General features: G+C 37.8%; 3 protein-coding genes and 1 pseudogene across 8 annotated transcripts; 2 read left to right on the forward strand and 2 right to left on the reverse strand.

Moving 5' to 3' along the window:
• Positions 1-7,454: 7,454 nt before the first annotated feature.
• On the forward strand, positions 7,455-78,870 carry CLTC (clathrin heavy chain). 4 transcript variants are annotated; one of them, XM_055399796.2, is made up of 33 exons: positions 7,455-7,708; positions 32,040-32,247; positions 35,525-35,793; positions 36,330-36,491; positions 38,659-38,772; positions 39,141-39,314; positions 42,622-42,819; positions 43,524-43,724; positions 46,027-46,179; positions 46,767-46,889; positions 47,722-47,859; positions 48,107-48,271; positions 48,391-48,571; positions 49,957-50,120; positions 53,807-53,932; positions 54,542-54,684; positions 57,061-57,295; positions 59,517-59,639; positions 61,451-61,596; positions 61,829-62,012; positions 62,206-62,398; positions 62,845-63,002; positions 63,209-63,373; positions 63,500-63,607; positions 63,702-63,869; positions 64,024-64,173; positions 64,263-64,394; positions 64,499-64,609; positions 65,574-65,744; positions 66,103-66,324; positions 67,570-67,590; positions 71,222-71,297; positions 78,695-78,870. In XM_055399796.2, exons 1-33 carry the CDS (start codon positions 7,667-7,669, stop codon positions 78,727-78,729), a joined length of 4,959 nt encoding a protein of 1,652 aa, XP_055255771.1. In that variant the 5' UTR covers positions 7,455-7,666; the 3' UTR covers positions 78,730-78,870. The 4 variants fall into 4 exon arrangements, with proteins under 4 accessions (XP_055255771.1, XP_055255781.1, XP_055255754.1 ...); XM_055399779.2 differs by lacking the exon at positions 78,695-78,870 and adding an exon at positions 73,341-74,382 and having other exon boundaries at positions 7,472-7,708; XM_055399806.2 differs by lacking the exon at positions 67,570-67,590 and having other exon boundaries at positions 7,471-7,708.
• Positions 78,773-87,729, reverse strand: PTRH2 (peptidyl-tRNA hydrolase 2). 2 transcript variants are annotated; one of them, XM_055399853.2, is made up of 2 exons: positions 87,575-87,729; positions 78,773-79,401 (listed from the first exon to the last, which is right to left on the reverse strand). In XM_055399853.2, exon 2 carries the CDS (start codon positions 79,399-79,401, stop codon positions 78,862-78,864), a length of 540 nt encoding a protein of 179 aa, XP_055255828.1. In that variant the 5' UTR covers positions 87,575-87,729; the 3' UTR covers positions 78,773-78,861. The 2 variants fall into 2 exon arrangements, with proteins under 2 accessions (XP_055255828.1, XP_055255820.2); XM_055399845.2 differs by lacking the exon at positions 87,575-87,729 and adding an exon at positions 86,531-86,700.
• Positions 87,730-87,747: 18 nt separating this feature from the next.
• Positions 87,748-208,382, forward strand: VMP1 (vacuole membrane protein 1). 2 transcript variants are annotated; one of them, XM_055399830.2, is made up of 12 exons: positions 87,748-87,956; positions 104,931-105,032; positions 109,065-109,200; positions 110,331-110,421; positions 111,748-111,858; positions 134,515-134,682; positions 144,197-144,328; positions 175,632-175,712; positions 179,538-179,654; positions 186,307-186,368; positions 205,266-205,368; positions 206,438-208,382. In XM_055399830.2, exons 2-12 carry the CDS (start codon positions 104,957-104,959, stop codon positions 206,579-206,581), a joined length of 1,221 nt encoding a protein of 406 aa, XP_055255805.1. In that variant the 5' UTR covers positions 87,748-87,956; positions 104,931-104,956; the 3' UTR covers positions 206,582-208,382. The 2 variants fall into 2 exon arrangements, with proteins under 2 accessions (XP_055255805.1, XP_055255797.1); XM_055399822.2 differs by having other exon boundaries at positions 87,748-87,952.
• Positions 97,087-97,178, reverse strand: LOC148774641 (U2 spliceosomal RNA; annotated as a pseudogene).
• Positions 208,383-219,911: the final 11,529 nt, after the last annotated feature.

The following is a 219,911-nucleotide window of genomic DNA, read 5'->3' on the forward strand; positions in this document are numbered from 1 at the left end:
ATGTTATCTTTATTCTCCTAAAGATTTTCAAAGTAATCTGCATTACTTTAAAGGAAACCTGAAAATACAAATAATACAAAACTCTAATGAAGCTTTGAAGATTTTTCAAATAATTATTTTACTTGTCCAGATAAAATCTAACATTTCTTAACCTAGTTTGCCTTTGTCCTCAGCTAAATCATAAGAAATAAGATGGGATGACCCAGAATATAACGTAACACCCAATGTGGTGCTTTTTGGTATTTTTTGGTATGATATTTGTTTATTTTTTATATTTTTTTGATATTTATAAATGATGTGCTAACTCCAGGTGTGATTACTCAGAAGGTAAGTTGGCCTGGGCTTCAAATTAAATAGGTAGTACAGTGGATAAATGCTATAGTAGCTTAAGAAGTAAGGCAAATAGATTTTAAGGTGTATTTTAAAGTCAGGGTTGGACTTGGGACTAGAACAAAAAAGGAGACAGAATTTGTGTGGTTGGAGAGAGGACTAAGGGATAAACAATGGAAAGATTATCAGTGTCACCTTGAGAAGGGCTCTTTTGAAGGGTTTTGAGGTTTCCAGTTCTGTAACTTGGATTAAGATTAGAAAGGTCATATGAATGATAATTTGAGTGCTATTCATTCTTACAGATATGAAAATTCGAAAGTCAGCTTGGACTGGAATTTTCTTTTTACAGCGTGCAGCACTTATAGACTGCTATTTTGTGGTCATTTGCTACTCCATCAAGTTTCCGTTCAAGAAATGGAATTTTTAAGGCCTCTGCAGTAATGAGTATAATCTCATCTCTACATCTGATCTGATGGCTTAGCCTGATAGTCCCCAAAAATGGAGACATGAAGCACTGTTCATCTGGTTAGTTTTTATTCTCACCCCGTGGAAAGCTTTATTTGAGTGACCAACTTTATATATTGATTGACCTGACCCAAAGAGACCTTTTTCATGCCTTTTGGTGCTAATAGCACTGGCTTAGAAGAGATAAAAATTAAATCAGTAAATATGATGTAGGAAAAAAATTGAAGTTGTATATTTTTTATTACTGGAGTATTACAGAATGAATAGTAATTATATGGTTGTATACTGTACAACATTAAACTCAGTTATTTGGAGTTTGAGCAACAAAGAAAAGGAAGTAAACAGGTTTTGGGTGTATTTTACCTAGTGCACTTTTATCACCATGACACATCGAGGTTTAAGGCATTTGAAAAAAACTAATTTCTAATGTGTTCTAAATTTGGTACATATTCACACTACATTTGCAAGAGTTATATGTATCACTTCATAGTGATGAGCCTGAGTTCTTTAAGATTTAGAATTGATTTCCCCACATAAAAAATGATTTTTAAAACCTTTTCAGGGACTTCCCTGGTGGTCCAGTGGCTAAGACTCTGCGCTTCCAATGCAGGGGGCTCAGGTTTGATTCCTGGTCAGGGAACAAGATATCACATGCTACAAGTAAAGATCTTGTATGCCTCAACTGAAAAAAAGATCTCACGTGCTGCAACTAAGACCCAGTGCAGCCAAATAGATAAAACCTTTTCAAAAGATTGTAACATTTAAAAAAAAATATTTTTGACTGTGTTGGGTCTTCATTGCTGCATGAGCTTTTCCCTAGTTGCAGCAAGCAGGGGCTACTCTAGTTGTGGTGTGCGGGGTTCTCATTGCGGTGGCTCTTGTGCATGGGCTCAGGAAGTAGTTGCAGTTCCCTAGTTCTAGAGCACAGGCTCAATAGTTGTGGCTCATGGGCTTAGTTTCTCCATGGCATGTGGGATCCTCCATGTCTTCTGCATTAGCAGGTAGATTCTCTATCACGGAGCCACCAGAGAAGCCCCTTAACATTATTTTTCATTGTTATCTACTGAAGTGTTTGGTAACCAAATAAATCCTGTTTCCTTGACTTTTCCTTGACTTTGAGTTAGCCAAAACTTTACCAAATGTCAGTCCTTAATATTCTCCTCTGAGGATGAATTTATTATAATACCATAACAAGGCTACAAGGCTGGAAAATGTCAGTTTTCATGCCAATCCCAAAAAAGGGCAATGTCAAAGAATGTTCAAACTACAATACAATTGCGTTCATTCACATGCTAGGAAGGTAATGCTCAAAATCCTTCAAGCTCGGCTTCAACAGTACATGAACCAAGAACTTCCAGATGTATAAATTGGATTTAGAAAAGGCACAGGAACTAGTTGTCAAATTTCCAGCATCTGTCGGATCACAGACAAAGCAAGAGAATTCCAGAAAAACATCTTCTTCATTGACTACACTAAAGCCTTTGACTCTGCTTTAGTGTGTTAGTGCTATGTCCAACTCTTTGTGACCCCACGGACTATAGCCTGCCAGGCTTTTTTATCCATGGAATTCTCCGGGCAAGAATACTACAGTGGGTAACCGTTCCTTTCTCCAGGGGGTCTTCTCAACCCAGGGATCAAACCCAGGTCTCCTGCATTTGCAGGCAGATTTTTTACCATCTGAGCTTGTGTGGATACCAGATTACTTATCTCCTGAGAAACCTGTATGCAGGTCAAGAAGCAACAGTTAGAACTGGACATGGAACAACAGACTGGCTCAAAATTGGGAAAGGAGTACTTCAAAGCTGTGTATTGTCACCCTGCTTCTTTAACTTCTATGCAGAGTACATCATGTGAAATGCCAGGCTGGATGAATCACATTGCAACGAAACATATCAACAACCTCAGATATTAAGATGATACCACTCTAATAAGAAGAACTAAAGAGCCTCTTGATGAAAGAAGAGAGTGGAAAAGCTGGCTTAAAACTCAACATTCTGACATTGGGTCCCACCACTTCATGGCAAACAGATGGGAAAAAAGTGGAAACAGTGACAGATTTTATTTTCTTGTGCTCCAAAATCACTGCAGATGGTGACTGCAGCCATGAAATTTTAAAAGACCTTGCTCCTTGGAAGAAAAGCTATGACAAACCTAGATAGCATATTAAAAAGCAGAGACATCACTTTGCCTACAAAGGTTTGTATAGTCAAAGCTATGTTTTTTTCCAGTTGTCATGTATGGTTGTGAGAGTTAGACCATAAAGAAGGCTGAGTCCTGAAGTATTGATGCTTTCGAATTGTTGTGCTGGAGAAGATTCTTGAGAGCCCCTTGGACAGCAAGGAGAATAAGCCAGTCAATCCTAAAGGAAATCAACTCTGAGTATTCATTAGAAGGATTGATGCTGAAGCTCCAATACTTTGGCCACCTGATGCAAAAAGTCGATTCACTGGAATTGGCTCTGATGCTGGGAAAGATTGAGGGCAGGAGAAGGTGACAGAGGATGAGACAGTTGGATGACATCACCAATGCAATGGGCATGAGTTTGAACAAACTCTTAGAGATCGTGAAGGACAGGGAATCCTGGCATGATGCAGTCTATTGGGTTGCAGAGTCAGACACGACTTAGTGACTTGAGCAGCAACAGCAGGGCTGCATAGTGCATTGCTACTTGTAGAACTATCCCTGGAGTGTAACAGAATTTTAAAATTGGTAGGAGATCATGTTTGTGGGTCATGCCCTGCTTTGGAAACAGTAACTCCAGGAGGTGAAAGGACACAGTTGTATATATTTAGAACAGGCTGGGGTAGGGAGCCCATAACAATCATTCCCACCCCTTCATTCTGTATTCTCAAGCTTCTTTTTGACTTTTGTTTTTCCACGTGAAAGGGAGGTTATGACACAGTATCTGACTTTGTTGATCAGTAGTGTTGGTACTATTCTGGGTTTTTCTGTCCCCAAAGCTCTGTGTATCACTATATTTGAACGAACTTTTCTGAGCTTTTTAAGGTAATGTTCTGAGCTACTTCATTCCTCTGCTGGAATCTGATTTAACCTTTAGAAAACTTGGGAGGGGCTTAAAATATGCTAGATTCCAGATTGTATTCCCACAGGGCTAGACTTGACTGTTTACTTGGAACATGGTTGATCCTGATGCAGAATAGGTTCACTTCAGATATTATTGCCATCCATGATACTTTATAAAACTTGTCTACATAAATCAGGTTTAGGACAGGCCTGGGCAGTGAGTGATAACTGAGTATATGTTAAGGACCGTTTTATACTAAAATGATACCATGAAAATTTTTGTCTTGCTTTATAAATGTTGTTTTGAGTGAACTTTACCTATAATCGGTGACATGTTCAGGATCAGAATAAAGGGGGCACTGATACCCGAGTCACTTATTGGCCTTTGATATGCTCTTTAATCCTTCTGGGATTCATGGCAGTAGTCCTAGGGGGCTGAGATGTTTCTCAAAGTGGCTGTTTAAATGGCAAAACCATTTATCTTACTTAGGTAATGCTAAAGTATATCCTTCTTGATTTCATTAAAATCTGAATTTAAAATATTTGGTACAGTTGCTGCTGCTGCTGCTAAATCGCTTCAGTCGTGTCTGACTCTGTGCAACCCCATAGACGGCAGCCCACCAGGCTCCCCCGTCCCTGGGATTCTCCAGGTACAGTGGGTTAAGTTTAAACTTCTGCTTCAAAATTAATCTCTTAATGTCTGAGAAATGCCTTTACTTTGTGGCTTTTGCAATGCAGTTAGTTCACGCTATTTTTAAAAGGTCAAGTTAAAAGCTATGGGCCTTAAATCCACCATTGCTTGAAGGTGAAAAACTACAGAGCAATCTCCAATGAAGGTTTTCTGATGTGTCATTCTCACTGATATATATATATATATATATATATATATGTATGTATGTATGTATGTATAACACAGGTCCTGGCATAATATTCAGGAGACAAAGTTTTCTTGTGTAGGTTTTGAGAAACTGGCACTCCTCAAAATAGCAGATGAGCAATGCAGTTTTTGTTATTGGCATTGGTATAACTCAAAGCAAGTACCTACTACTGAATATTCTGCTAAAAATACCTTCAAATTCAAAAGAATTACTATTTTATTAACATTGCTACCTTACTAAAACATTGGATTTCTGAAACCAAAAGCCATGATGACAATAACATTTATAGTCTTATTAAAAGACTTTGTCATAGTTCGATAACCTTATAAATCAGATAACAAATGCTGATGTTTTCCCCCTCCTATCTTCTCTAACTTAAGGTAGTGCCTGAAAACAAAGCCATTTAGTTACTGCTCAGGTAACCGTTAACAGTGACTCAGCCTCTAGGGCTCATAAACAAAGTATTGATAACCTTTTGTCCTGCTTCTACACATTAACAAGAACAGTGTACTACCATAAAAAGCTCTCTCATTACCTCAGCCAAAAATCATTAGCCTTTAAAAGGCACAGATTTGGGTTTTGGTGTTTTTTTTTTTTAAGTTTATCATCTAGTACATTTTTTTCTCTTGAAAAATTCTAGATTTACTATCCCAGGCTAATTTATACATTTATTTATAGATTTACTGAAGGATGGAGTTGGTATACTGTAAATGACTGTGAAAACAAGGCATTCATTTCTCTGCGTGATGACACAGCAGTCACTTTAACAATCTCAGTGCACTTTTGGTTACATATTCCACACCAAATATCCAAGCTAAAATCCATGGCTTTGTGGATTCTAACCGTATATTTAAAATTAGAGGTCTGTCTGAAAATGCAAGACTCTTAATAATAAAATTTTGGTCGCCAGTTCATATTATAGCTAATTTGTATCCCGGATTCTGAGACTGGAAATAAGTTGATTAAAGCTACTGCTTTAACTGTATAATAGAGCAGCAATACCTTTAGATCTTTAATTTAGAATTTGCATACTTCCAAAAAAGATTCAAAGCAGCTTGTGTTAAACTGGTTATTAGAAAGGTCATTTCAAATGCTGCAGAATACAGAACATCTTCAAGTATTTAGTTTAACAAAACATAATGAAATTTTGCCAAGCATAAATATTAACTCTGATGACAAGGTGGTGGGGCTTTTCTTTGCAGAATAGTCTGTCTGCTATTGTAACTGCCAGAGATCCTTCTCTCATCCTCAGTATGTGAGATATACTTTTCGGAAAACATTAAAAGCAACTTAAATGATTAAGCAAATTTCTCTAAGTAAAACTGCTTGACACACAAAATTACTGTCTACCTTATAATAGGGGTTTTATGTTTAACTGAAAAGGGCACTAAAAACACTTAAGGTGTACTTGAATAGTTCCTGAAGATCCTTCTGGAAAAACCATTACATCTCTTTTAAAATGAAAGGCACAGAACGAAAATTCTTTTATGCTTTATTGTATTTGTGCTGTTATGAAGTATCATTATAACTTACACTTTAGCAACAAAGTACTGGGAAGGTTATTAACCGATAGTGAATACCGTAGACACCTTAACGCAGTGAGAAGACACGATGCTTCAGCTTTGAGGTACTTGCATTCCCAAACACTGCCAACTTACACTGTTGAGGTGGTCCCACTGAAACACACCGCTAATAGTTAATCTCTTCCTCCAAGAGCGTATCTTAGCCACACGGAGGAAAAACCCAACTGTAACCTAAATCTTTGAGGCTCATTATTTGACATGGCTGAAAAAAAATCCTCCTGCTACAACTTCAGTCCTATTCTTGAGCGTGTTTAGGACACTCAAAATCTCCAGCAAATTACTAGGCTACACTCATAAACACGTCTGCCACAATGTCCGGAGAAACGTTAAGAAAGGCCATCACAAGGCCTATTTGAGATACCTCATCAATGGCCTTCACCGCCCTTTGAGTCAGTTGTTTAACATCCGAAGACTATTAGCTCTGCTAGAATCCAAGCGTCAGCTTCTCCAACCGTCAGAAGGGCAGAGAGGATTTTAAACCTCATTTCAATGCCCCCTCTTTGGGATGTAACCACCACCCACCCACCCACCACACGGAACCAGGCGGGGGAGGAGGGCAGCAGCCTACTGCCAAGAGGGCTCTGCAGGGAGGCCGTTTCCCTGAGTCACGGGGAGGGCGGGAGGCTGGGCCCATCTGCCCACGCCACGTCCTCTTCGTAAGGGACTCGATTTAAACAGATAGGGCGCACAGGGGAAGGCAGCAGCACCGCCATTCCTCAAGGCGGCCCAACAGCCACCTCATTCCCAGGAGACGCCGCACTTCCCCAGAACGCGCTCTGCATTCTGTCAGCGACCAGCAGACCTTTCCGACCAGCGTCACGTGCACCCGGAAGTACGTGGGTGGGACCTAAAGCGTCCACGGAAATGACGTTGGTCGCCCCTAGTCGCATGATGTGGCAAAATGCAAAAAAAGGTGGTGGAGGGGGAGGGAAAAGCAGGCGGCTGGGGAAAGTGATGAGGCAAAAAAGTAGTCCCTTCGAGGCCTTTATTTATTGCAGTGTCGCAGCCGTCAGCGAGTTCCTCGGCGCACTGCGCCCCGAATTCCTGCGCCCCGCGGCACCGCGGCACTCCGTGGAGGGGTACATAAGACGGAGGGGGGGTGAAGTGACTGGGGCGGAGTTCTGTTGCCCGGATCCCTCCGCAGGGCTCAGCCGTTTCCGGAGTCTGCGCTGCGCCCGGTTCCGCCATTGCGGCTCTCCCAGACCCTGGAGCCTCCGCCCCCGACCTGAGCTCTTTCGTCTGCCTGCCAGTTTCCTGCGTCCCCGGAGACTCTCCTGCGGAGCCCAGCCTCCCCCCTCCCCCTTCTCCTCCTCTCCTTGGAGAGCCCGGGCAGCCACTGCCCCGCAGCCCCAGTGACAGGAGGAGACCATACCCCCCGACAGCGCCATGGCCCAGATTCTGCCAATTCGTTTTCAGGAGCATCTTCAGGTGCGGTGGGCCGGGGCTGATGAGGGCCGTGGAGACAAGGGAGGTCGGAAGGAAGAAGCGGGAGTCTGAGTCCAAGCCAAAAAGAGTAGAATCGGAGTGGGGGGGTATCGGTTCCTGAGGTAGACGGAGGACGGGGCACTATCTCGGAAAGCTTAAAGGGTTAAATGATTGATGTGGGGCTTGGGTGGCAAGGAAGCGAGTCGAGATCCATAGGGGAGCGAGGCCACGCTAGGTTTGAAGGCCTCTCTGTCTTCGCTTCCTGGATGGCGAGGACTGCGCATGATAAACCTTCCATCCCCCGGTTTTATTCAGTTCATTCATTTGAGTTCATGGAGCCGGGGACCGGGGCAGTTTTGCGGTGGTAGTGATCTCCCGCGTTTCTTCCGGAGTAGGAATTCTCTTCTCCCAAGCCAGCGCAGGGCTGTCACTTCTCATTGCTCTCTCTCTCTTTCCCTTTTCCCCCCATCGTGCTTGCACCTAGGAGTTGTGGCGCGGGTGGGTTGGGGAGGAGCAAGCTTTTTTTCTTCCTCCCTCTGCGCCTCTCAGGGAAAGGCACTTTCCCCGGGGGTGGGGGAACGACAGTAGCTCCTCTCTTGCCTTGCCCAAGGCAGTAGGAACAGGGAAGGTCACTGAAGGAAAAGGAGGAGGATAGAAAGGGGGAATGTATTTATCAGGGTGGTGTCAATTTCAGAGTGCGTGGAGGGGTCAAGGTTCTTAGGGGGACTCAGTCTTTTTTCACTTTCTTGATTTCTCTGCGAGTGGTGCAGCTTTTATCCCCTCTTTGGTTCTAGAAAAGAGAAAGGAGTTGTCCAGAGGTTATCGTGGGGTCTGCCGGAGGTTAGCAGGTAGTTGGTTAGCGTGAGTACCTCCCTTAGGATTGCAAGGAATTGAATGAACCCTGGGGATACAGCACACTTGCCCTGAGATATGCAGGATTATTTGGTCTGTAATTGGCTGCCTCTAGTAGGTTCTAGAGTTCTTCCCCTGGTGCAGTATCCTGTAGGCAACAGACTGTCTTATCTGGCAGCTTGCCCATGGCGGGCCCAGGCAGGTGATCATTGGAGGACTTGACTGAATTAAGTCGTCTTTTGAGCTTCTGATTTTCCTGGTTCACCAATCCTTGTTTTACTTTGGCTAAAATAAATTTATCCATAAAGTATGTTCTTTCTAGTTGCCTTCTTAAAGAGTCCTGCCTCTCCCCGCAATCATTTGAAGGACTAATTCGTAATAAGAGATGCCAGTGGTTTGACATGACACTAATACTAGTGACCTACTAGACAATTTATCACGGAGTGCTATTTACTTTCTGCCATTGTTATAACGTATATAAAGTCTTCTTGCTATTAGGTTTAATATTCTGGCTGTCAACATAATTTCGTTTTTTACAGGTTATCACCTTTGCTTGCATCAGCGAGACTTCTTTTCCTTTGTTTCGAAATATAATGTGTAATCTTTACTCAAAAAAATGAGTTAAGTAATGTACTTTAATTCAGTAATTTTTGGTTTTCAGATAACTCATCCGATGCAATAGAACACTGTTTTACAAAAGGTCAAAAAACATTAAGTGACAGAATGGCCCCAGAAATTATTGTTCATGCTCCATCCAAATTTTTATTGCTGTGGTTACTACTGTTGAATGTGAAGGGTTAGGAAAATAATGTTTTTGAGTATGAAGGGAAAACACACCCTTGTCCTCACATTGAACTGCTTTTGGAATATAATCTTCCTGCAGACAAAAATATGTAAAATCATACTCAAGAAAAGCAGTTAACAATTGCTGTTTGCTTTACAAAACAGACATATCCCACTAGTAAATCTTGTTTCTTTACTAGTGGTAGTTTGAGCAATAATTTTTTCATTTCTATTAATGAAGAAACAAGATTGTTGAATAATTCCAAAGGTTGGACTCCAACCTTGTTGCTGATTGAAGACATTTAATATGGGTCTCCTTTCTAAGTAGTTCATAGTTTTTGCAAATACTTGAGTGAACCATCTTCTCAAATACTTTGAAGAGGTGAGTGTAAAGTGGCTATGCAAATATACTTAAAGAATTCAGTCTTTTAAGTTTACGGAGTAGTATATATATACCATGCCTAAGCTTAGGCTTGCTATGGTGACTATATACTAAGGATTATTTTAATTGGCATCTTAGGTTTTTTACCTCTGAGCCCCTGCCAGTTTGCTAAGTAGCAAAAACTTTCTGAAACACTTAAGATAATAATTGGGAACAAGAATTGAGGAACTTGAGTGTAGCATTAACCTGTGAAAGCTTCAAAGGGTGAACTTGTATTTATTTTTATACCATCTAACTACTTGGACCAACTGAAGGGTCTGTCATCAAGGGTTTAGAACTACATCAAATGAACATTAATATTTTAAGTTACGAAGTTTTTTTTTTTTTTCTAAGATGTTTAGGCCCATAGCAGTGAACAGATGAGTGCCTATTTGAACAAGATTTTGTTAGAATTGCAGGTTCTGAAAAGAATCCTAGGCTGTGTATAGAGTTGCCTGCAGTTATCATTTCTTAGCTCATTTAGTATCTTATGCTGATTGACACATTCTGCTGTATTCCCAGGTTCTTTGGGTCTGAATTAAAAATCTCCCAACCCTGTTCTTTTCCCTTTGATCCATAAATGCAGGCATGGAATGTGTTGTGAATTCAGTGGTGGGGGTTCTTGGTAATGGTTATTTTGATTTGCAAAGAGAAAGCAGTGCTGAGTTATTGGGATATGTTATATGCTTAACTGTACCACCTGGAAGAGTCATTGCCTAGAATTATGTGGCAGTCTACTCTAGGAATAGCTTCCACGTTTAAGATGTATCAGGTTTTTCAGTATTTTCCTAATGGCCAATTTACTCAGCTTTTAAAGGGGTGTGGCTAATTGTAGGGAATGTGCTTTCAGTGTTTAGGAAATAATTTAAGACTTGAAATGCTATGTGTGTGTAGAATCACAGTCATTTTCATTTTGGTGTGGAGTGAAGTATATGATTTCAAGGACCTTAACCTATAATATTTGAATTATATTTAACAAGATGTTTTCCTGTCACTGTTACTATGTGGCTTTAACTTTTTGAAAGTTACTCTGTTTCTTCCATGATGAAAATTTATACTAGCTACAAAGGCATATTGAGCACTTGAACTGTTACTATTATGACCGAGGGACTAAATTTTTACTTTTACTTCTTTTCAGTTAGTGTAAATGTCAGTAGCTACATGAAGCTATTAACAGGACATTGGACTGCACAATTGCAGGCAATACTGATGTGCTTTGTAAGAGTGAAGATTTATTTGGTCACCCATATTTATACGTCTAGAACGTTTAAAAATATTTACTTGACTGCGTTGGGTTCTCGTAGAATGCGGGCTTAGTTGCCCTGCAGCATGTGGAATCTTGGTTCCTGGGCCAGGGATTGAACCCATGTCGCCTGCATTGGAAGGCGGATTCTTAACTACGGGAGTCCCAGGGAAGTCCCTAGGACATTGTGTTAGCTAACACTTAATAATACAGAGTGTTGTTGTATACTGTCTCTTTTGGGAAGTGGTGATGATGGACAGTGACTAGTGAATGGAAGGAGCAGCACTTGTAAGAGTTTTGTTGTGTCCTGTGAATGTGGAGGGTGCTTCCAAGTCTTCACTTAATATCTTAAACAGCTGGAGAAAGTGAGACTCAAACTAGTGCCGAAAGGAACACTGCAGAGTGAGATTTAAATCTAGGTCTTCTGACACTTAAATATTTCAAAGAAAAACAGTGATTGGCGTTAAGATGAGAAGTTATGCAGTATCCTGGTGTGCTTTTTTTTTGTTCTGTTGGACTTTGCTCTGAGAAGTGACTTCTCTACTGCTTTAATGTGAGGTTAATGATGTGGTATAGCAGACAGAGCAGGGGTTTGGAGGGTGTTGAGATCAGGCCATCTAATAGAAAAACACAAGCCATATCTGATTTTCCATATTAACAGTAAAAAACAGGTAAAATTAATTTTGATGTTTTAATTCAGTGGACCCCAAATGTTATTATTTCAGTGTGTAATCAGTATAAATCTTTCAGGTGAGATATTTTATATTCCTTTTTTGGAGGTGCTGAATTTTCAAAATCTGATAGGTGTTTTATACTTAGAGCACATCTTAGCATTCATAAAGTTATAGTTGGAAAAACAGGTTTGCATATATAGGTTGTTCCAAACATAAGTTTGCCATAATTGATTATCTGTTACTGTTTAATTTTAACTAACTTAATATTGAAAAATAAATTGAGTCACAATGACCACATTTCAGGTGCTCAGAACTGCATGTGGCTTGTGGAATATGGCTGGAGTATTAGAGAAGGCAGGTTAAGACTCGCCTCTTGCTCCTTTTTCTCTGTAAAATAGGTGTACTACCTCACAGAGTTATCGTGAAGGTCTGTCTATCACGTATGTGAAAGTACTTGGTGTATCACTTGAAGGGTATTAATTGTTAGCTATATGATCTTTGTCCAGTATATTTTATTCAGATACCTCTCAGCCAGTGACACATATTTGTAGACTTAAGACCTAGATTTTTATGGTTTATAAATATTTGGTACTCAACCTGAAATTTGGAGAAGCCTGGTAGGCTACAGTCCACGGGGTCACAAAGAGTCGGACACGACTGAGCGATGGAACGGACGGAAGGACAAAGTGGTGAACAAACTGACTGCAGCTTGCATTGACTAGTTAGCAAAGGCTGTTCACATGTAATTGTAACCATGGTTGTTACTGAATGTTTGATACAGTGCAGGATTTAATACAAATAGTCGTGTGACACAAAATTGATTCTGCTCTGAAACTACCCAAAAGAAAGAAATTTGTACATTAATCATTTATTATATCCCATGAGTGCTCACATGTGCCATTGGTACATCTTTAATTAGTGTCCCTTGGTCAGATAGATGAGCCTCCTAATAAACCACATCTGATAAAATGCCCACCTGGAATGCCAGTCAGGCCTTTGTTAGTGTTGTTTATTTGTCCTTATATAAAATGATAGGGCAGAAAAGTGTGTTCGCTTAGATAGGAAATGAGATCTTAGTCCTTCATATTAGAAAGAGACTATTTTAAAAAATTTATTTACATAGCCGTGCTTAAGCTACTTCATAAAATCAAATTGTAAGCCATAGCAAAGTTTACAGCTCTAGATGTCTTTTTTTTCCCCTCCACCCTTCTTGGCCAAGCACCTGAGGCTAATGCTCTTAACTCAAGGGGGTGGCAGAAGGCCTGGATCTGAATGTATTATGCAAAACCCATCTGTCGGGCTTAGATTTTTGTCCCTTCTTTTGTGTTACAAAAGACATAATTTAAGATAGAGGGTGTAACTTTAATTGTCCTGAAATCTACAAGATCAAAAATTGACCATTAGAGTTATTTGAACACCTCCGAAACTGCAATACTTTGGCCACCTCATGCGACGAGTTGACTCACTGGAGAAGACTCTGATGCTGGGAAAGGTTGGGGGCGGGAGGAGAAGGGGACGACAGAGAATGAGATGGCTGGATGGCATCACCAACTCTGTGGACATGTGTTTGAGTGAACTCCGGGAGTTGGTGATGGACAGGGAGGCCTGGAGTGCTGTGATTCATGGGGTCGCGGAGAGTCGGACACGACTGAGCGACTGAACTGACTGACTGACAGTTCCTGTGTGTCAGGAACTCTGCTAAATATTTGACATTCGTGATCTCATTTGATTAGCAAGAACATCCCTTCAGTTAGGTAGGGTTAGCCTTATTTTGCAGATGGGGAAAATAGAAGTTCATAGCAGTTACCCTATAGAGTCGCACACAGCTGGTGAGTGGTACTTTAGCATTTGCTCTTTCATTGTGGCCTGTTGCCTCACTTGGTGACTGATCTGTGTGCTTTGTATATGTGCTGTGGTGGTCTTTGTATCCATTCTACTAGTAGGTTGTGTTTAGGTCAGTAGTTTTTATATTATTAGAAAGGTAGGGGCCAGGTGAACCAGCATCTGATTTTCTGTGCCTTTAAACAGTTATTTAGCTGAGGTTTTTAAAGGGCTTTACCCAGGTTCCTGGTAAACAGTTGTGCAGAACGATTGGGTTCCAGTTAACTTGTAGTATCCAAGAATTATCTACATCCCTTTCATAAGGATGAACTTCTCAAATTTCTCTTTCTTTGCTTAATGACTGGAGAGTGAATATGTTCCAGTCTGAAGCCACTTGTGAAAGCAGGAAACTTCTGCTTTACTATATTATTCATGTTTTTGTGTTTATTCTAGTGTAAAACTAGAATGGAACTCAGGGAAGGCTGTTGTGCTTGGGGAGGAGGGAAGGGGAAAGTGGGAGTAGAGCATGCTTGTTCAGTCTGAATAGCATAACCATAGATGGGAAAGGGGTTAGAGATTTGCAGGATTGGGCTTTGGAGGCAGAACTGCCAGTAATATTAATACTTCCTGTTCTGAATCATTGGGTAAATAAGGGCTTTTCTTTAAGGTCTGAAGTACAGCAGATTTTATTATTTATTTATTTATGGCCGTGCCTTGAAGCATGTGGGATCTTTAGTTCCCCTACCTATAAAGAAACCTGAGCACTGAAGAATCGATGCTTTTGAACTGTGGTGTTGGAGAAGACTCTTGAGAGTCCCTTGGACTGCAAGGAGATCCAACCAGTCAGTCCTTAAGAAAATCCACCCTGATGCTGAAGCTGAAACTCTAATACTTTGGCCACCTGATGTGAAGAACTGATTCATTGAAAAAGACCCTGATGCTGGGAAAGATTGAAGGTGGGAGGAGCAGGGGACGATAGAAGATGAGATGGTTGGATGGCATCACTGACTTAATGGACATGAATTTGAGTAAATTCTGAGAGTTGGTGATAGACTGGAGAAGTTGGAGAAGCCTGGCATGCTGCAGTCCATAGGGTAGCAACACATGGAGTCAGATACGACTGAGTGACTGAACTGAACCTGTGCAGGGATCAAACCTGTGCCTCCTGCAGTGGAAGCTTGGGTCTTAACTACTGGACTGCCAGGGAAGTCCCCTGAAGTACAGCAGATTTTAAAGCCTATTTTTGAAAGAGTAGGAACTAGGTCCTTTGAAACCATTTTGTCACGTTAAAATTTTTTGATTATGCAATATACCATTGTGGAAAATGTCTCAGATGTTTAATCCAAGCTCTATCTTCTTAGCTTTCCTCAACTTTCTCATTTATTAAATAATTAAAATAATACTTTTTGGCAGTTGTTAAGTTAGACTATAGTATGTGTTTCTATTTATATCATGATACTTAGCCCATACAGATACTCAAATATTCATCCTTAGCCCTTATGCTGGAGGGCCTCTTCATCCAGTAGAGTTGAACGTATATGCTATGCGAGAGGGAAAAAAATGCCCATTTAGTGAGTTATTGAAGTCGGGCTCTTGGAGTTATACCAGACTCTCCTCCTCCCTTGTTTTCTTCATCCAGTCGGTTTCTGAAGTAGGGAAGGAAGAATTGGAGGTCCTGGGGGTTTAATGACCCTTGGTATCATGTGAAATGAAAAATGAGAATTGGATTGAGAGTTGCTTTCATCTCTTTCTGACCAGCTGCTCATCTGAGAAAGAGGGATTAAAAACGACTATTGTGGACAGAGGGAAGCAAAAGACTATCCGCATATGCTCAGCTTGACAAACTGACTTTGGGTAGATGTCATTATTTGAAAGGTGAATAATTAGGGAAGACAACTTGAGGCATAAGATGGTTTACAAAATCCATCTCTTTCCCAGTTCTCTATAATACTTTACATTCTCTCCTACTGAACTGTGTATATCTATGGCAGGTTTCTTTTTTAAACCATAAAATAGTCCTCTGGAAAGAGTGTCCTTATATAAACAGTCTTACTAAGTACTCATATTACTGAGTCCTTTCACAGTTGCTTCTGTTTGAATTGAATACAACACCATTCAGTGAAGGCTACCATGGACTTGAAATCAGCTGCATTGGTAAGAGGTAACACCTAGTAATTATTCTTCTCTGTATTGCCTCACAATTAAAACTGTCTGATGTTGTAAGCAAACATTTTAAATACTGCTTGGAAACCAGTCCATTAAGGAAATGTTTCTGGAGATTATAATCCAAAAAGAAGTGTAAAACAACTCCTGATACATAAATTAGAGGCATGTTATAAATTTCCCATGATTGCACCATAGTGAATTTTTTAAAAGCACTGTGATGGAATGGAGATGACTTTTCTACTGCTAATGAAGGCTCTGTTGTGAAATATGCATTTGAAGAGTTTAAAATGGTTTCTGAAATGTGAAGAGGAGAAAGTCTTTTCCAAGTTACTTTATACTTTTAAATGTCTATAAACTTAAGTCAAATGACTGCTTGAATTATATATTAAGCACATCTAAAATTAAAATTAACCATTTAAAAATGAACAATATAGTGGTATTTAGTACGTTCACAATATTTTGCAGTTATCTCCTGTATCTAGTTCCAAAGAATTTCATTAAACCAAAAGGAAATCTCATATCCATTAAGCTGTCTCCTTCCTCCCATCCCCCAAAACCATTATTATGCTTTGTCTCCGAATTTATCTATAAATGGAATCTTACAGTCTGTGATGTTTTGTGTCTGACCTCCTTTGCTCAGCACACTATATGAGGTTTAGCCATATGTATTGGCCATATGTATAAGCACTTCATTCTTTTATGGCTGAATGATACTCCTTTGAATGGATATACCATGTTTTTTTCATTTCATCAACTGATGAACATGTGTTCTTTCTACCTATTTGTTGACTGTTGTGAATGGTGCTGCTATGAACATTAATGTACAAGTTTTTGTTTGAATACCTATATTTAGTTCTTTTGAATATATACTGAGGAGTGGAATTGTTGGGTCATATCGTAACTCTGCACTCTGCAGTGTAGGAGACCAGGGTTTGATCCCTGAGTCAGGAAGATCCCCTGGAGAAGGAAATGGCAACCCACTCCAGTATTCCTGCCTGGAGAATCCCATGGACAGAGGAGCCTGGTGGGCTACAGTCCATGGGGTCAGAAAGAGTCGAGTATGACCAAGTGACTAACACTGTGATAAACTCTGTATTTTAACTTTTTGAGGGACCACCCAACTTTTTCACAGCGGTTATACCATTTTACATCCGCATCAGCCATGTATGAGAGTTCTAGTATTTCCACATTCTCTCCAACAGTTATCAAAAGGTTTTTTGGATGACCAGGGAAGAGTGCATGGGAAAATGAATACCCTGTTTGGTGTTTTTATTTTTGTGTGTTCTCTCCCAATCTTTGTAGTTCTGCCCTCCATTAAATTGTGTGTCCTGTTTTAGATTGCATTTCCAATTCTTCTGAGATAATACCTGTAACCACCACCTAGAACCACTTATAGCTTTGGTAGCATTCAGTTGTTTTGTGCCAGCAAATGGCACAAAAGAAATGGCATTTATACAGGAAAGGACAAAACCCTGGGGAGTCACATCTGTCTGTAAGATTTGGGGTATAAAAACTTCCCTGTATTTCCCTGCAGCTTGGTTAGAATTAATATGTGATATTTCATCAAATTTTTGGGTTATTATTTTAAGAATGAGTCATATATAAGGTTTGAAATTTTCCAATTAGCTGGCTACAAGCAGGAAAAATTCTTTGAGTCTCCTGATAGTTTACCAAAGCTAGTAGTCTTAACAGTTCCTGTCTGCGACTGTGGTTCCTTCCTGAAAGTATCACTTAAACAGTTCGGAGTGAGTGACCAGAGTTTAAAAAAAAAACTTCTCCTGAGAATGATTGCTTCAGAGATTTACATGGAGTAGAAACAAATGTATATGTGAAGTATGGAGTCCACAGGGGCACTTTATTTGTTGCTTAAAATGTGTGAAGTACATAGAAAACAGTGGCTGCTATACTGTTGATGAAAGAACTAAAGGAATGCTGTGTTTTCAGCATTCTTAAAATTTCCTATAGAAAACAGCAATTGCAGCTTTTGACGTTGTGCTAGTTTCCTGGAAAGGCTCAGCAGTTACTTCTGTCAGCATTTTCTTCACTGTGATTAGTGCTGGTGAAGGTAGAGGATGTTTGGAACTTTTAAAGGAAGTCATGCTGAGTGAAATCCTTGGGTAGGAAGTTAACCAGATCTTCAAGCACTTAAAAATATCAGTATTGGGTGACATCCAAGTATCAAAAGGACTAAAATTGTTGACTTCTTTACTCTGTAGCAGTAAAGTAAATAAAGACTTAAGTCTTTATCAAGGTACAAGATTCAGGGACTTCCTTCTCTGTCTAGTGGTTAAGACTGCGCTTCCACTGCAGGGGTGAGGGTTCCATCTTTGGTGGGGAAACTAGGATCCTGCTAGCCACATGGTGCACCTCCCCCTCCCCCCAAAAGATGCATGATTCATTTACAGAAAATGTAACTGAAGTAGGATTATATGGAGAGCAGGCACAAAAACTGCCTTGTCTGAAATACAGTATCTGTACATCCTTCCTTTACATTCTGTTAAGACGAAACAAAGAGGAAGGAACCGGAAAGTGTAAAGCCAAGCACTAATAGTGAAACATAATCCATAATAATGCTGTCATAAACACAAAATTGAATATATTTTGATCTTCAGCTGATTCAGCTGGTAAATGAGTTGTGTTCTGAGCTTACTAGTCATTCATTAGGAAGCAGACTCTCCGGGTGTGCTTATAAAGAAGCCTGTTTCCAGTAAATGTTCCTGTCTGATCAGATGTAGGAAGTACTGGATGAAATTAGTAGACTCAAAGCAAATTTGTTATTCTTTAAATTGTATGATATTTGTAGGCACAGACTCAATTGTGATTGATTGCTTAGACAGACGTTGTGCTGATGGAGAGTAGCTAGTCAAAGAATTGGACATTGAAAAAGTAGTCTGGTTTTAGTCGGTTGAATTGTCTCATGGCAGAATTTTCTACCCTTTTTAATACATGTGTACTATTGGATTAATACAGACATAGTCCATTTGGTTCCTTTAACCATGTTTTCATAGTTAGATTACTAATGTATTCTAATAGATGCTGACTCACCATCAGTGGATTTCCTGGTTTCCTTGATTCGTGAAGGTTTTCTAAGCTTTCTTTAGTAACAAGAATTTTGAAAAAAAGCGATTCCCACATTGGCCTTCACTATGTGATGTTAGTAGCATGACATCAGAGCCAATCTGTTTTAGAATAGTTTGTCATGATACTATGGTCCCAGAGTTAAATAACTGTAAAAGGATAGAAATCTCTAAAACAAATTCTTATGCGCCCCCATGCTATTCTAAGAGCTTGTGTGCTTAGTCTCTCAGTCGTGTCTAACTCTTTGCTACCCCACCGGGCTTCTCTTTCTCTGTTCATGGGGATTCTCCAGGCAAGGATACTGGATGGGTTGCCATGCCCCCCCTTCAGGAGATCTTCCGGACCCAGGGATCAAACCCAGGTCTCCTGCATTGCAGGCGGATTCTTTACCGTCTGAGCCACCAAGGAAGCTCTAAGAGCTTGCCATTTATTAAATTGCTTAGACCTTTTATGCAGCACCTAATCAGCTCCCCCTCATACAGGGATAGACGCTTTCTCTTTTCTATTTGCCACATGGACAGTTAAATCAAGTATAGTTTCAAAACCAAGACCGGAAAATCAAAGCTTAAAATGTTAAAAACTGATGAGCATTTAACTTAGATTTCTGAATCTAATATTGCTGAAGTTAAAAAAAAGTTTTTTTGACCACATTTCTTTGATTTTAATACAGTCTCTTTCAGAGTCAACAGTTTTTAAATTGAGGATTCATCTTACAGTTGTACTCTTTCCCCAAAAGCTTTTTGACATTGATGAGCATCTTAGAAATTGAGGCAGTGGTGTTTTATCAGACAGAGGTGGGCGTTTCTTTTCCCCTGTTCTCTGAAGAAATTACATCAGCCCTTTTAACCTGGGCCTTAGCTATTTGAATGTTTAGTGCTTTCTTGAAAGAAGTACCCAGAGTGAGGTGGGCTCTTACTTGGACTTGTGGTAGCATTGAACTTTGTAAACTTTTTTCCTTACACCTCCTATAGCTACCTGGGCTCTGAACCTGAAAGTTGTAATTTTTTTCTGCTTCTCCTTGTCTTGTCTGAAATCCTTATCTAAGGTGAGTGTGTCTTTTTGCCAGCTGTCCTTTATATTTTGCCAGAGTTTAAAAGAAGTTCTCCCTTTCTCCTTGTTGGACTCGCAAGAAAAACTTCTGAAAACAGTGTTCTCCAGTAGAACTGTGCAGTAATAGAAATATTCTACATTCTTTGCTTTCCACTGTGGTAGTTGAGTACTTGAAATGAGATCAGTGTGACTGAGAAACTGAATTTTAAATTTTATTTACTAAGCAAAAGTAATGGCTACATGTGACCGTATTGGACAGTGTAGGAAACCTCTCAGTTCTAATTGGGCAGATGTTATTCAGCTCCTTTACAGAGCAAAATCAAACCAGATGAATGGTTTGATTTTCATCTCTGCCTTTTGAGATTGTATTCTTCCTTCCTGCTCTACAGGTAGACTGTCCAATAAAGTCTAATCCTTATAGCTTCAATTTAATTTTCAAGTTCTGTAACCTATAAGAGCAGAGATTCATCCCTTTCTTAAAACTTCAGAAAATAATAACTGCACATTTTCATAATACTGGTAAGAGCATATACCCAGTCATCTAGGTTTTTAATGCTATTTTGCTGTATTTGTTTTAATTAAACATTTAAAAAAATTTAGGCTGTTCTAATGTTTCATAAATATTCCAGTGTGCATCTTTAGAAAATAAGAAAAGCTTTTTATAATCACAGTATCATTATAACATCCTAATAGTTAACCATTCCTCAGTGGTCTGAAAACCAGTCCATATTCGGATTTCCCTTATTGTCCCTAAATGTTCCGTTCCGTTCCTTCACTCAGTCGTGTCCGACTCTTTGCGACCCCGTGGACTGTAGCCTACCAGGCTTCTCCGTCCATGGGATTCTCCAGGCAAGAATACTGGAGTGGGTTACCGTTTCCCTCTCCAGGGGATCTTCCCGACCCAGGGATCGAACCCGGGTCTCCCACATTGGAGGCAGACGCTTTAACCTCTGAGCCACCAGGGAAGCCCCTAAATGTTAATTTGGTTTGTTTAAAGCAGGATCCAGGCAAGATCTGTATGTTGCCTTCAGTTATGACTCTTGTAAGAAACATTCTAATTCTTACAGAGTTTGAGATTTACAGAAAAGTTGAAGAATGGTTCAGAGATTCTTTGTACACTTTACCCAGATTTGTCAGTTCTTAATTTTTTTTTGCTACATTTGATTTATCCTCTTTCAGTACATTTTTTTTTTTATTGAACTGTTTGAAAGTGGTTTGCAGATATGATGCCTCTGCCACTACATACTCTAGTATGTGTTTAACAAGAATAACGAAGTGGTCTTTACAGCCATACTGCAGTGATTGAGGTGAAGAATTTGACAGACTACTGTTATTTCAGGCTCAATTAAGATTTCATCAGTTGTTCCAGTAATGTTCTTTGTAAGAAAATTCAGGATCATGAATTGCATTGAGTTGTCCTGTCTCTTTTTAAAAAAATAAGGTCAGTTTTTTCATGGCATGTTCCTTGGTTTGTGTTTGTCTGATGTGTCTTCATGATTGAATTCAGGTTGTGTACTTTTGTCAGGAATACTACAGGAGTGATGTCTTCTTTGTAATGCTTCACATTGGGAAGCGCATGCTGTCATTTTGACTCATTGCTATTTATGTTAACTTTTATCACAACCCTTTCATGAGGGTTGGATCTAACAGTGTTCTTCACCATAAATCTCCTTTTCCCTTTGTAATAAGTGTTTTGTGGGGAGGTATTTTGAGACATTGCAAATACTTGTTGTTTCTCAAATTTTCATCTGTTTTTGTATCCATTGATGATTTTTGTCTGAATCAATTATTGTGTTGATCGCAAAATACTGACTTTTAAAGAATTCCATCAGTCTTTTACCATTTTTAAGTTAGCTTTCTTCTGCAAGGAACAACTTCTCCTTTTTTATTTATATTAGTGCAGAATCCTGGGTTTCATAAATCCTTTAATCTATAAGTATCCTGAAAAGTAATTAGCCATATACAGTTAGTAAAGAAATGTTGTCCTTTTGTGTAAGAATATTTGAGCCTTTAGAACTATTGAGAGGCAGAAATGGCAGAGGCTTTCATTCTTTAAGAAAGTTTTTTTTTATTTGAGGAGCTATGGTTTAGTTGGGTAAATGGATCTGAAATAGTGGGGCATGGGCAGATTAAGAAAAATTGGGAAATTTTGGTTTTGGAAATGTATCGGGGGCTGGGGGGCAGTGTGTGCGTGTCTCTCTGACCCAGGTAGCTTCAACCCTTGGACGCACTAAGGGAGAAAGTGCTTTCCACTTCACCTGTTTCTTAGCCTTGAGCTCTTTAGGGTAAAGAGAATTATTGCTCCCAACCTTACGCCTTCTGTTTGCATTAGCTTTCCTGGCTTGCTCCCTAAACAAAGGTTTAGGAGATATATTTGCGAAGTTTGCTAGAAAGCTTCAACAGTACTGTTCCATGTGCCCCTAAAAATAATAATTGAAATAAAATGGAGTTACTTGGCATGGGTATGTTACATGATTCCATGTTACATGATTTTGAAGATTCTGGTCTTTACCTGACTTTTCGTTGGGTAAATTAAAGAGCAGAATTGGAAATTTTAAAGAGTAATTTCCCTTTCTCAGAAGAAAAAACAAACGAACATGGAGTGTCTACTAAGTTGAGTATAGAGAGACTAGTAATCTTTTTATCAGTAGTTCGAAGAAATTCACACCCGAGTTTTAGCCAATTTCTAGCACAGCTGAATTAAGCAGATAAAATGCAAATTCAAAAAAAGCTAATCTTGAGTTGGCCAGAGTACTCTTGTGTTAAATGTACTAGTATCTATTGAGGCTTTACTGTGTTCTGAAAGCACGTCAGTTAAATCCTCACAATTGTGGGAAATATACTATCATCTCAGATGTTTCAGGTAAAGAAATGGTAGATACACAGAGATAACTGATTTCAGTCAGTCAGTTCAGTCGCTGAGTCGTTTCCAACTCCTTGCGACCCCATGAATCACAGCACGCCAGGCCTCCCTGTCCATCACCAACCCCTGGAGTTCACTCAGACTCATGTCCGTCGAGTCGGTGATGCCATCCAGCCATCTCATTCTCTGTCGTCCCCTTCTCCTCCCACCCCCAATCCCTCCCAGCATCAGAGTCTTTGCCAGTGAGTCAACTCGTCGCATGAGGTGGCCAAAGTATTGGAGTTTCAGCTTTAGCATCAGTCCTTCCAGTGAACACCCAGGATTGATCTCCTTTAGAATGGACTGGTTGGATCTCCTTGCAGTCCAAGGGACTCTCAAGAGTCTTCTCCAGCACCACAGTTCAAAAGCATCAATTCTTCGGCGATCAGCTTTCTTCACAGTCCAACTATCACATCCATACATGACCACGGGAAAAACCATAGCCTTGACTAGACGGACCTTGGTTGGCAAAGTAATGTCTCTGCTTTTTAATATGCTGTCTAGGTTGGTCATAACTTTCCTTCCAAGGAGTAAGCGTCTTTTAATTTCCTGGCTGCAGTCAGCATGTGCAGTGATTTTTGGAGCCCAAAAAATTAAAGTCTGACACTATTTCCACTGTTTTATTTCCCATGAAGTGATGGGACCAGATGCCATGATCTTTGTTTTCTGAATGTTGAGCTTCAAGCCAACCTTTTCACTCTCCTCTTTCACTTTCATCAAGAGGCCTTTGAGTTCCTCTTCCCTTTCTGCCATAAGGGTGGTGTCATCTGCATATCTGAGGTTATTGATATTTCTCCCAGCAATCTTGATTCCAGCTTGTGCTTCTTCCAGCCCAGCGTTCCTCATGATGTACTCTGCATATAAGTTAAATAAGCAAGGTGACTGATTTACCTTTGGTCATTTATGTGGCAAAACTAGGGCTAAACTGAGACGTTTTTTCTCTTATGATGAATCCACAGAACTGGTTCTGGATGGCATTTGTAGTTTATAATCAGAGTTATACATTTGTACAGTAATTGTCTATTTGAATGAAGAACCTTCTGTGTTCTCTGGATTGTGGGGAATCTGAAATACTGTTTCTCACTACAAAACTAAGAATGCAGTGTCTTTTTTTCCCCTTGGCATGTTAATCCAAATTGGGGGGACAGGGGAAAAGGGAAAGGAAACAATTCTGTATCATTTGTAAAATATAATTCCAGGGCACTGCAGAGTTTTGGGTGTGCTGATTAACAGTGTGTCTGTTTACAGTCAACCCTCCTCTCCTTGTCTGTGGTTTCCCATACATATAAAGGACTTAACCGGCATCTGTGGAGTTTTGATGTCTGCTAGGGCACCTGGAACCAATCCCCAGTGGGTGACTAGGGATGGATGACTACTTATTTTTTAGCATCTGAACTAGGTTTAAGTGTCAAGTCTTACAGTAGTGCCACTTACGGACTAGTATGCAGAATCTAGCCTGGAAACTAAACAAATTGCAAAGTTTGGGTGACTTTCTTTAAAAAGGGAGCAGTTGATAGTCGTGTGCTTTTGTGTATGTGCCATTAGTGTTGTTTTTTTTTAAGGGAGACTAGTATTTCTTTTTAAGGGAAACTGGAAATATATGTATATATATTTTTAATCTGTGCATAGGATGTCTAAGATGTAAAAGTATCCCTAATTGCTGGTGGGAGAGAGGTATTACTGGAAACATGGAGTGAATGACTTTTAATAGTAGTTATACCCTTTTGTATAGGATGAATTCTTTGTCATATGCATGTCACAACTATTCAAAAAGAAAACAGTCCATTTTTTTAGACTGAAGGGTATTGACTCCATATTCTTATTTTATAAATAATAGTTATAAAATAATAAAAATTATTTGAAGTTTTAAAAAGATACTGTTATAGAAACTTCCAAGTATATCTCAGAATATTCCCAGCTTCAACAGTTGAGAGTCCCTTGGATACCACGGAGATCAAACGAGTGGCTCCTAAAGGAAATGAACCCTGAATGTTTATTGGAAGGACTGAAGCTGAGGCTCCAATAGAGTTAAGCCACGTGATGGAAGAGCTGACTCATTGGGAAAGACCCTGATGCTGGGAAAGATTCATGGCAGAAGGAGAAGGGGGTGACAGAAGACATGATGGTTGGATGGCATCACTGACTCAATGGATAGGAATTTGAGCAAACTCCAGGAAATAGTGAAGGACAGAAGGGAAGCCTGGCATGCTGCAGTCCATGGGATCACAAAGAGTCCAACACACTTCAGTGACGGAACAGCAAACAACTTCAAAAATAGTGATATTTTGCCAACTGAGAGGATAAAAAATGGGACAGAGTTTGGGTATTATTGTGTACTCTGAAAACAGCTGCAAGTATGAAGACGCTTAGTATGTTCTCTGAATTTATTAATGGTTTGTTCCACAATCTGTGATTCAGTTTCTGTGGTATATAGCTCATAGACCGTTCAGTTCAGTTGCTCAGTTGTGTTCGACTCTTCATGACCCAATGAATCGCAGCACGCCAGGCCTCCCTGTCCATCACAAACTCCCGGAGTTTACTCAAACTCATGTTTATCGAGTTGGTGATGCCATCCAACCATCTCACCCTCTGTTGTCCCCTTCTCCTGCCCTCGATCTTTCCCAGCATCAGGGTCTTTTCAAATGAGTCAGCTCTCTGCATCAGGTGGCCAAAGTATTGGAGTTTCAGCTTCAACATCTGTCCCTCCAGTGAACACCCAGGACTGATCTCCTTTAGGATGGACTGGTTGGATCTCCTTGCTGTCCAAGGGACTCTCAAGAGTCTTCTCCAGCACCACAGTTCAAAAGCATCGATTCTTCGGTGATCAGCTTTCTTTATAGTCCAACTCTCACACCCATGCATGACTACTGGAAAAACCATAGCCTTGACTAGACAGACCTTTGTTCGCAAAGTAATGTCTCTGCTTTTTAATATGCTATCTAGGTTGGTCATAACTTTCCTTCCAAGGAGCAAGCATCTATTAATTTCATGGCTGCAATCACCATCCACAGTGATTGTGGAGCCCAGAAAAATAGTCAGCCACTCTTTCCACTGTTTCCCCATCTATTTGCTGTGAAGTGATGGGACCAGATGCCATGATCTTAGTTTTCTGAATGGTGAGCTTTAAGCCAAATTTTTCACTCTCTTCTTTCACTTTCATCACCATTAGACCTTTATAACTGACTAGAATATTTTATGGCTAGTATATGCTGTTTTGAAAATGAAACCTGTTTAAAAACATTATAGTGTTTTGGATTTTGTTCTTTGTCTGCACTGTGCAGCTTGAGGGACCCTAGTTCCCGGATAAGGGATCAAACCTGGGCTTGCAGCAGTGCAAGTGTGGAGTCCTAGTCATTGGACCTCCAGGAATTCCCTTTGTTGTATTTTAAAGTTTTAATCTACACAAATATTAGACACAGATATCTAGTATGATAACCCTTTTATGTGACCCCATTTTGAGAGTGCATCTAAGCCAGAATTGTTTGGGGATGTTTTCCTTTTTAATATATGCTTGGAAAATTTGGAAAGAATCGGTGAGTGTTCTGGGCATTCTCACTGAGAAGGAAAAATTCTTACTGACTTTATTTGAAGAGGAGGGAGAAAAAGTAACTTTCTGTTAACTGATTGGAATAGGTCACTTATCCTAACAACTGGGAGAGGCTTTTTCGGAAGGAGCAGTTTCCTATTTAGTTGTGTAAATGGGCGTTACTTAAGTATGCTTCTTAAAATGTTTAAATGTGTAGATTGGTAAGGATTTGCCACCTATTATTCAATTTTTTTTAATAAAGTGTAAATCTTTCATATGGAGTACATTGTTGATAGGGTTAAAAAATATATATACACAGCTTTCTTGGTAGAATGTGTTTAATGAGAAAAAAAAGTAAAAGTACTACATAGATTGAGGAGAAGTATCAGGAAGTGCCCCCACTTTGCACCAAATCTGCTTTTTCCGCAAATAAAACAGCTCTGAGGCTGAAGGTCTCTGCTGACTTTTGAAGACATTTCTTGCTGCATTTATCTGGAGATCTGGTAAAGAATAAAAAACACATGTTTCTTAACTTACCATTTTCCCTCCTCTTTATTATCTCATAGTGTTTTCTTTTATAGTTGTTGTCTACCTACCTCTTATGTGGAGGGATAAAAAGGAATCTCTTAGAATCATTTAGTTCAGTGTGTTTGTGGTTTGCATCCTTGTTTTAATTGTACTGTTTGACTAGCACTGTTTATTTTTACTTTCTCAGACACTGTAGGATTTAAGTTGTGATAGCTGAGACTCAAAATTGCCTTTTTTAATGCTTGGTAGTAACTTCAGTTCGGAGAAGGAAATGGCAACCCACTCCAGTGTTCTTGCCTGGAGAAATCCCAGGGACGGGGGAGCCTGGTGGGCTGCCGTCTATGGGGTCACACAGAGTCGGACACGACTGAAGTGACTTAGCAGCAGTAACTTCAGTTCAGTTCAGTTGCTCAGTCCTAACTTAGAAGCCTAGAATTCTTTTAAAGAGTAGTTTAGAAGATAACTTGTTGCTTTTATGTATATGGTTCTGGGAGCTCTAGAATCTACTGAAATATTTTTTTAATTATTGTAAAGGTAACTCTCATTCAATATTACAGTAATCCAGGCCTGTGCCCCAACCAGTAGTGCTGATGAAGCCGAAATTGAACGGTTCTATGAAGACTTACAAGACCTTTTAGAACTAACACCCAAAAAAGATGTCCTTTTCATCATAGGGGACTGGAATGCAAAAGTAGGAAGTCAAGAAACACCTGGAGTAACAGGCAAATTTGGCCTTGGAGCACGGAATGAAGCAGGGCAAAGGCTAATAGACTTTTGTCAAGAGAATGCACTGGTCATAGCAAACACCCTCTTCCAACAACACAAGAGAAGACTCTACACATGGACATCACCAGATGGTCAACACTGAAATCAGATTGATTATATTCTTTGCAGCCAAAGATGGAGAAACTCTATACAGTTAGCAAAAAGACGACCAGGAGCTGACTGTGGCTCAGATCATGAACTCCTTATTGCCAGATTCAGACTTAAATTGAAGAAAGTAGGGAAAACCACTAGACCATTCAGATATGACCTAAATCAAATCCCTTATGATTATACAGTGGAAGTGAGAAATAGATTTAAGGGTCTGATAGATAAGAGTGCCTGATGAACTCTGGACGGAGGTTCGTGACATTGTACAGGAGACAGGGACCAAGACCATCCCCATGGAAAAGAAATGCAAAAAGCCAAAATGGCTGTCTGAGGAGGCCTTACAAATAGCTGTGAAAAGAAGAGAAGCGAAAAGCAAAGGAGAAAAAGAAAGATATAAGCATCTGAATGCAGAGTTCCAAAGAATAGCAAGGAGAGATAAGAAAGCCTTCCTCTGTGATCCATGCAAAGAAACAGAGGAAAACAACAGAATGGGAAAGACAAGAGATCTCTTCAAGAAAATTAGAGATTCCAAGGGAACATTTCATGCAAAGATGGGCTCGATAAAGGACAGAAATGGTATGGACCTAACAGAAGCAGAAGATATTAAGAAGAGGTGGCAAGAATACACAGAAGAACTGTACAAAAAAGATCTTTACGACCAAGATAGTCATGATAACGTGATCACTGACCTAGAGCCAGACATCTTGGAATGTGAAGTCAAGTGGGCCTTAGAAAGCATCACTACAAACAAAGCTAGTGGAGGTGATGGAATTCCAGTTGAGCTATTTCAAATCTTGAAAGATGATGCTGTGAAAGTGCTGCACTCAATATGCCAGCAAATTTGCAAACTCAGCAGTGGCCACAGGACTGGAAAAGGTCAGTCTTCATTCCAGTCCCAAAGAAAGGGAATGCCAAAGAATGCTCAAACTACTGCACAGTTGCACTCATCTCACACACTAGTAAAGTCATGCTCAAACTCCAAGCCAGGCTTCAGCAATATGTGAACCGTGAACTCCCAGATGTTCAAGCAGGTTTTAGAAAAGGCAGAGGCACCAGAGATCAAATTGCCAACATACGCTGGATCATGGAGAAAGCAAGAGAGTTCCAGAAAAACATCTATTTCTGCTTCATTGACTATGCCAAAGCCTTTGACTGTGTGGATCACAATAAACTGTGGAAAATTCTGAAAGAGATGGGAATCCCAGACCACCTGACCTGCCTCATGAGAAACCTGTATGCAGGTCAGGAAGCAACAGTCAGAACTGTACATGGAACAACAGACTGGTTCCAGATAGGAAAAGGAGTACGTCAAGGCTGTATATTGTCACCTTGCTTATTTAACTTGTATGCAGAGTACATCATGAGGAACGCTGGGCTGGAAGAAGCACAAGCTGGAATCAAGATTGCTGGGAGAAATATCAATAACCTCAGATATGCAGATGACACCACCCTTATGGCAGAAAGTGAAGAGGAACTCAAAGGCCTCTTGATGAAAGTGAAAGAGGAGAGTGAAAAGGTTGGCTTGAAGCTCAACATTCAGAAAACAAAGATCATGGCATCTGGTCCCATCACTTCATGGGAAATAGATGGAAAAACAGTGGAGACAGTGTCAGACTTTATTTTTTTGGGCTCCAAAATCACTGCAGATGCTGATTGCAGCCATGAAATTAAAAGATGCTTACTCCTTGGAAGGAAAGTTATGACCAACCTTGATAGTATATTAAAAAGCAGAGACATCACTTTGCCAACAAAGGTCCGTCTAGTCAAGGCTATGGTTTTTCCTGTGGTCATATATGGATGTGAGAGTTGGACTGTGAAGAAAGCTGATCACCGAAGAATTGATACTTTTGACCTGTGGTGTTGGGGAAGACTCTTGAGAGTCCCTTGGACTGCAAGGAGATCCAACCAGTCCATTCTAAAGGAGATCAATCCTGGGTGTTCATTGGAAGGACTGATGCCAAAGCTGAAGCTGCAATACTTTGGCCACCTCATGCAAAGAGTTGACTCACTGGAAAATACTCTGATGCTGGGAAAGGTTGGGGGCGGGAGGAGAAGGGGACGACCGAGAATGAGATGGCTGGATGGCATCACCGACTCTGGACCTGAGTTTGAGTGAACTCCGGGAGTTGGTGATGGACAGGGAGGCCTGGCGTGCTGTGATTCATGGGGTCGCGGAGAGTCGGACACGTTGAGCGACTGAACTGAACTCTCAATTAAACTTGAGCCTGAGGACTGGTCTACTCAGAAATAGAAATGTATCTACCTCTTAATGAAATTAGACAGCCGGGTTTGCACAAGGCATCCCTTAACCCCCCACAAGTTCCCTTCTTGGGTTGTTGAGGACCACTTCTTTATCTTCTTCCATTAGTTCTGAAACTGAATGTCACTAAAATTTAAAGTTAGGAAGAAATGAAAATTAGTAATTCATAAAGTTTTGTTGTAACCAAACTCACTTATAAGTTACACATCTCACAGCTTGTATACTTGCCTTGCACTACAGCGTATACTTGAGCTTGTACAACTAGTTAATCTTCTACTTTATTACCATGTTTGTGTTAATAGTTGGACAATTGCTTGGTTACTTACCCTAGTATTCAGTGACAAAGTTACTGTAACTATACTTTATCATTGTACCTGCAGTCATTGATGTGTAAGAGGGAAGTGAAATTACAACGTAGTCTCTTAACCTTACATTGTATTCTTTTGAAATCCTGGACTGGTTATAGTTGAGCTCTGTTAGCAGAAGAGTTTGACAGAATAATTTATGTAAAAGACAGTTAACTTTATGGCTTCCCAGGTGACTCAGCAGTAAAGAATCCACCTGCCAATGAAAGAGACATGGGGTCAGTCCCTGGGTCAGGAAGATCCCCTGGAGTAGGAAATGGCAACCCTCTCCAGTATCTTGCCTGGAAAATTCCTTGGACAGAGGAGGAGCCTGGTGGGCTACAGTCCATGGGGTCACACAGTTGGACAGGACTGAGTGACTGAGCATGCATGCACAGTTACCTTGGCTCAGCTGGTCCAGAAGAGAGTAGTGACAGTGATTTTTCTTTTCCTCTGCTTTTAAATTTTTGTTTGTATTTTGTTTCATGTGAATTTGTTACCTGTTGAAGGAAAAAAATAAAACCCTCAAGCTGGTCAAAGCTAAGAAAGCCTTCAGGTAGCCTTTGAGTGGTGGTGTATTATACTACATTTAATCACCTAGAGAAATGACCCATTCTGGTAGAAATCTCCTTCTCCTCTTGTTCTCACTTTCATATTTAACTAGTTTTCAAAGACGTGTCATCTTTAGATCTTGTATATTTGCTTAGCAAAATAATAGCTTCTGCATACACAAAGCAAATCTGATTCCAGTATTTTCCTTGTTAAAATCCTTAAGTAGTTTCCTTAGGATCAATTCAGGATTCTTACTGGGGTACATCTAGCTTATCAGTCTAGCCCATACTTGTGTTTGTAATCTTAATTCTCCAAAAGCCTTTCATACACAATCTCTATTCCCAGTGTTACAAGAACACTTAGAATTCCCTTAGCAGACCACGGTTCTTTTTTTTTTTTAGTTATTTATTTAGCTATTTTGAGTCTTAGTAGCAGCATATGGACTTAGTTGCCCCACAGCATGTGGGATCTTAGTTCTCCGACCAGGAATCTAACCAGCATCCCCTGCATCGGAAGGCAGATTCTTAACCAGTGGGCCACCAGGGAAGCCGCAGCAGACCACACTTTCTCATCTCTAGGCCTTAATATGTGCTCACCCTTCTGTGGTGCGCTGTCCAGTCTGCTTCCTTTGAACACATTCACTCCCTGGCCTGTAGGCTTCCTTTGACTGGATCTCTCTTATGTATCTTTGTTTTGGCACTTTTTGCTAAGTATTGTAACTTACTTGTTTGCTCTGGCTGATCCAAGTTCCTTTAGACCAAGAACCCTGTGAAATTTTTAACTCTCATTTTATACTATAATTTATCAATAATTTTCAGTTTCCTGAAGTCCAGTACATATGATCAAGTAACTGCTAAATGCTAAAGGGGATTAGAGAGGACAGATCCAGTAGTTGAGAGATCCCAAGCCAAGAAATATTGATTACCTCAGGTTCCTTGACCCATAAAGGCTACCTCTCAGATGTAACTCTTCCCTTTATATCTATCTGTTCTTCCTCTTAGTTGTAACCAGATGGTTATACCTCTCAAGTTACAACTGCAGGATTATAACAAAACAATTGAATGCCATACTTGTTGGAAGAGAGAAGGTCTATTATATTAATTGCCTTATTTGAATCCGTGTAATGGAGTTGTCAGTGTTGACCTTGAAGTAGTAATGGTTAAATGAAGATTTGTAATGATGACAACACATGAATATCAAGTCTTTCTAGTTCACTTTGTAGCATGATTTATTAATATTTTCTGTTTTTTTCTTCCCTCAGCTCCAGAACCTGGGTATAAACCCAGCAAACATTGGCTTCAGTACCTTGACTATGGAGTCAGACAAATTCATCTGCATTAGAGAGAAAGTAGGAGAGCAGGCCCAGGTGGTAATTATTGATATGAATGACCCAAGTAATCCAATTCGAAGACCAATTTCAGCAGACAGCGCCATCATGAATCCAGCCAGCAAAGTAATTGCACTAAAAGGTATAAACAGATTGTGTTTTTTTTTCTTAAAACTTTTCCTATAGGAATTTATTCAGATTCAGTAATTAGAATCTGTTTTTCTTAGTATATTGTTTGGTTAAATAGATCTGCAAAGTGAAAGCTGTTACTGTGTTTGATTTTTTTTAACTGTTTAATGACTTACTTGGCATAATTCTGTGCTGTCTTAATTCTACTCATAAATATACTTGGAAAATTTTAAGATTTAGATTAAATGAATTTAAGCTTTATACCTGTGGTCTGGTGAGATTATATTGAAAACATAACCCCATTTACAGAAGACAGAACAAATTAGTGATTTGTTTTCTGGAGTAAAATATACTTTACTAATACTAGCAACTAAACATTGCAGAATTTTGTTATGGTGATAAACTTGCTCTTCATTCTGTGTCTTTTATATGTCAGGTTTGTGTTACATTTAAATTAGCAAATTCTAAAACTGGCTTCGGAGAAGGCAGTGGCAAGCCACTCCAGTACTCTTGCCTAGAAAATCCCATGGATGGAGGAGCCTGGTAGGCTGCAGTCCGTGGGGTCGCTAAGGGTCAGACACGACTGAGCGACTTCACTTTCACTTTTCACTTTCACACATTGGAGAAGGAAATGGCAACCCACTCCAGTGTTCTTGCCTGGAGAATCCCAGGGAAGGGGGAGCCTGGTGGGCTTCCATCTATGGGGTCACACAGAGTCAGACACGACTGAAGTGACTTAGCAGCAGCAGCAGCAAAACTGGCTTGAACTTATACTAATTTTTAAGAGTGTGTGTGTATATGTAGGTGAGTATTAACTTTTTGGAATCAATGGTGTTAGTTTATTCAGACTAACTTTTTAATTGTCATAGTAGGGAACTAACTCTACAACCTGTCAGTCCAAACAGAGTTCAGAGACCCTCATACTTTCTGGGAGTCTTACGTTAATTTTTTTCCTTTGAACTTTAGACTGAGAGTAGAATTGACTATTTAAAACAGACTCTTAAGAGGGCTAGGTAACAAACTGTCTGAACCTGAAAGAGACATTTAATTGCCTGTTTTTTGGTTTGTTGCTTTTCTTCTTGGTAGTAGGAGGAAGTGTTCAGATTCTTGGTAATTTCTTGGTAAATTTGTGGGTGACTTGTTCCAGGTGCTGAAGTATCTAAATAGACTTGTTTTTTCCACATGATTTATATTTTGTGTTTAGTAGTAACACTATTTCGGAGAAGGCACTGGCAACCCACTGCAGTACTCTTGCCTGGAAAATCCCATGGATGGAGGAGCCTGGTAGGCTGCAGTCCATGGGGTCGCTGAGTTGGAAACGCCTGAGCAACTTCACTTTCACTTTTCACTCTCATGCATTGGAGAAGGAAATGGCAACCCACTCCAGTGTTCTTGCCTGGAGAATCCCAGGGACGGGGGAGCCTGGTGGGCTTCCGTCTATGGGGTCACACAGAGTCGGATACGACTGACGTGACTGAGCAGCAGCAGCAGCAGCAGTAACGCTATTTGGAAATTAAATTGGTTGGGCGAGGGGTGGAGTGGAAAACATTCAAATAAGTCACTGTTACATCTCCAAGATAGAAGTTGATCTCTGGGAAAGATGGTCCAGATTTTACCTGGGATACTTGTTTTGTGGCAGTACATATTTAAGGTAGTAAGTTCCCTTCAGCCTCCTTAAAGAATTTAAATTCAACTGCTTAACAGCTCTCATCCCTCTATTAAAAGGCCATCGTTTTACTTTTCTCATAATTCTTTTCTATTTTTAATGTTATTGTTATTTTATCACATTTCTTAATGCTTTCTTATGTGTGCAGATGGTGAGTTTTCTTAAATTAGATTGTATTAGTTATTGTCCTGTTCTATAAAAAGAATAAATTGAAAAAGTTTTCAGAGCCCCATACAGTAATACCATTATAGATTTGTGCCTATGTGTCTGCACTACACAGTTAAGCTGTCAACCCTTGCCCTCCTCCCCAAAACACCCCCTGTATATATGCTCCGACCTCTTTCACGTAAAGAATAAAACATGTAATTAACTAGGGGTTGGGGAAGAAACAAAGGAAAGTTAAGTCATTCCCAAATATGGCTTCCTTCTGAATCCTGTTTCAAATCCCTTGGTTTCTTTTTATAAACAGGACCATAACTCTCACAATTGTTCAAGTCTGGTTGTGGTTTACATATTGTGTGGGATGGGGATAACATTCTTCATTTTATGGAAGAAGTTTTTACCCATGTAGTAATTAAGGAGGGTTGTGGTACAAAGCTGTATGTTTTGTGTCCTGTCCCATCCCTCTCTCCACCCCCACTCCTTTAGTAGCTTATAATTTTTGTTCTGCAGGAGCCAAATTCTCTGAGGCTCAGGAATGGAGTTTTCCTTGGTCTCTAAGGGCTAATATGAATTAGACAGCCTAGTGTTAGCTGTGGGCATTGATCTCTATTAACTTAAACCTGGTGTGCTGTGATTCATGGGGTCACAAAGAGTCGGTCACGACTGAGCGACTGAACTGAACTGAACTTAAACCAAATCACTTTTTGGATTGTGATGGGTCTCAAATTTTAAGTGTAAACCTTTGCATCTGACTCAGTGAACTCTTTAACACGCACAGCACATTTCATCCTCTTTTACTAAATGTTTGCTGTTTTAACTGGTTGAAGCTTGAATTTTGTTCTTACCTTTCATATATTAACATCTGAACCATCCTCCTCTGTCTTCCTCTCCTTTTCTGTCGCACCTCTACTTTCCCTTTGTGTCTTGAACCAATACAGAGTAGCATGCACCTCTCTCATGTGTTAGTGGTACAAAGTAGAGTTGAAGTAGATCCTCTTCCAAAGAAGTTTCCACAAGATATATTTGAATGGGGAATGGCTGCCTTTTAAAAAGTAGACGTTTTCCCCATGTGCTTGAATCAGATTTTTTTTTTTCCTGTGTACCAACCATTAAGTTTATGGGTAAGCATTCTTAATTAAGTATGAAGGTTACAACTTATTTTTCATCATTAAGGGAGCTGTTCATTTTTAGTTGGGATTTAAAACTCTTTGGAAGTCATACTATCTGTGTTTATTAGAGGTGATAGTTTTTGCTTCACCTTTAGGTGTAGATTGCTCAGTCTCAGCTCTTCAGTGGTTGCAGCTCTGTCAGTATGACTTCTGTAGATGTTATTAGTTTCACACTAGGACCATTTTGTTTGGAAGTTACAGATTTTGCTGCAGAGATTGTCGATCTAGCTAGATACTAATTTATCCTGAGCTTTGCTTTCTTAGTGATTCATAATTCTGACTTTTGTTTTTAGCTGGGAAAACTCTGCAGATATTTAACATTGAAATGAAAAGTAAAATGAAGGCCCATACCATGACTGATGACGTCACCTTCTGGAAATGGATCTCTTTGAATACGGTTGCTCTTGTTACGGATAATGCAGTTTATCATTGGAGTATGGAAGGAGAGTCGCAGCCGGTGAAAATGTTTGATCGCCACTCTAGCCTCGCAGGGTGCCAGATTATCAATTATCGAACTGATGCAAAGCAAAAGTGGTTACTTCTGACTGGCATATCTGCACAGGTACCATTTTTCTAGTTTTTAATAAAGAAAAGGTCTCGAGAATTTATGTGCTTGAAATGTAGTTTATTTTGAAATTGGATCTTCTTTGCCAGTCTGACTTTTTTTTCCCCTTTTATTAAAAAAAAGAAATAAAAGTTGCTGATTTAATGCCCTTAAATACTGTCATACAGCTTGGAGTACTCTTAGCAAGGTGTTTTTAGGTCTTCTCTGCCGGTTGAGGGAATGAGTTTGAGTGATTTGGGATTTACTGTGGATATTTACTGCAGAATGAGTACTTCTGTACCTTTCTTTTTTTAAAAAAAGATAGCGTAAAGAGATGGTTGTTTGTGAGGCACATTTTAAACATTCATGTTAAGCTTTAATAGAATGTTTGCAACTAAATTTTAAATTAAGAAGTATCAAATCTACATTGAGAGAAAAGGAATTGTAAATCCTTCTAAAGATGATGAAGTGTTTTAATTATTTCACTGATTATTGTATCTGGAAGTTACTGGTTCGTTGGGACCCCAAACTTTATTCTGCTTGATCTTTTGTAGCAAAATCGTGTGGTTGGAGCTATGCAGTTATATTCTGTAGATAGGAAAGTGTCTCAGCCCATTGAGGGACACGCAGCTAGCTTCGCACAATTTAAGATGGAAGGCAATGCAGAAGAGTCAACGTTGTTTTGTTTTGCAGTACGGGGTCAAGCGGGAGGGAAGGTAAGTTTTGCCTTTGGAAATGGTTTTAATGAGAATTTGCCTTTTGTCTTTCTGTTACTAATTAATTTGCTATCTGCTTTCAAAATAGTCTTCTCCTCTCTCGTTAATTTGTTTTTAACGTTCAGATTTGTGGTGACTTAATTTCTTTAAATTCTGTTTCTGGTGATACTTGTCTAAAGTGAATGTTTCTTAAGCAACTTGTTTGTATTTGCTGTTTATAGATTTTATTTCATTGCCTTTACCAAAGGCTTTCCTGTGCATTAAGAATCACTAGGGTGGTTAAAATGTACATTTGTGTGCCTTCCATCTGGAGAGTCTGATTCAGTAAATGGAGCTCATAATGTGCATTTTAAATGCTGTAGATGACTAGATAGAGTGGACCACAATTTCAGTGCCATTGCCTTAAATCAGAGCTTCTCAACCCTGACTGTATGTTGAAATCACTTGGACAAGTTGAAGTGCTTTGTAGGGTTCTTAGTTGCAGACAGCAGAAACAGGGTATGGTTGATTAGGGCATAGATTTTAATATTGAAAGTACAGTGGGTAGTTTGCATTAGCTAAGAAGGTTTAGAACCAAGCTGGGAGAATTAGGAGGAATGAGGGAGAGTGGGCAGCAGCCAGAAGCCCTGGCACAGAGCTCTGAGGCCCTGCTGCTGCTGCGATTGCTGCTGGATGCCCGCTTGGCATGACTGCCCCTGAAGACGTGGTCTGACTGCTCTTCTCATTGCCATAGCAGGCTCTCTGAAGGCTTAATATATTTTCCATGCTAAGTCATCTTAAAAAACCAAGATAGAGATTGCTTAAAATACAGCACTCAGTTATCTGTAATCTGGGCGGGAACACATGTACAGAGGTAGAGTTCTCCCTAAAAGTTCCGAGTAATAATCCCTGAACAGAGGAATGTTCCTACCAGCCTCTCAATAGGCCAAGGATAGAAAATACAATTTAGATATTTAGATCTGAATTGTTGAATTTTAAACAAAAAACCATAGACATTAGAAATTAGATGCACTAATTAAGACATAAGGCTGTGACATTTTTTGAAAAGTCCTCCTAAGAAAAAACCTTGTATTTTTGTAGTATCAGAAAATCAGTTTATAGGTTCTTGAGCCTACTTGATATATTGTGCTATATATTTCATAGTTGGCCATGGTTCTTTTAAGGGAAGACAATTTTTTCAGTATGTCTAGTCATCCTAATTAAGGATGAGACCCTGTAACTTTCATATGGTTATATATCTTGGAAACCGAGTTAAATTTTAAGTCCATTCCTCACATGACTAACCAAATATATAGTACTCTTCCATTGACGTTATTTGCTCTCTCTTGCCATTGCTCGCTGATGTACAGCATCAGATATTTTAAACCAGAATGTTCTCATCCAGATTTCTGAGGTGTATGTGATTAGAGTGACTACTCACGTTGGGTGTATACTTATCTGTACTTAGAGTAGGTGTGGGCAGAGAAGAATTTAATAACTTCAGTTAGATTTCTATTTGGAAAATTTAATTATAATCAAAAGCCATGAGAATGCCTTTTTGTGGGTATTGTTTTACCATTCTTAATTTAAGGTAGATTGAGATGTGGTTGAGCTATTCAACTGACTTTTTAAAATTTTTATCTTGACGTAATACATATTATTCATGGGAAACTGCAAAGATAGTATAGAGAGATCCCATGCTCTTTTCCTAGTTTACCTTAATGGTTACGTCTCACATAGCTATTTAGTACATTTGACAAACCAGAAATTGACATTGGTACAATTATATAATTGTGTCATTTTGTCATGTATAGATTCAAGATACATACTATTCCATTACCACAAAGATTGCCTTCTTGCTACCCCTCTATAGTCACAACCACTTACTGCTAGCTCGCCATCTCTAACCCCTGAAAAATCACTAATTTACTCTTCATTTCTGGAATTTTGTTCTCTTCAAGAATGCTTTATAAATAGAATCATATAGTATGTGATCTTATGAAGAGTAGCCATTTTGTGTGTTTCCACTGTGTCTGAAAGTTCATTTTATTACAAGAAGTGTTCCATGGTATGGTTGTTACCATATAGTTTAATGTTCACCTATTAGGACATTTGGTTGTTTTCACAAATAAAGCTGCTATGGTCCTTTTTAGCAGTTGATCATAAGTTTTACTTTCCTTTTGAACAGTTACATATCATTGAAGTTGGCACACCCCCGACAGGGAACCAACCATTTCCAAAGAAGGCAGTGGATGTTTTCTTTCCTCCAGAAGCACAAAATGACTTTCCTGTTGCAATGCAGGTATTTTAAGCAAAACAAAGGAACTTAAAATTTGTCCTCTAAACACGAGAAATTAAAAAAATAATACTGACGGTATAATTTACTGCCTTTACTCAGAAATAGTGAAACTTTGTAAATACTCTTTTATGTAATATATAAATTGGGTTATCCCAGGTTCTTCAAAATTATGTTTTCTCTTTTATATAGTTTATTAATATCCTTGTGTTTTATGTAAGAGCTTGGGACATTGCATATTTGAATCTGCAATAAAAATGAAGAAACCATAAATACTAAATTTTTCATAAAAACCTTGTCAAAATCCTAGAATTTTACCATCTCTAAAATGGAGTGGGACTAAATTTTCTGAAGTTTTTATTTTCTTTATACAGATCAGTGAAAAGCATGATGTAGTATTCTTGATTACGAAGTATGGTTACATCCACCTCTATGACCTTGAGACTGGTACCTGCATCTACATGAATAGAATCAGTGGAGAAACGATCTTTGTCACTGCACCTCATGAAGCCACAGCTGGAATAATTGGAGTAAACAGAAAGGGACAGGTAAGGACACCTTGAAAATCAAATTAGGTAATAAAAGAAAATAGCACTTACTACAGTTAGCCTTTTTCCAAAAAGTAAATGATAATTTTGGATGTCAGAAAATAATGTATATCTGAAAATACAGATGCATATATATATTATATACTACTGTATACAGTCTCTCTTTCACACTGTCTCAGAGAGAGGAACTGTTTGGCATACAGTATAGCCACCTAAGGATCGTGTTTGTGTCTCCTTATCAAGAGAAGTGACTCTTCATGCAAAGAAATAGTGTGACATCTGACAGATTGTATACTTTTTTTTGGCTGCACCCCAGGGCTTGTGGGATCTTAGTTGCTTAACCAGAGATTGGACCCAGGCCCAAGTAGTGGTGAGTCCTAGGGCTGGACCACCAGGGGATTCCCAGACTGTATACTTTTTATAGGGTTTTTCTTCCTGTAATCTGTAAAATTCAGTATCAACTACAAGGAAAAGAATTCTTCCTATGTCTTTTTTCTCACCTCTTTAATTATTACTGAATGTTTAATGTGGGAAGGTGATACGTTACAGTAACTATGATAGGTTCAGTGGGGTACTTGAAAAGTTACCCAATTAGCTGTTCTGACTTGTAACATTTGACAAACCTCCTCACACCACCTAACCCAACTGATTTTTTTTTCCTGTGTTTTAGTGCTTTAATGTAATTTAAAATATTATACCTGGAAATATCTTTTTTCCCTAAAAAAAAAAAAAGGTTAAATGTTATTGACCTTTCCTTCTGTTTGTTTTCCTCCAAATTAGTGTTTTTCTTCAATAGTAAAGAAAGCAGATAGTTTTTTTTTTCCCTCCTTTATTGATTTTCAGAATATAGTGTGTATCTGAAGAAAGAAATACTGTAGAAAAGGGATTCTCTCCCTACTTATCCATCCTCTCCATCGGTTCCACACCTGCTTAGGTGCTTCTGCTTTATGTCCCTAGATCTTAGGGAGCCCTCCCCGTGGCACTTATCACAATGAGTTACAGTTGCTTGTGTAACTACTTCGTCACTGTTCTTCCTTAGGAAAGGGGCTTTTGTTTAATTGTATTTCTGCACTAGTCAGTGTCTGGCAAAAAGCCACTTTAAAAATTCAGTAGCATTCATTCATTGGAATGAATGTGTCTTTTGGTGAGCTAGATTACTGATAATTTAATAATCATGAAGTTGTTAAGCCAAAGATAATTGTTTTAACTAAAATATCCTGAAAATTTTACCATTATATATTTAATATTCATAACTTTGATTGTTGATTGTTTCCCTTCCCTTCTCTCCACAAGTTTTCTTTGCCAACTGCTTTGAATAAGATGAATGTTCACAATAACCTATAGGGCTCAGGGCTTTACTCCTTTGATCAGAGCCAACTATAGCTGGACCCGACCCAATGCCCTGGAGGACTGAGTATGGTTTCTTTTGGTTGCAAAATTAAAAGTGATCAAGATGACAGTCTGAACTTGGTAGAACTGAATGCTTCAGAAGATACAAGAACCTTCTTTTTCCCCTGTATGTCTTAAGTACTGGTTTCTGGAACTCTGCTAATACAATCTAAAAATGGATAAAGATGAAACTATGGATTTGGTATTTGGGGAAGATTACAGAAAGTACAGCTGGAAGTGGGTTTGTTCATCTTCCTTATTTTTCCTAGGAAGTCGTATTAAAGATGTCATTAGGGGGAATAGAAGTAGTTTATAAGCTGGGTGTATACCCAGCTCTGGTGTTGGGCAGAGGAACGGATGCCTGGTGAAGGACTCCTTTTCTCTTTGGCAACTGACAGGAATTCAGCTTTTAAGCAAATAGATTGGCATTCTGTGACAGTGACTTCCTAGGGGGCCTGAGGGGAGGTGATTAACTGTTCTTCTTTACTGGTGCCACGTTTATTAAGCATCTACTGTATACCTCGCGATATGTAAGGTGTGTAAGGATGCAGTGGTCCTTGTCCTTCTTGAATATATAATCTGAACTCTGGGAATGTAAATGTAATTAAAATTATTGAAAAATCAGAGTTAAGAGGAATGTATCTTAAACTTCTTCCAGGTGAGCCCATGCCATATTAAGAATGGATGGTAGCAAAGCAATTAGAGTTTGGACTGTATGAGATAGGGAGTTATTTATATTACAAGACAGCTCTATTTTCAGTTCAGTTCAGTTGCTCAGTCGTGTCCGACTCTCCGCGACCCCATGAATCACAGTACGCCAAGCCTCCCTGTCCATCACCAACTCCCGGAGTTCACTCAAACTCATGTCCATCGAGTCGGTGATGCCATCCAGCCATCTCATTCTCTGTCGTCCTTTCCTCCTCCTGCCCCCAATCCCTCCCAGCATCAGAGTCTTTTCCAGTGAGTCAACTCTTCGCATGAGGTGGCCAAAGTATTGGACTTTCAGCTTTAGCATCAGTCCTTCCAATGAACAGCCAGGACTGATCTCCTTTAGGATGGATCTCCTTGCAGTCCAAGGTACTCTCAAGAGTCTTCTCCAACACCACAGTTCAAAAGCATCAATTCCTCGGCGCTCAGCTTTCTTCACAGTTCAACTCTCACATCCATACATGACCACTGGAAAAACCATAGCCTTGACTAGACGGACCTTGGATGGCAAAGTAATGTCTCTGCTTTTTAATATGCTCTCTAGGTTGGTCACAGCTTTTCTTCCAAGGAGTAAGCGTCTTTTAATTTCATGGCTGCAGTCACCATCTGCAGTGATTTTGCAGCCCAAAAAAATAAAGTCTGATACTGTTTCCCCATCTATTTCCCATGAAGTGATGGGACCAGATGCCATGATCTTAGTTTTCTGAATGTTGAGCTTTAAGCCAACTTTTTCACTCTCCTCTTTCACTTTCATCAAGAGGCTTTTTAGTTCCTCTTCACTTTCTGCCATAAGGGTGATGTCATCTGCATATCTGAGGTTATTGATATTTCTCCCAGCAATCTTGATTCCAGCTTGTGCTTCTTCCAGCCCAGCGTTTCTCATGATGTACTCTGCATATAAGGTAAATAAGCAGGGTGACAATATACAGCCTTGATGTACTCCTTTTCCTATTTGGAACCCGTCTGTTGTTCCATGTGCAGTTCTGTTTGTTCCTGACTTGCATATAGGTTTCTTTAGGAACCCCCAATTGGTTTAGCAGCACCCCTTAGTCTTCTCTTTTCTGCCCTCTTTTTTTTTTTTAGTGGCAGCAAGAAAGCAGCCATCACAGTTTTATTACTTTGTCATTCAGTAGTCATCAGCATTAAACATATTTAGTATCTGATGCTTGTGTGAATGCATTGCAACTGTTCATTAGATCTTAAATTGCAGGTTCTCTCAGTATGTGTGGAAGAAGAAAACATAATCCCTTATATCACCAATGTCCTACAAAATCCTGATTTGGCTCTGAGAATGGCTGTACGTAACAACTTAGCTGGTGCTGAAGAACTCTTTGCCCGGAAATTTAATGCTCTTTTTGCCCAGGGAAATTACTCAGAGGCAGCAAAGGTGGCCGCTAATGCACCAAAGGTAAGTAGTTATGAAAATGAAAATTGCCATGTTTGGATTGATGCCAGTGTGCTCTAATACTGTTACAAGTGGAACCGGCTTCCCACAAAGAAGTGAGTCATTTTTTAGGATATGTTTTCCAGTAGAATGAGTTACTTCTAGATTTACTTTTCTGTGCTCTAGATTTGGTTAACTTTTTAAAACTCAGACTGTTAGAATGATGTGTAGATCTTACAGGCTCTGATTTACATAGATGTAATAATATTTACTTAGTTGGATCTTATGATAGCTATTGATTTTATATCTTAAAGATTAAACAGATCTTGTACAATTCATGATACGAAGAAGAGTTGTCTGAACTTGACCTGAATTTATCCTTATCAGTTTTGTATTGTGTTGGACTGAATTAATACCTTACTCCCTGTCTGGTAATGAAATTTTTACTTAACCTAATGTGAACCTGGAATAATAGTTGTAACTATCCTCCTACACATTAGCATTATGTTTAGGTTGATATGTTTCTGATTCAGAATAATCTCATAACATGGAACCAGAAGTGTGACAGACAGTGCCTGAATCTTTACCATTCAATATGTTAAAAAGTTGAGATTTGGTTTCAGTAGATGGAATCATGCCTTTAAAATTGACTTAACAGATCCATGGAGTTATTAGTGTGATATTGAATCATCTTTAAAAGGAGTCTTTAACATTTCTGTTTCTTAAAGGGAATTCTTCGTACCCCAGACACCATCCGTCGATTCCAGAGTGTTCCAGCTCAGCCAGGTCAAACTTCACCCCTACTTCAGTACTTTGGAATCCTTTTGGACCAGGGCCAGCTAAACAAATATGAATCCTTAGAACTGTGTAGGCCTGTACTTCAGCAGGGGCGGAAACAGCTTTTGGAGAAATGGTTAAAAGAAGATAAGGTATATTAACTTACGTTAACATATTTTCACTTTGATTAAATACCACGTTAGCAAGTTAAAAACACAGGCTGTGCCAGGACATCTCCATCCATGATTCATTGTTTGTAGGAATGGTGAAAGAATAGACACTGCATGAGAGGCATAGATGTGTTTTCTTTTGAAAATGGGTTATTTTTGTGGCATGTTGAGGGTAGCATATCTTTATTTTAAAAGGGAATCCAGGATTACTTGCTTGGTGGTTAAGCTTAGCATGAGACACTTTGCATGTTCGTATTTGTCAATACGTATAAACTCATGGGGACCTAAGAATGTACTCCTATCTCCCACATCCCACACTTGGGGTACCCGGTAGTTTCAACCATACAGCATTGTGTCTTCTTTTAGATCTTCCCAAGTATCAAAATGGTGGTATCTGATGCTAGTAACCGGTTTAGGTGTGGAAGGGAAATACGTTATACACAGCGTTGAACTGGTTAACAAGACAGCAGGACTGTCTGATTAGCAGTAATATAGATTCCCAAACATTTCACAGAATGTTAACTGGCGTTGCTGCTGCTGCTAAGTCACTTCAGTCGTGTCCGACTCTGTGTGACCCCATAGACGGAAGCCCACCAGGTTACATGAAAAATATTTAACTTATTAGTTTCTTGAAGTTATTTAAATATGAATATTTGAAAACTGTTGTTAACCAGCTTTCTTTACTGTGGGATTTCTGTATCCCTTTTATATTCCCTTAGTAGTTATGAGTTTCTTCTCACATAGAGCATCTAATAGTATTATGTTTTATGTGTATATTATGGAAAATGTCGCCTTTGTAAGACAACTAATGAGTTTAAACAACCCATTAGTGACGTTATTGCTTTCATAAAGAAAGTGAAAGTGAAGTCACTCAGTCGTGTCCGACTCTTTGTGACCCCGTGGACTGTTGCCTACCAGGCGCCTCCGTCCGTGGGATTCTCCAGGCAAGAGTACTGGAGTGGGTTGCCATTTCCTTCTCCAGGGATCTTCCCAACCCAGGGATCAAACCTGGGTCTCCCGCATTGGAGGCAGACGCTTTAACCTCTGAGCCACCAGGGAAGCCTATGGTATTGCTTTCATACCACTATAGAAAGCCTCGTGTCTTAGGTCAGTGTCAAGAACTGAGGTGGTACTATTTTATAGCACTCTGGGTTGTAAATAACTTTTAATGTTAGACCTTTCAGCTTTAGTGTATGTTGGTAGTATTTCTACAATACTAATGCTAAGTCCTTGTTTCTTGACCCAGCTTCTGGCAGTCTTAGAGGATACTGGAGGATAGAACTTCAGAATTGGGATGCTTGGACAGGAGTCTGCTGAAGAATAGTTACTAGCCACATAGTACTTGAGGTCCGTCCTAATTGTTTAAGATCAGGGAGGATGATAACAACCAAGGTAACCGAGTTGACCAGTATAACAATGTAAGAGCTTTTTGGGTATCATTAGCTATTTTGGTGAATGGTCATGTAGGATTCATTTGTGGTAAAAAGGACACTGGTCAACTCTTCATTAGTATATTCATTTGAGGGTATAGACTCTGATAGAACGTCTCATTATTGAATATCAGTGATAAGCGCTATTCTTTTGACATACTCATAAAATAGAAAGTCAACTCTAGTGTGTAAAGCAAAGCTCCTTTAGAGATGCAGTTTTCCTGATTGAGCAGCTTGGGCAGATTGAATGGCACAGAGGAATGTGTCTGCATGTATACCACCTTAAAATTCTAAGATTTTTATCTTTTTGACTTTGTGAAATTAGTTTCCTGCTTTACAACTTTAAATGCAAAAGTCAAGAAGATAATGAAGCTTGGGTCCTACAGATTATTCCCTAATTTTAAAGTGGTCTTTATGGTAAACCTCAGCTGGCTTTTGAATATCAGATTTTCATTTGATAGCAGTACATTAGGAGCTGGATAATTCTTGTAAAATTGAGACCATCTGGGACTGATACCTGAATATTCTTAATAGTGAGAAGCCCAAGATTCTGCTTCTTAAATATTTGTACACCTAACAAGATAGTTGGTAGAATCTGTACATGTGAAGTCTTGGTGGGTTTTTATCCTTAAGTAGAATATAGAATGTGTGGAGAATTCTACTGAGATTCTGCTCTGAATATAAAATCAGAAGTCTTTATAACAATAACTCCTGCATATGTATAATACATTTTGGGACAACTGGGTAACTAAATGCCTGTCATATTAGTTATTATTTATAGTGGCAGTAGTAACAACTGCTTATTTATAAACTAGCTCATGGGTTGCTAAACAGTCTTTCTCCCCTCTGGACAGCTGGAATGCTCTGAAGAACTGGGAGACCTTGTGAAATCTGTGGACCCAACACTGGCACTCAGTGTGTACTTACGGGCTAACGTTCCCAATAAAGTCATTCAGTGCTTTGCAGAAACAGGTCAAGTCCAGAAGATTGTTTTATATGCTAAAAAAGTGAGTTCAGTGAAACAAATTCTGAATATAAATTCATTAAAACATTAAGAGAAATTATCCTATAGTCACTCTCAGTTTTAATAGTAAACTTCCTTTAATTTTTATGATTACTTGGGAAAGTATAAAGTACTAGTATGGTTCTCATTTACAGAATCACTTTTCAAAAATGGAGACAGTTACTCTTGCATGGCATTTAGAATTTAAACTGCTAGGGCATGTTTAACTTATTAGAACAAATTTTTTCATGTTCAATGAGACTGAATAAGCTGATTATAAAAATTTATAGCTATTTGTTCAAATATATTATCACCAAGATCAAATTGTCTATATAAACCAAGATCAAATTGAGCATCTGTTAAAACTGAATTTGTACTTTCACCAGTAGTTCTGTAGTAAGATTCTATTGTAGAAGAAGCATTTATTTCCCATGGGGGTGAGGGGGACGCCCATTGCTTTTGGTTTGTTTTTGTTCTGTGATTTCTTCTGTCTTTTAAAGTTCATTATTGGAGTATAGTTGCAGAAAAGCCTTTAAATAATGTAAAAGTGGAACTCTGCAGCAGGGCTCTTACATTTTTGTCTGTTTTTAGGTTGGATATACTCCAGACTGGATCTTTCTGCTGAGAAATGTTATGCGTATCAGTCCAGATCAGGGGCAGCAGTTTGCTCAAATGTTAGTTCAGGATGAAGAACCTCTTGCTGATATCACCCAGGTGAACAATTTAAAATGTATCTTGTAGAAGTTAATTTATGTAGAGAATGGGGGCTGGGGGGTGGGATCTGAGTTTAAACAACCTGGAGAAGAACAGGTTAACTTTTTTATTTGTAGAACTTAGAACTGTGTTTATTTATTTATGTGTATAAATTTCACCTATGTTACCCAAGAAAAGCAAGTTGTAGAAGAATGGACAATAAGATACCATCTATATATATATATAGCTTTAAAACATGAAAAACAAATCCCACCTCATTTAGAGTGATACATGTATTAAAATATGAAAAATATAAGTATAATAAAACATAAAGGCTAGTCTCTGCCACTTGGTGAAGGGAGAGAGAAAATGCATATATGAAGTGGGAATCAAGTACTCTTTCATTTTTATGCTTTTGTGTATTTTAAACAGTTCATCAGGGACTTCCCTGGTGGTCCAGTGGTTAGGAGTCATGCTTCCACTGCACGAGGTACAGATTCAGTCCCTGGTCAGGGAACTAAAGTCTGGCATGCCATGTGGTATGGCATGCACGTGTGCATTAATCAATCAGTCATCAAAATTTTAAATTTTGTAGTTTATATTCTGCTGCTATATAGTATCTTGAAATATTTTATGGTGGTTTTTACTAGCACTAAAGTAACTACAGAAGATAAAACTTATGAGGTTATGTTATCTAAATAATATTCTTTAAATTTGGGATTTGGTCTGGTAGTGTTTTATATAGGAAGAAAGAGACAATGTTTAATTTCCTTTCACTTACCTATATTGTCAACAGTATCATAAAGTAGTTTTTAAGCATCTTAAAACAATTTCCCTTACATCTTTTTTGCAGATTGTCGATGTGTTTATGGAATACAATCTAATTCAGCAGTGTACTGCATTCTTGCTTGATGCCCTGAAGAATAATCGCCCATCTGAAGGTCCTTTACAGACGAGGTTGCTTGAGATGAACCTTATGCATGCACCTCAGGTACATGTTTTCATGCATTTTATAGCAACATCACTGTTTTTCTGCAGCTGTTATTCAGAGCTTCTTAGATTAAGTTGTTTGAAGCTACTGAGATGCCCATTCCTCATTTTAGAAAATTTGGCTAAAATTCTCTTTGTACTTTCTCTTCTTTGTCAGTCCAGTATTGGATCTTTAGGTGTAATCTGGATTTGGAGTTACTGATATAGTTGGAGTGGTAAGATAAACTCATCCTTTTATGGTTTTCTAGGTCGCAGATGCTATTCTAGGCAATCAGATGTTCACGCATTATGACCGGGCTCATATTGCTCAACTGTGTGAAAAGGCTGGCCTCCTACAGCGTGCATTAGAACACTTCACTGACTTATATGATATAAAGCGTGCAGTCGTTCACACCCATCTTCTTAACCCTGAGGTATTTCAGTGTCTTACCTATTAGTTACCATTAATTGGTATACCGAAAATATGTTTGTGTAACCGAATGATCCATTAGATTTAATATTATTTCATTTACTTATTTATTTTGTCCTCTAGTGGTTAGTGAATTACTTTGGGTCCTTATCGGTGGAAGACTCCCTAGAGTGCCTCAGGGCCATGCTGTCTGCCAATATTCGTCAGAACCTACAGATCTGTGTACAAGTGGCTTCTAAGTATCATGAACAACTGTCCACTCAGTCTCTGATTGAACTTTTTGAATCTTTCAAGAGTTTTGAAGGTAATTAAAAGTTAGAGTTGTTTTAAATGACTTAAGATAGCCAAAAGGGTTGTAGGTCATGGGTTATTAATGGTCATAGGCTATTGAAAATTCTTTCTACAAGCTTATTTTGATGGAATATTTTAAGTTTTATTGTCAATAAATATAGTCAGGCATCGTCTGTGTCAGGTTCTAGGGACATGAAGTGAATAAGACTGTGTGGATATATTATAGGTCAGTTAAAGGCAGAATCTTAACATACAGATATATGTAATAATAGCTTTGTCATATTTGAATAAGATGAAAATACTAATGATCGGGTATATAATGATCATGTTTATATTGTCTGACTTTTGTAATGGCAAATCATTCTAGCTGAGGAGATTTTGTGACTTGTCCCTGTAGCAGGTTTTCTTAATCTCAGTGCTATAGACATTTTGGGGCTGGATGATTTGTTGAGTTGGAGGGTATGTTGTTGTATGCCTGCAGGATATTTGGCAGCATTGCTGGCTTCAGTTCAGTAAATGCCAGAAACATCAGCTCCACCAGTTGTGACCACTGAAAATGTCTCCTGGGAAGAAAACCATTTCGTCCACAGTTGAAAAGCACTGTTGTACTGAGTACTAATGTGATCACTGTCAGTGGCTTTTAGGTTCATTAGCTAAACATCTGGTCTCTGCTTAACTTTTCCTCCCTCTTTTTGTTGGACTACTCAAGACGGAATAAGAGATTTCTACATAATTTTCTTAATTTTTTCAGTTCTTATGTTAACTATGTACTACATTTATACTGTTCATTCAGTACGTAATCACCAGCCACATGTGGCTGTGTAAATAAAAGTATTAAAATTGAATGCAATTAAAACTTTAGTTCTTCAGTCACACTAGCAAGGTTTCGGGTGCTCAGTAGCCACATCTGGTTATTGGCTGCTGTGTTAGATAGTGCTGATCTTAATAGAGTATTTGCATCACTGCAGAAAATCCTGTTGGACAGCACTGCATTAAATTCTTTTTAAGCTACTTTTGTGTGTTTTCTATTAACTGCATATATAAAAGCACCTGCTGTAGTGAACTTCATCCAAAATTTCTCATTTGGAATATGCTGTGATAATTAGTTTTGATACTAGTTAGCTGTCTCCTATTTCTCAACTACCATTAGTAGAAACATTGAGTTTTCTGTTCTGTAGGGATTAAAGTATAAATCCATTTATTGAACTGATTAGTGGATTATTTAATATTGAGCTTTTTGAGCAACTAATTTTTATTTGGGAGTGGAGTGTTTTGTGTGCTTGTTTTTTTAAGTTTGGTATAGTTGACATAATGTTTTTTAATTGCTTAAGTATTTTTTCAGGTCTGTTGTTCCCAAAGGTACACCTGTGCTTAATTTCGATTATTTCTTGCTTTAAGGTCTTTTTTATTTTCTGGGATCCATTGTTAACTTTAGTCAAGACCCAGATGTGCACTTTAAATATATTCAGGCAGCTTGCAAGACTGGGCAGATCAAAGAAGTAGAAAGAATCTGCAGAGAAAGCAACTGCTATGATCCTGAGCGAGTCAAGAATTTTCTCAAGGTAGGTGGTTTTGAGTAGTGTATTTTCTGGTTGGCTTGAAAATCAGCAGTCCTGCAAGGGTTTGCTCATAGTTTCAAAATTTTTTTTTCCCTAAAAGTGAAATTCTTAGAATCTCAAAATTGTGTACTGAATGATTTCTTCCAAATTTCATACTCTGTGGTTTCCTTTGAAATAAGGAAATTGGTAAGTAATATTTAAGAATGACCATCTGTTTAAGTGAAGAGAAAAGAAATCACTATCTTTAAGGAATTTCCTTTCTTTCACTTTAATTTTAGAAGAAAATTTTTGTTAAGTGATTGTAGACAGTGTTATTTTAGAATATCGCTTAGACACTTTTTGAATATTAAGGTCAGCTTGTCCTCAGTATTCTTTTAAGGGGCCTGTGTATGCAAAGGGTTCCCCACTGTGTAAAGGAAATAGGTTTTTCTCTGTCATCAATTAACCTGATTCTAGAAATTAAATATTAATCATGCACAATTTATAAACTGAAGGCACAGTCAAAGAGAAAAACTACAGCTTTGTGAGACACAAATTTGGTTATGGAGAAGTAGAACTGCCTGTGTTGGAGTGCAGAATAATAGTTTAAAGATTCTTAGGTCTTTAAGGCATACCTAGCAGCAAGGGCAGTTTATTTTATTTAATGTTTAGCTTTGTCATACCTACTAATTACTTTGTGGGGAAAATAAGACTTTAACATTGGCAGTCATTTATAAAAATTAGGAAATTATAGAACATTCAGATCCCCATATATATATATATATACGTTCAGTTCAGTTGCTCAGTCATGTCTGACTCTTTGCGACTCTACGGGCTGCAGCACACCAGGCTTCCCTGTATATTACTAACTCCCGGAGCTTGCTCAAACTCATGTCCATCGAGTTGGTGATGCCATCCAACCATCTCATCCTCTGTCGTCCCCTTCTGCCTTCAGTCTTTCCCAGTGTCAGGGTCTTTTCCAGTGAGTAAGCTCTTCGCATCAGGTGACCAAAGTATTGGAGCTTCAGCTTCATCATCAGTCCTTCCAATGAACACTCAGGACTGATCTCCCTTAGAATGGATTGGTTTGACCTCCTTGCAGTCCAAGGGACTCTCAAGAGTCTTCTCCAACACCGCAGTTCAAAAGCATCAACTTTACACTTACATTAAAAATATGTTAAATGATTTCAAAGATTGTATATAAAGTTCTTAAGTATTTTTTCTTTTGGAAGAATTTTAGGTTGAAACTAAAACCAAAATGTTCATTTTGTAAGTTAGTAGGAAAAACAGGCTTTTCTTACTCCTACAGTGATCATTTTTAGATAATCTATAGTTGTATTAACTGATTCTTCTTTTGAAGAACTTGATACCTAGATTAAATAGTTAAATCTTTACGAGTTTTAGTGTAATGATGTAAAATGCTGAAGTTGCCTTATATTTTAGATTAAAAAATAGAGTGATAGAATATGAGTTCTCCTTTAAAGTAGCCCATAAGCAGGATGAAATTCTGTCATTAGCGTTATTTGACTTGTACCCTAAACTTGTGGAACTCTCATCTTGCATAGAAAACATAAAACTGTTCTTCAGACCCATGCCTCTTGCTACTTTTGATCTTATTTTCCATCTTTTTTCTTTTCCTGGTTTTGTTTCAACCTCACTGGCCTGCTTGCTATTCCTGTAATTCCCCAAAACCTCTCCTGTCCCAGGGCGTTTGCTTGCCCTTTGCCATTTCCCTCACAGACCTTCCTGACCTGCTTCTGTAGCTTCTTAGAGATTTCTAACCAAATGTCCTGAGGAAGGAGGTCTCAGATTACCCTCCTCCCATCTAAAATAAAACCTGCCTGTCCTCACTACCCCCTTATCTTGTTCTCTTTTCCTTATTAACACTTAATATTGTCTCTTCCCACCAGGATGTAAGTCTCTTTGGGGAATGCTTACTTTGTCCCCTGATATATCTCCAAACTTTGTATTTAAGAAAACCTGAATTTGTTTATGTATTTGCCATTTTGATCCTAACGTCTCTAATGGTATCTAAGGAGCAACCTTTAAGTAAAATTTTAAAATGTTAAAAGCATTATTTTTATATATGAAATCATGTGCAAATTTAGACAATTGAGAAAGTATCCCAATTTTTCTACTTTTTTCAAATTTAAATTTTCTTTGCCAATACAAATAAGTTATCTTTCACAGCAGAAATCTTAAACACTCATGCATGAGACTAGAATATCTAAGTAATCTTGGATTACTTGCCAAGTATGTTTTATCCCTAAGTGGTAAAATACAGTAGGTAATACTTTATATGTGTAGTAAACAAGATAATGATTAAGTGTGTTGATGTTTGTTTTGTAGGAGAAACTTGCCCTATTAAAAAATCTTCTGCATAGGTAGATCAAACACTAATGATTGTAGCAGCTGTTAGTACAGAGTTTCCATGGTGCTAAAGGACTTTTCTTGATGTAAAAAATCTGCAGCTGGACTTCCACTTCAGATTTACAGCCATTTTGATTTTTTTATTACTATTTTACAGGATTTCTTACAACTCCAAGGTTTAGTGTTTCCTGAACACTTTGTAGACCAATCTTCAAATTATTTATAATTGGGTGGCTTATATGTGCTAGACTTAGGAATTTTATTCTTACCTTGCAAATAATGTTCTTAGTGGCTGTCGTTGAGGAAAGTCCTGTCCTGCTTAGTTCTCCTTTAGTAGACTGTCATAGAGGAATCATTTATTGAGAAATGTTTCACTGTGTGTAAATGAATTCCTGATGGAAACTGTTGTTTTTTGTGCTGTACCTTATGTCTATGGAATGTAACAGGACATGTATCAGGTAAATGCCCAGTACAGGTATCACCTACCTGTCTATAACATCTGTGTCAGTCTGTAAGTAGGATTATAGCTTGGTATTTGTAATGGTAAAAGCAGTTGTCGATCTAAAGATGATTTAAATGCTTTTTTTTTTTTTGTAAACCTTTTTTTTTTAAATAGCAACATGTGGTGTATTTAAATTCATGGCCGTCACCATCATGCTGCTCCTTGTAGGATTTATTATAACAGTATTAGAAGCTGGCCATATAGATTGGAATGGGGAGGGGTGTTCTTAAAAAGTCATCAGTTTGAAACAAATGAGAGCCATATATGCCTAATTTTGACAATGTGAGTATAGCTCTTAAAGCAACTACAAATTCAGTTGTTGCTGTTAATGAAAGTCCCGGTGTGATGATTTTATATCCTGAGTGCTGCTGGAGGCTTATAAATCTTGTTACTCTTTTGATGTAAAGGGTGTATGTGGGAAGGACCCAGTATTTTGCTATGACTCTGGCTGCAGTCCATGGGGTCGCGAAGAGTCGGACACGACTGAGCGACTTCCCTTTCATTTTTCACTTTCACGCATTGGAGAAGGAAATGGCAACCCACTCCAGTGTTCTTGCCTGGAGAATCCCAGAGACAGGGCATCCTGGTGGGCTGCCGTCTGTGGGGTTGCACAGAGTCGGACACGACTGAAGTGACTTAGCAGCAGCAGCAGCTGGATATTACTTCATAAACATTCATGGAAACTGAGTTGGACGCTCTCCAACTATTGGGACATTTCTTTCTTTAAAAGAAGAACCAATTTTATGTGAGCCTTTCCCACAAGTGTGGAACCGATTCTCATTTTACACTGATAACCTCACAGAAGAATAAAATTAAGGTTTCTTTTTTTCCCCTCCAGGAAGCGAAGCTAACAGATCAGTTACCACTTATCATTGTGTGCGATCGATTTGACTTTGTCCATGATTTGGTGCTCTATTTATATAGAAATAATCTTCAGAAATATATAGAAATATATGTACAGAAGGTAAGTAAAACTTAGATAACTTGAAAATATAATCTTACAGATTTTACTTCTCACACTGGACATCTTCATCCTTTTGAAACCCTGTGCACAGTAAGAGTGGTGTGCTACAATGGCTTTCAATTTTTTTTTCCATAGCAGAATCCTTTCTTGGATTAAAATTTTACATGCATTCCAAGTATGTAAAACAGAACAGAACTGCAGTAGTTGAAAAGTTGAATGGCCTACGTCCTACTCATCTGATAGTCCCTGATGTAGAGGCCTTAGCCTCCAAAGTACAGTATTAAAACCATCTTAAATAAAGACATTAGAAACTTTGCATTCTCACTCCAGAAATAGAAGGGCAGTTTTGCTATGATGGAGGTCTTTTACCAGATAATATTTTCAGTCATTCTGTTCCTTTCGCTTCTTTGGACTTATTCCTCCTTAGGAGTAACCAAGGCAGACTTCCTACTAAATTCCTTTGTCTAGTTTCAAATTTAGAATCCGTTTATTACTGACTTTTAAAGCAGATTGAAGAGGAAAATGTGGGGGGTTTTGTTTTTTTCTAAGAACTCTTTTCAGTTTTCTTTCTTAGTAACATAATGACATTCTTTTTTTTTTAAACCATAGGTGAATCCAAGTCGACTGCCTGTGGTTATTGGGGGATTACTTGATGTTGATTGCTCTGAAGATGTCATTAAAAACTTGATTCTTGTTGTAAGAGGTCAATTCTCTACTGATGAGCTTGTTGCTGAGGTTGAAAAAAGAAACAGGTGTAGTACTGTTTTCATCTTCACAAGTAGGATAAATTATTAGTCTCTCCTAGCATGGTATTAAATAGAAGTATAACCTGTCAGTTGCCTAAAACTCCTCAGTACGCATGGATCTTAATTCCCTAGAGATACCTAATTTAGAAGTGATAAGCTAGCTGTAACTTGCTGTATACAGCTGTCATTAACAGGTAGAAGAATATCTGTTAATCTAGTCATTTACCTTTTTCTGATTTAATTGGAGGATAATTTCTTTACAGTATTGTGGTGGTTTTCCCATACACTGACATGAATCACCCATGGGTGCACATGTGTCTCCCCTTCCTGAAGCCCCCTCCCAACTCCCTCCCCACCTTATCCCTCAGGGTTGTCCCAGAGCACCAGCTTTCAGTGCCCTGCTTCATGCATTGAACTTGCACTGGACATCTATTTTACATATGGTAATATACATGCTTCAGTGCTGTTCTCTCAGATCATCCCACCCTTGCATTTTCCCACAGAGTCCAAAAGTCTGTTCTTTACATCTTGTGTCTCTTTTGCTGCCTTGCATATGGCATCTTTACCGTCTTTCTAAATTCCATATATATGCATTAGTATGCTGTATTGGTATTTCTGACTTATTTCACTCTGTATAATAGGCTCCAGTTTCATCTACCTCATTAGAACTGACTCAAATGAATTCTTTTTTAGAGCTGAGTAATATTCCATTGTGCATATGTACCACAACTTCCTTATCCATTCGTTTGCACATGGACATCTAGGTTGATTCCATGTCCTAGCTATGGTAAACAGTGCTTCAGTGAACATTGGAGTGCATGCGTCTGTTTCAGTTCTGGTTTCTTTGACGTGTATGCCCAGCAGTGGGATGGCTGGGTCATATGGCAGTTCTATTTCCAGTTTTTTAAGGAATCTCCACACTGTTCTCCATAGTGGCTGTAGCAGTTTGCATTTCTACGAGCAGTGTAAGAGGGTTCCCTTTTCTCCACACCCTCTCCAGCATTTATTGTTTGTAGATTTTTTGATGGTGGCCATTCTGACCAATGTGAGATGATGTATCACTGTGGTTTTGATTTGCATTTCTCTAGTAATGAGCGTTCACCTTCTTTTTGCATGTTTATAATTACATTAAGTCAAACCACATAGCTATGTGTTTTTAATGTAAACTATGTAAAAAGCCTCCTTGTAGATACGATACCTAGTAACTAATTCCTCTCTGGTAAAAATTATCAAGTATGACAAGAGAAAAGCATTCCCTGTGTAACTCTGGGTTAAACTTGTTTTTCAGTTGAACCTTGATATGAGTTAGGAATTTCCAATAGAAGAGAACATAGTATGAGTGCTTCTGATACTTATATCATGAAGTCTTTTTTTAGCCAGGACATTTTGTGTTCACAAAGTGCTGTCGTAGTAAATGTGGTTAGTGGGAAGTAATGGGGTTAAGTAGGAAGTTCCTCTAGCAATGAAACCATCTCAAGAATAGGGTTTAATTTTAACCTGAGTTGGTACTAGTGTTCTACTAATGGTAATCACTGAATTTATATCTAAATGTTTCAGAAAATGTTTGAAAAATTCTGCACTGAAGGACAATAGAGATGTAGAATATAATACTGATTTTTATTTTTTTAAAGCTTGAGACTAATTTAAAGTGATTATGGTTGTATAGTTGCTAAGTTGTAGCCAACTCTTTTGTGACACCATGGACTATAGCCTACCAGGCGCCCATTTCCGTGGATTTCTTGTAACTATTTAACATGTTATTTAAACCATGGTAAGAGTGTTGGTCATCTGGACCATTGGAACATAAGCTATAACTTAGCAAAATCATGGCCCTTGGTGGAGTGATTGATTTTTATGACTGCTAGAATTTTAAAGCTAGAGCTTCTAAAGTGACCAGATTTTGTTCCCAGGATGTGTTTATGGTACTGCTTCTTTTGGCTGTATATGTCGCATGTTAATTGTGGTAAAATTAAAAGGAACCTCAGATAATCTGGCTTGTTTTCTCCTACCATATCTCTGTCCTACTCCTAAACAACATTACTCAAAAGTCCAGCCATTTGCCCCGTATAAAAAAGAATAATCTGTGAATCTGTAGTCTCTTCTCTGTATCCTTTCTAGATAATGTAGCAGATAGGTCTGGGAGCGTATGAAAGATAGTCTTATATACCTTCTGTGTAACATTGGACAAATCCTTTAACCATCTCTGAGTCTTAATTTCTCAGTTTCTGATAGGAATGTTGAGAATTCAAAATAGGGTATGGAAAAGCACTTTATAGACCATAAGGTACTTACATAGCATGTCAAGAGTGTGCTATTTATAATATAGTATGTGTATATGTGGGTTTTTTGTGTGTTTCTTTTCCTGTTTTATTTTTTTACTAGATTGAAACTGCTTCTGCCTTGGCTGGAGGCCAGAATTCATGAGGGCTGTGAAGAGCCTGCTACTCACAATGCATTAGCCAAAATCTACATAGACAGTAATAACAATCCAGAGAGGTTTCTTCGGGAAAATCCTTACTATGACAGTCGTGTTGTTGGAAAGTATTGTGAGAAGAGAGATCCGCATCTGGCCTGTGTTGCTTATGAGCGTGGCCAGTGTGATCTGGAGCTTATCAATGTGAGTACTGCCGGCTGAATGCATATGGAGAAGGCAGCATTTTTAAAACCTGTTATATAATGTTAGACTAGTGAATTTTGAGTTTCAGAGTGGTTTAAGGTAATATGGAGCATTTTTGGAAGATTCATGCTTTTTTTAAAAAGCTTTGCTGATAATTATGAACTTAAACTGGGCAAAGTAGTTGATTAAGTTTATATTCACCCATTGACATTTACGCCCCCTGGTTTTATTACAGATGTTCTCATAGACTCATATGTACATACACATGTATATATCTTTACATGTACGTGTATATGTATAGGCACATCTAAACTTTTAACCTTATGAGAATAAATTGCATACCTCATGGACTTATAACCCTTCAGTGTGTATTTCCTAGGAATAAGGGTATTCTCTTTCATGACCACATTATGGATAGCAACCTCAGTCAATCTGACACTGGTAGAATACTGTTAAAAATCTGTTTCATTCTGATTTTGTCAATTGACCTGAGAATGTCTTTTAAAAGAAAATTTTCCCGTTAGTCTAGGATTACATACTGCTTGTACGTGTCATATCTTTCATGTCTCTTTTAACCTGAAACAGTTCTTCAGCCTTTCTTTGTCTTTTATTGACAGACATAATTGTAAAAATATTCTTTTTCTCTTTTTTTTTAATTGAAGGTAAAATTCACATAACCTTAGCCATTTGAAAGTGAATAATTCAGTGACAGTTAGTACATTTACTGTGTTGTGTAATCACTATATCTCTGTTGTTCAAAGTTCTTTTTCCAAGTTTTATCACCACACAAGGAAATCCAGTACTCACTAAGCAGTTGCTCCACATTCCCCGCCTCCTTCCAGCCCCTGACAACCTCCAAACTGCCTTCTGTCTCTCTGGATTCACCTATTCTGTATATTTCTTATTAGTGAAAAATCTCTTAAAAAAATATAATGTTCTTCACTTTGAATTTTTCTTATCGTTCCTCCTGATTAGATTTAGATTGTATGTTTCCATCCAAAATGCATTACTTAAGTGATGTTTTTCTTATGCTGTAACATGCAAAAGCACCTGATGTCCTTTAGTCCTTCATTTTGGGGGTCACTTTTTATCAAGTTGTCAGCTTCTCCATTGTAGAAATAAATTTCCCCTTAAGTAGTCTGTGAGGTGACAGTTAAGACCATGCGAGTATCCTACTATATGTGTGTGTGTGTGTACAGTTAAGACCATGTGAGTATCCTACTGTGTGTGTGTGTAGACAGTCAAGACCATGTGAGTATCCTACTGTGTCTGTGTGTGTCTGTTTCCCTTGCAGGTATTAAGTCTGTGAGGAGACAGTTAAGACCATGCGAGTATCCTATTTGTGTGTGTCCCCAACCCCAATTTTGAATCTGTTAATTCTTACTAAGCTAGTCTTAATGTGTTGGTTGCAAAATGACAATTTTCCAACTTCATCACTTTCTCCACATTTATCAGTCACCATGCATATTTTCATGTACTTAAGAGTTCTGTGTGTTAATGATCCATGGTTTTGATTTTCAAATTATCCCCGTTTTGGCTGATAGAAATCCCATCAGCCTGCCTCTCATGGCTTTGTGTCATGATCTCATTGCTCTTGAGCACATCTTGTTTCCTGGCCCAGCAGGTTATACCATGCTCATTTTGTACCGTTTGCTGCCGTGGATCATTCATTTTTTTGAAGAACTTTGATTTTGTTCAGTGGGGAGTGCCATTAGAAACCCAGATCTAGACTCTAGGGTGTATTTCCTTCTAGGGTCTTTGAGTGATCAGAGCTGGGAAGAATATATCTGTGAACATACAAATTCATATACGTATGAACATATGTATGCATATACACATAGGAAAATGAACACTGAAAGAAAGCTCTGAAGGTGGACTAGCCTTACCAGATGTTAAAGCACATTACAAAATCTCTGTAATTAAAAATTGCATCCTGGTGCATGAATACACAGGTCAGTAGAGTAAGATATAAAGTCCAAATATAGATCCACCATCAGGGTGCTTTTAAAAGCCTTCAAAAATTAATAACTTTTTTCTGTTACTTGAATTTTAATAAGAAAAATATGGTTGTGACTTATTAAGATTACATGTAGAAGTAATGGATTTTTTTTTTTGGTATAAAACAGTAAATAGGATATAATGATAGGATATAACCTTTTAAAGTCAGTCTATAGAAAACATTTTTGTTTACCTTGAAATTAATCTTTAATTTCTCATTTAGGTCTGCAATGAGAATTCCCTGTTCAAAAGTCTTTCTCGCTATCTGGTACGGCGGAAGGACCCAGAATTGTGGGGTAGTGTGCTGCTGGAAAGCAATCCTTACAGGAGACCCCTCATCGATCAGGTAAAATTTGCAAATGCATTCAAGGCTCATCTTTTTAAATATAAATAAAACCTTTTCCCTCATCATACACCAAATATACTCAAATGGATCATATTTAACTGTGAGAGATGGCAGTAAAAAATAGAAGAAAATAAAGATTATACTAAAATATATATATAAAAATGTTAACAAAAATGAAGTATATATTCTGCAAGAAAATATGTCCCCAAGGAGAGAATATAATTACATAAGACTCCCTCAACTCATCATAGCTAAAAGGATAGCAGTAAATTAAACATTTAATAAAATTAATAAGAATTACTGTTACAAATACATAAGAAGTAACTAAATTGATTGGAAACATTCAAGACAAGGGTAAATCAGCGAAGGATAAAGACTGGTGAATGATCTAGTAGAAAAATGTTAAGTCCTGGCGTACTGTGATTCATGGGGTCGCAAAGAGTCAGACACGACTGAGCGACTGAACTGAACTGAACTGAAGTCTCAATAGTAAGCAAAGAAGATGCGAGTTTATAGCTATATAAATAATTGAAAACATTTTTTAAAACCTTAAAAATTGAAGGTTGTTAATAAAGAGGAGAATGAAAAGGTTGGCTTGAAGCTCAACATTCAGAAAACGAAGATCATGGCATCTGATCCCATCACTTCATGGGAAATAGATGGGGAAACAGTGGAAACAGTGTCAGACTTTATTTTTTTGGGCTCCAAAATCACTGCAGATGCTGACTGCAGCCATGAAATTAAAAGACGCTTACTCCTTGGAAGGAAAGTTATGACCAACCTAGATAGCGTATTAAAAAGCAGAGACATTACTTTGCCAACCAGGGTCCGTCTAGTCAAGGCTGTGGTTTTTCCCGTGGTTATGTAAGGATGTGAGAGTTGGACTGTGAAGAAAGCTGATTGCTGAAGAATTGATGCTTTTGAACTGTGGTGCTGGAGAAGACTCTTGGAGAGTCCCTTGGACTGCAAGGAGATCCAACCAGTCCATTCTAAAGGAGATCAATCCTGGGTGTTCATTGGAAGGACTGATGCTAAAGCTGAAACTGCAATACTTTGGCCACCTCATGCAACGAGTTGACTCACTGGAAAAGAGTCTGATGCTGGGAGGGATTGGGGGTGGGAGGAGAAGGGGACGACAGAGAATGAGATGGCTGGATGGCATCACCGACTCTGTGGACATGAGTTTGAGTGAACTCCGGGAGTTGGTGATGGACAGGGAGGCCTGGCGTGCTGTGATTCATGGGGTTGCAAAGAGTCGGACACGACTGAGCGACTGAACTGAACTGAATAATGGCTTTTAAATTATTAATAGAAGTATGAATATGGAAGAGAGTAAATTGAAGAATATTAATTTCTCATTTCTCTCCTAGGAAGCATTTCTAAGGAAAATTCCCAAATTGATACAAAACTTCCTAGAGCAAATACTCATTGCTGCATCTGGGAACCAAAGAAATAGCCATAAATAGAATTACTGAGTATATAATGCCATGTGTATATGGTTGAACTTTATGTGACCATTAAAGTGATAATGAGGAATGGTTATTAGGGATAATTTTTAATCAGGGAAAAGATAGAAATTATACAAGTAGGATGATTCCCCTTACCCGCCCCCTCCACAACAAAAAAATTGGAAGTACACATTACAGATATGTGTGGACTTAACGTAGAAGGATCTTTGGGTGGTAAATTAAAGGTATTTTACCTCATTCCTTCTTCTCGACCGGTTTCATTTTCTACTGAGAGGCCAGCTTATTCTTATTAGATATCATCAAAACCACCTGGACTCAGTACTTTTTGTATATCCTCTGCAGGTTGTACAGACAGCCTTGTCTGAAACTCAGGACCCTGAGGAAGTGTCAGTAACTGTCAAGGCCTTTATGACTGCAGACCTTCCTAATGAACTCATTGAACTGCTGGAGAAAATTGTCCTTGATAACTCTGTATTCAGTGAACACAGGTATGCTCTGAGAGGGGTTTCCTGGCTCTTTATTGTCAGTCTCTAATTATGGCCTGTCAGTTTGGGAAAGGAACAAAGAGGCAAATGTTAGAGAATGTTGTCTTAATTCTCACTTTTCTAATACCCTCTTGTGACCCTCTCTCCTGAGACGAGATACTTAGTAGCTACAGTGTTTATCTGTTATGACTAATGAGCTTTTCATATATTGCATTCAAATCTTTCTTTCTTAAAGGAACCTGCAAAACCTCCTCATCCTCACTGCAATCAAGGCTGACCGTACCCGTGTTATGGAGTACATTAACCGCCTGGATAATTATGATGCCCCAGATATTGCCAACATTGCCATCAGCAATGAGCTCTTTGAAGAAGCATTTGCCATTTTCCGGAAATTTGATGTCAATACCTCAGCAGTGCAGGTAAACCTTCACATTAGCCGAGCTGATTTCCTAAGTGTAACCTTCTCTTTGTTCAGTGTATGCATTGTCCTCTGAGAAAGGGCATAATTTATTGCTGTGGTAATAGAAGAGCAATAAAATCCTAACCGTTTAAATGTAATTGCTACGTGGTAAGATTCATTGTTCTATAACTGATGAAGAATTGGTTACCTAGGTCTTGATCGAACATATTGGAAACTTGGATCGGGCATATGAGTTTGCTGAACGCTGCAATGAACCGGCAGTCTGGAGTCAACTCGCAAAAGCCCAGTTGCAGAAAGGAATGGTGAAAGAAGCCATTGATTCTTATATCAAAGCAGATGATCCTTCATCCTACATGGAAGTTGTTCAGGCCGCCAATACTAGTGGTATGACTTCTCACCTTTATGTGTTTGTCAGAAAATGTGCCTAAGCTAAGCATTAAGTTTACGTCCGTTCTGCATTGTGTTGGAGCTAGAGACTGTCCGGTGGTTTGCCCTCTTTATTAGTGCAGATAAAGAGAGGCTGTGTTTTATGAACTTAAAATCTCTATGGGGAAGTTTAATTTTCTGTTTTGAAGTCTTACTAAATTCTGATATAGTTCTAATCTGATAACTTTAAGGAGAAGAGGGATTCAGCTCTTCATTTGGTCAGTAACAATACAGAGGCATTAATAGAAGTTTCACTATTTTGATACCTTTCACAGTTTACATTTGTTATTTTCTATTCTGTTTCTTTGAAAAGGAAATTAATAGCAGTTCTCATTTACTTCAGTGAGAAGATAGATGTTGATATGTTAGTGTTTGGATTTATTCATTTGTTTTTCTGTACCTAGGAAACTGGGAAGAGCTGGTAAAGTACTTGCAGATGGCCCGCAAGAAGGCTCGTGAGTCCTATGTGGAGACAGAATTGATCTTTGCACTGGCTAAAACAAACCGCCTAGCAGAGTTGGAAGAGTTCATCAATGGGCCAAATAATGCTCATATCCAACAAGTGAGTTTCTTGTTCAGATTTTTTTTTAAGGAGTGTAAAAATAGTTGGGTGACTTTACTAGCTTATTAGGATCAACACATGACAACTGAAAGTTTCTAAGGAAAAATCTTACTGGGAGAATGTTGTTTCTTCATATTAAACTGAGTCCTGACTTTGGAAAGAAGACTGAGTTTCGGCTTACTGAAAATGGTTTGTGTTTTTTTCAGGTTGGTGACCGTTGTTATGATGAAAAAATGTATGATGCTGCTAAGTTGTTGTACAATAATGTTTCCAATTTTGGACGCTTGGCATCCACTCTGGTTCACCTGGGTGAATATCAGGCAGCTGTTGATGGAGCTAGGAAAGCCAACAGTACTCGAACATGGAAAGAGGTAATCTAAATGACAGTTTGATTGATGAATTAAGATGCTATTTAGGAATATTCTTTAAACTGATTAATTGAATTAACCAGCCATGTTACACTTGAATTCACATAATTGAAATTTTTTAAATTGTAGGTCTGCTTTGCCTGTGTAGATGGGAAGGAGTTCCGTCTTGCTCAGATGTGTGGGCTTCATATTGTAGTACATGCAGACGAGTTGGAGGAGCTTATCAACTACTATCAGGTAATGCATTGAAGTCTTTTACGTTAAATTCTATGTTACTGAGATCTTTTGCCACTGATATTCTCATCTTTAATTGCATTTTTCTCTTATTTAGGATCGTGGGTATTTTGAAGAGCTGATAACCATGTTGGAAGCAGCACTGGGACTTGAGCGAGCTCACATGGGGATGTTCACCGAATTAGCTATTCTTTATTCTAAGTTTAAGCCACAGAAAATGAGGGAGCACCTGGAGTTGTTCTGGTCCAGAGTGAATATTCCTAAGGTAACTAACCTTTCATTGTAAGGCAACTCTATAGCTAAAACTAATACTTCAGTTTTCATTTAAAAAAAAAAAAAAAAATTTTTTTTTTTTTTTTTTTTGCTACTAACTAGAATTAAAGACCCATATCTAAAGCAATTGAATCTTCCTTGTGCAGGTGCTAAGAGCTGCAGAACAAGCCCATCTTTGGGCAGAATTGGTGTTTTTGTATGACAAATACGAAGAATATGATAATGCTATAATTACCATGATGAATCATCCGACTGATGCTTGGAAAGAAGGGCAGTTCAAAGACATCATTACCAAGGTGTGTATCTTCTTTAGAAGATAGTCTTTAGAAGGAAATAGCTCATGAGGAAATAACTCTACCTCATCTATGGATTTTTGCTGTCTTAGGTTGCCAATGTGGAGCTATACTACAGAGCAATACAGTTCTACTTAGAATTCAAGCCACTATTGTTAAATGATTTGCTGATGGTGCTGTCTCCACGGTTGGATCATACTCGTGCAGTCAATTATTTCAGCAAGGTAATAATTTTTAAAACCTCAAAAATTCATAGCAAGAAACTAAGATGTTCTTGGGTAACTTTGTTAGCAATGTACTACATTTGTAACACACCCTTATTTTAAAGGTTAAACAGCTACCACTGGTGAAACCGTATTTGCGTTCAGTTCAGAACCACAACAACAAATCTGTGAATGAATCACTGAACAACCTGTTTATTACAGAAGAAGATTATCAGGTAAAATATTTTGGTTCTTACACGTATTCTCAAAATTCACAAAATTTATTTTTTTCTGAAAAATCTCAAAATTTACAATTCACAAAATAGTAAAGTTGGTATGTTTTGCAGTTAAGCCTATCATCCCTTAGGACTGTAAACAGTAGGTACTTGCATGCCTTGGATCTAAATTTAGTCAGGTTTTCAGGATTGATAAATATGATGTCTCCTAATCAAATGCCAAGTTTGCAGAGTCTAAGTTAATGCTTTAGAAAAATACTATGGTTACTTCATCCATAAACATCTAGATTGTAGACTGATTTGAAAAAGTTTTTGGTCTCTTAAACTAGTTCCTAAACCTTATATGGTATTAACTCTTTTATTCACTGTATTTCTTGCCTAATAGCTTATCAGTACCTGCCTTTTAGTAAACTTTCCTTTGTGAAGAATTTTGCAAAAACGTAAAAGTTAAGGTTAAGCTAAGTTGCCTTTTTTTTCTCTTCTTGTCAACATGGTTTTCTTTCAGATGCAGATCCCATGCTGATCTCTATGACTGAATACCATGTTGAATTATATCAGGAGTTTCCCTAGGGCATAAAATCTTACCCTCCAAATTACAAATCTTTGCAGTTTCATAACCATTCAAGTTAGTCCTTGATACTGAAAACCTTGGAAAAAATTGTTCCCTTAGAAATTTTATAGTGCCTTCAAGGACCTTATTGTTAAACGGTTAGATTGAGGAATGTTGATACTTGTTCATAGTACAGCTTTATGGTTTGATTCTTAAATCTAGGCTGTTTTAATTACAATAATGGATGATTGATCAAGTTGTATTAAACACATTTATCATGCAAGATACTGATCACATTACATACAGTCAGTCATATACAGTAACGGCTCGTTGATCAGGAAGGATGGAAAATAAAATTTAAACTAAAATGAAATACTGGTTTGGCATTTCAGTGGCTTTGTTTTATTTTTTAAGGCTCTGAGAACATCGATAGATGCGTATGACAACTTTGACAATATCTCACTTGCTCAGCGTTTGGAAAAGCATGAACTCATTGAGTTCAGAAGAATTGCTGCTTACCTCTTCAAAGGCAATAATCGCTGGAAACAGAGTGTAGAGCTGTGCAAGAAAGATAGCCTGTATAAGGTGAAGAAAGATGGTGGGGTGGGCCTATTAAGCCAAGTACTAGATGATCTGTGTGAGTCCTAAGATGGTATATTAGAAGTGATTATGGTCTATAAAAGTATTAGTCTTTGCAAATACGGAATTGCCTTTAAGCTCCCAGTTGAGGAGTTGATAATTATGTCACTTCTTAATGTTGGAGGCTCTCATATGCTTATGTCAGATCTCTCTGTTAAGAATGCTTTCCTCTGTCTTCCTTTTTCTTTCAGGAAATCCTTAATTTAAATGATATAACTGGGAGTTTTTTTTCCCTGTTTTGTTTAGTTTACCAGTTCATCATATTTGAATTTAATGTTTGACTTTCTTCCTTTCCTTTAAATAGGATGCAATGCAGTATGCCTCTGAATCTAAAGATACTGAATTGGCTGAAGAGCTCCTACAGTGGTTTTTGCAGGAAGAAAAAAGAGAGTGCTTTGGAGCGTGTCTCTTTACTTGTTACGATCTTTTAAGGCCAGATGTTGTCCTGGAAACTGCGTGGAGGCACAATATCATGGATTTTGCCATGCCCTATTTCATCCAAGTCATGAAGGAATACTTGACAAAGGTAATGGCACCTCTGAGAACTAATTATCTTGAGGATATGTAAAATTCCATGTATAGACTTTTTGTTTTCAAATGTTTTCTGTAGTATAAATAATTTAGTTGATCATAAAATATTCCTATTCTCCAGTAATTTTTAATACCTGACAAATGGCATTGAATGGAAAGGTAACTCAGACATATCTTGGCAGAATGTTTACACTCAGAATACCACAGAATGTATTTCTGAAGGGCAGATAGTATTATGTCCATATTGTATAGGTTTTTGTTTTTCTTTGTTAACATTTGATAGAAACATTTTTTGTCCAAATAATGTCTTCCTCAAATCAATTCTTGTAACTCAGATGACCATTACTTAGTAGTGTAGATTCCCTTCTCTTTGGTTGGTTCTTGACTTTAATACGTATGCCTGTTTCCCATGGGAAAGCTAAATCTGTATTCTTAATGTCCTGTTAATTTTCTCAATATTTTGATAGTTTAACCCCTTATTAAAAAATATTACAGGAGGTTAACAGCTAATGACACATTTCCTAAAAGTGCATTAAACAAGCTGGGGGTATAATCATCTTATAAAATTAACTTATTCTTCTTAGTATCTGTTTTTGATGTTAGGATGTTTTTACCCTGTCCTGCTGTGGAGCATTTTAAAATGGTCCTAAAGGATCCATTTTGTCAAAGCAAAACATGCTTATTAAAGTCAGTTTCTCATCTGATCTTTTCAGCATGTCTGAGTTAAAGGCGGGTGTCGGGGTGGGATGTGCTCTACTAACAACCCCCAGTATAACTGAGTATTTCCTTGGGCTACCATCTAATTAGATATCATTGTGTTAAGTTACAGGTTTTTTGAGAATTAACATTTTTCTGTGTAGAAACTGCTTAAATCCAGTGTAAGAGGAAAAGGAAAGTTGCCTTATCTTAGCCAGAGATGAGAGTAGCTTCTTATGCATAATGCCAACTTGTGAGACCTGGCTCTAAGCTGCTGTTAACCGAAGTGCTGTAAATTTTACTAGCGATTAAACTGCTTTCTTTCACACTTGACTCTAGCATAAATTCTTCTGCAATAAACTCTGAAGTTAAAAAAAAAAATTCTGAGTTTTGCTTCCAGTATGCCCTTTATTTTCACTTCTCTCATACCTTTTTTTAGTGGTTAGATGTTTCTCCCCTAAACCTTTGTTGCTGATTCTACCTTTTTATGCTCAATATGGAATTTGATTTTTTTCTAAGCTGCACCTTCTGAATTCCTTTGCAGGTTGATGCAATAAAGGAAAAGGTGAAAGTTGATTCTTTTCCATCTTTAAGTCTGGAGGACTAAGTCTAAGGAATTTGCATGATTTTTTTTCCTTCCTTTTCTACACTGCTGCTTCTGCTTTTTTCCCCCAATAAATTTTCACTAAAGCCTCTGCAAGTCCCTTAAAATATAACTATAATAGAGCTCTAGGACATTAGTAGATGTTTGCTACTAATCGGCTAATAGGCTTTAGGAAGGGCAGGAGGCTAATCAGTAGTTGGTTCACAGTCTCTCTTAAATATATTATTAAAAACTGAGCATGTTGAGTTTCCATATTAATTCCAAAGTTTCAGGAAATTTCTCTTCCCTGTCAGGGTATCTGGACCATAATAGGATTTTCTTAATACTCTAAGTAAATTTAAACAGCCTCTGGTATTATTTTGTGAGTGTGCCTGACAGTTGTTGAATTTAAATATGTATATATATGCCCTAAAGGCTTTTTGGGGTTTTTTGGTTTGGGTTTTTTTTTTTTTTTTGGTATTGAAGGACTGTGATCCAGTTTCTGATCTCTTGATTCTTACTAATTTTTTGCTGAAAGTAGATACAAGAGATACTAGCTGCTTCCGAAGAGACTTTCCTCATGTTTCTCCAGGTGTCCAGTTCTTATGGTGCTAGTTCATTTTCAAGAGGAATCAAACCTTTTTAAATCATCAGATTAGCTTGCTATAATTGTTGCTAAGCAACATGGATTATTTCTGTAAAATATGAAACTGTATTCTGTTTCTATAACAAGGTACATCTCTGAAGCTACAAATTTGCTGTTACTCATCCCTTTGGCTTGTCCAAAGTCAAATTTAGGCACCTTTTGGTTGCTGCTTCCTTCATTGGCTTGTCTCCGTCCCAGTATAAATGAAACAAACTTATAAACTTATGTCTGGTATCAAATTGTGGTGAGAAAAGGGTGGGAAGGTAAAGGACAGTTAAAACAATTTAAAATAATTTGGAGTGGGGGGACAGTGCCTTGGAATTACGTTGAACCAAACCGGAGTCACCATTGGAACTTAGGGCAAACCTGAGTAAAATGCATTGTGTGTGAGGCCCTTCAGCAGCTAGTAGGCAAGGCAGTTAGAAAGCGTGTGTGTGAAAAATAGGTAATTGAACTGCAGTGTTATGCGTTGTTTTAAATCAAGCATGTACAATAGTCATTGCAATTACATCATACTACTTTCGAAACTCTTAAAGCATTGCTGTGGGCTGTGTGTGTTTCTTGAGAGCCTGTATAGCAACAGTCATCTTCAGATCTCACTTCTTGCTTCAGTACTTTTGCCTCTTTTTCATGCACACATACACCAAAATAACTGACTGCATGTTAACTTTTCCTCTGCAGCATATTGCAGTCTTTGTGGAAAAGCCTTTTACATTATCGTGAATTTTCAATAGTACAGATGGAACTGAACTCAGTGACAGGTTTACCTGTAATTTTTCTTTTTTAATCCAAGGATCAGAAACTTTTGTTACAGCTCTTAACAAAAGCTTGTGTTCATGAAAGCCTTCTCTGCTTTTCTGTTTGGAGGAGTCCAAATTGGGTCATTGGAAACAGTAATTGGATATTGCTGAGCCAGAGGCTGTCCCGTGAAATAGAAAAATCACATTTTTGCTTAGCACGATGCTCCTCCTTCACAGTTGCTACTTTTTGTTTTGTCTTTATGCCCAACCTGCCTATGTCTGTGCCTAGGCATTATGACATTGCTAGCTCTTCTAAATCTTTAACATACTTCTGTCTTCAACATCCGACTCAGACATTAACTTTTAAACACATGTTCACTTTAGAATCTTTTTCCTGAAAGTCTGGCAATGTATTATGCAGTGGATTTTTTTGTTGTTTGATTTTTCTTCTTAGAAGTTATTAATGTACACTCATCCATGTACTTTTTAAAAGTAACTTCTTTAGCTCACTCTTGGATACTTAGCAAAACCCCATCTGACTGTCCTTGGTTTGACAGATTGTACTTTAGATTAGAGAGCTTTCGTGATTTTTGTTTTTAAGTTTGGGTGCCAAACAGTGTTTCTTGTGGTACTTATACTCCATAGTAGACTTTAATAGTGGGGTAATTTTAACAGATGAGCCCTTAGGTTATAAAATTTTAAAAATGAAATACAGAAGCAAACTAATAACCCATCTTCCTAGGGTAGAAAAATCACGTTTTATCTGAAGGTGTCTAGAGTCTGACTCATATCACTTTTCTCACATTTTGCTCCCTGACAAATTAGGGTGGATTAGACCCACATTTAAGATACTCACTATAAAACAATTAAAATACATGTAAAATACTGTCCTAACCCTAATGGCCTGTGTAGGATTGAAACACTGTTTTTTAAATAGTTGCAAGTAGAAACTAGGTACTGCTTTAACCTTTCTGGGACCAAGTCTTTAAAACCTTTTCACTGAAGTCCTGCATGTCTTTTTTTGTGAGTGATTTTCAATATTTGCCTTTTTGAAGGACATGCAGTGAACACGCATAAAAAAGTTCTATCCTGCACTCTGCCTCCCCATCTCAGCACCCTTAGGACTTTGAAACCCTCTAGTAATAGGTAACATTGAGATTTGAAATTTAGTTTTACATCAAGTGTAATGATACACCAACAAGAAGACTATATAGTCTAAAAGACAGACACAGCACAATTTAAAAGGCAAATGGAAGTGGTATGGTGGAGACTTCCTAGTCTGGGTCCTGCTGCCATCCTCCCTAGTCCTTCACAGAATTCCAGATTCAAATCGTGCTAATCCTAGAAGGAGCTTTGTAGATTTTCTCATTCAGCCGACTCACTATTATAGACAAGGAAATTTGAGGGTCACCGCAATGGTTTGCCAAGGTCACGCAACTAGTTAGGGAAGGATCTATGTATTCCAGCTCTTTTCTTTCACTAATATTTTTGGACTCCTCTAGAGTATTATTTCTGTCTGATACTATCCACTTTTATTTAGAATAGCTAGTATATAACAGTCATTTATGTCTTGGGCTTAATTAAAAGCTAAACATTTATTTCTCAGAGAAGTTGGGGAAAAATCAGACATTCTTTGGTTACTTAGAAAACAGAGCATTAACACATGCAGCCTGTCTTTATATAAAAAATATTAAATATGGAGCCACTTGAATCTTAAACTTCAGCCCACACATAATCAATATTGACAGAAGCTGTGCACAGTTGGCAAAAAAGATAGTTGGTTCTGCAAACCTACTTATCTAGTCACAAGACTTATTTCACTTTTTTGAATACCATTTCCTTTGGGGAAGGAAGTCTTGCCCAGTCATGAGTTCATCATTGTTATCTTTAATAGGGCTAAAACTTCATCAGAGAAAGTGGTTCCTTCTGGTTATCCCCCTCCCTCAGGCTGGCTGCATCCTAGCATGCCCAGTTTTAGCCTGGCGTGAGCTTTTATGGCATTTATAAATCCCTCCTTCCTGAGGGTTTATAATGACAGTGCTAAAAATCACCTTGACTGAAGTATGAACATTGCCATTGAATTTGAAGGGGCCTGAGAATGTTCTTTCTACTCTAGTCTGTTTTATTTTGACAAAATTTAACATACTAAGGCTTTTCCACTTTCTGCCATAAATCTAGGTTTATAATACTTTTGAGGTTCTAATTACCGTTACCTGTTTTTCTCCAGGTGGATAAATTAGATGCTTCAGAATCACTGAGAAAAGAGGAAGAACAAGCTACGGAGACACAACCTATTGTTTATGGTAATCTCTTTCTCTGCTTAACCTCAGAAATATAGTAGACAAACAGTTCATTCTAAAGTGCAAAAGGCTCAGTAAGTTAAGGCGTAAGTCTCTACTGTCATTTTTTTTCTGAAAACAACCTTAGAGCAGGCATTGACCTTATTCACTAAGATAATTTTAAATGCAAAAATAATCTCAAAAAACAGTTACTTGAGATCAGAACCTGATTTATCTATTGCCTGATCATGAGTTATTGCCTATTCATGAGTTACTAACAAAGAATTATTGGTGAACTCAATTTTCAAAAGTGGGGAAGGTAAAAGAACATGCAATAGTCATCTTAAGTATGCTTTACAGAAGTAGTACATCTCTTTAAATTCTGACTGAGACAGATAACTGAATAGTTTTCATTTGAAGATTTTCCAGAGAGGATCTTCAGACTCCCTGAATATTTAAGGCAATTTAATGTTTGAACGTGCCTTTCTGAAATCTTTCCCCTTTCCGTTTCTCTCTCGGTGAACAGAGTGATTTGAGCAGTGAATGTGGAGGGTGTAGGTTATAGCACTTGAACCAAGTGGTGTTGGGAGGAAGGTATACAATTACAACTATTGTATCTCAACCTGCTAAAGGAAATGATAGTAAACAAATCTATTGTGGCATTATCTCCATTTTTTACTTTACATAAAAAGGACTTTGGGAATTTAGAGGACAGGGTAGTTTTGATAAAGTTGGAGAACATAAAGTAGATTCTTAGAGATGGGAGCAAGATGTTTGACATATTTGTGATAAGAAACAAGGTCGAAACAGGGTGGGTGTAGTAACTGGGGGAAGCTACCGAATTTGGCTTCTCATCAGGGTGTTTAAATGGATAGTCCTTGTAAGCAGTTGAAAGGGATTGAGCCAGAGACAGCTGTTCACAGTGCCACCTTCTCACCCTTCCACCCCCCGTACCACACACCCACATACCTGCACACACACCGGTCTTGGCCAGCTGGCTATGGAGAAGAATGATGTTAGAACTACTTTGGCACTTTATCAGGCAACCCCCTCCTGCCCCCCATTGTCTCGAAGTTCTCTGCTCTTTATTAGAGATTTGCACACTCATGGGGTTTTTCCTTATTGTTCTTGTTTTCTCATGATTCCATTGTGATACGAAGAAACTGAGAAGCTTAATGAAAAAATAACATGCTTATGTTGTTTAGGAAAAAAAAAAGTGGGGTTGAAATTTCTAGGTCGATGTCAATATCAAAGTTAGAAGTGGTTTTTTAACAAACTGCTGGTTCCTAAAGAGTTCATTCACTGAAGACAGTTTGGGTTTTTATTCATCAAAGGAGAGACATTAGGTCACTTGTGGGAGAAATACTACTCCGGATTTTCATTAGAGAGGGAGATGAAGAGTACTTTTTTTGCAGGAGGTAGGGAGAGGTGTTAGGTATGTTCTTCTATTTAGCCAGTTTCTCCACAGGTCAGTTCCTCTATTTAACTTCATGAGAGTGTTAGCTTAGTATTTGAAAGAGGTTGTATCCTCTAATGTCTTTCACACCAAATGCATATTTGAATATGTCTTAACTTTTTCTTTTTGGTACTGGATACTTGATTTTGTTACCATTTAGACACATCTAAATCAAGAGTTTAAACCTTAACTTTAAAAGTTCAGTTGTGTTAAAAATGTATCTTAAAAAATTGTTTTCCTGTGCTAATTATATTGTCACCAGATAAAATGTGCAAACACCATGTGGTGGTGATAGGCTTATTGCTGAATGTCTTCCCTAAGCATGTTGAGCAGGCATGTGCATATTGCTTTAAATGACATATGAAGTAACAGAATTACTTTTACAGTTCTGGCCCTTGGCCCTGCATGGTTTTTGTTGGCTTTTTAGGCAGGGCCCTTCCTAGGCTGACTGCCATGCTGAAATTGAGACAGTCAGTCAGAAGTGCCCCCCACCAGTTCATTTGAAGTTGTGGTTCTGCTGCTGGAGTCGGGGAGTCGGGGTGTGATCATCCTGCAGCACTAACAGTCTCTCCCGCCTCCTCGCCCCCCGCTCCCTTCTGTTCTCTCTGTAGGTCAGCCCCAGCTGATGCTGACAGCAGGACCCAGTGTCGCAGTCCCTCCCCAGGCACCTTTTGGCTATGGTTACACTGCACCACCCTATGGGCAGCCACAGCCTGGTTTTGGGTACAGCATGTGAGACGGAACGCTGATCCTGTAGTCGCCTTTTTTCGTACCGAAACATCGTCTCTACCCGCTTCTCAGTTCATAACAGGGGAAAACAGGCACATGTTCTTGTAACATTTATTTCATGAAGGACTACTTTTTGTTTCTAACTATAAACTCGGATCACCTATGTTTAAAGCTTATTTCACATTCCGCATCATTTTAGAATTTGTTTTCAAAGGGGAATAGTTTCAATGTTTTATTCACTTGGGCTTTTCTTCTTCCCCCCCATTCTTTGAAGAACTGCTTAACACTCAATCTATTGTGAAGAACCTGATTTGCACTCTGTAGTGTTTAAAGAAAAAAAAAAACTCTAATATTGAATCTCTTAAATTTAGTGTATGTAAACAGCTTACAGTATGTATTGTCTAAATGCATTTAAATCTCTTTTATTCAAAGAAAAGCTAAAGCAAAAATACTGGTATACGACCATGCAAGACTGTCAATGCCAACAAAGACAACACTAACGAGCATATCCTCCATGGGATTGCAGTGCTCTCCAAATTGTTTGAAAAATGCATTACGGACAACTTGCCTGACTTTTAAATGAGCATAAAAGGCCCTCTAACCTATGCAGGTTTCCTCATTACGCATATAGAAAACGCTAGTGTGTTTTTGCTCACTTCATATGTAACAGGTGCCCTTACGTTGTGCTGTATCCTGTGCTTTTTCTGTGGGACCATTCCATTCAGGAGCAAAGAGCACCATGATTCCAGTCTGTGTGTATTTACTAACCCTTCCCTGAGGTTTGTGTATGTTGGATATTGTGGTGTTTTAGATCACTGAGTGTACAGAAGAAAGAATTCAAACAAAATATTGCTGTTCTTCAGTTTTGTTTGTGGAATTTGAAATTACTCAAATTTAAAATAAATTACTGGACTGTGGAAATAACATGGAGAATGGCAGTTTTACTTAAATCTCTCTGAAACCACAGAAGCATTTCTTACTGGATACTAAGGTGGTATAGGGAGAAGCAGGGTAAGGGTTGGAACATGGGACAGCACTGCATCACACTGTGTGCATTCCAATAGTTCATGAGGTCCATGCAGTGGCCAGAAAAAGCCCTCAGTGCTGATGTGGGCCACCTCCATCATTTTAACCAGGCAGCACTTCAGCTGTTTATCTAAGCATTTCATTCAGATGAAGAGATTCATGGAGGTTAAATTATATTAACTTGAAATAAGAATGTATAAGCACATAGTCAACATGCTGTTCTTCACCATGAATTGTAAAGGCCTTCAAATTAATATTTTAAGTTGATTTTTTAAATCAGTGTTTGAATTCAAGTTTTTTTGCGTATGACTGAGAATGTTACCCTAAGTTCATTTCACAGTTAATTCTCAGTAGAACTAGAGAGCCCCCACCTAGCTTTGTATTACTCTAAAGTTAAGTCATTGACCATAAACTCCACAGAAATACTTTTTTAAAACTTAGAACTCCTGTCTTCCTCCCCCCATCACCTATATTCCTATAGGAAATTACAGTATTAATTGGAAAAATCCCTTTTCGTTTTTTGGTTTGTCTCAGGGACCATCTTGCTGCTCAGATCCTGGGCATACTGGTGTTTCTCGTGGGTCTCTGCCCTCTTTCCTCATGTTTATCAACATCAAGAGGGAGAATAGTAATGGTCCCTGTGAGCTCCTTCTCAGAATCAAGATTTGTTCTCCTAGACATACTCTGAATCAACTGGTTTTTATCAACGGAATGATTTTCTCTTTTCCCTTCCCTAATAGAAACAAGTTGCAATTCTTCAGTAAAGGTTTTCTTACAGCATAGTTAAGAATTTAAAAAAAAAGAACTTTATTTTAACCTGGTGCTATGTCTGTGATACCCAGTTGCCACTTAAACCATCTGTAATAATGGGCTATAGTAGAAAGAGAAACTGCAGCAGTGTATTACTTAGGCTTAAACTGAGAGCAAGCTGAACTTCTGAGCTTGTTCCCTCACGTGTATGCTAACACCATGAATACTTTTCAGGATTATTTGGAGACGTGTTTTAATCACAAAACGGATAGCTCAATACTGGGCAGTAGTATTGAGTGTTGTACAAGAAGAGACAGAATGAATTAGTAATAAACTGTAAGGGATTTCGGTAACTTTCCTCTGAATAGGATGATGGTCTGACGGAACTAAAAATAAGAATTGCCACTCTAAAAGTAACTAAAATCGAAGGGAAGAATGGGAAGGAGATTAATAGAAGACTTTCGAGGTAAACATGTTTCCAGTGATCCTCCTCCCTAGTATCCAAATGTAGACATTATACAAAAAAAAAAGGTGGTAATTGTTGGCAGCATTTCAACACAGACGTTGGTACGATAGCAAGAGGCTGGGCTCCACGTCAGGCTGCTGTGAATTTCTGTGAGTTGCTTTAGTCTTGCTGATGTCTCACGTAGTGGTTCTCAAACTTGGGATCTGTCTATACTCACAATTATGCACGTTTTTTTTGAAGATGTAAAGCTATTTTTATTCATAGATGACCTAATCTTGTATGAAGAAAATCCTAAGCAATGTTTTTATAAAAGTAACTCTTTAAAAAGCTTGTTTAGCAAGGTCTCAAAATTAAAAGAGCAATAAAAGCAACATGAAATTTTGCAAAACAAGAATGGAAGAGAATTAACTAGTGATAAATTTAACAAAAGGTAACTACAAAATCATGCTGAAAGAAAGATTAAAACAAATGGAGAGAGAAAATACATTCATGATGCAGAACTTGTAAGATGCCAGTTTTCACCAAATATACCTACAAAGTTGATGTAATTTCTGTCAGTATCATAGAAGGCTCCCTGCCATAAATTCACATAAATATGAAAGTGAAAAAGCCTAGAATAACCAGCTCGATTTTGAAAAAGAATAAAAGATTTTAAACTCCCTGATTTAAAAGTTTACTATAAAGTAACCATATTCAAATTATTGACGATCCCAAAGAGCACTAATTTATGTGGGATTGTATCTATTCCTACTTACTTATTATTAATAGTTAAAACAACTTTTAAAAACTGTTAACCCATTTAAATGATAGTAATAAGCATTGCATGTTAACATAAGCAATAATCACGTGAACATATTTTCCCAAACAAAAGTCAAGAATGAATGGCATTGTACTATTTTTTACAAGTCTCTAAAGTTTGTCTGAACAGACTCTTCTGTATTCAAAAACTTGGCTTCATACAGCTATTTAGTTAGGAAAGGAAAAAAGAGTATTATTTTGGCCACATAGCATGTGGGATCTTAGTGCCTTGACCAGGGATTGAACCTGTGTCTCCTGTACTGGAAGGCAGATTTAATAACCTTTCCAGACACTTGTGATTAGTTGAAATGTGGACTCTGAAACCATGAAAATGAATCTTTTGTAGTTTATATCTACTGAAAATCTAGATGTCGATAACTAGAGTCTGTCAGTTCTTGCAAGTAAAAATGTTTGATGACAAAAGCAGCTAGTTCAGCTCAGGACTTAGCAACACAGGTCTTTATTTTCCTTAAGATGATAGTTATAATTCAGTGTTCACCAGAAGTGTTTGATGTTGCATAGAATATTAAGACAAACAGTCAAGGGTCAAATTTAATAATTTTTTTACTGCTTCATCAAGGGTATTAAACTTTTTAATTAAATGTAGGGCAGTGCAAACTGCAATGACTCCATGTAACAGATAGGTGCCCCTGTCATGATTTGTGAAAGGTGCCAGCAGTATTACCCACCGTTGCTTTTGTATCATGACTGCAAATGTCAAAACAATGGAAAAGAATGAGTATCAGGAAAATTGTTTTGACCCTTTGCAGATGTCTTTAGAGAACCCAGGGTTCTCTGCTTTGTGACCCATGAAATAAAATTATGAACCTTACAAAATAAATAGCAAAGTACAGGTGAACTAGAAAACATGTTTTCAGAACTACCAGTGTTTGTATACTATTCATCCTAGTAGATATGCCATGATTGACCTCAATTACGTTGTCAGCCAGGGCAGACGGTCCTGTTGGGGATTACTGTCTTTGAACCTGGAATAATCAATCTGAGGCAAGCCTCAGAAATTACCTGAAGTGGAATCATACATTTAGGGTTGAGTTCTCTTCAACTCAGTTACATGCTGTTGCATCACTTTGGAAACCAGTATAAACATTCTGTTTAGAAACAGTTGCTACTGTGGCATCATTCACAGTTGCAGTTTCTTCTGTGCCGTCAGACACCAGTGTCAAAGACTGACCTCTGAGCCTGGCTGCAGTAGCCTTTAGTGTCCTGCCCAGACGCCACTGACCGTAGCTTGTGGTTGTGCTACATCGCTGCTTATGTTGAAGTTAACAACTAACTAATGCTAATTGTTGAAGTTAACCATGGTGAATTGCAATCAGTATGTGCCTGTTACCAAAATTCTCCTTGACATCGAAGTTCTTAGGAATATACTGAATTTAGAAATACTGTCAGAATCCCCCCCAAAGAGAGCTTTCAGGACAAATGGCTTTTTGCAAAAAAGATCAGGAAGCTATGTGGCTCTTGGGAGCTGGGAACCATCACATTCTGGGCAGCTGAATGTATAAAGATCAAAAGGGAGATAAGGTGCCTTTAAATAGCTGAATTGTCCAGTTCCTTAAGTTCTAGGAGCGACTGAACTGAACTGAAAGAAAATACTGGGATGTTATGATGATAATTAATAGTCACTTCACAGTTAACCATAAATTTCTATGTGGGCCCATAACCACCTTCAAGGTCCATGCAAGTCACTTCACAAGTTTCAGTGCCTTCATTGTTAGGAAAGGGGTGAACTGAAGCGATGTAGAACCACTGCTGAGAAATTTTAGCCAGTGTGGGTGAGGGAATGAACGTGAAACACGGCACAGGTGGGTTAGACCAGTGCTGTAAAAACCTCAACTTTGAGAAAAATCCACAAGGTTAGATTTTAAACTCATTGTAGCTGGCTATACCATTATCTATAGATAAAATATTCAAAAACTGAGGTAAGGAAAAACAAACTGCAGTTTATATCTAAAGTGGGGATACCCTAGAACCCCTGATCCTCCAAGGAGGACAGCAACATAGTCTTGGAAGAAGAGCTAGTAACACACAACAGGGCCTAATCACTCGTAGGAAGTGCTGTTTCCCACCTCTAGTCCAATTTTACTGTGGTCTGTGCCTCTCATCTTAAACATTTCTTGTTTCAGCACTCATCACTTGAATCACCAGGACTATTAACCAAACTTTTTTTTTTTTTAGCCCAAGATAACTCTGTAACCAGGCCAAGTACATGACAGAAGAACACGTGAATGGAATTTCATCTCAAGAATACTTAGCTGGGGGAAGAAATTCAGCTTTTATTGTTAGAATTTGACAGTTTCAAACACTTGTGGTGGTGGGACCACCATCATCATACAAAATTCCACCTAGTAAAGTTTTAGGTGACCGGTGACCTTGTCAATTAGGTCTGCTGGTCCTGGTCCAATTCCTAAAACAGTTCGAGAGCCTGGTGCAATCTGAGTACGTCCTGCATCTTGGATTAAACTTACAGTCAGTCCCAGCACTTTTGCATGGGTCAATAATTCAACCAGAGTTTCTTCATCAGGAGCTTTGACCACCACTTTGGGCTGGCCACAGTATTCCCACTCTTTGAGTAACTCAGGGTTTCTCCTTTGAATTTGCTTGTAGGCAGAAACAGCAGCATGAGAGCACTGGGCAGCCACCTTCCCTTTTCCCATCTTTAAGTCATTTCGAACCACAAGAATCATTTTGTACTCCCCACTCTCTCCGAGGATACTTGCTTCCGTTTCAGTGTCAGCATTTGTCTCCCTCACTGAGCTCTTGGGGAGCATCCCAAAGCGCACTCGGAGGCCCCAGCCCAGGCACACGCCACAGGCAACTCCGGCAGCCAAGCTAAGTGCACCAGGATTAGTCAAATACTCCATAACCAGGGATCTGGAGATCATCTGAAAGGAAAAGAAAGCGGTCATTATCAAGGGAGGGAAAGTTTATCAGATACAACACCCTGACAGTATATAAGCAGCAGTACTTTAATTCATCCAGAAAAAAGGCAAAATGTTTTGGATCTTGGGCAGGTACTGTTTTTTCTCCCCTGGGTACTATACTAGAAAAAATTCAAGAATACAGGCAAAGCAGTTTAGGTCATTTTGAATCTCAATGTGAGGAGTACATCTCTCAGATATAACAACTCTGCTCCTCAGTTTTTGCTACATCTTGTGGAAAAAGGAAATATTCTGTTTTACCAAAATGCCTAAAGTATCTAGAATAACCAAGAGTAACTCATTCTTTTCTGAAATATAGTGCTTATTCACTACTGTCTTCAATAATGCAGTAGTTCTCAGTGTACCAACCCCTCAGGGAAGTTCCTGGTTGTCATAGCAATGGGCCTGGAGTGAGGTGGGCTGCTGAAGTCTGCCGACCCTGGCCTCACACATGAATACTGGTGCTGCCCCTGGACATTACTGTAGGTGAAAACCCCAGTGTCAGCTTGCATATGAATGCAAAGTACTTTGCATAGTTTTTTTTTTTACTTTGCATAGTTTTAATACACACTGAATTCTCCAGTAGTACAACCATCACGAGAAACAAAGGAAGATGATCCTTCATCCTTTATTACTTTACAAATTCCTATTACCCCAGCAAAGCTGTTCATGGTATCTGAATCATCAATAAAGCATTTACATAAGTCTACATTTGAGGCTGTTGGATTCAATATACTTCAATGTATAGGTATAAACAGTCATCAGTTTCTTCCAGTGGAATACACGGTATCTAAGCATTTATGAAGTACCTCATGTTTGTAGAACTTACAAGGGGGCCCTTGGAATTCTACAGTGTGTAATCTGCATGGCACAGATAGCAGTCCTGGAAATTCATACTTTATCATAAATTTAAAAAAAAAATCCTGATTTAAGTTAAAATTAGGACGTTGAAATTATACTGTAGGCAAAGTGCAATGTTATCAAATATTTTAAAGTGAAGACTGTATAGGGATGTTAAACTCTATTTATTTGGCTGCTTTGGGTTTTAGTTGCATCATGTGGGATCTTGGGTTGTGCACGTGGGCTTAGTTGCCCCACGGCATGTGGGGTCTTAGTTCCTTGACCAGGTATTGAACCCACGTCCCCTGCACTGCAAGGTCGATTATTAACCACTGGACCACCAGGGAAATCCTAATTTTTGAGACCTAATTCACACACCATAAAATTCACCTTTTTAAAGTGTACAATTCAGTGTTTTTAACATATCTACAATATTGTGCAACCATTGCCACTTAATTTTAGAACACTTTCATTGCCCCCCAAAGAAACCCCTGTAACCGTGAGCAGTCACATATATACTGAATTTAGCAGTAGTACAACCATCATAAAAAACAAAGAAAGATGATCCTTCATCCTTTATTACTTGAGAAATTACCCCAGCAAAGCTGTTCACGGTGTCTGAATCATCAATGAAGCATTGATGTATTCATTGATGATGAATAATGATGAATAATATACTGTACCTCCCAGCTGATTTTCTGCAGCAGTACTTAGCAGCCTGAGTTTAGGTAAAAACACAGAAGGGATAACTTCATATTTCACAGAGAAAGTAGAAGCCGAAAGACTAAAACCACCTAATCACTGCCTCCAAACATATAACTAAATCTGCCGCACTCATATCCTTCATCTTCCCTTCTATAACAGATGGCTGGATTTATCCAAGTTTGAATTCTACTAAGAGTAAGCACCGAGACACAAGGGCATAAGGGAAGCTGGGGTGAGAGCAAGAATGTTTGAAATGATAGGCCATGAGAAAGGTAAGGACAGGAAGGTGACAGAGGATTCCACATGCTATTAAGGATAGGTATGATGGAAGTGAGCTGGAAAGGCAGTTGGCTGAGGTTAGAGAGAGATGTCTGGGGTTTTGAGTTTGGAAATAGAACATTAAGGTGATACAAAGTCCAGAGTGTAGCTACAGGAATAGGTATGTGCAGTACAGTCAAAAGGGTATCATTAAGCGCATCTGCTTTCTTAATTCTTTTATTTTTATGCCTCCTTCATCTCACAGATATTAACTGGTCTTGCTCCAGAATCTAGGGGAATAAAGGAGAAACAGTTTCCCTTCATGCACAGAGCTTACATTCTGGTAGTGGTTTAGAGATGACCCAATGCTAATTTTGAATTTCTTTCTTATTTTTTTAAAAAAATTTTGGCCACGCCATGTGGTAGGCAGGAATCTTAGTTACCCAATCAAGGATCGAAGCTGTGCCCCCTGCAGTTGAAGCGTGATGTCTTTAACAGCTGACTGCCAGGGAAGTCCCTCTTTCATTTTATTTTAGTAAGACTTCATGTTGTCATAACTCAAAGCTTCAGTGGTATTTTGAAGGTATTGTGTTCTTTGATCCACATAACTGTAAGAGATCAGCATTCTTTCTCTATATATAGAGAAGTTTAAAAAAAACAACAAAAAACACGAATATCTGCTGGCTTCCTTTGTGCCAGACACATACCTTGTTAGACTCGGAGTTTAGTGATGAACAATACTGGCCACTGACAGTTGCTAGATAAGTGGAGAAGACAATTACATGTCTGGCAAATGTTATGGAAAGATGTTAGGGGAGAATAGAAAGTGCTTTAGCTCAGTTTAGGTTAGGGAAGGTCACCTTGAGGAAATATTTAAAATGCAACAAAGGAGCAATAAGAAGACAGAACAAACACCAAGTAGAAAAGTCAGAGGAGAGAAACACGGTGCGCAAGTGCCAGCCCAACGACGGAAGGGGAGAGCGGCAGAGAAAAAAGTGAGGAAGGGCAGGACGCAGGTTGCAGGAGGCCTCGTAAGCCACGTTGAGCAGCCTGGAATTCTAGGGACGCTGAGACACTGCTGCAGGGAAATGATTTTTGTTTTCTAAAAGATCACCTGGGACTTTGGTATAAAGAGAGAATTAGAAGCTGGCAAGAATAGATACAGGGGATTGATTAGGAGACTGCTGTAATGTAATAATAGTAACAGTAACTGCTAAATATTTTGTTACATATTAGGTATTGACATTCCACATGAACTTCTTCAGTGTTCCCAACAATGAAGTCCTTTAAGCAAATATATAATTATTATCCCCATTTTTCAGATGTGAAAATTGGCACACAGAATATGTCACTCACCCAAGTTCAAAAAGCTAGGAAGTGGTAGCCTAACTCCAGAGCCTGTGTTCTTAGCACTACTCTACGCTGCCTTTCCCAGCAGTCTAGATGAGATGACAGTCAGACAGGAGTGGTGACATGAGGAAGGAAAGAAGGGGCTGAAGCACACCTGTATGAATTGGTGATTCACTGGAAGTCTGGTGATAAAAGAAAGGGAGAAGTTTAGAACAACTCCTGGATTTGAAGGAATGGAGACTGGGGGTATACTCTTTACTGATGAAAAGAGCAGGTTTGAAAGAGACACTGAAATGTTTTAAATATATTACATCAGATTTGACCAAAAGACATCCTGGTTGAGATGTCCAGGAAAAAGAAAAAGACATGTCATTTTAGAGGTCAGAAAGTAAGCGTAGGCTAGAAACGCATGTTTAAAAGAACATACTGACTGAGGAGAAGGCGATGGCACCCCACTCCAGTACTTTTGCCTGGAGAATCCCATGGACGGAGGAGCCTGGTGGGCCGCAGTCCATGGGGTCGCTAGGAGTCGACACAACTGAAGCGACTTAGCAGCAGCAGCAACAGCAACATATTTACCGAAGGCTGATAAGCAGATAAGGTCACTGAGTCAAGTATACAGAGGGATGAAAGGAACCCCGAGGAAACAAGTATTCAGGGATAAAGGAGAATGACAAAGAGGGACAAAGAGGGTCACAAATGCTCAGGTCTTCAGCACCTAGTTTCAGTCCTCTTTCACAACTGTGCCCAAAATGGTGACAGGGCTCTACTGACATAGCACTTTATGGCTCTAGATGCCTTGGCAGACACACACACACACACACACAAGAATTTTTAAAAAATTCTTATCAGAACCCACATTGTCTCATAATGCATCTATCATTTAGTTACTATATGATGCTTACAGATTAGCAGAACTTCTTTATGATAATCTAACCGCCAGACTACAAATGGAAGAAATATTCAATTACATAAAAATACATATATACAAACTTCTATGTCAAAGAATTAGAAGGATTTTCTGCACCAATTACTAGGTTGCAAAATAACCAAATATTCCACATACCAGACTCAGGTACTATCTGGAGAAAGGCACTAAACACAGAGGACCTATTGTGTGCTGAACAGCAAGCTAAAACCCTTTACTTCCAGTATTGTTGCTCTGAAAATAAGACGATAATACCAGCCTCTCTTTAAAAAATAAAGATCAGAGAAGTTGCTTATCCACAGCAACAAAACTAGTAAGAGCAGGATAAAATATACTCATCTAAAAGGTCACGATGCAGATTCTCATTCTCTCACCTTTATTTAAAAACAGATCTACCAATAAGAGTCACCATAAATAGAAAGCAGAAAAAGTTTCAGAAAGAACCAATTTGTTTATTGCTTCTGTCCCTAATCTTATGAAGTCCCTAATTCCAAAATGCTGAGCTTAATGCTAACATCTCTGTTCTTTTAATCCATCAGCCTGATCAGATCATCATCTAACCCTTGTAAAAGGTGTTTCAGGCTGTCCCCCTTTCTGCATATCTATTATGAACATTTATCAATAAACCCACTGCTTGAAACTAAGGTAAACAACTATTTTCAGCCTCATCTCTATTGTCCCAGACAACGATGGCACTGCAAAAGGAACACATCCTGTAAGACCCTCCTCTTGGTGCCTTCCAATGGCCAGATTAAACCCCTCTCACCAATGCTTGTGATTCTATTACCTCCTGAACCATGCTCCACCCGCTAATCCTGTTCCACTGACTACTGCCCGTTGGCCTTTTCCAACCTAAAAATCCATCCTCTTGGACCCTTAAACCACTGCCTCACTTCTCCTCTTCCCTTCATCTTTAAACTTCTTCAGTTACCTGCCCGCCTTTCCCATTCGATTGAAACTGCTAAAGAATCAGACACTATCTAGCTGCCGCTTTTTAGGCCTCATCTTGAGCTTTCTGCACCACTCACTGATAACTTTTCTTTAAACCCTCTTCCCTTGAAGTCTAACACAGCGTTCACCCTATTATCATCCTACCTTTCTGATACCTTTTCCCCATTATCTATAGTCTCTTTCTGTTTGCCGCTGATGTATGTGTTAGCCAAGCTTACACATTTCGCCCTCTTTTCAGTCTCTACCTATGTTGTCCTATATAGCAACTATTAGCCAAATGCAGGTATTTAAACTTAATTAAAACTAAATAAAAATTCAGTTTTTAAGTTACATATGGCCACATTTCAAATGCTCAATAGCTCAACAACTTAGAAGTGGCTAGGGAGCTTACCTGATGGTCCAGTGGACCACAAGCATGTAGACCCCAGACCAGCTGGACCTGAAGGCTGATGATGCTGACTCCCACTTAACCTCACTACCCACCCATCAGAAGAATGTCCATGAGCTGGTCATGCTCTCTTTGAACAATTACTATAAAACTTCTCCATCTTACCCAAGTGGGGACACATGGTTTTGAGGGCCTTCTGTGGCCCTCTTTGCCTGGCAAAGCAATAAAGCTATTCTTTTCTACTTAAAGAGAGTCCACCTTTCAATGTAGGGGACACGGGTTTGATCCCTGATTAGGGAACGAAGATCCCACATACAGCTAAATAATTTTTTTAAGTGGCTAAGCTCCACTCTGAGTTAGCGAGATATTGAACGTTTCCATGACTGCAGAAAGTTCTATTTGACAGGGCTGGTTTATATATCCTCTTTCTATTCAATCGATCAATATTTTCTGAGAGTCTGTGGTGCACAGTTTTGGACCCTGGAGACAGAGCTCTAAACAAAACAAAATCCTGCTCTTCATGGAGCTAACATTCCAGTAGGAGGAGATACACAATAAATAAATAGTTTGTAAAATGAACAATCTCACTTATTCCTGAAACAATAGATGCTGATGATTCCTACAGCCTCTCTTGGGCTCCACACTTGAACTTCCAGTTTCTGCTAGATTTTACCACTTAGATGTCTATGAAGTGGTCTAGACTGTGTCCTATATTGAACTCAATATTATTCCATCCCTCTCAAACTTCCTGTAATCTCCATATTCTTCATTTCGTCCCTGTACATCTGCCATTAAAATTAATTATACTTATAAAGCACAAATCTGATTTGTAATTTCTCTGCTCAAAAATCACTGGATAAGCATCTAAGGAATAAGGAAACCGAGTCCTCCTAAAACTGAGTCCCCTTATCAAGTGTATGATTAATCTCTCTAACCAAAACTTTATTCTCTCTCTTGTCCACTGTGACCATAATCCTGCATGCTGCTACTGCTGCTAAGTCGCTTCAGTCATGTCCGACTCTGTGCAACCCCATAGACGGCAGCCCACCAGGCTCCGCCATCCCTGGGATTCTCCAGGCAAGAACACTGGAGTGGGTTGCCATTTCCTTCTCCAATGAATGAAAGTGAAAAGTGAAGTCGCTCAGTCGCGTCCAATTCCTAGCGACCCCATGGACTTCAGCCTACCAGGCTCCTCCATCCATGGGATTTTCCAGGCAAGAGTACTGGAGTGGGTTGCCATTTCCTTCTCCATAATCCTGCATAACTGACACTAATCAACCAGAGCGGATGACTAAATTGCTATTGTCAATACACTGTCAATATAGTAAAATTGTAGATACGACGTACAACTCAGGTTGTTTCTCAGTGTCAAGATGAGTTAACAGACCCTCCCTCATGCCATGTCCCACCTGGCCAGAGAAGAATTATAAATCAGAGACATCCTGACTCCTGAAACTATAATTATGAAAAAAATCACAGAGTTCAATAGAAACCAACAAAACATTGTAAAGCAATTATCCTCCAATTAAAAAAATAGTCAAAGAAATGTCATAAAATGATTAGTTCCAGCCTCTTTGTTCTTCCCCTTAAAAAAAAAAAACCCTAACTAAACACCCAGTTGGAGTGGATTTGAGGCTTGTCTCCCAGTCCCTTGCTTGCTGCTGCTAAGTCACTTCAGTCGTGTCCGACTCTGCGCGACTCCATAGACTGCAGCCCTCCAGGTTCCGCCGTCGCTGGGATTCTCCAGGCAAGAACACTGGAGTGGGTTGCCATTTCCTTCTCCAATGCATGAAAGTGAAATGTGAAAGTGAAGTCGCTCCGTCGTGTCTGACTCCTCGCGACTCCATGGACTGCAGCCTACCAGGCTCCTCCGTCCATGGGATTTTCCAGGCAAGAGTACTGGAGTGGGGTGCCATTGCCTTCTCCAAGTCCCTTGCTTAGAGCCCTGCAATAAACTCTGATTTCTTCACCACAACCGAGTGTCAACAGACAGGTTTTCGTTACGTGTTGCACAAGTGGATTCAAGTTCGGTGGGGTAACAATAAAATATAAATCCCTCAGCAGAAATTCAAAAAATAAACAATTTGGTTTCAACCTACTTCATCCTTCTAACCTAATCTACTACATAGCCTACTATTCAGTCACACCAAATTACCAGGTGTTTTCAAGCAGCAATCTCTCCCTGAAATAATTCTCTCCACTTAAAACACAAAAACGTCCTGGAGCAATTACACATAACCACTGTAGCGCATATTCGCGACATTTAGTACAGTGCCTGGGGTAAAATGTTCAAGGATTATAGACTGCTTTATGTTCGTGTGACACAGCGGGGCAACTTTTCCATCATATTCTTAGAAGACTTTTCTTTCCTAGCAGCACCGGGCAACTTGCTACCCTGTGCGTGTTCAATACTCAGCAGAGTGTGAGGCCTGCTCGGTATTTTTCTCACACTCGGAGCGAGGGCATCCATGCTGCCCGAATGGAGCCCTTGACTGGGAACTAAAATTTTGGGTCCTTCCCCTCCCCAGCAGCTAAGTCCTTTCTTTCAAAAGACTACTGGCCAAACCGGAAGAGCGGCTCCAGGGGCCACTCGGGTGGAAGACAGTTTAGAAAGGAGATGAGAGTGGGGGGGTGATTTTTATAGAATGAAATAGTAATAAACACTCCAACTGGAGAGTGAAGAAGAACATCCCTCTCCCTGGGAGAGGCCCACCTACCTAGCGCACCTCTCCCCCGCCTCACTGGCGCCTCCGCGTTTTTCAGCTCTGGGTACCGAACACGCCGCTCTCACGCGAGTTACGTCTTCCGGGGTATTTCGACAAGTTCCGGATCAAGAACGGCGACGAGAACAGTCATTCTTCCTCTGGCCCCGCCCACAGGTCCTAACCCAGACCCGAACTGAAATCCCGCGACGACCCGCTGAGGTGGCCCAAAGGAGAGGGGAACGTTTTTCTTTTGGAGGCCGTCTCCCGCGGGGGGAAACGGACCGGAAGTGACGCGAGCGAGTTCCGGTTGGCCGGAGCCCAGCGGCGGGTGTGAGTGGGTCGGGAGTCGCTTCCAGGATCCCGAGATCCGAGAAGCCGGAGTCAGAGCGGGTAGGTAAGCGAGCGCGGGGAACTGGGGACGGACGCCTGAGATGATCCTCGGAGCTCGACTTCTTCTGCGCCCAGACGGTGCAGATCTAGGGCACCGTGATTCGACTGCCAGCAGTGTTGTAGAGAGCTGCTGACTGTCTCAGTCTGACAATATCTAAATTATTTGGGACACCTCCCGGTGGTTGACCACTGGTGAGCTGAACCCATGCACTGAACTCCCGACCATTCCCCTCATCGCGGTGGGCTTGGAAGCCGTCCTGAGCTTCTGTAGAGTACACAGCCCCTCTTCGTCTCTGGGAGTCCGGAACCTTAGAGTACATGAAGAAGATCTCCCCTGCTGATGACCAAGCTGTTTCTCAGGATTTGTCAGTGGGGTTCTCGTTCTCCCAACCACTAGCCCCTGCTTCTATCATCTATCCATTTCTGAACAAAATTCAGACGTGTGAGTGCCTTCTAAAGCGTTGGTGGCCAAGGGAATGGGGCCTCCCTCCGTAGATCTCTGGCAGAGGACCTTCACGTTATTTCCCACTTCCATGAGGAATAGCGTTCTCTGCCTTTTCCAAATCTCTGACCGCCTGTATTTCTTCACAGTGGGGGTATTTGCATGAAGGTTAGCTACATCTCTAATAAACTTCCAGGAAGCCATATGTGACCCTATGTCACACTGCTTGAGAGTTATTTGTGACCTCCAGTAAGTTTTGCACTGTTATTTTTTGTTTTCCTGAAAATTCATGCGAAAAAATCTCATAATATGTAGGCTGTGGCACTGATACCTGTCTTGACAACATAGCTCCTTTTCCTAACTTTACTGTCTTTCACCTCTCCTTTTGAGCTTGTCAGAAATTTTGTAGACAGATTGCACTGATCCTTTGGAAGAGTTTGTACAAGTATTTCTAATGTTGTAGAGAATTTAATGTTCTGACCGCTTCAGTTCAGTTCTTACTACCTGTTAATTGTATTGTCATCAGCCCTGATTTTAGTTGTGTATTCTTAGCGTAAATGGTAATAGTAAGAAACTGTTATTTACTAGGCAACATTCTATGCATATGGATGATGTTTTTATTGACCTTTGGAAGTGGGTCCCAGACATATGAGGCCAGTTTATATAGGTGTGAAATGACTGTACAGTAGAGAGTTTTATATCATACTTCTTTGCCCATATTATTTTAAAACGTTAGAGCATTTTTTTCCTTTGAGGAATATATCCTACCTGATTAGCATAATTTAATTCCTGTGATTCACATTCCAGAATAACTAAATTTCTGAAATAATGATTTAATGTGCCTTTTAGCAATTTAATACCATATAACTAGTTTAATCAGTTTGTTTTTATTTACATATTTTTCTTCTTTTTGAGTTAGAAAATTTTTTCACAGTTGTCTGAAATCAGGCGACAAGATTTTTGAGATGTGGAATTATATAAATAAGATGTTAGCATTTTTAACAGCTGGTAAATTTGCTTTTTTGACTTCAAACTGCTGAACCTGGTCTTATATTCTTTGTGTTCAGTCCAGTTATTCAGGGATTGATTAACCAGATTTTCTCACTTTCCAACTTCTTCCTGAGTTTGGCTTGAATTACCACTTTTTAGGATTACGAAGATCATTAAACTTTAAATCAGAAAACCTACAGTGGAGTCTGGGCGCCAACACTTCTTGAGCGTAGGTTGGCAAGTTACCTAACTTTCTAAACTGACCTGAATTGTGTTGATTAAAATGCTGCTTACTTCATAGGATTGTCACAATGATTAAGTGAGATAGTAAATGTGAAATCACTATATAAATGTCAATATAGTGATACTGTTATTTTACTCTGAAAGCAGGAAATGTATCAATGGAGAATACTGTTAACTTTGATCATTTCAAAATTTGATGTTTTGTATTATCTCATGTGACGAGTTGACTCACTGGAAAAGACTCTGATGCTGGGAAAGGTTGGGGGCGGGAGGAGAAGGGGACGACAGAGAATGAGATGGCTGGATGGCATCGCCGACTCTGTGGACATGAGTTTGAGTGTACTCCGGGAGTTGGTGATGGACAGGGAGGCCTGGCGTGCTGTGATTCATGGGGTCGCGGAGAGTCGGACATGACTGAGTGACTGAAATGAACTGATTATTAAGTATGTTTCTTCTCTGAAAATTTTATCACAAACTTTTCTGAGATGATCTTTGCCCTCCTTTTGAACTCAATAAAAGCTAGCCAGGAGTAGTTGAAACTGTAATCTACTGTATTAGTCACCTTGGTTAATAAGTAGGTGACTTGAAAATGAGTTTAGTTTTGCATTTGGGAGTTTAAGTTTGATCTTTTTTGGCCATAAGGTACTGTCACTTAAGAATTTACAAGTGTAGAGGAAGTTGAACTTTTGGGTGCTTACATGTAGTTAACTAAAGCCTTACGTTATTTCACTGAAACTTATTGAAAGCAATATTTAGAATGAGATGCAACCTCTGTGAACACATGCTTGGATTCTTCTCACTTAACAGAGGTGAACATTAGGACCCAGAAAGAATCAGTAATTGGCTTGCCTGAGGTCATATGGCTTAGGTAGTGCCAGAACCTGAACTGGAAATGAGGTCCCAAGTGTTCTTTCTTTCTGCTGAGGTTGTCTCCAGGCATCTTTATTTGGTTTGGCAGTATTTCCTGGCGTGCACGAAAATGGTTTCTTATGTACTAAAGGGATCTATATATGTCAATACATTTTTTTCCCCTTTTTAGCTGATTTAGTCTTGTAAATTCTAGGAAAACAAAAACTGTGCTTGGCAAGATTTGCAGTGGAGTGGCATAAAGATAGGAAAAATTTAGTTCTGTTCTTCAGAATAGTTACTCTTGAGTTCATGCTTCACTACTATCAGATATCAAGGTGTCTTCTTTCTGGCAAGTGGAAAAGACAGAAGATCTTTGTAACACATGTCTATACTTGAGTGAGTGTTCTTGCTAATGAGTAGGAGGAAGCTGTATTAATTTCTTTGCTCCTGATAAAAAACAATTTCCCCAAGCTGTTAATAATTTCAGTGTAATTATTTCATTCTGGGTAAAGAGCCACTATAGAAGAGTTAATTTTTCTGTCCTGTTAAGACTCTTTTTGCTTCCGTTGATTTCACAAAACTTATGTGTCTCTTAATTATAATTTAAAGAGTTTGTCAGTATTCCAGAAATGAAAAAATCTTTTCAGTAGGTCATTGTGGTATTTTCCCTTATTCTTGAGGATCATTAATAGAACCTTGGTCTTTATAGATTTTCCTGGAAGGACAATATAAATGGTGTTAAGAGCCTAGGCTATGAATTTAGATGGCCTTCGTTCAAATTCCACATCTACTACTGGGTAACCCTTGGGCTAGTTACTTAACCTTTTATTATCTCAGTTTCCACCTAGATATTTGAAGTTAGTACATACCTTTATTGTTAGGGTTAAGTGAGTAAGGTTTAAGTAAAGCGTTTAGAAAAGCGCTGCCATATAGTTAACCACAGTTGTTATGTCATTGTGTGGTCTACTGAGCAGTTGCTAAGAATGTTTTTCCAACCCTCTTTGGAAAGCATATCTTTGTTGCTGCTTACTTGATTATTTTACCTCATTATTAATGAAGTTTCAATAAATATATACATGTATTATTCACATTTCATGAATATTTTACAACATATGCAGGATTCTTAACCAAATGAGTTGTTCTTGTAGGGCATTACCTCAACATTTTTGTATTATTAACAGTTTACATTATATGTGTACGCCATAACACAGAATTTGAGAATTGAAATTTGGGGGTTTGATGCTTAACAGTGTCTTCTAGCACTTACTTTCTTTGCATGAGAAGATCATTTTGCAGTATCTCTTGTCATATCTGTCCATTCATCCAGTCAATGAACAAACACCTTGTCTTAAGCCTTTTACCAAATTCTGGGGAAAACGGTGGGAAACAAAAACTAATAGATATTTTAGTCAGGAACCCTATAGAGAAAAAAAATACAAAAATGAAAGAATAAGCACAGGGTAATAAATGTTATGAAGGAAACAAACAAGGATTTGTGAGAGAGTTAATGTGGATATGTGCTTGTTTAAGACTCTAGCACGCTACACCAAGAATATAGTGACATGAGATGGGGTAGGAAACATTTGGGGTCCAGATTATGTAGAGGTTTGTAGGCTATGGAAATGAGTTTGGATTTGATTTTTAGGGTAATTAGCAAGTGTTTCTACAGTTTCAAGTAGGAGAGGAGTATGATTTATAAGCAGTTTACTCTTGCTTGTATGTGAAGGATGAATTGAAGTGGGCAATGGAAATGGAGAGAGACATCGAGTCCATTGCAATAGTCCAAGTGAGAGATGAAAATGACCTGGATCAGAGCGGAGGCAAGAAAATGGAGAGCACAGTGGGTGGACACTAAATATATATGGAGTAGGACTTGGTCTTGGATGTGAGGGGTAAGGAATTGAGAAGAATCAGGGATGACTGTTCTTCTGGATTTAGTAACTGGGTGGATGGTTATGCTAAATACTGGGAGAGGAAAGGTTTGGGAAGGACCAGGTTTGTTACAAGAAGCGGGGTGTGGAGGGAGAAGAAAGTACATGTTAAATTTGAGGTGATTAGGATTCGTCCAAGTACTGCCATTAGGTATACAAATCTAGAGGTCAGGATGAGAAACACAAATTTCAGTACAAAGGAATGCATGTAAAGAGTGATATAGTAGGTTATGAAATTGTTGGGTTACAGGATGGTCACAAATTCTTTTCATCATTATACGCATACCCCTCAGCAATATGATTTTTACTTCTAGAGTCTGTTATTCCACCCCTTGTCTGTGTACTTGACTATGTGATTTACTCTGGGTAAAGGGACATCAGGAAGTATGACCACAAGGAGAGGCTTGAAAACATAGAGGCCGGTCTTCTCCTAATGTTCTGTTGAACCCGGAGCCCACCATGTGAAAAAGGGCCCAGGCTAACCTGCTGGGGTGTGGACGACCTGTTGGAACATCCAGCTTAGACCAGCCCAACTCAAGAGCCAAGCTAGCTCAGACCAGAACTGCCCACCCTAACTCAGACCAGAACCATGAAAAATAGTAAATGATTTTTTTTTTTTTAAGTTGCTTAAGTTTTGGAGCTCAGTTGTTTAAGCTCCTACAAAAGTCAGTGGATATACAACATTGTAAATCAACTATACGCCAGTAAAACATTTTTTAAGACCATAGTGGATGCAAATGATACCTCACTACAATCTTGGTGTTTTTGTGTGTGTATTTGAATTTATTTGCTTATTTTGGCTGTGCTGATCCTTTTTGCTGTGCATGGGCCTTCCCTAGCTGCAGGGTGTAGAGGCTTCTCTTGTGGAGCACGGACTCTTGATGAGTGGGCTTCAGTAGTTGTGGTATGGGGGCTTAGTTGCTCTGCAGCATGTGGGGTCTTCCCGTACCATGCATCAAACCCTCCATTGGCAGGCAGATTCTTAACCACTGGACCACCAGAAAAGTCCCTTGATTTTTTGATTATCAGTAAGGTCAGGTATGTTATGAAATACCTGTTAGGAAATACCTCTTCATGCCTTTTGCCTGTTTCAGTTTTGCAGCGTTATTTTTTGTCTTTTTCTTAAAAATTTAAAATTCTGTGTATACTCTGGCTCCTAGTTCTTTTCAGTTATATGTTCCTCTGGTTTGTTGTCTCATTAAGATACCTTGTGATGAATTTTAAGTTTAATTTCAAGTTGTCCAGTTTATCAGTCATTTTCTTTATGGTTAGCTCTTTTGTGTGTGTCAGGAAATCCTTCCCTACCCCAAGGCAGAAAGGAATTTATGTTTTCTTGTACAAGTTTTGATTCTTGACTTTTAAATCTTCAGAGTCCATTTGGAATTGAATTTTGTACATGGTTCAAAGTGGAATCCAGATTTTCTTTTCTTTTATGGATAATCAATTTGAATAGTCTCTCCTTTTCCCACTAATCTGTCTTGGCATTTCTGTCATGTAGAGTTCCAAATATACAAGAATCTTTTTTAAAAATTTTATGTGTTTGTTTATTCATTTGTTTTTGGTTGTGCTGGGTCTTGGTTGCTGCACGGGCTTAGTCTAGTTGCGGTGAATGGGGGCTACTCTTCATTGCGGTGCGTGGGCTTCTCATTGCAGTGGCTTCCCTTGTTGTGGAGCACGGGCTCTAGGCTCATGGGCTTCAGTAGTTGTGGCTTCTGGGCCCTAGAGTGTAGGCCTGGTAGTTGTCGCGCATGGGCTTAGGTGCTCCTCTGCACGTGAAATCTTCCCAGACCAGGGATTGAACCCATGTCCCCTGCATTGGCAGGCGGATTCTCATCTGCTGTACCACCAGGAAAGTCCAACAAGAATCTTTTGAGAAGCCATCTTTTCTGTTTCTTGGTCAGTTTGTCTGTCTCCATGCTTGTAAAGCACATCTTCATTATTTATTATTCTAATGTATGTATAGAAAGATAGATATAGTCTGGATATAAGAACTTTGTCATATATATGTATTGTAAGTATTTTCTCTAATTCTGTGGCTGAGCTTTTTTTTTTCTTTAACAGTGTGTTTCAGAGAGCAAAAGTTTTTAAACTTGATGAAGTCCAGTTTATACATTTTTTTTCTTATGGTTCATGCTTTTTAAATCCTAAGAAATATCTATCTACCCCAAGATTGCCAATTTTTTTTTAAGAAGCTTTATAGTTTTAGTTCTTATGTTTAGATCTGTGATCCAATTCAAATAAGTTGATCATATGAGAATAAGGGTCAGTGTTCATTCTTTTATAAGAATATTCAGTTGAGTGGATGTTCCTTTCACCATTAAATTGCCTTGTACTTTTGTTGAAAATTAATTGACCCTATGTATGTGGGTCTGTTTCTGTATTCTCTACTCTGTTCTGTTAATTTACGCCTATCCTTTTGCTAAAGCCACACTGTCATGAATACTGTAGCTTTATAGTAAAGCAAGTCTTAAAATCAGTAAGCACAAGTCTTCCACTTTTGTTGTTTATCCAAATTGTTTTAGCTAAATTCTGTGCACGTCTATATAATTTTGAATCCATTTGTCACTTTGGATTTTTTAAAAAATCTGTTTAAGTTTTTGTTTGAGATTGCATTGAAGCTATACATCAGTTTGAGGGAAATTGACATAGTAACAATATTGAGTCTTCCTAATGGTGAGCATGATACATGTTTTCCCATTTATTTAGATCCTCCATGATTTCTTTTTAAAGCCTTTTTAGAATAGATCTTGTGCGTATTTTGTCAAACTTACCTCTAAGTATTTCAGATGCTATTGTATATGCACTTCTTAAAAATATAACTTTCTGTTTATTCCAAGTATATAATATTGATTTTGACCTTTTCTCCTGTGACTTTGCTAAATTCACTTATTAATTCCAGTAGTTTTGAGCATTTTTCAGTGTTCTCTTATTTTGACCCAAGTTATTTAGAATTGTGTGCATTAGCTACAAAATATGTACAAATCTTATATTTTTGTTGCTAAAGTTTGACATAATTTCTGGGTTGAAAATGTGGCCTATGATGCCCATTGTTTAGAATTTTTTGTGACTTCTTAGCTTAATAATCATAAATGGTTTATGAAAAAAATCTATATTTTCTAATTGTCATATGCTGAATCTGTACATATCTCCCCCCATATTTTATTTCTTAATTTTGTGGTTAAAATCTTCTATCTTACCGAATATTTTGTTCTTGTTTTTTCGTTTGTTTGAAATATCAGTAATTAATAGTTGTTTTAAAACTTTCCAATATAATGTTGGATTTATTCATACCTCTGTGTATCTTTAACCTATTTTTTATGTTATAAATTTTGGTGCTATATTCTTTTAGGTGAATTCAAAGCTAGAATTGTTATATCTTCTTGATGAGTTGACCCTATTATCATTATGTTCTCTTTCCCTAATAATGACTTTTGCCATTTGTCTTATTTTCAACCTTTCTCTATCCTACTTTTAAAACCACGGAATTTTTAAAAATGTAATTTGCAGGGATTTTGCTGATAGTCCTCTTTCCACTGCAGGGGGTGAGGATTCAATCCCTGGTTGGGGAACTAAGATCCTGCATGCCTTGAAGCATGGCCAAAAAAAAAAATTGCAATATGTTTTCCAAGTGATGAGTTTACTCTGTTCATGTTTATTTTGATTATTTACATATTGGACTATTTGGACTTGCTGCTATCAAGTATTGTTTTGAACACATTCTAAAGTGTTCAACTTTAGAACAGTTTAATCTTTTCTCTTTCTGATTTATATACCATTGCCCAAATTTTACAATGTTTATAAATCACAAATTTTAGAATTTTCTGGATTAAAGCCTTCATTTTGATATAAATAATCTGAAGCATGTACCCTTGTCATTTGAAGATATTCTGTGACTTAACTTTTCATATTAATGACTTGTATAGAGCAGCTTATGTTCCTCAGGTATTTAGGGGCAATAAAATAGTGAGGTCTATTAAGCAGTCTGAATGTAAAGTTTTGTCAGAGAAATATACAAACAGTAATAACCTACAAATGAGTCAGTTTGAATAATGACAAACAATAGAGCTTAGTGTTCTCTTAATTCTAATAATGGGGAACATTTATAAATGCTAGGACAAGCTAAACCTTTGAGACTTTTTTTTTTTTTTTTGGTCTTTTTTTTTTTGCCCTGAGACTCCAGAATTCATTGGTGAGAATTGAAAAATACTGTCATTTGACTATTTTTTGTAGTAGAAGAAACATTGAATTTGGGCTTGAGAAAGTGAGGTCGAACTCTTACCTTGTCATTTATAGGCTGCTGAGTTGCTCTTTGGGGCCCTTGGAGCCCTCAATTTCTCATTTGTAGAAGGCAAGTGTAAAAATGACTGTTTCCTACAAAATGTTGTTAGTATCATATTAGCTACTCTTTATGCAACCTGTATATCACTGTACAGAAGTAGTTATTATAGAAATCCAAAACCCTGGCCTTGGTCTGAGTAGGATTCATAGGCTACTAGAACAGGAAGAAAATTATGGCAGTCTCTTACTCTGTGTGCCTAATAATGGGATGAGCAAAGGGAGAGTCAGGGTGCGCAATGGCTGAAGGCCTCTCAGTTAGTGGAGTCTCCCAAATCTCGACTGTTAAGTCCTTTTATTATCTTAATTCTTGACCTTACTCTTACTCTCCATCTTTTTGGTGAAAATGTTTTGCTGAGATTTCATTGGTTATAAAAAACTAAATGAACATTTAGAAATACTACACTTGAACTTAGCCAAAAGGCCGAGAAGCGATAACATTTAGAAATAGATTGAGAGAAAGTGAAAAATGGGATTTTTCGGTTGTAATTTTACAAGTTATGCATTTTGCCTATGAAGATAAAATCGTGTTTTTACACCCAAAACCTATCAGACTTGCAAAAAGGGAGTTCCTGAAGTGTCTTTCAGGTTGTATTTTTTTTTTAACTTGGATTTTTACATAAAATTTAATTAAAAATTAGACCTCGAGCAGTAGCCTTTTTCAACAATTAGAAGACTTTGATGAGTTGTATATACTTTACATTTCGCTTCATTAAGTTGAGGGATATTTTAGGCCAGAAAAATATACTTATAACCTGCTAACCCATTATTAGGAGATTTATTGAAATTCTGAATACTTTTAAATTGTTAACTAACTTGGGATTTTAATTTTTTTAATTTCCCCAAACTTTAGAAAGTTCAAAAAGATTCAAGGAATATTTTTCATATATTCTCATTCAAATTATGAATTTTCAGAGAGCAGATTGTTGGACTGTCACTACCATATGATGGATACTCTCTGGCTCAGAGCCAGATGATCTGATAATCACTCTGATACTGTGCATGGTGTTGGAATTATCTTTGCGTTTCTGCTCCTGTACAAACAGAAAGCTGTGTCAGAACCTCACTGGTCAAGATGTATTACTCTTCACTTACTATATTTATTTATTACGTTTCTAAGAAGAAATTGCAGTTTCTTAATCTCTTTTTAGGGAAGTTACAACTATTATGGAATAGTTATAGAATAGTTATGGAATAGTTATATTCTGTGACTGAATATACTAAATAATCCAACCAAGGACACACAGTCTAAAAGCAAAAAAGTTTACCAGAAGATGTAATATTCTTAAGTTGGCTGTCTTTGTGTGCCTTGTATGAAAAACACTAGTTTTATTGAGAAAGCTGACTTAATATTTTTGTGAGAAAGTAGAATCATGTAGATAGATGGTTTTCTTAAAAGGAAGTTTGTTCATTTTATTTTGGAATTCAGTGACGAAGAAAATTCACTACTCTATTTTCTTTTTATTTTCATCTTGGTAAATTCTCCAATAAGTCTTGTGTCATTCAGTAAGTTGTATTTTCATGACATCCTCCAGTGTTTTTTGTGTCACTTTAGGGAACTCGCGGTAATTTAGTTTTACATTGTTTTTGTATTACAAGTGTAGCTAATGTTTAAAATGAATGGAGCATTGTAGTCTTAGTACACTGGATGTACAGCCTACAAAGAACCTTTGTGAGCTGATTTTAGCAGTTTTCTGAGCACTTCTGCCAGAAACAAAAAACCCCACATATTTTAATATCAACCTTAGGTTTTAAGTGTGTTTCAGCTGTATTTAAAATCTGCTAGTTACAGCCTTTTAAAGCATTTCTGTATCTAGATATATTTTCACAGTGAAAATTATTTGATGTTTGAGTTAATCTGCTTTCGTATTTTTGTCTTCTCATCCCATCCATAGGCCTGTCGAGTTTATTTCAACAATTTTATTCTTAGAAACAAAACTAACTTCGATGCATGCTACTCGAATTGATATGATAACAGTCTCTGTGCAAGCCTGCACTGAATGTCAGGAATACGTCTATGTGCTAGGTTCCTTTTTGAGGAGATTTCAGTCTTTTAAACAGGCTAGTAATTGGGTTTATTCCCACATCCAGGGATCTGACTGACAATATTTAGTAACAGATTTTCAGAATTTGTGCTACTTCATTAAACTGTAAAGTGGCTCTCCTTACAAATGTTTATTTCATCTTTCCCTCGATATATTGGCTAGAGCTTTTTTGTTGCTGTTCAGCCACCCAGTCTTGTCCTACTCTTTGCGACCCCATGGACTGCAGCACGTCAGGCCTCTGTCCCTCATCATCTCCCGAAGTTTGCCAAAGTTCATGTCCATTGCATCAGTGATGCCATACAGCTATCTTATCCTCTGATGCCCTCTTCTCCTCTGCCCTCAATCTTTCCCAGCATCAGGGACTTTTCCAGTGAGTCAGCTGTTCGCATCAGATGACCAAAATACGGGAGTCTCAACTTCATCTACAGTCCTTTCAACAAGTATTCAGAGTTTATTTCCCTAAAGATTGACTGGGTTGGTCTCCTTGCTGTCCAAGGGACTCTCAGGAGACCTCTCCAGCACCATAGTTCAAAGGCATCAATTATTCGGCCCTCCTCCTTCTTTACCGTCCAGCTCTCACAACTGTACGTGACCACTGGGAAGACCACAGCCTTGACTATACATACGGACCTTTGTTGGCAAGAGTATTGTCTCTGCTTTTCAACACACTGTCTAGGTTTGTCATAGTTTTCTTGCCAAGAAGCAAACGTCTTCTTTTTTATCCTATAATGATTTTTAACAGATTGTCCTTTTGGTACTTTTCAAAGTGGTTGCATTGATGAAAAATAATTCATTTTTATTATCTAGCATAACAAACCAAGATCTTTCTGTCCATGCTTCTGTAAAAATCAGTTGTGCAGGCTCTTGAATAGTATAGAAATATGGAAAACAAGTGCCTGTAAATGAATACTTGGGCAGTATTGACTGTGGTTGTTTTGGAAAATTGAGACATTCCTGGAAAGGGTGTAGAGAAGCTAACATTAAGTGCCTGCTGTGTGCCAGCCAGACTCTGTGCAGGAAAATTATATATAATTTTTCTTAAAGTAGAGAAAATAAATGAGAGTCCCCAGAGCAACACGAAGAACATTTAAGGATGACATGAAAATAGGAATGGGGATATTTTACAAATAAACTCAAATGCAAAAGCTTAAATTACTTACCCAAGGTTATGCAACTAGTAAGTGATGCTGATAGGATTTTTTTTTAGCTCCAAGGAAATAAAACTACTTTCAGGTGGGAAGTAGAACAGAATTAGAATAGCATGGATGCATTCAGTCTTGAAGTGTGGAGTACAGGTGAAATGCTGCTTGCCCTGATTTGGCCTCAGATCAATTGAGACATATTGGCAGCTTTGGGGCACCGAGTTAATGTTCTCAGTTCTGGAGGCTGGAAGTCCAAAATTAAGGTGCTAGCTCTCTTCTTGGCTGGTACATGGCTGTCTTCTTTCTGTGTCCTCACATGACATTTCCTTTGTATGCATACAGAGAGGTCTCTGGTGTCTCTTTTCTCCTCTTCTAAGGACACCAGATCTATCTGATTAGGGTCCCACCCTTAGGACCTCATTTAACCTTAATTGCCTGCTTAAAAGCCCAAACTACAATATAAATACAGTCACTTTGGGGATTAGAACTTCAGCATATAAGGGAGCTGCTGCTGCTGAGTCACTTCAGTCGTGTCTGACTCTGTGTGACCCCATAGATGGAAGCCCACCAGGCTCCCCCGTCCCTGGGATTCTCCAGGCAAGAACACTGGAGTGGGTTGCCATTTCCTTCTCCGATGTGTAAAAGTGAAAAGTGAAAGTGAAGTCGCTCAGTCGTGTCCAACCCATAGCGACCCCACGGACTGCAGCCTACCAGGCTCCTCCATCCATGGGATTTTCTAGGCAAGAGTATTGGAGTGGCTTGCCATTGCCTTCTCCGTTAGCCTTGAAACTTCAGACAGATTAATAGTTCTAGGCTTCAGCGACCTAAACCAGCAAATTCAGAATAACTATGTATTGACCTATATGATCGTGAGGCTTCAAAAAGAGGATATTACAAGCTCTCGGCCCTAACCTAAACCGAAATATTGAGAGTAACTACATATTAACCTATGTGGTTGTGAGGCTTCAACAAAAGTATACACCAAGCTCCCGGTGCAAACGTTGACCCCCACCAGGACCAGCCGCCCCCAGCAATCACCTGGCTGCCAAGCTGGGGCTCTCACGCCCTGAGCCTTGTCGCTGAACTGCACTGTGTTTCTCCTCCTCCGTGCGTCCATCGTCATTCTCCATGGCGATCCGCAGGTGGTACTGGGGGCTCGATTCAATCTCTCCGGCCAACTGGGCAGCACGCAGCTCCCGCTGACGGAATTCTTCTGAATTGTCCTTCTCGGAGGTACAATTCAGTCCATAACTAGTATATTCTCTTCTTCTGTAAATGTGTAATTCTGTCCTTATGCAATTGAGTAATTATGGCGTAAGAAATATATATTTGGTCTTTGTCCCAATTCCAGGCACAAAGCTCCCAAATCCCTTGTAGTTTTCCTGAGTGATGTAAGTGAAAGGAGCACCTTTTATTCTAATGAGGCAACTTTTGTTGGGCCTGTTGTTCCCTCCAGGGTGGGGACTAGTCACCAAAAAAACCTAGACGTGATTAGAGGATTTGAACTTTCAGCCTTGTCTCCCAAACTGTAGTAGGGGAGTGGGGCTAGAGGTTGGCAAAAGTTTTTAAAAAACTGTTTTTTAAACTGTGAATTTATTTTGTTTGTAAAGAAGTAGACAAATTAAAATAACTTAGTCTCTTATGTTATTTCTTACAAAATTCCAGACTTTTTTTCTAGAGAATTTTTTGAGTAGGAAATGTTAGTGGACTGTTTTCTTTTTTAGCATATTGTGTAAGAACACATTATTTGCTCAAATAAAAGTTCCTCTTGAAATGTCTTGTAAAACGTCTTTGAGTGGTTGCATAATATCATTGTTATTAAGTAAGAACTTAAACAGACCCAAGTTGTTTTGAATAAAACTTTGTCTCTCAAAGATCATACCATGGGAAAGAGTAAGACTGGGGGAATGAGTTATTGATATTTTGTAGGGGGAAAGGTTTTAGAGTGTTTCCTTCATAGCACATAAGCTCTTTTGTGCCTTCTTACATCTTTGCATCACAGATTAATTAAATGTTCTTTATTGTGATCATCTCGAAAATGAATTGCCTGCAGAATTTGGCTGAATATGAGTTTGCAGTTTTAAGTATTTACAGAACTTATGTAAGAATGATTAGAAGATGGAGAATCTTTAACTTCATGTTGAATGATTGGAAGATGGAAAATCTTTAACTTCTTTATTATATGGTTCATTTAAGATATATTCAGTTAATTTTATTAATAAAACCAGAAAGCATGATTTGTGGAATAGATTTGTATTTTGTAAACCTATTGTGATGCTTTGATCATACAGATTTTCACAAATTACCTTCATTTTTTTTTTGTAATTGCTTGTCTTTTGAAAATATCATCACAGAAGTATGGCTTAAGTTTGCAGAATCAAGTTTCAGCTTCTATGACTACTATGAATGTATTGCCCTCTGAGCTCCCATACTTTATCCTATACTTTCTGTCTCCTTATTGACGGGGGAGTTTATAATTTCCTCAGTTCTGTCTTGTTGCAACAAAAATTTGAAGCAACTGGACGGACCAGCATTACAGCCCTTGGACGGACGAACCAGTGTTACAGCTCTGTGTTACAGCTCAGTTTTATTTACAAAGCAAAGGAAAATACACCCTTGAGGCGTGAGGGCATGCTGACCCAAAAGACACGAAGAGAAGGGAGGCCCCGGCCCAATATTGGCTCCTCTTTTTATATGTTTTTTTCTCCTCCTCCTGGGCCTGCCCTATGTAAGTTGGGCTAGCCTGGAGTGCTGTTTGTTTTACCTGAGGTCCTCACGCCGGTTTTCCGACCTTCCTTTGTTCTGTTTTCACAAGCTTTTCCCTTCTTTGTCTTTTAGCCACCACCATTTTGGACTCCTTTTTCCTATTCTAACTACCTAACATTATCATTGTTGTAACTGGTATATATTGAGTGCCTATAAAAGATGAGACAATATTAGTATTTTATGTACATTATTTTATTTAATCTTCAGAGTACCCTTTGAAGAAACTGATATATAGAGAGATGTAAAAACTTGCCAAAGCTTAAAATAAATACTGGGAAGTTTGGATTTGAATCCAGTTCTGTTAGATTCCAAAACCTGTTTTCTTTCTGCTAAGTTATTTACTGTATATCTTTTTCATTGTTTTATGTTATAATTGAAGTCTTGTGTTTATCTGTTTTCCTTACCAGACTATGACCTGCTGGAGGGTAAGGATCTTCTGTTACTCACATTTGTGTCCTCAGTGGCCATTACTGACCCCAGAACGTTTATGCTGAGTGTTGAATGAAAGGCACTGATGTAACTTAGGTGGTAGCCATGAGGCTTGTGCTGTGAAATACTTTCTCTCATATAGACAGTTGCTAGGTTTACTGCTTCATATACCTACCCTTTTGGTGTATTGCCATTTATGGTTATATGCACACTAGCATGCCCAAACATACACTCCTTCATTGTCATCAATCCTGTGGACATGAGGAATTTTGTTCTCCTTTTGCAGATCCAAAGAATCAAGATCTAGAAAAAAATGAGACTTACTTAAAATCACGCAACTGCATTGCATTTTATTGCTCAGTCGTATCCGACTCTTTGCGACCCCAGGGACTCTAGCCCACCAGGCTCCTCCATCCATGGAATTTTCTAGGCAAGAGTACTGGAGTGGGTTGCCATTTTCTTTTCCAGGGGATCTTCCCAAATGAGACTTACTTGAAATCACGCAACTAGTTAGTAGCAAATCTGGATTTTAGACTCACAGTCCTCTCCTCCAGGCTCTCCATCTGTGCTCAGGGAAACCTATGCTTTATTTCCTGATATGTTAATTTGTTTATTGAAAAATGAAGGCAACAAAAAAAAGGTGTCCAGAAATGGATTGTGTCTAAAAGAAGAAACCTTCTGTTGGAATAATGAATGTAGGCTTTTTCTTCAGCCTTTATAGTCTTACATTTGTTTTCCTTTATGAAGCCTAAAGTATGGTTGGAATTTTAGTCAAGGGATAAAACAGTTCTAACTAACAAACTATAGGAAGATTGAACCCAGGACCACATCATATTCTCATCAGCTGAGTCTAAATCTAGCAGGACTCACGGCACATGCAGAGGACTCTGCACTGAGACTCTGAAGTGATACACATTTGAGTAGCAAGATTTGCTTTACTAGCACCTGAAAGAGTGATACAGGCACAGGTAATCTGATGATTTTGTGTAGAATAGTCACATCAGCACAGTTTATATGTTGTAATATAGAGATTTTAAGTAAAAAGTTTACATCTGTACTTGTAATGTGAAGTGTGATGTAACGAGTGCATTTAAATACTTACTCATTCTTGGCTGCCTCAGGCCTCAGTAGAGGCACGCAGGCTCAGTAGTTAGGCAGGGTGTGTGGGATCTTAGTCCCTGACCAGGGACCGGAACCATGTCCCCTGCATTGGAAGGCGGATTCTTAACCACTGCACCACCAGGCAAGTCCCTAAAGAGTACATTTAACTCATCTTAAACATTTAAAATGTTCACATTCTGTGCCTGTACATTTTTTTTCTTTCAGTAGAATTACTTGCTAAATATAATTAATCTTGGGTCTGTTGTCAACATTTTTAACATGTTTGATAATGTAATCCTTTTTTAAAGTAATGCCAAAGGACTGAAAGATCAGTAAAATTTGAGTAGATAGTGTGTATGGTATTAATGAATTAGAAAGACTTTAGACCTTATAAGTTATCTGTTTGAAGGTGCTAGTATTTTATAACCTTCTGTGGACAGATTGCCTCCAAATTTTAATCTGGAAAAGCACTGGGATAGCTGTTTGGAAAAGGATTCCAACAACATGGCTTTTATATTTTTAATACTTATACTAGACTTTTATACAGATTATTAAATCTTGATTATAACAGAGAAAATTAAGGTGTCAACACATTGAGATAGCATATGGGGATTCCGACCATGTTGTTTCTGTATTCAGTTTCATTCAGCCAAAGATGCAAAGCAGGAATATGTAACAGCACTGGATTTTATTTTGTTTTATTAGCTCCTCAAGAGTTATTGATCTATGAAATGGCAGAGAATGGAAAAAATTGTGACCAGAGACGTGTAGCAATGAACAAGGAACAATATAATGGCAACTTCACAGGTAAAGGGTGGTGGTTTGGAGGGAGAAGATCTGTGGGTTTAAATGATATCCTTTTCATTGGAATAAAAGTCAAATATATCTAATATGTATTATCTTTTGTTAATAAAATAATATATAGTAATATAAAATACATAAAATTCTTGTAAATCTTATAGAAGATTATCTTTTGTTTCATTTTCCTAGTCAATTGTGGATGTATAAGGGCCTATAGGGTGGTTTTTCCCAGTGATAGCAGAAGAAGGTTGGCCATAGTCACATCAGCAGTGTTCTAGATACAAAATTATTGCTTTTTAATCTTATGGTGTGGTAAATATTTATTTGACTTTGTTTGCCGTTCAGTTGTATCATGCTATTTTGTAACCTTAGAAATAGATTATAAATTTATTTATTATGCTAATTGTAATTTTTATAATTATCCAAAAAATCAGAATGTGATTATTGTGGATTTCTTTTTAAATTTTAGTTTGAGACAAATAAATTTGTATTAATTGAATTAGGAATTTGTGATAAATTTCAGTGTATTTGACTCTTATCTGTACATTTATGCTAAAAATTACAGTTATCATTTATATAGATGATTTAAGGAAGAACTTTCCTTTATGTGTTTAAAAGAAAGTGAAAGGTTTTCTTTTTCTGTTAATTGTAATGATTTTCTTTTTAACTTGATCATCTGACATCTCAAACACATTGCAAATAATATTAGTACTTCAGCAGGGTTATAATTATATCATAGAAGTCTTCTACTGGAAGGACTGCAAGCTTTCTGAAGTAGTAGTTCCCATCTGTTCATTTTGATCACTGCATTGCTTTGCAGAATGTGTTTGCAGCACTTAACTGACTTTTGGGTTACTTTGGTTGTCAATAAATTTTGTATCGTTTCACCATGAGTCTCAGGATTCAGAGATAGGCATTGCATGTATCATAGTCTTGTCCCATTCGGAGCTTTCACATGTCATTTTTTCATTCCTTTCAGCAAGCACATACATTTGTATATTCTGCTATTGCCTACACCTTTGGAATTTAAAATTAATGTGAGAATGACACACTTACTGTCTGTACCATGGTGTACATTTGTTTGGGATTTTTAACTTACTAATTTCTAGAGATCGTACATGAAGAACTTACTCTTTTTTCTTTTTTTGTTTGTTTATTTTGGGCTGCATGAGGACTTCGTTGCTGCGTGTGGGCTTACTCTTCATGGCAGCACACAGGCTCCTTATTGCTGTGGTTTCTCTTGTTGCGGGGCACAGGCTCTAAAGCACAGGCTCAGTAGTTGGGGCCCACGTGGTTCCTTGCTCCACAGCATGTGGGATCTTCCCAGACCACGGCTTGAACCAGAGTCTCCTGCTTTGGCAGGTGGATTCTTATCCACTGAACCACCAGGGAAGTCCCAAGAACTTATTCTTTATTATGGCTGCTTAGTGTTCTATTATTCAGGTATAACATATTTTAATCACTCCTCCATCTTATTAAAGCAAATAACACTGCACTGAATAAACTTGTACAAAAGTCTTTTCTCCTTACACCTAATCATTCTCCTAAGTAGAATTATTGAGTGACAGTTCAGTTCAGTTCAGTCGCTCAGTCGTGTCCTACTCTTTGCGACCCCATTGACTGCAGCACGCCAGGCCTCCCTGCCCATCACCAACTCCTGGAGTTTACCCAAACTCATCTCCATCGAGTCAGTGATGCCATCCAACCATTCTTATCCTCTGTCATCCCATTCTCCTCCCGCCTTCAATCTTTCCCACCATCAGGGCCTTTTCCAGTGAGTCAGCTCTTCAGTGGCCAAAGTATTGGAATTTCAGCTTCAACATCAGTCCTTCCAGTGAAGACTCAGGACTGATCTCCTTTGTGATGGACTGGTTGGATCTCCTTGCAGTCCAAGGGACTCTCAAGAGTCTTCTCCAACACCACAGTTCAAAAGCCTCAATTTTTCAGTGCTCAGCTTTCTCTATAGCTCAACACTCACATCCATACCTGACTTCTGGAAAAACCATAGACTTGACTTCATGGACCTTTGTTGGCAAAGTAATGTCTAAATTGGTCATAACTTTGCTTTTTAATATGCTGTCTAGGTTGGTCATAACTTTGCTTCCAAGGAGCAACCGTCTTTTAATTTTATGGCTGCAGTCACCATCTGCAGTGATTTTGGAGCCTCCAGAAATAAAGTCAGCCACTGTTTCTACTGTTTCCCCATCTATTTGGCATGAAGTGATGGGACCAGATGCCATGATCTTAGTTTTCTGAATGTTGAGCTTCAAGCCAACTTTTTCACTCTCCTCTTTCACTTTCATCAAGAGGCTCTTTAGTTCTTCTTCACTTTCTGCCATAAGGGTGGTGTCATCTGCATATGTGAGGTTATTGATATTTCTCCTGGCAGTCTTGATTCCAGCTTGTGCTTCATCCAGCCCGGCATTTCACATGATGTGCTCTGCATAAAAGTTAAATAAGCAGGATGACAATATACAGCCTTGACGTACTCCTTTTCCTATTTGGAACCAGTCTGTTGTTCCATGTCCAGTTCTAACTTGCTTCTTGACCCGCATACAGATTTCTCAAGAGGTGGGTCAGGTGGTCTGGTATTCCCATCTCTTGAAGAATTTTCCACAGTTTATTGTGATCCACACAGTCAAAGGCTTTGGCATAGTTAATAAAGCAGAAACGGATTTTTTCTGGAACTTGCTTGCTTTTTCGATGATCTAGCAGATGTTGGCAATTTGATCTCTGGTTCCTCTGCCTTTTCTAAAACCAGCTTGAACATCTGGAAGTTTATGATTCATGTATTGTTGAAGCCTAGCTTGGAGAGTTTTGAGCATTGCTTTGCTAGCATGTGAGATGAGTGCAATTGTGTAGTAGTTTGAGCATGCTTTGGCATTGCCTTTCTTAGGGATTGGAATGAAGACTAACCTTTTCCAGTCCTGTGGCCACTGCTGAGTTTTCCAAATTTGCTGGCATATTGAGTGCAGCACTTTCACAGCATCATATTTTAGGATTTGAAATAGCTCAACTGGAGAGTACATGCATTTATGATTTTGAGAGATGATGCCAAGAGATTTACTATTATTTACAATAATAAGTAACCTTAATTGCACATATATATACATGTATTAACTCATTTAATCTTTAACAAGACCCTAAAAAGTAAGTACTGTTTTTATCTTTATTTTAGAGAAGAGGAAACTGAGGCACAGAAAGGTTAACTAGCTTTGACCGGTAGGTGGTAGAGCCAAGGTTTGCTGTCCCTTCACAAAGTTTTTTTAGAGCAGAACCTGCTGGTCTTCCCTGATAGCTCAGATGGTAAAGAATCTACTTGTAATGCAGGAGACCCGGATTCAGTCCCTGAGTTGGGAAGATCCCCTGGAGAAGACAATGGCAACCCACTCCAGTATTCTTGCCTGAAGCATTCCATGGACATAAGAGCTTAGCAGGCTATAGTCCATGGGTTCGCAGAGAGTCGGATATGACTAAGTGACTAACACTACTACTACTAGTTGGCCTTCACATTTTGAGCTCTAAATCACTTTGTTCAATGATATGATGCTAAATTGCCCTTTATAAAAAGTGGAATAATTTAGTATTCCAGTAATGTATGGGCTTCCCAGGTGGCTCAGGTGATAAAGTGTCTGCCTGCAATGCCGGAGACCCGGGTTCGATCCCTGGGTCAGGAAAATCCCCTGGAGAAGGAAATGGCAACCCACTCCAGTACTCTTGCCTAGAAAATTCTGTGGATGGAGGAACCTGGTAGGCTACAGTCCATAGGGTCACAACGAGTCAGACACGACTGAGTGACTTCACTTTCACTTTCAGCAATGTATAAGAGAAACTTGTGTCCTGACTCTAAAATAATTCCAAAAATAATGGTAAGGGTAGAACAGCAGGACATAGCCTAGACTTGGCACAGTGTGAATCAGGTTGTTTGCTTTTGAGGTTTCTATGCAGTCCTTCAAACGTGGGATGGGAAGATAGGTGAGTTTGAGAGTGACTGTGAAACGTAGCATCCTATTTTAACTTCTGCACTAATTTTTTCAGACCCCTCTTCAGTGAATGAAAAGAAGAGGAGGGATCGAGAAGAAAGACAGAATATTGTCCTGTGGAGACAGCCACTCATTACCTTGCAGTATTTTTCTCTGGAAACCCTAGTAATCTTGAAGGAATGGACCTCAAAGTAAGGAGTCTTCCATTAACTTTTATATAAACTGTTTTTACTAATTCTTGAAGTCTTCAGCAATCTCCTATTCCTGTCACCTGCTCTATCAAAATGGATTAATTGAATTTAGAATGTTATAGGAACATATTTATTTTCCTTTTTATGTGGAGTTTGAAGAAAAATAGGTTAGGGAAACTTACTGCTATTTGTTCACTGGATTATTACAGTTGACAATTGTTTCCTGTTGAATCCTTTATGCAAAGAAAAACCCTAAAAATGAAGAGTTTTTTCTTCTGGCTTTACCTTCAGGAGAAATCAGGCCTGTGTACGTTAGATACACTGATCTTTTAGCAGGTCAAGGTTCAGGATACGTGGCACTACTGATAGTTTCAGCCAGTGAAAAGGACTCTGCCATGGAAATTGTGTTCTGTCTTTAAATTTAGTACTTGTCAGCCCTGTTTCTGGTATCATAAACTTTCAATTGCCTTAATCATTTTCTGGTTTACCTTTCCAAGATATCTACAATAATACCTTACATTTTTATTGTACTGTGGTTTATAAAGTATTTTGTAACACTTTTTAGTTCATTTGATTCTTCTAGCAGTTCTGCGAAGAAGGTAAAATAAGTATATGATCATTATGATTTTAAAAACAAGGAACAGAGTCAGATTGGTTGAGTGTCTTACTCCAAGTGCAATACTTCAGAGACTCTGATCCAAGGCCTCTGACTAAAGGCTAATGCCCTATCCAGTATATACTTTTTCAAATTCATTTCTGGTTGGAGGATAATGGCTTTACAGTGTCGTGTTGGCTTCTGCCATACGACAGCATGAATCAGCCAGAAGTTACATATATCCTCTTCGTCCTGTCCCAATTAGAGGGTGGCGTATATACAAGCAATTTGGGGGTATGGGGAGGGCTGCAGTGGGGTTTCTAGTAAGAAATTAGATTCTGTACCCAGGCATCTTGTTTATTCTCTTCTGTACATCAAGAGACTATAGTCTTTAAGAACAAAAGAGCTCAGTCCACCAAAAACCACTTGTAAACCTGAGCTAAAAAACTTTATTGTTTAAGTGAGAAATGTCTTGAGAGTGATAAATCCTAAAAAGGAGACTGTGATGTATCTCATTTTTTGTTTTGTTTTTAAGATTATGGCATCGTCAAAGCATTGTGGTGTCTTTTTTACTGCTGCTTGCTGTGCTTACAGCTGCGTATTATGTTGAAGGAGCACATCAGCAGGTAAGAGGTTCAACGCTATTCCTGTTCCTTCCCGAATCCCAGGCAGTTTCAGAATGGAACTGTTTGGGGTTTTGTTGATTTTTAAAAAAAAATTATCTCATAAATGGTATCTTAATGTCTTATTTTTAAGGCCAAATATTAAAAATATTCTTGGGGTAGTTCATGGCTGCTCAGTATTTATATTTGGTATATATCATTCCTTTTTACCTTTAAGGATTTAAATGTAACTTTCCAGGCAATGTTAGTCAAAGCAGCATGGATACCTTAATCACTACCAAAGTCTTCATATTTTCTGTACTGTGACCTATCAAAGCTCATACACTCATCCTAGATTGAAAGTTCGGTTTTATATGTATAAAGTGGGGGGAAGTTTGCTTGCCTGTTGTCTCTAAGTACAGCATAAATGAAGGGAAAATAGAACATTTTGTTAATAACTTTTGTTAAAATAGCAAAATGTTCATGTATTTTGATAGGAAATAGTTCTAAAATGGTACCAGTTCCCATGTTAGAGCAGTTTACCTCTATATTCATCAAAATGCCAATGGTGATTCTCTTTGGTGGGGTGGAGATTATAGGCGATAGTTGTTTTTTACTTTATGTATCTCTACTTGTCTGTAATAAACATATATTGCTTGTAAAATTAGGAAACAATAAATGGCATTAAAAGGAGGGAGTGAAGCAGTTTGCTTCTAATCAGAGAAGTTTTAATACATATAAATGCTGGTTTTAAATATATTTTAAAGAAATCTGTGTGTGCTATTAAGAATTTCCAGGGAACCGGCTTGATGGATTTACTGTCCAGTATGAGCATCTAAACTCTGGAAATCTTCCAAGTCTGTATCCCAGTGGGCTGCAGTTTGCTTTTGCTTGTAAAGCATCTTGGTCTTTAATATATAAAAATAATTTTATGTACATTTTTTACTAGGATCAACAAGAATATGTTCTGGTTCCAAATATTATTTAAATAGCCACCCGTCTCTTACTACTGTATATTATCATGCTTTTTTAAACAAAATTTGTGGAACTTTTAAGTGTCTTTAAAATTTTTATTCTCATAATTATCAGCAATTTGCATATTTCCTACAAATGTCTTTGAAATAGTAAGACATTTAAAACGTTAGAAATGAGCTTTATTACAATCACATGATTTTTTCTTTTTTTGTCATCTCTGCTACCACGTTAGAGGAATTAGGTCTCTTTTAGGAGCCTTGAATCTTAATACTTTCTTCCTATTGGAAACTTAGTTTTTGTTTCTTTTTTTTAACTGTAGTTGATAAATATATTTCTGCTTAAGAATTCTATCACCTTATCTCTTTTGTTTTTCAGTATGTGCAACGTATAGAGAAACAGTTTCTTTTGTATGCCTACTGGATAGGCTTAGGAATTTTGTCTTCTGTTGGGCTTGGAACAGGGCTGCACACCTTTCTGCTTTATCTGGTAAGATTAAGTTTTAATAATCGAGGTTGAAAGAGATTATGTTTTAATTTGTGCTCATACTTCAGAAGTTAAAATTCTAAGGTTTTTATTTGAATATCTTTGTGTTTTATATGTATTCTAATCCTCCAATCAGTGCTTTAGGTTTGATTCAGAACTCTGTTTTGGTTTTCCTTTTGAGTTGAGAATTTAAAGAGAGAAGGGGAAAAGCCTTAGGCAAATGAGATTTACTTATATTAATTCAGCCAGGAAATGTTTTTTGTGTCATGATTTCGGAATAGTGGTTCTCTTGTTTATGCAGTTACATTGTAATAGTTGAAGTTATTTAGTTGTACGAAATTCCATGTAAGGGTTAGAATTGACTTGAACAGTAACTTTCTCTGTTAACAGCAAATGAGAAATGGTGTCTTCCCTCACATCCTTAGATAACCATGTACACAACTGGGTGGTTATTTTGGTATTCTTATTGAATGCATTTAATGAAGTATTATGTGTGTAGAACTGATGCTTTTTTAAACTCTTTTATATCAAAATATAAAATGTACCCTTCCTAAAAAAAATATTTTTTTTTACTTAGTTGAAATTAGAGAAATGAAAGAGAGGTTTTTGCTTTGGACGCTGGCAAATATAATGAAATAATGGCAGAGCTAGGACTAGGGGGTGACAGGAGTGACATCGAGGGCACAGAATTTATATAGTTACTTTCAGGGTCATAGAAATGCGGGGCTTGTGAGTGAAGGCCTCATTGAATTTGTACCCTGGATGTCTCTCTTGTTTCACTCTCTTCCTGTCTCTGAATAATATATTGAAAACAATTTCATATCTGAAAACAGATTGCTCTTGATGGAGAAAACAGGTGAAAAGTTGTCATAGCAGTTTGCTGAATAGAGTTCAGCAGTGCAAACACTTCCAATCTCTATGCTTCAATGAATTCATTTCTGAAGCAGGTATGACAAATACTAGGAAATGAGTATTCAGAAGGCTGCTTAACTAATGGTCTGAAGAATAAGGATTAATCTATAATACATAAGTTCTGTGAGTTTGTGGGAATTTTAAAACATGGAATTTTAGAATTCTGTTCATGACTGCTTGTTGATTTTAACCCAGATAGAAACACAAATCCTGGATAAGTGATTATATCAGTGTTTCTTCAATTATTCTAGAAATATAATGCTATATTAGAGGTTGCTGCAGAGGAGGAAAGAAGAAAATACCAGTTGCCTTTCTATTCTTTTCTAGACCTGTCCTCTTAGATTCCTTGGGAAGACCAGATTAAGGAACTCATTAGTTGCATCTGATTAATTTGGAAGTATTTAAAAAGCAACCCAGCTAGCAGATTCTATGAATCTTAAAAAGGATTCTAATGAACCTTATAAATCCCATAATAAGAATAAGAAAAATTTGAAACTTAGAAGTTTCACGTTTTCTGTTTCTTTTCATATCCTTTAGAAACTTTTATAAAATGGCATTTATAAACTGTCTTGTTGTGAAAACGTTATTATTTTAGTTCCATTGATTCATGTAACCAGTAAAGGATTTAAAACATACAAATAAGCGTTTATTACAAAATGTACTTGAGTGAAAAGTAAAATCTTTGTTTCCATAAACGAAGTAGTTATTTCTGCCCTTGATCAGAGTGCAGGGTTAAGGGACTGTAGTTAGATTTTTCATAAGTTTAGAAGGAATTCTTCAAAAACTATTTGAAAGAAAGTATCACTCTCTCATTACTCTCAATGCCATGTATATTATTACTAGTTAAGCCAATGTGGAGATAAAGTCAAGGAACATCTGAAACTGTGTTGCGTTATACATGAAAACCATATAAAAACATTGTGGCATCATCATTGCTGGTAATACACTGGCATCCAGATGGATCAGACCATGTTTTTCAGCATTAGATTAATTTGATTTTTGTTTGTTATTTGTTAGTAGTATTTAGAGTTATTTTTAAGTGCCCTAAAAGCAAAATAAGCAGATCTGCATTTTTGTTGTTCAGTCACTCAGTCATGTCTGACTCTTTCCAATTCCATGAATGGGAGCACACCAGGCTTCCCTTTCTTCATTATATCCCGGAGTTTGGTCAGACTCATGTCCATTAAGTTAGTGATGCCATCCAACTATCTCATCCTCTGTCGCCCCCTTCTCCTCTTGCCCTCAACCTTCCACAGCATCAGGGTCTTTTCCAATGAGAAAGCTCTTCACATCATGTGGCTGAAGTATTGAAACTTCTGCTTTAGTATTAGTCATTCCAATGAATAATCAGGGTTTATTTCCCTTAGGATGGACTGGTAGAATCTCCTTGCAGTCCAAGGGACTCTCAAGAGTCTTCTCCAGCACCACAGTCCAAAAGCATCAATTCTTCAGTGCTCAACCTTCTTTATGGTCCAGCTCACATCCATACATGACTACTGGAAAAACCATAGCTTTTACTATATGGACCTTTGTTGGCAAAGTGATGTCTCTGCTTTTTAATATGCTGTCTAGGTTTGTCATAGCTTTTCTTCCAAGGAGCCAACGTCTTTTAATTTCATGGCTGCAGTCACTGTCCACAGTGATTTTGGAGCCCAAGTAAAGAAAGTCTGTGACTATTTCCATTGTTTCCCCGTCTGTTTGCCATGAAGTGATGGGACTGGATGCCATGATCTTCGTTTTTTGAATGCTGAGTTTTAAGCCAGAGTTTTCACTCTCCTCTTTCACTTTCACCAAGGGCTCTTTAGTTCCTCTTCACTTTCTGCTATTAGGATGGGGTCATCTGCATATATGAGGTTGTTGATATGTCTCCCAGCAATCTTGATTCCAGCTTGTGCTTCACCCAGCCTGGAATTTCTCATGATGTACTCTGCATAGAGGTAAAATTAAGCAGGGTGACAATATACAGCCTTGTCCCAGTTTTGAACCAGTCCGTTGTTCCGTGTACAGTTCTGTTACTTCTTGACCTGCGTACAGGTTTCTCAAGAGGCAGGTAAGGTGGGCTGGTATTCCCATCTCTAAGAATTTTCCACAGTTTGTTATGATCCACACAGTTAAGGCTTTGGCTGTGATCCACACAGTCAAAGGCTTTAGCATATTCAGTGAAGCAGAAGATGTTTTTCTGGAATTCCCTTGCTTTTTCTATGATCTAACAGATGTTGGCAATTGGATCTCTGGCCTCTCTGCCTTTCCTAAATCCAGTTTCTACATCTGGAAGTTCTTGGTTCATGTACTGTTGAAGCTTAGCTTGAAAAGTTTTGAGCATTACCTTGCTAGCATGTGAAATAAGCAATTATGTGGTAGTTTGAACATTTTTTAGCATTGCCTTTCTTTGGGATTGGAATGAAAACTGACCTTTTCCAATCCTGTGGCCACTGTTGCGTTTTCCAAATTTGCTGGCATATTGAGTGCAACACTTCAGCGGCATTATCTTTTAGAATTTTGAATAGCTCAGCTGGAATTCCATCATTTCCACTAGCTTTGTTCATAGTAAAGCTGCCTAAGTTCCACTTCACTTCACACTCCAGGATATCTGGAGTGACCACACCGTCATGGTTAATCTTGATCATTAAGACCGTTTTTGTACAGTTGAATAATATTGATGAATTACTAGCTAAAGCCAATTGTTTTTATTAGAGTTCACTCTGTGTTTTATGTAGTTTTATAGGTTTTGGCAGGAGCTTAATGTTCTACATTCTCCATTACAGTATCACAGAATAGTTTCACTCTCCTAAAAATACCCTATGGTATACCTGTCTTACCCTTCTCATTCTCCCTACTCACAGACCCTAAGAAAACACTAATCTTTTACTCTCTCTGTAAGTTTTGATTTTGTTCATATAGTTGGGATTATACAGTATGAGTCTTTTTCTGTTTGACTTCTTTCACTTAGCAATATGGATGTAAAGTTCTTCCATTGTCTTCATGGCTTGATACCTCAGTTCTTTATTTTTTGGGAGGTCATGCCCCACTTCATGTGGGATCTTAATTCCCCAACCAAGGATCAAACCCACACCCACTGCATTGGCAGCACAAAGTCCCCTGGATCACCAGGAAGTGCCAATATCTCATTTTTTTATTCCCAAATAATATTCCATTTCCTGGATGTACCACCACAGTTTGTTTATCCATTCATGTATTGAAGATCATCATGGTTATTTCCAGGTTATAGCAATTATGACTAAAGCTGCTATAAGTATTCATGTGCAGGGTTTTGGATATATATATAAGAATTCAGCTCATTTGGGTAAATACCTAGGGAAATGATCTGTAGATCATGTATATTAATTGGTGATACATAGGAAAGTAATCAGCTTTTGTATATTAACCTTGTATTCTGCAACCTAGTTTCAGGATTTTGCTGTTGATTCTTTAGGATTTTCTGTGTAAGATAATCATGTCATCTGCAAATAGTTTTGTTTTTTCCTTCTCACTCTGTGTACCCTTTCATTTTCCCCCCTTGTCTTTTATTGCATTAGCTCCATCTGATGTTGAATTGGAGTGGTGACAGGGGCATCCCCTTGTTCCCAACCTTAGTGAAGAAGCCTCTGGTTTCTCACCATAAAGTTACATATCATGTTAGCTACAGGTTTTTGTAGGTGTTCTTTATCAAGTTGATGAAACTCACTTCTGTTCCTAGTTTGTTGTGAGTTGTGTGTGTGTTTGAGAGGTGTGTGTTTTTTTTTTTTTAATCATGAATCAGTGTGGATTTGGTCCGAAGAACACTTTTTTAGATAGTAGTGATCAAAAATGGATGAAAAGTCAATATAGCAAACAAATTCAGAATGAGAAGTCTTGAAGGGCAATATATTAATGTTAAAAAGAAATATAAAGAGATACCCAGAATATGCCATTTCCATTTGACCAGATTATCTTTAGTTCTTAAATGTGTTAGTTCTTAAACACAGAATTCCTTCCAGAATTCCTTAGGTATAGTAGAGAAAATGAAGAAAAACAAGTATTTGGAAAAAATAATTTTCCAAGAAGTCAAGCAAAAGGAAAATAAAAGATGTCACTGGTTTTTGTTTGTTTTTAATTACCTGATTGGGATGAAAGTCAGATTCCAAGAAGTTAACTACAGCTGTTTCTACTACTGCTACCAAAAATGGCAAACATTGTCGTCATTATTGTCATCAGAGCGATACTAACTGAAGTCAATTCTGTTGTTTTTTTTATCCATATTTGGTATTCATTTTTGTGAGGAGATGTTGCATCCTCATCCTGTTGAACTCCAGCCAGGTGATTTGCTTTCATCAATGAAGTGTGAGCATAACTGATGGATCTCGCTTCCTGATGGAAGCTTCAAGGTTTGTCGTGCTGTGTTTCACCTGGAGCCCAAGTCTCTGACTACAGTGAGCAGATTCACCTTGCTAGCCTCTGATGGATATATAGAGTAAGGGAGATAGAAACTTAGTTGTCTTAAGCTACTGAGATTTGTGGGCTATTTGTTATTTTAACCTATTCTGACCAATAGACTAACATTTATTGAATGTTTACCACATGCTAGACTCTGTGCTCAGCTCTTTACCTGAATTATTTCATGTAGTCCTTCCAAGAGCCAAGGTAGTCAATAAACAATAGTGTAGCAAATGTGTAGTAAAAAAAAATGTCACCAGTAAGTACAGACTATGCATTTGTGAACTTTGGCAGTTATGTAGAAAAATAGCCAGGAAACTGGAGGCAAAGCAGTATCAAATAAAAGTTTAAGAATTTGATCTCATTATTTAAAAAGCTATTCAAAATAATCTATGGTTAGATTTTTAACATTTTCTTGTTGGTGATGGTTGACATTTTTTTTCCTTATAGATCATCATTCCTTTTGTTTTATTTCTGTGAAATGTGATTATATCTGGAAAGTCCTAATTACATCTTTCATTTATAATCCTCACTTAAGGAGATGTGATGTTCACGTTGTCATGCCATACATTTTTATTCTGATGAAATAGGCACTCTTTCCATGTACCCATATAACTCTTCAGTCAAGAAAACAATTGACTATATTAGGAGAGAAGTTTGGTCAGAAATATGACCCTTCTTTTGACAATAGTTTACAGCGAGGGACTTCCCGGGCGGTCTAGTGGTTAGGCTCTGTCCTCCCGGTGCAGGGGGTAAGGGTTCAGTCCCTGGTTAGGGACCTAAGATCCCACATGCTTCTTAGCCAAAAAGAAAAACATAAAACAGAAGCAATATGGTAACAAATTCAATAGAGATTTTAAAAACAGTCCACATGAAAAACTTAAAGAAGATAATAATTTATAGTAAAATAGGTGAAAAAGAAACTGAGTTTAACAGAGAGAAAAAATTTAGTTTATTCTCGATCATTGTTCTCTTTACTGGAAATTATGATTTTAAAGTGAAATAGGAAAATTTTTCCTGCATAGACAAAATTTCTCAATTAGGTTCTTCCAGTATGGAAGTTACCTCTTTTGGAAGTAATCATTTAGTTAATTATAACTCACTGTTTAACTAAATGGTGAGCTAAAAATGTTACTCTATTTCCTAAAATATTATTTACCTACATATCTGCCTTTAAAATGGAAAAGTTTTCTTGATTTTTAAGTTTATCATTCAGCAATTTCATTTATAATTTTTAGTTACAATAGAAAGTTATAACTTAATTCAGATGTTCTAGAAATTCTCATCATTTCGTTAAACATTAGAAGTAAGACTAGTTGCTTGATTAAATTTAAATCTTAAAATTAATGAAAATCAGCCAGGAAAAATGACTTGTTTGGTCTACTGTCAAATTTTGTAAATTGATTTGGGAGCAGTAGAAATCTTGAGGTTTGCCGAGAACAGGTATGTAACCACAAAGGAAAAGTTAGATACTGTTTATGCAGAAATAGTGATTGTTAAACAGAGAGGAAGAGATTGAAGGGAAAAATGAATAGATTCCTTCTCAAGGCTCATGGGAAATTGGTTGGGCCTCTAGGTTAGTTGAGGGGCATCCCAGGTGGCACTCACATTAAAGAATCCACCTGCCTGTGCAGGAGACGTAAGAGACATGGGTTCGATTCTTGGGTCGGGAAGATCCCGTGGAGGAAGGTGTGGAAACCTACACCAGTAATCTTGCCTGGAAAATCCTATGGACAGTGGAGCCTGGTGGGCTACGGTCCACAGGGTTGCGCAGAGTTGGACACAACTGAAACAGCTTAGCATGGTACAGCTCGGCGGGGTTAGTTGGTTCGTTCCATTAATTCTAATAGTCAACAAATGGGCTTCAGGAGGTCTTTTAATTTCCTGAACACTGTACTTGTTATATATCTTCACAACTGTGCATCTTTCTGGGAGAAAGGACCTCTAGTGTTAGATTCTCCGGACTCTGTAGCCTATGCAAGGGTAAAGAACCACTCTCCTAGGACTGTTTTTCTATCTATGGCTATATTAGTTTGCCACTAGGTGGCATTGCTAATACAACCAATATACTGTCCTGTGTTTGCAGGTTCTATTCTGGGTAAATATGAAACCCTCAAATAGATTAGAGGCGTATTCTATTTTTTTCTGTATTTATGGCTGCATAATACCAGTTAATGCATGTGAATGAAAATAAGTTTTCTTAATAATTTTACACACTCATTACTTAGTTAAGCAGGTATTAGTTAGACTTTCTTTTCATTGTCATATATGTTTACATGCAGAACATACTCCCATGGCATGCCCAGCTTCAAGTACAATGCCTTAATTCTTTTTCTTTATTATTTAAAAATATGCGAGTCATGGAGGGTGATTTTGTATAGGACTAACATATTCCTATCATGGGAGGTAAGTAATAGGGCATAGTCAGAGCTGGGTTTCAATATTACTAACTCTGTGATATTTTGCAAATATCTTAATTTTTTAAGCCTCCGTTTATTCAACTGTAAATGGGAGTGATAATAGTAGTACCTGTCTCATAAGGCTTTTTGGAGGAGTAAATGAAATAAGACACATATACTTTTCAGTTCAGTGGTTAGTATATATAAGGTGCTCAATGAATGTTAAGTGACCATCATCATCATTATTATTGTTATTATTATCATTAGTCGTACTCTGTTTTTATTTTTAAAACACTCCTTTTCAGACATGCTTTGGAACTGGTCAAGTATATGCGCTGATAAACCTGCCGGCTTGGCTTTGGAGCCCTGAGAGGCCACAATTTAAATGTAAGGATGAACATCATACAAATCAGCCCATACAGAGGCTGAAGTTCAGGTGTAAATTTTAAGTCTGGAGGAAAATAAAGTCATCCTCGGTGTTACATTATATTAAAAAGAATAATAAGTCAGACACTCAGTCCAAAGTAATCAGATATCTGAGGAAACAATATAATTTGGTCAAAACAAGAAATAATAGAAATAGATCCACAGGGTATCTATTTAATAAGGTTAGTAGGCGTGTACCTTAATCCAAAATCAGTTTGTTTCAAAGAGTAAAAAAAAACAAGTTAGAATATTTTACCAGAGGTTGAAAACTTTAAAGAAGAGCAAGTGGAAAGTTTGAATTAAAAGAATAGTATCTGAAATTAAGAACTCAGTTAATGGACTTCAACAGACCACAGCTAAGACAGGATTAATTGACCAGAGAAAAGTATATAGAACAGAAAAGGAGAGATGGAGGAAAAAAACATACTGTTTTCACAGGAACTTTAGTAACACTGATTTGTCATAGCTTTTGTTGAAAAACATCAGCTGACAGTGGGCTATCTTTAGATGGCTAAAAGAAAATAACTGCCAACAGATGATACTCAAATGTGACATGTGAACAGTATTAAATAAAGCTTTTTCAGAAAAACAGACACAGTTTACCACTAGCAAACATGCTTTAAAGGAAATAGTAAAAAGTGTTCTTTGAATGAATGGAAGGAAAGTAATTCTACAATGAAGCACAGAGATTTGGGCATGAATAAAGATTAAGAAAAGGGTGTATATATAAAAGTAGGTGCTCATGATCAGTCACTAAGTCGTGTCCAGCTCTTTGCGATCCCATGGACTGTAGCTTGCCAGGCCTCCCTGTCCATGGGATTTCCCAGGCAAGAATACTTGAGTAGGTTGCCATTTCCTTCTCCAGGGGATCTTCCTGACCCAGTGATTGAACTCACTACCTGTGCCTGAAACAATTCATTAAGATACTTGCATTACATACTTTTATCATTTGCTCTTTTTAGATTTGTATAGCCATTTTGCATAAGTACACCTATCGTAATGACTGTTTCATGAAGTTGATGTCTATTTCATGAGCTGGTTTTGCCTGGCAAGTAGCGCAAGTTTACTGATTTCATTCATTTACTTTCCTCATATTTTTAATAAGTAATATGTGTGTGTGTGCCTGCACATGTGTGCACGCGCACAGCTCAGAACCTCGGTCGTGCCCGACTCTTTGCGACCCCATGGGCTGTAGCTCACCAGGCTCCTTTGTCTATGGCATTTTCCAGGCAAGAATACTGGCGTGGGTTGCCATTTCCTGCTCCCAGGAATCTTCCTGACCCAGGAACTGAACCTGCATATCTTGCGTCTGCTTCATAGGCAGGTGGATTCTTTACAACTAGCACCACCTGGGAAGCCCCTTTTATAAGTATATCAGAAGCCAGAAGAGCTTCTGTGGCGCGTAGATTTTTCTAAGATCAATCTTCTAAGCCCTCTTCTCTTAGATACTAATTTCCAGAAATCCATTAACAAATTTATTTTAGTCTTAGCATGTATGTAGCAAGTTTCCTTTCAGGTAATTCAGACCTTGAGTGCTTATTTACTAGTGGAAATAATGCCCAGAGTAAAAACAGCTTAATAAAGTGAAGGTGACTGCTGTTAACTTCTTTGATGTATCTCCGTGTTTGAATGTGTCAGAATTTTCACCTTAATAATGATTTGGCCCAAGGGACGACGACAGCCCAGGAGCAGCACTTTTGCTGTAAAGGGGCCAAATAGTAAATGTTTTAGGCATTGGAGGCCATGCAATCCCTTTTGTAACTCCTCTGATCTGTCATGGTAATAAGAAAGCACCCAGGGACAGTATATAGGAATGAATGTGACCGTTTTCCAGTCAATCTTTATTCAAAAATACAAATAGCAGAGTGGGTTTAATTGCCAACCCTGGCTCTAGTTCATGGGATAACGATAGTACACCAGAAGAAGCATATTGAACTTGAGAGCCTTAGTGAACTAACCACTCTCTAAGGATTTTTACGTGACATGTTATGCATTTGATTTCTCCATTTGCCAAAAAAGGATTTCTTCTCTCTTCCAAGTCATAACAGTAGACTTAACATGATGTTTTGGAAGAAAATATAGTTGTGCAAGTGCTTGAGTGGTCTGGAAGACCATAAAGGGGTTAAAAAAAAAAAAGCAACTTTTACTGAAGAGAAAAGTGAAAGAATTTCTTCCGGTCGAGCTGCCTGATGACAACAAAATTTAGTTCTAATCTCATGTTTGAAACCATTGATGTGTGCAGAACCAGTCTGTTGTACAAATACAACCTTTACAACACTGCAGTCATTTTGAGAAATAAATAATTTTTGAATTACATTTAGATTGTTACAAATAATTGGGAGAAGTGATAAGGTAATTTCAGAAGCCACATTAGAATTATTTCCCATTACCAGAATATATGATTCGTAATTTTGTAAACAACCAGGTTAAAAGCAGGAACATTGGAACTTGAAGATGAGAAATACATCTCAGACATGTTCCTTAAATGCATGTACATTATTATTCCTAAAGTTGTAAAACAAGGTGATTTAACAACTGCCAGGTGGCTCAGTGGTAAAGGGTCCACCTGCCAATGTAGGAGACCCAGGTTCAATCCCTGGGTTGGGAAGATTCCCTGGAGTAGGAAACAGCAACCTACTTCAGTGTTCTTACCTGGGAACTGCCGTGGACAGAGGGGTCTGGCAGGCTCCAGGCAATGGAGTCGCAAAAGAGTTGGACACGAGTTAGAGACAAACAGCAACAACAAACTGCGTATGCTATTAATGATTATAAAATGATTCTGTTTAACAATAACGAAGAGAATGAGTCCTTCAGCAAGAATCTACAAATCATGTGTACACAGACGGTTTTGACACTAGATGGAGCAGTTTCCTGGAGAAAGGTTTACCAAGCCCTATGTTCCTTTCAAAACAAACCCAGCTCTTAGACAAAGAATTCTGAGAACAAAAACTATCAACAATCACCTTAAAATTTTTAAAGACTGTCAAATATTGAGCTTTAAGTAGAAGGCTGAATGTGTATTGTACAAAATGCCTTTTCTCTTTGGTATCTATTTTAACCATTGAATTCCCTCACCTTTGGGAATCAAAATGGGAGGGATTTTTACATTAAAACTGCCTTATTTAGATGGCAATCAGTACATAGAAAAGTTTGGAAGCTGTTTAGTTACATTGTAAAGTAGATCAGATTTTATAAAAAGATATACCATCAGGGCATTGTCATCTGAATGGTATTTATGAGTCAGTGGTGTTAAAAGACCATTTTCGATTAAGAATATCATTTTATAGATAAGGATTGGTAGTTTAAATACATTGCATCTAAAAATCAGTGAATGTCAAGAGTGTTTTAAGTACCATGAGAAACCATGGCCATAAAACTGTAAGTTTAGAAGGTGGTTATCAGATATGGTAATAAGATATAAATGAATAAAGAATTCTACTTAAAAACATAAACAAAGACCATTTTAATTAAAAAAAAGTTGGGCTCTTTGTTATATAGTAAATACAAGGAAAGTAAGTAGTGAGATATTTGCCCTTGTATAAAATTCAAAAGTCTGCTTTTGCCTTAAAGTTTAGTGTTATTTCATTGCTAAAATGTGGTAAAAATTGTACATTTTGAAAAGTCCAACATCTTGATTACTCTCAAATGATTATAGAACTTCTCTATCTGTAGCACCCTGTTTTCTTTAGTGAATAAGTACTTCATAGTTTGTATATAGTACTTTATAGTACTCTTTTATATGTATACATATAAAGCCTTTCTTATACTTTTTGACTCTTGGCTATTTATTGCCTAAAGAAAATGTTATTTGAAAAACTGCATGGATATGGGTTGAAGTGAAATAGTGAAGCAGTTTCAGTAAGAGAACTATTGTAGTAATCGTTTAATGCCATGAGCTGGAGTAATTCTTTTAAAAATTGTTAGCTAACCTCTTCACATTTTTTCCTGCTTGACTTCTGATGATTGCTCCTTAGCTTACCTGTCTATCCCTCTGTAAGTCAAAAAAGGGAAGAAATTGCCAAAAGGAAAGTTCTAGTGTGACCTAATACTGCTCTGTATAGGTATAATGACTCTGGCTATAAGTATGCAGTGACTCAGGGCTCTTGCGGGAAGACCATCAGGCCCTTCTTAGAAAAGATCTGTTTGCCCTTTTTTTGATGAGGGCATGATTAGCTCTTCTCCTCGTCTTTCCCCAAGGAATGATTCATATATTAACTCTTAAGAGTATCACCACATCAAAAGTAGAAACCAGGATCTCCAGGACAGGGCTGGGTTTTCACCAAACCCAGAAGGATATGCACAGACTGACTGACTTCCTGCCCTGAAGTCACTATCTATTAATGTGTGCTTAAATGAAAGTTAGTAAAATTCAGTTTACCTGAAATCTGTTCTTTTGGATTTATATTTGAGACAATTTATAACCTTTTTAAAAGTTCTCTTTATAAATATGTGGTCCTTTCCTCCTGAATATTCAATCAACTTTATGATCAAAATTGTTTAGGTTTAGAGAAGAAAAGTGAAACATATCTTTACTTATGGATAGATTTAATATGATAAAAATGACTTTGAAGACAGATCCTTATAACCTAGAGTCTGAACTATAGAGTTTACACATTTTCATTTTGGTTATTTTATACTTATCAAAACACTTTTACTACATAACTTCATTATGTTACTCTGTTACATTATTATCATTATTATTAATCAGGCTTTTCATCAAATGAGGGATGTGAGATAGAAGTCTGAGTTCATCTAGTTAAGTTACTAACAGATTTTTAGAAAACTAAAATCCACATTAACTAATGGCCGAATTACTGCTTCTTTACACGCTCTAGCATCTTTTATAGGGAGAGCTTAATTTGTAAACTCTTCTTCATAGAAAAAAACCCCACAAACACTAGTTAAACTTCTCAGTGTCCCATTTGGAATCAACAGTTTTCTGTTCTAGCCTTCTAGAGTTATTTGTTGTACACCATAACCTTAGGTAAGCTGTTTTCTGACTACGATGAGAAAAGCAGTGATTAAAAGAATTTGAAGAGTAGAATTCCTGTTCGTAAAAGCATTTCTAAACTCCCCTGAAAGTTGGACTTAAAGAAAACAAAGGTTTTGCAAGTCATACAGACAACCATTTGTCATCTCTTTTCATTTATTTATCACCCAGATATTACTAATGAATCACATTCCAGACTAACCACTGACTCCTTTTGTTCCTCAGTGAAGGAGTGTGGCAAACAAATGTTTTCCCAGTGAATCAGCACAAAATTCTTGATTTTATTACCTTTGCCCTAAACTTTCCAGACAAAACTAATTGGAAATTTTGCCTTTGGGATCACACTTGACTTCTGTGTATGGATGATGGATTAGGCTATGAATTGACATTACAGATGTTATACAAACAACTCCAGTCTTTAGGAATGTTTTATCAGTTCTGAGGGAGCTGCCTGGAGTGGAAGAATGTCTGTCTGTCTGCTCATCTTCCTTAAAAACACTTATGCATATGCATACTACACTCTTTGGCGGGGGCAGCCCCCGAGCTGTGCAGCATGTGGGAACTTAGTTCTCCAACCAGGGATCAAATCCAGACCTCCTACATTGGAATCTCTGAGTCTTAACTACTGGCCCTCCAGGGAAGTCCCCATACCACACTAGTATTGTGATATCATAGTTGTCATCTTGGTTGATAAAAAAGCTTGGCTAAATTAGGCTTACAATTAATACGATCATTTTAGGTTTTCACTTTTTCAAAAATGTCTCTGGAAAAAAGGGCCCCCAAAGGAACCAGACAAAGTTAAAAATCCAGAAAACACTTGTCTTTAAATGAAGCAACAATACATAGACTAGTTTTTGTCATTTACTGATTTGTGTTTGTGGCACCAGGACTGCTTTCTCAGGACTTATATAGGTACTGCTTTATCAGACCAGCTTAGGATATTTTTGAGTGTTATAATTTCAGGAATGATCATTTTACCTCTAGGATAATTTTTTTTTAATTCTAAATTTCTATTAATTTGATAGAGCTAATAGTATATTTACTGTTCCTGAAATAAAGTAAATTATAGAAGTGTAACTTTTAAAATTTATCTTAAAAGAATGTTTTAAGTTAAAATACTTTTCCTGCCAATAGCTGTATCTGCTCTTGTTAGAAATCCTATCTCCTCCCCAACCCCCCACCCACCCCCAAGCTAACTATGGTCTTACTCTCACCCAGACATCCTCTGGCCTGGCCAAGCACTACATCTTTTTATCCTGGACAGAGCAAAATTATTCCACTATCAAAACTTTGGAAAATATAGTGTAATACAGCTCATGAGACTAAGATATATGAGGCTTTGAACTGAAGCAAAACCAGATGTTCAATATATCACGAGCTGAACTGTCTTGTTGAGTTGACTTCACTTAGAATGACTATGTTAAAGTAACCACCCACCCCAAAAAAGGACCCTAAAAACCTGTCACTCTGATGAGAGTGTAACTTTTCGTCCCAATCATAAAATTTGACCTTCGGATCATTAAAGGGAACTTCATTGGCAGTAATTTGGAATTCTGAGAGGCAGTTAGTGAATGTTACTAGTGACCTGGTTGCTAGCTAGGAAATTTATAGAGTTTCCTGTGCTGGGGAATAACGGCCTGTGCTGTATATAGCTGTTTAACTACCACTGCATAGATTTAAGGACACTGGCCTTAAATAGAAAAATTAACTTTTGAGGACTATCATTTGCTACTTTTCCTTAAGAAGTGCTTCTTGTATTACCTTGTCACATGGTACATTCTTTTAAATGTGCAGAGACTCACTTTATACCACAGTGTATGATCTCTCTTGGTGACTTTCATGTATACTTGAAAAGAATATACATTTGGCTATTTTGGGGTATAGTGTTCCATGTTGTTCAAGTTTCTGTATTCATTCTGGTTTTCAGTTTGTTTATTCTATCAACGAAAAAGAGAAGGGTGTTGAAATTTCAACTCTAATTGTAGATATGTTTTTACTTCTCATTTTAGTTCTGTTAGTTTTTGCTTTATACATTTTGACATGCATTATTAAGTGCATACACGTTTAGGATTTTTCTGTCTTCCTGAGAACTAGCCTTTTTATCATTATGAAATGTCCTTATTCATCTCTAGTAAAATAATATACCCTCTCCTGAAATCTACTTCGTCTCTTATTAATGTAGAATACTCCATCTTTTGTATGATTATTTTTACACAGTTTATCTTTTTTCATCCCTTTACTTTTGGATCTGGATATTTTAAATGGGCTTTTTGTAGAGAGCATATACTGAGGTCTTGCTTTTTAATTCAGTCTGACACTCTCTGCGTTTTCTTTTGTATATTTGGCACGTTTGCAACTAATCTAGTTGTCAATATGGTTGGATTTAAGTTTGCCCTTAAACTGCTGGTCCCCACCTGTTTTTTCTTCTTTTCTTACCTTCTTTTGAAATGAGTATTAGTTTTAGGATATATAATATAACCACACTATAATATTATACTCCCTCTTCTCCCTCCCGTACTTTATGCTGTTGTTGTCTTATATTTCCTGTCTTACATATGCTGCAGTCCATGAGGTTGCAAGGAGCCAGAGATGACTGAGCGACAGAACTGGCTTATATTTTACTTCTACATATGTCATATGTGTGTGTGCTTGTGTGCTCAGTCATGTCTGACTCTGTGATCCTGTGGACTGTAGCCCACCAGGCTCCTCTCTCCATGGGATTTTCCAGGCAAGAATACTGGAGTGAGTTGCCATTTCCTCCTCCAGGGGATCTTCCCCACCCAGGGATCGAACTCATGTCTCCTCATCTCTTGCCTTGGCAGTCAGATTCTTTACAGCTCAGCCACCTGGGAAGTCTGACATATGTCATGGTTTTTGCTTTAAGCAACTAGTTATTTTTTTAGAGATTTTAAAATGAGGAAAAATGGTGTTCTCTCTTTGCAGTGCTTTTCACTCCTTTGTGTACATTGAAGTTTACATCTGCTATTACTTTTCTTCTGAGAACTTCCTTTAATATTTATTGTAGTGCAGATCTCCTGGAACAAATTCTTTTGGCTTTTGTCTATCTCAAAATGTTATTATTTCATCTTTATTTTTGAAATATATTTTTCCTTAATTCTAGATTCACAGATTTTTTTTTTCCCTTTCAGCACTTTAGAGAAGTAATTCTATTGGTTTTTGGTTTGTTTCTGATGAGAAACCCTACCTGTATTTCCCTGTAGATGACTCAGTCATACCTTGGAGATATTGTAGCTTTGGTTCCAGAGCATGAGCGAATATGGTGATAAAGCAAGTCACAAATTTTTTGGTTTCTCAGTGCATCTAAAAGTTATGTTTACTATATATTATACTCTATTACATGCCTAAAAAATATATACATATATTAATTAAATAATAATGCTGTGGGAAAAATGGAGCCAATAAATTTGCTTGACACAAGATTGCCACAGACCTTTCATTTGTAAAGATCACGATATCTGCAAAGTGCAGTGAAGCAAGACTGCCTATATAATGTGTTATTTTTACCCCTCTGCTTTTAAGATTTTCTTGATATTGCTGAATTATAGAATTTGATTATGATGTGATTATGATGATTTTCAGCAATTTGATTGTGTTTTATTTTATGTTGATCCTGACTGAGGTTTGTTGAATTTCTTAAACCTGTGAGTTGATGGATTGATATTTTTCATCAGACCTTGGAAATATTTGGCCACCCCTTCACCAACATGCATGCATGCACACAACACACACACTTTCCCCGCTTTTTCTGGAATTCCAGTTACATATATATTAGACTGTTTGGTATTATTCCATGGGTTACTGAGGTTCACTTCTCCATAGCCTTTACTCTCTGTATCTTCTGGTTCACATATTTTCTGTTGCCTTGTCTTCAAGTTCTCTAATATTTGTCCTGTGGTATCTAATCTGTTGACCGTCAAGTGAATTTTTCTATTCAGATATTACATTTTCAGCTCTAGAAGTACCATTTTATTATTTTTATACTTGTATTGCTTCCCGTGTTGTGTTTATGTTTTCCTTTGAATCAGGGATCAGCAAACTATTTCTGTAAATGTCCAGAGAATAAGTGTTTTAGACTTCATAGACCACAGCGTCTAGGTCAGAGCTGCTCATTGTTACCATTGTAGCCCAGAATTAGCCAGAGATGATATGTATAGCCATGTATACTTGGTTACCTTCTTTGAAACTGTAAAACTGGTAGTAGACTGAATTTGGCCCCTGGGCTAAAATTTGCACATTATTGCTTTAAATCTTTGAACATATTGGGTTGGCCAGAAAGTTCATTTTAATTTTTCCATAACATAACAGAGAAACCCACTGTTTCTGGGTTTTGGCCCACCTAATATTTTTTAAGACCTTGTCTGCTAATTCCATTATATCTGACATTTCTGGGTCTGTTTCTATTGACTAGTGTTTCTTCAGGTTATGGGTCATATTTTCCAAACTTTCACATATCTAGCTATTTCAAATGTGGTATTAAGTTGTTGATTATTTGGATTTTGTCATCATCCTTTACAGAGTATCAATTTTTTTGTTTTGGAGGGCACTAAGTTACAAGTCGGAGAAGGCAATGGCAACCCACTCAAGTACTCTTGCCTGGAAAATCCAATGGACAGAGGAGCCTGGTAGGCTGCAGTCCATGGGGTCGCTAGGAGTCGGACACGACTGAAGCGACGTGGCAGCGGCAGGCAGCAGGCTCTTACCAAGGTCATCCCTGAATGCTAAGTCTTGCCACTCTAGCTCAGTGAAGTTCAGGTGTTTCCCAGCCCTGGGTGAAGTCTTGGAATTGTTCAGCTTCTTTTCTCGCTAATTGTACTTTGCCTGGCCTTACAGAATCTCATCATAGCAAGCAATGCAGCTTTGAATGCTAGAGTCTCAAGGAGGCCCCCATACACAAATGGAGAGTCTTTTCTCTGCATTAAGTATTCAGCCCCACAGATTTCAACCACTCAGCAACCCCCAAACTCAAATTTTCTTCTCAGTGCAGCAGTACTACCATGCTTTTCTTAAGGTCTTCCTCTTTGGACCACAGATTTTATTATTTTTATTCTTTATTTTACTTTTGGGCTGCACAGGGTGTTCGTTGCTTTGTGCGGGCTTTCTCGTTGTGGTGAGCAGCGGCTACTCTCTAGTTGCGTCACGCAGCTTCTCGTTGCAGTAGCTTCTCTTGCTGAGCAGCAGAGGCTCTGGGCACGCAGGCTTTAGTAGTTGCAGCACTCAGGCTCAGTAGTTGGCATACAGGCCTAGCTGCTCTGTGGCCATGTAGAATATTCCTGGATCAGGAATCGAACCTGTGTCCCCTGCATTGGCAGGCCAGTTCCTATCCACTGCACCTCCAGGGAAGTCCCATGGACTATGGATTTTTAAAAAATGGTCTGTTTTATTTGGCTGCCTCAGGTCTTAGTTGTGGCATACAGGATCTTTTTGTTGTGGTGGGGGGGACTTCAGAGCATACAGGCTCAGTAGTTGCAGCGCCCAGGTTTAGTTGCTCTGCAGCATGTGGCATCTTAGTTCCTCAATCAGGGATCGAACATAGGACCCTGGCATTGGAAGCTCAGCGTCCTAACCACTGGACCACCAGGGAAGTCCCCTGGACTGTGGATTTTGCTGCAGACACACAGTGTGTCTACACGTGGAAAGCCAGAGTCATCACAGGGGCTTCTGCATTTGTATCCCTTTTCTCAGCAGTCAAGAAATACCGTACTGCCTGTGGTACAATGTCTGAAAAGAATTGTTCCATGTATTTTGTAAGGTTTCCAGTTGTTTCGTGTAGGAGTAAACATCTGTTCCATTCACTTCATGATATAAGGCAGAAAACCCTCAGCCACAGGCCAGAATCTCTAGCCCATGCATATCAATACTTGCCTACTCACAGGAGAGCTGGAACCTCCTGCTCAGTACATAATATTACTTTTATGTTTTGCAGTGAATCTTTCCAGGTAGCCTTTGCTGCTTATACTGTAGCTTTTTGTCTTTATTCGTCGTTTCTTCATTTAATATGGCTTAAGTGTGATTCTTTTATGTTTGATAACATTGTAGTAAATTGCAGGTTTTAGAAAATCGACTTAAAAGGTAATTTAATATGTGTAAACTGTTAAAATTCTCTTAATCAAAATGATCGTCTTTTGGTTTTTGTGTTTGGATTCTTCATGTAAACTAATATTTATTTCAATTGAGTTTATTATATTTAGGAACTATTAACCTGTAATGTTAAAAAGAAATTTTGAGGCTTGCTATCACTTAACATAGCTTAAACTAAAATGTCGAGGTACAGGCTAAATGGACTCTTGAATAAGCAACAGACCAGAAGCTGAGTTATTCATGTTCATTTTGTCTGGGAACTACCACATCTGCCACTGAGGCTGAGTAATCATGACTTATTAGTGTGGTTGTGGAAAGTATATATCAGTTTAATTGTGTGAACCGTCCTTTCTTTAGGGAAAATATTTTCATCAGATTGCTAAAAATTTTCCCTTTTTAGAATCACTTAAAATTAAAACTGTGAATAAGTCTTTTGTTGAATGACCTGTTTAATTGGTTGGGGTGCATATTTTATTTATATTTCTGAAATAGAAATGTTTTTTTCCTTCCTCTGTATCCCAGAAATCTCATTATTTTAGTGTCTAAGCTCATGTTTTGTTTTCCTAGAGTTCATTTCTAGCTGATAGTTGTGTAGGGATATCATGAGCAAACTCTTGAACTTCTTTTGTTTTGCCTTAAGTAGTATCACATTTCTCTTTTGTGTTTTCAAACAGTAAGTGTAAAGTTAACAGGTTTTTTTAAAGTTGCATCTGATGTTTAAGTGTACAACAAGAAATTTCTCACTAATTATTCAGTTCCTCTGAATTCTACAAACTTTAGTTTGTGTGTGTGTGTGTGTGTGTGTGCGCGCGTGCGTGTGTGTAGGATCACAAAATAATTCTTTTTTCTGTAACTATGAAATATCTTTTATGCACATAATAATATTCAGAGAAACAGCTGTAGATTTCATGATTAATCAAAGCTTCTCAAAAAAAAATACCATTCCTTTTTAAAAGATTCTAGAATTATTTTTAAACTTATTATTACTGTTTATAGTTTTCTGTTAATTAAAACTCAAGAAAAAGAGGAACAGACTAAAAATTCACATAGGTTTCTTTTTGGCTCAGAGGAAAACTTTATAGTTAATTGATTCAGTGCCAAGTGTAGGCCTTCTTTTTATAGATTTTTATTTGAACACAAAGTGCCACTGCATTGGGGGAAATGGAGCTTAGATTTATGAATATCTTTCTTTTTCATATTACATGCAACAAAAAAGTTTGCTTAATATCACCTTTTGTTTTGATAGCAACAGGAGTTCTTTAATGTTTTATTCCCAATGCTGCATCTTATTCAGTTTGTCTTTGGACCACAGATTCTTTTACCATGTGGTTTAGAAAGACTTTTTAAAATCCAAAGATCTCTTACTGTATGTGTGTCTATATATACGTCCATGTGTGTGTGTGTGTACAATTTTTTCTACAAATACAGTTTTTCTTTATAACAGTGAATGGCTTATACTTTCTGAGGGCTTACTATATGCCCAGCACTAAGTCAAGTATCGGAGAAGGCAATGGCAAGCCACTCCAGTACTCTTGCCTAGAAAATCCCATGGACAGAGGAGCCTGGTGGGCTACAGTCCATGGGGTCGCTACTAGTCGGACAAGACTGAGCGACTTCACTTTCACTTTTCACTTTCACGCATTGGAGAAGGAAATGGCAACCCACTCCAGTGTTCTTGCCTGGAGAATCCCAGGGATGGCGGAGCCTGGTGGGCTGCCGTCTATGGGGTCGCACAGAGTTGGACACGACTGAAGCGACTTAGCAGCAGCAGCAGCAGCAAGTCAAGTATATTTATATACATTGACTAATTGAAACCTCACAGTATCCCCAGAATGTAGGTCCTGAAGGTGTTTTATTGTTACTGTTTTGTGGATGAGGAAAAGTAAGAGGCAGAGGCCGGAACCTGAGTCAGTGCCTCTGGCTGTAGAAGTCATGCTTATGGCAACAGTATGTTTTCAAGTGAGCACTGGCATCATGTATGTGAGAGCAACATGTTAAGAATGTCCAGTTTCTAGAGCTTATACTTCATGAGAACCTTGGAAATTAGCATTAGATTTTATTGACAGCTTGATTGTATTAGGGTTTTTTAATTTTGGAACTAGATAAAGCCATCAAATGAATCTTAATTCTTTTGCCTTGCTAAAGAGTAGGTTAAGTGATTTTTCTGAGGTTGCTTATTTTCTGACCCTTAATAGACTATAAGAACCTGCTTGAAACCCTAAAGGAACTTTGTGTAAAACATACATGTTCCTGTGTCCACTTATTGAATCAATTTATGCTTAGGGGACCCAGGAATATATATTTTTAATAAAGCCCTTGTTGATTATTATGCAGATACCCCATATTGTCATACATGTTCATTTGAGAACCATTGTATTTAAACCTTTATCACACATCTAAATACTAATTCATTTTAATCTAATATATTATTATTAATTTATAATGTTTCAAAATAAAGGTACAAAGCAGTACAAAATCTTCCTTAGAAAAAATTACTTTAAAAGAAAAATTCATTGGTACTGGTTTCACAGTTTTATTTTTACTTTACAGTCTCAGTGAGAAAGATAAGTGAGGTAGTTACTTCATCAGCTATTGTTTTTTGAAATATAGTTAGTTTATAATGCTGTGTTAGTTTCAAGTGTACAGCAAAGTGATTCAGTTATATATGTGTATGTATATACTTTTTCAGCGTCTCTTCCATTGGAGGTGATTGCAAGATACTGAATATAGTTCCCTGGGCTATACAGCATGTCCTTGTTTATGTGTTTTATATATAGTAGTGTATATATGTTAATCTCAAACTCCTAATTCCCACCCCCCCCACTATTCCCTTTGGTAAACATAAGTTTATTTTTCTGTGTCTGTATCAACTTTTTTAAGTAAGGAAAAAAGTAGTGTTTTCAAAGTATGCCTCAGGGGCACAGGAGGTTTTTTTACAGGGGATAGGTTTCTTACAGATGAGATGTATGGATAAATGAAATAAGAATCAAGTGAGAAATCATGGTTTCCAGAGACTCATTTTAGGGAAAGGAGGTTGACTACAAAAGGACACAAGGGAACTTTTTGCACTGATGGAAATGCTGTGTATCTGTATCCTGATTAGTTATGGTTATGTGACTAAATATAATTGTCTAAACTTACTGAACAACAGATCTAAAAAAATGACTCTTACTATATGTAAATTATATCCCCATAAATTTGAAATTTTTTTTTTGTAAAGTAAACCTTGAAGAGATTCTGGGAGTGATTATTTTTTCAAATTATCAGTTGTATCTTGAAATACTTGGGTGAATTCTTGTTCTTTAAAAGCTAACATTTTTCTATTAATGTGTAGTGATTAAGGTAACATTAAAATAACATTGTGATAATTCCTTTTTCTTTAATATTTCTCATCAAAGTTTTCTCATATTTTTTTTGTAGGGTCCACATATAGCTTCAGTTACATTAGCTGCTTATGAGTGCAATTCAGTGAATTTCCCTGAACCACCTTATCCTGACCAGATTATTTGCCCAGATGAAGAGGGCACTGAAGGAGCCATTTCTTTATGGAGCATCATCTCAAAAGTTAGGATTGAGGCCTGCATGTGGGTAAGATGTCCATTTTCATCCTTACCTGTAATTAACCTCACTGTCTTGATTCTTTGTACCTTGTGGAAATTGAATCCAAACATATACCAAGTCAGTAAATAATTAATTCATAAAGTCACCAACTACCTAACTTCCATGGAAAAGAAATCTCTAGAGCCTCTCTTTGTGAATAACATGCAGAAGGAAGGCAGGAAACTATAGGTACCACCCAGTATTGATGCCAAGGAGACAATAGCAGGGAAAAGGATATAAATGATGCAAATATATTACTTTGTAAAGTTTTACTGATGTTTATAAAATTTGATAAACACGTAGCAAATGGTTATATATCAATCCAAATTTGGTAAGTATTGTATGTCTCTCTCTTAGATTTAAATATTCCATGTTTAGTCTTAGAAAATTCATTTCATTTTCTGAATTGTTGTAATAATAAAGCAAGGTCAGACATTTCTTAATAAACTACGCTTTACTATTATTGATGTGAGATCAAACTATATGATGATTTTACTTTCAGTAGTATCAATTATTCTTTTTATGGCTTGGTTAATATATTTTGGGAAATTTTGAACTATGTGATCAATGGTAAATGTATTTTAATCTGTATATCCACACAAAGCATTTTTTATATGCCTAAATTCATTCAGGTGTCTGTCATTGAGGAATAGTTCAGTTGCTAAAGACTTCCTATTACCTTTTGAATTATTTTTTAATTTATTATTTGGAACTTTTTATAAATTATTATAACTTTTTTCCCTTAACAATTTCTTACAGAATAGAAAATGTGAAACACATCTCTTAAATGTCTTAATTAAAGTGAAGACAAATACAATGCCCACAGGAGAGGCAGTTTTGAAACATTCAAATGTTAGAGGTTACGTTGTGCTTTAAAAGAATTAAAAGGGAAATGCCATATATTGAATTTGTTGAATATGAAAAACAGGAAAAATAGTCATATTTCCTGTTACTGTCTTAAAAATACTGGAAACAAATTCATTGTACTAGTTGCATATGTTTTATAAATTTCATCACATTACTCCTTTGATGAAAAGCTGTTAATAAAATAACTAGTTACTTGTAACATGCTAGAAAGGGTATATGTATATAAACTTCAGTTTTCTGTTTTTCTTTTGTTCTTTCAAAATGATTTATGTGGCTCAATTAACGCTAATGCCAACAAAGAAATTTTCATCCCAGCTGGCAGTGATAACTGCCTCTTCCAAATTCCCATGGTGCGTATTATCTGAAGTGCTTATTTGGCCTGGCTCCATGCATGCCTCAAATTATTTAAATTGGCTGGTGTAGTGGCTTACTTCCCCAGATAGATTTTTAGCTTCTCAAAAAAATTCAGACTGTACCTTAAATTAAATGTATTACCCTCACAGCAGTCAGCATTAGGCTTTGCTTGTAGTAGTACAAGAATGTCAAAAAACACTGATTAATTGTCTGAGTGGTCTTCATATTCCCTTCTTTGAAGCTGTGACAGAAAATGTAGCACATATCAAGTTATATTTAAATTGGTTCCTATTGTTTTTACCATTTATAAGGACAGTCCTTTTAACAAAAGGTGCTAGGAAAACTGAATATGGTTGTTGTTTAGTTCCTTACCTCGTGTCCAATTCTTTGTAACCTCTGCACTGAATACAGACGTTATATGTACGGACAGAGGCTCCTCTGTCCATGGGATTTCCCAGCAAGAATACTGGAATGGGTTGCCATTTCCTTCTCCAGGGGATCTTCCCGGGATCAAACCCATGTCTCCTACACTGGCAGGAAGATTCTTTGCCACTTAGACACCAGGGAAGCCCAGGGAAAACTGAATATCCATATGCAAAAGAGAACGATTGGATCCTTACCTTATACTATATGTAAAAATTAACTCAAAATTCATCAAAGACCTGAGTTCAAGACACTGAAATTAGAGGCCACAAAAGAAAGAAAATACATAAATTGAACTTTGCTAAAATTAAAACCTCTTGCCTATTATACAGAGTGAAGTAAGCCAGAAAGAAAAACACCAATACAGTATACTAACACATATATATGGAATTTAGAAAGATGCAAATAATAACCCTGTATATGAGACAGCAAAAGAGACACAGATGTATAGAACAGTCTTTGGGACTCTATGGGAGAGGGTGAGGGTGGGATGATTTGGGAGAATGGCATTGAAACACGTATGTTGTCATATGTGAAACGAATCACTAGTTCAGGGTCAATGCATGTTATAGGATGCTCGGGGCTGGCATGCGGGGATGACCCAGAGGGAGGATAAAGGGAGGAGGGAGGTGGGAGGGCGGTTCAGGAGGGGGAACTTATGTAAACCCGGGGCAAATTCATATAAATGTATGGCAAAACCAACCAATATAATATTGTAAAATAATTTGCCTCCAATAAAAAATAAATTAATTACCTAAAAAAGAAAAAAAAAAAAACCTCTTGTACATCAAAGGATACAGTATCAAGAGAGTGAAAAGAGAACCCACAAAAAGGAAGAAAATGTTTATAAGTCATATATCAGATAAGGATTTAATATTCAGGATGTTTAAAGAACTATGCAACTCAGCAATAAAAAGACTAACAACCCAATTAAAAAATGGGCAAAGGACTTGAATAAACACTTCTCCAAGGAAAAGATACAAATGGCCAGTAAGTGCACAAATTCTCAACATCATTAGTTGTTGGGGAAGTGCAAATTCAACCATAAGGGAATACCTCTTCACACGTATTAGGATAGCTATTATTCTTTTTTAAAAAAGTAATGAGTATTGGTGAAGATGTGGAGAAACTGGAACACTCCTAGGTTGCTTGTGGGAATGTAAAGTGATTCAGCTGCTGTGAAAAAGAGTTTGGTGGTTTCTCAAAAATGTAAACATAGAATTACTCTGTGACCCTCCTCTAATGTAAATACCCAAAAGAACCGAAAACCAGGACTCAAATATAAGTACAGAAACTTGCAGTTCACTGTTAAGCAACATTATTCATATTATCAGAAAAGTAGAAATAACCCCAAGTTCTCTCAATAGATGAATAGATAAGCAAAGTGTAGTGTATACACAGAATATTTCTCAGCCATAAAAAGCAGGGAGGTTTCTATGTATGCTACAATGTAGATGAACCTTGAAAACATGGTAAATAAAATAATCTAGACATAGAAAGATACTGTATGATTCCACTTAAATCAACTATCAATAGAATTCAGATTTGTTAAAAAATCCAAAAAATGGATTTGTGGGGACTTCATTTGCGGTCCAGTGGTTAAGAATCCACCTGCCAATGCAAGGGATGTGGGCTTGATCCCTGGTCTAGGAAGATCCCATGTGCCATGGAGCAAGCTACAGCGATGTGCTGCAACAACTGAGCGCACCTGCCACCACCGCTGAGCCCACACGCCTAGAATCCGTGCTCTCAGACAGGAGAGACCACCTCAGTGAGAAGCCCACGTGTGCAACAGAGAGTGACCTCTGGTTCCTCTGCCTTTTCTAAAACCAGCTTGAACATCTGGAAGTTCACGGTTTACATTGCTAAAGCCTGGCTTGGAGAATTTTGAGCATGACTTTACTAGCTTGTGAGATGAGTGCAATTGTGCGGTAGTTTGAGCATTCTTTGGCATTGCCTTTCTTAGGGATTGGAATGAAAACTGACCTTTTCCAGTCCTGTGGCCACTGCTGAGTTTTCCAAATTTGCTGGCATATTAAGTGCAGCACTTTCACAGCATCAACTTTTAGGATTTGAAATAGCTGAACTGGAATTCCATCACCTCCACTAGCTTTGTTCATAGTGATGCTTCCTAAGACCCACTTGACTTCACATTCCAGGTTGTGATCACACCATCGTGATTATCTGGGTTGTGAAGATCTTTTTTGTATAGATCTTCTGTGTATTTTTGCCACCTCTTCTTAATATCTTCTGCTTCTGTTAGGTTCCATACCATTTCTGTCCTTTGTTGTGCCCATTTTTGCATGAAATGTTCCCTAGGTATCTCTGATTTTCTTGAAGAGATCTCTAGTCTTTCACATTCTGTTGTTTTCCTCTGTTTTTTTGCAATGAGATTACTGAGGAAGGCTTTTTTCCCTTGCTGTTCTTTGGAATTCTGCATTCAAATGGGTGTATCTTTCCTTTTCTCCTTTGCCTTTCCTTCTCTTCTTTTCACAGCTATTTGTAAGACCTCCTCAGACAACCATTTTGCCTTTTTGCATTTATTTTTCTTGGGGATGGTCTTGATTACTCTCTCCTGTACAGTGTCACGAACCTCTCTCCATAGTTCTTCAAGCACTTGGTCTATCAGATCTAATCCCTTGAATCTATTTGTCACTTCCCCTGTATAATCGTAAAGGATTTGATTTAGGTGATACCTGAATGGTCTAGTGGTTTTCCCTACTTTCTTCAATTTAAGTCTGAATTTGGCAATAAGGAGTTCATGATCTGAGCCATAGTCAGCTCCCGGTCTTGTTTTTGCTGACTGTATAGAGCTTCTCCATCTTTGGCTGCAAAGAATATAATTTGTCAAACTAATTTCAGTATTGACCATCTGGTGATGTCCATGTGTAGAGTCTTCTCTTATGTTGTTGGAAGAGGGTGTTTGCTATGACCAGTGCATTCTCTTAGCAAAACTCTATTAGCCTTTGCCCTGCTTCATTCTGTACTCCAAGGCCAAATTTGCCTATTATTCCAGGTATTTCTTGACTTTCTACTTTTGCATTCCAGTCCCCTATAATGAAAAGGACATCTTTTTTGGGTGTTAGTTCTAGAAGGTCTTGTAGGTCTTCATATAACCATTCAACTTCAGCTTCTTTAGCATTACTGGTTGGGGCATAGACTTGGATTACCGTGATATTGGATGGTTTGTCTTGGAAACAAACAGAGATTGTTCTGTCATCTTTGAGATTGCATCCAAGTACTGCATTTGGGACTTTTTTATTGACTGTGATGGCTATTCCATTTCTTCTAAGGGAATCTTGCCCTCACTAGTAGATATAATGGTCATCTGAGTTAAATTCACCCATTCCGTGTAATGCTCCATAAATTTTCTTTTCATTTATTATTTCAAATTCCATTAATAGTTATTAAGCTTCCAAGTATTGGAAATTCACAGTGAGTGAAACTTAACATGGAGCTTTATATTCTAATAAGGGAAATAGTTTTGGGAAAATGTATATATATGTATTGTGGGAAAATTATATAGGTATTTAGACTAATTGTGATAAGTGCTATGAAGGAGAAATCTATTGCATAATACAAAGATTTTTCCTAGTCTGTGATTCAGGGGACATTTCCATGAAGCAGCAGTGTTTCAATGAATATGTAAAGGTGTGCTCAGTCCTTCAGTCCCACCACTGGCCTGTTACCTCCCTTTACTCCTTAAAGATAATAAGGTATAAAGTGAGGAGGTGTAAACTAATTTATTAGTTAATTCATGGTTTTGTTTTTTGGTTTTTTTTTTCCTATTGTGGTAAAATATACATAACAGGTTATGTACACAATTTATTGGCATTAAGTACACTTAACAGTGTTGTGTAACCATCATCAGTATCTACTTCCAGAACTTTTTTGTCATCCCCAAACAGAAACTCTGCACCCATTAAACAATAACTCCTCGTTCCGTACTCTCCCCAGCCCCTGGAAACTTTGAACTTTCTGCCTGTGTGAAATTGCCTATTCTTGATAGCCCATATAAGTGGAATCACACAGTATCTGTCCATGTCTGACTTATATCACTTAGCGTAATGTTTTCAAGTTTCCTCTGTGTTGGAGCATATATCAGAACTTCATTCCTTCCTGAACTCATTTTAAAACTGACCTCAAGGGGAACTGGAAGAACATTTTCTCTCTCTCTTTGTTTGTAAAACAATCTGATAATTTTACTAGAATTGGTATACTTTTTTTAAACATTGCTGTAAAAACCTTAAATTTCTCAGTGGTTCCAAGTTACCCTCCAAACTTTGGCTTTTAACCTCTGTTTCATGTTTGTAGTCGTTAGAATATTTAACAGAAAAAAGACTTTGTTTTTAAAGATTATCAACATTCCAGTAATACCAAACTACCATAACTTCTGAGTAGTCAGCATATATAAATTTTCTACTCCCAAATTTTTAGCATTAAACTTATAATTCCTAACACAGAAAAGCAAGATGTTCGTAATTTACTTGTGATTCCACTTGAAAGTAGAACTTTTTGAAAGTACAAAAATTCAGGATTTTTCGATGCTTTTGAACTGTGGTGTTGGAGAAGACTCTTGAGAGTCCCTTATACTGCAAGGAGATCCAACCAGTCCATTCTGGAGGAGATCAATCCTGGATGTTCATTGGAGGGACTAATGCTAAAGCTGAAACTGCAATACTTTGGCCACCTCATGCGACGAGTTGACTCACTGGAAAAGACTCTGATGCTGGGAAAGGTTGGGGGCGGGAGGAGAAGGGGACGACGGAGAATGAGATGGCTGGATGGCATCACGGACTCGGTGGACATGAGTTTGAGTGAACTCCGGGAGTTGGTAATGGACAGGGAGGCCTGGCATGCTGTGATTCATGGGGTCGCGGAGAGTCGGACACGACTGAGCGACTGAACTGAACTGAACTGAACTGAAAAATCTTTTCATAAAATTGACACTCTGGGAAGTTATTGTGTTTCTCTATTGGTTTTGCATACTTTGTGCATATTAAACTCTTCTCCAAGAAACAGGAACTTCAGGATAATAAATTGATATACAGTCAACAATTTTTAGAAGATTTTCTGAATTATTGCTTGACTAAATACCACTTGTCTTTCTTTTGCAATAAGGAAGCCAGTCATTTCTCCCCCTTAATTAAACTTAGGCTGGCAGTTTATAGTGTTCCACAGTTTAGTTCTGTTTTTTTAATGTTGATTTTACAAGAATTATAAAATTGTTTTGTAAGAATCATGAAATTATGCGACTTCAGTATCCAGCTTCGGTGTTTAGAATATAATGTATCTTGAGGGGACCTGTCTGGAAGACTGTGTTTCCTTTTTACTTATATGCATAAAAAGTAGAATACTAGCTCCTGATCACCATCTCCTTGCTAATATGGGAAAACATGAACAGAATTAAAATGTAACAATGAAAATGATCAACTAAGTATAAAATAGTTTGTAGGTCTTGATTTCATTTCATTATTACTTCCTTTTAACTTTAAGAAAATTTGTCATGAGTTTGAATCATATGATTGTTTTCAGAACTATTGAACATTTGAGAAGAAGAGAAGTTCGTGTTTTGAATAAAATGTTGCAATTAACTTCTTCTTACTTTTTGTCATAGAAAATATAAGTACAGGAAGTTATATAATTAATTCAATATACTGTTACCCAGCTTTCACTAATGGCTACCCAGCTTTCACTGGCCAGCTTTCACTTGTGGCTAATACTGTTCTATCTAGACCCTTCCTCACTCAGCTCACAATTATCCTGAAGCATATCCCAGGTAACATAGCATATTTTATCTGTAAATATCAACCTTAGGACTTAAAAAACATTGTCACACCTAAGAGAATTTAGGAATAGCCTCTTTAAATCTGTTACCCAATTAGAGTTCAAATTTCTTTGATTGTTTATTTCTTTTTCTTTTCAATATCTTTGTATTGGTTGATGAAACTGGATTGTTTGTCAAGTATAGTTTTCCGTGGTCTGAATTTTACTGTTTGTATTCCAGTTGGTGTTATTTAAATATATTTCTCTGTTTCCTGTGAATTGATAGCTGGATTGAGAGGCTTGGGGGAAAATTATTTTTTTACAAGAGTATACTTTATGGTCTAGTGTATTCTGTCATGTAGTGTAATAATGTCTGGCTGTCTATCTGTTTATATTAACACCATTGTTATATAAGTCCATTATTTTACTGGGGTTTATAAAATGGGGGTATTCCAATTGCATCATTTTTTCTTTGGTTAATGACTGGAATACTTTTGTAAAGAGAAAGTTCTCCTTATCATCAATTTGGTTACCCTGAGTTATCTTCCATATAGATAAGACAGGATAAATAATTGACTGTTTCTCTTTATTTACCAGTTTTTAAAATAATTAGTTCTCTAACATCCTTGAGAGGAGGCGAAGTTAACTTTTCTTGTTTCAAAGAATATGATTTATGTTTTCTTCCAGTACCTTTCTCTGTGAATGTCTCTCCCCTTTCTCTGTTCTTTAACTAGATATTTAACTAGTCTTATTCTTTTGGCACTCAAGTATATTCTTTTGCTAACTCTTGGCTCACATGTAGATAATGCAGTTACACTTCGGAGATCATTGATTTTATACACTGGAGTATAACACTGTGATCATGGGATGCTTGAATTTGGTAATGTTCCGTGAGGATTCTTATCAAGGCATTAGCAGGCAGAGCCATAGGACAGAGCAAACAAAAAGACCTAAAGTTGCTTCTGAAAACGACCAAAGCTTTTTCATTCAGTATGATTCAGGGCAGAGAAGGGTGGCTCAAAGTTAAGAAATTTCCTGGGTACTATAGGTCTCCTGCATTATTATCTATCCTGTATTTAAGCCATTTAAGTTCAAACCAAGTTTCTGATTCTTTTACCTTTGTTTACCTTTGTTTTCATCCTTGTATCCTAAGACGAATAAAAAAAAATAATTCTCTTCAAAAACAAGAATCCACAAAGTGACTGAAAGATGAGTCACTCAATGTCCTGAGGAAATCAACATTTTTCCTGTGGTGAAAATTTATCCATCCTAATGTTGAGATTTCAGGGGGCTTCCTGACCACAGTTTGTTAACTCTGCACAAAAAAAAGTTGTATTGGGATTAAAGTAACATCCTAAATACAAGAAGATTTCCTACAAAATATATATCTAAGAGCTATACTAGCAAGTGCTCATTAGCAAATCATTTAAAAAAGGGAGGAAGACTGACAAAAATAACAGTGTATGAATATATATTTATGTATACATTTTTTAAAATGAGGGGCTATAACAAAACAATTTCAGATAAAACTAGTGGTTACCAGTGAGGAGAGGGAAGAGGGGAAGGAGGGAGCAAGGTAGCTACAGGGGATTAAGAGGTACAAACTATTGTGTATAAAATAAGCTACAAGAAAAATAGGCCAATACTTTATAATAACTTTAAATAGAATATAATCTATAAAATTTTTGAATCACTGTGTTTTACACTTGAAACTAAATTTACAAATCAGCTATACTTCAAAAGTCTAGAAAACTGTGAGCTATTTCTGGAATTAATAAAATGAAAAGAGATGTAAAAATAAGAGCAGAGGATATAAGTAGAGATGCTGGAGAACTAGCTAACAATAATTTACAATCTGCAGTGTACCCAGGATTGCCTGAGAATTTTATGTATGCTATCTGGCCAGGCATTGTGTAGATCCGTAGTAAGGTCAGGATTCAAACTCGTGTCCTCCTGATCATGTAGCATGTCTTTTCCTTCCTAATATATACATCTTAACATGCTTTTGGTGATATTGAAAATTAAAGATTTAATCTACTTCGCATCAGTGTGTTGAGAAAATCTCATGTAAATGTTTTGTTCTTTTTAATAGGGTATCGGTACAGCAATTGGAGAGCTACCTCCCTATTTCATGGCCAGGGCAGCTCGTCTCTCAGGTGCTGAACCAGATGATGAAGAGTATCAGGAATTTGAAGAAATGCTGGAACATGCAGAGACTGCACAAGTAAGATCAGTGGAGGGAAAACAGCTAATTATCCCTTAAACAGGTTATGATTAAGGTAAAATTTTTAATAGTTTCTCCGAAGAAGAAAACTGCCAGTGTAAAAAAAAATCATACATGTTTTAGTGTGAAATATTTAGAAAAGCTGAATCATAAAAAGTAATTATAGAGACTTCCCTGGTGGTGCAGTGATTAAGACTGTGCCTTAAAATGCAAGGGACGCAGGTTCAATCCCTGGTAGGGGAGCTAAGATCTCACATGCTGAGGAGAGCAACTAAGCCTGTGCACTACAACTAGGAAAAGCCCGGTGCTGCAATTAAGACCCATCACAGCAAAAAAAAAAAAAAGATTATAATCATGATCTTAGAGAAATAGAGAAAGGGTCAACAAGATAATTCAGACTAAACCAGGATAAATTCACATAGCCAGTGAGATTAAAGAACTGAAACATTATTTGTCCATTATGTGTTTATAAGTCTTACTGAGCATACCACTGAATAAATAAGGGGGATAAATAGGTGGACCACTTGTGAGCCCAAAACAGTAGAACTGCCTAATTACTCTTTTGAAAAATAATAGTTTACCATGTTTAGAGGAAATTTAATTCCCCAATCAAGAAGGGAGAATTAAGATAAACTTACCCACTGTTGTGGGGAAAAAATGCTGAGGCCTTCGACACCTGAGCAAAAACTATATATCAACCTGTATCTTAGTATTACTAGGTTGGTGCGGATGTAATCATGATTTTGGACCATGAATTTTGAATCATTATAGCTAGGCTCAGACACATCATTATTATTCAAAATAGGAACCATTACAGTCAACACATTTTTGCCAATGAGAAATAAGTTTGTTTATTCCTGTAGCATAAAAATCCATGTTTTGGGATTCAGTGAACTCTTGGAAAGCATTTTCTGCCTCCTGCTGGTTGTGGAAGCATTTTCCTGCAGGTGTTGAAATGCTTGAAGAAGCGGTAGTCAGTTGCTGAGAGGTCAGGTGAAAATGGCTGATGAGGCAAAACTTCATAGCTGATTTTGTAGAAAACTGCAGATCTAGAAATGGTTTGTTGTTGTTGTTCAGTCACTAAATCATGTCCAACTCTTTGTGATGTCATGAATTGCATCATGCCAGGCTTCCCTGTCCTTCACTGTCTCCCTGAGTTTGCTTAGACCTCGTATCCATTGAGTCAGTGATGCCACCCAACCATCTCATCCTCTGTCACCCCCTTCTCCAGTTGTGGATATGTCTCGTGGTGAAAGTAAAGTCAAGTGATTTAAAGAACAGTATTGCATAGGAAGCTGGAATGTTAGGTCCATGAATCAAGGTAAATTGGACGTGGTTAAGCAGGAGATGATGAGTGAACATTGACATTTTAGGAATCAGTGAACTAAAATGGACGGGAATGGGCAAATTTAATTCAGATGACCATTTTATCTACTGCTGTGGGCAAGAATCCCTTAGAAGAAATGGAGCCCTCATAGTCAACAAGAGTCCAAAATGCAGTAGCTGGATGCAGTCTCAAAAATGACAGAATGATACAGTTCATTTCCAAGGCAGAGCATTCAACATCACAGTAATCCAAGTCTATGCCCCAACTGCTAATGCTGAAGAAGCTGAACAGTTCTGTCAAGACCTACAAGACCTTCTAGAACTAACACCAAAAATAGAGGTCCTTTTCATCATAGGGGACTGGAATGCCAAAGTAGAAAGTCAAGAGATCCTGGAGTAACAGGCAAGTTTGGCCTTGGAGTACAAAATGAAGCACGGCAAAGGCTAACAGACGTTTTTCAAGAGAATACACTGGTCGTAGAAATGGTTAACTTGCCTAATTTTACATGCTTAGAAGTAAGGCTGGAACCAGAACTCAGAATGGCAGCATCGGTAGTAAGTTTCATTTACTGAAACAATGTCCATAGATGGTTGAGTATCCCCATTTGTGGTAACTGATACCTCAGTCCTTTGTGACACTAATTATTACATGTCATTTAACATATCAAAACCTTTTATCTATATAAAATCCGCAAGTTGAAGTCAAATCATTTTTTCATTTGTATAGTTTCTTCAGTCTCTTCTTATTACCAGTTTTGTGAAATTCTTCTCAGCATCACTTTCTGCTTGGTAACACAAATTAATTTATCAGCTCTGTTTTTTTCTTGGAGTCATCACTCTGGATTCCTGCATGCTCCTACTCCAGTATTTGGTGGGTTTTTTTTTTTATTTCAAAAACTCTCTGCACTATTATTTTTCTCCTGATTTGGATCCCTTATCTTCCCCTTTCTTGATTTTGTTGTTTAGTTGCTAAGTCTTGTCCAACTCTTTTGGGACCTCACGGTCTGTACCAGGCTCCTCTGTCCATGGGATTTCCCAGGCAAGAATACTGGAGTGGGTTGCCATTTCCTTCTCCAGGGGATCTTCCCAACCCAGGGATCAAACCTGGATCTCCTGCATTGCAGGAGAATTCTTTACCACCTGATCTACCAGGGAAGCCCAATGCCATGCTGATCCCTCTCTGTAGTTAGTCTTCTGGGTTGTTTTGGTTTTTTTCTCTAGAAGCTTTTAGATTCATTTTCTGAGATAGGGGTCTTTTTTTTTTTTTTTTTTATCAGAACTCGAGTTTTATTATTCTTTTACTTTTTGACTATGCCGGGCGTTCATTGCTGTACATGGGCTTTCTCTGGTTGCAGTGAGCAGGGGCTGCTGTCTAGTTTTGCATAGGCTTCTTGTTGCAGAGCACTGGACATGCAGGCTTTAGTAGTTGCAGCTCAGGGGCTCAGTTGCTGTGGTGCATGGGCTTTAGTTGCCCCGAGGCATCTGGAATCTTCCCAGACCAAGGATCAAACCCATGTCCCCTGCGTTGGCCTGCATACTCCGACCACCGGGCCTCTAGGGAAGTCCGAGGTATGGTCTTTTTAAAATTTATTCTGCTAGGCACTCAGGAAACTTGTCAACCTCATGTCCTCTAGTTTTGGGAAACTTTCTTATATTTTTTTTGTGTCAATTTACCATCTTTGGTCTCTACTCTTACTTTCTGGAATTATTATTTTGATATTGGGATCTATATCATATCTTTTTTATTTTTCTTTATAATTTTCCTCCTAATATTTATCTCATTTGACTTTGTATCCAATTTCTTCAACTTTTCTTCTATAATCTAATATTAAAATTTTTTCCACTGTTATGTATTTATTTTCTTTTTTTAAAATTTATTTTCAAAAAGCAATTTGTATTATACTTCCCCCAAAATGGCTTATCTTTTTGAAGATATTTAGTTTCTTCAAGTTTTCAGTACTCTGGGCATTTTTTTTTTTCCCTTTGTCTGGTCTGTTTCCTGTTGGAAGCTTTCCCCAAAGCCTGGTGATCCTTCTTTTTCTATTTATATTATATATAAAAATAAAGCACATAAAGCTGAATGGGAGCTTTGTATGTTGAGGCAAGATACAGGAGTGGCACGCCACCTGGTTTATTGGAACCTCTGTGTATCAGTTCCTATCCATCTTTCCTTTGGGATAGTTCAGTTTTTCTAGTGATAGGTCTTCTATTTTCTTGGCTAGGGATTATTAACCTTGCTGCTGACATTCTAAAGCTAAGCTGTGGAAGGCAGGTTAGAGTTCTTCATTAACTGAGTAGACTTTCACTTAACCTTCTTTGTGGTAAGTCTGACACAAACAGGTCCTGAGTCCAGAACCTTTGGTTTTCTTTGTTTAGAGACTGTAGTTGACGTGTTCTTTAGGACTGGGGCAGGAAGTTGTCTCACAGTGCTAAGTACTATTTATATAGTCTCCTAGTTTTCAGCCCTGTCCTTATTTCTTCTGTAGTTCTGATGATGATCCATTGTGGAGTTCTATAGTGTTGATACAAATCACTGCTTCTTTTCCATGTCTTTCACTCCTGGTTCTCAGATACAATATTTTCTTTCCATCTGCCCCTGTCTTCATTAATTAATGCTAGTTTCATCAAAGACAGAGTTCAGTGTTTCTGTTTGGGGTTATTATTGAGATAAACGGTGTTCCAGTTATCTATTGCTGAGTATATAAACCACCCCAATATTTAGTGATTTGAGATAGGAATAGCTTATATTGCTCACAGCTATGCAATTTGGGCAAAATAGCTTGACTGTCAGTTGAAGTATCTGCTTCCAAGATGGTTTACTTATATAACTGGTAAGTTGATTCTGGCTGTTAGTTTGGAGTTCAGCTGGACTTTTGGTTTAGGACCTCAAGTTATTCTTCATGGGGCTTCTTAGATTTCCTCATGTCATGGCACCTGAGTTCTGGCAAGTGTTCTGAAAGATGCAGATTTTCTTGTAACATAACCTTGGGAATCCTAGTCACTTTGCCACATTGTGTTGGTGCAAAGTAGGTCACTAAATCCAGCTTAGATTCAGAAAGGGAAGTTAGACCCACCTCTCAATTAGAGGAGTAAGCAAAGAATTTGCAGTTGTCTTTAATCTCCCACAGGGGAAAAGGTCTTATTTGGTCATCTTGACATAGAAAGCTTACTGTACAAACTAGAATTTCTCTAGGAGGGAGAATGAGGTGATAATTGATCTTGACATCATGTAATGTGAGCAATTGTAGAAAAGGAATTTAGACATGTTTGCTAGAAAGAGGAAAGTGATGAGCCTGTTGGATAACAAAAAGTTGTCTCTCCTATGGCAGGAGGATATACTCATGTGAGAAACTGTAAAGCTTTGTCTTACAATTAGCCAGTGAAAGCTTACTGAGGCCCATATTGGCTCAATTTTTTTTTCATATTGGCTCAATTTTAAAAATTCTTGTGAGTTTTAATTGTGTACAAATGGAATTGCTATTTCCAAAAAGAATGAGTTCCTTGTCACTCTATGTGATACCTTTCATGGATCCCTGAATAGCAACTCCCTGCCTTGAGTAGAACATTAGCTGGATGAGGCATTTCATTCTTCACATTTTTTTGATACTTGGGTTGTAAATAATGCATTCTGTAAATTTGTCACCATCTAAGAGCTCAACTTCCAAAAACTCAGATCTTCTAGAATTTGATGAAGTAAATCATGTTTCATCTTATTCATATTATTTGAGCTCTTAAAGACTTTTGCATCTTGAAGACTCTAAATCTTTATCTACCATTAGCATAGTAATCTTTTTCCTTCATCCCTTATGACCATAATTATTTTGATTACTTTTACAATAGATCTTCTCTAATTCTACTTTGTTTTGAGTTGTACACAACACTTCTGATGGTCATGAGGTTTAACTGTTTTTGTCCTATAAAGCCAATAATTACCATCACTATTTTAGGGTAAAGTGTATTTCTTATTCCCTAATTTCATACTTGCTTGTAATAAAAAATCAAGTAAACAAAATATATACTTCTGTTTCATGTTCTTTAGTGAGAAATTTGAGCAAGCTCCCAGAGATAATGGAGGACAGAGGAGCCTGGCATCATGCAGTCTGTGGGGTCACAAAGAGTCAGATACAACTTAGCGACTGAACAGCATCAGAAATTATATACTCTTTATGAACTTTTTATTTAAAATTTATATCCCAAATTATAGTTAACATCTAGTTAACTATAACATTTATAACTATAGATGTTATAGTTTAACATCTATCAACTAGAAATAATAAGTAAAATAGTATAATAAAAGTAACTCATCCCTAACAATTTTGTCATCTTTCCTATCAATTTTCTTTCCATTAATCTCGTAAGAATCTATCTATAAGGCACTTGAATGAAGTGCCTCAAAGACAGCCATGATGCAGAGATTTTTTTGCCTGATTTGAATAGGAAACACTCAGGAATCTCAGAGCCAATATGCAAACCATTTTTCTGACTTTGAGATTAGCACTTTGTTTACTGTAAGCCAACATAGGAACATTTTCATCCAGGTTAATGCAACAAAAAATGAAGAACTGATTAAAATTTTTTTTCTTCCTGCTACATTTGATTTTTCTTTTCTTTATTGCCTTTAATGCCTTTTTTACCAGTGTCCATCTGTTTTGTGACTTTTACTATAGATTTCAGTGTATAGGTATATCTGTCTCTACATACTTCTCCCCAGGTTTAGATAAGAGGCTTTATGAGGTTTTTCATTTATTTTAATGCTTATTTGTTTATTTATTTGTGGCTGTGCTGGGTCTGCATTGCTTCGCAGGTTTTTCTCTTGTTGTATATATAAAGTGGGGTCTACTCTCCGGTTGTGGTAAAAAACTTCTCATCCCCATGGCCTCTCTTGTTGCTGAGCACAGGCTCCAGGGTGCAAGGCCTTCAGTGGTTGCGGCTCCTGGGCTCTTGAACACAGGCTCAGTACTTGTGGTGTGTGGACTTAGCTGCCCCACTACGTGTAGGGTCTTCCCAGATCGGGGATCAAACCCGCGTCTCCTACTTTGGCAGGCGGATTCTTTACCACTGAGCCAGGAGGGAATCCCAACTTTTATTTATTTTGCGGGTGAAGAATAGTTGGGGCATGTTGTTGCCAGTGTCCACATTTTAAATTGGCTGAGAGTACTGATGTTTTAATTCATGAGTCACAGAAGAGTTTTGTGAAATAAGTTTGTCAGATATAAGATTTTTGTTTTTGTTTGTTCTTACTTAACACTGTGGAATATTACTATATCCAAGTAAGATGCTTCAGTTGTTTTGATACACTTTTGGAATACATCCTTGTGTTTGTTTTTTATTTTCACTATGCAGATAAATTTACAACAATTTTGTAGCTTTATTTCTTAATCAGTGATGTTGCAAACATTTTTTATGTTTTTCGTAACAAAGTTGTCTTAGGCTTATTACTTCTGTTATTATTTCCAGGTTTGCATATTTTCATATTGTGTTAAGGCTTATACATTGACACATTCCAGAAGTATTAAAAATAAAAAGTGAAAACCCACACACACCTACTCCCCAAAGTAGGGTAATAACTACCATATTCTAGACTATTTTCTTTGTATGGGTAACTTTTTTTTTTTAATAAAAACTAAAATCATACCATATGTATTAGTCTTAGGTTCTTTTTCAACATATATATCATAACACGTTTAATACTGATTTTTAAAATTGTGTTCTTATTACAAAGTGATTATATACAACTTATTGTAGAAAATTGATATCTGTATACTTTCATCAAATCTTTTCATCCTTCATTCTTTTTCCTATAAATATTTGTAAGTGAATCATATTCTATCTATTATTTTGACTTGTTTTGAATATAAAAGCTGTGAACATTTTTCAGTGTCATCAACTATTTTCCATATCTTTGGGTTTTTTTAATAATTTTCTTTATGACTGCAAAGTATGTTTATTGTATAAAAATTTGAAACTACAGAAAAACAAAAAAAAAACCTTCATCTAGTTTACCCTTTTTTCCCCTTTTTTTTTTAGTTTACCCCCTTTTTTTTTGTATTTAGTGTATTTTTCATTTTCCTATTGATTGACATTTTTAAGGTGATTCTTTTTGTCATATGCTACCAGTAATTTTTCCATATTGTTTATTGTGTGTTTTACCATGTTTTGCTTTTTAGATAAAGAAGTTTACATTTTTATCTTTATTCCATTACTTTATATGTTTCCTTTTGGAGTTATGCCTAAAATTACCTTCCTGAACCCTTAGGATTATGATATTCCGGTGCATTTCCTTTTAGTCCTTTTATGGTTTTATTCTTTCACTTTTAAATCTTTTATGTATTAAAATATTTTTACCTATCATATAATACAGGAATCTAAATTTCTCCTTTTCAAGTCATTACCTATTTGTGTATTGTTCTGACACTGTTTCCCCAGTGATTTTAACATGATAGTTTTCTCTTAGGCTTTGTTGTTATAAATCGGGTATTTTTGTAGATAGTTATTAATGGTATATAAAAAGATACTAGATTTTTATTTGGTAATCTATAATCCTAACATCATTTTAGCTGTAGTTTATCAATTGGGATTTGAAAGTTTTTATAGTAATAGGTTTCATAAAGATCCAGAAGTTTATCTGACTTTGGTGCTGGAATTTCCTCATTGATGGTGTTCTGTAAAACCCCCAACTTGACAAGGTCAGTAAAATATGAAAAAGTTGGATCAATTATAGCTTGAACAGCAAATTAGATAAAATAGCAAATGAAGTAAACTGGAATGAGGTGGGAAATGTGTTTTTTATTTCTGAAGGTAAAGTCCTGTGTTAGAATTAAGTTTATCAGCAGGAAGAGTGAAAAAAAAACCTTGGCTGTCATTGCTTTACCATGTGCCCTCCAACTCTGGTAAAGGATGCATATGCTTTTATAGGAAACTGTTTCTAGGTAACAATTTTAAAGCTAAGTATTTACTTAAATTCCAGTTTTGAATGATGGTTGGATTTTGTTCTATAGGTATTGGGGGGAGGGAAAAAAGATTATTAATGCATTTATTTAAATTCTGATTCTTTATGGTACCTACTTTATTATTGTGACAGAAGAGCAAGATTAGGCAGTGTTTTTCCACTAAGCTGACTTCCTTTTGCCCTTGGCTTCCTATCATGTTTTTACTAGATGTCTGTGGGAGGTAGACATGAATGAATGTAGCTTCCTATGACCTTGAACAATTCTAGCATCATTTATGAAAGTTAGGTCTAGAGAGCTGTTTATGTGCCTTGTGCACTATTTCACACAAGGTTTAATTATTCTCTTTATGATTTTTTCTCCTTTGTTCTGTTAACCATCCTCATAATCACTTGGAGTCAAAATCTAAGTCTTCTGATGCCATCCTCACCTCCCATATCCAGTATCATTCAAGTCCTGTTGATTCTACTTATTGCCACAGTATCTTCAAATCCGTCCTCTCTTTTCCCTTAGTACTGCTGGTTAATGCCTTTATCACCTTTCCCCTGAACATTTCTAGTGACTCTCTAATAGATCTCCTCTTCCAGCCCTGTTTCCCCCAATCTATTTCCAAATAAAGCAACAAAAACAATTTTCTGAAAAATACCTCTGGTCGTGAAACTTGGCTGCTTAAAAATCTTCTCATTCAGGTTGTAGTTTGACCTGACTGGTAAGAAAGCCTCAGGATTCTGAGAAAGGGGGTGATCCTTACCTCAGTCACATACTACTGCATAGTTATCCAGGCCAGCTTTTTCTGGATCAGCGCAAAGTTGTGAATTTTCTCCCTAAGTGGTACAATTAGCAGCATTATCCACCTGGAAGAGGGCACGTGTTTAAAAAAAAAAAAGAAAAAGCTCCATGAGAGGAGACCACAAAAGAAGTATTTTTGGCAGCACCTGCATGGTCTTGTACATACTTCTCAAGTGGTAGATTCTTTGAATGAACTAGAAATACCAGGTAAGAGAGAAAATGTACAGTTACATGAAACATGTTCATTTAATATTCATACTTTTTTTTAGCATCACAAATAAGATTTTTTATGGTCACTCTTACAAGTCTGAATTTTATACAGATTTCTAGACTAGTAACTGATACCCATCAGCTTGTTCAACTTTAGCCCATGTCTCTTTCCCAGTCGCTTTTCCAAAATTACTACCTTCATCATGAAACATGAGTTTTCTCAATTCAAATTTGGGAAAAAAGCATTTTTACTTTTCTAACAAAGACATCATAGGGCAGATAAAGAGGTTGGCAAGGGTTTTCCATGTCTTTTCCAAAGCTGTCTGGAATCAGTTTATTGACAACTTCTTTCAAGTCATCCTCTGGTTTTGGCAGATCTGTTGGTGCTGAGTGTGAGGTTTTCCAAATCTGGTTGTTGTGCTTTTCAGTAAAACCAACAGAGCCTAGATGAAGCTCATCACCATCAGTGATCTTGACATCAACATGAACTTTATTCATGGGCTGCCGTTTTTTGACCGTGGAACACATTTTGTCACAAGCAGGACCCATGCCATGAAAATTAGCCAAATTTTGCCCTGAACATCCTCAGTAATTAGCTTGAATTTTCTAAATGCAACTTCATCATTCTGCAGATTAGCTAAGCTCACTTCAGAAACATGACCCTTGCTGTCCAGTGATTTTGTTTCCTTGAGTTCTCATGACCAGTTTTTCCAATATTTTTATGTTGGACATAGTTGGTGCTTTCACATTATTCCAGTTTTTCTTAGAACATGGATCAACCACTTTTCCTCTAGTCTCCCTTTTTGCTACCTTTGGTAAGGTGCTTGCTTATTCTGACAGACTGCCATGTTGCTGCTCAGTCAAAAGGGAGCATTTAATCTTATTTCACCACAAAATAAAATATAAAATATTTTCAACACAGAAATCCTCTTACATAAAAAATATTTAATTGTTTTCCGTCTTTGAGTTTAATACTCATCTGATTACAAAGCACTATAAATTAAAAGAATCTTTCATTAAAAAAAAAGTTTATCTGAGGACTTCCCCGGTGGTCCTGTTAAAACTCTACACTTCAACCGCAGTGGGGCATGAATTTGATTCCTGGTCAAGGAAGTTTCACTTGCCACGTGGTGCAGCCAAAAAAAGTCATCGGAAAGCAAGAGTTGAAGATGATATAGTAGACATCATTAAGTTAGATGACGTAATTTTTAATTCACATTTAGTAAAACAATGCTTGTAAAGTTCTGTGCTTTAGGGAAAAAATTGAAGGTTATTGTGGTGACTTGTTTATTCTTTAAGCTGCATAACCAAAGGAGAGAAAAATTAAAGACATTTGAAATAAAAGAGTTTTAGAAAAAAATAAAGTAACTTATTTGCTTCATGTACCCTAAAAGGTTAGGTCAGCCAGGGTTATTGAAGTAACGGGGAATGGGAACTTGGGGGTGATTGTGGTATTTCTCTGTTTAAAAGTTACCCAATAGGGTAGGAATTTGTACATATTTACTTAGAAGAATATGGTTTGAATAAGTTTGCTTTCCTAAACGACATCTGTCCAAGTGACCTAGCTACTTGGATTCTTTTTTCCAAGATATTAGGTTGCTGACTGTGAAAGTTACCGTTCCTTATTATTCCTATCACTATAGAATATTGAGAATTGAGTTAGAAATAAGAAATTTAAATTTCTTAGAACTTCATCTTTTAAAAGAATACAGTATTCCCCTCCATATTTATCGTGGTTAGCTTGTCTTTTTATTGGGTATAATTCATGAATCTGTACATCACCTTAGATTAAGTAGTTCCTCAAAAGCTGTTTTGTAATTTCTGGATTTGATTTTAGTTTAAGGGAGCTTTTCTTAGCTTCTGTTTAGGACAGCAGTATTTAAATTAATTAATACTTGCCACTTACATTTAGTCTGATTTATTGAAACTAAGTCCCCAAGTTAAGTTTAAATACTGATATCTTTTACTAGTGTGTATTAAATATATTTGAGGCTAAAAATACCCTTTTTTGACTTAATAAGATCTATATCCTATTCAGAAATTTCAGGTTACTTACACTATTTTATTTAGTGAAAACACATAACCAAAAAAGTTCATCAGTTGTAATGTTCTCTCTTTTTTTGGATACTGATAATAGCTTTTTTTATATTGAAGTATAGTTGATTTACAGTGTTTCAGTGTATAGCAAAGTGATTTAGTTTTATATGTGTGTGTGTGTATATATATATGCACACTTTTTTATTCTTTTCCATTGTAGGTCATTACAAGATACTGAGTGTAGTGTAGTCAGTGAACATCCCCTCAAAGGACAGGTGATAATTAAAGGGTTTTTAATTTTACTTTTTTTTTGCTAATGATAGAATATATGTTTGATCATTTGAGGTTAGAGACAACAGGAAAGCATTTAATAATGATTATTTACACACTCACTGAAGTGCTTTAACATTCCTTTGATGCCGTTTTTTGTTAAGCACATTTTCCTATGAAATGTTTGTAGTTGCGCAGACCATGTCAATGCCTGCTGGTTTTTCCCTCTGTGAAGTATCTGTTCTTTTATAATATATACAGAGATTTATGAGAGCCTTCATGGTGTGGATGATCAGAAACCCAACAGGACTCATTCTCACATAATTTAGTGCCAGTCGAACACTCTGGGTGTCGGTTGTTGCTGGGACCTGTTTTTGACTCTCTTGAACCTTTACTGGCTGTGGTTTGTCTGGCCATCACATGACTTCTCTGAAAATTCCCCCTCCCCTTCATTTCCAGTAAACTGTTTGAGTAGGAGTGAGTCAGAGTGAAACCAGCTTCCCTGTAACCACAGGGCTTGTTAAAGAATTTGTCAACGTGGACTCTAGAGGGTTTGCATTAAGCTTTGCAGTAACTGCTATGGTTTGTGTTGCGTCAGGAGTTCTACAGAAAAGCTTCCTGCTTTCATGATCCCTTGCTTGTTTGCAAAGGGTTAAACTGATCAACTTTACCATAATAAACATTAGAGACACATGTTAAACCCATTTATTTTATCATTTAAAGGCTGTGTCAAAGCTACCAAGGCTTATTGTAGTTTCTCTTTTCAGAATCAACCAACCACACCCAACAACGTTAAGTTTATGAGAAGGCAGGCCTGCTAGATCTTCTTTCAGAGCTGGCTCATGATTTTACCACTAAGTACCATCAAGATTAAGCAATTCCAAGTGGTCTCTTTTGAAGGATTCTGTTGCAGGATATTGCAACTACTAACACAGTTAGCTTTTGGTACATAAAGGTCACTTACATTTGATTCAACAAGAAAAGGTAGCACTTAAAATAGTTACGTAGTTGTAGTTTTTTAAGCACGTGTAGCATAGTAATGGTGGAATTCTTAATGCCTCATTTTATTTGCTTTCTCGGGAAGTTTTCACTTTATTTTGAATTCTCACCATTCCACTCCCAGACTTTTGATCTTTCTTCCTTTTCTGACTCTTCTGTTTCTTTAACCCATTCTTAGAGTGGTATTAACAGGAAAGAGAGTTGCAGTTTGACACAAACTGCCTAATGAATGGCCACTGGAAAACTTGTCTGCTCATTGTGCATTTCTAAATCCATTTGTTTTTACCTGTTCATTTCTGTAATCACTTCATCTTGGGCAGACTTTTATTTTAAATATAAATTTAATAAATACATTTAAATTAAACTTCCTAAAAATCATTTTTATTCTGCTTACCCTTTTTTTGTAACAAAATCAATTTAGGGGAAAGAACATGACAGAAAATTTTAAGCTAATTATTTCTCACAGGAAAGACTACTACAGAATAATGGAAGTTTAAAATTGTTTATATTCTAGAAGAGAAACATTTGTTTTGAAGAGCAGGCAATTCTAGTTGAAATTAGATGATTTAAAAATGGAAATAGAGGTTAACAGTCATTTTCAGAGCGCAGTGAGTAATGTTTAAGATTTTTCTTGTTAGTTTGCTTTAAACACTGGAGAAAAATATAATTTTGTTATATGTCTGCTCTCTTCTTCTCATTTGCACACCTGTTTACAGAATGGGGTGGGGGGACAAGCAGTGAACAGGCATTAGGTTACCTTTGTTAAACTTATTTAAAGATTTTATTCAGGTGTGTGTTTCAAAGACCTTTTGTAAAGTGCCTTTAGAAAGGCCCCTTTCATTGAAACTTGGACTGACCAACTTCATGTATACTATGCTTTTGCTCATGGGTTTGCAAGTCAGTAATACACTAAATACAAACCCACCCTCAGTTGTATTTGCTGAATGCTCCTAGGGATTCTGACCTAAGATCAGAGTTAATTCAAAACATGGACTGCTCATTTCCTATTTCAAAAGGTGTTTTTGTTTCTAATTAGTCAAGGTTCTTGGTTTATCATAATAGATCTGTAGTTTTCTCTTGCTGAGTATTTAAGGAATTTTTTCTTGGTAGAGTGTTCTTCCCATTTTCCTGTCTTGGGCCTTATAATGTAACAACATGACTGTCCTGCTCTGAAACTAAAGAATTATGTGGAAGTGGGCATGGTCATGAATTCATTGCTCCCCTCAAAATTAGGCATGTACTCTGTAGACTTGCTTCTCCACATTCCCTGATAAGGGTCCTCATCCAACACTTAATCAAAACTTACGAAAACTTATATTTTTACTACTTCTTGAGGTAAAGACTTCAGTAAGTTTATAGGCTGTTATTTAAATCTGTGCTTCCGTTTGTTTTAAATTTCCCTGTTTCATGTTGTAAAAGGTTCCACCCTCATTCTAGTATTGTAAGTTTTTTTTTTTAATACTTTCCTTTTCCTCTTTTCATAAATTTTCATCCTCTTTTCGTAACTTAGAAATGTCAGTTAGCTTTTCAGCCTTTCTAGAGAAAATAATTGTTTACTTTTTGTATCTAATGTCCCCAAAACTCTGATCATTTTAATTCCCACAGGTATCTTTATCTAATTCTTTTATATCTTTTCTAACATGAAGTTGTCAGAACTGCACATGATTTTTTACTATTAATATATTTGTGTATTTTCAGATTGCTACAACTGCAGACCTGTTTGGCAGTGCATTTTGCTAATTTTTTTAATGAATTGTTTACTTTAATAAACTGTTTATTTGGGAGACCACTCTCAGTTCCCTTTCCTTTGTTCATAACTTAAAACTTTTGTAATCCATCATTTTATATTTAAATAATCCCTAAAAATGTTATCCTACTGTTGTCCACTTTGAAACTTACCTGCCATGTTTCCTCCTTCTCAAGTTTACATGATCCTTAAATTTATTGCCATGATTTTGGCACTTCCTACCTTAAAATTCTAATTTCAACTATAGATTTGGAACTTAAGCTCTGTTCCTTTTTCCAGGACCATTTATAAACTTGTTTAGTGGGATGATTGGTTCAGCCTTAGGAAATAATCCTACTATTTGCATTTTCATCATAGAGATGCTCCCATTTATCTTTATCCTTTGTTTTCAGTATTTAAATTTCCTGTCCCTGTCAGCTTTGTAAATTCTGTACTGACCTGGTTTTCATAGCTTTGCATGTTTAAGTTTATCTCAACCATTTTTAGTTTTTTCTTTTTCATTCACAGACTCATTTTCTTGTTCTTAACATTACACAGCAGATTGTCATATGATTTTTGTTTTTTAAATTCCAGTTTGAATCTGGAAATAAAAGTTATTTATTAGTTACTTGTAACCAAAATACAGTCAAGTATAAATGCTAAAAATAGAGGGTGATTTTTTTCCCTCTCTAGCATCAAATAAGATTTGGTAAAAAACCTTTCTGGTGAGACATGAGGAGATCACATGAGGAGATACTGGCTTCAGACAGGAAAAAGAGAAGAAAAGAAAAATGCATTACTTGTGTAATGTGTCATTTCTAATAAATCTTGCATACTCAGACATTTTCCCTGAATGTCTAGAGCACTGTTGTTCTTCTTGGGCGACAGTGTTCATTGTTATTTCAAGTAGAGGCCAGGCAGGCACTGATAGGAGTGGATGCCTGCCTGCCTGCCTTCCTAAAAATCACCATATGGTTTCTTTTCAACAGAAATTAAGCAGGGATAGAGAGAGAAACAGAGAAGGCAATGGCAAGCCACTCCAGTACTCTTGCCTAGAAAATCCCATGGATGGAGGAGCCTGGTAGGCTGCAGTCCATGGGGTCGCTAAGGGTCGGACACGACTGAGCGACTTCACTTTCACTTTTCACTTTCACACATTGGAGAAGGAAATGGCAACCCACTCCAGTGTTCTTGCCTGGAAAATCCTATGGACAGAGGAGCCTGGTAAGCTCTAGTCCATGGGGTCAGAAAGAGTCGGACACAACTGAGCAACGTCACTTTTACTTTTAAGATAAGTAATAATGCTATGGTGACCATTACAGGTGTAAATAACTAAAAAATTTCCTCTTATTTTCTGGAGACAAGAATACGTTAAGAACTGGCATTCAGAAATAGTGACCTCATCTACCATTACCCTCTTTTCATGGAGTATTTGGTAAACCAATTGGTTGTACAAGGCAGATTTGATAGATTTTCAATTATTAATGGATTTCCTTCCTTCCCTCCTCCCTGTTTTATAGCCCTCTTCCTTCCTTGATATTACTATGTTGCTCTTCTCTTTTTGAAATTAGAAACTAAATGAAAGCCTTACGTGTTATATTGTGCTTGAACTGAGCTCACATAGTCTCTGAGTAAGAAACTGGACAAGATATTTTATTTCATCTAGTCTCAGGTTTTGGGGGCTTCCCAGGGACTTCCCTAGTGGCTCAGGTGATAAAGAATCCACCTGCAATGCGGTAGACCTGGGTTGGATTCCTGGGTTGGGAAGATCCCCTGAAGGAGGGCATGGCAACCCACTCCAGTATTCTTGCCTGGAGAATCCCCATGGACAGAGGAGCTTGGCAGGCCACAATCCATGATTGAAGTGACTTGGCACACATGCATGCAGGTTTTTTTCTTGTTAGTAATATCAGTGTAAACAGTTTTGTCCCATAATCAGCTTTATCTCTAAATTATCATGGTGATAGATACTATTTGTCATCATTTTGCAGAAAAGATGAAGGAATTGTGGCTAACGGAGGTTTGGAAACGACATGGGTGGTGCTCTATCATTTGTTGCTGCGTTAAGTCTGTAGAATGGGTGTTCCTATACTCTGTTTCTCTAAGCACTTTTTTTTGTTTTTCATGCTTTCCTAATCATTGTAGGCTTCCCGAGTCTTCATTTCTTTCCGCATTTCTGCCAATTGCAACCCACCACCCACATATACACACTAGATTATTTCTCTATCTCTCAAGGGAAAAAAAACTTGCTGGAACTTTCTTCCCCTACATTCTTAGCCTGGCTTATTCCCTCACCTCCGTTAGGTTTTTAATCAAACATCACCTTTTCTCCTCAGTCCTTCTTCAGCTATCATATTTAAAATTACAGCTTTCCTGCCACCCCATTCTTTGGTTTTTGTCTCCTCCCATTAGACTGTGAGCTCTATGAGGATCCAGATTATCAATTTAATTCAATGCATCTGTTGCTCCATGTGTTTGGCATGTACTAAACATTTATTGAATTAATGGTTAAATACAGTCTCCTCATCTTTACTACATTGTGTGCATATACTGTATATATATAAATGTATATAAATGCATATTTTATAAATGTATATATAATGTACATTTACATATATGTAAATGATAGAAGAAGACAACATAGTTGGTGTTCTATCATTTGATGTTGCATATATTTCATATATATTTGAGATATATATATATATTTAGTTACCAGCACTAATGGGTTGAATTTAATTGCTTTTAAATAAGAATTTTGGTTTTTTAAAAAGATTCTAATTTTGTCTTCTAAAATTCTGTATCAGTAGTAAAAACTATATGTATTTTTCCCAGAACTCAGCATTTAAAGCTTTTCTTCTCTTTTCATGCTTGAATTTATTCAACCTTAATATGTTTGCATTATCAAAGCTCCTAATTACCACAGATTCATTAGGATCATCTGTGCAGTTCAGTTCGGTCACTCAGTCGTGTCCAGCTCTTTGTGACCACATGGACTGCAGCATGCCAGGACTTCCTGTCCATTACCAACTCCCGGAGTTTACCCAGACTCGTGTTCATTGAGACAATGATGCCATCCAACCATCTCATCTTCTGTCATTGCCTTCTCCTCCTACCTTCAATCTTTCCCAGCATTAGGGTCTTTTCAAATGAGTCACCTCTTTGCATGAGGTGACCAAAGTATTGGAGTTTCAGCTTCAACATCAGTCCTTCCAATGAATACTCAGGATTGATCTCCTTTAGGATGGACTGGTTGGATCTCCTTGCAGTCCAAGGGACTCTCAAGAGTCTTCTCCAACACCACAGTTCAAAAGCATCAATTCTTCGGCGCTCAGCTTTCTTTATAGCCCAACTCTGGCATCCATACATGATTACTGGAAAAACCGTAGCCTTGACTAGATGGACCTTTGTTGACAAAGTAATGTGTCTGCTTTTTAATATGCTGTCTAGGTTGGTCATAACTTTCCTTCCAAGTAGCAAGCGCCTTTTAATTTTATGGCTGCAGTCACCATCTGCAGTGATTTTGGAGTCAAAAAAATAAAGTCTGCCACTGTTTGCACTGTTTCCCCATCTATTTCCCATGAAGTGATGGGATCAGATGCCATGATCTTAATTAGTTTTCTGAATGATGAGCTTTAAGCCAACTTTTTCACTCTCCTCTTTCACTTTCATCAAAAGGCCTAAAGAGCCTTCTTCTTCACTTTCTGCCATAAGGGTGGTGTCTTCTGCATATCTGAGGTTATTGATATTTCTCCCGGCAATCTCGATTCCAGCTTGTGCTTCATCCAGCCCAGCATTTCTCATGATGTACTCTGCATATAAGTTGATAAGCAGGGTGACAATATATAGCCTTGACGTACTCCTTTTCCTATTTGGAACCAGTCTGTTGTTCCATGTCCAGTTCTAAATGTTGCTTCCTGGCCTGCATACAGATTTCTCAAGAGGCAGGTCAGGTGGTCTGGTATTCCCATCTCTTTCAGAATTTTCCACAGTTTGTTGTAATCCACACAGTCAAAGGTTTTGGCCTAGTAAGTAAAGCAGAAATAGATGTTTTTCTGGAACTCTCTTGCTTTTTTGATGATCCAACGGGTGTTGGCAATTTTATTTCTTGTTCTCTGCCTTTTCCGAATCCAGCTTGAACATCTGGAAGTCCATGGTTCACGTATTTGCTGAAGCCTGACTTGGAGAATTTTGAGTATGACTTTACCTAGTGTATGAGATGAGTCCAGTTGTGTGGTAGTTTGAACATTCTTTGGCATTGCCTTTCTTAGGGATTGGAATGAAAACTGACCTTTTCCAGTCCTGTGGCCACTGCTGAGTTTTCAAATTTTGCTGGCATATTGAGTGCAGCACTTGCAATCTGTAGGAAAGGAAAAAAGTTTAGATTTTTTTTTCAGTTGAGATTTATTGTGAATAGGCAACATGAAAGCAATATTAAGAGTAATTTATAGTATGTTACAAACCACTTTCAAAAAGTGTTTGACACTATCTACATAAACATACACTGAAATACAGCAGTTCCATTTTGTATATTTATACCTAGCAGAAAGATGCTCAGAAAGACTTGTATAAGAATAGTCATAGCAGCATTATTTAACTCCATACTAGAAGCAACTCTCATGTCCACCAATAGTAGAAGAAATATATTAATACAAAGGCAACAAATTGATTACTGCCACATTCAAGAGCAGGTGTGAATCACATGGACAATAATGTTCACATACATAAGCCAGAAATAAAAGAGGACCTACTTTATAATTCCATTTGTATGAAGTTCAAAATAGGCTGCTGCTAAGTCACTTCAGGGCTTCCCTGGTGGCTCAGAGGTTAAAGCATCTGCCCCCAATGCGGGAGACCCAGGTTCGATCCCTGGGTCGGGAAGATCCCCTGGAGAAGGAAATGGTAACCCACTCCAGTATTCTTGCCTGGAGAATCCCATGGACGGAGAAGCCTGGTAGGCTACAGTCCACAGGGTCGCAAAGAGTCGGACACGACTGAGCGACGGAACGGAACAGAACGGAAGTCACTTCAGTCGTGTCTGACTCTGTGTGACCCCATAGATGGCAGCCCACCAGGCTCCGCCATCCCTGGGATTCTCCAAGCAAGAACACTGGAGTGGGTTGCCATTTCCTTCTCCAATGTGTGAAAGTGAAAAGTGAAAGTGAAGTCACTCAGTCGTGTCCGACCCTTAGCGACCCCATGGACTGCAGCCTACCAGGCTCCTCCATCCATGGGATTTTCCAGGCAAGAGTACTGGAGTGGCTTACCATTGCCTTCTCCGTCAAAATAGGCAAGCTACATCTGTTGTAGTAGAAGTCAGTAGCAGTGGTTGTTTGGGGGTAAGAAGTAATTACTCAGAGGGGTGTCTGTCATTCTGGTAATGTTCTCTGTCTGCATCTTGGTGGCAGTTAATGGGTGTGTTCATTGTAAAATTCCAAGATGTATATTTTAGATTTATACATATTACTGTATATCTACTGTACAGTTACAAAAATACGTTTTACTGCCCTCCCCCCAAGGTAAATTTGGTAATAAATATATGAGTGCATGTAGAAATTCATTATTGGAGAAGGCAATGGCACCCCACTCCAGTACTCTTGCCTGGAAAATCCCACGGACGGAGGAGCCTGGTAGGCTGCAGTCCATAGGGTCACTAAGAGTTGGATACAACTGAGCAACTTCACTTTCACTTTTCACTTTCATGCATTGGAGAAGGAAATGGCAGCCCACTCCAGTGTTCTTGCCTAGAGAACCCCAGGGACCGGGGAGCCTGGTGGGCTGCCGTCTATGGGGTTACACAGCGTTGGACACGACTGAAGCGACTTAGCAGCCCCAGAAATTCATTATTAATTATGACCTTGACCCAGATGTGACTGGTAGCTTCCTATTTTATACACAACACTCTGAAATGTGTGTCATTCACAGATTATATTATATATTCCATGTTTATCCTTTTATGTGAAAAAACTTAACTGATCATTCACATGTAATTTTTGAAAGGTACAATGTGGATGAAGTGCCATAGAACCTGCGACAGACCTTATCTGTCATTGTATCAATGACTTTTGGACCTTTCTTTTTTTACCATATTCCATATTACAAACAACATTGATTGTACTTAGAGCCTATGCACATATAACTGAATTAATGAAATAATGAAACAGACTTAGTGACTAAACAGCAGTTTACTTACACCACATGTATTGATCTCACATTTTTATTCTGTTCATTAAAAGACAGAATAAAATAGTGGGTGCTATTTGTGACCCACTAAGTTTTCACAGTATGTAATCTCATAAAACCTCATTAAGTAATAGAAACATATGAATAGGAATAGTAAAAATCTCTGAGTTTTCAGATTTCTCTGTGGATCAGGTTTTTAGTACTTACTAAATTTAGCTCATTGCCAAAATAAATGTTTCATACTGTTTCAAAATATACACAGATCTTCTTTGTGTTCATTTTTAGACATGACTTCATAGATTTTGATTAAAAAAACAAAATTTTTATGTTTATATTTTTACGTGTAATACCCTCATTTTTGAAGGGGAAAAGATGGCCTTTATGTTCAGTTTTGTTTTTAACATGTCAGAGAGAAGAAAACCATATCACATTTTTAGATAGTGACAGAAGCAAGCAATAGATAATTCTAGTTAGAGAATCCAATACTGCTTTATAACCATATTTTTAACTTCCTAAAAATTTCATCTACTGGATGGGATATGAAGAAGGTAAATGTTTATTCATTACATATTGGAATATACAGATTTCTCATATTTGTCATTTACAAATTTTTGCCCCACTTGAGAACCGTCTAAGGAACCATTAGTTCCTCTTTGCTTTTTCCGTCTTTTTCATTGCTGAATTCTTATGTTTTTTAATTGAGATATAATTAACATCTAACACTGTGTTAGTTTTAGGTGTACAGCATAATGACTTGATATATGTATATGCTGCAAAATGATTACCACAGGAAGTTTTATTAACATCCATTACCACATATTGTTACAGAAGGTTTTTTCTTTTGAAAAACTTTTAAGATCTACTCTGTTAATAACTTTCAAATATACAATACAGACCTATTAATGAGAATCACCATGCTATACATTACATCCCCAGATGGCTGGATGGCATCACCGACTCTGTGGACATGAGTTTGAGTGTACTCCGGGAGTTGGTGATGGACAGGGAGGCCTGGCGTGCTGAGATTCATGGGGTCGCGGAGAGTCGGACACGACTGAGCGACTGAACTGAACTGAACTTAATTTATCTTTTAACTGGAAGTTTGTACCTTTTGACCACCTATGCTCATTTCACCAACCCTCCATTCTTCTGCATCTGGCAGTCACCAGCCTGGTTTTCTCTATCTGTGATGTCAGGATCTTTATTTAGATTGCACATATAAGTGAGCTAATTTAGTACTGTCTTTTTTATGACTAATAGTAGCGTGTGTGTCTATCTATCATATCCCACATTTTCTTTACCCATTCATCCTTCAGTAAGACATCTAGGTTGTTTCCATGTCTTGGCTGTTGTAATAATGCTGCCTTAAACTGGGGGTGGTGCGGGAGGTTGCAGATATTTTTTTCAAGATAGTGATTTCATTTATTTTGGATCAAAACCCAGAAATGAAATTGTTGGATCATATGGTAGTTTTAATTTTTTTTGTTACCTCCATACTGGTTGGTGGCTCAGACAGTAAAGCGTCTGCCTACAATGTGGGAGACCCGGCTTCAATCCCTGGATGGGGAAGATCTCCTGGAGAAGGAAATGGCAACCCACTCCATTTTTCTTGCCGGGAAAATCCCATGGACGGAGGATCCTGGTAGGCTACAGTGCGTGGAGTTACTGAAGAGTCGGACACAACTGAGCGACTTCACTTTCACTTTTCATACTGGTTTTACCAATTTACATTCCCACCAACAGTCACCATCTCTTTCTCCACATCTTTGCCAACACATTATTTCTTGTCTCTTTTATGATAGCCATTGTAACAGTTGTGAGATATTATCTCATTATGGTTTTAATTTCCCTGGTGATTAGTGATGTGGAACAACTTTTCCTGTACCTATTGGCCATATGTGTCTCTTTTTGGAAAAATATCTGTTCGTATCCTCTACCTATTTTTTAATTAGATTTTCTTTTCTATTGAATTGTATGAGTTCCCTATATGTTTTGGATATTAACCCCTTATTAGGTACATAGTTTGCAGATATTTTCTCCCAGTCGGTAGGCTGACTTTTCTTGTTGCTGATGAAAAAAGAAAAAAATCTTTGCTAAGACCAAAATCAGGGGGCTTACCCACTGTGTTTACTTCTAGGAAGAGTTTTATGATTTCAGATCATCTGGTCTAGTGTTTAATCCATTTTGAATTGATTTTTGTGTATGATGTAAGATCGGGGTCCAATTTGATTCTTTTGTGTGTGGCTATCTTTTTTTTTTTCAATACCATTTATTGAAAAAACTGTTCTTTCCCTGTTGTATATGCTTGGCTCCTTTGTCATAAATTAATTGATCATATATGTGAGGGTTTATTTCTGGGCTCTCTTCTATTGATCTGTGTGTCAGTTTTTAAGCCAATATCATATGCTTCGTAATACAATTTGGAATCAGAAAACATGATGGCTCCAGCTTGTTCATCTTTGCCAAGATTGCTTTGGCTATTCTGGGTCTTCTGTTATTCCATACAAATTTGAAGATTGTTCCTGTTTCTGTGAAAAATGCTTTTGGAATTTTATTTGGAATTGCATTGATTCTGTCGATTGCTTTTGAGTGGTTATGGACGTTTTAACCATATTTTTCCAACCCATGAGTGTATCATGTCTTTCTAATTTCTTTCTTCACTATGCAAGTTCTCCACTTCCTTGGTTAAATATATTCCTAGGTTTTTTATTCTTTTTTGGTATGACTGTAAACGCATATAATTTCTTTTTCTGATAGTTCACTATTACTGTATAGAAGCACAATAGATTTATTTATTTGTCTATTTTTGGCCGTGCTGGGTCTTTGTTGCTGCCCGGGCTTTTCTCTTTTCTCTAGTTGTCATGAGTGGGGCCTGTTCTCTAGTTGCAGTGCTCAGTCTTCTCATTGCGGGGGCTTCACTCAGAGGCAGTAGTTGCATCACTGTGGGCACAGCAGTTGCGGCTCCCAGGGTCTAGAGCACAGGCTCAGTATTTGTGGCACATGCACTTAGTTGCTCCACAGCAGGTGGGATCTTCCCAGATCAGTAATCGAACCTGTGTCTCCAGCATTGGAAGGCAGATTCTTTACCACTGAGCCACCACGAAAGTCCCCACAATAGATGTTTGTATATTGATATTTTTTATCCTCCAACTTGATTGAATTAGTTGATTAGGTCTAAGTTTTTTGCTGAAGTATTTAGGATTTTCTGTATATAATATATCATCTGCAGACAGATGTGGCTTTACTTTTTCATTTTCCATTTGAATAAAAATGGTAAGAGTGGACATCCTGTCTTGTTCCTTAATTTAGAGGAAAAGCTTTCAGTTTTTCACAAGACTATGATATTAGCTAAGGCCTTGCTGTACTAGATTCCTTCTGTACCCCCTTTTTGAGAATTTGTATGATGAATGGATGTTGGATTTAGTCAGATGCTTTTCTGCAGCTGTGAGATGATCATGTGGTGCATCACAATTTGCAGATGTTGCTTAGTCACTAAGTCGTGTCCTACTCTTTTGCAACCCCATGAACTGTGGCCCGCCGGGCTCCTCTGTCCATGGAATTTCTCAGGCAAGGATACTGGAGTGGGTTGCCATTTCCTTCTCTAGGGGGTCTTTTGACCTAGGGATTGAACCCGTGTCTCCTGCATCAGCAGGCAGATTCTTTGCCCCTGAGCCACCAGGGAAGCTGTCTAAATCCCATTTGATCATGGTGACTAACCCTTCTAATGTGTTGTTGAATTCAGTTTGCTAATTTTTTTAAAGGATTTTTCCTTCTATGTTCATCAGGGATATTGGCCTGTAATTTTCTATATTTGTAGTGTCCTTGTCCGGTTTTGATTTGAGGGTAGTAATGCTGGTCTCTTAAAATGGAGTTGGAAGTGATTCCTCCTTTTCAGTTTTTTGGAAGCATTTGAGAAGATTGGTGTAAGTTCATTAAATATTTGATAGAAATATCTGGTGAAACCATCTGGTGCTGGACTTGACTTTGTTGGGAGGTTTTTTATTACTATCAGTATCCTTAGTAGTAATTAGTATGTTCTCATTTTCTGTTTCCTCCTGATTCAGTGTTGGTCAGCTGTAGGAGTCTAGAAATTTACCCGCGTCTCTCGGTTGTTCAGTGCTTCATCGTGTCATTGTCCACAGTAGCCTCACGATCCTTAGTATTTATTGCTACCAGTTGTTGTGACTCCTCTTTCATTTTTTCTTCTATTTTTGTAAGTCCTCTCTTTTTTTTCTTGGTGAAACTAATGAAAATTTTGTCTAATTTATTATCTTTTCAAAAAATCTTGTAGTTTCATTGAGTTTTCTGTTGTTTTCCTAGTGTATTTTATTTACTCCCACTATGACTCTGTTTCCTCTGTTCTAACTTTGGACTTAGCTTGCTCTATGTGCTCTCATTCCTTCAGGTATATAGTTAGGTGTTTGAGATCTTATTTCTTAATGTATTCATTTATCACTGTGAATTTTTATCTTGGAATTGCTTTTGCTGCATCCCATAAATTTTGTGTTTCCAATTTTTTGTGTCCAGACAATATTTTTATTTCACTTTTAAGTAGCTTGACCCATTGATTGTTCAATAGCATATGGTTAAATCTTTACATATTTGTGAATTTTCCAATTTTCTTCTTGAAATTGATTTTTCGTTTCATACCATTGAGGCCAGAAGAGAATACTGATATGATTTCAGTCTTCTTAAATTTATTAATACTTATCTTATGTTCTAATATGTGATCTATCCTGGATAATGTTCCATGTGTTCTGAAGAAGAATGTATATTCTGTTGCTTTGGAATGGACTGTCCTGTAAATATGTCCATTAAGTTCAGCTCATCTTACATGTCATTTAATTCCAATGTTTCCTTATTGATTTTCAGTTTGGATGCTCTATCCATTGGTACAAGTGGAGTATTAGAGTCATCTTCTGTTATTGTATTGGTGTCTCTTTGTCCATTTAGGTATATAAATACTGCTTTTTTACTTTGGTATCTCTTAGTTCACTATAGCTTTGTGGGTCTCATGGACACAAGCCCTGTTGACTTTCAAAGCTAGATATTTGCGGGGCCCGTCTCTCAGGTGGAAGTCTTAAAACTTAGAGCATCAGATGTGGGTTTGTGGGGAGCCAACCCTTTCACTCTACAGGAAGAAGATGGGAGTTGTGAGTTCAGTTCAGTGTGTTCATGGGAGTTCAGGAGCCTCCTAAGTTGGTATCTTGAATGAGAACTCTCTAATCTCCTATTAAAACTTCTAAATCTCCATAAATTATTTTTAGAATGAAGTTTGCTTGCATTTCTGAAATGTGTTTATGTGATATATTCTGTTTGTATGATTATAGAATTTTACCCTAATTTCCAGTTTAAATAGAAATTCTAGTTGTCATCTCTGGCTTAATAAAGTAAAATCTGTAAATTGGATATTGAAACTTTCGTTTTTGAAAGTAGTTGAACCATTCTTTTCTGATCACTTTTTTGGGGAAAATGTGTTGTATTTTATAATCCAGCATCCTATAGGTACTGAATTTAAAATTTATTAATTAGTTTCCATTATTGCAATTACTTTATTTCATCAAATTAATTCCGCTACTTCTTCTTGTAATTCTAGAGTTTATTTCCTAACAGTCTTCATATTGCTAGTTTGCGTGAGTCCATTATAATTCAAAAACAGAATAGGTGATATGTGACTCCTTTGAAATTATACTTCATTTACAGGAGACCTATTCAAATATGCAATATTTAATCATATCAGTTACATTAATAATATTGTTGAGGATGTCAACACTAAAATGAAATGTTTACTTTGCATTTAATAAATTAATGATGCGTATCTCTGTGTGAAAGAGCTCAGAAAGAGTTCTGATAACAGGTAGGAAATTGTAGTTAACAAACATTTTATTCTGCTTTTAAGAGGAGAAAGATTTGAAAATTATGAATTGTGTTTCATTCTAATTTCTGTGAGGATGATAATTAATTATACCCATTAATTATGTTGTTTACCACATGTAATATTATTTCATTGTAGAAAATACTTAATTACATGATTATTAGTATCTTAACAAGTTAATATTTCAGAATAATTGTCCATGATGCTGAAACAACTTACAATATTAAGTCATTACTGTCTTAACTCCATTTCTGGTTAATACAGAATAATAACATGATACGATATATTTGAGTAGAACACAGAAATTAGCAAGTCATTTTTAGATGCCAAAAGAACTTCATAAATGCAGCTTATTTTAACACAAATTCCTCTTATAACAAGAAATTATTATTGAAGCAGTTGCTCTGTGAATTTTTTTTTTTTCTGTGAATTTTAATATGGACTGTGGAGCCAATTCAGTGTCACACCCAAGAGGAGCATTAACTCAGCAGAAGTTTTAACATATATTAAAAAGCCATTGATTTATAAAACTTCTGACCAGTTACCTCACATTGATGGTGATAGATCAGCTCAAACTAACATAAGCTGTTAACCAAATACATATACTAGAGACATAGTAATATTGCATTCATTTAACATGTTAGGGATTTTCTGTTGCTTTTAAGGAAATCTTAGAATTTAATGTGACCCCTTATCATGAGAGTGAAAAGGTTTACTGTTACCAGTTGAAGATAAATATTATTGCAAATATTTAAATCTAAGTGAACTTCTTCAAAAGTTAGTATTTTGCAATCTAATTATAATTAGCTATATAGTTTCTCTTATTTCATTATAAATATTTCTTAGGAAAAAATACGAAACAAAAGTAGTATAGAAATATTCATACTGGAAAGCATTGTCTGCTTTTCTTTGTTAATCCTTGAAATCTCAGTAGTTAAGTACTTGTTGTAACTTCTCTTCATCTTGTCCTCTATAATCATTGGAAAAATGTTCCTAGTGTCTCTCGTTCTTACTTTCAGAAGCATGATAATTGCTGTCAGTGGGAGTGGGAAAGATAATTTTATTTACTTGTGTTTTGTTTATTTACTTCTAAAAAGTAGAAAGTGATCTGTGATTATTAACTGTGAATGCATACTACTTATTTAGGTAGAGCTAGAGGATGAAACTCTGAGCTCTTGGGCACTAAAATTGTGAAATACATAAACGTTGTGAAATGTGAGTCCAGAGAAATGAAACTATTAAAAGGAATTTGGTTTTAGTTGTACATATTTTTTTTTTATGAAGAATGACAGTTGAGGAAGTAATCAAATTGAACTTGCTACACTGTTCCCACAAACATAAGAAAAAAGATTAAAATGAAGTATTAATTTCCTTTGACATTTAACTTTAATGTTGAAAACCTAACAAATTGATTTGTTAAACTTTTCCTTTAAATGATTGTTGTTTATTATGGTACACATTTTTTTAGGCTAGTTTATTTTATCTGATGGCCTAAACCGAATAGCAAATTTTGTTTGAAATTGTTCTTTTAAAACATTAGTGAAAGAGGGTTTTTTTGCTGAGTGTGTGTGTGTGAGTTGGGTTTATATTCTAATATTTTATCTACAGTACATTTCTCTCTCTTTAAAAGAGAACACACATAGAAATATTTTAATGCGTAGAAAATGTTACTTTCACATCATTAGAAAGTATCAGATTATGCAAATAATAAAGTATTGAAGTTGTTTAAAAATAAAAACTTCTAAAACTGCAGAGCAGCAAACAAAAACATAACTGCATTTAATGTGTAGAACATTTTAAACAATTTAAAAATGATGTTTTTAATAAATATGTTAACAAAGCCTTTAAAGCCATACCAGTAAGTTTTGAATATGACTTTAAAAGTGAAATAAGTTTAAAAGCAACAAAATATAGTTATGTTTATGAAATCTAAACATGAATTAATTTACCATTGTGAAATAGTTCAGATTTGGTACAGATACTAGTGTAATGCTTCCTTGAGTTTGTTTTCATTACTCCGGCAAGGAAAAACAAAATTCTGCCTCGAGCTGTATACTCCTGCTGTTGGTTTCTTGTAATGAAAGTAACTGTGCAGACTTACTAGTTTAATTTAAATAAATTTTTATGGGTTATTTAACATATAAATGTAATTTTAATTCCGGGAATATTGTGAAAGACGTGGAAAATAAATTAATAGGAACTGAAAGTAGCGTGGTCATTCTCTGTGTATGTGTGCGTGCGTGGTGTGTGTGTGTGTGTGTGTGTGTGTGTGTGTAACACATAATAAGATTTATGAAATCTGTTTTCAGTAGATGACTTTCAGACTTTTTAAAAAGTAAAGCTCCCTATTAAAAAGACACTTAACTTTCTTTGTGAGACATGCCAGCTAAAAGTTAATTTGAAAAAGAAGAGAGAGTAAAGGGAGCTTTCTATTTCACTGATTTGGGTAGTGACTCTTTTCCTTCAAATAAAGATTCTTGAAGTGCCGTTAAGGATAATTGATGATGAGCACCCAGGCATCCAAAAGAACAGGGAGTCTATTTTCCTTTGTTTTTGTCTAATTTCTGATGAGTAAAGAGATTCTGTCAAGGGATAAAATAGCTCCTTACTTTCAGGATGTTTTTAAACACGATTACTTGAAGTTATGAAGGCTTAAATATTTGTATTATTTTGTGTGTTAGTTGATCTGCATAATGTTAAATATTTTCTCCTCTATGTAAACAACTAATATAATCATACCTGTTTTCTAATTTGAATGTATGTGTGTGTATCTCTATAGTAGAAAAATAACATAAGTTTAAAATAATGGCACTGTCATAGTCACTTGCTTTAAATAAATGCAAAATTCTAAAGCCTTGAAATTAAGATAAAGGGAAACAGGACAGCAAACCTTCAAATTCAATGATTTGTTGATCTTGTCTACACCATTTTACGCAAAAAAAATGAATTTTTGTAACTTTATATGTTGAGGATTGCATAAATTCTGTGCTAGAAAAATGTTACTATCTTAATCTGACTTGGAAGATAGGTTTATAAAAACTTTTGTTGTTTTTAAAATAAAATTTGTATAGTTTTTGTGTTCTTTGTTTTCCTCTTTCTTCGCGGGTGAATGCCATCTTTCTCTAAAGCAGATTTGCTATGAGGATATCAAGAGCTGTAGAGAGAGACATTTTCCTGAGTTTATATTTTTTGACACTTGGGCTATAGCAGTTAAAATTTTATAACTAATTTATAATCTGATAGTATTGTTTGGTATGTTTAAAACTCAAAACATTTCTATTAATTATGGCCAGTTTTTATTTAGTGTTTTTATGAACTACAAATTTAGTAATTTGTGAATTATGTAAGTTATTCAAAATAAATGGAAGTGTAATTTGTTTTTAATGTTAATAGGAAAACTGATTTCATTATATATCCCTAAACAGTTTTTAAATCAATAAAATCAGTATTTCACACTTAATGCAATAAATGTTAATTTAAGAAAAAATTAAATCTTCAGTTAGAAATTTTTAAAAAAATGCAAAGAACTCTTTGCTGTGGTAATTCAGTTGTTTAAAACTATTAAATCTGAAACAATTCATTTACTGAATAGTAAGCCTAATCTGAAAAGAAAAATTCTGTCTTTGAAAATAAGTTGTAAAATTACAAAATTGCATTGTGGAATTTAATGATTAACTTTGAGAGCCTGTATGTTTGAACTTGAAAGTATTTGTATTAACTGCTCATGTCTTTAAAACTATATATTATTGCTATAATTGCTTTGACTTTCTCACCATCCTCAACAAGTAGGAGGAAGGTCTTTTTTTTTTTTTTTAATTTCAGTATTCAGTGTTGTGCTAATTTGATAGAACTGTTCAACATAATATTTTGGGTTAAAGTGGTTTTGGTGTGTTTGTTTTTTTAAGTCGGAATCCACAAATGCTTTAAACCCTATTCCTATTCTATGAAGGAACCTTCTATCATTTATATTATGAATATTCTATAAGATTATTGAGAAAAAGTAAATATAGTTTTAGCATGCACACTCTAGAAGAAGAGTGTGGAATAAACTAGCCAACCACGTATATATTTCAGTCTGGGAGATGCCATGGTGAAATAAAAAGAGCACCGATTTTAGAGTCTGAAGAATCTGCTCTGCTTGCACCCCAGGATTACTGAAAGGCTTGAGCCTTTTCAATAAAATGTTTGTGAAAGCCGTTTTTATTTCTGGCACAAATTTTGCAGTGTAGGACATTATTTGTTTTGGGGGTAATGAATGCTAAGTTACTGCCACATAACTGTTTTTTTTTCATCTTCTGGCTAGTGAACAGTAGAGGTGTCTTCATCTTCTGTCTTGGAAAATTCTTTGATTTCCTACCCTGATATTATTCAGGGAGTAAGTCTTGTGAATTATTAAAGGAACGAGAAAGAGATAAGTGTTAAACTAGCATTTCCAAAAAAGTGTGTTGGTTTATGGTTGGTTTATAACACTTTGTTCATCTCTAGATAATCCAAAGAGAACCAAAAAATTGCAATAACAGTGTTTTGGGTTATTCTTGAAATGTATTATAAGTTTATCTTTAAGGTTGTGTAGTTAATGTTTTATCAAGATTTTATTCACATGTTTTTCAGTGCAACCTGCTGTGATTTTTTTTAATATCATCTTATTAAATGAATCACTGCTTTCAGATTATTAGACATTTAATATTATAAACTGTAAAGAGCCATCTTTCCTTCTTCCTTCTACTTTTCATTAATTTTTTTTTAGTTAATTTTTATAGGAGTAAATTACACAGTTGTGTAGGGTCTACTGCTCAGAAAAATGAATCAACCATACATACGCATACATACCCTTCTTTTGGAGGAATTGGGAGTTTGGGATTGACACATATACACTATTGATACTGTGTATAAAATAGACAACTGAGGGGATCATTAATGTTTTGATATCCTCCTTTTATACAGGATTTCGCCTCCCGGGCTAAACTGGCAGTTCAAAATCTAGTACAGAAGGTTGGATTTTTTGGAATTTTGGCCTGTGCTTCAGTAAGTAAATTGTATTTAAATGTTGGATTTATATTTTGATTCAATTTGTTTTTCAAGATATATGAATTGTTAAAAAGTTATCACTTTTAATGAGTATGTAATTTTATTAATCATTCATCTTACTCATCAAATGAGCTGTTTTCTGTTGGTTAGGTTTCTATCTTATTTACTGACTTGTAAGCATTTCATCCTGCCATGATGACTTCAGACCTAAATGGCTTGATTCAATAAGAAAAAAGAGACAAAATCCATCCTTCCCATAAAGAATATATAATGAAGTGCATTTAAGCAAATAACAATGACTTCATTCTTTTCAGAGTTATAGATAGGTACTCCTTTTCCAAAGCCTCAGGCATATAGTTATAAGGAAGAATTCATATAAAGCCTCCTTAAGTGACTGTAATACCTAGCTTGGTAGTTGAAACATCTGTGGCAAGATTAAGGGCATCTATGGCTACAGTGAACTAAGAAACTATTTGTGTCAAATTATTTGTGTCTCACACAAGAAACTTAAAAAAAAAAAAAAACTTAATGTCTCAAATTGCATATTTGTGAAATTGACAATTCTTGTTGAGTTGATGTTTATCCTGGTCCTTTTCTAATGTAATAGAAACAGTTATATTTGAAATGAAGCATTTTGATCTAAGTTTTCCTTGGTAGTTTGTACAAAATTCTTGATAGTTCAGTGGTAGATTTGGCCAGAATAACTAGATGCACCTAGTTAATATGATAAAAATTGCAATTAGAAGTAAAATTCAGAAGATTATCACCTGCTGGCACATAGTTTCTTTACCCATTATGTATTAGAATATGAATATATCTGAGTACCCTCTTTCCCACCATAGCAAAGTACATACCCAAAAAGGGAAGACATTTGGTGCCAAAATTTACAGGAAATTAACCTGAATATTCATCGGAAGGACTGTTGCTAAAGCTCCAATACTTTGACCACCTGATTCGAAGAATCTAGTCACTGGAAAAGACCCTGATGCTGGGAAAGCTTGAAGGCAAAAGAAGGGAGTGGCAGAGGATTAGATGGTTAGATAGCATCACTCACTCAATGGACGTGAATTTGAGCAATCCACACTCCAGGAGACAGTGGAGGACAACACAAAGGAGTTTGGCACGCTAGATCTGTGGTGTCACAAAGAGTCAGGCATGATAGCAGCTGAAGAACAGCAACAACCAATCAACATTCTAGAGATATTCTAAAATATACATGTGCCTCTATTACTGTCTTTTAACCCTGGCAGACTTGAAATTTTCATCATCTAACTTTTCTTTTTATTGGAGAAGCTCTTCATCATAATATTGACAAATATTTGAGCAATGTATAGGTAAGTTGTAGTGTGATGCAGTGAGATGAGAACTGGTTTTGGAGTCAGGCTTACTTAGGTTCCTAAACCAGATTTTCCTCTTAGCTATGTAATTTCAGTCAGTTTACTCTCTTTGAGCCCTAGTTTTCTAATTTTGGGACTTCCCTGATATCTCAGTTGGTAAAGAATCCACCTGTAATGCAGTAGACCCCAGTTCAGTTCTGGGTTGGGAAGATCCTGCTGGAGAAGGGATAGGCTACCCCCTCCAGTATTCTTGGGCTTCCCTTGTGGCTCATCTGGTAAAGAATCCGCCTGCAATGAGGGAGGCCTGGGCTCCATCTCAGGGCGTCTTCCCCTGGGTTGGGAAAATCCCCTGGAGAAGGGAAAGGCTACCCACTCCAGTGTTCTGAAGAATTCCATGGGCTGTATAGTCCATGGGGTTGCAGAGTCAGACACGACTAAGCGACTTTCACATAATTTTTAAAACAGGGCATCAAGACACTCATTACTGATATGAGGATTTAATCAGTTCAGTTGCTCAGTTGTGTCTGACTCTTTGCGACCCCGTGAGGATTTAAGATAGTATGTGAACTGTCACAGTGCCCATCCATTTTTTTTTACTGTTATTCATTAGCTTTGTATCAACCCCTGAGTGCTTGGACAAAGAAGTGAAAGCTGCATTTCCTTTTCTCAAGGATCCTAAAGTCTAGTGAGGGAGACGGTGCTAAGTGAAAGGCACTGTGGAAGCCCAGCAGTATAGGATTAGGCTGAGAGGCCTAAACGGTGATAATGTCCTTAGTTTAGAAGCTAAGAGAATAGTGTGGGAGCCATGTAGCTTGGGTTGAAAGCCTTCTGTGCTGCCGCTGATACTGAACAAATTGCTTGACCAGTCTGTCTCACTTCTCTTACCTATAAAATGGATGTCATATCATATAACATTGTTTTGGAAATTGAGTTGATGTAAAAATCCTAGAAAAGCACGTAACAATTCAGTAAGAGTTAACTTTCCTCATTCCTGGGGAAAACACAAGTACCGTCAATTTATTGAAGCAAAAAATATTTATTCTTTGGCATTCATCTATACCTGTGTCTTCCCTGCTAAAATTCCACTTTCTATGCTAGCCGATCTTCTTTATTTTTGACTAGGAATAGTCAATTTTTAACATAAATTAATAGATCTGACCCTCTAGGAAAGTATTAAAAGTATATATGCTTGATTTAAGGTGAGGTAAGTAAAGGGTAAGGTAAGGAGAAGTTTATTAATTAGTTATTTTGTTGTTAACATTTAAACTAAGATAAACAGAGCTAGCTGAGGGAACATCTCAAAGCTACATAATAATTCTTTTTATTCTAATCTTCCTTTCTGTGTATTAGGTTAACAATTGAAAAAAGTAAATAACATGCCTTTGTAACAACAAACATTAATTATTCTTTTCTGAGAGTGTCCAACATACAACTTCTACTTTTTAGCCACTCTGATTTGCATATCTTGTATACTTTAATTTCCATTTCAGTATGCGGTAGAGTCTGATAATAAAGGGAATCTATTAACATTTTAATTCATAGAGTTGTGAGAGTCATATGAGGAAATAAAAGAAATGACAGTTGTAAGGATATGGAAGTGATACAATTATTAAATGGTTGTAAGACATGAAATTACAGAAAACATTTAAATTCGGATAAGAAAAATTATATTATTGAATTTGAGTATTATTAACAAAAGAATACTTGAATTCTGAGTTATGGCATTGTTTTTAAAAGAACATACGTGACAAATATCTTTTAAACAACTGGGCTTTTCTTGGAAGTACAAACATGAAATTATATAAATTAATTAGCTTATAAATGGTTCCACCAACAGACACAAGGACAAGAGTACTTCTTTGGGAGAAGAATGGATGAAGTGCCCCAAAACAGCTTGTGGTTTCTTTGCATTTTTGCATGAAATTGTCTTTTAGCATTCTTGAAATGTGGGAATATTCAGGAAAGGTATTTGTTGTGAATCACTTCTTTGTCTGGGACTGAGTATTCACAACATCTGTATCTGTGCTCTTGTGTTTCCACACTTGCTTTTTTCCTAGAATAAATCACATGGCCCTGTGGCCTTGGACTGTCGAAAGTCAAATGCAAAATAATTAATTTTTTCTATGTTGAAAAATGAAAGCACATCCACCTGTAAATGTATTTGTGAATTTACAAGAATGTTTTCTATAGATGTGAGCACTTTCCAGATAATCTTATTTCAAGCCAAAGATTTTAGGACCCTAAAAACTACAGAGATAATCTTGAGGCTTTTTCTTCATTTATACCTCACTGCTGTCAAATGTTCAAGTATCTACCAAATGGGATTAAATTCCAGACAGTCTAGCACTGATCAGGGAATCCATGCCTCTTTTTGCAGTGGTAGACAAGGATTAATGCATAATTCCACACACCTATAGGTAGTAAAATTAAACTGTATTTTGGATTATATATGGACATTTAATTTTCTTTTTTCTTTTTTGAATAGATTCCAAACCCTTTGTTTGATCTTGCTGGAATAACATGTGGACACTTTCTTGTACCTTTTTGGACTTTCTTTGGTGCAACCCTGATTGGAAAAGCAATAATTAAAATGCATATCCAGGTAATTACACCCTTTGACTCCCTGCTCAATGATGATGAACCCATTAAAAGGCACTGAAAACATATTCCCCTTGCTCTTTCCAAGACAAATTGTTAGGATTTTGAGTTCTGCTTCTTGGTGGGTTGGTATTCAGACACAGAACATCACTGAAGATTACTGAACCTGAGGGCAGTTTTCCCTTCTTCTGTTGGAAAATTATGCCCCTCTTTCCTCCTTGTTTTATTTCTTTGCTTCTTTTTTCTTTTGTCCCTTCCTTTCTATCTTTATTTCACTTTCGCCTTCTGAAACTTTTAATTCAAGACTTTTACCAAACAAAAACTGATCATGAGCTGAGGAAGTATTCTCTTTCATTAATTCTACTTTTCTTTCACATATTCTATATATAACACTTCCTCTCAAGGTACCAATATCCTTTACAAAATACCAGCCAGGTGTTAGTGCGGAGAATGGAGAAGAAAGTGGGCCCTGAGGAGGTGAAGAGATGTGGGATTTGGTTAGAGAAGTGAGAATCTGCTAGTCTCAAAGCCACTCTTAACATAATCTTTAGGATAAGGGTGTGGGGGTGTGTGGGGTTGGGGGCTGTGTGTGTGTGTGTGTGTGTGTGTGTGTGTACTAGAGCAGAGAAAAGAGACCAAGGACTTAAATGAGAGGAAATGGATATATGCTTCTAAGACTTTGATATGAGTTGATAGGAGTAGTATAAAAGGCAAATCCTACTGGAATAAAATAGAGTTAACATGGAAAAGATTGTCTTGATTAATGACACTTGCAAGGAAGCATTCACCAGAGGAAAGGCGAAAACAATGAGTAATGTCTTTAACCTGGTCTGATTCCATAATAATTGAAAGGACGTCTGTCCCTCAAGTTTCTACTCACTTACCTCTCTACCTCCAGTTCTTAGAAGAGAAGAATAAAAAGGAAGACTTGAGGGACTTCACTCGTGGTCCAATGGTTAAGAATCTGCCTGGCCATGCAGGGGGAGCAGGTTCAATCCCCAGTCATGGGTCAAGTAAGCCTACACACTTCTACTAGAGAGTTTGTGCACCACGATTACGATCTCCTGTGCCACAGCTAAGACCTGAGGCAGTCAAATAGATAAATAAATTCTTATTCTTCTTCTTATTTTTTAAAAAAGGAAAACTTGAGCTGCTTCTGCCTGCCCAGTTTCTAATACTAGATTTTGGTGTTTAGGGTGAGTTTATTGAGCTTGTCTTCTAATCCTGCCATGATAATCACTTAAAATTTCAAGACTTTATTTTTTCTCCTTCAAGGAATATAGTTTCTCCTACTTACCTTAAGTAAGTGTGTTGTTCAAGACGATGGCTTTTTAAATACTGGAATGCTAGTTATTTGGTAAAGATTTAAAATACTCTAATAGGATTTTCTAATAATAAAATCGTTTCGCTTTTTGAACTCCTTTGAGAGTGTTAATACTTAAGGAATGATAACAGATTGTTTTCATTCCCTTTATAATAGCAATTTCTCTAGGAATTCATAAACTTTATATATTCTGCTTTATGAATTATACTTTCTATAAAATACAGTAAAATATATTATGCTAAAAGTACCCTATAGTTATAGAGTTTTTAACATTCTCAGTTTTTTTCAAGTTATGATAATAATGTTTAATTTTTTAATACAGTGCTTCACACTTTAAAGTACTTAATGTATGCCATCTGATTTAATTCTTTTAATCCTGGGATAGAGAAATTACTACTCCCATTTTGTAATTATCAAACTTAGAGAAGGAAGTAGGTAATAGTTGCCTAAAAGAATAAGTAACAGCTGGAATTTGAACCTGAGTCTTTCGGCTTCAACTTCATTGTTCTTTCCACTCTTTTGCATTGCCTTACTGTAATTTATTTATATGATCATAAAAACTGAAATGTTTAAGGCCTGTCATGTATCAGGACCTGTGCCAAGCAATTTGCATTGGTTATTTCAGAACAATCCTGTGATGTGGTTATTATCCACATTTCATAGTTGGGAGGGCCTAGAATTCAAACCAAACTCTAAAGTCAAAGCTCATTCATTCCCTATATCTATGTGGAAGCAAAGAAAGAATGCTAAAATCCATCTGTGTTTCTGAAAGGAAAAAAATCTGAGTTCCTTCAGTAAACTGAGACCACGGGATATGTTTGTTGTGTTCCGTTGTATCAGAGAGACATACTTTCTAAAGGCATGTCACTTGATGTGCATCCAGATGTAGCTCAGGGCCACAAACATTTCTCATTCCTTGGGTAAGCAGTATTAGTGAGTAATATAAACATTACAAGTATTTCTAAAACAATAGGGCAGACACACTACACACAGACTTTTCTGTAATCTGATAGTAAACTCCTCTGGTCCTCTTCTCTTTTTTCCTCAGTTTAAACTAGACAACTTCCTTTGATATATATTGTTACTTTTATTTATATCTTGCTATCTGTTAAACATCCCCTAAAAGAAATCAACCCACCTAATAATGTTAATTAAGGATTTCTCTTTCTACTGGACAAGTTCAATTCCTGTGCCTGTATACAGTCCCTTAGAAATATTTTTGTTCTCCTAAATGATGAAGAAAGGAAGAAGTCAACATGCTCATATAATATTTCATGTACCATATAATTCACTTACCATGTGTATTATTTATTGCCTCTCAACTTTCTCCCTACCACCAAATGCACGCATACTGAAATATAAGCTCTGTGAGGACAGTTTTTTGTTTCTTGGCTCTCCAAGGTATTCTAGTGCCTAGAATAGCATCTGGCATGTAGTTAGCACTCAGTAAATATTTAATACATGATTCAGCCTATGATTCTTCTTTCCAGAATCTGGAGGAATCTTCTTATGCAGATGTATAGTTTGTTCTGTTGGCACCATTAGTTCCCTACACTCGTATCTTTTTTTTATTTTTCTACTCTACCCTTATTTTCTTTGTACACATGGTTGAGTGGGCTCTTTGGGGATCTGTGCCTTTTTTTTTTATTTGGTAGAATCCCCATTCAGACCTCAAGCGTGAATGATTCTGAGACATATGTTCTTAAATGTTCTGAGACATATGTTCTTAAGTGTCTTGCCCAGCACAGTGAATTTTCAAACTGTTATATATAAAAAGAAAGTCTTGTTTTGTTTTCAAGAAATGAAATTGTGCAATTATCCTGGCTTTGGCTTAATTTGAATGTTAGGAAATGATGGTAGGGAAAACACGTGGTACAGTCACTGAGAGGCAAATCATTAGCTATGTTTTTTAGTAAAAGATCTATAGCTCTAAGTAACTGGCTTTTAGTATGGATACTTAGAAGAGTTCCATATATTAATGCTTTTCTCATAAATGATCTATAGTAATTGTCTTATTAGCTTCATAATCTTCATACACCATTTGTATAGGATTGTTTATAAATCCTCATCCATCTTGTAACTGTTTGATATCTATATGTACTTACTTTTTTCATAAGATAAGAAATATCTTTTTCACATTAATAGATACCTAAGTGAAGTAAAGTTGCTCAGTTGCTGTTTGCGACCCCTCGACTATACAGTCCATGGAATTCTCCAGGCCAGAATACTGGAGTGGGTAGCTGTTCCCTTCTCCAGGGGATCTTCCTAACCCAGGGATCAAACCCAGGTCTCCTACACTGCAGGAGGATTCTTCACCAGCTGAGCCACCAGAGAAGCCTAATAGATACCTAAACAAATACCAAAAAGAACTATGAACTTCTTTTTTTAGCCTTATTTCTTTCTCACATATCCAACTGTGCAGCTGTCAGTGTCTTTGTTAACCCTAGGACTTTGATTAAGAAAATACCATTGCCTGATTAATCTTCTACCCGAAATAACAAGCTTTAATCTGAATTAACCACTTTCCTGAGATGCACAGTGGATGGCTAACATGATGTTATTTAATTTCACTTCCCTCCCATTTAGTTATATAGGCTATAGTTATTATTTAATGCACAGTAACAAAGCACTGGAGAGTTTGTTTTTAGGAATTAAAAGAATTTAGAATGACTCATATTTATTCAGAGAATTGGACTTCCAGGTGACTCAGTGGTAGAGAATCCACTTGCCAGTGCAGGAGATGTGGGTTTGATCTCTGGCTCAGGAAGATCCCCTGGAGAAGGAAATGGCAACCTACTCTAGTAGTCCCACCTGGGAAATCCCATGGACAGAGGAGCCTGGTGGGCTACAGTTCATGGGGTAGCAAAAGAGTCAGACATCACTTAGTGACTAAACCTCAACAACAACAATTCAGAGAGTTATCAGTCCTTTAAAGCTAAATTTTAATATCATTTTCTAGACTCTCAAATTAGTTGTACTTATGTGACCTTTTCTTTCTGTGAATGTCTGTAATACATTGTTTTTACTGCTGAGTCCTTTACAGTTTATCCTTATACATATTATTTTTTGTACTTAATCGTCTTTATACTATATATCAGAAAATTTGTAAGTTTCTTCAGCATTTTAAAGAAGTATTCTTCCCATCTTTGTGTTCCATGAAAGTCTTATTAATGCTTACATTATCCATAGTAGGTACTTTTTGTAAAATTTGCTGAGTTGAAAATATTTGCTACCTGTAAGCCTAAAGGCATCTTTCTTTATGAGTTAAGGTATCAGTATCTTAATTAATGCAGAATACCTCAGTAACACCAAACAGAAAATTACCCAGATCTGATCAAGATTCCGCAAAACTTGTTGATATCTTTGCTTGTACCCTCAGCCTGAAAATCCAAGCTTATTCAGGATCTGAGAGTGAAACTTTCAATGATACTTTTTTTAAATTGGCGTATAATTGCTTTACAACGTTGTGTTAGTTTCTGCTGTACAGCTGTGCGAATCAGCCATGAGAATACATATATCCCCTCCCTCTTGAGCCCCCTTCCCACCTACCTCCCTGTCCCACTAGGTCATCACAGAGCACAGAGCTGAGCCCCCTGTGCTGTGTAGCAGCCTCCCCCAGTTTTTTCTGTCCCTGTCAGTGCTACTCTCTCAGTTCATCCCAGCCTCTCCTGCCCCTTGGTGTGTCCACAACTCTCTTCTCTACATCTGTGTCTCCGTTCCTGCCCTGCAGATAGGTTCATCAGCACCGTTTTTCTAGATCCTATAGATGTGCCTTAATATACTATATTTGTTGGCCGAGTAATAATCCATTGTATATATGTACCACATCCTCTTTATCCGTTCATCTGTTGATGGACATTTAGGTTGATTCCGTGTCCTGGCTATTGTAAACAGTGCTGCAGTGAGCATTGGGGTACATGTGTCTCTTTGAATTGTGGTTTTCTCAGTTTATATGCCCTGTAGTGGGATTACTGGGTCATTTGGTAGTTTTAGTTTTTTCAGAAACCTCTGTACTGTTCTCCATAGTGATTGTATTCATTTACATTTCCACCCGTAGTGCAAGAGGGTTCCCTTTTCTCTACATCCTCTCCAGCATTCATTGTTTGTAGATTTTTTCTGACAAGGGTGAAGTGATACCTCACTGTAGTTCCATTTGCATTTCTCTAATAATGAGCATTGTTGAGCATCTTTTCAGGTATTTGTTGGTCATCTGTATGTCTTCTTTGAAGAAATGTTTGTTTAGGTCTCCCGCCCATTTTTTTTTTAATTGGGTTGTTTGTGTTTTTGATATTGAGCTGCATGAGCTTGTATATTTTGGAGATTAACCGTTTGTCAGTTGCTTCCTTTGCAAATATTTTCTCCCATTCTGAGAATTGTCTTTTCGTCTTGATTATGGTTTCCTTTGCTGTGCAAGAGCTTTTTAAGTTTAATTAGGTCCCATTTGTTTGATTTTGTTTTCATTACCCTAGGAGGTCAAGAAGGATCTTGCTGCCATCTACGTCAGAGTGTTCTGCCTGATTTCCTCTAAGAGTTTTAGTATCTGGCCTTACATTTAGCTCTTTAATTCACTTTTAGTTTATTTTTTGTACAGTGTTAGGAAGTGTTCTAATTTCATCCTTTTACCTGTAGCTGTCCAGTCTTCCCAGCACCGTTTATTGAAGAAACTCTGTTCTCCATTGTATATTCTTGCTTCTTTGTTAAGGACAAGGTGACCTAGGTGTGTGAGGTTTATCTCTGGTCTTTCTGTCCTCTTCCATTGATCTGTATTTCTGTTTTTGTCACAGTACCATACCGTCTTGATTAATGTATCTTTGCAATGTAGTCTGAAGTCGGGGAGCTTGATTTCTCTAGCTCTGTATTCTTTCTCAAGATTGCTTTGGCTGTTCAACTTCTTTTGTAAAAACTTTCCATAAAGGATATGGAAGGTCCTCTGGATTAGATTTAGCCTAGACACGTATCATCAAACTAATCAGCTTTAATTTCAGTGATGGAGGCCATATGGGAACCCATGACTTCAGTTGTATACACCATTCTAAAACACATAGAACATGTGGATCATGCACCCAGCCTTGGGTTTCATGACTCATATTTTTCCCTCAGACACGGTCATGTATCCTGGCAAGATGAGAACTGTGCTTAAGGAAAAACATCTTTAAAATACAAAGTAGGTAGCATTTGTCAAATGATGTTTGGTTTTGTTTTTTAAGAGCTTTTAAAATTGCAGTTAGCAGGAGCATGGTTAACTTTTTAGACTGTTATCAGAATTGTGAGTTTATATTGGTTTATTTGATAATAAGAGAAATATTTATTTTAACTGGCATTTTCTTTACAGAAAATCTTCGTTATCATAACATTCAGCAAACACATAGTGGAGCAGATGGTGGCTTTCATTGGGTGAGTAATTCTTTAAGGACTAATAATATCATGGTTTGAATGAGAGGAGAGGTATAAAAAAGAATTATTGGTATAGAATTTTTTTGATAGCTTTTTATTTTTTGAGTAGGAAAAATCTTTTGCTCCATTATTAGTTAAGTTCTCTTATAGTAGGGAATGATGAAGCTCAGATTATCCTTGTTTAATTCTGAGCCAAACATGTATCAAGTCATGTAATTCTTGATTTAAAAGAAGCTTTGCTGTTTGAGACTTGCCTCTACAAAGAAATATGAAATTCTCTTTAGTACAAGACATGTGTATATCGTTAAGAGTTTAACGGTGCTTTGGTACAATGCTATGACTTTCAGCCAAAATTGGATGCCAGATACACGTATTTGTATTTCATTTGTATATAATCTTACATAAAATATTAATATTTCATTAAGTAAGGCTTGATAAGATATCAAAATATGTGTTATTACTTCATTAGAGAAAAATTAGGCCTTTTTAAAAGGCTATCTGAAGCTTTTATTTTTTAACATATGCTTTAAATGACAGTGTCACAAATTTTTGGACTTTGATAAAACAGTATGGAAAGGACTGTTTGGTTAATCAAATTAATGTCAACTTGAATGTGAATCCTGACAGGTAGTAAATGAGCCCCTTTTTTCAATAGATAATATTTTTTTAAATTCAGGGTTTGTGAGTGAGAGGTTTTCTTTTCATTTAATAGCGTAAATGTCCTATGGTGGGTTAGTGTTAAATTGTGTTTAAAAAGTGCCCTTGAAATGCCCTTTATGTAGTTTAATACAAATCTTTATCCTAAATCCTTTTATTTTAAAAAAACCTTTAGGAAAAATTTTGCTATTGAAAAATTGCCACTTGGTATTGAGTTCATGAATATTAGTTTTATTATTGTTTGGACCATTCATTGTATATTATTCACTCTTTTTTGTGTATGGTATGTTCTATGATAAAACAGTTATTAAAATTTTCTACTTAGGTATTAATATAGCAATTGAGGAAAAACATTCTTGAGAATATACTCAGTGGAGTCAACCATTGATTCTATTACTTCCTACACTTCTGATTAGAAATATAGATTATGTTTTATAAATTAAATTTTAATGACTCCAGTTTTTTGTTGCCTGAATTCTTTCTTATAAAGTGGTTTTTAAGTCACAATATGTCACATTCAAAAAGAAAGAAGGAATATTCTTGTCCCTTTTTTGAAATATGAAGATGACATTTCATCCTTTCCTAGAGATTATTGTGCCACCTTGAGAGAATTTTGAAACATACAGGACTACCACACAAACCCACACGTCATAGGAATGACTGTGCATGCAGCACAGGACATTCGTTCTTTGTCCTCTTTTCATACTGAACATTTATGGAAGGAAGTTTTCCACCTACTTCTGCATCCTCACCACTAGTACCTTCTGTTTCCCCACCCTTTAGAGTTTCTAAGAAGTTACATTAGTTAGCTACCTATCTCAAACACACGCAGCCAGTTTCATTTCCTTCCAATCTATCTGCCATACTGCAGTTAGTAACCTTTTAAAAATCATGTCTGACCTTGTCACCACCACTGTCTTCACTCCCTGGTTCTTCCTTTTCTTGAAAGCTTTCATTTGCTTTCCCCTTGGTTTTTTTCAAAAAAATTTTAATTGAAGTATAGTTGATTTACATTGTATTTTCCATTATGGTTTATCACAGGATATTCATATAGTTCCTCTGTGCTAGGCAGTAGGATCTTGTTGTTTTTCCCCTTCATTCTTAAGGTAAAGCTAAAACTCCTTACCATGATCTCTGTAGCCCTGAATGATCTATCCCCTGTAGTTTTCTCTGCTTGAGTCTCCCTCAACTGGTCTTTGCTCATGTCGTTCCTTTTGCCCTGTTCAGGGTTTCTTCACCTTGACATTGTTGACATGTTAGGCCACATAACCTTTTGTTGCTGGGGACTGCACTGTGCGCTGTGAGATACTTGGCTGTATCCTTGTCCTGTCCTCACAGGATGCCGCTAGTGTCTCCCAGTTGACACAATCAAAAATGCCCCCAGACATTGTCACATGTTCCCTGACAAGTAGTAAACTGCCACTGTCACCACCAATCCCACTGAGAACTACTCGCCTGAATAATATCCTTTAGATTTCAGCTATTATCTTCACAAAAGCATCTTCCTTGACTGGGTCACAACTACCCTTTTTCCTAGGGACCTCGTAGCAGTTTGTAGTGCATGCACTGACAGTTGCATTTTTACATTCATGTTTGAAGGGTGTATGGTTACTGTCCTTTTGCAGCTAACCTGTAAGCTTCTTAATGGCAGAAGCCATGCTTATTTTTGTCCGCCGTTGTGTCCACAGCACCTGGCATCTTGATTGACACATAGCAGGATCTTGATAAATAATCTGGTGAATAAATGAACACATGGTGTCCAAATAAAGTTCTGGCCAATAGGAATTAGCAAATGATTTGTATAGCCCAGATTCTTCTGTTTTCCCAGCCTTTGGAGTTTCTAAGAAGTTATATTACTTATCTATAATAAATAGCAATATGAGATTTCCCTGGGGATCCAGTGGTTAAGACTGCACTTCCAACGCAGGGGGCACAGATTTGATCCCTGATCAGGGAACTAAGATCCCATTAAGTGTGGTCAAAAAATAAAATTACAGTAAATAGCCATGAAAGTGTTTTTAAGCTAGATCAACATACTAAAGTAACAATTTCTTATTCCTTGTATTTTTCAAAATCAGTAGTCCCTTCCCTTGACTGTCTCCTTTAGCACAGCCCCTAAAAAAATAATAATAATTCCAGTGATTCCTCTTAAAGATGATTTTGCATAAAGTTATTCTGAGATATTCAAGGCCTACTGGAATGGGTGGTAGTTTGGTTTGGTTTTTCATGTATCATATTTTAAAAGCTATTTGCAGGACACATGTTGGAACGTCCTGATATCGTCATTTACCCCGCCCCAGCACTGTCTACAGGGATTATCTGTCAACTTGTTTTCCAGATAAAATATTAAGCAGTATAAACAATTAGACATAGCAGTATAATTCTTTATTACCAGATGCTAATGGGTATCTTTTCCATGGGGATGGTCTTGATCCCTGTCTCCTGTACAGTGTTACAAACCTCCGTCCAGAGTTCATCACGCACTCTGTCCATCAGATCTAGTCCCTTAAATCTATTTCTCACTTCCACTGTATAATTATAAGGGATTTGATTTAGGTCATACCTGAATGGTCTAGTGGTTTTCCCTACTTTCTTCAATTTAAGTCTGAATTTGGCAATAAGGAGTTCATGATCTGAGCCACAGTCAGCTCCCGGTCTTGTTTTTGCTGACTGTATAGAGCTTCTCCTTCTTTGGCTGCAAAGAATATAATCAGTCTGATTTCAGTATTGACCATCTGGTGATGTCCATGTGTAGAGTCTTCTCTTGTGTTGTTGGAACAGGGTGTTTGCTATGACCAGTGTGTTCTCTTGGCAACACTCTATTAGCCTTTGCCCTGCTTCAGATTCTTTAAGAGATGGGAATACCAGACCATCTGACCTGCCTCTTGAGAAACCTACATGCAGGTCAGGAAGCAACAGTTAGAACTGGACTTGGAACAACAGACTGGTTCCAAATAGGAAAAGGAGTACATCAAGGCTGTATATTGTCACCTTGCTTATTTAACTTATATGCAGAGCACATCAAGAGAAACGCTGGACTGGCAGAAGCACAAGCTGGAATCAAGATTGCCGGGAGAAATATCAATAACCTCAGATATGCAGATGATGCCACCCTTATGGCAGATAGTGAAGAGGAACTAAAAAGCCTCTTGATGAAAGTGAAAGAGGAGAGTGAAAAAGTTGGCTTGAAGCTCAACATTCAGAAAACGAAGATCATGGCATCTGGTCCCATCACTTCATAGGAAATAGATGGGGAAACAGTGTCAGACTTTATTTTTTGGGTCTCCAAAATCACTGCAGATGCTGATTGCAGCCATGAAATTAAAAGACGCTTACTCCTTGGAAGGAAAGTTATGACCAACCTAGATAGCATATTAAAAAGCAGAGACATTACTTGGCCAACCAAGATCCGTCTAGTCAAGGCTATCGTTTTTCCTGTGGTCATGTATGGTTGTGAGAGTTGGACTGTGAAGAAATCTGATCGCCGAAGAATTGATGCTTTTGAACTGTGGTGTTGGAGAAGATTCTTGAGAGTCCCTTGAGAGTCCCTTGTACTGCAAGGAGATCCAACCAGTCCATCCTAAAGGAGGTCAGTCCTGGGTGTTCATTGGAAGGACTGATGCTGAGGCTGAAACTCCAATACTTGGCCACCTCATACGAAGAGTTGACTCATTGGAAAGGACCCTGATGCTGGGAGGGATTGGGGGCAGGAGGAGAAGGGGACAGCAGAGAATGAGATGGCTGGATGGCATCACCAACTCAATGCACATGAGTTTGTTTGAACACCGGGAGGTGGTGATGGACCGGGAGGCCTGGCGTGCTGTGATTCATGGGGTCGCAAAGAGTCAGACACGACTGAGCGACTGAACTGAACTGAGCTGAATGGGTATCTTTATCATCTTTATAATAACTTTTATCTTTTAATCGGATTCTCCAGTTAAGCTTGACATGGTTTGTTTTCCTACATTTGAAGTAGGAAATGCTATACAAGGGTTCAGGTGATAATTAATATATAATATCCCCAAGCCTAGGCTGAAAATTAACTTAAACCACTGAATGAATTTTTAGTGGACCTAAATCTCATATTTTATATCATACATAATAAATAGCTTAGCAGTTTATTTCAGAAAAGGAAAGGAGACAATTAAATAAATAAATTTAAAAAAAAAAAGGAAAGGAGAACAGCCAAATTGATTCCATAGACTCATTGAACTGAACTAAAAATACTGCATGTAATATGCCATAGAAATATTCTCCTTTCTTAGCTCTCCCTCTTCACACTTTAATATGATAAATGTATGTGTGTGTATGTATGTATGGCAAATCATCAAACTAAACTAGTAAAGTTTGGAATTAGCACTTTGAAGGATATTTAAAACTTCAGTTCAGTTCAGTTGCTCAGTTGTGTACGACTCTGCAACCCCATAGACTGCAGCACGCCAGGCCTCCCTGTCCATCATCCACTCCCGGAGCTTGCTCAAACTCATGTCCCTTTTTCCATTTCTTTTTCTTGGGGATGGCCTGATCACTGCCTCCTGTACAGTGTCACAAATGTCTGTCCATAGCTCTTCAAGCACTCTACCAGATCTAATCCTTTGAATCTCTTTGTCACTTCCACTGTATAATCATAAGGGATTTGATTTAGGTCATACCTGAATGGTCTAGTGGTTTTCCCTACTTTCTTCAATTTAAGTCTGAATTTGGCAATAAGGAGTTCATGATCTGAGCCACAGTCAGCGCCCGGTCTTGTTTTTGCTGACTGTATAGAGCTTCTCCTTCTTTGGCTGCAAAGAATATAATCAATCTGATTTCAGTGTTGACTATCTGGTGATGATGTCCATGTGTAGAGTCTTCTCTTGTGTTGTTGGAATAGGGTGTTTGCTATGACCAGTGCATTCTCTTGGGAACTCTATTAGCCTTTACCCTGTTTCATTTTGTGCTCCAAAGCCAAATTTGCCTGTTACTCTAGTTATTTCTTAACTTCCTACTTTTGCATTCCAGTCCCCTATAATGAAAAGGACATCTTTTTTGGGTGTTAGTTCTAGAAGGTCTTATAGGTCTTCATAGAACCATTCAACTTCGGCTTCTTCAGCATTACTGGTCAGGGCAGAGACTTGGATTACTGTGATATTGAATGCTTTGCCTTGAAAACGAACAGAAATCATTGTGTCGTTTTTGATATGGCATCCAAGTACTGCATTTTGGACTCTCTTGTTGACTACGAGGTCTACTCCATTTATGCTAAGGGATTCTTGCCCACAGTAGTAGATATAATGGTCATCTGAGTTAAATTCATCCATTCCATTCCATTTTAGTTCGCTGATTGATAAAATGTCGACATTCACTCTTGCCATCTCCTGTTTGACCACTTCCAGTTTGCCTTGATTCAGGTTCCTATGCAATATTGCTCTTTACAGCATCGGTCTTTACTTCCATCACCAGTCACATCCACAACTGGGTGTTGTTTTTGCTTTGGCTCTGTCTCTTCATTCTTTCTGGATTTATTTCTCCACTGATCTCCAGTAGCATATTAGGCACCTACCGACCTGGGGAGTTCATCTTTCAGTGTCCTATCTTTTTGCCTTTTCATACTTTTAATGGGGTTCTCAAGGCAAGAATACTGAAGTGGTTTGCCATTCCCTTCTCCAATGGACCACGTTTTGAACCATATTTAAAACTATGTACCTACAATTAAGGGAGTGATCAATTGTCATGGTAGAGGAAAAATCAAAAGAAAAAATCAAGACAAAGTCAGCAACAGTTCAAATTTAAAATTATGAGATACTAAGCCAGTCCATTCTAGAGGAGATCAATCCTGGATGTTCATTGGAGGGACTGATGCTAAAGCTGAAGCTGCAATACTTTGGCCACCTCATGTGACGAGTTGACTCACTGGAAAAGACTCTGATGCTGGGAAAGGTTGGGGGCGGGAGGAGAAGGGGACGACAGAGAATGAGATGGCTGGATGGCATCGCCGACTCTGTGGACATGAGTTTGAGTGTACTCCAGGAGTTGGTGATGGACAGGGAGGCCTGGCGTGCTGTGATTCGTGGGGTCGCGGAGAGTCGGGCACGACTGAGCGACTGAACTGAACTGAGCTGAACTGAAGCCAAGGAAGGAGAAGGCAGTGGCAACCCACTCCAGTACTCTTGCCTGGAGGATCCCATGGACGGAGGAGCCTGGTAGGCTGCAGTCCATGGGGTCGTTCAGAGTCGGACACGACTGAGCGACTTCACTTTCACTTTTCACTTTCATGCCTTGGAGAAGGAAATGGCAACCCACTCTAATGTTCTTGCCTGGAGAATCCCAGGGACAGGGGAGCCTGTTGGGCTGCCGTCTGTGGGGTCACACAGAGTCGGACATGACTGATGTGACTTAGCAGCAGCAGCAGCAAGCCAAGGAAGCATGAAAAATGAATCCTGACAGTAAGGACAGCTGTGGAATAAAATGTAAAAAGAGCAGATAGGCTTTGGACAAAACAAATCCAAGTTTGAGTGTAAACCCTGACACAGGCTGCTTATTTAATTCCTCCCTGTATCCACTTGTAATTGCTGTTCTTTCAGTGTTTCTTTGAGTAGCATTTCTTCCCCAGTTTCAGGAGACCACTGGAAATCTTTCCAACTTGCAGTCAAATGTGAAATGTCCTCGCTCAAAATACCCTACATGTAGTTGAAATGCACTCATGTCAGTGATTGAAAATTCTAAGGCATGTGGATTTTTAAAATGCCTTTGCTCTCCATTTTTACGTTGCCTGTTTTCACCTTTTGTTTTCCAAAGTTTCTGCTGACTGTGAACAGAAAGGTCGAGTATTAAGGTGACTATTTTGTGTGCTCTCAGGGAAGATTGAGGAAGGCCTACTTCTCCTAAAGATAGTACCCATTTCTTTACTCTCTGGTGAGAAAATGCCTTTTACCAGGACAAAGTTTTTCATCAAAGAGTTTACAAGTAATTCTTGAGAGTACTATTTATTAAACACCGTGAACACTTCACACACAATTGTGGTTACTGTTTAGTTCTAATTGCAGTCCTATATGATCAGTATTTTCCTTTCTTTCATTGATAGGAATGTGAACTCAGAGTGGCTATAAGTAACTCATATAATTTTTTATTTTAGTCTTTTTAACTTAATGAAATGTGTATCAGAGTATATGTAATCGTTTGAGACTTTTTGCTTATTGTTATGGTGCTAATATTATTGTGTGCTTCTGCAGTCGTTCATTTTGGGTTCCTCCTCACTGAGGGGGTCGCCTGCACCCTTGCTCTCAGGGTGTGCATCTCTGCCTTGCTTCTAACTTAGCAGTTTCTCTATGTGCTCTCCCACTTGTTGTGCTGTGTCTCTGGTAATAAACTTTGTACCTGAAAAGAAAAAAAGAAATTGTTCATTTTGACCGTTATATCTTATCCCATTAGGTAATTATTCATCCACTCTCCCATTGATAAACATTTGGAATGTTTCCTTTTTTTTTTTTTCTTTTTTGCTGCTTTGAACAAAAGCATTTGAGAAATGCCTTTGTGAGCATTTCTCAGTGCAAGATAGGTGAGCAAGTAGTAGAGCCTAGAGCATGATTAAAGAGATAACACGGAAGCAGGAGAAGGTGGATGATAAAGAGATTGGACATAAGCAAGATAGCTCTTAGTTTTGAGAAGTTAGTTTTGCCTGGGGTCAAATTTTGTCTAGGCAGGTGTACCTGTGGCCTGCCATGTCAGGCTACTCACCTCCCCAGGTGGCAAGGAAATAATCATTTAGAGTTGACTGTTACATCTCTGGTGGTGGGATTTCTTATCAGTTTTATACAGCTTTGAGTGCTGTACTGATGGCTGAAAGAAATACCCCTTCCACAAATGGCTTCTAATCTTAGTGTAACTATTAAATGGCCCAGCTACATAATAAGTATGCCTTTGACCTGTGGTATTTTTAGTATAGTATGTCCTGGTATGACAGTCCTAAGGTCCCAGAGAGAATATAAGCCTTACCTCCAAACTTTATTGTAATTTTAAGGGTAAATAATTCCCCTCCCTTGACCAGAAATAATAATTTGTAGATTTATTTCTTGCACAGTTCTGGAAAGTAACCATTAGTATCAGTAGGCTTAGGGAAAGATATCCCTGTTATCTACTCGTAAATCAAAGAGTTTATCTAGTTATATATGAAAATCTGAACAGATATAATGTCAGTAACATATTCTGAAAGGTTAGAAAAAGGTAATAGCTTTGAAAAAGCCTTTTAGTTTATGGTATTTTTGTCAAGAGGACAGATAAAAGGATCTGAAAAAAGATTAAGCATGTAATGGATTTTTTTTCACTCTCTTGTATCCTAAGTTTAAGTAAGTCAGAGAAGAGAACCAAAGAACCAGGGAACTTTGGAGCTTCAAAGGCCTTACATTTGTTACAGTCTTTTTTTTTTTTAAGATTTTAAACCTAATTTTTATTTAATTTTATATTTTCTCCAATGAGAGACCTGGACCTATTTCTTAAAGAGCATGACCAAAGTCTAACTTTAAAATCATGATTAAGATGACATGTTCCGGTATTATCACTAAATAGAGGATGAGAATTCCCAGAAAATAACATCAAAAGTATGACTCGTAACAAACCATAAGCAGATCATTGGCTCATTGTTCAGTTGCCAGAGTCTTATTGGAAGACAAAGTCCCCAGTTTCACCACACAAGAAAGTTTCCATAATTCAGTCATTGAACTCGGGGAATGGGGTTGACTGGAGCAGGGACTTTTTCCCAGATACAGAATGTTCCGTGCTCTGCTGTCTCCTGTTTCTGAGTTAACTTGACATTTGACCCCAGAGTCGGGCTTGCCTGTGGCAAGAGGGATCATTTCAACCAGAGTGACTGAATGCTGGAGCCTTAACGTTGCTTCTTGGTCCTCACCCTGACAGGTGGCCAGAATGAGCCGTGTTGGCCTGGACTTTTTCTTCCACAGAAAAAAAAAATCTGTCCTTTCATTTTAAAATATAACAGTTTGCATACTCAATTCCCTTTGACTTTCTTTGATCATTGTAAGATAATTAGAAAAAGTTATGGAAGTGTAGATCACAAATAATTGTATTAACTGGAAGAGGATACAGAGATTTTTAAACCCCAGCTGCTGAGACTCAGTGGTACATGCTGACTTTCTTCAGTACTTCAGGTAGAAAGCTCCTTCCTCTCCATGTCCTCTTCCTGTAGTTTATCTTCTCTTTTGACTCTTAACTCCTTTGTATTTTTGTTATAGATACAGGGAGGCAGGATAGTGAAAGGTTAAAGCAAAATCTCTGGAGTTAGACTGTAAAGTGAGAAATGGACATTGTATTAGGAAGTTAATATTAACCATAATTAGAGCATTTCAGTAGAATGAGGAAAACTGAAACCCAGTTATATCAGACTACATTGTGGGTAAAGAAAAAGGCCAAGGTCACACCTGACACATTTTTAAGTGTTCTATAAATATTTGTTGACTAATTGAACTCATTTATTCATTATTAGGGGAGACCTCTGTATATTTTAGGTTGAGGGAAATGCTCTAGTAAAAAGCTAGAGATGGAAAATACCAATGAAAAAAAAAGGAAGGAGATGGGTTGGATATTAACATTTAGTAAGAACTCTGTGCCAGATGCTTTACATATTTTTATGAAACTGCATAATAAAATCTATAGGGTATTATCACTGGCTTCATGGGAAACTGAAACATATTCAAATTCATGTAAATAATAAGAAATGTAAGGAGATAGGATCAAAAGCCTGAGTGGATTGATTTATCCTCCTTAACCACTTCTTTCTTCAAGGCCGGAATGAAGATTTCCAAATCTTTTGAGGTAGAGAAGAGGGACATTGAGATAGCTTGTAGAAGGCAGTGAGGAAATCTGCTTGAAGTCGGAGATTTGGATGAGAGAGCTGGTTTCCAAAGACTGCCTCATGTGTGACAGGAAGCCAACATGAGTTCTTTCTCCAGTCTCCTTGTTCACACTTGTATCCGCCTGGCACTGCTGAAACCTGGTGCTACCAGTGTTATTTTGAGAAACCTACTGGGGTTTGTACTGTAGGTTTAAATGCATTTTTCCCCTTCCTCTAATCACCCTTCTGGATGAAGTTCATTGAGGTCAGAGATCCTGGCTTTTCTTTTTGAAGTTATCTACTGCATTTAGTGATTTTCTGCCTAATGGTTGGAATAACTAGATTTTTCTTGATGAGACTAAATTCCTGTCAATATTGTCACTTTTTTTTTTAATCCATTTACAGTCGTGATATAAAGGCCAATGAGGTTCCATGCTATTTCCCCTTAAGTTTAAAATTCCACAGACTAATCTTTATTCTTGACCTTTGGATATGTGGGTCCCTGTTGCTGGTTTCTTTTCTTTCTTAGAACTCAGTGGGTCATTCAGCCAGCCACAGATGAATTTGTCACCATAAAGCTACCATCAGTCTGTCATTTTCTGTAACTGAAATCAGTTGATTTTTAACAGGGTTGTGTTTGGCAGTCAGTCACTTTACTTGGTTCTCATAGACCACTTATTTAGCTCTGGCCTCATTCATTAACATAAATGCCTGTTTGGCTTCTGTTGCTCAAGTCTACATTCTGAAATGAGGTTTGTTTTCAAAAGCTTCCCTTTAATGATAGCATATTTCAAAGAGTAGCTGCTAATTGTAAGGAGGTATTACTTTCATTCTGATTCTCATAGAAAACAATTCCAAATGTTCAAAAGCAAGTGCAATTGCCAGTTACTTTTTTTGAAAGACGCTGGTGATAGAAATATGCTGTGAGGCAGTAGAAACCATACACCTGATGCTTCTGGATAAAGCAGTGGTCTTCCTTCTACACAGCAGCTAAGAAACTGACGGTGTCAAGTGTTTATAATTCTACTCAGCACACAATAGGCTGACTGGAGTACAAAAGAGGTTTTAATAATTTGAAAGGGGGCACAGCTGTGAATGAAACTCAAGATGTTTTAATCCCAAATCCTGAGGTTGAATCACAATGAATTTTAGGTGGTGCCAGAGACTATCAACTCAAACTTATGTATATGAGAAACCCTCAATTTTAACACTTTCATTTTCAGTCACCTAGGATTACTGGATCTCAGTTTTACTAGGTTAAATATAAGTTGATTTGCAGCTGACACCAGTTCGTTTACTTGTCATATTCCTAGGTTAATGGGTTAATTAGAGATCAATTTGTTTCTCTTTTTCTTTCTCTAATCTCTGAGGACTAGAAGGCTATAAATATTAATGAATGAAAGCATGATGGCCTTTGGCTTCTAAAGAAAGATTGTTTGATGAACTACCTCCCCTCTTGCCTTGCCTGTTTCATCTCCTGAGCAGTCTACCTTAGGAGGAAAGACAGGTTTTGTTTTTTGGGTTTGGGGTTTTTTTTTGTTGTTTTGTTTTGTGTTTTTTCATTTGTAGGGCAATCTATCATTGTTAAATCAGGCTAGGCGTCTGAGATACATTCTGAGTCACTATGAATAGAGTTCTAGTACTGGTCGGGCCCCAGGGAAACTGGTGGTTAAATACTGTGAGAATCTTTATCAGACAGGAAATGACAACTCATTAAAATACTAACCGTTAAGCCTGTTTAGATCCTGGCCTCACTGCCCAGCGGGGGCGGGGGTGAGGGGGATGAGGAGTGGTGTTCAATTCTACTGCGTTTGACTAAAATGTGCACATTTCTGAAAACAAAGAATTACTTATAAGACTGTTATCAAGAAAGGGACTTGCTAGTCCACCTTGTCACTGAACTTCTGCTTTTCTGTCATTGCCTCTTTTGTTCAGAAGACAGATCAGCATGTAATGGAGGTGGGGTACGGGTGGGCTTTTATCTCATCCCTGAAAATATTTCCTACCAGTATCTTAATGGGCTTTCCTGGTGGCTCAGACAGTAAAGAATCCACCTGCACGGCAGGAGACCTGAGTTCCATACCTGGGTTGGGAAGATCCCCTGGAGGAGGGCATGGCAACCCACTCCAGTATATTTAGCTGGAGAATCCCATGGACGGAGGAGCCTGACGGGCTATAGTCGGGGGGTCTCAAAGAGTCGGACACCACTAAGTGACTAAGCACAGCACAGTACCTTAATTATAAAATTTAATCTCTTTAGCAGAAGAGTCTATAGCTTTGGTCTAGAAGAGTCTGTTTAGGACTCCTCACCTCCCGGGCCAAATCTCAACTGATAGAGGAATTCTCTGGAATCAGAGAATAAATTTGATTTATTGATCTACAAACAGTGATCCCCACTCAATCAAGAAAATTCTAAAAACTCTAATATTCATTCAAACATAAATATAAGTTTAACTGTGAGCACAAATCTCAGTTTCTTGAGGTTTGGCTGTCTAGGTTCTTAAAGGCCCTCTTTACATAGCCACTCTAAAGCATGGAAGGGCAAGCGAAAACAGACCCTTAGTCTGGATCTTTGTAGAAATAGCTTTCTTTTTTTCTCTAATATGTTACCTAATAATTTTGCATTGAGCTGATCTGCTAACTAAACCTTAAGATATTTTGACCTTTTGGGAACAGGTATAGTTTTTTATATATATATTTGTGTGTGTATATATATATATTTGTATATATAGAGTATTTGTACCTCTTGCAGTTTAGTTCCCTGCTCTATTCCAGTGGTCTCCACCATTGGAGTGGGACTAAAGTTGAACTTCTATTTATATTTATTTTCATCTTTGTCATTTCCTTTTTTTGTGTATTTTTGTAATGTAAGTAGCATTATTATGGTTATACAAGTAGATATAATTATGGCTCTACATCCATGGAGGGTATAGCTTACCATCAGTCTGGTTGGCACTCCCTCAATCCATATGTCAGAAGATCACAAATTAGGTATTAAGTACAGGGCAGGAATGTTGTTTAGTTGCTAAGGTGCGTTTGACTCTCTGCAACCCCATGGATTGTAGCCCACCAGGCTTCTCTGTCTGGGATTTCCCAGGCAAGAATCCTGGAGTGAGTTGCTATTCTCCTCCTCCAGGGGATCTTCCTGACCTAGGGATTGAACCTGCATCTGCTGTATCAGCAGGCGTATTCTTCACCACTCAGCCACCAGGGAAGCCCAGGATAAAAGTAGTTCTCAGTACAAAAAGGGCTTACAGGGGGCATGCTTCAATTTATTGTTTTTTCTGTACCCGCATTAATCAGAAATATTTGCTAAAGATGGCATGAAAGTCATAATAATGAGACATTTAAAATTGTTTAATGTTTCATCTATATTTTATCCTGTTAAATTTGTATTTATACATTTTACTCTTTGCATGAGTAATATCCATATATCAAAAATGTTCACAGACCATTGGTCTAGGCTTCTCTGCCTTTAAAAGCTGCTTTTGATGCTATCAAATAACAGGCTACTTCAAAAGACTATTATGCTGTCTGAACTGTAGCAGCAGTAGACTTGGTTAAACTCTTCTTTTCCCTTCCTTTTAATACTACCCCTGAACTGTATCTTCTAAAATAATTTTCTCACATTTATAAGCTTTCAGTGGTTTAACTAATCGCACCCTGAGAATGTTATTTAGATGTTCTAATTAATCATCAGAGGGATGTTAAATAAATCAGCCTCAAAGTACTGCACAAATAGTGAAGTAAAGGTTTAAAGAAATGTTTCTTAATTTTAAAAAATTTTTAAACTTTTTTTTTTCTAGGAACAACAAAGGTTTATTGCCCTTTAGCCTTACTTGGAATCCATGTCAAACAGTTTCCAGTATATTGGAAAGCCAATGATATGACATACACAGTCCCATCAATGCTAAGGTCTTCAAAAAAAGTGGTTAAGAAAGCAGAGCTTATATTAGAACTTTACTTTATTAATGCCTGTTTAATTCCCTTAGGCATTTCAACTGCTTAACCTTCACATAGGCACTGTGTAAATAGAGCTAAACAAGACAAATCAATTTTTTAAAAGTTTATGTTACTCTTGTGTTATTAAGCACTGTGCCCCAGTTTTATGATGGCACTTAGTAATAATTATAGTAAAAAAAGAAAAAGCACATCTGGCTGGAAAAATCCAAAAAGAACCATGACAGGAAGATTTCAGGTCTTTTAATAGTAAGTGCTAGTTTGATGACTATGTCCATGATGGAAAATAAATTCAAAGAAAATCAAATGGTATGTTTTTTATATCTAGTGAACCAGTTTGTTTGAAAGTAACACAGTTTGAAGGGAGTTCCTTGAAAACCGAATAACAGTGACCTATGAATTTTTGGAATGGGTGTCTATGCTCATGACTAACCAACAGATGAAAATGTAAGCATTGTGAAAAACCGGAGTAATCACATCACCCACTCTGCAGCCTATGCCGATCGTGATGCTTCTTCTGGAAGATTTTTCTCACTTTTTGTTGGAACACAGTGCAGACCTTTACTTATAATGAGTCAATATGGGGAGAGTTTAAGATACAGATTTCTTATCAGATAAGTGATTCCAAAAACAGAGTTACATATGCTTTAAAAACTAGAGAAAAATAATAGATTTTGTTTGTATATTGGTCAGGGCCCTTGGCAGAATTTTGCAGAGAAGTTTGTCTTGTTTCTGTTTTAACATATACTTAGGTATATAAGCATGCAGAATATTGTTCCCGTGAAACTCCTTTTGAGCTCTGGGTGGGTTTAGACTTTTGTGGATTTCTTTTCTCCTCTTTTATTTGCATTTTCTGAGGATTTCTTTCTTTATTAAGTTCAAAAATATTTCCATTTAAATAATTTGTTGGAAATTTGTTTCTTCATGATTATATTATCTGAAAAGTGTTTTTGTATGTCAAGAAATAAGTATCAACGTATTACTTATCCACACAACTTTTGTTTACCCACCATGCTGGAGGTCCACAGCAAGGAAGAGTGGATGAGATTCATTTTATTCTTGCTTTTGTTTTCCCTTCTTTTTTCTTTAAGGCTTTGTCACCTGGAGAAAATGGCTGTTTACAAGGCTAGTTTAAATATACTGGAAAATAGTATTGAATAACTCTAATACTTTGAACTGAATCAGCACCTAATTGCAGCATCTTACCCACCCACTGTGGGTTGAGATGTGAGTCCTTAGCCAGGTACTCTGATTTTAATGGCTTTCAGAAAAAGCATTTAAGTTATTTCCTAAGCCAACTATAAAAAGACACTCAACTGTGTTGCAGGTTATTCCTCCCTCCTTTCTTCATGCATGTACCTTAAATTAATCCTGAATGTCAGAATGGACTCTTTTTTTTTCTCCTAGAATGGGGTCTTACTTCTGCTGCTTGAAAATAACTTGAGGGATGAGGTCATGGGGATGGCATTCTTGTTTTCCTTAAATGCATGTTAAGAGTAAAAGCTGTAATTTCAGTTTTTATCTAGTCCACTACTTAAAGAGCTTTAGTGTTAATTTAGAAAACTCTAGTATAAGAGTGCTTTGTATAAGCTGAGGCATGTGTAACCGAAGCCATTGTTTATAGACATAAAAAAGTTAAAATAAAACTAAGATTTTGAGGCATACATTTAAAAACTTGAGGACTTGACTAATAATTCATTTTGTAACATTTATTATCTAGATTTCAAATATGTTAACTTTTTAGATCTATTCAGACAGATCATGTGGCACTTATTCATAATTGTTTTGGTCAATATATTGCTATAAAAGACTTTTAACTAATATTTTCAAGTGTTTCCAGTATCTTAAGAAAAACTGAATCTCCCATCCCACCACCCAAAACTCTACAGCATGTAATAACATAGCACCTTGAAAAATTTAGGATAATTCTTTGAAAGTTACACATCATGTAAACATATATTCTCTATCAGCTAGAAGAGTAGCCCTTAATGGACTTACAATGGCAAATCACTTATGCTTTTCAGTTATTTTGAAAGGAATTTAGAATCCATCATTCTAGCAATCATTGCAAGTCCCTTCCTCGTTTCCCTCAACAATAGCAAAGTAGAACCTTTCTAACACTGGGTCTTGATTCTTAATTTTCTCTTTAAATAATGACCTGACCCTGGAGCCCAAGAATGATTTGAGGAAAACTGTAAGCCATAGTTTTGCTTAACTTTGGTCTGAAGTTAGAGGTCTGAAGAAACAAGACACACGTAATGGAACCCAGCTCTTGGAGGACATCAGAAAGGGAATTTTCAAGTCGTTTCTTGTACATCCCAGCTGTTCAAATAAACCTGCAATCATTTCAATCTCGCTAAATAATTTTTTTCTTAACTGGCCACCCTTGGGAGTTTAAAATGATGATATAAGGTATTGTAATTAAGGGTGAAAGAATAAATTTCTGGGAATTCCCTGTTGGTCATTGGTTAGGACTTGGCACTTTCACTGCAGTGGAGCCAGGTTCAGTCCTTGATCAGGGAACTAAGATCCTGCAAGCTGTGCATCAGCCAAAAAAACGAAAAAGAATCAATTTCTGAAGAAAAGTTCTTAAAAATCTGCAATCTTCAAAGCCAGTCTTCTTATGCATTTATTTCATTGGATTTTTTTAATATTTCTGTGATTTCAAGTGTAAGTGGATGAGCTATTTGCATTCTTTTATGCATTATATAAAGAACTATGCAAGGAAAATCTTTCTTTTAAAGAGAAAGTTTGTACTATTGTTGCTCCTTTGTAGAAAAATCATTACCGAAAAACAGCAACAGGGTTCAGAGACAGCTCTTCTGGTTTACCCTACTCCTGTGAGGCCACATAGAAGTCTGTGAGAAAAGGAGACTTCTCCATCTTTGAGGTCTGTCTTATGGGTCTTCTGAAATCATCCATGCTAGTCACTGCCTCTGCTACATATCTCTCTTCAGGCCTTTTTACATACCTTTCAGTATTCCTTAAAGGGACTACTTCACCCCACACTGGTCTCTCTTTTCTCCCTTCAGTTTCTTTGGAATGTGTCTTCTGTACCAAAAAATTGAGAAATTTATTACTGATTTGTAAATTCTATTGTTCGCAAATGAGTTTGTGTGTGTGTGCGCGCATGTGCGCGCACATTTTGAATCCACATAAGTTTGAGTTCTTGGACATAGACCACTTCTTGTAGTTTTTTTCTCTCCCCATAACACCAATTACAGTTTGGATATAAAATAAGGACTCTTATTAAGGGCTTGTTGGTTGATCATTAACAGGCCAAAGAAAAGTGTCAGCCAGGAGTGTGTGTTACCCTCTGGTAAATATAGTAGCAAGAAATTTCTCTTCTGTACTCCTGCTTTTTGTTAGAGAAAGCAGCAACAGAAATTGTTCTAGAAAAAAAGTGGTGACATTAATACTTGCTTAAAGAGGAGAACTTTAGGCACTGTTGCAAATACATAAAATATCCTTTGCTGGCCCCAGGAAAATGACTTGGCTCATTGAGCTTTTAGCCCTGTTGTGACAGATGAGAAAATAAAGGGTATAGAAGGTAGAGATGTTTGGTTTTCTAAGTCGCCCCAAGTTACCGTTTTTTAAAATGCCTGCAAGCATTTCTAAATCAGAAGCCTGGTGGCTACAGTTGCCAAACCGGTTTAACAGCACTGCCTGCACACATTCTAGGTGAGAGGGAGCTCTGAGTCCATAAACTTATCAGAGATCTCTATCCCAGTCATCTCAGAACAAGTTGTTTAGTAATGTTGTGTAGTTTCTGTGCAAGCCATCCACCATAAACCACGATGTGATTCAAGGTTCATAGTTCCTTCTTTGTTCCTTTGTTAATCACTGACTTCTGACTGGTAGGAGGTGCCTCCCAAATTTGCTAATGCATTCTTTTTGGATAAGGATGACGCACAGATTGTCCTAATAAGGACTTGGATTGAGAAAGGACCGCCTCCTCTGAGAAGATGGGACAAGTCAGTGAGAGGGCGGGCAGTTTCTTTTTCAACCAGGGATGACACAAGCATAAGTCATTTCCTTATTAATCGGTTCAAACCAGTTCTTACAGGAACTGGTGGTGATAAATGTGAGGCTTCTCAGAAGTCATTCATTTTACTCTTTGTACCACACCAGTGTGCAGCGTCGGCTGAGCTCGTCTCACTCTGAGAACTAACTCTTCTACTGGAAGGGACTCTCAGTTCCTATTTCCTTCTTAAACATGTTGGTGGGAGAGAGTTGTCTCCTGTAAGGGGTTGTGAAAGGATGAATTTTTGTCCATTGGGAAGAGTTCACAGGATTTTGCCAGCTCTGCTGATTGTTGTTGGGTTTTTTTCCTCTTTCTGTCTAATCCCTGCTTTTTTGAGTTAAGGCGGTAAGTGGATTTTCCTTTAACAGTCTTTCCTGCTTTTCTTCCCAAATGTGTCTTTTTTCCTGGGGTTATTGTACCATGCCTGCAGTGCTGTCCCCGGCATAGGTCCATCTCTCCAGAAGCCATTCCAGGAATACCTGGAGGCCCAGCGGCAGAAGCTTCACCACAGAAGCGAAATGGGCACACCGCAGGTGAGACTTTTCCCTGGTTTTCTTCTCTTTCCCACCCCGACAGTTTCAGGCTGCAATTACAGCACTTACTGGCATTTTTAGGCAAATAGTGTGAGGTTTGTCAGGCTTAATAGAAGTTTGAAGCTCTGTACCCTCTACTGGCAAATGTGTCTTTGTCTAAAGCAGAAAATTGTAACTTCTGTTTTGTACTTCTCCCCAAAACAAGCATTAGGCTAATGGAAAATAATAGATATGTTATGCAGAATGAGTTATTACCTTGATCTTCTATGATTTATTTATAAGTAGCAAGTATACCTTCCAAGTGGATTAGAAAGTTAAGATTTATAGCATAACAAAATATTGGATTTAATGTGTTCATTTGAATATCTGTTTTTGCTCTCTTTTTCTTTTCATTGACGGGAAAATAATCTTTAAAAAAAAAAAAACTAAATCTGTTAACGTAACTGAACTTAAAAACTTTAAACTAAGCCTGCCTTTTGTATAAACAGTTCTGTAGCAAAGAAAGGAAATGACTAGAAGAGGATGAGTAAGCAATAACCTGAAATGGGGAACTTGAAGGAAGCATAGGGTTATTTTTGCTGCTGTTGTTTGGGGTTTTTTTAATGGCCTTACAGCTCTTTATGTGGCCCTTTGCTGCCCTCAGTTGACCAAACATAACTCCAGAAATAGATAACATTTATGTTTTAAAAGCTGCTCCTAATATTGGAACAAGAATATATATAAAACTATTCTTGACACTACTCTCTACAGGTATCCCCATGGTGACTTCAGATAGTAGAATTTAATCAAAGACTTTAGATGGTGAAAGACAAGAAATGACCTCACACCCCATTCTAAACTACATTCAACATTGACTTTAACAAAGTGAAACCTTTAATAACTGGGGGTAAGAAGGCCTGAATGTAGATTTCAGGGTAGCTGAAGAGATAAGACTTTTCATTTTTAATTGTTTATTAGGTTATAAGCTCCAGGTTCTCATTACTTTCATTAAAACATGGTAGATGACTCCCTGTTTACTACCAAACTAATGAAGCATTTCTCGTGGGTTGTTCTGCCTTTCTTCCTGCAGGGAGAAAACTGGTTGTCCTGGATGTTTGAGAAGTTGGTTGTTGTAATGGTGTGTTACTTCATCCTGTCCATCATTAACTCCATGGCACAAAGTTATGCCAAACGAATCCAGCAGCGGTTGGACCCAAAGGAGAAAACCAAATAAGCAGGAAAAGTTTTTAACTGCAGAAATTAAAATGGAAGGGTTCTGCCTTAAAGTGGGAGGACTCCAGATCAGGAAGGAAAATTCCCTTTTCCAACCTGTATCAGTTTTAATTTTTTTCCCCCTGAAAGCAGTTTAATCCACATCTTGCACTGACATACTTTTCCTTTGTTAAGGTAAGGTATCCACCCTCAGTTCAATCCAAGTTGTATTTTATTAGGGTGGAATGTGATGTTCAGCAGCGAAGTTAACAGAAACTGGCCTTCTATTTGTTACTTTCAAAGGCCCACGTGGTACAATTAAAGAATTCTGACCACCACCCCCTCAAAAAAATTCCTAAGTATGTTAAATGTTTCAAGCTTTTCATGCTTGTCAAATATGACTTCTTTGTTTTTCTAAGTCATCAAAAGTGTATAAGTTATACTAGATTGGATAACAGTCTTGCATGTCTATCATGGTAAAATTGAATATGCCATCCTGCCCAACCCTTCCTCTCCCACCTTCGGAAAAAGGCCATTTTATGACACATTGCACACCCTCTTGGGAAACTGATCTTTCAATTTTGAGACAGTATAAGGAAAATCTTGTTGGTGTCTTACAAATGAGATGACACCATTTTTTATTCTGTATATTTAGAATGAAGTCATGAAAAAACTTTATAAATACATCTTTGATCATTCCAAAATTGTGTCCATTTTCTTGAGCGTTTTTTTTTTTTTTTAACTTTTACCTTCTACCAACTAAATTCAGCCTTGCCATATCCACCACAGCCGCAGTCTCTTAAGCCTTCATTTGTTTGCATGAAAGGGCCACCACCAAGGCGTTTCTTGGTTGGGTTGAAATTGGGCAGCTGGCTACACACTGCTGAAAGGGCACCTTAGGTACTGATGTATGGAGGGGACTTCTTGGTTTGTGAAAACAGGAGAGATGATAGTATATAAAATCAGAGGACATGGAGAGAAAAATAATCTGTTTTAAAAGAAAAGCTTTCTCATAGCTATTAATTTTTAGCTCAGCACATATCCTGATTTTAGACAGAAATTTACTTTTATATATAACCTAATTTTCTTTCTTAAGTGTTTATTCTTATGTGATTTTTCCTTTTGGATGTTTCTGGTTGAACTCGGTCATTTTATTTTGTTTGCGGCGGTGGGGGGAGTAGGACGGTGATAAATAGTCTCACTTTTCTCCTTTAGGAAAATTGGTACTGACATATTGAGTGTAGAATTGAGTTTAAATCTCAACAGGCCAGAAATGTCTGGTTTGTTTGATCAAATCCTGCCTGAATGTCTGCTTGTTTTGCCTACCGTCGTGACATCTCCATGGCTGTACCACCTTGTCGGGTAGCTTATCAGACTGATGTTGACTGTTGAATCTCATGGCAACAGCAGTCGATGGGCTGTCTGACATTTTGGTATCTTTCATCTGACCATCCATATCAAATGTTCCCATTCAGACATTACCCAGCACCATGGTTTATGGTTAAAATAATTGGTCCTTAGGTCTAGTGGCACTTTGAATCTTTTATGCCATAATACTGTATCAATATCAAGAGGATTTTATGCAAAATTGGGATAGTCTCTGTGATCAAAACTAAATAAAGGACAAGCAACCTGCCTTGTGAGTTTTGGAAAGGTTACTTCTTAACCATCTTTTACCCCCTACCGAGAAACTTTCTAGCAATAGTTACTTACTTGAAAAGCAGTACCCAGATGCTTTAAGTAAACTCACATTAACCATGATGATTTTTTAGATTCTTTAGCATTCGTGTAAGTCTCTAATAAATCAGCTTCCAGTTGTCTTTCATCGTCTTCACCTGCATTTTATTTGGTGTTTGTCTGAAGAAAGGAAAGAGGAAAGCAAATCTGATTTGTACTGTTTGTACTAGATTTGGGGATTTGTGGATAAATTTATTTTGGGGTAAAAGTAAAGTATTAGAAAGCCTTGTTCCTTAGGCTGAAGGTCTGCTGCTATGTCGCTTCAGTCGTGTCCGACTCTGACCCCATAGGACGGTCTAAGTGATTATAATACATTTGACTTGTGACGGCAGCTTGTTCTGTCTTTCAAATGAATTTGCTCTGAAAACAAATGAAGAGCAGCTCTCCTCCTTCCCTCCACTGCCTGTTCAGGTGTGGCATGCTCAGGTGATCCTGCTGAATTCCAGCTGGAGCCATGTGCTACCCTCTGTTCCTGCGGTTGGTTGGTTCCTTTCTTTAATCCACCAAAGCAGACACAGAAAACACTATCCCAAAGACACGCCTAGTTAATTCCAGCTGATTGGAGACCAGGAAATTTGTAAATGGATGGTTTGATGTTCCTGCAAATAAAAAGGGGGCCTGGGAATTCTTTTGATTCCATCTCTGTTTTGTTTCAAGTCTCTTCTGTGCCTTAACTATCTGCAGCATCGTATCTGTCTCAACTCTGAATGTCGGTGACAATACAAGGCAACACATTCCAGGTGTATCATACACAAGTACTGAGGAGCACCTCCCTTCAAACAACGCCGTGTAGGAGCATGCAGTGTTTTCTGTATTCTCTGTATAACCCTAACCCAGAGTACAGAGCTTAGAGGAAAATTTTATTTTCATTTGGATAATGGCCTCTGTGGGCTTCCCTGGTGGCTCAGAGGTTAAAGCGTCTGCCTCCAATGCAGGAGACCCGGGTTCGATCCCTGGGTCGGGAAGATCCCCTGGAGAAGGAAACGGTAACCCACTCCAGTATTCTTGCCTGGAGAATCCCATGGATGGAGAAGCCTGGTAGGCTACAGTCCATAGGGTCGCAAAGAGTCGGACACGACTGAGCGACGGAACGGAACGGAATGGCCTCTATCTGTTTTCTAAAAATCCAGAAAAAGACAAGGCTGAGAGTGATATTTCTGAACTACAGTAGATTATTAGGTACATAGGGTAACGTGTGCTCCTTGTAAACTACCTCAGCCTGTGTTCCCAGTGTGCTCTGTGCTGTCTGTAGCTTTAGGAGGACAATTTGAGGCTTGCTACTCAAAGCGATCCATTAAGTACAAATTATGCAGGAAGCTAAATAAAAACAACTAACTGCCTTCTTTTAAACTGGGGTGAACTCTGTTTTGAGTGACCCATATGTGAAGAACTTATGAGTCCCCAATCTTTTTAGCATCAAAAAGCCTTTCCATATGTTTTGAAACCCGTTTGCTTCCATATGCTTAGTCTGTTAACAGTGGTTTAGATTTTTGCCTCTAACATAATATGACCTGGAGAAAGTTTTTAACTCAGCCTTGATTTCATCTATAAAAACAGATTATATATAGCCAGGTTGCCCTAAGGATTACATCAGATGAAATGTAAAGAAGCTGTTAGTTAATGTTAGTATGTTAGCAAACTAACATAGTATGTTAGTTTTTAATTCATCAAAGACAGCGTTTGCTACACATGTGAGAATTTTACAACACTGCTTTTGCTTACTTCAAAAATAGGGTTTTAAATGCTGTCTGCATATGCTCCCTTGTTTGGGAGTCAGTATGCTCTGTCTGAAGAACTTATTATCTAAATCCAATATACAAAGTAATAGAGAAAAGCAGAAATTAATGAACTAATGATTAGTAATACCGAAACCGCCTCAAATCTAGAAATAGGCCTCCAGGCCTCTTGTCTTCTGAGATGGCCGACACTTTTGGCTTGGAGTGTGTTTCTCCCATGGTGGCTCTCGCGTTTTGAGACTGACTGCATTGTTTTGAGACTGACTGCATTGTCTGTGATGTGCATCTCTAAGTAAATCCGCTTCTTAACCTATCAAAAGGGGGGAGGGCAGCTAGTCTAAGGTACAAAGCACAGATAACACAAAACTTACTATGAATAACTGAAAATTCTTGTCTAACCTTGGAAAAAGAAGCGTCACTCAGTCGAGTCTGACTCTGAACCTGTGGACTGTAGCATGCCAGGCTCCTCTATCCATGGAATTCCCCAAGCAGGAATACTGGAGTGGGTTGCCACTTCCTTCTCCAGGAGATCTTCCTGACCCAGGGATTGAACCCAGGTCTGCATTGCAGGCAAATTCTTTACCATCTAAGCCACCAGGGTCTAACCTTACCAGCTTTAAATGTTGACATTTTCTAATTTGTTATAAAGATAGTTAATGCAAAAAGTCTAGAAGGCAGATAAAAAGGGAATGGTCAGCTTTTAATAACTATTGGTAACGCTCTATCTATGATATCCAGTGAGATTTGCTGAATGTCAAGAGGTTTTAAACAGTAAAAGGAAAATCTGATTTGGTGGCCCGGCAAGTCTTCCCCAATAGACTGAAAGTCCCATTCCTGTTAGAAAAACACACACGGGGGACTTCACTGGCAGCCTGGCGGTTGAGACTCCATGCTTTCACTGCAGGAGGTGTGGGTCCAATCCCTGGTTGCGAACTAAGATCCCACAGGATGCACGACACAACCAAAAAGTAGAAAAAAGGAAAACACAGATTGGCTTATTCTATTGATAAATAGTTATTAATGTGCTCCCAAAAGGTTAAGACAACCTAAGCAGGAGTTTTAGTGGCTATTTTTGAAAGCCAAGTAACATTCCACCTCTGGCGTGATCAAAGCTTCTGTGGTAGTCCCAAAACATAGTAAATGAAATGCTACCCAGAACTGCTGCCTGTGAAGTGTTTTGTTCCTTTATTCTCAAAGACAACAAGAAAAGAAAGCACATGATGTTCTTTAAAATTCTAAAAGCAGTGGAGTCATTTGTGTCTGGTAGTCAGGGGCTGGGGTTTCGGGCCCCTCCCTTTCCAACAAGGATAAGAGGTCACTTGAGGTAATTAGTCTTTGCCTTGAGAATGAGGGCTTGAATTGCAGCAAATAACCTACGTGTATTTGCATACTGAACCAGAACTCACAAGAGGGATTATAACAGAAACCTGTTCTGGACAGCTGCTTACTCATTGCCTTTAGAGCTGTGCAACGCTGGGACAGGCAGGTGCCAACTGTTTACTCATTCTCTTTGACCTACTAGCCTTCCACGGTTTGCTGTGTGGGTGTTGATGCTACCAAAAAAAAAAAAAAAAGTTGGTTTACATGGTCCCTGCTCTCCCCATACACCCTGGACTCATTTGAGATCTGAGATACTAGACTGTGTAGTTGGGAGGCCGGCCCAAACTGTGGCCCAGAGAGAGTGAGTCAGTTCTAAGTGGCTGGCTGAATCTCGGAACAGAAATGAAAAGCAACTTAAGAGGCTTTGTCAGCCAAATCCACAAATGTGTGGCTTTTTGAAACATTGGACATCTGTTCTTTTTAATTTAAAATAAACCTTTTTAAAAAGCACAGAGTTACTTGGCGCCTTGTTCCTTTGTGTCAGCAGTAGTTGCTGCTGTAACTCAGTAAAGCCTCAAATCAGAGTTGGAAAATTTGGCATCTTTCAGGGCAACCTCAGAGGCTAAGTGGAGCTGAATCGCTTGGGGAAGGGAAGAGATGATTTTACAGCACACGGTCTGTTTGGAAATCCCCTTCTGGGGTAATCAGCACAGGTGTTCAACCCGTTTGTTAACCATTTCCAAATGACTCAAAGGACATAAAGGGAAGGCTTGGACACACTCCAGCACTATTTCTACAGTGTTAGTATCTGTTTGCGTTGGAAACCACATTCCTGAATTCTTGAGGGAAAGGCCCTGGCTTTTTCTGGGTATCCTTGGCTGAGAGGGACCCCTGGGCCACCTATCTAAGCTAACAATCCCAGCCTTCTGAGTTTCCAGGGAGGAGCATGGACAGCTTGCTTTGATGGCCTTCCACCCAGAGCCCTTTGGGAAAAAACCTTGTTTATTCAAGGAGGCCTCTGCCGGCCACTTTTCTCTCCCCCCACCCCACCTAATTCCAAACGTCATTTCCCTTTGTTGCCATTTATCCCCCTTTAGGGAACGGCATGAACAGCTTTTTCCTCCAGGCCACTCACTTGTGACTGACCCAGCCCGATAGCATTGCTTAATTGTGTCCCCGTCTGTTTCTGACGGAGGGAAAATTTGTTTTTGTGGAGTGAGGCAGTTTGGGATTTGCAAAGAGGGATGGTTTCCGCCTTTCCCCAAAGGTGGGGAATGCCTGTTCAGATTACTCTCGTCTTCCTCTGGCTCCTCACCAGGCAGCAAAGAACAGCTCGGGTTCACTTCTCCCAGCAGGAAGTGCTGAAGCCCGATGCTCCGTGTCACTAGAGAACCCTGTTGTCCTCGACCTCCTTTTACAACTTAAAAAGACGAAAGCCAAAAATAATGAGGGAAGGCTTTTTTTCTGCCTTTTGTTTCTGAGGGCGCTTCCTAGTGTCTTGAGAATCGCTTTCACTTGAAAGACAGTCCTAAGCCTCTTACAGCTGCCGAACTTTCTCTACCGAACCTCAAGTGGTTTGGCCACACTCTTGAGACTTTTCAGATGCCTATTCTCCATTAGGCCCTTTGCACCAACCTCCCTTCCACTCCCGTGTCCCCCCCAGAGTGTGTTCCTTGTACACAGCCCCACACCACCAGCAATCAAGATGGGCCCCCAGGGACCTCCTCTGATATGCCCTGTACCAGGAAGCACAGTGGATTTATGGTAACTTTGATCATGATTGCTTGCTTGCTTGGTACCAGGCAGGGTTTTCAGTATCATTTTACATTATTGTATTTAATCATTAAATCCTTCCAACAGCCCCATGAGGAAATGAAGGCAGAGAAGTTCAGTGATTTGCTGGAGGAAGCAAGGAAGTAGAGCAAGAATTAAACCTAGGTATTCTGGCTGGCTCTCAGCCACTCAGTTCCGTGGAAAAGTCCAGTGCAAAAGTCCAAGTGTCTGCTTGCTTGTTTCATCTTGTGATCACAAGGTAGGTGATAGGAAAAGCGAGATAGCAGAAAATCAAGGCCATCGCCCCAGAGTTTGGTATTTAACCAGATGACCAGCCTTTGCTTTGTGCGTCCCTGTACCAGCTCCACTCTTAGCTACCCTGTGTGGGCAGGTTTCCAGAATGATGTTTGCCATGATTACGATTACAAAGCAGTCTGTACAAACGTACACACCTTTTTTCTTTTTCGAAGTACTGTCACATCTTGAGTTTTATTTGATCTTCATAACAACCCTATGAAATAGGGTCAGTAGTAGTATTAGCCACATTGAGGGGAAAAGATTTTTTTTTTATGCACTTTTAAAATCTCTACTGGTTTAAGATACAGTAAGGAGGAGACAAAGTGTTGAAAAGGGATCTCCCTTCAAGAGCTTACTGTCTTCTTGGGGGTTATGCAGATATGCAGGTAACTACAAATGTAGAGTAAGTTGGAGGCCATAAGAAAAAAAACATGGGAAGAGGAAGAGAATTGCTGACCAGGAAGGATCAGAAAAGGTTTCATGACGATGTGTGTGGCATTTGAATTCCCAAGTAGGGGTGGGGTGAGGGGAAAGCCCTGTGAGAGACACCGGGAAGCACCAGTGAGGGGGTTGTGTTGAGGGTGGGTAGAATAAACAAGACCCAAGCCCAAGAAGGCTTCAACCTCTGTTATTCTCTGCCTAGTTCGTTTTGTTTCCTTTAAAGTACGTACATAAAATACACATCTATTGACTTGGCCCAAAAGTTCGTTTGGGTTTTCCCGTATTTTTTTAATGTACTACTTGATCCATTGTTTTAAAAGCTGTTATTTAATTTTGGCCGTTCTGGCTCTTCGTTGCTGGGTGTGGACCTGGTCGAGGTGCGGCGAGCGGGGGCTGCTCGCCAGTTGCTGTGCTCGGGCTTCGCACTGCGGTGGCTTCTTTTGTTGCAGAGCGCGGGCTCAGTCATCGCAGCTCACGCGCTTGGTTGCCCCGTGGCATGTGGAATCTTTCCTGATCAGGGATTGAACCTGTGCCTCCTGCACTGGCAGGCACGTTCCCAACCACCAGACCACCGGGGAAGTCTGGGTTTTCCCACAGTACTGTACAAAAATCCCGAGGGAACTTTCTGGCCAACCCAGTAGTTTGTCTGTTTCCTCATCTTCACTGTCTCCTCCAGCTCGACCCTACACACCACAAGGGCAGACATTGTTGTGTTTTCCCGTGTATGCTCAGAGCCAAGCAGAGGATGGGGTCATCCTGAGTGTTTGCTGAAAGGATATCCCAGTGGGTGAAGCATTAGCGGAGATCCAAAGCAGGCAGGAGATGCTGCCTAAGTAGAATCCAGGTAAAGAGGAAGTAAAAGATGGGGTAAACATGGAGAAGGAACCAGGGAACCCTGAGCAGACAGCAATAAGCATTGATCACTGAGCCAGGAATATAGTAATAGGAGGATCACGTGGGAGGGAGAGAATCGGGAAGACACCAGTAGAATAGTGGGTTTTCCCAACTCCCCAATTCCTAGTGAATGTGCCATCCACAAACCACTCCCTGTCAGAGAATAAACTTGACTTTTTCAGAGGATTCTCGAGAACAGGGGTTCCCCAGCCTCTGGGATCTGATGCCTGATGATCTGAGGAGGAGCTGATGTAATAATAATAGAAATAAAGTGCATAATGTAAATGCACTTGAATCATCCCCAAACTATCCCCACCCTCCAACCCTACCCCATCAATCCGCGGAAAAACTGTCTTCCATGAGAACTGGTCCCTGGTGCCAAAATGCAGGGGACCACGGTTTAGAGTGGCATGTCCCCTATACTTCGCTGCAGGTGATCGTCGAAGCCTTCCCATGTTTCGTGTCACCGTTGTGAAAGAATGGCCCTGTGACTGGGCCTTGGAGCCACAGGAAACTGCTTTAAAATTCCTCCCCACAGTTGTATCCTGCTGGCTTCCCCAGTGGCTCCTCCCTCCAAATCGGGGAGGATGGTAATTCCTGGAGAGATCGTCTGTCTTTATAAGGAGAAAAGTTTGGCAATGTGATTTCCTGTGTATTTCTACCAGAGTCCAAGATTCCAGCAGTGCTCGCCTAGACAGCAGTGGCAGCCACCTAGAACCCAGATGCCATTAGTATTCCCAAGTAAGCGGGAGGGCATCCTCGCAGCCACCTCTGCCAAGCCAAAAAGTCAGAATCATGGCCTTATTACACCTTCTAGAGCATGTGGTAAAGGCAGCTTTCCATTTGGCTGCTTCAATGCTGGGGTTGTTTACACATTTCAGTAAATGAGTTATGCTTATTGAAGTTGGCTTGGGTAGGAGTTCAGAATCAATGACATATGACCACACTACCACTCGCCGGGAGCACCAGAGTTCAGAAGGAGAGATTGACTTGTGTCATAATCCTTGGGTGGAGAAGAGGGGCATGGAACTTGAGTATTCCCCCCTCACGAGGGTGCACAGTTTTTGAAGCCTGGGAGAATTGGGGTGTGACCATTCCTGGCTTTTGGAGGGAATCAGATGAAATGAGATACCTATCTGGGAAAAGCATGGGTGTGCAAGTGCTTTGCACAATTTTAGTAAGACAAAAAAAGGACGCTGCAAAATAGGGCATGTAGAAAAATGCAAGATCAAAGAAATTTGCAGATGTTCTGCATTTTCTTCTTCAAACATAAAGACTCTGTCTGAGCATAAAAGACATCCCTGGTCTCTGCAAGGAGGAGATAACAGATTCTTTCATACATAAATGATTTCCGACTTTAAACAGCGTTTTTTTCAGGCTGCTCTCAGACTTTGTGTTTGATATATTTACTAGCCTCCCGTCCAGTGGGCAGTGTTCGTTAGAAGAACGTGGTGAGACAGGAGCACCCCGAAGTCTTTCATTCCTCCCTTCCTCCTCTGCCCGACTCGCCCTGGGGCATCCCTTCATTTCTCCACCCTACTTCTGTGGTAGTTCAGAACCATGAGGCCCATTACTGCTCCCGCCCCTTGTTGCTGCCTTCTGATTAGACATTCCTCTCTTCTTCAAACTGTCTCCAGGTCTTAACATCCTTTTAAAAATAATTTGAGTTATGTTTATGTTGGATTTTTATAACTTTGTTTTTAAAAAAAAAAATTCAAGGGAGACTTCCCTGGTGGTCCAGTGATTAAGAATCCACTTGCCAGTACAGGAGACCCCGGTTCGATTCCTGGCTTGGGAAGATCCCCTGCAGAAAGGATAGACCACCCACTTCAGTATTCTTGGGCCATCCTGGTGGCTCAGATGGTAAACAAGTCACCTGCAGTGCGGGAGACCTGGGTTCAATCCCTGGGTTGGGAAGATCCCCCGGAGGAGGGCATGGCAACTCACTCCAGCATTCTTGCCTGTAGAATCCCATGGACAGAGGAGCCTGTGTGAGCGACAGTCCATAGGGTTGGAAAGAGTTGGACATGACTGAAGTGAGCAAGCACATAAAGGAGTTCAGGGATGGAATTTAGATTTCAGACCAGGACGTGCAAGCCAAGGCAGTTCTTCACACTCTTAATATGATATTTGAATTTATATTGCCTGAAGTGGCTTCCACTGATATGACTTCAGAAACAAAATATTTTCAATTCTATTTCCAGGTCCTTAGTTGCATCTTAACAGTTGTGAGATCTGTTGCTAATATAGGACCTTTAACGGCTTTTATTTTATGTCTGTAGTTTTGCAGCTTTACATATCTTCCAGTTTGTGAGACATTTGTATTAATCTGTTCAGTAAACGGAGAGTATCTACATGAGCCAGGCATAGGCTGTGCAGCAAGAAATACACCAAATGGTGAAGTCCGTAAGGGCAGGAGGCAGGTTTACCTCATTTTTAAAATTCCCCCAGCTTTGCAGTCTTTCCTTGCAGGTGTTCAATGGATGTTTGTTGAATTAAGCTCATATCCTGCCGCTTTCATACTGGTCACATGAGCCGCGCTTAAGCAAAGGCCTCTTTTTTGGGAAAGGAAATTCCCACCTTTCTGCCTCCTGTCATGTTTCTCTTACTATCTTGTTCCCATGAACTCTCACCTAGTAAGGATAAGCTTTGTTCAACTCCAGTTTCTACAATTCCCAGGATTTTGCTCCTGAAATGTCTAGAACAGCCCTGTCCAACAGAAATATTATGCAAGCCATATATCTAACGTTTAAGATTTTAGTAACTGTACTTTATGAAAAGAACAAAATATAAAAAGAAACAGGTATTATACCAATTTGGATAGTTTATTTAACCTATTGTGTCCAAAATATTATTTCCATAGTTTAAAATATTAATCCTTTACATGATTTTACCTTCAAAATCCAGTATGTATTTTATACTTACTAACCACATGTGTCTAATGGCTACCTTATTGGACACCAAATGTTGGACAAAAAGATCTTACCATGTAAATAATTAAACCCAAATAGGACAAGAGAAACCATGAAAGAGTCCATTGTATTGGCTCCATCATTTGCAAAGGAAATACATTCAAGTAAGACAGGATTATTTGCTAAGTGACATGTAGTTTAGCTTGTTGTTTCTTTTTATGTTCTTTTTTTTCTTTGGGCTGCACCACTGTGGCTTCCAGGTCCTTAATCCCCTGACCAGGGATTGAACCCAGGCCCTTTGTCTGTAAAGGTGCAGAGTCCTAACCACTGGACCATCGGGGAATTCCCTATGCTATTTGTGTAAGTTATTCTTAGATTTTTTTTTTTTTTATCATTAGGTAAAATCCATAATTCAAAAACCATTCTTTTTTTTTTTTAATACTTGTAAACTATGAGCAGTTCTTTGGGATCATCGTCATCTCTGACCTTCCTTTTCATCTCTTTTTTGCTTCACTTGCTCCCTAGAGCCAGATTAGGCTTCTCTATCTTTTCCCTCTTCTCCCTTGAAGCCATATCTTCTCCAACACTGACCTGACACTGTGTTCTTCAGACACTTAAAATATTTACATTGTTTTTCTTAACATTCCTGCTAGTGGGAAGTGGGATTTCATTTACTAATAAGGCTGACATTGCATCATCTGAGACATTTCAGAGTGTAGGAATAAGAAGTTATCTAGTTAAAAATATAAAGCCAGATTTTATACTCACATTCCTAAAACCCATAGGAAATAATGTGATTGATATAGATGAGCAAATATCTCTTAGATAACTGTTATTATTTGCCAAAAATGACAAGTTGGTGGACAAAACCATATTTGGAAGGTAGGTGGAAGTACAAGAAAGGGTTCGCTGCCAAACCCTGGGCTCATGGGGAGAGAAGAGCAGGATGGGAACATATGGAGCATGTTTTAAGACAAAATCTGGACAGGAATGCAAGTGTGATAAACATGGTGGTCAGGAGAAGAATCACTGGTATGCACACTGCAGAGCAGAGTCTACAGCGCCCGTGCGGAGATGTTCCAGACAAACTGAAAGTCTAGACTAGAGGTCCCAGTTCATCATTCTTTACCTTGTGCCACAGCTTCCGTTTAAAAAAAAAAACACTGAATGCGGACATGGGAAAGATGTTTGTGTGCTGTGTTCTCAGTTGCTTAGTCATGTCCGACTCTTTGTGACCCTGTGGACTGCAGCCCACAAGGGATTCTCCAGGCAAAAATACTGGAGTGGGTTGCCATTCCCTCCTCCAGGGGATCTTCCTGACCCAGGGATCAAACCCGTGTCTCCTGCATCTCCTGCACTGGTGGATTCTTTACCACTGAGCCACCTGGGAAGCCCTGGGCAAAACAGTAAGTAATAATTAGGAAGCTAGAATTGTAGTTCCAGATATGGACAGAAACTCACCTACCTTGTAAGCTTCTTCACTTAGACTGCGGTATTGGTCCACATATCCGTAACAGTTGTTCAGTGCCTGGCACTTAATGGATACTGGCTGGATGAACGGATGGACTGAGAGAACTGTGGGCACACTGTGAGTTCTGAGGGACAGGTTAAAGAGGAGAGAAAGGTGTTGCTGGTTGACTGAATATTGGTGCGGGGTTGTGGGGGCATCCTCAAAGCTAGAAGCAAGAGAGAATGAATGGGAAGAAACAGGTTCTACTGCTTAAAGAATTCTTAAGCACAAATGGAGAGGAGTGAAAAGGCTTGATTAAAATAAGAAGTAGGCTTGACTTTACACCGTACTCACTGCCTGCAGGGGTACATCTTGGCTTTGTGGGATAAGCCTGAGTGACACACAGTGTATCAGTTACTCAGTAATCTAAGGCATTACATGTTCAGGGACTTCCCCAGTGGTCCAGTGGCTGAAACTCGTCACTCCCTAGTGCAGTGGGCCCAGGTTCTATTCCTGGTCAGGGAACTAGATCCCACATGCCTCAACTAAAATTCTGCAAGCCACAACAACGATCGAAGATCCCGAGCAGCAGAGATAAGATCCAGTTCAGCCAGATGAATAAATAAATATTTCTTAAAAACAGAAATTACATATTTGAACCTTTTGGATGTCTCTGCCCAGGAAGTTATGATTCTATCGTTGTCTTAGCTGGTTGGTCATTTTGTTGTTTAGTTGCTAAGTAGTGTCTGACTCTTTTGCGACTTCATGGACTGTAGCCCACCAGACTGTCCA

The sequence above is a fragment of the Moschus berezovskii genome, chromosome 20 (assembly GCF_049115385.1).
Source record: "Moschus berezovskii isolate FMDL1 chromosome 20, NW_MosBer_1.0, whole genome shotgun sequence".
Classification (NCBI taxonomy): Eukaryota; Metazoa; Chordata; class Mammalia; order Artiodactyla; family Moschidae; genus Moschus; species Moschus berezovskii.

Excerpts from the sequence above, each read along its gene's own strand:
- CLTC (XM_055399779.2), top strand. The coding sequence starts at position 7,667 with ATGGCCCAGATTCTGCCAATTCGTTTTCAGGAGCATCTTCAG. Across the intron at positions 54,685-57,060 it reads GAGGTTGAAAAAAGAAACAG|ATTGAAACTGCTTCTGCCTT; the intron begins GTGTAGTACTGT and ends TTTTTTTACTAG. Across the intron at positions 63,374-63,499 it reads GTACTCGAACATGGAAAGAG|GTCTGCTTTGCCTGTGTAGA; the intron begins GTAATCTAAATG and ends TTTAAATTGTAG.
- PTRH2 (XM_055399845.2), bottom strand. The coding sequence starts at position 86,647 with ATGCATTGGAGAAGGAAATGGCAACCCACTCCAGTGTTCTTGCCTGGA. Across the intron at positions 79,402-86,530 it reads CAGAGTCGGACACGACTGAA|ATGATCTCCAGATCCCTGGT; the intron begins GTGACTTAGCAG and ends TTTTCCTTTCAG.
- VMP1 (XM_055399830.2), top strand. The coding sequence starts at position 104,957 with ATGGCAGAGAATGGAAAAAATTGTGACCAGAGACGTGTAGCAATGAAC. Across the intron at positions 134,683-144,196 it reads GGATTGAGGCCTGCATGTGG|GGTATCGGTACAGCAATTGG; the intron begins GTAAGATGTCCA and ends TCTTTTTAATAG. Across the intron at positions 175,713-179,537 it reads GAATTTTGGCCTGTGCTTCA|ATTCCAAACCCTTTGTTTGA; the intron begins GTAAGTAAATTG and ends TTTTTTGAATAG.